A 245733-nucleotide genomic window follows, 5' to 3' on the forward strand; every position below is an offset into this window, starting at 1 on the left:
TAAACAACATCAATGAGCAGGTTATTGCTATTGTAAACATGACAAGTCGCTCCAGAGTCTAACCACCAATGTGAAGATATACTGGCCAACCATGGCCACAAAGTTAGTAGGCTCAGTCTTGTCCACCAACATGTGAACTTCCTTCTGTGGTGTGTCAGTGTTCCCTTTCTTAGGACTCCTACACTTAGATGCATAATGACCCCACTTTCCACAATTACGGCACTTGCCCTTCTTTTTAAAGTTAGTCTTTTTGGCCTCCAACTACTGGGGTTCTTTCTTAGGTGGCTTAGACTGCCTAGGATTTTTCTTGGGTTGTGAAACGAAATTGGCAGATGCCTGTTGTCGTTTCACCATCTCCAAGTTATTCCTGGCTCTGTTCTCATCTTCGATTCTAATGAACCGTTTGAGATCATCTAGCCCCACTTGTGTTTTCTTCCTATGCATCTCAGTTTTAAAGGAATGCCAGGTAGAGGGTAACTTAAAAATAATTGCACCCACTAAGAATGCATCAACAACAGAGATATTTTCTTGGTTCAGTTTTGTTCTCAAGTTCTCTGTTACTTGTGGAACTATTTCCTTGTCTTCTTGAAACTTGAAATCCATTAACTTGTCAACCAAGTGAGTCTTTGATAGGTCCTCCTCCTTTTTGAATTGGGCTTCAAGGTTTTCCCAAATCTCTTTTGCAGTTTCATATTTACTATAGGTCTCTGCCAGCCTATCTGATAGGCAGTTCAAAAGGTAGTCTTTGCAAAAGTCCTCATCACTTATCCATTGGGCTTCAGTTAGGTCCGTGCAATCAGAAAAAATATTTACCATAGTGTAAAAAATATTGAGGTACTTCAGTCCAAACTAAGTCCTCCTTTTCCAAGAACTGAACTCAGAGCCACTAAAACTTTTCAATTTGATCATCTCAATTGGAACAACATGTTTCTCCATTGTTAAGTGATTTGTTTATATGCCCAAGTAAAATTCAAATAAAATAAATACTTCAAGAAACAATCACACTTGAGATGGAGAACCCTGGATTTAGATGGCGAAGGAAAGGATGATGGCAGTGTAGCAGCGTCGACACTCGTAACGTACACGTTGGTGCTGGCTGCTGGCGCGAGTGTTGGCTGCTCGTAGATAGTGGCCGAACCCAAAAAGATTTGATAAATCAAATCAAAAGTGTCCTTTTTTTTTTTGTTTTTTTAAATGAAGGACAGTCAATTCAATGCCTTGAAAACGGCTTTGAGTAAAGAGCTTGCTGCCAAGTGCCAACGATCAAATCAATGATGATTTTTATTTTTTATTTTTTATTTTTAATAATAAGGCACCAACACCATAAAGCTTCTTTAGCTTTTGTCAAAAAATTTCTAACAAAACAAAAACAAAGACTACAGAAAGCTTCACTGTTTGTTTTTTTTTTTAAATCAAAAACAAACTTTCAACTCCTTTTGTCTCATTCACCTTCAATCAATCAAATCAAACTACTATTGTTTTGAATGATAAATCAAAAAATAATGCAATCAAGGCCAAAGTCGATTACACATATGGGCCCAGCAACGTGACGATCCAAGAAATCCTGCAGATGAATGATGACATCAAAGCCGAAGCCGATCTCGGAATTCTGCAAAACCCATGATCAACAAAGCCGATCTCTCAAAAATAAATTGTGAATTCGAAAATCCAAAGCCGATCTTGATCGCAGAGAAACGAAATTTCTAATGCTTTAAGATTGTTAGGGTTTAGGGTTTAAGCACAAGGTTGCTTAAAGCATTACACCCTGAGTATCTAATTTTGGAATACCCAGACTGCTGCCTCCAGCTAGTATATATAAGGAAACTAGGGTTTACGTCAGATGGACTAATTACTAGATTGCCCCTCACAGCCTGGGCATTAATACAAGTAGGATTATATTAGAACATATGAAGGGATATTACATAAATACCCTTACAAATAACTCGTATCATATCATATCCTTTCAAATTGAGTTGCAGAGGCTTTCTAGACCGCCAACGGCTCTTCAAGTTTATCAAGTGGGAAGATGATATGACAATTTTGATAATCATAAGGATTTTTTTTTAACCCAAATATTATTTGGGACTCGGGCCAGCCCCTAAACTTTTTTAAAATAAATCTGAAAGAATAGATGGAAATAAGGGGGGACCTTCCCGCCTTACCCCAGCCCAAGATTATAATAAATTACTCATTCGCTCAAAGAAAAAAAAAATCCCACCCAAAAGCCCAACTAAAAAAATAGCTTATTTTCTTAACACTGGAAAGCCTAATGCATCTTCTCGAGAAATTCTCCACAAGTCTTGAGGAATGTGAGTGTCTCCATAAAACTCCAAGTTCGTCGCTGACTCACAAGCCAAATTAACCAATAAATCCGTTGCTCTATTGCCTTCACGGTATGTAAAGGAAATCATCGGGTAATGGTCTAATGAATTTACTACATGAATGCCGAACTTTGCACAAATATTTAATCATATACCTTCCTCCATGAAATGGCATACACTTCCATATGTATATCCATGTATCCTCCTTGCAACTTTTTAGTAGGTAGCCTTTAATTATTCAATTCTTTCTTTTGCTAGTTGGAAAAACTTTATACTTGAGATACCCTCTAGTAGGACTTAGGAGACTAGAAAAACTTCTCTAGACTTTATATAATTGGTAGATCCATTAATTCAATTGAAATTAAGACCAACCATTCATAACTAATTAGCTATATATTATTAAGAAAAAAGATTCCCAAAAGGCAGCATGGCCCCTGCATTTAAACATAGAGGGGATCAAAATGACTACCCCACCCCCCATGAAAGACGGAAATCTCACCCTTGTTGGTGCTTCCATGCACTCTCATTGCCACACTGCATTTTAGGAAACCCGGCCCACTCCCATATTATTATTACATTAAATTCAAATCTTCACATTAGGTAATTATTATGGAGTAACCAATGTGGATAAAGCAAAGTTTACTTAACCAAGAAGTAGAAGAAGAAAGGAAAGATAAGAATTCCAAACGTACGTTGTCATGAAAAAAAAGGATTTCTATCACTCTTATTATAATTGCTTTGTGAGGAATTAATGGGGAGGATGGACAAATATACATGAAGAGACTCTGATATCCTACCCCGTGTTGGGCAAGGCTAGATATTCGCTCACTCTGTCATCTCTCTAGAGTTACACATCTCGCGTATGACAATTTTTTATTTTTGTTAATAATAATTGGATCGAATTTTCCTTCAACTACAGTCAAAGAAGAATCCCTTGATTTGAGACTTTCGATCGATGTCCATAAGATATCATGTAAGAGTCAAAGGGTGGTATGATCAACCATTTGTAAATGAGGCGAAAAAATACAGCCATTGATAGTATGGTTCCTTCCCTACCTGGACTTCAGGGTTTACAATTACAAGCAGTACACTTCAGCATCTTGGAAACAAGAGGCTTTAAGATTAGTATATCAAAGACAAAGTATATGATGTGTAACTTTAGTCATACTATGATTGATAATGACATGGTGAAAATTGAGGGGAGAGAGATAGCACCAAGTGACTATTTTAGATACATAGGGTTTACCATAAACAAAGAAGGTGACATTGATGATGATGTTTCACAAAGAATTAAAGTGGGATGGATGAAGTGGAGAGGGGTGACCGGAGTATTGTTTGACCACCACATTCCTTTAAAACTTAAAAGAAAGTTCTACAAGACTGTTGTCTGACCAACTATGATGTATGGGGCGGAATGTTGTACAATGTCATATAGCAAAGCTATGTGTGGCAGAGATGAGGATGCTAAGATGGAAGTGCGGCAAACTAGGAAGGATAAAGTGAGAAACGGACGCATTAGAGCTGATGTGGGAGTTGCCCCGATCAGTGACAAGCTCCGAGAATGTTGTCAGAGGTGGTTTGGCCATGTACAACGGAGGCCTGAGGATGCCCCAGTAAGGAGTGATCTGATCCCAATTGAAGAAGCTAAAAGAACTAGGGGCATGCCTAAAATGACCATAGGTGAGGTTGTGAAGAATGACATGCATAGCCTAGAGCTTGTGCCAAGTATGACCTCAGATAGAGCCTATTGGAGGGTAAAGATCAACGTTGTCGACACCATTTAGCTGAGATTTTACCATTTTCGTGGGCTAGCCTCTTTCCGCTTACTTTCATTTTTTATTTTTCATTTTCTATTTTTCACTTTTCTTATCTCATTTCTTCATTTTTAATCTTCATTTCTCTGACTTCCCACTCCCTTGTGGGGACCTCAGTTTTCCTTACTTTGTCTTGAAAGGATCCATGTACCCAACTTCATTTAGTTAGGATAAGGCTAAGATGTTGTTGTACACTTCAGCATCTAATTTGTCCTGGATAAATACTATCAGTGCAGAAGGAGTTGGAGTTATACAAGTGTACAAGAAAACTGTAGGGAGCAGTTTTTTTTATTTTTTCATCTCTCTCTCTCTCTCTCTCTCTCTTCACGTTGTTTAATTATGTTTGCTTAATTAATATATAGTTTTCTGTAGTAGTTGGGACATATATGTTAGGGTTTAGGGTTTAAGCACAAAGTTGCTTAAAGCATTACACTCTGAGTATCTAGTTTGGAGTACCCAGACTGCTGCCTCCAGCTAGTATTTATAGGAAACTAGGGTTTAGGTCAGATGGGCTAATTACTAGATTGCCCCTCACAGCTTGAGTATTAATACAAGTAGGATTATATTAGAACATATGAAGAGATATTACACAAATACCCTTACAATATATATGAGTGATTAATCCAAGACGAATGGAAGTATTGGTACCATTTCGGGAAGAGATGGAATGAATTCTTTGTTCTTATTTGTAAGAGACTTCCCTCATCTCAACATTATAACGACAGCTGATTCTCCTTAAATAAATGAATTAGTTTAGGATATCTAATTATCATCTACCAGAGAGAGAGGCGTGGGGCTCCTTGTAGCGCGATAGGGTGTGTAGTGCACATCCAACAGCTTGCAGCGTCCGAGCACGTAGTCCAACACCCCACTTGTGCGTTGGGTTGCATGCCCGACCACTGCGGTTCGTCAGATGTGCGCTACAAACCCTGTCGTGCTACAGAAGACCCAAATCCAGAGAGAGAGAGAGAGAGTACTATGTGAGAGCGATTACATGATCATGTATGATGAATTGATCATGTGTGAGAGCGACTATGTGTCCGATGTTCTTTTGTGAAGCCTTCTCCTTGTATTACTTTTCTTTGTTCTTTGTTCTTTTGTTTATTTATTTATTTATTTTTTGGCGGGGGGGGGGGGGGGAGGAAGTTTCTTGTGCTTTGTTGAATATAATTTTTTATTCATCCAAAAAATAATAATCCTACGTCAAATGTAAGTAGACCGATATAAAGACTTATAGATACTTGAACACTTCTCCATAATAGCTAGCTTTTAAGAATGAGTTTTACCCATCTAACATTAACAGTACATTTCTTATTACAAAATGAAGAAACTAGGTCGCGTACCACAGTGAGAGCTGCTAGCATTGTTGTGTAGGGATCAGATGACATGTATAGGCCATCATCATCAAGAGGCAATATTATTAATAATGGAGCACAAGCACAACACAAATACAAGAGTACTGTAGTGGATCATAGTAGTCCACCACAGCACTGTGATAGAAACAACCTATATCATATCATAAAAGGGCGTTCTTAGTGCACGAGATTTCCACCAGTGCAGGGTTTGGGGAGGGTCATAATGTATGCAGCCTTACCCCTGTTTTCACAGAGAGACTGTTTCCAGACTCGAACCTGTGACTACTTGGTCACAATGGAGCAAACTTCACCGTTGCACCAAGGCCTGCCCTCAACCCATATCATATCATATCCTTTCAAATTGAGTTGCAGAGGCTTTCTAAACTACCAGCGGGTCTTGAGGTTTATCAAGTGAAAGGTGATACGGCAATTTCAATAATAATTATAAGGATATATATATCCAGGTAATGGTCTCATGAATTTACTACATGCATGTCAAACTACACACACACATTTAATCATATACCGTCCCCCATGTAAATGCATACACTTCTATACGTATATCCATGTATCCTCTCTGTAACTTTTTAGTAACTAGCCTTTAATTTATTCAATCAGAGAGGGTTCCCTACACTACCCGTGTGCAGTTTCGGACAAATTAAGGAATTCCCTTTGGAATCTAACAAAAGAGGAAGGGCATTTAAGACATATCACCCTTCACATGAACAGTGATATGTGATGGGATGTGCAATTTCATTTTTGAGCTGGCGTTGTAAAAGCTTTTTCTCTTATTCAATAGTTTCTTTTTCCAGTTGACAAAATTTTATGCTTAATTAAGATACTCTCTAGTAGGATTTAGGAGACTACAAAAACTTCTACCGGCTTTATATAATTGGTAGATTCATTAATTCCATTGAAATTAAGTCCAACCATACATAACTAACTAGCTATATATTATTAGAGAAAGAGAATCTTGAAAGGCAGCATGTCCCTTGTGCCTAAACACTGAGAGGAGCGAAATGACCACCCCCCCCTCATGAAAGGCGGAAATCCCACTCTGATGATGCTTTCAGGCACACTCTCCTTGACCCCGTGCTCACGCAGGGGTCACGCTACATTTTTGGAAACCTGACCCTCTGTTACCAACGTGGATAAACCAAAGTTTACTTATAACCAAGAAGTAGAAGATGAAAGAAAAGAAAAATTCCACATAGGATGCCTAAGACTCTGCCATTAAAAAAAAAAAGATTTCTATTACTCTTATTGTAGTTGCTTTGTGATGAATTAATGGGGAGGATTGACTAAAATATATATGAAGAGACTTTGATGTCTCACCGGATGTGATCGGAAAGAATAACTTGATAGGAGAGTTTCAATTGGAATCCGTAAGGTATCACGTAACAATCAAAGAGTATGTTCGACCATTTGTTAATAAGGAGCAATTAAAGAAATACTGCCATTGATGGCTATATGGTTCTTTTCCGGCCTGGTGGTGTGAAGGAGAACTTCCTCCATAATAATTAACATCTTAATAAATCCAAACTTTAAATGTGCACCTGGATTTTCTAAACTCACTGTCATCTTTTCTTGTACTTTACTCTCCAAAAAAATTTCCATGTTAGCATCTTGTGCTCTCTCACTCGTAACTAGAGGGTTGAAAGTCAAAATTGAGAAATGAACTTGGAGCCTATTTGATAAAAGGGAGAAAAGAATGTTCACTGGAGTTGTGTGTGGACGTGTAATTGCGTTCAGACAGCCTGACTCGATAAGAAAATCGCAACCTTGCACTGTTCCATCTTTCAAGGGTGTGCGATGGACTTTTCGTATCGGGCTATGTCTGGGTGTAAGTACACACCCACACACATCATCGGTTACCGTTCCTTTTCTCTTAATAAAATTTTAATTCTTTTTTCCTTAAAAAATGAAATGAGCATATTATGCTAATATAGGATCAAACTCCTCTCCTCACCTAGAGGGTGCCCAGGGAGGCATCCACTGGCCTTGGGCTGCTGAGCGAATGGGAATGTGTCCTAGTGTGGGGCCCGGCATGCCCAGCAGCCCAAGATCGTTGGATGCCTCCTTGGGCACCCTCTGCCTCTGGGCGTCAGCTTGTAAGAGAGGAGTCGAATCCTACTAATATATCCCCACTAAATACCTGTGTCATGGATAGAGTTTAAGGTTTTTTTGTTTTTTTAGGAGGGTGGGGGGTTTAATGAATTTTTATCCTCTACAAGTTCGGTGCACCTGCCTATGCACCTTAAAGTGCATCGGATGGTGCACTCAATTGTGGTACACCGTCCAATGCATTTTAAGATGCACTAGGCAGGTGCACCGGACTTGAAAGGTTAAAGATCCTTGATGGGTTTAGCAGACTTAAGCTGTTGACAATTACAAGTTGTGCATTTCAGCATCTAATTTGTAGAAAATTTATTTTGATTTAAGACGGGTGGGTGGGTAGGTACGTCCGGGCCGGCCAAGTTGGCCGTGGGATATGCAAATCTATACCCGACAGATCATTAATTCCCTTTGATCCAACCGAATATGCACCAAATTCCAAACATTTTCCTACCCCCAATCCTAATCATTCCTTCAAATCAAATTTTCTTTTTTCAAATCCTTTATTCAGCTCATAATTAATGATATCTAAAAGAATTATTTTACTTAGTCCACTAATGAAATACTATTATTTAATTAATTAGGGTTGCAGTACGTGCATGCACGACCCTTTTGTTTTTGACCCTTCCTATATCCTTTCTAATTAATTAAAGGGGCGCAGTTTTCTGTGTAGGACGTAGGGGTCACGTCATATGTGTCAGCCAATGAGAGTGCACGTTGTGGCACATAAGGGGGTGGAATTCCTGCCATAAATGGGGGCATACCGGTCATTCTGGCCCCTATTGTGGGTATACGTGGGTGTGGCCCCTACGTCCCACGTAGAAAATATTCTCCTTTAATTAATGGGGAAAAGAATAATGTTGCCAAGCACTAGCATCTCCCTATGTCTATACCTCTTTTTTCTTCTATGAAATGACATATATGCCCTCTATTGTAGGAAGAGAGAGACACCAGAAGACGCTAGTGTATGCTATGAAGGCGGAGAGGGAACTCAATCTCTTAATTAATTATTAGAATTGTATACGTAAAATATTCCACTTATAAAGGAATGTTGTTTGGTTACATGTCTGATGGCTCCTTCACCTAGACATAGGAGTGGGGGAAATCATTGTCCGTTCCTCTTAAAATAAAAAATCACATTTGGACTTATGCCTCTACGGGCAATCTTAGTGGCCTATATAGTTAGTTAGTTAGTTAGTCAATTATTTATATATTCTCCTTATCATGAGATCTCGATCGGTCAACAATGGATGTCACTATCTACGGCACACATATCCGGTAACACAATTAATCAAAGGTATTGAGTTATACTTTTAATTGCTGATAATAATGGGAGAATGTTCTCTGTGCCGCAACGCAGCCCGCGTCAAGGCACATGGGCAGCCTGTGCAGGGGGTAGGGTGGTCATTGCACCCACCCCCATGTGTCTGGGCACAGGCTGCGATGTGACAAATAACAGCACCCCTAATAAAATATACTGGATAACCAAAAAAAAAAAATACCGGATAACCCTAGTACTGGTTCAGCTTTTAATTTCTTTCCTTCCCAACCCAACCAATAGAAAATTATCTCCTCCAGTTCCCCTAGTGCCTATAATGAAGGGGAGTGGACCCCACCCAAACAGAGTGTTCGAGTAGGGATAGGGTGGTCATTATGCCCCTCTTTATTATAGGCATTTGGGAAACTGGGCCGGGCAGGAAATTGGAGGGGATAAAGATCCCCCAACCAACCCAATTTAATTTTTTGGACACCTGAATTGAGTAATTAGAAAATTTTAAGGTCAACCCACATTTAGCATCACTGCCCTCTCCTGTATTCTTTCTATATACATCATCACCAACCAGCAAATTAATGTAATCTTCTTACTGTTCCTTCCGTATTTAAATTACTCTTTTTTTTTTTCTTCTAAACCATATCTCTCAATTAATAGAACCATTCTCAAATCTCCTCAAATCCGTGCAAATGTACATAATTGGCCATCTTGGTTAGGTCCTTGTCTGGGAGACATGCTATGAAACCCCACATAATATGGAAAATGTAGAACTAATGCAGCTAAACAAAGTGAATCTCCCTTTTTTTTTTTTTGGTAAGAACAAAGTGAATATCCTTACCAGGTTGTAAGAGAGAACAAAGACATTAACAACGCAAACTTGAACTTGGTACAGTAATAACCTTGGATTTTAACCCCTCCCTCCCCGTGGGTTTGCTCGGCTGGTTTAGAACGATGTGCTTCGGTCATGGGGTCCCAGGTTCGAGACTCTATGAATGAAATCGTAAAACCAAACAGGTTCAAGGGTTTTCTCGTTAGCAAAAAAACAAAAACTTGTAAGAAATAGGAGATCGATATTAAAAGCTGAATAAACCCAAACATGAATGGAGGAACAACCCACCTCATCAAACAGGGTTATCCATTGGGGTGGTCCTCACTCACTCAAGTGAAGAGATAAGAGATAGGGTAGGTTGCTTTGAAGGTAGAATAACGAAGGAGAGACTAGCTTCAGAGCAACCTGCCCTATCTCCTAGGGTAGATGGTCCTTAGCGAGTTCAGTGCATAAGCCCCCTTTAAAAATAAACTCGTTGGAGAAGAGCACTTTCTTCAATTTTGAGGTTTTTACATTCGTAAGATCATGATAGTCTCTTGCGTTAGCACGCATGCTACAACTAACATTGCAGCCAGAGGAAAAACTACAACGCACGTTGTAGGTGCAATAGATTGAAAAATCTGAGCGGCACCTTGGGGGGGGGGGGGGGACCAGATTGTTGTTTGGTACCTCGCAGTATTACCCTCTCATATCGCAAGAGGGTATATCAGTAAAATGGGGAGTTGCCACCTAGATGAGGGTCTAGCACCTATAAATTTTGTCCCTCCTTTAAAAGGAAAAACGTTAAATTAACTCCAATACTCAATGACTGGTCTGTCCCAGATCACTAAGTAAGTGTCAGGTTGCATTTGGGGAAGTTGGTAAGCACCCCAAAATGCCAAGCCAGAACCGGTCTTCCTAGATTATAGATTTGTTGTAGACTTCTTGTTTATACGTGTTATGCACTTAATTAATCTAATCTGATAATCTTATATTGATTGAGGTACATGAACTTGATTGAGCTAATTAGAGTTAATATCTTATTCCTAATTACTAACCCTAAGTTAGGTGATTAAGTACATTATAACACCTAATTGATTTAATTGATATATTTTACCTAAGTTAGGAACCCTACTTCTATGGTCAAAGTTATGAGGTCAACCTTGCAAATTATTCAGAAACCTAAAATAAGTTTGATACATTGGAGAAATAACACAACACATAACATGCATTGAAATTATGTGTTAAGTTGGACAAGATGACAAGATTGTTGCTGAAAGGCCAAAATACAAGAAGGGTGCATGGAACTATGTTCAGATTTCCAAAATAACTAAAATGTGACTTAAAAACATTAAATAGGCGTGAATAACCCGCTGAAAATGCACAGAAATGGAAAGTAAAAAATAACAAAATTATCAAAATACCCCTATTAGGACAAAAATACAAATATACATGTGGATAGACCTATGATGCAAGAAAATCATAAAAGATGACTCATAAGGTTTTAAAATGCCAAAATTTAAAGTCCTAAGGTCCTAAAACTGAAACTAGACTCAATAATTACAAAGTAACCAAAATGCCCCTACAGGGAAACGATGCATGGGATATACCACAAACCCTATCAAAATGTAATTTTTCTATTGAAACATATGTATGTATGTTGAAAATATGACAATGGACTGATGGAAACTTTCCCAAGACTTGATCAAAAAGTTGATAATCAAATGACCGAAACACCCCTTATACCCTAGGTTGAGAAAAGGTGCATGAAAGTGCATTAGGATCCCCAAAGAAAGGTACACATGTGTCTACATGCTCAAAAATGACTCAATGTGGAAACCTAATGTAATCCATAACCCAAGGAAAAATTTGGGTCTAAGGACTAGATTAAGTGGAAAATGACCAAAATACCCCTAAAGAGTAATATGGTAAAAACAACTAGAGATGTAATTAAAAACTATGAGAAAACTTGTGTAGTGAAATATGTATGATTTTGTATGTCGGGAAATCAATTTTTTCCTACTTTTGACAAAATTTACCAAAATACCATTGTGATGTGGAAAATGTATTTTATACATGAATGGGACTTTCAAGAAACATGCATGCATATGAAACTTTTGTAACATGTACATAATGATATTTCACGATGATGTACATCATATATACAAAGTACGTTAACCTTCTAATCTAAGTACATAATGACACATATGTACTTAATGTATAAAATTAGGAAACATATTATATAAATACATTAAAAATTATATAATATGACTTGAATATGCAATGACATGATAAACAATGGACTATGACATATCACACAATTATAACCCATAAATACAGAAAGCACATATCTATTTATATTTTTTTGGATTTTCATGAATTAAACTTAAAAAATGACATCCATGTCCTAAAGGGGATAAAGAAACATACAAGACATAGTATGTACATGAAAAGAGTGGGGAATTAATCTTCACATAAACAGTGGATAAAACACCATATTTTTTTTTTTGGGAATTTTCTGATTTTTTTGAAACATATAATTACTGAAATGCCATTGTAAGGGGTAGAATGAAAAAAATTACTAAATCCGAATCTTATGGCCAAATGGATCCAAACCGAAAAAACAACAGCCCAACTAGAGCCCTAAAGCTTCAGATTTTATAAATTACTAAAATACCCTCAAGGGTAAAAGTGTCTAAAATAAATTCATTTGGACCTCAGGAAAATTAGTGAACAGTGAGCACAGTATGAGACATATTGTGTATTTGTTTAAAAAATTTTGGAGTTTAGTAGGTATATGTAAAGATTATTTTATCTAAATTAGCATGCTTTCATTAGAAAATTTTAAATAAATAGGAAAATAATTCAAAATTTTATGGAAATTACCTTTGGAGCGTGAGGACTGCCTTGGCACAGTATGTGAACCCTTGGATGGCCAAAATCTGCCGTTGGGACTCACCAAAAATCACCTCGACTCTGAACGGCCAAGATTACCAACTAGGGGTATTTGGGGAATTTCAAAAAACAGTGAGGAGATGGTATGGGAATGTCGTGAATTGAGTTTGAAAGAGAGGAGAATGGGATTCAACTGGGATTTTTTTTTCGTATTTTTTCAATCTTCTAAGGGGTCTAACGAAGGGCTATATATAACCCCAAAACTGTTTGATGAAATGCCTTAACCCATAACGGCTAGGCATAGGGCTGATGGGATGTGCGCGGTGAGCTAGTGGGAGTACACGGCGCGTTGCGATGAGACGTGGGTTGCGTGCGTGGCTGTGGCCGTGCAGCCTCCACACGTAGGCAGCATGGCTCGCCATGCCCCTGTGTGTGTGTGGGATGTGCGCGGTGAGCTAGTGGGAGTACACGGCGCATTGCGATGAGACGTGTGTGTAGCGTGCGTGGCTGTGGCCGTGCAGCCTCCACACGTAGGCAGCATGGCTCGCCATGCCCCTGTGTGTGTGTGTGCAGCATGGCTCGGCCTGGGTTGGCAGCCCGATTTGACTTGGGTTGACCCAAAGACCATTTATTATTATTGGAATTTTGAATATCTTTAATGGATGAAAATTAAAATGGTAACAGCCTTTTAACCATTTGGTCGAGTTGTACGCACCACATATTGTCGAGAAACTCTTGTCGCTCACTTTCCATCTATACAGTGAGCATGACCAGATTTTACAAAGTGGAACAAAAACTGAGAAGCCTATATAAATTTTGTTTCACACCGATCAAGGTCCAAATAGTATTGATTTCGCATGAAATTTTACGAACAAGCTTAAAACAGCCAAATAATGTCATCTAAGGGGTTTTGGGCCAAATCAGAGGGGCCTAAATACCGAGAAAAACTCTGAGGGAGAATGGTCATTTTGCATTAAATAGCAACCAAACGTCACCTGACTTGGACAAAATTTTACGCACATGAATGAAATAGATATATGAGATTGGAAAAAGAGGTTTTGGCTCAAACTGAGGTGGTTCGGATACCAAGAAAATGTCAGGGCTATAAGCCGAAAACGATTGTTTTTACAAAAGGTGTTAGATTCCAATGAAACTTTACTCACATAAAAAAATCATTAAAGAAGGTTATCCTAAGAGTTTTGGCTCTGTCTAGGAAGGTTTGTGTATAAAACATAGGATAGGGATAAAATGGTAATCTTTGCCATTCAGTCGCCTATCAGTGACCTTGGCCTTGATCATCATCGCCAAGACGTACTCCCAAAGTGTCAAAATGTAGTGCTACACACGTACTCTTCTAGATAAATTTTATGGACAGCCTCAATTGTATCGGCCTGACACAAGCAGAATAGTACGGGACAGGTTCATGGAATGACTTGGCTAGGAATCCAAAGTTGGGAAAATGGTCCAAACCAAACTCCTCCACCTCTATTACGCCTTTTATCTCGACCTTTTAAGTGAGCTTTAATGGGTGGTTGGAATCTGAAGCCAAAGGAAGATAAGCTCAATTTTAGAGTTCCAAATTTGAAATCAAAGATCATCAATGTAGTATTTGAATTGGTATAAGGAACTAAACTTTCATCCAGCGCTTCTAACCCCAGAGCACAAGACCAACACCATTTCTTCAAGGCTGAGACATATACACCACTAAGTTTCTATGATGGAACTACAAACAATATGTAAATATTTCTCTTAATTGCAACTTGATAAACATATGGGCACTTCGATACTACAACCTATAAGGCTAGTTAGTGTTGCGTATACTTGCATATGTTGATCCAAACCAATGGCTAGTAGGAGTGCAGGTTTAGGTTATTGCACCTCAAAACAGAAGCCGAGTTGCAAAGGGATAATCTAAGTAAAGCTCGAGAAGGACAAGGCTCTTGAGAAGGTTTGCATTGGGATACACTACAATAAGGTGGTAGAGTTTCTCAAATGCAAGAACTTTAATGGGTGACCATGGGAATTGTTTGTTTTCTATTTAGAACATCATAGGGAGGGAGATTGCTGCCAGGCTGCATAGCCCCTTATTGAAACAATGGAATGCTGTGATCTCTTAATGAGATAGACTACACTTATATTCAATTCTAATCCTTGAGTGTTACAATAGGACTGTAATCCCATAAAATAGGAAACTTAGAATATTTACAAGACATAAAATCTTATCTTAAGCAAGACTCCAAGACTGATCTGAAAACTAGAAACTGTGTGAAAGAGTGACTGTAGGAGTTTCACTCAAACACACACACATGGAAAGCTTGGAGGATGGTGTGGATTGGGCCGGTTGTGGGTTTGGAGAAGAATGGGCCGAGTGTGGGTGAGGTAGAGATCGGGCTGATTATGAGCCAGGTGATGTAATTGGAGATTGGGCAGAGGATAATGGCGACAGTAGCGTGGGTGGTGGTAAGGGTACAGGCATACTAGTGGATGTGAAAGGTACAAGAGGGGCCGATGCCCATGGATGTGAAGATGAGATTGTAGAAGATGGTGGTGGCGAAGGAAAAGTGTTGGAAAATGGAAAAATGCTTTCATCAAAGCGAACATGGCGTGCAACGATGAATTTATTAGTAGCAATGTCAAGACAATGATATCCCATATGTGAAGGACTGTAACCCAGAAAAACACACGGGGCAGCGAAAATCCATCTTATGCTTATTGTAAGGGTGAAGATAGGGAAAACACAAACACCCAAACAATTTGAGAAAAGAGTATTCTGGAATTTTATGAAAAACAAGTTGGAACGGAGAAACACTAAGAGAGACAGAAGAGGGCATCCGAATAATTAAATCGACAGCAGTCTCAAAAGCAAAATGCTAATAAGATTGGGGAACAGACCCATGGGCAAGAAGGGAGAGGCCAGTCTCAACAATATGACGATGACGACACTCAACAGAACCTTGCTGGTCATGGGTGTGAGGTGCAGAGAGACGATGAGTAATCCCTAATTTGGAAAAATAGACTGGAAGAGAGCGAAATTCGCCACCCCAGTCGGCCTGCACAGCCTTGATTTTTTGAGTAATAAGCGTTCCACAAGAGCTTGAAATTGGGTAAAAACATCAAACACATAAGATTTACGCACACGAGGGTAAAACCAAATATATTTAGTATTGTCATCAACAAAAAAAACATAGTAGCAGTGTCCAGAAAGGGAAGCAGTAGTGGATGGATCCCAAACATCACTATGTATTAGTTCCAAAGGGAATAAACTTCTACTATGTGTAATAGGTAAAGACAGACGACTGGTTTTGTCAAGCTGACAAACCTTACATAAATGACTAACAGAAGACGAATGAAAAAGGTAAATTATTTAATTTTAGCATTTGGCGAAGAAGACGCTCATGAGGATGCCTAAGATGATGATGCCATAAATCAAGAGAACCACGAATGGCAGAGTGCACAGAAGGAGAAGGCATAAGATGGAGTTCGTAGAGGCCACCATTATTCGGTGTGGAAAGAAGTGTTGACTTGGTTTCCTGATCCTTCACAAAAAAATGAGATGGGTGACACTCAAAGAAAACATTATTGTCTTTACAAAATTGATGAACAGAGAGAAGGGACTTAGAGATGGAAGGAACATGTAGTACATTATTAAGATAAAAAGAATGAGATGAATGAGAAGGGATAGAGGATGAACCAATATGAGATATACCTAAACCCTTACAATTACCAATGTGCAATTGATCCAAATCATTATACTCATCATACTAGGAAAGGGACTGAAGGTCAGGAGTGACATGGTGAGAAGCACTAGTGTCAGGGTACCAAAGTAATGCAGTAGAGGGATGAGGGGTGGGTAAAAGTGGTGGGTTGGGGTTTGGGTAAGTAGTCATGGCCATGGGAGAAGGGTAAGAATGGTAATTGTATGAGCCGCGGGTGGCGTGGGTTAATTAGGGTAGGGGTAGGCTGGAGAAGTGGGAAAGTCAAACTGAGGGTGATAAAAACAACGGACAGTGCTATGGTTCGTTCGCTTGCAGATGGCAGACTAGAATCGACCATAACCTGGATGGTAACCTCCACGTCCCCCGTAAAAACCTCAGCCACGACCCCCACGCCCACCACAACCACCCCAATTAGGAAAAGAAGAACCAGGAGTGCCGGAGGGAGTAGAGCATTGGACATTATTGACGATTTGCTGACTAGAAGTAGGCATAGCATCAGTGATGGAAAGCTTCTTTAGAGAAATGCCATGAAGAAACTCATGGCTTAAAAGCATGGCATGCAGATCATCATAACTGATCGGATTAGTCTGGGTAAGAAGAGAGGAAACCATAGCCTTGAATTCGAACTTGAGACCACGATAAATATGTAAATTAAAAGCGCCTGGGCAAAGAGGATGGCCAATGGCAGAGAGCTCGGCAGCAATGGATTTGGCTTGTTGCAGAAACTAGGAAACTGATTCATCAGTCTTTTGTTGAAGATCAGAGAGTGTCATATTGAGGGACATCAAGCGACTCTTAGATGGAGCAGTGAAGGCAACCGTTAAGGCTAGCCAGATATCACGGCTGGTGCGCCTACAGAGCACAAGGGAAAATACCTCTTCAGTAAGGGAGGAAATCAGCAGGCTGCAGATTAACGAGTCCTGATGACGCCAAGTAGCAGCAGCGGTAGGGTCTGCTGGGCATGGGATCGTTCCATCAAGATGTCTGAATAAGTTCTGGCCGTCAAGAAACGACTCAATCTGGATTTGCTAGAAGATTAAGTTTTTGGAGGTAAGTTTGATAGAGATGTAATGGTGGGCCTAATAAAGAGAAGAAGTAGGGGAGAGAGTAGGTGCAAGGGAGAGGGAAAGGGATGAAACTGGGCTAAGAGTGTCAAGAACAACACCTATTTTTAACGCGCTTTCCAGGAGGCGAGAAGAGAAAATAAAAATAAAAATTAGTAGCTCGGTGGAGCTTCTATGGTTCTGATACTATATTGAAATAATGGAATGCCATGATCTCTTAATGAGAGAGACCACACTTATATTCAATTCTAATCCGTGAGTGTTACAATAGGATTATAATCCCATAAAATAGGAAACTTAGAATATTTACAAGATATAAAATCTTATCTTAAGGAAGACTCCAAGACTGATTAGGAAACTAGAAACCGTGTGTAAGAGTGATTGTAGGAGTTTCAATCAAACACACACACATGGAAAGCTTGGAGTGCACGCCCAGCTGGTGAAGGAAATCTCGTTTGAGAAATTCTTGGATGATTTAGGAGCATGTGATATAAACCGAGAAAAGAAAGTGTATAGCCACGCTTTCTCTTAATACCACTGCACCAATGCGATGGCCAATGAGAATGTTGGCGGTATCCAACAAGGGTGGGATTTTTCCTTTTACAGAGGAGCGGGACAATCATTTCTCCCTTCCTGTGTCAAGGCACAGATGCCACGCAACCTAGCAGTCTTCTTTTTCCCAACATTTTTTTATAGGTCCTACTCTATCCTATTCTATGAGTGGGGAGGGAAGATGTGAACTAAGAGACTTGAACCCAAGACCTCTTAGTAGGATGGGCTTTAACACCCCACACTCTGCTAAGTGCACTAGGCACTTGGATAACTATAATTTAAGGGGGGAGGGTTTCCTACAAGGACATTGTAAGAAGGAATCGGCACGCTACACCAATGAAGGTTTAGAAAATGGTATCGTTCATATGGGATCCACATGATTAAATTAGGAGAGACAGTGTTAGTTGGGCCCCATTGTATTTTCCATAATTTAATAATGGGTTTTGCTTTGTAACTATGGTTGGTTACATTGATCTTGTAACCATGACGATGAGGGGAAAAAAACCATTCATATGAAAGGCTATTTTTGTTAATAAAAGTGTTAGCCTCATGATGATCATTTAATTAAGATGCAAAACCTTTGTTGTCTTTTTTTGTGCCACGTAAGATGATGACAACCCTTGTGCCACATAGGATAGTAATAAAGAAAATAGAATGAAGCATGGAATGAAGTGGGAAAATGGTAATCACTCATTAAGACATAAAATCTTTGTCATATTCTCATGATCCTAACCCTTAGTTGAGTTGCTTCAACGGATAAGAGAAAACAGAGAACTCCAACAAAAATGGGCAGATCAGATAGTTAAGGTTGATTGTAATCCAGACATTTTTGGATTTTTACAATGTGATATCTGTTGTAGGTTCTAAATCCTAAACTTAATAAACCTTTTTCACAGTCAAAGGGTATAAGAAAAAGAAACCAAAGGGAATTTTGACCATTAATTAGCATTCAAAACTGAAATTGACTAATACACTCCCCTTGAATTGCAAATCATTGAGAACCACTGTTCCATTGGATTCAAAAATATATGATCCTACACTCCATAGTCCATACTAACTAGTAATGATAGAACAAGGTTTCCTTCATGACCATTAAAGGAAACTTGCCTGCATTGCTAAACTGTTTCAGCACAGAACTTTTTTACACCACATTTAAACACGTAATAGACACATCAAACTAAAAAAAAGGAGAGACTCTAAAAATTAAGAATGAATATATCTATTACCTAGACACTAGGAGGCAAGCAGACGTGGCCTACAAATTATTTACTCGATGAGTAAACTGAAACTGACTTATAGAGGAAGAGTTTGCGAGAGCCAAGATAACCAAGAAAACAGAAGTTGTTTACCAACTCAAACCAGCACAGGAGTCCTAGGTTAATGATTGGCAACTAAAGTAGTACGAACCATCCAATACAATTTACCTCTGATGTTGTCAGATAGTGTGCACGAAAACATTTTCGGCAACACCTGGATCATCAAATTTCGATGACCAAATTGGAAGATATCACCCCCAAAAGTTTCCCACAAAAAATGTACAAAAAACTATCTAAATTAGATAGTTTTGACAAAGTTAGAAATTCACCGTTGAACCAGCTGACTTGCCGGTGAAAAAACAAAACACATATTCCTCCGGCGAGTGAGCTAATTAAATTCTATACTGAAAGTCAGTCTCGCCAAAGAATTTGAATTATAGTAGGTGAACCCCTCCCCCCTTTACGCGCCAATGAAGCCCCTTGTGCGCCATTGAAGTCCTCCCCATCCCCTATGCCTATAAACAACAAGCCAGGAAGAAGAAAAAAGGGAGATGAGAAGGAAAGAAAGAAAGAGAGAGGAGGTTCTAGGAAATTTTCACTAGAAGTCTCCAACAAACCCGCAAAGTTACTATTTTGCGAGAATTATCCTAAAAGGGACAGAACTCCACCCAACCAAGTCATGCCCTTTTAGGGCCCAAACAGGTAAATTGCCTAACCCTAACCCTCTTTTATTTCCTTTATTTATGTTATAGTATAGCTTTCATTTTCAGTAGTTTTCCAAAACCTCTATGTCGTTGTAATGTTGAATTTGCCATAAATAGAAGTCTTTAAATCGCCTATTTATGCTGCTAGAATGTTAAAACTGTCATAAGTAGAAATCTTTAAAGTCTTATATTATGTTGTTATAATGCTTATTTAGGATTTGTCAAATGATAAAATGTTCATGCATGTCGTTGTGCTGCTCAAATGATTTACAAAACATTTAAATAACACCATGATTACTAATGCTTACGTATGTTGTTGCTACCTAAATGAAATATGCACCATAATTACTAATCCCAACCCTAAAATGAATCTTTCCAAGGAACCCCATTAGACACATTGTCATTGTCAATTGATTCCCCAAATCATCCGTATAATTGAGATAACTCCTGAAATGCCCTAAGCCATGCCCCATTTCCGACAAAGAAAGCCGAAAAGGAATCTTTTGCTATGAGATTATGATTAAGATACTTCCTACATTTTCAGCTTCTACACGAGATATGGAAGTTTACATTATTTAATTCCAATACTTTCCCATGCATATAACTGTTTTCAAAATGTTTTTGAACTATGCTCGGTTTGATCCTTAATGAGGAGGGTATGTAGGCAAGCTCAGTCATCTTTTCTCCTTTTTTACATATATATTTACATGATGCTCAATCTAAATTAAGAATTATTATAAAGCATGTTAGTTATTAATCAAGCAATAATAATACAAATGGTCTGCATAGAAAGAGACCGGCTTTTAGCCAGACGAGACTGGGTGTGTAAAAACTTCTCAGCATGTAACATTGTACCTACTCAAAAATCAGAAAAGACTTTCACCTAATCATGAGTCAATTCTCTCTCTCGAAAGAGAGAGAGAGACATGTGTTGATCCTAGACCCTTCTCTAGATGGCAACTCCTCTACACAAAAAAAAAATTTCCAGGCTACCATCAACAAAATCCTCGTTGTCGTCTCCCCCCCTTGTCGCAATTGGCCCCACCCCATCAGGGAGCGAGAGGAAGCCCAAAGAGAGAAACCACACCACAAGACGGAGACAGGAATGAAACCCCATCTTTGCCGCCTATACCCTGCATTTAAGCTTATTAAGTCATAGGGAGAATTCCTGTCAGAAGGATTCTTCTTGGATGTGGACCTTTGTCCGATTGTGAATTTATTGGAGTTCTTGTAGAATCAACATAGACATGGGCAACCTAAACCACTAAAAGTATAGTTTTGTCAAGCTAACATAAAACCAGAATTAACAATACACAGGCCCATGGCAAAGATTAATGGGTTGCAACTAGTTATTAACTGGGTGTGAGGCAAAATAAGAGACATATCTAAATCAAGAAAAGAGCCAAACATACTTGTAAACAAATCCTCTATGCACCTTTGCAGCAATGAGGAGACGACCTGCTTTCTGTGCCTCTCTGCAGACGCAGGGGTAAGGCTCTCGTGCATTTACGGCTCTTCTGAGACCTCGCAGCAGGAATCTCGTGCACAAGGTACGTTTCTTTTTTTTCTTTTTTTTTTTTTTTTTTTTTTACTGGCTGGTTTAAACAAAAAGAAAAGTGTCAGCACCACCAGTACATAGAGGTCGTTGCTGGCACCATCATTCGAACGACGAATTTATTTCAATTTTGTCCCTGGTTGAAATAAAACCACGGACTGCTTGATAGTTTACAAGGTTAAAATTTCAGCGAATGACTGATATAATCGAAATTTTACTTGAAATAATAAAAAAATGTGTACTGCTTGATGTTGTATGTTATAGGACTAAACTATGTGTCAAATAGGCTATTTAAGGGAAATGATACATAGATTACAACGTTTACTAACAACATAGGGTCCAAAGTCAAACTACCACTTTGAGATTGATTTTCCCTTTCCAATCTAATGATTCAAATATGTGCAAACATGCTGAAATAGGCATTAAAAGAAGTTTCAGGGAAAATTCCATCATTTGACCATCAAAAAGGCCATTTCGAGTTGATCTCTGAAATGGGCCAAATTTTGATCTCGTTTTGCAGATTTTGATGGTATATTTCAGATTACCAGGGTTGAAATCTTCATAGAAACTGAAATTTTGGAACATTAGCTAGCCAAGAGAGATGTCGTGAAGAGAAGGAAACAGACTTTTCAGTAGGAGTCAATGAAATGTAAATGATTGAATGAGTGCTTTGTCCGAAAACAAATGGGTCTATCAAAATAAAGAGTAAAATAGAATTTAAAAAAAAAAATAAATAAATAAGTGGGAAGGAAGAACAGACAAACATTTCACTGTCTTAGTGGATCAGAGTCCATACCAGTAGCTTCTCTGTAATTTTACCAAAATGTACCAACATGATCAATAGTTCAACCATACATTTTAATTAACATATCTTCCTCTGCAAGGTGAGGCAGTAGATGCCAAAACATCCCCACCAGTAGGGATTACTGGCTTGTGTTAGCATGTAACAGAATTTGGTTACTGATAACACAACTAAGATCCTTGCAGCACATCAATGGATTGTATAAGATGTTATAGAAATTAACTTGCCACAAAAACATATTCATATTTCATTAACAAATAACAACAATTCAAAACTTGACATGGAATACATCCGTTAGGTTCAGTTTATCAAAAGACTAAAGGTTCTGTGGTATGTCAGATTAGACAAACAGATTCTAATTCCTTAACAAACACATCTATGAAACCAAAGTAGAAGTGAAAAGATTGGCATCACTGAGAACGTTGAACCAGGATACAACTTTTGACACTAGTTAATAAAAGGGCCAAGCAATTCAGTCAGTCCAACCTCGCAAAATGAGCACTGTACTTCCTGTAGTTAAAATTCCTTTGATGCGAAATCCAGAATCAAGCTTGTAACCTCACAGGACCTCGTAGAGTGGACTTGCTAGACGAAAGGCTTGGCCGTAGCTGAAACTCAAGTTACAAAGAAGAAATTTCTGCTACAGAAAGAGAATATAAAAACTTCCTTTTCATGGAAAAAATAACTACAATTCAACTTTGTCTTTCTGTATTTTACCATCCTGACCGAGCAACCAACGGTATAACTGTGTCAACTTGCTAGTAACAGGTTTGGGCTCCTGAGCTTCTAACTTACTACTGCAGAGTGAATCATAGTCATGCTTCAAATGAGGATTGACGATCCTTTCCTGCAATTAAGAAAAAATAAGAATAAAAATAAATTGAACCAAGAGATTAGCAATTAAAACAAGAAAGCAAGATTGCAGACAGTACCTTGAAAACATCAAATGGACAGAAATCCTTATTATCACAACCCTGACCATACAAAAACAACATCAAAAGCCTTAAAATATAAGCATGAAAAGTATGGTTAACAAGATATTTGGGTATAAGATGACAATGTCAACTTTTGAGTAATGTAAATAAGACATACAACTAAAATCTGAGCTAAAATGACCATAACATTGAATGGATATATGCATTACAAGACAGTAGAGATTGGGAAATTGACTAGCAAGTCAAGGTCCTCAGAAGAAGCATTATGTTGAAGCCCTTGGGTCTTCACTTGCTACCTATTCAACCTTTAACTTGCTTCCTCAATCAACCCCAACCACCGTCACCCCCCCCCCCCCAAAAAAAAAAAAAAAAAAAAAAAAAAAACATTCTGTTTCGTTACCTATGAAGCCAAGGCCAAATTCTAGCCAGTGAATTGTCAACTATTTGCTTTGATTGATTTAAAGGCATTCAAATCTTTTCGTCGCCTCACCTCAAGCAAATAAATTGTGTCCTAGCGCAGTTGAAGCACAAAAAAATACAAATAAAAGTAGTCATCAACTAAACCTTACAGGCATAGGAACTGGAACTTCATTGTGCAGTACTTGCACAAAGTACTTTCTAGAATTGTCGTTTGGACAGCTGTGCAAAACCAGCATATTGTTTCCAGCAAAAGGTGCCACGATGCTACCCTTCCAGTTTCTTCGCTGGGGAGGTTTGGGAGGTAGTTCCAAAGGCTGCTCCCTCAGTATTTGTTCAAATTCTGGAATATTCAGTGTGAACCGCCCATTAGGTAGAGAAGGAAATTCAGAGTAAATTGTGCCATTGAGAAAGAAAATAGGGCAGCAAATCAAAATAACAAATAAGGTAAACCTTTTCACAAACTAGATTTCTGGAAACTAAAATACAATGCAACAGTGCTTCTACTTATGTTCATATTATATATGAGAGCCAGAAATTTCAAGGATCGAAGCTCACCAGATCCCTCAAGAAATAGACCTAGCAAACAAGAGAATGGTACCACTGTCTCAGCATGTGCAAAACGAAGCCTTGCCTTCTCATAAGTGCCTGTAATAAGGTTTTCTGAAGCATAGATGAAAGCTGATTATGATCCATACAATGCAAAAACACACACACACAGCTTTGAACATGGCGTCTTTATTTATTATGCTACATCTGAATGTCCCATTAGTTTTTTTTTAATTTTTTAATTGATGATTTTAGGAGAGACTTTGTCAATCATGCAAAAGGCAAACCATTTAACAGTAAAGGAGAAAAAAAATTACTTTGCAAAGAACTGTACTAACTACATGAATCCAATCTTTGATATTTACAAATTGGGCAAAGGTGGAAGTTTCCTTGATGTCCCAAATATCTTCCATGTGGCATCCATATTGGGACTTAAAATCTGTGGCCATCTTGTCCATGCCATTATCTATCCATTTGGTACATTTCAGCCCAACCCCATTTTCCAATGTGGAGATACAAAGCTTAAAAACAATGTTGAATATTCAACTTTGGCAACGTTGGGGCAACCTTGGTTCAACCATAAAAATACAAGGGTTAGTCCTAACATGTTGGGTCATGAATGGAGATGAGACGCAGAACTTCACGGATTGGCTAATATAAGGGGAGTGTTTCCCATCCAACGGTAGGTTTGACCAGAAACCTCTATGTGGCTCAAGAAAAGTGGACCATCAACTAATGGCTTCATTTATGGGTTCATCTAAATAGCATCTTACCTTAAAAATTTGGATGTAATCAAAGAAACTTTTTTATATATGTAGTAGTCAAAAGGGTAAAAGAATGCACACTGAAATTTTCTACTCATTCTTACCTACCACACACCTCTCCCCCCCCCCCCCCCAAAAAAAAAAAAAGGAAATTTGTTATCATTCTCGTAGTCACTTAAAATTTGTTGTCAAATCATATTGGTTAAGAGGTGGCAATGGTCTGGTTGGGTTGTCAACGGAGGGTAACAACCGCACACTTGGCCCACTCTGAAGTCTGAACAGGCTAATGCCATGTCAAACCCCACAAAAGCTGCCAACACATTAAAATTGTACACCAAAATGTTCTCTTTACCAAATAAATGGTTGTAACACATTGATACAATTAGACAGACTACTACGCAGTTTTCTATTATTTCCATTAGAATACTGACAAAAATATTTAAACTATGAAGATAACCTGGTCTTCGCAAAATGTGCAAATGAATACAGAAACAAAAGGGTTAAAAAAATTGTTCACAGAGATCTTCTGAATTTCATCAATACACAGGTCTTTTCTACCCATCATAGTGTTAGAACAGTAAATGTTAAGGAATTGCGGCTCCCCATCATATAGTTGCTTACTTGCTTTCCCTTATAATGAAGATCGAAAGAGACACAGAGGAACAACTTAGTACTTCTGGAGTCAGAGCGCGATCGTGAACATAGTTAAGCCAATGACAATGCCAGTGATGGGAGAGCCACAACATTGTTACGTTCTTTGTCCACTTTCGGCTACACACAAGGTTTCTGATGAGGATGTTTGGTGTCGAAATAGTATTTTCCAGACCAGAGTAAGATGCAACAACAGTCTGTGCACCATGGTTTATCGACGGTGGTAGTTGGTCCAATGTCATCTCTAAAGATGTTGTTCGCAAACTCAGTTTAAAGAAAGAGCCGCATCCTAAACCCTACAAAGGTACATGGGTGAACAACATTAATCTTAAGATCAACAATTGATGTTTGCTCATGTACTCTATTGGAGAGCTGGTCACTAAATACCTGGTTTGGAGAAAACAAGGTTGCATTCAGAAGAGGGAACCACAGTCGAGGTAGAGGCAGAGGCAGATGTTGGTGTGAGACCCAAAGTTGGTCATCATACGACGAAATACAAGAAGTTCCTCGGCAGAAAGTGTAGTATTAGGAGGTGGTGCTTCAGCAGTCTCAGTAAGATTAGCCTAGCCACGACCACCACCACGACCACGGCCACGACCCCCACCAGGTGTATTAGATGGCCTACCATGTAATTTCGAGCAGTAATCAACCGTGTGACGATCCTTCCCACAATGAGTACACTTTAGAGGTTCCTTTTCAGATGAGGAACTTGTACCAGTATTAGAGGATCCACCTCCAATTAGATAATAAAGCTGATCATTCTGGTTGAGATGGTGGTAACATAGTGGTCCGACGAATATCTTCCAATTGGAACATAGAATATGCTTGTTCCAAAGTAGGAAATGGAGAACGACTCAATACCTGAGATCGAAGCTGATCATATTCCACATTGAGTCCAGTCAAAAAAGTATACACTCTGAATTTGTCCTCCCTTTTCTGAAATTTAGTAGCATCTGCAGAACATTCAGCCTGAAAATCATCATAAAAGTCTAGCTCTTGCCACAAGCTGTGGAGCTCAGAATAATACTGTGACAAAGTACGTTCTCCCTGTTTGGTTGCATGGATTTTTCTTTGGATATCGTAAACCTGAGCATCATTCCCGACCTGGGAATAAGTATCTTGTGCAGCTTTCCAGATCTTAACGGCTGAATCAAGTAAATATCCACGGGCAATGGATGGAGTCATCGAACTGATAAGAAAGGACATGACAAGAGAATTACTAGAATTCCACTTATCCTGTAATGGACCAGCATCAGTTGGTTTGACTGAAGTACCATATATAAATCCCTTATAACCCCTTGAATCGATGGAGAGAAAACATGATCTGGACCATAGTAAATAGTTTGTACCATCGAGCTTCAATGGGTTGGCAGGAAAAGACGGATACTCGTGGTTGTTGCTGTGGGTGGCTGCAGGTACAGTAGTTGCTGTAGAAGGATAAAAAAACCTTGATCACAAAAAAAATCGATCTGCAGAAAAAAAAACTGCTATTCTCGATCTTCACAAAGGGATTGTAAATCTCAATTTTTCCGACAAAAATTGCTGAAACTCTGAATCCCAGAAGCTGCGCATAAATAAGGATCTCCTATTGTATAGAGATCATAAATAGGATTGAGAGAAAAAAGGGAGGTAAAAGTAAGGGCAGATAGTAGATCATACTTGATCAACTCCAAGTATCGCCCTATCAAAAACGATAGGAACTGAACGAAAAAAAACTTACGGCTGTAAGAGAGGGCTAAGGCTTAGTTGTGGCTAGAAGAAGAATAATCGATTAAGGAGAGATTGATTTTGAGAAGAAGAAGAGGAGAATAAAAGAGTAGGAGAATCGATCTAGGGATTTGGGAATTATTCCTTAGGTATCGTGTTTGGCTCTGATACCATGATGGAATAATTGGCTGGCTTGTCAATATGACAGCCCCTACACGATTTATTTATAATAGCTATGAAAAAAGTTCCAGAATAGGAACAATTACAATAATGCCCTTAGGCAGAAACTAAAATAGAGAAAAGCCTCATGGGTCGACCTTATAACATGGTCGACCCATGTTACATTAATACCCATATTTCGACAGTCTCCTCAGTCCTTGCCCAAACTCGACAGAGTCGAGTTCTTTTCCGAGAAGAATTGATGCAGTAGCACTCGACTGGTTGGACCAGCATGGCCGAGTTTGGAAACTGAGACCCAGACAGAACAGGTCCAACCTGGGTTTTTGGTCCAACAAGGGTTGGTAGTTGTTTAGTTATTCTGTCTTTTATTCATTTTTTTAGTTGGATACGTAGGAATAGGCTAGTATAGTTTTAGAGTAGGAATAGGAGATAAGAGTTTGTATGCAAGTTAGTTACAGTTTGAACCCAATTTGCTCATTTTCAGTCCATCAAACCAAGGAAACAATAACATAGTGGTTGCTCCAACCGATGGATCACCATTTTTCTGGTATAAAAATCCCAAAAAGAACTGTTCTGGTAACTCTACTCAAGGTGTCCATTTACTAACCTGGTTCAACCAGCCGATCCTGAGTGTCAACTATGTTTCAGACCTTTCAGATACAAAAAGTACTCTAATAGAGCATGGCAGTGGCACTAGAAGAAAGGGAATGGTTCAAAAATTCAAATTTCAAAACCTGGCAAAGCTGCAATTATATTCAGAGACTACTACGAAAAGTACCAGATTATTTAAGTTACCTTCTTTGGACTTTATAGCTTGCTCCATGGACTGAACAACATCTTGAAGTAGTGGCAATCCCATGCGATAATTTATTGCTTTACCATATCCCTTCAGTATAAATAGTTCCAGATCGTCTGTCCACTCCAGTAAAGAAATCTGTACAAGCACAAGTATCTCCCAATATAAGAAGCATTATACATTCAACAAACAGGGAAGAGTTCGTTAAATTACTCTGCGAGCATTATCAGAACTATAAACATTTAACCAAATGATGTTACAAGAATACTGGGAGCAGAAACAAAGGATACATATATGTCAAAATAATAATACAAACTGAAAACTAGTGAATTGCATCTTGTAGTTATTCCATCAATATTGAAGTTAAAATCATTGTCAGAACTATACAAATACTTGAACAAATGATGTTACAAGAACATCTGAGGCAGTGATAAAGTATTCAAAAATATCGAACAAGAAAAATGCAAACAAGAAACTATTGAGTTCTACTTGGCTTTATTGCATGGATACAGGTGTATGTGCTAGAATATGACATGGGTAAATAGTGGAAAAGAAATCAATGATGAGCAGGGACTAACAAGCAATATGGCAGATATTTATGAGTCATGTCGTCTACCTAAGAAAGGAAATACATAAACTACATGATTCTATCTATTCCACCAAAAGAAGCCCTACGGCCAATCCAGCAGCAATAACAGAAGCAATATTCTACAATTTCCCAATTGGGTTATACTATGTTAGCTTAAGGTATGGGGTCTTATCGAGCTGCTTTATTTCATTTGATCACTCATGCCTATTCTAAAGCATTGTTATTTTTAGTGCATGGATTGGGGAGGAGCATTTCCTTTATGGATCGGCCTTATTTTATCTATTTTGGCATATAGACTATCCCAATAGGTCTGAAAGAACATCGCCAGGTAACCAACAGTCTCATCCACTCAAATTTTTCAAGGTAGGGTTGGTACCAAAACCAATAGATTGCTTGACTAAACTAGAAGATGAATGACCATGGAGATCTTCTGTGAGCATAGCCGGGTGGGGATGAAAAGCTTCAGTAAAGATCAGTAGGATAAATGTTCAAAATCTGCGTGCAAAGGAGAGGAAGATCCACCTTAGCAATTGTATTGCTGGTCATCAAGGTTCAAGATCTCATCTCGTCTCATTTCGCCATTTTGGGCAGGTCGAGATTTCCGAAATATCCGAAATTTACCGAAATATGGTATTTTTTCTGCCATATTTCGACAGTCCATCTCGGTGGGTTTTTATCCATATTAAGGCTTGATACTTCATGTACACCCTTATTTAAGCTAAATAAACACATCTAAACTTTCATATTGCAAAAAAGTGAACTCAAAGTGGTGTTTTGGGTTTGCACCCTTGATTGACATTATACGGTCGGACCCTGATGTATAAATAGTTAAATACACATTGTATAAGTACTAAAAGACATAATAACAAAATTTAAACAAAGTAATGAAACAAGAATAAAGTCAAATGTAACCTTTAGTTTAAACTTTAAATTCATAAAGTCATAAGTGCATAAGTTCATAAGTCATAATTCATAAACTCCAAAAAAGAAACTCCATAAAGTCATTAGTTCAATGCTCAATAGTTAATACACAAAGTCACAACTCACAAGACTCACAACTGTCATAAAACAAATCCTAGTAATAATTGCTATGCCTTCCTGGATCGACCCCACTCATGCTCTGCTGGAGTCGACGTCCATTGCTCTCTGTCTGAAGGACATACGTGGACCACAGTATAGTTTCGGAGAAGAAACGAGTGTAGTCATCTACAATTGCCATGTAAATCCCGAAATATCACGAAATTTTGCCGAAATTTGTACTTTTTTCATTTCGTATGGCCATTTCGTCTCAGTAGTGTCGAGATTTCCAAAATATGCCGATATATCGGCGATATTTCGCGAAATCTTGAACCATGCTGGTCATTACATGGGGATCCCAAACTTTCCAAATTGAAAAACAAAAAATAATCATTAACAACCTACAAATCTGGCATTGCTCAAGGGTCTTAAACTAGGTGCAATCTATCATGCTACATCCTTAAAAGATTAGATGTTGATTTTTTTTCTTCCTCTGAACAAGATGCTCCAGTGGCATTGCTGAGAGGAAAAATATGGCTCCATGCTCTTGAGCTGTTCCTTAATTTTAGAATCCTTGTTTGAAAATTTTACGCCGAAACAAAAAGAGCCTTAGGGAATTTCCAGCTGAGGATAGTCCACCTGATGTGAGAACTTGGCATATGGAATCCTTGCAGTCATCAGGAAACCTTCTCCCTAGTTTTAACAGCCATCCATGTGGACATATGCCATTTCTCTTGGGTCACATACAACTAACAGGATGATAGACGATGTTGATGACCAACACTGACATGGTGAGCAAAAAGACATGAGTATTATGACTTAGGCAATATATATCCTTTGGTAGTAGACATGGAACTAAATCTTGTTGAAACTTGCAGTTTCGACCAAAATATCTCGGCTTCGACAAGTACCAAAACGAAACCTAAGGTGGATACTGGATCGTACCAGGCTTCGACCATATTTCGACTATTTTGGTAGTTTTGATCAGTTTCGACTGAAACTGGTTGAAACAGCCACTAAAAATCCTTTATCTCCAACGAAACCCGACTTATTTCGCCAGGTTTCGACCGAGAGCTACTGGTTTTGCATGTTTCAACTCCTAGAAAGAGGATTTTGCCAAGAACTTAGATCATAGTACACATACCGAGAGAGGCTACACTCGAGGTCCATGCAAGCAGTTCAGATCTGAGGAGGCAGCTGGGATGGGCATGGATGTTTTGAGCTTGGCTGGCACACTGGAAGCCATGAGTTTGGGTGAGAGTAGAGGATTTGGGCATTGGCGTGCACCATCCTTCACAGGACAGAGCCCCAATCCAGCACATCATGTTGATAGTAGCTTCGAGAGCATTGGTTCAGCTGCAGGGTATGGTGGATATGGTGGTGGATGGGGGACCATCCTTTGAGAGCACCAGTTCGGCATTCGGAGGGTATGGTGGCTATGAGAGTGGCTATGGTGGTGGCTACGGTGGTTCTTCTAGTTCATTCCCCAGCACTAAGTAGGGGGGGTTCAAGTGGTGAGTCATCTTTCGTCAACATTATCTTCTTGTTTCTGAGCCAACAATCTGTGTTGGATCAACCAGTTTCAATCTCCTTAAGCCATTCCCTAGGTTGGGATACCTCTAAAATGTTGATGATGGGGCTTATAGGTGGGCAGCCATGGACTATTAGAACAATTGGGCCTAAAATATGTGGTGCATTCCGAGGAGTGGCTATGATTTATACAATTATACACAGCTCGTGCAATGCAGGCGCCAAGAAATCTTGTTTTTTCATTCTAATGTAGATTTTAATCATAGTTGTTAAGGCATCGCCTAGGTGACCGCTTTGGCATCAAGGCACCTTGACAACTAGTGTCTCCTTGGTGGGCCTTTATTTTTGGATGAATAAATAATTCATTACAAAAACCTCAAAAGTGAGGTGGTGAGATTATACAAGGAAAGGGGGAAAACAGAAACAAAATGAAAGAGTCCTAAGAAAGAGGGCCAAGAGGATGGGTCAAAAAAATCGATAAACCCTAGGAAACAACAATAAGCCTATTCCTTGGGGTATCAATAACTGAACAATGAGATAACATGTGGAGTTTAGAGCTGACATCAAAGTGGATGGCTTTCCAAATAATGTCTAGAGAGCGAGAATTGGATGTCCATCTTCGAAGATTCCGCTCCATCCAAAGGTGAGAGATGGTGGCGCCAAAAACAAGCTTCCTTGCTGTATTACAAATAGATCTCCCGGAGAAGGTCATATCAATCCAAAGTCATTCCATTGAGAAAGGGAGGATTTTACGGGGGCGAGGCCAACAACTATCTAAGGCTCATTTCCAAATGGAGGCGAAGAAGGGACAGGAAAAGAAAAGGTGGTAAATATCCTCCAAACCATTCCAACATAAGGCACAACTAGGGGGGCACTTGTATTTGTTTATGGATGAGGAAGGACTGGGTGGGGAGGCATTGGGAAAGAGATCTCCAAACCGTGAAGCTATGGCGGGGGATGTGACCCTTAAACCAAACAATCTTATACCAAAGGACCAGGAGACGCAAACTCGAATGAAACTCCAAGCAGAGGATGAGAAGAAAAGGCCATTAGGGGAGGGTAGCCAGGTCACAGGATTGGGAAGGGGGGAGGTAAGGTTGGGAGGGGAAGAAGAGAGGCTTAAACCAGGGCAAGGGGAGGGTAAGGGGAGGGAGGGAAGGACCAAGAACCTTGGGTGATGAAAGAGGCAACAGGAGCAAACTTATCAATACTAGAAGAGTAGACTGATATAGCGCCAACCGCAGAGAAAAGAACACCCATAGGATGCCAGTGGTCAAGCCAAAAGGAGGTGGAAGACCCATCCATCTTAGTGGAGATGGCTCCAAGGGAAATGGGGCGGAGAATGATGACTTTGCGCCAAACCCAAGAAGCATCAGAGAGTTGGGGGCTGTCCAGAGAGAGTCATTCTTGAGAGGGCTCAAATAGATCCACTTGACCCAGATGCTATCATGTTTGGAAACAATTTTCCACCACAATTTGAGGAGACACATCGTGTTTAAGTCCTTGATCCTTCTCAAACTAAGGCCTCCTTTTTTGGGGAGGCAAGTGGAAGCCCAGCTGAGAGGGTAAAGGAATTTGGAAGTTTAAGCTCGTTTCTAGAGGAAAGAACACATCAGAATTTCCATAGCTTTAATAGTGAATTTTGGTAGCCCAAAGACCCCACACCAATAGATGTAGGAGGATTGAAAAACGGATCTGATGAGCTCTAACCTCCCAGCATAAGAGAGGAGTTTGCCCTTCTGACGTTGGAGCCTTTTGCTGATCAGATCAAGCATCAGGGTACAGTGGTGGCTAGTCAGCATGGCCGGAATAAGGGGGAGCCCCTAGTATTTGATGGGAAGGTGGCCAAGGGAGAAGCCAGTGAGCTCTAGAAGAGAGGGAATATCTGCATCCGACATACCAGAAAGGAAGAGATGGGATTTAAGGAGATTGATCCGGAGATCGAAAAGGCTCTTAAGGAGATGTAAGGAGGACATGATGGACGAGATGGAGGGATTGACTTTGGAGAAGATCATACGACCATCCCCTAAATCAAGGCGGGTGAGATTGAGAAGAAAAAAAAACAAGGGTGGTTTTTGTTGGTGTCGCCTTGTGTCTAGGCCCCCTCCAATGCCTTGGGTCACCTAGACACCATGGTTTTGATTGTTTTAATAGCTTATTTACATTTCCAATAGTTAAATTATATGTAGACTCGATGCTTATAATAGGGCTACTGTACAGCAACATTCAGTGTTACCTAGCAAACTTGGGTCAAAACCACAAGTACCATTTTGGGGGTTTTTTTTTGTAAAACTAATTCATGGAATATGTTTAAAATGTTAAAAATACACAACTACTACTCAGCCCTATCCAAATGAGGTCGGCTACATGGATCCTTGCCCTCAAATCAGCTCTATTTGAGGTCATACTAGATACAAGGCCTAAGCTATGCATGTATTTCCTCACTACTTCTCCTAAGGACTAAGGTCATTTAGGTCTACCCCTAGCTCTTTTAGTTCCATAAATCTGAATGAAATTACTCCCCCGTACTAGTGCATCCAAAGGCCTCCGTTGAACATGGCCATACCTCCTCAAACGACTTTCTGCTAGCTTATCATGTATCGGAGCAAATGCCAAATCATCTCTAATATGAGCGTTCCTTACTTTATCCTTCCTAGTTTTGCCATTCATCCATCTCAACATCCGCATCTCCGCTACACTGAGTTTATCTATATGATGCTTCTTAATTGCCCAACATTCTGCACCATACATCATAGCCCGTCGTATGACTGCCCAATAAAATTTCCTTGAGTTTTAAAGGAATACATCGTTCACACAGCACTCCGGACGCACCTCTCCACTTCATCCATCCTATTTTAATTCTTTCTGAAACATCATCCTCTATATCACCTTATATTGATATACGTAAACCCAATAAGGGCATTTTGGGTATTTTCTATGTTTTATTTCCTTTATTTCCCCCTCTAGCTATCATAGTTGGCTATGGAGGGTTATATATGTAATTCTGCCCTATTAATGAAATCTATAAGTAAAGGGGCTGAGTGAAGACATAATTCACTCAAGCATTTCAGCTCAATCATTCCTTCTCATATTCTAACATGGTATCAGAGAAAAATCTGATCTAGGGTTAGAACCAGCCTTTAACCCAATCGTTTCTCTCTCTCTAACAGCCCTCTCTTCACCTTCAATCTTCTTTACCTTCCCCACCTTCTTCTTCCTTTCTTCTTGGTCTGAAATCTGCACTAGGGCAGCACATATGAGGTGATCAATTGATCTTGCGCTGTCCTCTACCTACCTCAATCAGATTATGTTTTAGAAGATTGTTCTTGGATTGATAGCTGCTGCCACTTTCTGCGATTTTGGAGTCTTTATCTCTTGAAGGTCGAATCTGCCCAAATATTGGAGATCGAGTCTTCTATCCTTGAAGATCCACATCAGCATCCTTGGACAGCTTCTATCAATCTTCTTTCTGCACACATCAGCACCCTTCAACAGCAGCCTCAGTCCTTCAACCAAAAAGTCGATCTCAACTGTCAGGTTTTTCAAAACCCTGACACTCAAATCGATTTGGGGTTCCCCTTATCTGTTGCTGCTGATTTTTTGAGGGAAGCTTCCCTCATTATAGAGAAGTACTCGATCCAAATTTGAGGCTCTTCCTCCAAGTATTGGTTAAGATATCACCATTTCTCCTCTCAGCTATCGATTTCCACATACAAGGATGCTCAACAGGTGTTTGATGATTTGCCTCTTATAGTTCTCCTCCTCAGATTGGTGTGAAATTTTGAGGACTCCTTTCATCATCATTGAAGAGTTCTCGATCAATTTTTCAGCCTATTTTATTGGAGATTTCTTGGGGATATTGCTGTTTCCATTTTCAGCAATTACTTTCTTGTGTTGCTGTCGTTTGTTGGAGCATTTCTTTGAATCATTATGACAGGTTCAGACTCCTCTTCTGCAACTTCTGGGCTTGATGGACAGTCCCAGACAGAGTTGCTTCCTCTTGCTGCTCCTATCAAGCTCGATGGGACAAATTACCTCAAGTGGTCTCGGACTACTTGACCATTGCTGGTCGTGGTCTTACTGGCCATGTCCTTGGGACTAACACTATGCCTGCTGAACAAGGTTCTCCGCAAGAGAAGTGGATGTCACATGAAGCTATGGTGATGTCTTACTTGCTCCACTCTATGCAACCAGATCTGTCCGACAATTTCTTGCTTTTGGAGACAGCCCATCAGATCTGGAGTGCCGCCAAGGAGACTTATGGACGTGTTGGAAATGCTGCTCAGGTGTATGAGATTCGCAAGAACTTCCATGACCTCACTCAAAAGGAGTTGTCTGTCCGCAGCAATTGGATTATTACTCCCACTATTAGCCCTCTATACCTACTGATATTGCTGCCTACTGTAAACACATTGACAGTATTCGTGCTTACAACTTCTTGGCAAGTCTGAATATGGAGTTGCTCCTACTGTTGCTAGGTCTACCCTACAGACTACTTCCAGCCCCACTCCCATTACCATTACTGATTATGGTAATGCTGCCTCCAAAGAGCCTGTCAAGTGTGAACACTGTAACAAGCCTTATCACACCAAGGCTCAGTGTTGCAAGTTACATGGGAGACCTTCTGATTTTGAGGCGAAACGAGGCCGAGGGAAGCTCAAACCGAAGGCACATTTGACTGAAGCTGCTGCTCCTACAGCTACAGTCCCCTTTACTGACACTGGTTTTTCTCCGGATGAGCTACTAGCCCTTTGTCGCATGCTTCAGATACCTTCCGCTACACCTTCTACGGTGTCTACGCCTGCTTCCTCTTCTGGTTCTTACTTTGCCTTAGGTATTCCGGTCGGTAGTAATTGTGCATGGGCTGTCTCTAGTCCTTGGATAATAGACTCCGGTGCCACTGACCACATGACTGGTTCCTCCCATGTATTTCATCATTATTCTCCTTGTTCTGGAAAAGATACTGTACGAGCGGCTAATGGTTCCCTTTCTCCCATACATGGAAAGGGTTCCATTCACTGCTCTCCTACTCTTACACTAAATTCTGTTTTGCATGTTCCTTCATTTCCTACTAGTCTTCTTTCCATTAGTAGTCTAACCAGAGATTTAAACTGCAAAATAACTTTCTTTCTCTCTCATTGTGTCATACAGGATCTGATGAAGGGGCACACGATTGGGAGTGGTAAGGTACACGATGGTTTCTACATACTCGACACGGGTCAGACTTGTTCACCATCGGCTTCATCCTCAGTGCATCAGTTACATTAAGTCACCTCTCCAGATCTCCACTTCGAACTTTAGCTTTTTTGTTTCCTCATCTTGTCAAGGATTGTAAACTGGATGAGTTATTATGTGAGGCACTGAGGCCTGTGTTTTGGCCAACTAGGCTCGTTCAACCTATTCTCAATTAAATAAAAGAAGTATTTCTCCATTTGCTTTAGTTCATACTGATGCGTTGGGCCCTGCCAGTCGTGTCTCCATTTCTGGCCATCGTTGGTTTGTTTCCTTTATTGATTGCTTTACTCGGGCCCAGGTTGGTGCTAAATTAAAATTCTAAGTGATAATGGCAGAGAATACATGGAGGGACAGTTCCAAACGTATTTGGCTGAAAATGGAATCATCCATCAGACCAGTTGTGTTGACACTCCTACCCAGAATGGCGTAGCTAAGAGAAAAAACACACTTTCTTGAAGTAGCTCGGGCCCTTATGTTTGCTTGTCTTGTTCCTCCTAAGGTTCTACTACTCGGGTCTCGGTGGCATCTCGGCCAAGCCAGAAACCAAGTCGAGCCGAGATCTCGCGCCGAGATCTCGGCGAGTTGGTGCAATTTTTTTTTTTTTTACTCGAACCCCCAACTCGGTGGGTTTTACACATTTTTTGGGTTTGAAACTTGATATCCAGCCTATGTCAGGCCATTTAAACACAATGGCATGCCCAGATTTGCGAAAAAACAAGTCCAAATATGAGTTTTACTTTGGACCATAGGTTGGTACGCGACGAGTCGTACTAAAAGTCTAAAACAACCTACTCTACATATAATTTAGTAAAACTAAGCAAATTTAGCAATCAAAACATTCAAATAAAAAGTACATTACATCAATGTTCACTAAATTTGTTACATAAAATATGATTAAGTAATAAATTCATCCCCATATTGATCCACAAAGAATTCCCATGTCATGGAATTGCTGCAGTGTTGCACATAGTGTGACACGGCTGCCATATAAGTCTTCTGATCAACATATACCAGTCTCCCTATCTTAGGGTACATGGGAGGCTGTTGGTATGAGGTGTAAGATGAACTGCTACTGTCATATTGAGTTTGAGGCATGTATGGCTGGTTTGGGACTGGGAATATGTACCCAAAACCTGACCCAGAGCTTTGATTGTCATACTCAGCTGCTGATTGCCCATACTGACCATAGGCACTATAATCAGAACCGGTGCTCTCTTGGCCATAGTCATAGCCATGATGATGCTGAGATGATTGCCATGACTGATGCTCACTAGTAGTATCTATACTCATGCTTCCGAAACTTGCAAGCATGGTGTTCATACTATTGTCATCATCTTGAGCATCTGACTGATGTGAGTGTTGGCGACCCTTCTTTCTTTTGTATGTTTTAGGGTGGTCACCATGCTCTTGATCTTGAGTGGCATGCGTAAACTGAGACTCACCGGTGAAACGCACAGGGTCCCCCTGCGTTCCCACCTCACACTGGTATTGCTCGTGCATCCCCTCATGACGATCATCATAATAACCGCCACTCGGCATGCCACAACCACCACCACCACCACCATCACCACCATTACCATCACCATCATCACCATCACCACTGTCATCACCACTACCATCATCATCATTAGCAGGACTTCCTACAGCAGGCTCAAAAGGTTTCGGTGACTCTGCATGTGCACGCCCCTCTTGCGACGACATATAATCCTCAACATCAGTGTCGACAAACGTAATGGTGGGGTCGGGCCTACCCCCAGGCTGATCTATATCAGGTGTACCACGATCCCTCACCCACTGGAATAGGGGATCCTCATCGTCATCAGAGTCCTCTTGGAAAATGTTGGACAGTTCAATGGGTTCTTTATCATTGGCCTCAATTCCTTCACGTATGTGCCTCATCCTTAATCTCATATTGTAGTACACATACACAAGCTGCTCCAGTCGTTCGCTACCCAACCTGTTCCGCCTCTTTGAATGTATCAATGATAATGTACTTCAATTGCGCTCACATCCGGAGGATGAACAAGTTTGTGAGAGCACTCTCACTGCTACCTTCCTCAGGTTGGGTGAACTTGTACCATAAAGCACCCACCAGTCGGCTGCATTACATATATAGAATAGTAAGAATATGTACATTCTAAAGAGATAAAATTATAATTCATAAATGTAAATATGTAATATCATGCCACCTACCAGGGTCTGACTTTTGTCTACCCTCCACTGCAGCTTGTCGACCAAAACTTGCTGAGGCCTCTCTAAAGTATTTGATCTATTTTCAATTTGAGGAATTAGTATTTCCTATTTAGTAATTACATTCATAAACTAACTACCAAAGTACCAAAGTCCCATACTCTCACCTCATCATTGCAAGCAGATTGTGTCTTTAGATTGAGCTCTAACTTCGCAGTAACAGTTTGAACTGCCTCTAATAATTCTATGTCTAGCCCAAGATCATGGGAGTAGTGATACTTTGGATTCAAATAGTATACTGTTAAAGTAGACACCACCAATATGATTTGTTAGTGACTTTACTGACTTAATGCCTTTGGGTTTTGAATATGTAAATGTAAAAAAGTTATAACATTTAAAATGTAAAGTATGTTGAACTCACCAGCTTTATGCAATGGATGACTCAAGTGCTTCTCCCACCGCTCATTAATGATGTTAGTGTAGGACTTTGCAATTCGAGGTATAGCAGCTCTAACCATTTCCTTCATTTTTTGAATGGCAGCTTAAATGTGGGTCAAGGTAGGCTTCTTCTTTGTATCAACCATCCTCAGTATTGCCACCACTGGCTCTAATATGGCAACCACTTTCCCCAAGTCCTTCCAAAATCCATCACTTGCAATGGTCTGTTGTGCTACCTTTGCATCTTCTGACTTAGAACCTTGCCAACCAAACCATTTATCACTTGCAAACATAGACCTCAAACCTATCGCCTTAGTCTGAAAGCTCTTCAATGCAATGTAATTGGTGGCAAATCGAGTGACACCAGGCCTCACTAAATCTCCATTGCATTTCTCCCTCAACAAGGCTAAAGCATAAGAATAGTTGTACACAAAAGTTGTCACTTGTCTTGCCCTATTTACCATACCCACCACGAAAGTCTGTTTCTCCATGTCCTTCAGCATTAAATCAATAGAATGGGCTGCACATGGGGTCCAAAAGAGTCGGATCCTCTTACTCTTCTTATTCATCAACTTCTCTCCAACCTTTTTAAAGTTGGAACCGTTATCCGTCACAATTTGGATAACGTTCCTTGGTCCTACCTCCTCCACTACTTGCTTCAACTCCTTATACAACTATGATGCATCCTTTACATTATTTGATGCATCGATGGACTTCAAGAATACAGTCTTTCCATTGCAACTCACCATGAAATTTATGATGGATAGTCTAGTAGGTCCAGTCCATCCATCAGCCATAAGAGTAACCCCATATGTCTCCCACATTGGCTTCAAACTATCAATGTAATCTTTCAGCTCCTGTACCTCCTGAGGCAATTATACATTGTATAATTCATGTGGTGAAGGTCCCTTCCATCCTGCACCAGCCCTCCCTGCAGCATCAAGGAATGCATTATAGTATGTTCCTTGTGCTACATTGGCTGGAATGCCATGGTAAAGCATGAACTTGCTGAAGGCTTTTCGTGCTTCCTCTTGTTTACCACCAAATATTTGCGGGATGGTTGGCTGGTAGGCATCTTGTTGCCTAAAAGTTGTAGGATCCTGCTCAAAAATGGGCTCTGGAGCTTGTACTCGTGGTCGGGTTTGGGGTCGTGGTATATTTCTTGTCCCAGTGCTTTTCCTCCTCTCATCTTCTTGTACTGGTGCAGCTAAGCCAGATCCACCAGCTCCTCTTGCTTGCTCATATGTTCTTATATTCTCAAAATGAAAACTTTGTCTACTCTCAGCCAAAGTCTGCTGGTAAATTCTCCATTCAGCCTCGGATTGAAACTCACCAGGTGGAGGCCCAATGTCAGTATCATCTCCGCCACGGACCTCTACACCAGTCCTCTCTAGTACTGCCTCATCAAACTCTTGTTGCATTCTTTCCCTCTCGGCTTTCTTTAATCTTTCTCCTTTCAAGTGTTGTGCCATTGCCACTTTCACTTGGACAGGAACATTTGGGCATGAGACAACATCCTTGCCTATACCAGACAAGTGTTGCTTTAACCTAGTGGCTCCTCCGGTTAGCAACTTCCCACAATAATTGCATTTGGACTTCTTTTTGTTTGCGGACATGGGGACTCCATGTTGCCATGCTATATCAGACATTGTGTACAAAATGTCTTATATTTTACACTGTTACGTAAAAAAGCATGTATTAATAACCATAGATCACTTAAAGTAAGGTATTCAAGACTTAAAGTATACTATTCATAACTCTTAAACATAATGCCAAGCAACTAGAACTATGAAATAACTATCTCTTATTTATCCCCTAACCCTAGTATTTATTTCTTAATTAAAAATAATATTTTGAATTTTTTTTTAAAATATTTATACCTTAAAGTATAAGAAAAATGTAATGTAATGATGTATTTGACACCATTTCAAGTTGAATATTATGTACATATGTTGTACACAATTTTCCATAAGCAACAAGTATTTTTCCTTAATATTATCTATTTTTTTAAAAAATTTTATAATATATTTATTAAATCTGAAAAATAAAATAATTTTTTTAATGGGTGAAAATAAAAAATTAATCCATGGGGCTGTAGAGCATCCCAAGTTGTTTAACATATATCAAATTCATTTTCAAACAATCACTATTCATCCTATTTTTTTCATTTTGTTTTTTCAAATAAATCATTTATTTTTCCAGAAATTATAATAAAAAATTTAATAATTGAAAAATAAATCCGACTCCATCAAGTGATAGATCGGGCAAAGATGTTTAACATATATCAAAACCACATGAATCTAACAAGTATTACACAAATTTTTTTGAAAAAAATAGATTTGGGAAAAATTAGAAAATACCTTTGAAATCCTACAAATAAGTGATGAATCGGAGTTGAATCTTCACTTTACCACTTGAATCTCACTTCAAACATCATAATCCACCAAAGATTTGAGAGAAATAGGAAGAAATTTGAGAGAGAGAGCTCTTGGAGTGTTTTTCTCTAAACTTTAGAGAGCTTTGGACAGAACTCGAGATTTCCGAATTCTGTCCATTGCTCTCTTTTAAAAAAATGGGCATATGGGCATATGGGTCATGAAAACTGGGTAAAAAACCATATAACCCAATACCGAGATCTCGGCGAGATATTGAAATTTTATAACTAAAAAAAACAGAGAAATGTGTATCGAGACTTGGTCGAGATCTCACCTAGAAATTGCAGTTTTAGGAACCGTAGGCCATCTCGACTCGCTATCTCACGAAACCGAGAAACTCGGCGAGTGGAAGCCTTTACTGATTCTAACTGGAGGAGAAATGTGAATTCTTTTCTCACCTCATGATCACCTGCGAGTGGAAGCCTTTACTGATTCTAACTGGGCCAGCTCCCTGATGATAGACTGTCTACATCTGATTACTGAACTTTTGTTGGAGGTAACTTAGTTACTTGACGAAGCAAGAAACAGACTATTGTTGCCAGGTCAAGTGTTGAAGCTGAATTCCGCAGGATAGAATTGTCCTTGGGGTTTATTTGGTGTTGCCTAGGGGCTCTATTGTCTTTGTACTCATATCTCATTTATTATAAATAAAGGTGGGCGGGTGTCTCATAGACACAAGTCACAATTCCCAAAACCATCACCCAAATACCTAAAATAATCACTTTGTAGAATCTCCCTCTCACCAATTTGCACCATCCCATTATCCGTTCTAGTGCAACTAAAGTTACACCACATATACTCCATCTTTGTTCCACTTATCTTAAAACCTTTTGATTCCAACGTTGATCTCCATAACTCCAACTTAGCTTTAATCCGTGCTTTTGTCTCATCCACCAGAACAATATCATTAGCAAAAAGTATACATTGAGGAACCTCATCTTGAATGTCGCTAGTTAAATCATCTATGATAAGCGCAAACAGACAAGGGCTTAAAGTTGATCCTTGTTATAACCTAATTGTCATTGGGAATTCACTACCTTGACCCCCCACAATTCTTACACTAGTCACCACACCATCATACATATCTTTAATTATGCCAACATATTTAATTGAAACAACTATAGAAGCATTAAGCTTATGAGTCACACAATGAAACTTTGGGAGAAGGTTATTGAAACCCGTTTAAGAAGAGAGACTAATATCTCGGTGAACCAATTTGGCTTTATGGCAGGTAGATCCACTACTGAAGCTATCTACTTATTGAGGAGGCTCATGGAAAGATATAGAGAAAGCAAGAAGGATCTCCATTTGGTCTTTATTGACTTGGAAAAAGCTTATGACCGAGTCCCTAGAGATTTAATCAAGCGTGTCCTAGTAGCGAGAGGAGTTTCTAGCAAATATGTGGATGTTATTAAAGATATGTATGAGGGCGTGGTAACTAGTGTGAGATCTGTGGGAGGTCAGGGAAGGGAATTCTCAATTACGATTGGGTTACACCAAGGATCAGCCTTAAGCCCATATCTATTCGCGCTTAACATGGACCATATAACGAAGAACATTCAAGATGAGATCTCGTGGTGTATGCTCTTCGCTGATGATATCGTTTTGGCGGATGAGACAAAAGAAGGGATTAACTCTAAGTTAGAGCTTTAGAGGTCAACCTTGGAAACAAGAGGATTTAAGATTAGTAGAACAAAGACGTAGTATATGTTGTGTAATTTTAGTCACACAATGATGGATACTGACATGGTGCGAGTTGAGGATAGAGAGATACCATAAAGTGACTATTTTAGATATTTGGGGTCAATCATAAGTAAAGAAGGTGGCATAGAGGATGATGTCTCACAGAGAATTAAAGTGGGATGGATGAAGTGGAGAGGTGCATCGGGAGTGTTGTGTGACCGACGTATTCCTTTAAAGCTTAAAGGAAAGTTCTATAGGACTGTTGTACGATCGGCTATGATGTATGGCGCAGAATGCTGGGCAGTGTCATATTGATAAGCTTTGTGTAGCAAAGATGAGGATGTTAAGATGGATGTGTGGAAAAACAACGAAGGATGAAGTAAGATAAAGTACGAAAGGAATGTATCAGGGCGGACGTGGGAGTCGCCCCGATCAGTGACAAGCTTCGAGAGAGTCGTTTAAGGTGGTATGGTCATATCCAATGGAGGCCTAGGGATGCCTCAGTAAGGAGTGATATGATCCAGATTAATGGAGCTAGGGGCAGGCCTAAAATGATCATAGGAGAAGTGGTGAGGAAGGACATGCATAGCCTAGGTCTTGTTCCAACTATGACTTCGAATAGGGCCTATTGGAGGGCAAGGATCCATGTTGCAGACCCCATTTAGCTGAGATTCTTCTGTCGTGCTGGGTTGGGCTTCTCCCCTCTTACTATCTTTCATTTGGCATTCCCCATTTTACATTTCTCTGTCTCGCTTTTTTTTGCAAGAACGCAGTTTTCCTTGTTGTGTTTGGATCCATGTAGCCGACCCCATTAAGTTGGGATAAGGCTGAGTTTGTTGTATTTACTTGGAACACTTCTCCTCTAGTACTTTCTAGATTAACTCTTTGAGGACTCTATCATAAGCTTTTTCTAGGTCAATAAAGACCATATGGAGATCCTTCTTACAATCTCAAAATCTATCCTTGAGTCTCCTAAGTAAATTGCTTATGTTGTGGATCTTCATGGCATAAAACCAATTGGTTCTCCGTAATAGTAGTTTCTTGTTTCATGTGGATTTCAATAACCTTCTCCCATAATTTCATAGTATGACTCATTATTTTTATGGCTCTACAGTTATTGCAACTCTTAATATCACCTTTGTTTTTGTACATCGGAACCACAATGTTTCTCCTGCATTCATCTGGCATTTTCCTTGTGCTCATGATCTTATTAAACAACTTGGTTAGCCAAAATAAACCATAGATTCCTAAGCTTTTCCACACTTCTATTGAGACCTCATCTGGGCCTTGTGCCTTGCCTACTTTCATCCACCTTAAAGCTTCTTTTACTTCAGACACCATAATTTTTTGTCTATATCTACGACATGTGGTGTCTTGAAAGGTAATGCAGTCTTCTGGAACACTAATACTCGAAATGTCTTCATTTAGTAGGCTGCAGAAATAACCCTCCCATCTCTTTTTAATTTCTGTTAGAAGTCATGTAATAGGGGTAGTTTAGGAACTGGTTATATTACTAGTTGCTTTATTATATAATTCTGTTTTTTCTTCTTTATTTCCCTTTTACCTCCCTAGGGAGGTGGATGTAATTCTCTCTTAGTTATGATTGAATGAATATAGGGTGTATGGAGAAGTCTCTCCATCACAATCGATTACAACCAAAACCTGTTCTATTCTTCTCTTCCCTCTTCTCTTGTCTTCCTCTTCTTCCTTTAACTTCTTCTCCTCTTCTACTTACTTAACCTAAATCTAACTTGGTATCAGAGCCTTACGGTTTGAGAGTTGAATCCAGCTTCTTGTCTCCATTTTTTCCTTCTCTTTGAAATCCTAGGGCTTAAAGGGTTTCAAGGAGAAGCCTCCTATGTAAAAAATCTGTGAGAGCACTATGGAATAGGTTCAGAATGATCTATTCTAGTTATTACTGCTGCTGTTTGAGCCTTGATGCAGCCCATTTGATGATTTGAAGCTTTGCTAGCCTGTGCTAGGATTACCGCCAGCCTTCCATTGCAGTCTTTGTATCTTCTTCTTCTAGCATGGGTTTGAGGATTGGAATAGCTCACTAGAATCGCCCAAGAGTGTTATTTAAGTGACTTGTGCTTCCTCTTGCTGCTTGAAGACCCAATCTGAGCACAGCCCCTTTTCGCAGGATCAAGTTTCTGCCCAGATTTCCGCTGTTGCAGGTTGCAGACCTTGGTTCCTCCTTTATTTGGGGATGGACTTGGTGGTTGGAGTAGCCCATTAGGATCGTAAAAGGATCCTCTCTCTGCCTCTGGTGTCCTTTATAGATGGATGAATCTCCTTGTTGAGCAAAACTCAGTTTTGTGGTGATCTTTTTCTGCCCAGGTAAACCCGATAATGTTGTTCTTGCATTTAGGGTACTTTGGACTTCTTGTTTGGTTGAGAGATGATTATGCATATCTGTATTTGCAATCTTGAAGCTTGTGTAAGCTATTTTACTCCGGAGAGAGTGTTAGGGTGAAGCTTCATCCTAGCTGGAATTTCTGTTTTTTGTATTGGGAATCCCTATTTGGGTTGAGTTTATACTCCCCACTTGCTGTTTTTTATCTGGTTTATGGTCAAGTACCATTTCCCTTACATGATGGCTGGTACAGAGTCTTCTGAGCTTGGTTCGGCTAATTCACAGCCTCCTTCAACAGTTCCTCAGTTGGTTTATGAGAATACTCACCAACAGATTTCCTTTGTGAAACTCGATGGTACCAATTACTTGGATTGGTCACACTCTGTGAGACTTTCCCTTAGGAGTAGGGGAAAACTTGGATATATCACAGGCACTATCAAGGCTCCAGAGGCTGGTTCTCCCACTTTTGATAAATGGGAGACCGAAAATTCCACCGTTATGACATGGTTGATCTTCTCCATGAAGCCTGAGATTGGGAGAAGGTTTATAAGGAAGGAAACTGCCAAAGCTATCTGGATAGTGTCTTTATAGCCTTTGACAGAGTAGGTGACACTGCCAAAGTCTATCAGCTCCATCAAAAAATTCACTCATTGAAGCAAGGTGACAGCACTATTTCTGAGTACTACAGTGTGTTCCTTAGTCTTGTGGAGGAGTATGATCACTATAGAGACCTTCATTTGACCAACCCAGAGGATGAGGCTAAGGTGTATCAGACTCTTGAAAAGGAGCGTGTCTTCTCTTTACTTGGTGGTCTGAATCCTGACTATGAGCCAGTTAGACTCCAACTGTTAGGCCGGTCTCCTCTCTCTTCTCTTAGTGAGGTTTGCAGTTACCTACAGAGTGAGGAGACTAGGCGGCTTACTATGGCACCAGCACCTGCATCATCTCATGAGAGGTCTGCCCTCAATTCTAGTTCTGTTCGAGACACCCGTGGAGGTGGTAGAGGCCCAGGGCCTAACCGTGAGGAAGCTAGTACTGTGGAGATAGTTGGTGCCAGTGGAGTTGGGCGAAACAGATTTAAATGTGATCATTGTGGACGCACTGGACACACCAAGGATAGGTGTTGGTCTCTCCATGGTCGTCCTCCTGGTATGCGTGGTAGGGGTGGCCATAGAGGGGGAGCTCAAGCTCATTCCGTGTCAACTGAGGCTGATGCCCCACAAGATGACTCCACCTTTATGGATGCAGTGGTTCGCAGGGTTGTGTCACAGTTGAGCACATCTTCTACATCTAGTATGGCTGGGGCCTCATCATCCTCAGCTTTGCAGGTCTCCACCTCAGCTTCCACTGCTGCCCAGTCTTAGGTCATTGACTCGGGTGCCACGGACCACATGACTGGTACGTCTCATTATTATGATTCCTATACCATTTGCTCTGGTAAGGACAAGGTTAGGGTAGCTGATGGCTCCCTTTCCTCCATATCTGGTAAGGGTAATATCCCTGTGACATCATCTATTTCCCTCTCTTATGTTCTTCATGTCCCTAACCTTACACTAAATCTTTTATCTGTGAGTCATTTGACTAAATCTCTCAACTGTTGTGTCACTTTTTTTCCTTCTCACTGACTTTTTCAGGATTTGGTGACGAAGAGGATTATTGGTAGTGGACGTGAGGAACAAGGCCTCTACTTTTTTTATTCGCTTTTGCCCACAGCTCATTCCTATGTGTGTAGTCGCAATGATAGTAGTTCTGTGGATTCTGTTATGTTATGGCATCGCCGTCTTGGCCATCCATCTTTTGTAGTAATGAGGAAACAATTGCCTCACTTATTTTCATCTATTGCCTCTTCTAATGTTTTTCAATGTGAACCATATACGTTTGCCAAACATTGTCGGTCTTCATATCCTTATCATGGTAATAGAACTGTTGCTCCTTTTCATATTGTGCATACTGATGTTTGGGGTCCTTCCCCTACTACTTCTTTATTTGGCTTTCGTTACTTTGTGTCATTTGTTGATGATTTTTCCCATGCCACATGGACTGTACTTTTGAAGCATAAGAGTGATGTTTGTGATGCCTTTCAGAATTTTTACCAAATGATCCTTACTCAATTTGAGACCCGCATCAAAATTGTGCGATCTGATAAAGGGGGAGAGTACATGTTTGGTAGTCTTCAAACCTTCTTTACTACTCATAGCATTATCCATCAGCTAGCGTGTGTTGACACGCCCCAACAAAATGGGGTTGCTAAGAGGAAAAATCGCCATCTTCTGGAGGTAACCCGTAGTCTACTGTTTGGCATGCATGTTCCCAAGACCTTCTGGTCCGCTGCTCTTTTCACTGCCTCCTTTCTCATCAATCGTATGCCTACCAAGCTTCTTAATTTCAAATCTCCCTTGGACATCTTATCTCCCAAGGCCTTTGCTTTTTCTCTTCCTCCTCGAGTCTTTGGCTGTGTTTGCTATGTGCATGTTAACAAATCTGCTCGCACTAAACTTGACCCCAAAGCTCTCAAGTGTCTCTTCCTTGGGTACTCTTCTACTACTAAGGGGTACAAGTGTTATCATCCTTCTTCCCGCCGATGTATCATTTCCAAGGATGTTAATTTTCTTGAATTAGTCCCCTTCTTTGTCCCTTCTCAGCATCCTCTTCAGGGGGAGAATTGTGGGAGTGAACAGGCTACTGAGGATTTCTTCCTTTCTCCTCTACCTACATCTCCTTTTATGCTTGACATTGGAAAACACAGGACTGTAGATGTGGTTGAGGTTGATGATCAACCAGGGGGAATACAGATTTGGTTGTTGAAAGTGGTTCTGATAAGGAGAAGGATTACCACATTACATACAAAAAAGGTGAAGGCTTGCATAATACAAGAAAGAAGACCTCCCAAGAGTCCTCTTCAGATCTAGATCCACATCCTGAGATTCATCCTTCTCAATCAGGTGACATTTCTTCTCCTCCATCTGATTTGGACCTTCCTATTGCTATTAGGAAAGGGAAAAGAACTTGTACTAATCCTATATCCCAGTTTGTTTCCTATGATGCAATTTCTCCTACAGGCCTTGCCTTTATTACTACTCTCTCTACTGCTTCCATTCCCAAGAATGTCATTGATGCTATGTCTGACCCAAAGTGGAGACAAGCCATGTCTGAGGAGATGATGGCACTTGAGAAGAATGGTACTTGGCAACTTGTTGACCTTCCCAAGGGACATGTCCCAGTTGGATGCAGATGGGTCTATACAATCAAGTATAAATCTTATGGCAGTATTGAAAGATACAAAACAAGGTTGGTGGCCAAGGGGTACAGTCAAGTCTATGGAATTGACTATCAGGAGACATTTGCCCCTGTGGCCAAGCATAACTCAAGTCTATGGAATTGACTATCAGGAGACATTTGCCCCTGTGGCCAAGCATAACTCAATAAGAGTTTTTTTATCTTTAGCTGCCAATAAAGATTGGCCTTTATATCAGCTGGATGTGAAGAATGCCTTCCTTCATGGTGACTTGGAAGAGGAAGTGTACATGCAAACTCCACCAGGCTTCAAGATGCCTTCAGCTGAAGGGAAAGTGTGCCTCCTTAAGAAGGCTCTATATGGTCTCAAACAGTCACCAAAGGCATGGTTTGAGCGCTTCCGACAGGCTATTCTGAAGAATGGATACTCCCAGAGCCAAGCTGATCATACTCTCTTTACCAAGCGGAGTAATGGTACTATCACAGCTCTCATTGTCTATGTTGATGATATTGTGGTCACAAGAGATGATACAGCTGAGATAGGCAAATTGAAGAGCTACTTGGCACAACAATTTGAGATCAAAGATCTGGGTCCCTTGAAGTACTTCTTAGGAATAGAAGTATCAAGGACCAAGAGAGGAATCAACATATGTCAGAGGAGGTTTATTCTTGACCTGTTAACAGAGACAGGGATGTTAGGCTGTAAACCGGCAAACTCTCCTATTGAGCAGAACCACAAACTAGGAGAGGATTGTGGTCCTTCTCTTGTTGATGCGGGGAAGTATCAAAGGCTAGTGGGGAAGCTTATCTATCTCTCTATGACTCGGCCAGATATCTCTTATGCAGTGGGAGTTGTCGGCCAATTCATGCATGCTCCCAAGAGTGGCCATTTGGATGCTGTGTATCGCATTCTAAGGTATTTGAAGTCCTCTCCAGGGAAAGGACTGTTGTATGCAAGGCACAACCACTTGAGAGTGGAAGGCTTCACAGATGCCGATTGGGCTAGTTCCATTACAGACAAGAGATCTACCTCCGGCTATTGTACCTTTGTGGGAGGTAACTTAGTCACATGGAGGAGCAAGAAACAGCATGTTGTGGCCAGATCTAGTGTCGAGGCAGAATTTAGAGCTATGGCACACGGAGTGTGTGAGCTCATCTGGCTGAAGAGACTTGTTCAAGAACTGAGATTTGACACTGAAGGACCCATGAGACTGTACTGTGCCAACAAGGCTGCCATCAGTATTGCCCACAACCCAGTGCAACATGACCGGACTAAGCACATTGAGGTTGATAGGCATTTCATCAAGGAGAAGATAGACTCTGGCTGTATTTGTACTCCTTTTGTGAAGACCGGTGATCAGTTGGCAGATATCTTCACCAAAGTTCTTGGCTCTCCTCAGTTTAGCTCTTTCCTAAGCAAGCTGGGAATGCATGATATATATTCTCCAGCTTGAGGGGGAGTGTTAGAAGTCATGTAATAGGGGTAGTTTAGGAACTGGTTATATTACTAGTTGCCTTATTATGTAATTCTGTTTTTTCTTCTTTATTTCCCTTTCACCTCCCTAGGGAGGTGGATGTAATTCTCTCTTAGTTATGATTGAATGAATATAGGGTGTATGGAGAAGTCTCTCCATCACAATTGATTACAACCAAAACCTGTTCTATTCTTCTCTTCCCTCTTCTCTTGTCTTCCTCTTCTTCCTCTAACTTCTTCTCCTCTTCTACTTACTTCCTTAACCTAAATCTAACTATTTCATCATCCCTTATTCGTACCTTACCATCTTCACTTTTAATACATCTAACATGGTCAAGATCTATACTCTTCCTTTCCCTCATTTTAGCTATCTTATAGATAGTTTTTTTCCCTTCCTTTGTGCTCAAATTGTTATAAAGATCTTCATATTTCTTCGCCCTTGCTTTTCCCACAATCTTCTTAGCTTCATTTTACAGCTTCATTTCTATTAAATGTTAAAGATACGCAGCACCAAAAAAACAGATCAACAGAAAACACTTTCTGGGCCTTGTAACATATGTTTCAAATTTGGCCCCAAAAAAACCAGGTTTCAACCTGGTTTCAGTCAAAACTTGTGAAATTTTGGTTTCCACCAGGGTCGAAACCGGCCTCAAAACCGAGATTTAGAACCTTGGCGGTAGAGCAGGAATTGTGTGGCAGACCCCAAGTAAATTAGTATAAGGGTAAGTTAATTAAGTTGGTGTCTCAGTTCACAACTTCAAGCTAACAAACACCATGCTGGTTTATTACCTATTTCACAAGCATATAGGTGTAAGTGTTGGTTTCCAACGGGCGCATTGGGTATTTTAATGTCTTTAGATATACCAGTAACTATTTGCTGATATATTTTTGTTTGTATCAGAGGAGGTAAATTAAATATTAAAACAACCAGCCACATATGTAATGTTTTCTTTATTACTAATAAAGACAAAAGAAACGACCAGGTCATAATTTGGAGTAGAGGAGCACACGATTAGTTCTGGTGGCACACGATTAGGGTTTGGTGTTCACGTGGGTTTTGCGCATCGAGGCTCCTCCTAGTGAGGATCGGCCCCCTGATCCTCCACCTCGTATTGGGATTGATGAAGGTGGGACTGCATCCTATGCTTCCGTGGTGACTACGTCATTGACATTGCCACCTGTTGCCTTGGAGACTAAAAAGCCCTCGACCTGTTTTGGGTGTCCAGCGGTCTTCTTCTCCAGAGAGGAGTTGGAACTGTCGGAAAGGGCTTTTGCTACTGCTCTTGTTGCCAAGTGCAGTTATGGGAAGCCATCGCTGTTTGTGATCAAGGAGGCCATTCAAAAGACATTGCACCTGCAGGGGGATGCGGTTGTCTCGACTCTCGACCCTCGGCATGTGCTTCTGCGCTTCACTGATCAGGCAGATTTCGTCAAGGTTTGGATGAAGGAACAGATGCATATCCAGGGCTTTCTATTTCGTTTTATGAAGTGGACATCGGACTTCATCTCGGGTTGGGAGTCTCCCTTGGCGCCGGTGTGGATTTCGTCGCCGGGGCTGCCGGTGAATCTATACCAGGGGAACTTTTTTAAGTCCATTGTAGGGACTGTTGGCAGGGTCTTGAAGGTGGATGGGGCTACTGCGAATTGCACGCGCACGGTGGCTGCCCGTGTTTGTGTAGAGGTGGATTTGCGAGAAACAGACTTCTCCCCGCTGGTACCAGTCGCGACCACCTGACCCTCCGAAAGCGCCACTGCATCAACGACAACAATACACGCCAAAGCTTGCTTCTCCACTGCCGACGGTTCCACAGGTCTCCATCGGCCACCCCTCCGTCGAGGAACCCTAGCAGGTCCCTAACCAGCAAGCCCCCATCCCTCTCTGGCACCCTCAGACGATGTTCCCTCTCCACGCGGAATGTAGACACCATCGCGATTCCTGCCCTCCTCTATCACATCTATCGCCGCTGCTCCAACGTTGGTCGCAACCGCTGCTCCCAGAGTCGTAGCGTCAGTACGAGCTCCAGCAAGCCTCTACCTCTGTGTCTTTCTGTACACCTCCTTCAAATGACCAATCTTCGAACATGTGACACAATAGGAGGGCAGCCTCTCATACACCACAGACTGGTGAAACCCATTAGCGCCACAGCCAACCCAGACTTGCGCCGCCAAAGTGAGGGGGTCGATGTGGGCAAGGTTGTTGTGGAGATGGAATTCCCGCTGGGGTTGGGTAGCGCAGTGGGTGCGGCTGGCAGGGGCAAGGAGAATGCTCGTTCGTCTTCTCTCTGTGACCTCGCTGTGCCATTTTTTAAGGGGGGGCTGCTCCAACTGGATCGAAGGACGACTGGCATGTGTTGGTTTCAGCGCCAGTGGAGGTAAGCCGTGAGGCGTTGGTGGAAAATCTAAGGGCCTTCAAGGCCACACTCCCTGGGAGGGTTAATAGAATGGTGGAGAGGCTGTCAGAGGCACACGTTGATTCAGCACCAGGTGTCAGGTGTGTCAGGAAGCGACTACAGCCGTGGGCTGCGTTTCTCAGTGCAGCCTTGGTGTACAGGCAAAAGAAGATTAAGAAAGCCAAGACTGGCAAAAAGGCTCTAGAAGGGGCCCAACGGCGTGTCATGAGATCTATGAGGTCGGCAGTTGACTCCTTAAGCAATGATAAATGAGTTGCATTTTTTGGAATGCCCGGGGAATTGGAAACAAGTCTACGAGTAGGCGGTTGAAAGCACTTGTGAGCTTGCATAAAGTGGACGTGGTGGCAGAGGCTGAACCAAAAGCGCAGGCATCTAAGGCGTGTGTAGTGATGAGGAGAATTGGGATGGACTCGGTTCACACTTCGGACAAGCTGTGGGTTTTTTGGAGATCGACGTTACAGGCTAGGGTGGTGGAAGAACATGGTCAGTACGTCACTTTAGAATGTTTGGGGGGTAGCGCAAGCTCTTTTGTTCTTACGTTTGTCCATGGCCTCTGTTCGATGGTGGAGAGGAGAGAGTTGTGGGAGAGTCTTGAGGCTTACTCTCATTCTGTCTCCTTACCTTGGGCTGTGGGGGGTGATTTCAATGCTGTGGCGTCTTCCTTGGAAAAGGCGGGCGGAAGACCGGCATGTTCCTTATCTTTAGAGGACTTTGAAAGTTTCTTAAACAGGGCAGCTCTCATTGATGCGGGATATACTGGCAACATTTTCACCTGGTCCAACAATCAGGCCGGTGCAGGCAGGGTGATGGCTAGGCTGGACAGGTTTTTGGTGAACACGGTTTGGGCGAGTTCTCTCAGCAGGTACTCGGTGACTCACTTTAATAGGTCCTGTTCAAATCATGCGCTGATTGGTCTTTCCTTCACGGTGGATGTGTCCGGCTTTAAATTTCAGCAGATGTAGCTCCAGCACCCAGAGTTCCAGAATTTTGGCAAGAGCCAATGGGAAAAGCCGGTGTTGGGCACGCCCCTGTGTGTTTTGTTTTTTAAGCTTAAAGGGCTTCGTAGTGCTCTCCGCAGATGGAATAAGGAGGTCTTTGGCAACATACATCAGAGGGTTAGGGATGCAGAGGATGCGGTAAGCAAGGCTGAAACGGAGTTTGATATGCGGGCTGATGATGACTCCAGAGTTGCTCTTGGGGCGGCTAGGGAAGATTTGCAGGAGGTTTTGTTGCAGGAGGAGATTTTTTGGAAGCGAAAATCCAGTCTCACTTGGTTAACGGAGGGGGATCGAAACACAAAGTTCTTTCACTCCATGGTCAATGTCAGGAGAAGGATGGCAGGCGTGCAAAGAATTAGTGGAGCAGATGGTGTCTAGATTTCTGATCATCTGATGTTAAGGGGGTACAGGCTGAGGCTGTGCGGCATTTTTTGGGCATTTTTGCCTCTCAGGGCTGTCTGGAGGACGAGGGGCTGCTTTACTTAATCCCAATGGTGGTGACAGAGGCTGATAATACCTTTTTGCTAGAAACTCCCTCGATAGAGGAGGTGAAGGGAGCAGTCTTTACCTTGTCCTGTGACAGTGCGCCAGGCCCTGACGGGTTCTCAGGGTACTTTTTTACATCATGTTAGGATGTGGTGGACTGGTGGGTAATGATGTGTGTGCTGCTATCAAGGACTTTTTTGAAGGTGGTGCTCTTCCTAAGAGCTTTACCTCCGCCAACCTGGTTCTGATTCCGAAAAAAGAAAATCCAGAGGTGATGGCGGATTTGAGGCCCATTAGCCTGTGCAACTTCTCCTACAAGATTATTGCCAAGATCATTACATCTAGGCTGGCAGGGCTTCTGCCATCCCTAGTGGCAGAGGAGCAGGGTGCTTTTGTGTAGGGTTGGTACATTCATGACAACATCTCCACTGTGCAAAAGGTCACTCAAGAGCTGAACAAGAAGGCTAAGGGAGGAAATGTGATTCTCAAGCTGGATATGGCTAAGGCCAATGACCGGCTGGAATGGAAATTCTTGTGGATGGTTCTCTCTAAATTTGGGTTTTGCAGGAACTGGATCAACCTGGTCAAGAAGACGGTCGAGATTGCTAGTTCTCTATTGTTCTGGAGGGCAGGCAGTCTGGTTTTTTAAAGTCTACCAGGGGTGTGAGGCAGGGAGATCCATTATCGCCGGCTCTATTCATTTTGGCATAGGAGGTCCTTAGCAGGGAGATTAAGGAGTTGTTTGTTGAAGGGCATGCTTCCTACTTCAAGCTACCGAAAGGGTGCCCGGGGATTTATCATTGTCTTTTTGCAGACGACACTATAATCTTTTCCAGGGGGTTAAAGAGGTCGCTAAGGCAAATTATGGGCTTTCTCAGCAGGTATGAGGATTTTTCTGGACAGTTGGTTAATAAGCAGAAGAGCTGTTTTGTGTTAGGTGCCAGGGCCTCGCCGGCTCAAGCTAGGATGGTGGGCATGGTTACTGGGTTCTCGCGGAAGGCCTTGCCAATTACTTATCTGGGGGCTCCACTTCACTGTGGAAGGTTAAAGATCAGCTTCTTTGATGTTCTGGTTGAAAAGATTTGCAACAAGGTTGCGGGGTGGAAGGGGAGGCTCCTTTCTGCAGGGGGTCAGGTCACTCTCTTGAAGCATGTTCTCTCTTCCATCCCGATCCATGTTCTCGCCACGTTGGACCCCCCTAAAGCTGTCTTGCGGAGATTATATGGCATCTTTGCTGTCTTTCTTTGGGGAAGTATGGACTAGGGAAAGCGAAAGCACTGTGTTTGTTGGCAGAAGGTGTGTAGGCCGGTGGAGGAAGGGGGCCTAGGGGTTAGGCTGCTGGAGGATGTTGGTCTCTCGCTGAGGCTTAAGGGTTTGTGGAGGGTCCTAGCGGATCAATCTCTTTGAAGCGGGTTTTTCAGAGCCAAGTTCTTCAAAGGCCTTCATGTGTCTTTGGCTGAGTCACAGGGGGTAGGCTCAAGGTCGTGGCGGAATGTCCTGGCTTATAAGGGGCTGTTGTTGGATAGGTAACGGTGGTTGATTGGCACTGGGAATGTCTTCTTCTGGCTGGACAATTGGTCTGGGGCTGGTCCGTTGATTGATGCGGTGGACAATGGTCTCTTGGTTGATGTGGACTTACGCTTAAAGGATGCGCTGGAGGAAGACAGCTCATGGAAGCAGGGTTTGCTAGACCACATTGATGAGATGGCTATTAGGAATGACATTATTTCAGGTAATTTTCACCTTTCTGATAGGGAAGATGTTTTGGTGTGGGCCCCGGTAAGTGATGGTTGTTTCTCGACAAAATCAGCCTGGAACGAAATAACTGGAACGAAATAAGGAGTGTGTCACCAGCTGTTTCCTATGCTAAGTGGATTTGGAACCCATCCCTCCCTGTGAAAGTGGCCTTTTTCTCTTGGCAACTGCTGAATGGTAAAATACCAACAGATGATTCCTTAATGTCGATGGGGATTCCCCTGGCGTCCAAGTGTAACTATTGTGGGAACCCAAAGAGAGAGACGACAGATCATTGTTTGGTTTTTGGTGGTACAGCCACCAAGGTTTGGGCTTACTTCTCCCGGTTGTTTGACATTGAGGCTCTACCCTCCCAGGACGTCAGAAGTCGGATTTCTCTCTGGCAGGGATTGGGAAGCTGCCACTGCCTTAGTGCTTTTATTACAGGGTTACTACCTTCTCTGATTGTCTGGGAACTCTAGAAGGAAAGAAACAGTAGGAGGCATGGGGAGCCAAGGCACCCTGCAGCCACGATTATTGTGTGCATTAAATCCTGAGTGAGAGAGCTTCCATTAGCTACTAAGATTGGCAGATGGGGGTCCCAAAGACAGCTTAATCCTGCAGTGTTTTGGTCTGGTGGCTACGCCAGCCAAGATTGCTCGCCCTCTCCCAGTTTATTGGTGTCTCCCGTTCTTTTCTGTTAAGCTTAATATGGATGGGGCTTGTCTGGGCAACCCTGGAGATGGGGGGGGAGGAGTTATTAGGAATACGGGTGGAGCTGTCGTGGCAGCTTTCTCAAACTTTTATGGGATGTGCACTAACTCAATAGCTGAGCTGAGGGCTTTAAGAGATGGCCTACGCCTGTGCTAGGAGCTGGGTTTCAAGGATGTGGTGGTAAATTCAGATTCTGCCTCCACGGTTAGACTGGTAAATCAGAAGAGGTGTAGCCTGTGGAAGGGGTGGTATTGGTTTAATGAGGTTTTGGTGCTGATTGCTTCGACAAGGGCTACGGTGGCTTTTGCCTTTAGGGAGAGCAATAGGGCAGCTGATTGTTTGGCCAAGCGAGCTTGTGAAACTGGGTCTTCTGTCACGTTCCAGCCTGACAATATGCCTTTGGGTGCTTTTCAAGGTATTATTAGGGAGGACAGAGAGGGCCTGCCGGTGCTTAGGATATAGATTGTCTTCCACAGTGTCTTTGTTGCAAGGGTGGGCTAGGCTCGGTCTTTTGAGTGTGAGAGCTCTGCTGCTTGGGCTGGGGTTAGGTGGAATGTCCACCCCTGTATTCTTTATTCTTTGCTGAATTAATAAATGTTTTGGGGCTGGCCCAGGTCCCAGGGAAGTTTGGGTTAAAAAAAAATAATAAAAAAAATAAAGACAAAAGAAATTCAAAATGAGAGTTTTTTCGTTAAGCTCCATGGCGTGACAGTGCACCCTAGAATCTAGATCTAACCTAGATTTACAATACCACCTTGTCTGTTGTAAGTTAGGTTCTGAGGGAGAGATTGAGAATTTGAGATACAAGAGCACAAGAGGTTCAATCTTGAAGAAGATGCACAGAGGGAATGTGAAACAGGTATGACGCCACCCTTCCTCCTCATTCTTCTCTCCTGCACCATCCCACCCTCCTGTTCTCTGGCTTTTGCTTCCTTCCCCCTTCCCTCCTCCTCCTCCTTATTCTCTCTTACACTCCTTCACCTTCTCCTTCCTCTTTCATTTGGCAATGGATGGAACAGGGTAGAGGACAATCCCCAGTCCGTCGCACACTGCACACCCTTAGCTGAACCCATATCCACATGTATGGACATGCAATTCAACCAGGGGAGAGCCGAATCTGGGTAACACAGGTTTTATCACAAGCAACAGCTTATGAATAAAAAAAAAGTGCATTTAAATGTCAATTAAAAGGTTATGAACTCTAATTCAAGGACAGTCTTGGAAAAGAGAAGAAAAACAAGCAGGACAAAATCATTAATTGCCAACAGACAGCATACCTCAAAGGGGCTGAAAAGGCTACAAGCTTGGTCAGTTATGTCCAATAATGACGCCTCCTACCAAATTGAAAAGCGGATGATTTGTTAGAAGGAACTGTTAGCAAATTAAGGAAAACAAATATTTACATCAGAGTATTCCACCTGCTTGCACAGAAACCAGAGTAAAGCAGTGTCCTGTCTTGTGAAATTCAGCTGGTAGCGACTCACTAATGCAGATGTAATTTCATCTAGGATAGGTTCCTTAAGCTTGTCAACAGCAGGCTCCTGACTTTTCCTGTATGCCTGCCAATTAGAGAGCAAAGCAAGTAAAACATATCAATATACTCGTAGAGTAAAGGGAAACAAGAATTCATAGAAGTAGACATCCTAAATTACTTAGCCCCAGGCTTCTGAGGAGATTTCCTTTAGTGGCCCAATTTAAAAATGGAATTTTCTTATTGACACCTCTTAAGGTGTCAAATAATTTGTAGCCTTATTTTTTTTTCCCCCTCTTAGATAGCACACTTATTCTTTCAGGGAGGATAAAATCCCATCATTTCACATGTGTACTCGAAACCATAGTTGTCATGGAAGCAACCCAATTGTAACCTTATTTTTCCCCCTCTTAGTATAGGAGGCAGCACACTTGTTCTTTCAGGGAGGGTAAAATCCCATCATTTCACATGTGTACTCAAAACCCTAGTTGTCAAATCATCTAAGCGACCCAAGGCCATGGTATAAAATCTCGCGAAATATCGGCGATATATCGCGATATTTCGTGAATCTCGACATGACCGAGATACGAAACAATGTCGAAATAAAAAGTACAATAACTCGTCGATATATCGAGATATTTCGACGATATATCGTGGAACTCACGATATATCGCGAGATATCACGATATATCGCGAGATATTGTAAAGTGACAATAGTGTCACATTCAAAATCCTTATAAATTTCATATTTCGCAGCTCTTGGTCGATATTTCGACCGAGAGCTGCTGAAAATGAAATTTTCTCTCTTCTTCCTCCCTTCCAAGCCTCATTGAAGCTCCTTGTCGCCGGGAAGACGTCGGAGGGTCATCTAAGCTCATCATCCAAGCCTATTTTCATTATTTAAGGTAAATTATATTTCTCTAAAACTATTTTTTTAAAAAACTTTGTACAAATGTTGTTGGATGTTGATGATATTAATATATGTTAGACACGGAGGCCGATCTGACCTCACGGTGTCGAAATTTTTTCCCATATGTATTTTTTTTATTTTTTTCTGGTTTTAAAAATTCATTTTCCTACAACTAGAATAGGAAATAATTAGGAGTAATATGACTTAGATGGTGTATGTGCACTACAACTTGAGGCTGAAACTGCAACACATACGCATGGGACATGAGGGACGAGAGGGGCACCATTGATCATGCGACATCTTTCAAGTTGACTCGGACGATGAGGACCCTATTGTGGATTGGGTGAGGGATAGAGGTGAGCCGGTGTTGGATGAGGAGGGAGGTAGGCCCGACCCCATGATAACCGAGATTGGTGCGATGTGGCGAGTATATGGCCGACGAGGGTCGGATACATGCAGGGAAGCCTCACCCATACCATTCCAGCCCACTTGGTGGCAATGTTCCGATGATGAAGACTGGTCTAAGTCCTCAAATGATGATGATGGTGATGATGGTGATGCTTGGTGGTGGTGATGGTGATCTTGGTGGTGGTGATGTTGGTGGTGGTGATCTTTGGTGAAGAATATGACGGCATGCGAGAGCGTTATGTGGTAGGCCAGGAGGCCCGAGATTCGGCACTGTAGGCCCGCTCCGATTCACTGGAGAGACACGGTTTGATCATGCCACACTGAGATACGGACCACGGAGCACGTGCCCCCGCACCCCCACCCTCGAGACGCCCCTACATACATACAACGGAAGCGTAGGGGTCGACAAACACGATTGCAACTCGATCACATGGACATTGATAACCTATCTAGCTCGTTGGTGGTTTGAGTATGGGTGATAGGGAGGAGGACCAGGACATTGGCGTGCCCCATCTTTTGACGCACATGCCACTCCATTGGCATCGGATTATGGTGCATCACAACCTTACGGTGGATATGGATATGGATCATCATCATATGGGCGTTTAGTGGGGTAGGGGACTATGACTACGTCCCAGATCCCAGGGACATCTTGGATCATCTTTTGTAGATAACATCTTTGCATACCCTAGCGGACCTAGCTACCAACCTCACCAGCCATACATGCAGCCAATGCCATCGCCTCTTGCGCCGGCGCCAACATCATATCACGGTGGATCATCTTCTTCACTGGATGGATCGATTGGTAACCCTAGTTTATATCCTAGGATAGGTTACCTACAGATCGTTGATGATTCCATTTACGTGACACTTGTGGATGACTACACTCGTTTCTTCTCCGATTCTATACCGTGGTCCACATATGTCATTCAAGCAGGAAGCGATGGGCGTCGACTCGGCGAGGCATGAGTGGGATTGATCCGGGGAGGCACGGCTGAACTACTATTAGCGATTTAGCGCTTGTAATTTGTAACTTAAGTTGTGATTTCATTAATCTATGTGTATTTAACTATTTATACATTAAGGTCGGCGACCGTATGTCAATCAGTGCAAGCCCAAAACACCAATTTGAATTCACATTTTTACAATTTTATGGTTTAAATGTGTTTATTAAGCTTAAATAAGGCTGTCCATGAAGTTTCGAGCCTAAATATGGCCAAATACCCTCGAGATGGACCCCGAAATATTGCAGAAAAATGCAATATTTGGAATATTGCGATATCTCGGATATTTCGGATATCTCGGTAGGCCCGAGATACCGATATATCGCGAGATATAGTACTATGCCCAAGGCGTTGGAGGGGTGCCTAGGCGTGCAGTATATGACTATATGTAATCTGGTCACCTAGGTGGCTATGCCTTGACAACTATGCTTGAAACACGTGTGAGACATGAAAACTTTTGAAAATGACATAATGATAAGTATTCCTGCAAATTATTTTGAAAACTCGTTTTGCCCAACTAAAAAACATTTTGGGAATAAGACAAAGGGGCAATCAAAAGAAGGTTACATGTTCTGAATACACCTATAGAGGTGTCATTTAGACAGTAAATTTAACAATTTATAAATTTAGAGCAAAGCTATGAGGAAAAAGGTATCACCTTGCTAAACCTGGGGGAGAGAAAGGTAGCAACAAATGATTTTCATTTCCCAGAGGATGGATATCCAGTAGGTGCAACTCTCTTAATCTTTCTTGGATAATAACGAAAAAGAATAACAACTATATAAACAGATCCTAGGGAAGAGTGGAAAACTTCATTAAAAACCTTCTCCTCTTCCCTACTAAGGCCCCAACAAGTTCCTTAGAAACTATCCTCCACACAACTATTCTGATGAAAATAAAGCAAAATGAGGTTTCAGAGGAGAATAGAGGTAAAGATCTCGAGGCATCACCCATTGCTGTAATATGGGATACAAGGGTAGAATTGTCCTAGGTGTTTTATGTTGTGTTGCCCTAGGGGCATTTCTGTCCTTGTACTCTCATTACATTTATTATAAATAGACTAGTGATTGTGTCACATTGACACAAGTCACAATTCCCAAAGTTATCATAGTATTAGAGCGGAGATCGACCTAGGGTTTCCCACCGCCGCCACCATCTCTCTTTCTCTCTCCCTTTCTCCTTTTTTCTTTCCCTAGCACCGTCACCATCTACCGCCGCCTCTCTCTCTTTCTCGCCTCTGGTTGCTACCACCTACCTCCGCCGCCGTCTCCCTTGCGACCCCCTCTCTCGGTTTCCCTTCTAACGTCACCAAGAGGCAGGTAGTCGCGCCTCCCTTGTTCCCCCACCCCTCGGTGGTGTTGGTTTCATCACTGAGGGATTTTTTTCCCTCCTTTTTTGGTTCCAGCCTCTCTCCATGATCTAAATAGGTTGTGATCTCTTTTTTGAAAACCTGTTCTCTCAGATCTGTTGATGATCTGACTTTTCCCTTTCTTTTCCCTGATCTGTGGTTGAGTTTTGTCCGCACCTTGTCACGATGGGAGACCCTACTTCCCTGATCACATTGACACAAGTCACAATTCCCAAAGTTATCATAGTATTAGAGCGGAGATCGACCTAGGGTTTCCCACCGCTGCCACCATCTCTCTTTCTCTCTCCCTTTCTCCTTTTTTCTCTCCCTAGCACTGTCACCATCTACCGCCGCCTCTCTCTCTTTCTCACCTCTGGTCGCTACCACCTACTGCCGCTGCCGTCACCCTTGCGACCCCCTCTCTTTCGGTTTCCCTTCTAACGTCACCGAGAGGCAAGTAGTCGCGCCTCCCTTATTCCCCCACCCCTCGGTGGTGTTGGTTTCATCACTGAGGGATTTTTTTCCCTCCTTTTTTGGTTCCAACCTCTCTCCATGATCTAAATAGGCTGTGATCTCTTTTTTGAAAACCTGTTCTCTTAGATCTATTGATGATCTGACTTTTCCCTTTCTTTTCCCTAATCTGTGGTTGACTTTTTTCCGCACCTTGTCACAATGGGAGACCCTACTTCTTCTGCGACATCTACTTTGGAGATGCCAGTCCGTGGTTCTCACGATGGCTTTCCCACTTTCCCTGCTTGTGCCGTTCAGCTGGATGGCAGCAACTATTTGATGTGGTCCAGATCTTGCTATCTCAACATCGATTCTCCCACATTTATGGGTTATCTCACTAGTGCAAAAGAGAAGCCCCTCACCGCAGTTCCTGAACAAGACAAATGGAGTTTTTCCAATTCCCTTGTGATGTCTTATTTGCTATCCAGCATGACGCCACAACTTGCTCGTGGATATTTGTTGCTTAATACTGCTGCAAAAATTTGGAAGGCCGCTCAGAAGACTTACTCTCAGGTTGGGAATGATGCCCAAGTCTATGAGTTGCGAAAGAAACTTCGTGAGACCAAGCAGAAAAAACTCAGTCTGTCCCATTACTACTCTGAGTTGCCAAGTCTATGGCAGGAGTTAGATTTTTATGATACTTTTCAAGCCTCTACACCTGAAGATGTGATCAAGTTCAAGAAACGGGAGGATAAATCCAGAGTGTACGATTTTCTTGTTGAGCTGAATGTAGAGTACGATCATCTCCGTGCCCAGGTTCTTACCAAGGATCCCTTTCCCACTTTGTAGCAAGCATATTCACTGATCCAACTGGAGGATAGTCGACACAATGCCATGATGCCCCCTTCTTCCCAGGAGAGATCGGCTCTTGTATCCGGTTCTCCTGCACCACCTAAAGGTAACCCTCCTCACCCCAGTGATCATTCTGATAAAGAACCTATTAAATATGAGTACTGCGGGAAGGAGAGGCACACCAAGGATTTTTGTTGGAAGCTTCATGGGCGCCCTACCACTACTGGTACTAAGGGCCATGGTCGTGGGAGATCAGCTGCCCACATTACTGAAACTGTGGTACCTGATACACCTATTGGTACTGTTCCTCCTCTCATTGGTCCTCCCGCCAATGCTTCAGAAGAATTGACTAAGTTGCTGCGCCATTTGGTTACAAAGTTGGGCTCCAACCCCAATTCTGCTTCTGCTTCTACTTCTGCTTTGGCTTCTTCTGACCCACCAGGTATTTCTTTTGCTGGTTTATGTCACTCTACCATTTCCAATTGTTGGATCCTTGATTTTGGTGCCTCCGACCATATTACTGGTAAGGCAAATCTTTTCTCTACATATTCCCCATGTTCTAGTAAGGATAAAGTTTGCATTGCTGATGGTTCTCTTTCATCCATCTTTGGGAAGGGAACCATCACTTGTTCTCCTACCATGTCTTTACATTCGGTTTTACATGTTCCGAATTTTTCTACAAACCTTCTCTCCATTGTTCGCCTCACATCTGATCTTAACTACAAAGTAACTTTTTTTCCCTCCCATTGTTTGTTTCAGGATCTGGTAACGGGAGAAACGATTGGATCTGGTAAAGCTGATGGAGGTTTTTATTTTCTTGATGTCGCCTCTTCCTCTCTTCGACACGCTCATCCCACTGTTGCTGAGTCGTCTGGTCCTCCTCAGTTGTTGCTTTGGCATCGCCGTTTAGGCCACCCTCCTACAGGCACTTCAATTAAAACTTTTCCAAATTTATTTTCTGGTTGTAAACTGAAGGATTTTTTTTGTGATACTTGTGTTTTAGCCAAGCAAACCCATTCCTCACATTCTCCTTTAAATTCTAGAAGCACTTCACCTTTTATGTTAATTCATTCTAATGTGTGGGACCCTACCCGTTGCTCTTCTATTTCTAGATATAAATGGTTTGTTTCTTTTATTGATTGCTACACCTGTTCCACTTGGATTTATTTGATGCATCATAAAAATGAAGTTTATATTTGTTTTAAAAACTTTCATTCTTTTGTTCAAACCCAAAATGATGCTCAAATAAAAACTTTCCGTAGTGATAATGGGAGAGAATATTTTGATGGGGCATTCTAGGCATATCTTGCATCCCATGGTATTTTACATCAAACCAGTTTTGTTGACACTCCGGCTCAGAATGGGGTGACTGAGCATAAGAACCGTCACCTCTTGGAGGTTGCCCGGGCCCTTCTTTTTTAAATGAATGTCTGATGCAGTTCCATGCATCCGCAAGAAGAAGAAACAGCCCTAGGAGCAGGGCCGATTGTTGGAGCCTTAATTTGCAAGTTTCCATACTTCGTTTATTTTTCCAGACTTTGTCTAATTTTGTAAACTTAAATTGAACCGGTTCAGACCAAGGTCCAATTTAAGTGATCTATTCCTATTGGTTGTTAGGGGATTGATCCTATTGGTTGTCAAGGGATTTAGGTGTTAAGGAATATTTTAAGTTGTTAGCTTTTAAATAAAGTGTCCCACCCCCTCCACGATTTAAGGAGAGTGAATTGTGTTTTGTATTAGGAATAGGATTTGGGCCTACGGCCGTATTATAAATAAATAAATAAATCGTGGGAGGCTCCCCTACAATTCAGATTTCAGAAAATAACTTGCCGTATGCTTGCTGCCTTTGCTCATTGTGAGTGTGCCTTTTGAGTAATATCAAGATGAAGGGACTGGTGGATCTCCAGTTGACTCCTTGCATCTTGTAGATCGGGAGAAGCTGTTTTCTATCTTCAAAGCTACTGCCATTGAAGATCTGCTATACATGTAAGTAATTTACTGTTTTAGCATTCCCCTTCTTCTAATCCTCTAATCTAAGTCTATAGATCCCCATTATCATCTCCCCCATTAATCCCCATCTAACCCTAGGTCATCTAAACTCTGTCCAGCCCTAATCCGCCATCCAAGTCCATCAATATCTTAACCCCAGCACCAATAGATCACCCCCTCCACTCGACCTAAGTTTCAGTCCCATCCCAACATTAAAACCCTAATTCCCCTCATCTCCAGAAAAACCCAAAAACCCTAAGAACCTATCTAGACCAATCCAACCTTCAAAACCATTCCATATTACATTCGAACCACCCCCTCACTGCCTCTAGCATTCGACCTAAAGCTCAGCCCAAAATTCCTAACCTAAACCCTAAAATTCATCACCCTCATCTTCCCCAAAACCCAAAACCTGAAATCCTAATTTTCTGAATTTTAAATTTTCACTCAAACTTCACTAAACCTAGTTCATTAGAGTTCTAAAAACCTGCCTAGCATTACCACATAAGATTTACTCCCATTACCCGAAACCTAACCCCTCAAACCTGCCCAATCGGCCAGCAGATTGAAAGGTCCTGGTTACTTGGCTCCTAGTAGACCCTTTGTCTATCTAGGACTACATTAAGTGGTATCAGAGCCATGGATGAGCATGGCAGATCTTTACCAACAGCAACCGATCCTATGGCTGCAATGTTAGAGCTGTTTCAAAAGTTCACTGCTGAACAGAAGGCCATATCTGAAGAGATCAGAGCTGAGCAGAGGACTATCAGTGAAAGGTTGCAAATAATTGAGCAAAGACAGGTCACGCCTGTTAGGGACAGCAACAATCCTCTGGAAGAGGACAGATACCAAGTTCAATCAGAAGTACAAGGAACCCTAGGAAGAGATATACATTACAGAGACAGATCTACGGATCACATAGATCAGTCCAGAGATCACAGGGATTACAGAGGCCACAGAGGTCACAGAGATCACAGAGATCATAGGGACAGGCGTAGATATGACAGAGATGTGCATAGAGAAGACAGGGACAAAAATAGAGAAGAGCCTAGAAGGCCTAATTTTGAAGAGTACTTGAGATCCTATTTCACTACAGATGAAGCTCCTAATCGAAGGTATGACACACAGAAGGTGAAGCTTGAGTTGAAGGAGTTCGATGGGAACCATGATCCTCAGGTATTTTATGATTAGCTTGCTGCCCTTGATGATTATTTTGATTGGTATGACTTGCCTGAAGACAGGAAGATGAGATTGGCACGTACCAAACTGGTTGGCCCTGCCCGAGAATGGTGGCCAATTGCAAAAAGGGATATGGAACTTGATGGTCATGCACCCACTACATTGGATGAAATGAGATATGACTTGAGGGAGAAATATTTGCCTAGGCATTACAGATCACAGTTACACGATCAATTCAACTCCCTATGCTAAGGGACCATGACTCTATCTAAGTACATGCAGAAGTTTGATGCTCTTTCTTCTCGTACTGGTCCTAGAGAGAGTACCACTCAGATGTTAACTCAGTTTCGACTAGGATTAAGGGCTGATATTACCAGGGCTATCGGAGTAACTGATGTCAGAGATGTTCGGGATTGTTTTGAGAAGGCATTGAAGGCTGAAGAGTTACTGGCTGGAAATTGAAGATTTGGTTCCTCCGCTGAAGACACCAAGACATCTTTTCCAGCATCCAAGTCTCTACTACTACTGGTAATACACGATCAGGTTTTTTTTGTTGGCAGTTCTTCTCGTCCTACAATTTCCCTACGTGTTGACAATAAAGGAAAAGCTCCTATGGTTAGTAATGATCCCCGTAAATGTTTCCACTGTAATGAAACGGGACACTATGCCAAGGATTGCCCCCAAAAGCATAGGTCTGCCAATGTAGCTGCAAAAGAAGATGAAACTCATGATTATAACGATGAACAGGGTTTCTCTGCTTATCCCCCAAGTGATGATGATGACGGTGCTGGTTACTATGAAGACTTGGGTGATGATACTCGAGGTGTTCACGTTATTACTCAAGTAGTGATGGTTGATACAGTAGAAGAAAGAGGTGGTTGAGAACATTCCATAGGAAAACAATGGTATTCAAATTGCTGTTCTTGAAGAGGTGGAGTTTGTGACTCAAGAATTAGATGAGATGGTTAATAACACGAAAGACTCTATGGTTAGGGCATTCACAGTTGATACTGATTTAGAGGTCGAGCACATAGAGTTTGTTATGCCACCATGGTTCTTTGAGAAAGCTCCACATGTTCCTGCCTCACCAGAGTTTTGTTTGGGAATGGTCAAAGCTGCTACTCGCATGTTGTCCCCCCCCCCCCAATTCGAGGACTAGTTCTTTCAAGCCAGGGTTTGTACTTGGATTCACACAGATGATGAATCCCATTCAACGTAGATGAATGTTTTTAAGCAGAGGAGAGCTGATGCAGTTCCAAGCATCCGCAAGAAGAAGAAACAACCCTAGGAGTAGGGCGGACTGTTGCAGCCTTAGTTTTATTTTGCAAGTTTCCATACTTCGTTTACTTTTCCATAGTCCAATTTAGTGATCTATTCCTATTGGTTGTTAGGGGATTGATCCTATTGGTTGTCAGGGGATTTAATCCTATTGGTTGTTAGGGAATATTTTAAGTTGTTAGATTTTAAATTAAGTGTCCCACCCCCTCCACGATTTAAGAAGGGTAGTGCATTGAAGGGGAGTGAATTGAGTTATGTATTAGGAATATGATTTGAGCCTATGGCCATATTATAAACAAATAACTCGTGCGAGGCTCCCCCACAATTCAGATTTCAGAAAATAATTTGTCTTATGCTTGCTGCCATTGCTGCTGCTGCCTTTGCTCATTGTGAGTGCGCCTTGTGAGTAATATCAAGGTGAAGGGACTGGTGGATCTCCAGTTGACTCCTTGCGTCTTGTAAACCGGGAGGATCCTCTGCTCATCTCCTTGCATCTTGTAGATCGGGAGAAGCTGTTTTCTATCTTCAAAGCTACTGCCATTGAAGATCTGCTATACATGTAAGTAATTTACTGTTTTAGCAATCCCCTTCTTCTTCTAATCCTCTAATCTAAGTCTATAGATCCCCATTATCATCTCCCCTACTAATCCCCATCAATCCATCTAACCCTAGGTCATCTAAACTCTGTCCAGCCCTAATCCACCATCCAAGTCCATCAATATCTTAACCCCAGCTCCATTAGATCACCCCCTCCACTCGACCTAAGTTTCAGTCCCATCCCAACATTAAAACCCTAATTCCCCTCATCTCCAGTAAAACCCCAAAACCCTAAAAACCTATCTAGACCAATCCAACCTTCAAAACCCTTCCATATTACATTTGAACCACCCCCCTAACTGCCTCTAGCACTCGACCCAAAGCTCAGCCCAAAATTCCTAACCTAAACCCTAAAATTCATCACCCTCATCTTCCCCGAAACTCGAAACCCTAATTTTTTTATTTTTTTATGTTCACTCAAACTTCAACCTAGTTCATTAGACTTCTAAAAACCTGCCTAGCATTACCACATAAGATTACCCCCATTACCCTAAACCTAACCCTAACTTTTGACCTAAACCCTCAAACCTGCCCAATCAGCCAGCAGTTTGAAAGTTCCTAGTTACTTGGCTCCTAGTAGACCCTTTGTCTATCTAGGACTACATTAATGTCCCTTCTCATTTTTGGGGTGAAACTGTTATGACTGCTGCCTATTTAATTAACTGCATGCCTACCCGTGTCCTTGATTTTAAATCTCCCATTCAGGTTCTTCAGGGCTCCACGACCTTTATTATTCCACCCAAAATTTTTGGTTGTGTGTGTTATGTTCGAAACCACCAACACCACAGTAAATTAGAACCACGGGGCTTCAAGTGTATTTTTGTGGGTTACTCTCCTACCCAAAAGGCTACCGCTGCTACCATCCTCCTTCTCGTAGAATGTTTGTCACCATGAATGTTATATTTAATAAAGCTGTCCTTTTTTATAATATGGCATCTCGTCAAGGGGGTGAGCTGGTAAGCGTCGATATGCCTGATATGCCTGTGTCATCTCTTCCCATGTCTTTGGTTTAGGGGGAGTCTTCCATTCCGAAGGAAACTCAACCTACTGTTATTCCCCCTCTTGTTATTCAAACCTACACTCGCCAACGCTCTCGTGGGTCGCAACTTGACACCACTATAGCTGCTCCAGATCCAATGGCTTCTTCTGCACCTAGCCCATCACCTCCAAGTAACATTTCCGATCCATCACTGCTTCTCATTATTTCAGATCCTTCTTTAGACTTAACTATTGCAGTTCACAAAGGGGTTAGAACTTATACGCAACATCCTATTTCTCAAGTTGTGTCTTATGAGTCTCTTTCCCCTGTATATCGTGCATTTGTAACTTCCTTGTCCTCTGTTTCTATTCCTAAGAACTAGCAGGAGGCCCTTCAAGACCCTAAATGGAAGGCAGCTATGATGGAGGAAATGCATGCTCTTGCAAAAATGGCACTTGGGATTTAGTACCAGTTCCTCCCCAGAAAAAAAAAAAGCAGTTAGTTGCAAGTGGTTTTGCACAGTCAAGCACAATTCTGATGGCAAAGTGGAAAGATACAAAACTAGATTGGTTACTAGGGGGTTTACCCAAACATACGGCCTTGACTATCAGAAAACCTTTGCCCCAGTTGTCAAAATGAATACCATCCGGGGAATATTGTCATGTGTTGTCAATCTTGGTTGGGAGCTGCAACAGTTGGATGTGAAGAATGCATTTCTTCATGGGGAGTTAGAAGAAGAGGTTTATCTGGATGTTCCTCTGGGATTTGCTACTAGGGTCACTCATGTAAAGGTATGTAAGCTCAAACGTGCTCTTTATGGATTGAAGCAGTCTCCTAGAGCATGGTTTGGTAGATTCCATAATACTATGATGAAGTTTGGCCAAGAGGGAAGGTGGGGTGTTGGCTAAACTAGGACTTCAACTAAGAGGAGAATACAAGGTAATTATAGTTTAATTTCATCTTGCTGATTTTCAGGGAGCAAAAGAAGAAGACGGTTGAGAAAGAAGGAAAGAAAGAAAAATAGAAAGAGGGAAGACCCGAAGAAGAGGAATCGTGGGAGAGTGTGAGAGAGCTTAGTGAGTGCATTTCCATGGGGATTGTGGGTCTTCTTTAGGGCTTTTGATCATTGCTGATATAAAAGAAGTGGAATCGGAGTTTGGAGGAGAAACCAAGCTAAGATTTGGAGCAAGGAGAATAAAGAAGGGCCAAAGCTTAAAGGTGGAATCAAATCTTCTCCCAAAGGTAAGTAATTTCAGATTTAGATTTTTGTGAATGGGGAAGAAAAAATGAAGTTGAAGAAGATAGGGAGAAATATAAGGTCTATAAACTCTATTGGGTTAGAATTCCATGGGCTTCTATATGGGCCCTGATTTAATTATTAGATGAACCTAGCTTGAGCTAAAGTTTGATACACATATATGATGGGCCAAATTTTTCCATCTTAAGCCACTGTTTTGGGCCTATCTTATTGCTTACACTGTTAATGTCTAAAGCCTAAGTTCTTGCATGATGTGATATGTTAGGTTTTAGAGTAGATGACGAAAGGAGAAAAAAGGCTCCAAGAGAGCCAAGAGTTCAAACATGATTTGGGAGTAACGTGTTATGTCTCAAAACAAGAGACTAACAGCTTATATTGAAAAGAATAGATAATTACACACAGGCCCTTGGCCTTATACAAATGACATAAAGAATACATAAAAGAGGGGATATGTACATATATACCCCTGATACAACTATTCTTAACACTCCCCCTCAAGCTGGGTGGTATATGTCATACATACCCAGCTTGTCTAACATAAAACTAAAGTGATGAGAGCTAAGTCCTTTGGTGAAGATGTCGGCCACTTGTTCATTTGTCTTCACAAAAGGAGTACAAATAGTCTTAGATTCTATCTTCTCCTTGATAAAGTGTCTGCCAACCTCAACATGCTTTGTCCGGTCATGTTGAACCGGATTGTGAGCAATACTTATGGCTGCCTTGTTATCGCAATATAGACTCATAGGTTCAGTCGTCTCAAATCCCAATTCTTGAAAAAGTTTCTTCAACCACAAGATTTCACACACACCATGAGCCATGGCTCTAGACTTTGCTTTAGCACTTAACCTAGCTACCACAGGTTGCTTCTTACTTCTCCAGGTGACTAAATTTCCCCCAACAAAAGTACTGTATCCGAAGGTGGATCTTCTATCAGAGATAGACCCGTCCCAATCAGCATCTGTATATACTTCAATTCTCAAGTGACCATTCCAAGAGAAGAGAAGGCCCTTTCCAGGGCATGACTTCAAATACCTGAGGATCCTGTAAACTACATCAAGATGTCCCATCTTGGGTGCATGCACAAACTGACTCACCACTCCAACAGCATAGGTTATGTCAGGTCGGGTGAGGGATAGATAGATTAGCTTGCCTACTAATCTCTGATATTTTTCAGCATCCACAAGAAGTTCACCATAATCTTCCCTAGTTTGTGGTTCTGCTCAATAGGGGAGGAGATTGGTTTGCATCCTAAGTAACCTGTCTCTGTAAGTAGATCAATAACAAACTTCCTTTGGCAAACATTGATCCCTTGCTTGGATCTTGAAACTTCAATCCCCAAAAAATACTTCAATGGACCGAGATCTTTGATCTCAAACTGCCGAGCCAAATAAAGCTTAAGCTTTGAAATTTCAGCTTCACTATTTCCCGTGACTACAATGTCATCAACATAAACAATGAGAGCCGTAATAGTGCTGCCCTTCCTTTGTATAAACAATGTGTGATCAGCTTGACTTTGAGTATATCCATTTTGTAGGAGGGCTTGTCTAAACCTCTCAAACCAAGCCTTAGGAGACTGTTTGAGTCCATAAAGAGTCTTCCTAAGACGACACACTTTTCCATTGTCACCAGTATGCTTGAACCCAGGAGGAGAGTGCATATATACCTCTTCTTCTAGGTCACCATGTAAGAATGCATTCTTTACATCGAGCTGGTACAATGGCCAATTAAGATTTTCAGCCATTGAGAGAATTACACGAATGGAGTTGTGCTTGGCCACTGGAGCAAAGGTTTCCTGATAGTCAATGCCATACACCTATGTATAACCCTTGGCGACAAGTCTTGCCTTATACCTCTCCATAGTACCATCAGACTTAAACTTGACTGTGAATACCCATCTGCATCCAACAGGGATTCTCCCTTTAGGGAGTTCAACAAGGTCCTAAGTGTGGCTCTTCTCAAGAGCCAACATCTTTGTGTTCATTGCTTCTCTCCATTTTGGATCTGCCATAGCCTCTGCTACATTCTTGGGAATAGATATGGATGAGATAGCCACAGTGAAGGCTATACCTGTAAGGGAGATAGAATCATAGGAAACAAACTTGGCAATGGGATTAGTACATGCCCAAGTTCCCTTGTGGTGAGCAATAGGAAGATCTAAGTCTGAGGTTATAGAAGTAGAGGAAGGTATACCTGTCTTAATGGATGGAGGCTCAGGATGAGGAGACGAAGAAGGATTTTGGCAAGTCTTCTTTATAGGAAGCAATGAAGAAGGATTTCTCCTGTCCTTCGTATACACCAATAGCTCCCCCGTTCTCTGTTCACCTGTGCGCTAGGAGGCTTCCCCTCAATAACAGTATCCACAGAACTTTTCTTTCCCTTGTCAATCCGAAAAGGGGAAATAGGAACAAGGGAGGAGAAAGGAAATGAAACAAACTCGGGAACCTCTTCACCCTCAACACCACCACCAAGAGATGAACACTCTCCCTGAAGAGATGACTGAAAATACGGTATGGTTTCAAGGAAATGGACATCTTTGGAGAGGAGCCACCGACGACTAGGGGGATGATAGCATTTATACCCTTTAGAGCCTTAGGATCCAATTTAGTGCGGGCAGATTTGCTAATATATACATAGCAAATACAACCAAACACCCTTGGTGGAAGAGAGAAGGAAGAAGAACGTGAGGGTAAGACATCATGAGGAACCTTGAAGTTCAAGACACTGGACGACATATGATTAATAAGAAAGACAGCAGTGAGTAGGGCATCAGACCAAAAAGTTTTAGGAACATGCATGGTAAACCAAAGGGATCTAGCCACTTCAAGGAGATGGTGATTTTTCCTTTCAGCCACCCCATTTTGTTGTGGGGTATCAACACAGGCCACCTGATGAATAATGCCATGGTCAAAAAAAAAAGTTTCCAAACCACTATACATATACACCCCACCTTTGTCAAAGCGAACAATTTCAATCCGAGTTTGAAATTGGCTATACACTAACTCATAAAAATTTTTAAATGCAACATAGACATCACTCTTGTGTTTCAACAAGTAAACCCAAGTAACCCGAGAATAGTCACCAATGAAAGAAACAAAGTAGCGGAAGCCACGCAAAGATGTAAAGGTGAAGTACATCTATTACCAATAGATGCATTAACTGTTTTACAACTCTTGGCAAATAGACAAGGTTCACAATGAAAAACATGAGTGACAGGAAAAGAAGTAAATAAATGTGGCAACAGTTTCCTCATAACAAAAAAAGAAGAGTACCCCAAACGACGATGCCAAAGCAAAATATCCTCCTGAGTACGTCCATCTTCTTGCCCACACACATAGGATTGAGCTTGCACAACAGGGAAAACACCAGTCTCCAAAACATATAAGCCATTAGTTTCACGACCACTGCCAATCTCCTCGTCACCAAATCCTGAAAAAGACAATGGGTAGGGAAGAAGGTGACAAAGCAGTTTAAAGATTTAGTCAATTGGCTAACTGAAAGAAGGTTAGTAGCAAACTTGGGAACATGAAAGACAGACTTCAAGGGTAAAAGTGGGGTAACCTGGATATCTCCTTTACCAGAAATGGTAGAGAAGGAACCATCAGCAATTTTTACCTTATCTTTCCCAGAACAAACAGAATAGGAATTATACAACTGAGACCTACCAGTCATATGATCCGTGGCACCCGAGTCAATGACCCAAGGTGTGGTGTCGGAGGAGGAAGAGACCTGTAGTGCAGTGGAAGTAGGGGTAGCAGAGGAACCATCAGGTGGGCTACAATCCGTCGAAATGCAGTAATGTCTTCTTTGGAAAGAGAGGATGGATCAGATTCAATGACCCCAACATGAGCCTTAGGCCCCTTCTTCCACTGTCCCTTCAGTCCCATAGAGGAACCAGAAGGGGGCTTCCCATGGAGATCCCAACAAAAATCCTTTATATGCCCAGATTTGCCACAATGGTCACATAAGAATCGGCCCTTCGTAGCTCCCTTAGCAGCCCCCTTATCAGCTCCCTTAGTGGAGTCCTGAGGGGTGGAAGAAACAAGAGCAGAGCGCTCAACAGTGGGAGTAGTCCCCATAGCACTCCTATAGGTCTCCTCACTCTGTAGACATCCACACACCTCCTCTAATGAGGGAAGACTTGGTCGGCCAAGGATTTGTACCCTAAGAGGCTCAAATTCAGGATTAAGGCCGCCAAGGAGAAATAAGACCCTCTCTTTCTCAAACAACCGGTGCACCTTGACCTCATCATCAGGACACAACTAAAGATCTCTATGGTGATCATACTCCTCCCACAGGCCCACAATAAGACTATAGTAGTCAAAGATGCTTCTATCACCCTAGCGCAGACTAACGATCTGTTGGAGAAGTTAATACATCTTTGTACATTCCCCAACCCGATCAAAGATACGGGCCACACTATCCCAAATGTCTTTGGCAGTCTCCTTGCCCATAAACCTTCTTCCAATCTCAGGCTCCATTGAGAAAAGAAGCCAAGCCATCACAAGAGAATTCTCAGTGTCCCATTTGGAGTACCCTTGCTCGGTAGGAAGGGGTCCTTGACGCTACCATTTATGTATCCCATCCTCCCCCTACACCGAAGAATCAATTTCATGGATCGGGACCAATCCAGGTAATTGGTATTGTCCAACTTGACAATGGGGAGCTGCACATTTGGGTTTTCATATGAAGGGAGTGGGGGTGATGCAACAGTTGGGTCTGCAGATAAAGGCAAGGCTGTTTCAACATTTTTTTCACCCATTTTGACCTCAAATCAAACACTTGATAGGTCCAAACAACAGCACTTCAAACACAACAACTTCTCCTCAAACACAGCAGTAAAAAACAGAGGCAAACAAAGACAAAAAAAAAACCTGAAAAAAGGCTTGTAGAACCTCAAACAATCATCAAACAGCAGTAGCGTGAAGAAGGGAAACCTCCCTTACCAAAAAATGATGCTAAGTAGCCCAGAAAAAACAACAAACAAAGCTCTACTGATGAGCCTTGTCACTTCAAGAACCCAGGCTGGCGGAAAAAGATGCAGAATAGGTCTGGCCGAAATTCAGATCCTACCCTTTGATGCTTCCAAGAGGCTTGAGCTGATACAATGAGAAGAAAAAGGACTTCCAAACGAAACTAGAGCATCTGGTTGCTCTCCATTTGGTTACCAAACAAGTGAGAAACAGCTTTGTGAAGATACCCTAAGGTTACCTTCGAATTCCAGCAAGAACTAAGAGAGGAGAGCTAACCCTAGCCTTCCAAACAACCTTCAAACACTTTCAAACTCCAGGAACAAACAGCTTTGATACCATGTTAGGTTTTAGAGTAGATGAAGAAAGGAGAAAAAAGGCTCCAAGAGAGCCAAGAGTTCAAACACGATTTGGGAGTAATGTGTTATGTCTCAAAACAAGAGACTAACAGCTTATATTGAAAAGAATATATAATTACACACAGGCCCTTGGCCTTATACAAATGACACAAAGAATACATAAAAGAGGAGATATGTACATATACCCCTGATACAACTATTCTTAACATGATATTGATATTTGGACTTCATATATGGATTTAAGATCAACTATGGGAAAGGATTTATTGGGCTTGTGATTAATCTCTTGAATAAGGTACTAAATTAGGAATACATGTAAGTAAGCCTCATACTATGAGATAAAGGTTCCTAAGTTGAGAAAAATAGTGAACGAAAGTTGTATGTATTTAATGGGGCTGTTTATGCATACAAATACTAATGGGATATGATGAGCTCATATTAATGATGCTATGATCAATATGGGACTGTTTCTATAAATAGATGATGTTAGCATATTGGATTTAACGAACTACATAAATTGAACCACAGTAGAAATTAATATCAATGTAATGTTTAAATGGATAAACCTATGAATCCATGATATAGGGTATGAAGAGTTGTACCATAATAGGGAATGTTATGTGGATGGACCCATTGGATTGATTATAAACTTATGGCGTGTATGTTCTTGGACTGATTAAGAAACATAGACTTTAATGAACCCAAACATGGCTAATGGGACTGTTTTGAGGTAGCATGACTGAATGATGGAAGTATGGAATTTCTAATTCTATTGTATTCTATGCATGTCTTGGATGAGATGTTGGTATGTTGAGATTACAGATTCAAGGACAAAATTCTGTTTTGAATCAATGATAAATGTAAAGGGTAGTAAGATGTAGTAGTTAAATGCATGCTAGGAATGCTTTACATGACACTAAATCAAAGGTGTCTATGCATGATGTAATGGGACTGTTGAGAAGAAATTCTTATGAAGATTTTCCTTGAAATAGTATGCTGTCAAGTTGGTTATGTGCTTAAAAATGAGGTAATAGTTGAGATACATACGTTAAGAAAAAAAAATCTTAGGATTCATGCTATGGAATGTAGTACCGAGTGACTTGAGGATTTTGTAAATGAAGATTTATTTGACCTTGAGCTATGTTAGGAGTCACACATTGTTTTCTATCATGCTTTTTGTAAATGGAAAAACGGAGAGCTGGGACTGTTTTATTGTAAGAATTGCTGCAATATTGATGTTTGGGTCTACTTGGAGTAGGAAACTAGCCTAGAGGACACCCTTGTTCTTGGGAGTTGGTTTACATAATGTTTAGACTTATCATAGTGCTCTTAAAGCACTATTTTGAGCCCTACACACATGCTGAAAAATGAGAATTTGGGGACCTACAAGCATAATTCAAAATCTCGTTTCGTTTTGGTCGAAATTTCGAATATTTTGAGTATTTACAAAAAAACCAAGTAATTCTTGTAATCCTTTTTAGTTTTTCGAAGAAGTAATTGGTTGAGCCATTCATAGATGATCCAAGGAGTTCTAGGAGAACTTCTTCGGATTTGGAAAAGGAGTAGTAGAGACCACCCATTTTTAAGGCTTGAACCATGATATGAGATATGAGGTGAGTCGATAAACGATAAAGTAGATGGACCAAGGGAAACAAGCTTACCTCTCTCTGTTCTACCAACTTTAGTTAAGAAATCAAAAGCTAGAGCAGAAGCATCAGAAGCTACAAGCGTCCCTAGCTTTCTATACTTTTTAGGACTCATGGCTCGCCCCTATCTTTAGAGAGACGGGCTTGAAAGACCGGAACAAAACTACCATTTATTCTTGGGTGGAGCAACCAAGTAACTCCATAGCGTGCTAGCTAATCATAGACTAAAGAAGCAACGGCACGGCGCGTTAGCACGTGCATATTCTTCTTGCTTGCTGGCGCGCATTAGCGCATAGGCATTTTTGTATTGTTCTTTGATTAGATAAGCCAGAAAAAGATGGAAATGACTGTTTCATTTTTTATATAAATCTTTTATTTTTTTCTTATGAAATGTTTATTAGCGTTGATAGCTCTCTTCTTTAAAGCTTATGCCATAGAAGGCGAGTCGAAATGAAATGCAACATCGAATTGAAAAAATACAATATTTCGGAAATTTCAAAATTTTTGGTGAAATTTCAGAAATTTCGGTAATCTCGTTTCGGAAATCACAGTAATTTTGGTCTAAAAAAATGCATTGTTTCGTCGAAATTTCGATTATTTTGGTCATTTCGTTTCGGTATTTCGGACATTTCGGCATTTTACACCCACAAATGGCCAAGCAAAACTCATAGAAAAAATATCATATTTCGACGAAATTTCGCCCAGTATCTCGGAAATTTCGGCCAGACCGAAACACCAAAACGAAACGAGATTTTAAACCTTGCCTACAAGTAGGTGGATTATTACTATGATGGGAATAAAATAACGTGCTATTGTGGGTTGGATGTATGGATTTAAACTACTGTTTAGAGAGATAGTATATGCTGAAACGAGTTCTTGTATTACTATGTTTGAGGTAATACAATGTGATGTCAATAGGAAAGTGATGGAGTACACTATCGAATAGAACATAATAAGAGAGTCGTTTTGAGAATTTAAACGCTAACTAGTATAGATGGAGGATGGTGAAATTAGTATTGTTACTCTAAGTCTTAATATGTGAGCATCTTACTACACTAGCATTGATGGGAATACATATATTGTTAGGACTGTCTAGAAAGAGAAGAAAACAGAAAAATAAAATGATTTGAGCATGGGACAAGGATGTTTAAGTCCCATATCAAGGGGTGGGAAAATTTCAAGTAGAGTGGCCTATGTAGGAATGAAAATGGAACCTTAGATTTACTATGGTTATACTATTAAAATGCTAAAACAAAGAAGGGCGTTCCTATGAGGTGATGCAGGCGAGTATTCAAGAATCGAGATAGAAAAGGTTCTCATAGATCAGACGGACATAGTGCAAAGTGAGAGGAATATTGTCACATCATTAAGTTTTATTGCATTTTATGATTAAACATGTTTCATTGCATCATGATTTATGTTTAAATAAAATGTATTATATTATATGTCTTAGAATGTTTTAAATGATATATAAATACATGATCTTATTTATGATGAGATTTTAAGGCTAATATGAACTACATGAAAGAAAGATAGAAAGAAATGTTATGGACTCATGGAAATGAAATGAAATGAAACAAAATGAATGGAATGGTAAAGAACCCAGGTGACTACCACCCCTTTCCAGTAGGGGGTTAGGTATTGGATGAGATGTATAGAGACTAGAGTGTGATCCTTCCCGAGGTTACAATACCCGGAATTAGCAGTAGATCATACCTACCATGACAGACGTCCTCCTCGGGGTTACGATGTCCGGAACCAGGAGCAGAGAGGACTCGAGGGTTTTAGTTTTTTACTGAGAAGTTTTAGCCTTTTAAGGATTTTAGACTTTTTAGTTTTACAAGGATATTTATATAACCCTGATCCCATGTAGCAGCATACATGAAATACATATAAACCAACAAATAAAAATTAAACAAAAAGAATAAAATAGAATGCATGAAAAAAACCAAAAAACAAAACCACACTCAAGATTGGCGGCCGACTTGACCACATGGCGTACCAAGGCGTCGCTTTAACCGCCTTGGCGACGCGCCCAGGTGGTAAAGTCAGCTGCCTTTCGTGACTCTTATTAATTGTAGCCTTGCTTAGCATCTATATTTCCGCCTGGACGCCGACGCCAATGCCTTGACAATTATGCTTAAGGTACCTCAAGAAGGCTCCTGGAGGTGGTCTACTCTACTCGAATCATAGTCATGTTCGAGTTGGGGTTTTTCAAATGCTGACTGGCTGGTTCTCCTTTTGATAGAAGGTCAACAACTGGTTATTGCACATTTATAGGAGGGAATCTTGTGTCATGGAAAAGTAAAAAGCAGACTGTTGTGGCTCAATCCAGTGCAGAGTCAGAGTATCGAACCATGGCACATGTTACATGTGAGTTGATGTGGGTGAAACAGTTGTTAACTGAGCTTGGATTTATGGATGACTCTCCTATGCAACTATTGTGTGATAATCAAGTTGTTGTTCATATTGCTTCAAATCCTGTGTTTCATGCAAGAACAAAACACATTGAAGTAGATTGTCACTTTGTTCGAGAGAAGCTGCAACAAGGACTCATTTCTCCTAGCCATGTTCGTACAAGAGAACAACTTGCAGATTTCTTTACAGTCTTTGGGGAGTGCTAGAGTAGATTATATTTGTAACAAGCTGGGCATGATTAATATCTATGCTCCAGCTTGAGGGGGAGTGTTAGTAGGGAGTCGAGGACTGTTTTATGTATCGGTTTTGTTTAAGGGTAGTTTGGGTATTTTCTGTTTTCTTATTTCCTAGTGTGTATCTTAAGACACTATATATATTGAATGAAAGGAGAGCTCTCACATTAAGTGAAAGACTCCTAAGGTTACACAAACATATCGACTCTACCTCTCTTCTCTCTTCATCTCTTCTCTTCTCTTCTTCCTCTCTTCTCCTCTCTTCTCTTCTATCATTTACAGAACTAAAGTTTCAAATTCACAAAATCAACACCAGAGAGAAAAATATAAATTACAAATGGCATCTTTGTAATTGTGAACCACTTTCTCTACACATTTAGGGCTGAAATTTCACCAATAAGATGGCTTCATGGTCCTCTATCACATGGACCCACCAAAGTACTGCCCTGTGGCAAAATCATGAATGATGACATAAATTTCCCCTTTCTGTTTCTCTTTTCTTAGGGAATTCAAAAACTTCCTATTTTGGACGAAAATTTGGCATTCAATTGACTCCTTTTCAATAGGAAGTTTATAGCTGTAAAAATGCTCATTTTTTAAATTATTTCTGCTTCTCCAGTAAAGTTTAACTATCTCCTCAAGAAAGATAAAAGAGCTGCAACATGATTTTAGGGTTGTCCCTCCATTTTTAGGAGAGAATGGTCATGGTTTCCATTAGCCCAAAGGATATATTTCTCTCTCGAAGAAAGAGAAGGAAGAAAGAGACTCAATTTTTTTTGAATTGGGTCTGAAAAGATAACTGCATAACCATACCTTAATAACTGCACTTTTTTGGCCAGGGGATGGAAATTTCTTCCATTACTTTTTTTCCCCAACTTTCTAGTACACAATTTCCATCACTGTGATGCCAGGAAATGGACTTGTAGCTTTTCTCATTCAAGGGAACTAAGAAAATTGTGTCAGAGGACCAACAAACAAGGTGAAATGACCCAACCCAATGAAATTTGTGTTTCATCTATCTATCAGCCCCTGTGGTTCAAATAGCACTATTTAATTAAGAACTAGTATGACCAAGCTTTACTAACATTAAGCAAGAAGACTATCATCAATATACACTACTTCCTTGAAAACTAGCATTTCAAAAGCTTTACTAACCAAAAGCAAGGAGAGTCTCAGCCATATATCATCTCAAAATTCCATAATCTGAGTGTAGTATATACTGACCTTGTAACTTTCACAACAATCATGAAACCTCAGCAATATATCACTGGCACGGCTCTCACTGATTACGGCAAAAGCACGATGCTTTCCTGTTCCAAGACTACCTTTCCCATTAAAGAGCCCAATACCAAATGCCACAGCACTAGCAGAAGCCCGAGCAACCTATTTCAGTAAAGAAGAAAAATACAGAAGATTATACACTCTTAAAATTACAAAAAGGGATAATAACCACACTATTAGATGCTGTTTAGACCCTCATAAACCACACAAAGTACACAATAAAGATACATTGACTACCTAGTTACGACAAACTTGGGCCGCATCCATATGCAACACATTGGTGACATAGCAAATACACATAGGAAACGCGACTTCCTACATGTCATCCACTAAATAAATTAAATTAATTATACAAGGTCAGCTAGCCATTTTATGCTGTGCCAGGATATGAGAATAACTCAGGAAAAAACTTCAGAAGCAAATTAGAAAGGAAACCTTAAAACATTTTACAGAAGAACATCACACCACACTAGCAATATCACTGCAGGCCTCATTGCAAGGCCACGTATGGGCAGTAATAACTAATTGTCAAATGTGTCCATACCCAACTGTAATGGAAAACACCCACATTTACTAGTAAAAGGCATTTCAAATCTTTTCCGCAATTCATCAATACTTTTTCTTAACAAATATACCGTTGGTAGATTTATTAGGTATATCCATATTCAATATAACCCTTGATGGAGCATCAAACAGGCAGCAACCAGGGTGATTTATTTTATCTTATGAGGTTTAACTTGTAACCAAGGAGCATACTTCTCGCTTTAGTTTTAGGCTACTTATTTTTATAGTCAAGATAGGGTTAAAAAACCATTGCATAGGGGGTTCTCCTATGTTGTTGTTCCCATTTTAGTGAAGAGTTTTAGTTAACACAAAAGTACCTATTGATGAGCACGTCTAGATGGTATCTGTTAGAGTGTATGTCTTGGTTGGAGGTCCATGGGTGTCCATGGACCTCTGTACCATGGGATTGTGTCCTTTGTTCAAGTAGTTTAGTTGCTTATTACTTGTTATCTTTCCTATTGTATTTATTTCTATTGTAATTGGGCTTTAGGATTCCATTGTGATAAGACTTTAGACTCAGCTTAGACAGAGGTTTTTTTTTTTTTTTTTTTTTTTTTTTTTTTTTTAATGAGAAAACGAAAACTATATATTAAAGAGAACAGAAAGTCTGTACATCATACATAAAGGGGGGGATAGTAGTCCTGTTTGTGATAGAAAAAAGGGCTAAGGAGTGTAATGTCTTAAACCAGTGATTGTTCTAGTGCAAGAAATTTGCAGTTGAAAGGTTGGAAGTTAGTTCGGCAAGTTCAAGATAGGAGGGTTTTAGATTCCAGGGAATACACATGTTTACTTGCAAAGTCAAAAAACTATTTTGTCCATAATTATTGAACCAGATTTCTTTGAGATGGATTTCATCCTTCAATGCGTGTTTCCACCCCTGCAAGATTCCGTATAGCTCAGCCTCCAGTTTGTCGGTTGAACATGAAAATCCTGCAGATGTTAAAACACTCTATTCATCAAGCAAAAAGCAATATGCCCATACTGTTAGTCCTATTGAGGGTTCAAATAGGCCTGCGCAACATAAGACAGGGAATTGCAATTCATGGTTAGATATAGAATTAAGATAGATTTTGATTTTGTTTATGTAATCTATTTTGTTATTAGAGGGCAGACTTTGGCACAACGGTAAGGTTGCTCCATTGCGACCTAGTGGTCTCGGGTTCGAGTCAGGAAACAGCCTATCCAAAGCAGGGATAAATGGTTAAGGCTGTGTACATTATGACCCTCCCCAGATCCCGCAGGGGCAGGAGCCTCATGCACTGGGTACGCCCTTAAATCTATTTTGTTATTTTTATTCGAAGACACAAAAGCAGTACAAAGACATTGGACTCTCGGATGAGACTAAGCAGCTACCAACCGTTCCGACACGCCCCTGACCTATCTTGATGTTGACCGAAAACCCTATCTAAAGTGGAGCCTAGTGTAAGCTGTCAAACAAATCATAAAATGGAAAAATCAGAATAACCACCAGTTGGGCTATGGATGCAACTTCGATCAACTAAATAAAATACGATGAGGAGTCTTTTTCTGTTTTTACATGGTTCTCGCTTGCATAGGCAATTTGCTTTATATTTTCTAGTTCATATTCTCCCCAAATAGCTGGCTTGTTGTCCTCTTTGATCAGGTATGCACAAATGGTGTTAGCATAGTTCCCTGTCCCATTTCTTAAAAACGAAATAAGCACGATTTCCAGTCCGAGTAAGGAGCTAAAGTAGGGCTCCACACCGGGGGCCCAACTCTCATCAAGCTAGAAAGAAAAATAGTAGTCCACCTGAGCTCGAACAACGGGAGAGGAAAGATTTGTCAACAGGGGCATTCCGGGTTTGTGTAATTATTCAATTTCGTGATTTGTGGCTTAGCGCAACAACAAAAAATAATAAAATACAAGAAAGAAAATGAATTAAGATTGGCTGGTACGATAGAATTCCATTCCATTCTATCGCACATCCCCTTTTCTCCCATCTCTTGACTTCTCCATCTTCTTCTCCTCCCTTCTTTTCTGCATTCTGGTTTCTTAAGTTCTGAATTTATTACATGGAATCAGAATCCAGTAATCACTAATAGCAATCTCCTCAATCTTTGTTTTAAGAAGTCATACATATTCTCTTCCTGGAAGTGTGCAGCCACCTTGGTTTGCTGCAACTATTACTATGAAAATCTAGTTATGTCAATGGAGAACTAGAACCTTCCTTTACGCTATCAATTTGAAGAATACTGCATGGAGTTGATCATCTATGGCAATTGATTGAGTTTATCACAAAAGCTGGTGGTACTCTCTTCTGGGTTCCTTATTTCTGTCAGATTCAGATCTAATACTTACCTTGGTCAAGTCAACATATCACTATTATTTCAGAGACCAATTGAGATGTCTGGTAAGAATACTCGATGATTCTTTGGACTGAACAGAGCCCCAGTTAGTCTACCATAGATCTTCTACATGAGTATTGGTGATAATCTGTTTTCTAGCATTTATTTTCTGAAATCGATTTGTTGATTACTAGGGACCTAACCATCAGATCCATCAGAGGTTTTACGACATTGTTGCCCTCCTACAGTCCTACTAAGGGAGACTCAATCCAGATTTGGTGTCAATCTGACACCAGTATTACTTGTTATTGAAAATCTCCATATTTCTGGTTTCTGGTTTTCTTTTCAGATTGATTATTGGCCCTGTTCATGATCTGACCACCAGATCAGCCTAGGGTTTTAGGAGACTGTCACCCCTCCTTTGGAGACCACTCGATATCTGTTTGGGGTCCATCTGACCCCCTGATTCCATTTTATTGATTATCACCCAATTCTGGGTTTTATACTTCAGTTTGCATTATTTTGGACTGCGGTTATATCAGATCTCTTTATATCAATGATAGTTTGTGGGCTTTTATTCCCTACTTCTGGTTTTCATCTCTCTAGGGTTCGTGATTCATCTGCAGTTAATTTTATCTCTCTGTTGATTCATACGGTATATGATGGCTGACCCAAAACCTACTTAGGACAATGTGAATGCCCAGATTACGACTATCAAACTCACTGGAGTTTCCAATTATTTATTATGGGCTCAAGCAATCAAGGTTTACATTAATGGTAAAGGAAAATTTAAGTACCTCCAATATGATCCTTCCTCTACTGACTCCAAAGATCCTTATCAGATAAAAGCCTATGAGAGTGGATGCGTGAGAACGATACCCTCCTTATATGACTGTGGAACAGCATGTATCAGGCTATTACAGAAAATGTAATGTTCCACCCTACCACCAAGGGAGTGTGGGATGATTTGAAGTGCACCTAATCCCAATAGAAGAATATATCCCGTGTTTATGAGTTATATGATAAACTGTTTAGTTTCAAGCAAGGGGACAAGCCCTTGAATGAATACTTCAATGCTTTTACGGGTATAGAAGAGGAACTCAATATTCATCAGCCTCTTACCACTAATCTGGAACAGTTGCAGCTTCAGCATGAGGAATTATATGTTGCATAGTTTATGACCGGTTTAAATTCTGATTATCAGTTTGTTAAGAGTCAATTGCTTGCTGAGGAAAAGGTGCTAACACTACATGAGTCTTTTGCACGTCTTCACCGTATTGTTACACCTTCTCGCCATGATATCTCTCCTAAAGATAGTTCTGCTTCCGTTGCTGGCCATGGTTGAGGTTCTAATTTCTATGGGAGAGGGCGTAGCTCATGGTGTAGACGTGGCCTTGGTGGTCGCAATACAGATGGACGGCAGAATGATCACCCTGTTAAACAGTGTTCCTTTTTTGTTAAATTGAAACATACTATAGATACCTGCCGGGCTGAACATGGCAAACAAGACTGGGCTCTACAATCAGCCAATACGGTTGTGTCCGATGGTAATTTTGAGAAGGTGTCTTCTGGCAACACCAATATGGCATCCTCATCTGGAGTTCCATCATCTAGTTTCGGGCCTCACGAAGATTACAGTCAAATTCTTAAGCTCCTCCAAAACCTTCAGTCTTCCACTGGAGCTTCCTCATCCACAGCCACCCTGGTTCACACAGGTACATCCGCCTCTCTCTACCATGTCATCCACTCCCTGGATAATTGATTTAGGGGCCTCTACACATATGACTAGTACGTCTCATGTTCTCTCTTCACCTCAAAAGATTGCACATCCTTCTAGGGTTATAATTGTTGATGACTCCTCCACTCATGTGATTGCTTCAAGGTCTGTCTCTCTACCCTCTTTTCCTCAGTTAACCTTTGTTCTTCATATTCCTAACTTACCTTTAAATCTTATGTCTATTAGTCAATTGATAAAATCATTAAACTGCTTAGTCACCTTTTACCCTACCTGTTGTGTCTTTCAAGATCTCTAAACAAAGAAGACGATTGGTGGAGGGCCTGAGAAGGATGGCATCTACTATTTTAATGACTCCACTACAACGGCTGCTTCTGCTACCTCTCCACTTCATTGGCATAACCAGTTGGAACATCTTTCCCTTTCCAAGCTTCAAGAAATGGTTCCCACTTGCAAGAAAATTTCTCGTCCTGACTCTTGAGTGTGAAGCATGTGAGCTTGGAAAGCATCACCGCACCTCATTCCCATCCCGTGATGCTCCTCGTAATTCTTCTTTGTTTTCTTTAGTTCATTCCGATGTGTGGGATCCATGTCATGTCAAGAGTCAGTTAGATTTTGTTCATTTTGTTACCTTTGTTGATGATTACTCTCGTATGACATTGTTGTATTTGTTAAAGGATTGTTCTGAATTTTTATCTACATTTAAAAAGTTTTATTCTGAAATTAAGACTCAATTTGGTGTGTCAATTAAAGTTTTTTAGTTCAGGTGGAATATTTTCTTTGTGCTTGGTATGATGCATCAAACTAGTTGCTCTTATACTCCTCCACAGAATGGTGTTGCTGAAAGGAAAGAGGTCGCCCGTTCATTGATGTTTCACATGCATGTTCCAAAATATTTGTGGAGTGATGCAATTCTTACTGCTTGCTATATAATAAATCACATGCCCTCTGTTATTCGGTAATCAATCTTCATTCTCTATTACTTTCCTGATGTTAATATGTTTGGTTTGCTCCCCGGGTGTTTGTTGTGTTTGTTTTGTTTATAACCTTCGCCCTAGACTTGACAAATTATCTCCGTGTGCTACCAAGTGTGTATTTCTTGGCTACACCATATTTCTCTGCTGAGAGCCATCAGATGGATGTTGATATTCTTATTTCTCCACTAATTCTAGTCCTTATTCCCTTTCTGACTCTCCTTTTGATGGTGCTCTAACTAATCAATTGCAGGTCTACAAGTACCGTCCAAAGTCCTCTTCCACGAACCAAGCTGGTCCTTCGCAACCGCCCTGTACTTCATTAGACTCTGTGCCTGGGGATCTTCCATCTCCTAACTTGCCAGTTACTCTTCGTAAAGGTACTCAAACGTGTACTCAACAGTCTCAGTGATGCAACTCCAAGTAGGAAGAAGAAGAAGAAGAAGAAGTCCTGAACTTAGGGCTTAAATAGGGAGCCATAGGTTAGCTTTATTTGCTAGTATTCTCCATACTTAATTTAATTTTTCTGTTTTTGGATTGAACCGGTTTAGAGTTGGTTGTATCCAATTGGTTCAAGTGGTCCAATTTAAGTTATTTAGCTAATTAGTTCTTAACTTAAGTTAGTAGGGGTATCTTAGTCATTTTACTGTTTTAATTAGTTAAGTTAGATATAAACCTCTCTCTTCCACGATTTTGTGAAAGAGAAAGTATTTAATTTGTATTAGGATTTGGCATTAGCCATATTATAAGTAAGATAAACCATGGAGGCTCCCCCACAATTGAATTTTTGAAAAAAAGAGACTGTTTGCTGGCTGCCGATTGCTGCTGCTGCTGCTCCTGCTCCTTGGAGTGTTGCCTTGCGGATCTATCAAGGAAGAAGGACAGGTGGATCTCCTGTGACTCCTTACGCCGTGACGGCTGGGAAGTTCTCTCTTTGAAGGTGGCTCTATCCTTCATCCCTTATTCAGACTTGCTGCCAATGGAGTTCTGCTGTAAGTTTGGATCTTAATTTTTGTTTTCCACTCATCCTCCCTCCCCAATCGATTCCCCCTTTATTTTTATTTGATTTTCCCCATAAACCCTAATCTGACATTGTCTCTGTGAAACTAGAACCTGTCCAGCCTTCATCCTACATCTGTTTTTCACCAAAATCAGATCACAGCCTCCTCTACCAATCCCTCCACTCTACCAGACCTGCAGCCCATTCTGATCAGTCCAAACCCTAGTTTCCCCTACCACCATTAACACCCCAAAACCCTAAAATAATCTAAAATCTGTACAGCCTATTCTAACCATCAGAATTGGCCTAAACTTTGATCGAACCTTGTTCTCCCTGCCAGTAAAACTCGACCAGAAGCTCAGCCCTAAAATCCCATCCTAAACCCTAGTTTTCAGCCTAGATTCTAAACCCTAAAACCCAAATCCTAACCCTAAACATTCTGGAAATTGAATTTTGTTTCAAAACTTGTTAAAATCTGTTTTAATAGCTTCCCCTAAGCCTGCCTATTAAAATCAGATATACATTACCCCATTCCCCCATACCTAACCCTAGAATTTAACCTGAAAACCCTAATTCTGCCCAATCAAACCAGCAGCCCTTTTTAGATCCTATTGCTTGGCTCCTAGTAGGTTTCCTACCTATCTAGGACTACATTACTCAGATTGCTTATCTTGTGTCCCAATTTGTTACTATGTATCATCTTCCCCTTTACTTCGCAACTTTGCCTTGTCTTTATTTACTATATCTGTACCGACTAAATATCAGGAAGCCTTGTCTCATCCTGGTTGAAAACTTGTTATGGATGTTGAGATGGATGCTCTATTGGATTGTCAAACTTGGACTCTTACTGACTTACCCAAAGGGAAGGAGCTTGTGAAGTGTTTAGGTGTACACAATTAAATATCTTCCCGACGGTTCCATTGAGCGACTCAAAGCTCGGTTGATTGCAAAAGGCTATACTCAGACTTATGGTGTCGATTATTTTAAGACCTTCTCTCTAGTATTCATGGTTTAAGATTTCGCAAAATATCACCGATATATCGGGATATTTCGGAAATCTCGACAGTACCAAGACGAAATGGCAAGGCGAAATGGAAAAAGTTCATATTTCGGTGATATTTCGGGATATTTCGTGATATTTCGGCGATATTTCGTGATATTTCTTGTGAGTCTTGCACTCTTGTGAGTTGTGAACTTGTGACTTTGTGTATTGACTATTGAGTAATGGGTATTGACTATTGAGTATTGAACTATTGACTATTATGGAGTTTATGAGTTATGACTTATGACTTATGAGTTATTTTTGTTACATTACTTTGTTTAAATTTCTTATGTCTTTTAGTACCTAATCAATGTGTATTTAACTATTTATACATCAGGGTCGGCGACCGTATACTTCCAATCAAGGGTGCAAACCCAAAACACCACTTTGAGTTCATCTTTTATGCAATATGAAGGTTTAAATGTGTTTATTTAGCTTAAATAAGGATGTACATGAAGTATTAGGCCTTGGTATGGCCAAAAACCCACCGAGATGGAGTGCCGAAATATGGCAGAAAAAATACCATATTTTGGCAATATTTCAGTATATTTCGGATATTTCGGCCATCTCGACCAGCCCGAGATACCGAGATATCACGAGATTTTAAACTATGCTAGTATTGCGTCTCAATTTTGTACGAGTTCTTATCTCTTCGGCAGGCAGTGAATCTCAATTGGCCTCTGTTATAGCTAGATTCTTTAGCTAGATATCAAAAATGCATTTATTTATGGTGATCTTAAGGAGGAAGTTTATATGGAACAACCTCTGGTATGTTGCTCAGGGGGAGAATGCGTTCAAGGTATGCCATCTTCACAAGGTTATATATGGGCTGAAACAGTCTTCATATGCTTGGTTCGATAAGTTTAGTAAAGTCATTGGTGGTTATGGGTTCACTCAATGCTTCTCTAATCACTATGTGTTCATGCATCATTGGGGGGACAAGGTCGTGATCCTAGTGGTGTATGTTGATGATATTATAATTGAAGGGTATGACTCTTCTAGCATTGAAGACGTCAAGGCATATCTCCATCAGAATTTTCAAATGAAGGACTTCGGAGTTCTTGGTTATTGAAGTTGTTTGTTGCATAAAAGGTGTGGATATATCTCGGAGGAATTATGTTTTAGATCTTCTATCTGAGACTAGTATATTGGGTTGTAAGCCTATTGACAAAACCTATGGATCCAAATCTGAAACTTGGAGTGTGTGATGGCAAAGAGTTTGAGGATAAACATCAGTACAGAAGGCTAGTTGGGAAACTTATTTATCGGATTGTCACTCATTCGGATATTTCCTTTGCTATTGAAGTCATCAATTTATGGAGAATCCTAAACATACTCATTGGGATGCGCTTGTCGCATTCTGAGGTATCTTAAAGGTTATGCTCCAGACAAAGGTCTTATTTATTGTCATTATGGTTACACTGATATTGTGGGTTATTCTGATGCTGACTGGTCTGGTGCTACCAATGATCGTAGATCAAGCACTGGATATTGTACGTTTGTTGGTGGTAATCTTGTTTCTTGGAGAAGTAAGAAGCAAACTTGTTGACAGAATCGTGGGTTAGAAAGAGAGAATGAGAAAATAATGTGTTGTATTCATTGATAGGTAAGCCCCTCTATTTATAATAGAGGGGAAATTACAAAGAGACTAAACTAGGCGATGTGGGACTAAAACCCACATAGCCCACTTACACTTAATAACATAAGAAGAATAAAACTACTCTAAAAAGACCGATATTCTGGATTACATATTCCAACACTCCCCCTCAAGCTGGATTATACAAATAAGCAAAGAAAGAAGATCCAGCTTGAACTAAAGAAAAAATAACTCCTAATAATGCTAACACTCCCCCTCAAGTTGGCGCATACAAGGTACTAATGCCCAACTTGAACAAAAAAAGGGAAAAAACGAATTTGTAGCAGAATCCAGCTTGACAGATGAATGCAGCTCCCAAATAAACCTTCAAAAACTTGAAAAAAATAGGTCTTCAAAATCTAGGCAGACTTGAGCAGCAAACTTTCACCAATCTTTAACAATTGTCCAGTGATGAATCTCTGACTGATAATCTTGAAGATAAGCAACTAGGGCAGCAAGCAGATGAATCAAGCAACAGAAAAGATCAAGCAACGGAAAAAATCAACCCAACTGTAGAACCTCATATAGGCAGGCAATAACCAAACATCTTCAATACTTTAATACTTCAATCTCCCCCTTACGGCAAACTCAACCCAATAACAAAGTAGATACCCATTGGCAATGGTGAAAACTTTGATCTTCTATGTTTTGCACCAAGTGTTCCTGCAAGTTCTGCTTCTACAATGTCTGCAGGTGTACTGTACATAATCTCCCCCTCACGTGTAGTACACGTGGACATAACAGAGATGATGTAAGAGATAGGGCAAAAACATAATATTCCAGAATTTTCCAAGAGGTGCTAAGGATAATGGAAAAGGAAGAAATGGCAAATTAGAGAATACCATTAACTTCCAAAGGGGTTATGGGTATATGCCAAAGGTATGTTTTGGGAGGTGGTGAAGTGAAAAGAGCAATGGGATAATGAACCATGGACAAAAACAATGCAACACAGTAATCTTCAACCTTTTTCAATCAATCAAACTAATTCCAAAACACCAATCTCCAATGATCAGATCTGAATTGTAAAAAAACAGGTCTGATTTTTAGAAGGAGAAGGCACCATTCTTCAAAAACTTGATCGATCTTCACACAAGGAAGAATCAGTGTGCAAAATTCCAAACTATAAACTCTCATATGCTAAATAGAACTGACGAAGATATCTGGACAGAATTGATGTAATAAGCTTCAACAAAAACTTGGATCAAATCTGAATCAGTGAATAATGCTAGGATCAAGCTCCAAAAGTAAGCTGGATATGAACCAATAGAAGAGTTTCACACAACTGAATAGGTTCGTAGTTGCAACCAATAACCTTGGAATACACTGTTGTAATCCCAAATAAGCTGATCTCTTCGACAATGAAAGAAATTCAATCTCCAATAGAAGGATACTCAGTCGCAATAATAGGGCAGCAGTAGTCCACATAAAGGTAGCAATATCATATCAACCAGTCATGCTTACAGAAGCCAATCAATCGAACCAGCAAATATAAGATAATAACTCAGCAGATCCAATAGGTAGTTAAAGCAGCTAGCCACATAGGAATCAGTAAAATAGGTTGATAATTGAAAAAATCGAGCCATAAGATGAACCTGAACTTTTTTCAATAATAAATCCATGATTGATGCTGAAACTTGGGTCGAATACTCCTCTGATGGTGATAAAAGTCCCCTCAAAAAATCAGCAAGATAAGACATCCCTTCTCCTAAGATTGATTAAAATCAGGGTTTTCTAAAAAACCCTGAAAGTTGAGATCGATTGTAGGAAGGGGGCTTTAAAAAAAATTGATAATGACTTGTCAAAGATAGATGATGTATTTGAATAGATGCTGTCCTCTGCGGCTTGAATGGATCTCCAATACGAATAACCAATCTCTATTTGTGTTTGAGACTTGATCTTCAAGAGGGAGAAACACCAAAAATTGCAGAAAAAAATAGGGCAGCAGCTATCTTGTGTGATAGAACTCCTTCAAGCGATGAATAGTTGAAGTAGAAAACTCCAGCAGTAGCAAGCAACCCTAACCCTAAAATCGATATGTGTCAGGGTTTTGTAAAACCCTGAAAAGGAGGATTGATTGGGGTTAGGGGTCTTCAAACACTTGGAAAGAGGCTAATACTAAGGTCGAGTGGTCCTTATAGTTGGAGTAATCAGCCCTCCAAAAATTAGCAAAAACAGAAACCTGAAAGTCAGGGTTTTTAGTAGGTAACCAAATTAGCAGGTTAAGGAAGTTTTCCTGTAGAAACAACTCCAGCCATCAGAAATGGTCCAAACTTAGGTCGAGTAGAGCTTGTAGTAGTAGGGAATCACCCCCAAAAATTCAGCAGCATCGGAAAAGGGAAACCCTAAAATCGATTGGAGTCAGGGTTTTTCAAAACCCTGACAAGTTGAGATCGATTAGGGTAGGGGCTGGAATGGTTAATGAGAGATGGAGAAAAAGAAAAAACGGGAAGTAGAACATTGGAATAAGGTAGTAAGGTGCTGGAAAAGATAGCAAGGGGAGCTCCAATGGTGGAAGGTCAGCCTTCTATGATGATAAGGTTCTGATCTCCAAAGAATTCTGGGAAACTCCAAACTGCAGAGATGGTTCCAGCAGTTTTTAATAGAAAAAAAAAATAGATATAATGGAGGAGGGCAGCAACTAAATCATTGGATATTGTATTTACCTCATTAGTGCTGCCCCCTTACAAGGATGAGAAGAAAAAAAACAGAAGAAGGAGAAGCCGAGAAAGAGAGAATAAGGGAGAAATCGATTGAAGAGATGGAGTAGGGTTTTTTTTCTTTTTCTAACCTAGATCAAACCTGCTCTAATACCATGTTGACAGAATCGTGGGTTAGAAAGAGAGAATGAGAAAATAATGTGTTGTATTCATTGTTAGGTAAGCCCCTCTATTTATAATAGAGGGGAAATTACAAAGAGACTAAACTAGGCGATGTGGGACTAAAACCCACAGCCAACTTACACTTAATAACATAAGAAGAATAAAACTACCCCAAAAAGACCAGGGGGTATTTTGGATTACATATTCCAACAAAACTACTGTGGCTAGGTCGAGCACAAAGGCTGAGTATAGAGATATGGCTCATACTACAGCAAAGTTGATGTGGTTGAAGTCTCTCCTACAAGAGTTGGGGTTCCCAGTTTCTCAACCAATGAAGATGTATTGTGATAATCAAGCTGCAATTTATATTGCTAGAAATCCAATTTTTCATGAGAGGAACTAAGCATATTGAGGTCGATTATCATTTTGTGAGAAATGTAGTTATGCAGAAGCTTATTTCACCTCCATTTGTCAACTCCGGCAATGAACTTGGTGATATTTTTACAAAGGCATTGTTTCGACCTGCATTTCTTGGTAGTTGTTCCAAGCTAGGAGCCTGGGTATAGGAGATATATATACTCCAGCTTGAGGGTGAGTGTTAGAATGTGTCTCAGTTGGAGGTCCATGGGTACCTCTGTCCCATGGGATTGTGTCCTATGTTTAAGTAGTTTAGTTGTTTATACTTTCTTATCTTTCCTATTGTATTTATTCCTATTGTAATTAGGCTTTAGGATTCCATTGCAGTAAGACTTTAGACTCGGCTGAGAGTTTATTTTGTTTATGTAATCTATTTTGTTATTATAAATAAGATTGGACGGTACGATAGAATTCCATTCCATTCTATCGACTTCTCCATCTTCTTCTTGTCCTTTCTTCTTCTCTGTATTCTGGCTTCTTAAGTTCTGAATTGATTACAGTATCTCTTGAGAAGCTGTTCAGTTCCGCAAAATGGATGGGTAATATAGTGAATCTGATCATAGTACAGATAAATCATAAATCACCCGTCAGACGCTATAATGCCAAATTTCATGGCCCACATCCAGTGGATTCCTCACCTTGATTTTTCTTGTCAAATCAGCAGAGGGCAGACGTGTCAATTCAAAGTTCTAACCATTGGAAGGGAATTGAACAGTTTCTCAAGAGATACTGTAATCAATTCAGAACTTAAGAAGCCAGAATACAGAGATAAATCATAAAGCACCCGTCAGACTATAAATACCAAATTTCATGGCCCACATCCAGTGGATTCCTCACCTTGATTTTTCTTGTCAAATCAGCAGAGGGCTGACATCTCAATTCTAAGTTCTAACCACTGAAAGCCTGAAAGGGGACCATGTGAACTGGCCATGTCCAGTTTCAACTCCAAACTCTACCACATGATGAAGTTGTTCCCAGGCCCCCCAAACTATCAAAATCAGCAGAGGGCTGACGTGTCAATTCTAAGTTCTAACCACTGAAAGGGGACCATGTGAACTGGCCACGTCCAGTTTCAACTCCAAACTCTACCACATGATGAAGTTGTTCCCAGGCCCCCCAACTATCCAAATCTTTCCCAAAAGTGACCATGTGGTAAAGGACTCTACACCATTGATCAAATTTTAGCCCACAATGATTAGGAGAAAAAAGTGAGTCCTAAGTTTCATAAAAATTAAGAAATTGTCATCTTGTGACTCATGGAAGCAGTATACTCAGGTATATCCAGGGCCAAGAGGTGGTGCTTATTTGGTATTAACTATCAACAGAATTTAAGGCCATTATAGTTGGTTTACCACGGTTCCATCATTGGAGGTGCAATGGGTTCGGGTAGAGGAGATCAGAATTGATTAGATGGATGAACTGAAGAACTCTTGATTCAACAAGCAAGAGCACTTGGTTCATGGGGGAATATTTCATTCCGATTGGGCAGCAATAAGAAAATATTTCATTTCCAATGGGAACAGCTCCAAGAGATGTGTGACAGTACTCAAGCTTTTTACCATCACACCAAGTGACAGCCCATAGAGTCAGAATTCACCTCCCACTGTAAAATTCAGTTGGTCTTAATCAGTAAAGTTGTTTAGTGTTGGACAGGGCAAAAGGGGATACCTAAATGACAGAATTATAAAATGGACTGAATCAAATCTAATGACCAGTGGGAAAGAGAAAATCAAATCGAAATTATAGGCTTATCCAAGGATTTAAGTATCACACAGTATCATCTCGTCCTGGCCGATACGTATTGGTATCGTAGGGTATCGATATGATACAATGAGATACGTCTCTTTTTTTTTTTGGGGGGGGGGGGGGGAAAAAGATGGTATCGATCAGTACCGCATTGTATCGGCCGATACAGTGCGATACGATATGATACCATCGATACGTACCGATACGATTGATTTAGGGGTTGAAAAAAAAATTTAAAAGTATCAGTACGTATCGCATTGTATCGGCCGATACAATACAATGTGATGCATTGTGATACGCTCATTAAAAGGCATATGTGACTTTAGAATCGTGATTCCAGAAACCAGAAAGCATCGATAGCACCTGGATGGACAAGTTTTCACCCAAAACTTCAATTTTTTTACATCTTCTTTCAAATGTCATGCTTGGAGCTTTAATACCATGGAACTAAATTTCGCGATATATCGGCGAAATTTCGTGAAGGCTGAGATGAGATGTACATGCGAAATGAAAAAATATCAAATCTCGGTCAAAATTTCGTAGCATTTCAGTATACTTGGTACTATTTCGGTATAACCCCGATATATCGGCGAAATAAGGCACATGACCACTAAAAGTCACGTGACCTGGGCCAAATAAAACAACATTTCGCAGGTCTCAGTCGATATATCGACCGAGACCTCCACAGCTCTGTTTTTTCCTTCTTCTTTCCTCATTTCTTCTCTGCTCCTTGATTTTCCTTCCACTCTCCAAGCATTGTTCTTCATAGTTTTCGACACATTATCGCCGGAAACACGTCGGAGGCTCATCTAAGCTCATCCTCCAAGCCTTTTTTCACTATTTAAGGTAAATCCTCTTCCTCTAAAACTATTTTTTTGAAAATACTATGTACAAATGTTGTTGGATGGTAATGAAATTTATATATGTTAGACACCGGAGGCCGATCTACAACCTCACAGTGTCGAAATTTTTTTTACATATGTTTTTTTTTTTTTTTTTTTCTGGTTTTAAAAATTGATTTTCCTACAACTAAAATAGGAAAAAATTAGGGGTAATATGACTTAGATGGGAATGAATTAAATATAAGTTAGACACCAATGGCCGATCTACGGCTTCACGGTGTCGAACTTATTTTTCTGCCCATAAATAATTATTTTAATTTTCGGAAATTAAGAAAAATATTTAAAAAATAAAAATAAATAAGGAAAAATATGAATTTTAAGTTTGAAAAATAATGAAAAAATATGAAAGTAATTTCTACATGTTTTGAAATGCATTAGATATATATTATGTTTAATAATTTTCGATTTTGTTGTGTTAGGTCAATATTTATATTAAAATTACATATAAAAAATTATTTTTAATTAGGCGAAAAATATAAGGGTTAGGGGAAAAATATTAAATAGCTATACAAGTGTTGTAGTATTCTAAAAGTGTCAATTGAAGTGCTTCTACATTAACTTTTTAATTATTTGTTTTACTTACATTGCAGTAAACAAGTATTATTACGGCGGATCGTGAAAGACAACGTGCGAAGGGCAAGCAAAAGGTGGGGGAAAGTAGTCAACAAAGGGGGCAGAGGGGGCAAAGGGAGCAAAGAGAACAAGAGAGACCAGCCAGCCAGCATAGGGGTGACATTGCATGGTTACATGGCACTCTAATTGATGGGAATAAGAGAAAATTCCAATGTAACTATTGTTACATGCAGTTTATGGGAGGTGGGTCCAGTAGACTTAAACAACATCTGACTGGAGGATCTAAAGATGTTGTAGGTTGTCATATGGTCCTTACTCAAGTAGCTAGAGAAATTGGTGACAGTTTGACGAAAAAGAAGAAGAGGAAGGCTAACAAGCATAGGATAAGAGAACAACTTGAGGATACAGTGAGGAGTTCAATGGGAGGAGGAGGACAATACCATGATGATGATGATGATGACTCCTCTGATGATGATGAGGACATTGCAGTATCTGATGATATACAAATAGCAGAGGAGGCTAGGGATTTTCGACGGACTGTTTCAAGGAGTAGAGTTAGTTTTCAAGATGATCAGCAGAGACAGAGAGTAGGGGGTAGTGGAGGAGCTGGCACATCTGGAGGTTCTAGATCTTTCAATCCTTTTAAAAGATCACAAAGTGTGAGGGCAGCCCCAACACCTCTATCAGTACCAGTACCACCATCAGCATCAGATCCTAAACTGCATAGGAAGAAAGGAAGCAGTCAACCAAGAATCAAATGAGCATGGAAGGGGATTAAGGGGTTGGTTAAAGAATCACTAGCTAAGTGGATGCTATACCATACCATCCCAGCAAACACTGCACAAGGCCCCCATTATGATACCATGATAGATACCATTGCAGAGGCTGGCCCAGAATTCAAGGGCCCCACCCCATATGAGGTAATGAATGTTTATCTACCTCAACAAAAGTCTGAGATTGATGAGTACATTAGGGAGATGAGGAGTATGTGGGAGACATATGGGGTGGCTATGATGGCAGATGGATGGACTGGGCCTACAAGAAAGTCCATCATCAATTTTATGGTTTATAGTGATGGGAGGACAGTTTTCCTCAAATCTATGGATGCATCCAAAGAGATAAAGGATGCGAAATACATTTACAGATTGTTAAAGGAAGTAGTGGAAAAAGATGTGGGAATTGAGAACGTTGTCCAGATTGTAACGGACAACGGAAGCAACTTCAAGCTGGCCGGTGAGAAGATGATGAACAACAGTAAGTACCGGCTCTTCTGGACTCCTTGTGCAGTCAATTGCATTGATTTAATACTAAAGGATATGGGAAAGTTAAAGTTGGTGAAAACTGCGGTTGAAAGTACAAGACAAGTCACCAATTTTGTATACAACCACTCCTATGCACTCAATCTACTGAGGGAAAAATGTGAGGGTGACTTGGTTAGGCCTGCCATCACAAGATTTGCCACCAACTACATTGCCCTAAAAAGCATTGAGACAAAGAAGGCCGGGCTGAGAAGTATGTTTGCTTCTGAGGAGTGGTTTGGATGGAAGGGTTTCAATACTGCAAGTGGGAGGGAAGCATAAGCAACCATATCATCTGAGGCCTTCTGGACAAAACTAAGCAAAGTGGTGAAAGTTTTGGAGCCAGTAGTTAAAGTTCTACATATTGCTGACTCCGCTCTCAAGGGCCCAACCATGCCAGTCTTGTATGCTGCAATGGACTTGATGAAAGATAGTGTCTATAGTGTGGCTCGCTCGCGAGCAAGCACTTCTTGGATATCATCAATACTTGGGAGAATCAACTTATGCATCCACTGCATAAGGTGGTGAGTAAATTTGTTTTATGTAACTAATTCATAGTATTACTATTTACTAATTACCTATGCATTTACAATATCTCATTTCTATATATCAAATTTCAGCATACTACTTGAACCCCAAGTATCAATATAATAATAGGCTTGGGTTGGAAACTCAATTTATTGATGCTGTGAAACAAGTAGTGAAGAAGTTGGAGCCAGATGGTGCACTACAAGCAATTTGCAACAATGAGGTGAGTCTTAGAATTCATTTGGAAACTTAACTTATTGATGCTTTCAAACAAGTAGTGAAGAAGTACTTACTAATTTTCCACATGGATGTAGATCAAGATATTTAGGGATGCATTGGGAAGTGTTAGAATAATGTACTCCAGAATACCGTGGGGGTATTCTGGTCCTTTTGGGGGTATTTTTATATTATTAAGTGTTATTAGCTTATGTCGGTTATGTGGGTTTTAGTCCCACATCGCCTAGCTTCTATTATTTGTAACTTCCCCTCTATTATAAATAGAGGGGCCTTTCTATCATTAATACAAGCTATTCCATTATTTTATTCCCTCTCTCTGACCCACGGTTCGACCAACATGGTATCAGAGCAGGTTTGATCTAGGTTAGAAAGAAAGAAAAACCCCTCTTTTTCTTCGATCGACTTCTTCCTCTTTTCTCTCTCTCGGGTTCTCTTTCTTCAGGTTTTTAGCCTCTTTTTTCTCTTGTAAGAGAGCAGCACTAATGAGGAAAACCTAAACCAATGATTCAGTTGCTGCCCTCCCACAACCAATCTATTGTTGAAGGTACAACAAATTTTTTTCTCGATTTGCCGTTGATCGAGGGGCTGGAGTTTAGAGCTATCATTCTATTGCTGCTGTCGTTTGCTGGAATCGATTGAAGTTGGACTCACTTTTTATTTGGGTCAGAAAATCTCTCTGTTCTACCCACGGTTCCTTTAGTTGTATCAATTGGGGAATTTTTCTGGTTACGATTACTTCATCATACTCTGTTTCAGATCTGGCTCTTGAGCCATTGCCAGTATCGTTACTTGTTTTTTTGTTAATGGGTTTTCCGCCTTGGTGAAGAGTCGGAAGGTTGAAGAATCTGATGACTGATATTTTGCATCGCTTGCTGTTGCCGAAAATCCTACAGTTTGGGGATTCATATGCTGCTCCAAATCCTGGAGAGCTGAATACTTGGGTTCCCAGAATTTCTTCGCCGCTTCCACTGATTATGATCTATCCTTGTGGGTTTTCTCTTAATTTTTTCTTCGATCGGTGCAATCGACTGATGCTATCGTTTGCGGATTTCTCAGCCGGAGAGGTTGTCGATTTGCTGATCGAAGAAGGAGAGGGTTGTGGTTTCTTTCTTGTTTCTCGTTTACAAGAAAAGACTTCTTGAAGTATTTCTTCGTGTCTTTCGAAGGAAGATACGATTTCAAGCTGGCGATATTCTATCTCCACCATTGTCTTGGTTCTGGTTTTGCGCCCCAGGTGCTCTTTCCGCAATTGAAGGTGAAGGTTCCCCTATTTGGTACCGTGAAGGTCTCTAACATCTTCTCGGTTAAACCTTATTTTTCAGGTTCCACGGTTTCCACTTTGTTTTATTGCCTATTTACCAAGTTTGCCCCTACCCTCTCTATTTGTTTTAGTGAAGTATCTTTTTACGAATGGCTTCTTTGTTGTTGGTATTTAATGCTATTACCCTACCTTTAATTATTACCCCTCCTTTCTCTCTTTATTTCACTTAAGCCATTCTCTAAAATTTCATGTCATCATGTGCCATCATTACCTTATTTGAGTTTCCAACTTTACCTTTATTTTTTGAAGTTATTTACTCCTACACCCTATGGCCTTCTTTGTTTTCTTTTTTTAAAGGAATCTTAACCTGTTCACCATATTTACCAGAATGCCATCCCTTATTCAACTTTATGTTATTTGCAATGTTTCTTTGATCCATTACTTTTTTATTTACCAAGGGCCCCTTACAAAATTCTGGTTATTTACGGAACTGCCATTATCTTTTAATACATTCCCCTATTTGACTACCCAATTGACCCTTGAAAATTCTGGTTTATTACCAGTTTGCCCTTTGGCTTGGATTGTATTTAAAAGTGGATCCCACCAAATTACAGCCATGCCATCCTTTTTTCCAACACCGTTCCCTTTCAATAATTCTAATTCCCTTCATATCCCATACCTTTGGTATTTACCCATAACACCTTTGGCAACTTTTGGTAAATTATAATTTTGCCATTCCTTCCTTTTTACTTACCCATAGCACCTTTGGAAAATTCTGGAAAGTTACATTTTTGCCCTTAAACCTTACATCATCTCTGGTATGTCCACGTGTACTACACGTGAGGGGGGGATTATGTACAGTACACCTGCAGACATTGTAGAAGCAGAACTTGCAGGAAACACTTGGTGCAATACATAGAAGATCAGAGTTTTCACCATTGCCAATGGGTATCTACTTTGTTATTGGGTTGAGTTTGTCGTAAGGGGGAGATTGAAGTATTGAAGAGTATTGAAGATATTTGGTTGTTGCCTATTTGAGGACTTTCAGTTGGGTTGGTACAGTATTTTTCCCGCTGCCTGATTTAGTTTGTTTTCGCGGCTTGCTGCTCTAGTTATTTAACTTCAAGATTTTATGTCATTATGACAATCTGAGATTCATCACTGGATAGCTATTGAAGATCGTTGAAAGCTGCCTTTTTTGGAAGACATTCCAGTCTTGGTTTGCTGATCATGTCTGTCCAAGTTTGAAGGTCTTTTTTTCAAAGTTCTTGAAGGTTTATTTGGGAGCTGCATTCATCTTGAAGCTGGATTCTGCTACAACTTATTTTTTCCCATTTTATTCAAGTTGGGCATTAGTACCTTGTATGCGCCAACTTGAGGGGGAGTGTTAGCATTGTTATGGTGAGAGTTTTTTCTTTAGTCCAAGCTGGATCTTCCTTCTTTAATATTTGTATAATCCAGCTTGAGGGGGAGTGTTAGAATAATGTACTCCAGAATACCGTGGGGGTATTCTGGTCCTTTTAGGAGTATTTTTATATTATTAAGTGTTATTAGCTTATGTCGGTTATGTGGGTTTTAGTCCCACATCGCCTAGCTTCTATTATTTGTAACTTCCCCTCTATTATAAATAGAGGGGCCTTTCTATCATTAATACAAGCTATTCCATTATTTTATTCCCTCTCTCTGACCCACGGTTCGACCAACATGGTATCAGAGCACGCGATGATGCTGGTAATTCTTTTAAGTTTTAAATTACATATGTATTGAAATTTGAAAGTTGAAACAACATTTGACACATGTCTTTTTTTGTTGTAAACTTGTAATGCAGCTGAATGGTGGGTGTTGTATAGGGAATCGGCTGAGAATTTAAGAAGAATAGCAATCAAAGTCCTTGCCCAAACATGTTCCGCATCTGGCTGTGAGAGGAACTGGAGTACCTTTGCACTCATCCACTCCAAGAGGCACAACAGATTGGGGTCTCAACGTTTATCTGACATGGTATATGTGCACTACAACTTGAGGCTGAAACTGCAACACATACGCATGGGACATGAGGGACAGAGGGGCACTATTGACCTCGCCAACATCTTTAAAGTTGACTCAGACAATGAGGACCCTATTGTGGATTGGGTGAGGGATAGAGGTGAACCATTGTTGGATCAGGAGGGAGGTAGGCCCGACCCCATGATAGCTTTCAAGATTGGTGCTGCTGTGGATGATTATATGGCTGACGAGGGTCAGATACATGCACGGGAAGCCTCACCCATACCATTCCATCCCACTGGTGGCAATGTTGCTGGTGATGATGACTGGTCTAGGTCCTCAAATGATGATGATGGTGGTGGTGGTGATGGTGGTGGTGGTGGTAGTGGTGGTGGTGGTGGTGGTGAAGATTTTAATGGCATGCGAGAGCGTTATGTGGTAGACGAGGATACGACGCCTATAGAGCCAGTCCGATTCACTGGAGAGACACAATTTGATCATGCCACACAGGATACGGACCACGGAGCACGTGACCCCGCACCCCCACCCTCAAGACCCCCTACAACCATACAGCAGGAAGCGTAGGGGTCGACAAACACAGTTGCAACCTGATTATATGGACATTGATGACCTATCTAGCTCTGTTGGCGGTTTGAGCATGGGTGATAGGGAGGGAGGACCGACTGGGCATTGGCGTGCCCCATCTTTTGATGCACATACCACTCCATTGTCATCGGATTATAGTGCATCAAAACCTCACGGTGGATATGGATATGGATATGGCTATGGCTATGGATCATATGGGCAGTTTGGTGGGGTAGGGGACTATGACTACCGGTCCCAGTCCCAGGGACATACTGGATCATCTTTTGTAGATGACATCTTTGCATACCCAAGCTACCAACCTCACCAGCCATTCATGCAGCCAATGCCAATGCCGCTTCCGCCGGCACCAACATCATATCATACTGGATCATCTTCTTCATAGACTGGATCGATTGGTAACCCTAGCCCATATCCTATGATAGGTTACCTACAGTATGTTGATGACTCCATTTACAGGACACTTGTGGATGACTACACTCGTTTCTTCTCCGAAACTATACCGTGGTCCACATATGTCCTTCAAACAAAGAACAATGGGCGTCGACTCCAGCGGGCCATGAGTAGGGTTGATCCAGGGAGGCACAGCAACTATTATTAGCACTTGTAAGTTGTAAGTTATAAGTTATAAGTTGTGATTTCACTGATTTGTGAACTTGTGAGTTGTGAGTTTGCGACTTTGACACTTTGTGTATTGCCTTTAAGCATTTGAGCTATTGAGTATTGAGTTATTGACTATTATGGAGTTTATGAGAATATGATTTATGAATTATGTCTTATGAGTTTTAATTAGTTTGTTTAAATTTCTTTTATGTCTTTAACTGCCTAATCAATGTGTATTTAACTATTTATACATTAGGGTCGGCGACCATATACTGTCAATCAAGGGTGCAAGCCCAAAACACCACTTTGAATTCATTTTTTTGCAATTTTATGGTTTAAATGTGTTTATTTAGCTTAAATAAGGGTGTTCATGAAGTATCAGGCCTAGATATGGCCAAATACCCTCCGAGATGGACCCCCGAAATATTGCAAAAAAAAAATGCAATATTTCAGCCAAATTTTGCTAAATTTCGGATATATCGGGTATCTCGGTAGGCCCGAGATACCGATATATCACGAGATATTATACCTTGTTTAATACCTTGCTGAAACACTAATCAAATCAAGGAAACAAACTGCAATATTGCTTATTTATATTGTTTTTTGCTCCAAAAGTGTATTTCTATGTGTATCTGGACCATTTCCATGTGTATCTATAGCGTGCGATATGTATCTCCGATATGATATGATAAGTCTCTTAAAATCACCCCACTGATATGATACGCAATACCGATAATTTAAACCTTGGGCTTATCCACCCTATGCATCCAGAAACTGGGAATGGATTTCTCCTTTTTAAGGGCTACAAAGAAGATATGGATGGAATAGTTTAAAAACATTCCAAGTGGATATATAGCATACAGTTGATAGTTGTTGCAACATACATCCGACTAACATCAAGGAAAGAAATCAACTGCAGCAAACAGCAAGCAGCAAGCATTCCCTTGCTTTGCAGATGTAATAGAAACTAGATCATCCCAGGGAAACAGCATGTTTGGCTGCCGGCGACTTAGAGGGACTAATCCAGAGCATGAGCAGGTTTAGATTCATATCCTGGGAAGTAACTTCTTATTCAATCAGACAGATTCTCCAAAATGAAGAGAACAGACATAGTGTAATGCTCCAATTATGACTAGAATAAGACTGAAATCTCATTCTAATGCAAATAAATTATTCATGATCAAGATACCTCTTGTTTGATGAACTATAATTAGTGATCCCTATATTATATTTCAACTTCTGGATCAAGATTCTTCAGTTCCTTGCATAAATAAACCATATAAATATGCACCTGAACAAACTACAAATTAGAAGAAATAGAAAACACAATTCAGTCAACCTATTTTACCAACAGTGAAATTCACCTATTTTAACAAATAGACCCAAGTGCTCTATGTGAAGTAACATATATACCCACAGATATGCTGGACATATTGGTTGACTTTTGTGGACCGTTAGATTGAGCTTTCCAGCCCCATTGACTAAGCCCATTATTTTGCTGATTTGGGCTGCCGTAACATATTTTGCAAAAGTATATTAGCCAATTAACAAGTACCAAGTTAATAATAAAGCAGGAACTCCTACATGCAACATTTTATCTTCACTTGAACCTGAAACCATCTATATATATCGAACATCCCAAAAGAAATCCAGACTAGCTGGTCAGATTTCAGAATGCTCTTGCTCAGGCTTCTATGGAAGTTTGTAATATGGTATAAGGGTAGGATTGTCTATAGGGCTCTTCCTGTACTTGTACCCATCTTCTATTCTATTATAAATAAAGCTGGCCTGTGTCTCATTAACACAATTCATATTTCCCCAAACAACAGAAGTAAATCAACTCAGCAAGCCACTCAATTTCCAAATTGTAATTATTAGGTAGCATCAGACAAGTTTCAGATACAGAACTAATAAGTCTAACATCATCTTAAAAGAATGGATTTTTCTAATTACAGCATGAATGACTCAGACAAGCAATAAAGGGTTAGAAAATGGTATCATCCATCTGGGGCCCACATGGTCAGAATAGGAAAGAGAAATGTCAGAGTGGACCCCACTATTTATTATGTAAAGAAGGTATAAAGGAATCTGTACAAAGGAAGTGTACCAATCTTCTTCCCTTAAAGATACTGTGTAAAGCTGATGCAGTGGACCACATCAAAGAATTTACTCACAGGAAAGGACCTTCAATGTTGTATATATTTGAACTTAATTGTTAAAAAAATATATCAAAGCCCCATTTTCAAATGATAACAGAACATATCAAAGCTTCAAACATAATAAGATTTTACCAAATTGTCAAACATATGCAGTATCACTGTAGAAGCAGAATTTAATAATCAATTTCAGGGGTGACAGAAATTAATATGAAACAGTAAAAGAAGAGATAAGCTAAACCTGGGTTGCCTTAATCACAAATGTGTCAGGGTGATATTCTTCATCAAATAAATCCGGAAATCTTTCTCTGACTCTAACTGCAAGATTATACAACTCATTTTCTCCTATTCTAGTCAATTCTCCACCCCGCTGCCTTCCTTTCCAAGGAGATTGCCATCCCCATAACCAAGAAGGAATTTTCTGCAAAGATATATTTCCTTTTTGTGCCTCAACTTTTGCATCTCTTAGAAGCACTTCCAAACGGCTGGTCAAGTTGTCTAATTCCCTGATACGTTTCTTGGTAGGAGACCGAGTTCCATGCCTTGCCTGCAAAACCAGAAATAGGCACTTGAAGTAACTTAATAATCAGCCATTTAACTAGGAAAGTCATCTCATCATACAGAAAGCCATCTCAGGCATTTACCGAATAAGCTGCAGTTTCTTAATGACATTTATATCCCAGAATTTGTTCTCAGAATGTCATAAGTAGGAAGCATCTCTAAGTAACACCAATAAATACACAAACTCCGAGCTGACATAGCAAATAACACCACAATAACGTTGAAAGATGCATTAAATTATGTATTTTGATTTCATGGATTATTGCTAAGGTAAACTAACAACAAGAACCATCATTAACCTGATATGGGTTAACAGAGTGATGTAAACCAGATCTTATCAAAACACCTATGTCGTTTCAATTGTTTCAAAGGAAGGAAGAGAAGATTTAAATCTGATGTAACTATGTAAGGCAGAAATCATAGTTGTCAAGGCGTCTCGGCCATCCTAGGCACTGGAGGAGGGGGAAAATCAAGCCAACACGAACAAGGCATCAAAGTGACACCTTGACAACTATGGTAGAAATAACCAATGTTGCAGAGGCATATGGGTCTAATCAATAGGAAAATCAGCAAAGGACTTTTGTGACATTGATGGAAGATTACGGCAAAAAGAAATATAAATTGATGGTAAAGGAATAGAAGTTTGAGTAACAGCAGGAGAGCAGCCCATTACTTTTATTTAGGGTTAATTTTGGGTCGTCAAAACTTATCCATTTTACGTGATTTCGCCGTGTGAAAGGTAAAGCAGTTACTTACCCAACAAGATCAAGATCTTGCGATTCCGGATATGGGGAAAGCTATGACTGATTTACTTAAGGGATGTAAGTCTGAGTCTCTATTTTGGATCTTTAATTAGTTTATTTTTGTCTTTTAAATTTCTTTATTGTAAGGATCTATGTTAGCCATTATATACATTAGAATAGAGAGTCAATATTAGTTCTTACTAATGTTTTTTATGTAAGCATTGGGAAGGTCAAATGAGTGGATAGTTCTTATTTTTTAATAGTATTGCAGAAAATTTTCTCCCACACAGTTTGGGTTTTGAGAAATTTGGGTGCTACTTTTTAAAGTGATTCCAAAGTTTTGCAGGTTTGCTTGGTTCCCTTCATCCCTTGATGATGCGGTAGCGCTATCATGGCTGGACCGGCATGAGCCGATTTGGAAACCCATATTGAGGCAAAATCAGCCCAAACCAGGCTTTTGGTCTAATAAGCGTTGGTAGGGATAGCATTGTACTATTTTATCATTATGTTTTATTTTGGGTTAGCTACGTAGGGGAATAGATTGAGTTGTCAGTTTCCTAGTTTGAGAGTAATTTCTATTTTGTTGGAGTTTAATTTTCTTATTTATATGCATGTGACCTGCGATGGGAGCAGAGATGGAATGAAATTGCAAATTGAGTTAATCTTATTTATATGCATGTGCGTGTGTGACCAGATTGGCTTCATGGAGTTCTTCTTCATCTGTTTCCTTATTCCCTTCTCTTCCAATCCCTCTGGTTCGATTCATCTCCTCTCAGGTAAGCTTTGGTTTTCTTTCGTCTTCCTTCTAGTTTTTCTTTCCTATTACTTCATTCCTCTTTCTTATCTGTTATTCTTGCTATCATTCTCTCCCATTTTCTGTACTGGAGATGCCATTGGATCTGGTTGAGTTCGCTGGAATTCCACATAACTCCAAACAACCTAGTATTTCACAGGTCAGATGCCTAGAGCGATTCAAACCCTAGATCCCTGCATACAATCAGTTCCCACGTCATGAGAACCAAAGTCTGCAACCAGGCTGGTTCTAAACCTTCTGCCAGATCTGATTTGAGGCCAATCAAGTTTCCTTACTGCTTGTCCTTTCAATTTGATATCCATCATCCTTGGTAGGGTTAGTATTGAAGAATAAGCCCTTGAAATTTCTGCCTGATTGGTGTTCTCGGGAGGAAGTTCTATCTATCAAAAACAAACTGGTTCTCCTCTCCCCCTCCCTCTTCTCCTATTGAAAGGTAGAAGAAAGCTTTCTTTGGTTATATACACTTGGGAGGGCTTCACTCAAATAAGTTATATTTAAGCCCATGTTTTCTTAAAGTTATTTTTACCTTTTCTCCATTCTTATTTATAATTCCAAACACATCCTTCCCTCTTAAATTTAAATATTTAATATCTGTTCGAGATTTGGGAAAATACAACTTGTGTCTAATGTGACACAGGCCCTATTTATTTATAATATGGAGGAGAACATTCTAAAATGAATACAAGACCAAAATACTCCTACAAGACAATTCTACCCTTGTACACATTTACAACTCTCCCCCTCAAGTTGGTGCATAGATATCACACATGCCCAACTTGGAAACAACAGAATGAAAAATCCTACCACTAAGCCCCTTAGTGGCTTAGTAAATACATCAGCCAATTGATCATGAGAAGGACAAAGGGAACACAAATGACACCAGACTCCAGCTTTTCCTTGATGAAGTGATGGTCAATCTCCACGTGTTTAGTCCTATCATGCTGAACTGGATTGGGGGCAATGCTGATGGCAGATTTGCTATCGCAGTAGAGCATCATAGGAAGAGTAACAGCAATGGCCAGATCAAGCAGAAGTCCATGGATCCATAAGAGCTCACAAATGCCATGTGTCATAGCACAGAATTCTGCTTCAGCACTAGAACGAGCTACAACAACCTGCTTCTTGCTTCTCCAAGTAACCCGATTACCACCCACAAAGGTGCCATAACCTGTGGTAGAGCAACGATCATCAGGAAAGCCAACCCAAAGCATCAGTAAAAGCCTCAACTTAGACAAGAAGATGATGGGAAAAAAGGATCCTACGGCCTAGAGCAGACTTGAAGTAATGGAGAATATGATACACTGCCTCTATATGTGTGGAGTATGGTTCATGCATATACTGACTAAGCAGACAGCAAACGCAATGTCTGGACGGATATGAGCAAGGTAAATCAACCGGCCAACCAAACGCTGATATCTTCCTTTATCCACAAGATCAACTTCTTTGCTTAGGAGATGAACATTTGAATCGATAGGAGTGTCAGCCAGTTTACAGCCCAAAAGACCTGTCTCTGATAGAAGATCAAGAGTGTACTTCCTCTAAGACAAGAAGATACTGCGGGTAGATCTTGCCACCTCAATGCCAAGAAAATAGCGAAGCTGTCCCAAGTCTATGATTTCAAATTCGATACCCAAGTAAATCTTGAGGCGAGTAATCTCATCAAAATCATCACCAGTGACAACAATATCATCAACATAAGCAACCAAAATAGCAATCTTACAGCAGATCACTTGATAAATAGTGTATGGTCAGCATTGCTTTGAGTGTAGCCCACAAACACCATAGCCTTGCGAAACCTCTCAAACCAGGCCCGAGGTGACTACTACAATCCATATAAGGCACGTTTCAGCTTGCACACCTTTCCCTAAGTCTTAGGAGAATCAAAACCAGAGGGGACATCCATATAAACATCTTCTTCAATCTCCCCATGAAGCAATGCATTTTTAACATCCAATTGTTGTAGGTCCCATCCCACATTCATAGCAATGGAGAGAAGAACACAGATGGTACTAAGCTTAGCCACTGGAGAAAAGGTCTCCGGATAATCTATCCCATGTCTGTGTGAAGCCCTTGGCAACAAGTCTTGCTTTATACCAGTCAACCGTACCATCAACCTTCCGCGTCACTGTGAAGACCCACTAACAACCAACAGTCTACCAGGGGGCTCAACTCCCTTTCAAAACAATCTGCTGTTCGTGCCTTCATTAAGCTCCATCGTCAAAATTTCTGCTGCCTTCTTGAGACTCATATCAAGGAAGCAAATGCCTCAAAATTTTCTAGTGCCATTGCTCCTGGTTGGTCCCTCTTGTCCAACTACTGTCACCACTCCAATGGTCGCATTTGGGTTTTTTGGGACCCCTCAAAAATCACTATCTCGACCATCTGTTCCTCTTCCCAACTACTTCACCTCTCCATTTCTAACCCCTTGGGTCTTTACACCAGTCTGTTCTCTGTCATTTATGCTTCAAATTCCTCTTCTGAAAGGCTCTCTTTGGAATGACCTTAGAACTATCTCTGGTCAGATTGGCTCTCTTCCGTGGGGATTAGGAGGTGACTTTAATGTGGTTCGTTATGATCATGAGAAGCAAGGGGGTGACTCTCTGGATATGGATTCAGTGGATGCTTTCAACTCCTGTATTGAGGATATTGGCTCTTGTGACTTGAGATGGTCTGGTTCAAAGTATACCTGGAACAACAAAAGATCTGGTACTGCTCGTATAGCTTGCAAGCTTGACCGAATTCTTGTGAATGAAGCTTGGCTCTCTACCTTCCCTTCATCCCATGCCTCTTTTGATAATCTGGGTATTTCTGATCACTGTCCTATCTCATTATTCATCCAGCCTTACATTTCTTTTGGCCCAAAGCCTTTTAAATATTTTGCTATGTGGTCCTCTCACCCCTCCTTCCTTCCTACTGTTAAGGAAGCTTGGGAGAAGCCAGTCCAAGCTTTCTCCTCTCCCCTTACTGCCATTGCTAGAAAACTAAAGAATGTCAAATGTGCCCTCAAGGATTAGAACTCTCTTCATTTTGGAAACATCTCCCAACGTGTGTCTGACTGCAGGGACAAGCTTTCAGCCATTCAAAGTAGTCTCCAATCTGACCACCTAAAAGTTGAGTTTCAGATTAGGGAAACAATGGAGAAGGAAGGAAGATGTTAGAGAAGAAGGAGACAAGAGAGGGAAGAAGAGAGAGTTACGGTTGAAAGTTGTGTGTGTTAGAGATACTTCTCCAACCCACCTATATTGCTCAAATAGAATTACTAAAAGTATTACAATCACCTCCCTAGGGAGGTAAAAGGTAAAAAGACATAAAAAGTTAAAAATACATAATAAGGGAACTAGTTAGAAGTCTAGTTCCTGAACTACCCCTGATACATATTTACTATCAACTCTAACACTCCCCCTCAAGCTGGAGAATATATATCATGCATTCCCAGCTTGCTTAGAAGGATATTAAACTGAGGAGAGCCAAGAGCTTTGGTGAGGATATCTGCCAACTGATCACCAGTCTTCACAAAGGGAGTACAAATGCAGCCAGAGTCTATCTTCTCCTTGATGAAGTGTCTATCAACCTCTATGTGCTTGGTTCGGTCATGTTGAACAGGATTGTGGGCAATACTGATGGCTGCCTTGTTATCACAGTGAGAGTCTCATAGGACCTTAGTGTCAAATCCCAGTTCTCGAACAAGTCTTCTCAACCATATAAGTTCACAAACTCCATGGGCCATAGCTCTAAATTCGCCTCTTGGCTGGATCTAGCTACAACATGCTGTTTTTGCTTCTCCATGTAACCAAATTACCCCCAACAAAGGTGCAATAACCGGAAGTGGATCTCCTGTCTCGTAATGGAGCCAGCCCAATCAGCATTTGTGAAACCTTCCACTTTCAGTGGTTGTGTCGGCATACAACAATCCTTTCCCTGGAGAAGACTTCAAATATCTAAGAATACGGTACACGGCATCCAGTGGCCACTCTTGGGAGCATGCATGAATTGGCTCACTACTCCCACTGCATAGGAGATATCTGGCCGTGTCATGGCAAGATAGATAAGCTTCCCCACTAGCCTTTGGTACTTTCCCGCATCAACTAGAGAAGAACCACAATCTTCTCCTAGTTTATGATTTTGCTCAATAGGAGAATTGGCTGGTTTGCAGCCCAACATTCCAGTCTCTGTCAACAAGTCAAGAACAAACTTCCGTTGACATATATTAATTCCTTTCTTGGTCCTTGATACTTCAATGCCTAAGAAATACTTCAAGGGACCCAAGTCTTTAATTTCAAACTGTCGTGCCAAGTAACTCTTCAGGTTATCTATCTCAACTATATCATCTCATGTGACCACAATATCATCAACATAAACAATAAGGACTGTAATGGTACCATGGCCCCTCTTAGTAAAGAGAGTATAATCAGCTTGGCTCTGGGAATATCCATTCTTCAGAACGGCCTGCCGAAAGCGCTCAAGCCATGCCTTTGGTGACTGTTTGAGACCATATAATGTCTTCTTGAGGAGACACACCTTCCCTTCAGCTGATGGCATTTTGAAGCCTGGAGGAATTTGCATGTACACTTCCTCTTCCAAATCCCCATGGAGAAAGACATTCTTCACATCCAACTGGTATAATGGCCATTCTTTATTGGCAACCAATGACAAAAGAACTCTAATTGAGTTGTGTTTGGCAACCGGAGCAAATGTCTCCTGATAGTCAATTCCATAGACTTGACTGTATCCCTTAGCCACCAACCTTGCTTTGTATCTCTCAACACTCCCATTAGATTTGTACTTGATTGTGTAGACCCATCTGCATCCAACAGGGACACGTCCCTTAGGAAGATCCACCAGTTGCCAAGTACCATTCTTCTCAAGTGCCATCATTTCCTCAGACATAGCATCAATAACATTTTTGGGAGTAGAAGCAGCAGAGAGGGCAGTAACAACGGCAAGACCTGTAGGAGAAAGAGCATCATAGGAAACAAACTGGGCTATAGGATTAGTACAAGCTCTTTTCCCTTTGCGAACAGCAATAGGGAGGTCTAAATCACATAAAGAAGGAGAAGGGAGATCACCTGAGTTAGAAGAGTGGATCTCAGGTTGTGGATCTGGATCCAAAGAGGACTCTTGGTAGGTCTTCTTTCTTTCATTATGCAAGCCTTCACCTTTTCTGTATGTAATGTGGTAATCTTTCTCCTTACTAGGACCACTGGCAGTTCTGTCAACCACCGAATCAGTATGCACATCATCCAGATTCACAGACTTCCCAATGTCAAACATAAAGGGAGAGATAGGTAGTGGGTAATGGAGAGAATCAGCAGCCTGTTCATTCCCACAATTCTCCCCCTGAAGAGGATGCTGAGATGGGGCAAAAAAAGGAATAGATTCAAGGAAGGTGACATCTTTAGAGGTGAAGCACCGGCGAGAAGAAGCATGGTAGCACCGGTAACCTTTAGAAGTAGAAGAGTAGCCAAGAAAAAGACACTTGAGGGCTTTGGGATCAAGTTTTGTGCGATGTGATTTGTTAACATGCACATAACAAACACAGCCAAAGATTTTAGGAGGAAGAGAGAAAGAAGAAACCTGTGGAGATAAGATGTCTAAGGGAGATTTGAAACCAAGAAGTTTGGTTGGCATGCGATTGATAAGGAAAGAAGCAGTGAGAAGAGCAGCAGACCAAAAAGTCTTGGGAACATGCATACCAAACAAGAGACTACGGGTGACCTCCAATAAATGGCGATTTTCCTCTCAACAACCCCATGTTGTTGGGGTGTGTCAACACACGCTAACTGATGGAGAATGCTATTCTTAGTAAAGAAAGCTTGGAGACTACTAAACATATATTCTCCCCCTTTATCAGACCGGACAACTTTGATACGAGTATCAAACTGAGTAAGGATCATTTGATAAAAATTTTGAAATGCCTCACAAACATCACTCTTATTTTTCAGAAGAACAGTCCAAGTGGCACGAGAAAAATCATCAACAAAAGAGACAAAGTAACGAAAGCCAAATAAAGAAGTAGTGGGAGAAGGTCCCCAAACATCAATATGTATAATATGGAAAGGAGCAGCAGTTCTATTACCATGATATAGATAAGAGGAGCGACAATGTTTGGCCAACATACATGGTTCACATTCAAAAACATGGGAAGATGCAACAGAAGAAAATAAGTGAGGTAAATGTTTCCTCATTACAACAAAAGATGGATGGCCTAGATGCCGAGGCCATAACATAACAGACTCCGCTAAGTACTGTCATCACGTCCACACACATAGGACCGAGCCGTGGGTACACTAGGATCAAAAGGTAAAGGCCTTTCTCCTCACGTCCGCTACCAATAATCCTCTTCGTCACCAAATCCTGAAAGAGACAGTGAGAAGGAAAAAAGGTGACACAACAGTTGAGGGATTTAGTCAAGTGACTTACAGATAGAAGGTTAACAGCAAGGTTAGGAACATGAAGAACTGAGGTAAGGGAAATAAAGGAGGTAACAGGGATACTACCTTTACCAGATATCGAGGAAAGGGATCCATCAGCTATCCTGACTTTATCCTTACCAGAGTAAATGGTATAGGAATCATAAGTAGAGGACATACCAGTCATGTGGTCAGTGGCACCAGAGTCAATGACCCAAGACTGGGTTGCAGTAGAGGCTGTAGCGGAGACTTGCAAAGCTGAGGACGAAGATGAGCTGGCCACGGTAAATGCAGGAGCTGTGCTCAACTGGGCTATAATCCGGCGGACTGCGTCAACCAAGATAGGATCATCCTGTGGAGCATCTGCCTCAGTCGTCACGGAGTGAGCTCGAGCTCCCCCTCTACGGCCACCATGACTACGTGTGCTAGGGGGGCGACCATGAAGGGACCAACACCTATCCTTGGTGTGCCCAGTTCTCCCACAGTGATTACATTTAAACCTGTCTCTCCCAACTCCACTGGCACCAATTGTCTCTACTACACTGGCTGCCTCACGATTGGGCCCTTGGCCTCTACTACCCCCACGGGTATCTCGAAAAGAACTGGAATTGAGAGCTGACTTGTCATGAGATGATGCTGATGTGGAGTCCATAGTGACACGGCGAGTCTCCTCACTCTGTAGGTAACTACAGACCTCACTAAGAGATGGAAGAGGAGATCGGCCTAAGAGTTGGAGCCGGATGGATTCATAGTCTGGGTTCAGACCACCAAGTAAAGTGAAAACCCGCTCCCTTTCAAAGGTCTGATACACCTTCGCTTCATCCACCAGGTTAGTCAAATGGAGGTCCCGGTAGTGGTCATATTCTTCCAAAAGACTAAGGAAGGCATTATAGTACTCAGAGATAGTTCTGTCCCCTTGCCTCACGTGGAATGAATCTTTTGGTGCGTGATACACTTTGGCAGAGTCACCCACTCTATCATAGGCCGAGAGACACTATCCCGGATGGCCTGGCGTCTCCTTTCTTATAAATCTTCTCCCAATCTCGGGCTTATGGAGAAGATCAACCATGTCATGATTGTAGAGTTCTCGTCTCCCATTTCTTATAAGTAGGTGCATTCGGCTCTGGAGGCTTGATAGCACTGTGATGTACCCAAGCTTCCCTTTGCTCCTAAGGAAAGCTTCACGAATGTGACCATTCCAAGTAATTTGTCTCATCAAGTTTCACAAAGGAAAGCTGAAACTGTGTGCTTTCAGTAAAATTGAGGAGAAGGGACAGTCGTGATTCACTATACCAGTCCCGAAATCTGAATCAGCCATTGTTCAAGTGGGAGTACACTCTACCCAAATAATAAAAAAACTTCCAAACAGTGTCCGATAACACGTAACAAGCAAGTAAAGGCAGCCTGTAGAGGCTCAAGTAAAGGAAAAAAACAGGAAAAAGGGGCTTCACCTAGCATTCACCAAGAAATAACATATCGAAACAATCTCAAGGCCCTCACACAGTGATGTTAAACATTTCTCAGAAAGGCAGCAATACATAGCAGTCCGAAACAAGAGGAGCGAGAGAAATTGCAGTCCGATATTACGGCGAAACAGAGATTCCACGAAGAGAATCGCTCAGCAGAGTGGAAGATTGAAACCAAGGCCGGATGGGATGAAAAGAACACCCTTGGCGATTCTATGGAGCCATTCCAAGGTGAAACCAAGGCCGAGAGAGAGAGAACCAGGGGCTCGAACTTGAAGTCGCGAGTAATAGTTGCAGGTGATGGAATGGCTTCAAAACTTCATAATAGCTTCTACCAAGCTCAAAGAACACCTCCAAACAGCTGAGTAGGTTATTTCCAACCTATTTCATACTTCTATACCACAGATTTTTTACATTGGTAGCTTCTCTTTGAAACCCTTTGAATCCTAGGATTCCAAAGAGAAGAAAAGAATAGAGAAGAGCAACCAAATACGACTCTCAAACCAACCTGCTCTGATACCAAGTTGAGTTTCAGATTAGGGAAACAATGGAGAAGGAAGGAAGATGTTAGAGAAGAAGGAGACAAGAGAGGGAAGAAGAGAGAGTTACGGTTGAAAGTTGTGTGTGTTAGAGAGACTTCTCCAACCCACCTATATTGCTCAAATAGAATTACTAAAAGTATTACAATCACCTCCCTAGGGAGGTAAAAGGTAAAAAGACATAAAAAGTTAAAAATACATAATAAGGGAACTAGTTAGAAGTCTAGTTCCTGAACTAGCCCTGATACATATTTACTATCAACTCTAACACTAAACACTTCTTTGGTGGAAGAAGAAAAAGAGAGTATCTGAGCTCTCAACTCTCCTCTCTCAAGAAGAAAGCTTTGCCAGACAGAAAGCTAGAATAAAGCAACACTGCTTACTTCAACCGATCCATGAAGTCCAGAACTAACTTCAGCTCCATCCAGCAGCTTACAAATTCTGATGGAACTCAAGTCCACAGTGTAAAGGAGATCAAAGACCTAGCTGCAAATTACTTTTTGAGCATCTTCAATGACTACCCGAATGGCTGAGCCTTTCCCTGATCACCTCCTCAACAAATTCATCCCAAGTGAATACTTCTCCTCCTTGCAGGCCATTCCTACTGATGAGGAAATTGAGGCAGCCATTCGTTCTCTTAAAACCAACAGAGCTCCAGGGCCCGATGGTTTCAGCTTGGGGTTCTTCTTGGCAGCCTGAGATATTGTAAAGGTGGACCTTCTTAAAGCTATTAAAAGCTTTTTTCTCAACCCCAGTCAGGTTAAAGGAGTGAACCACACTTTTCTCTGCCTCATTCCTAAGAAGGAAGGTGCCTCTTCAATGACAGATTTCAGGCCTATAGCTCTCTGTAAACTGCTCTACAAATTCATAGCAATGATCCTTGCTTTCAGGCTTAAATCTGTTGTGGATCTTCTGGTGAGCGCAAACCAATCAGCTTTCATTCCAGGGAGAAGCATAGCTGATAATATCATTCTTTGCAATGAAATTGTTAGAGGTTTTGACAGGAAGTCCCACCCTCCAGCTGCTCTAATGAAGATAGACATTCACAAGGCGTTTGACTCTCTCAGATGGGACTTTATAGACAGTCTGCTTTCCAAGCTGGGATTTCCCCCTGTGTTCTCTCATTGGATCCACCAATGAATTTCTACGGCAAAATTTTCAGTCCTTGTCAATGGCAGTCCAGCAGGGTACTTCTCTTCTTCAGTGGGCATTCGTTAGGGCTGCCCCTTATCCCCTTACATCTTTACTCTAGCCATGGAGGTCCTTTCCAAAAGCATCCAATCTTGCACAGATCGCTAACTCATTGTCCCTATTCCCAAATGCAAAGCCCTAAAGCTAACTCATTTGGCTTTTGCGGATGATCTCATGATTTTCTCCAAGGCCTCCATTGATTCCTTGGAGCACATCATGTATTGTTTGCAGCATTTTGAGGAGCTCTCTGGCTTGAAGATCAACCCCACCAAGTCTCTCCTTTTCCTAGCTGGGGTGTATGATATTGACAAGGCTGCTTTGTTAGGTATATCGGGTTTCTCTCTTGGTCAGTTTCCGGTCAAATATTTGGGGCTTCCTTTGATTCCAACCAGACTCACAGCCCATCACTGCTCGCCTATGCTGGACCTCATTAGGAAAAAACTTCCAACTTTGGAAGTGCAAGTTACTTTCCTATGCGGGCCGTCTGGTTCTCATCAAGTTTGTGCTCCAATCTACTTATTTATTGGACTCAACCATCAAAGCTCTAGAGACTCTTATGGCTTCCTTCTTTTGGAAAGGGGTTGAAACTACTAGATTCCTTCACCCCACCAGCTGGGCTTCTGTTTGCCTCCCAAAGGAAGAGGGGGGCTTAGGTCTCCGCCGTATAAAAGATGTGAATTCTGCTGGGATTATCAAGCTTATTTGGAAGATAGTCTCCAAAGAGAACAGCATATGGATTGACTGGCCATACTCTGGAGTTTTGCGGTCTGATTCTATTTGGACAGTCTCTTCCTCTTCAGATGCCTCTTGGGTTTGGCGCAAAATCCTTTCTCTCAGGTCGACAACTCTTAAAGCTATTCAGTCCAAGATTGGAGATGGTTCCTCAACTGCCCTTTGGCTGGATCACTGGCACCCACAGGGTATCCTCATTCTCTCGGTCAGCAACAGAGCTATATACAATTCTGGCCTAAGCAGACATTCCAAGGTTGCTGACATCTTATCCAATGGGGACTGGTGCCCTCCCTTCACCACCCACCCGGGTCGTCTGGAAGCCTGGAATGTTTTGCCCTCCATTCCTAGAAGAACTGGGAGGTGCGATTGTGTCTCCTGGACTCCTTCACCCTTGGGGATCTTCAAATCAAAAGATGCTTGGAACCTTGTCCAGATTAGTAGTGATCTAGCTCCCTGCAGAAAGTTTGTCTGGTTCAAGGGCCACATCCCTCGGCACAGCTTCACTGTTTGGCGTGTCTTCAACAACTGCCTCCCAACGCAGTCCTTCGTCCGTCACTGCCAGATCCCAATCTCCCCTTCATGTAGTCTTTGCTGGATCGCAACGGAAGACACGGACCATCTATTTTTTGACTGCCCACTTTCCTCGGCCATTTGGAAAGGAATCCTTGGCAAATGCTGGCCTCGCAGTCGAAGAATCCTTCCCTTCTCTAGGGAATGGTTATGGATTGACATGACCTACTCGGGCTCCACGTTATGTGACATAGTTGGCAAACTCGCTTTTTGTGCTACCATCAACCAAATTTGGATGGAGCGTAACATTAGGAAATGGACTTCCAACTCCAGGACTGTTGGCCAGATTTGGGATTCCATCTCCTTCGACATCAAAGGAAAACTCACAAATGTAACTTCCCGTTGTATTGATTCCCCAAGGAATAAACATATTGTTGTCTCCTGGGATCTGCCCCTTTCTTCCCTCCAGCCCACCTCCTCCTCTGTTTGAGGCTGTGTTAGCTTGTCTTTGTTGTCTCCCCTTCTTTGGGGCCTCTGTAGCTTCTTTCTCTTTGGTAATATAATTCTTTATTCACCTAAAAAAAACAACCAACAGTCTTCTTATGAGGAGGAAGACTATCAAGGTCCCATGTATCATTTTTTTTTTCAGGGCCAGCATCTCTTCCACCATAGCTGCCTTCCACTGTGACTCTTTAAGAGCATCCTGCCAGTTCTTGGGAATAGAAAAAGATGAAAGAGAAGACACAAAAGTGAAGTAGGAAGGAGAAAGGGAACCATAAGAAACAACTTTAGCATTGGGGTGAATAGTGCAAGACCGAGTACCGTTGCGGACAGCAATAGGTAAATCAAGTGCGGGATCAACCAAAGAATCAACAACAGGAGAGGGAGAAGTAGTACCTTCCAAAGTAAGACCCAGATCAGGATCAAGAGGCAGTGGTTGACTAGGTAGGGTAGGTGCAATGGGATGTTTCTGACTTTCTGCTGCTTTCGAACATAGTCACACATCTCTGGTCTAAACTGAGTAGTATCCTATGGATAATTTCCCCATGTGTGTAAGGAGCTGGAGGATCTAGAAGAACTAAAGATGACAGCAAAGGCGACTTATGTTCCTGAGAAATAGTAGAAGGTTCCCCCTGAAGAGGAGTCGCAGAGTAGTAGGCCAAGGACTCGTGAAATATCACATCCATTGTCACAAACCAACGACGACTAAGAGGATGATAACATTTGTAGCCCTTCTAGGTAGTAGAGTATCCCAAAAAATGCAGTGGAGACTACGAGGATTAAGTTTCCCAGGGGAATGATGATTACGAGCATAGCAGACACAGCCTAAGACCTTAGTAGGTATGGGGAATGCAAAAGACCCTTGGAGAACATCAAGAGGAAAACGAAAAATCAAGCACACAAGATGGCATGCGATTAATGAGGAATGTTGTTGTTAACACTGCATCACTCCAATATTATGGAGGGGCATGCATTTCAAACATAAGAGAGCGGACAACCTCTAAAAGATGTCGATTCTTTCTTTCAGCAACCCAATTCTGAGCAGGGGTCAACACAACTAGTTTGATGAAGGATGCCATGGGCAGAAAGGTATGACTGAAAGGAGTTCTCCATGTATTCACGGCCATTATCACTGCAAAGCACCTTAATTGTGGCAGCGAACTAGGTCTAAACCATACGATGGAAGTGTTGGAAGCAGGAAAATACTTCGCCCTTGGTCTTCATCAAATAAAACCAAGTTGTTCTAGAGTGACAATCAATAAAAGTGACAAAACAACGGAAGTCAATAATAGAAGTACAACGAGAAGAACTCCAAATATTAGAGTGTATTAAAGAAAAAGAAGTGGCACTTTTATTATTGGGACTAGAAAAAAACTGATCGAATTTGTTTGGCCGCTTCACAAACTTCATAGAAAAAATCACTCAATTTACAATGCTTGAATGAAGGAAATAAACGAGCTAATGTTCCTAAGGGGGGATGTCCTAAATGCCTATGCCACTAAAGTAAGTCCGAAGCAACAGGAGATACTATCTGAAGAGCCTGACCAGAGACCAGAGAGGAATCTTCATTAAGCAGATACAGACCATTGTGCACCTTACCAGAGCCAATCACTACCCATGTCACCAGATCCTGAAAAACACAATGAGAAGGAAAAAAGGTGACTTTACAATTGAGATTGGAAGTAAGACTACTAATGGACAAAAGGTTAGTAGAAAAATTAGGAACATATAAAACAACGGAAAGGGGCAACGAGGGAGAGCATTTGATGGAGCCCTTCCCAGAGATAGGGGAGAGAGACCCATCAACTACTTGAACCCTGTCTTTACCAGAACATGGAGAATATTTAAAATAAAAAATAGGTTAGATGAACCGATCATGTGATCAGACGCGCCGGAGTCGATGATCCAAGGAGTGGATACAATGGACATACCAAGGCCAACAAAATGAATACCTGAACTGGCACTGAGGGTCAGCAGGAGCAACAATAGAGGAGAAGAAATGGATGCAAGCTGATCCATACGAGAGAGAAGATACCAAAAAGCAGTGAGCTCATCAAGAGACAAAGAGGAGCCAGGAGCAGCAGGAGCAAGCAGGGTAGGGGTCGGCTCTCTCTGTGTGATTGGCCTAGGTTTGGTTGGAATGACCACGACCACGACCACAACCAGAAGCATCAGTTGGCCGACCACGTAATTTCCAACAATAGTATTTAGTGTGACGCTCCTTGCCACAACGTTCACACTTCACAAGGAAAAGCTCCTTAGGTGAGGAACTACCAGTCCGGGAGGCCTCACCACAGGGCTGGTTTCCTAAAAAAAGGGCCGATTGCTTTGGGGTTTCTGATGTAGGCTGTGGAAGCATAACAGAACGACGGCTGTCCTCCAGTTGGATCATAGAATAAGCCTGCTCAACAGTAGGAAAGGGATCACGGCTCAGCACTTGTGTACGGAGCTGATCATACTCAATATTAAAGCCTGCCAAGAAGTCATACATTCGTAGCTTGTCCTCACGTTTTTTTAAATTGGTTGCATCAACTGTTGTTGTAGCCTGAAACTCTTCATAAAAATCCAACTCCTACCACAAGCTTCATAACTCAGCATAATATTGTGTAAAAATAGGCTACTTTACTCGATAGGGGTAACTTAGTCATAGTTTTATTGTCTTTTTCTCTTTCAGTTTTATTTGTTTTTCTGTATTTTTCCCCCCTTCAGCAAATCCCTATTTGGCATTCCTAGTAGGAATAGGAATTCCTAATAGGATTAGGCTTGGGTGGTATTCCTACTTCTATTTTGACTATTGTAATTCTGATATTATAAATAAAGGCCCTGAGTGAGCGATTGGACTCATGCAAGCATTTAAATTCAAGGCTGTTTACACAGTATCAGAGCCACCTCTGATCTAAGGAACAGCTTTCACGATTTTTTTGTTTTTTTTTTAAAACTCTCTCGGCTTCTGGTTTTCTTCTTCTCCACCACTCTTGGACTCTCTATCTTATTCAGGGCAGCATCTTTGAGGTGATCCCATGAAGAATTAGCTGCTGCCCTCAATGACATCTCACTGAAGATTATACAAACACTGGTGTGATCTGAATCTGCCACAGGTTTCCTCCAAACCTTGGAGATCGAGCTGCTGCCTTATTCAAGCTGGATTTCTGTTTTCTATTTGGAGATTGATCCCTGCACTTATTGATCTACACCTTCCTTATTTCAGATTGCAGATTTGAATCCAATCCACATCAGATTCAAACCTGCAATTACTTTGCATTCAGATAGTCTTAAATTTTCTTAAATTTAGGGCTTTTTATTGGCTCATCCGAAGGGGCCAATTTTTGGAGGGTACCTTCTCCACTACAAGGGAGATACTCGATCTCTGTTTCAGCCTGTTCTGACGGCTGAAACTCATACAGTTTCAAAACCCAAGGTTCTACTCGATTCTGTAACCAGCCCTATTAGGGTTTCTTATTCCATCATCAGAAGTTTCTGATTTTTTGAAGGCTTATTCCCCACCACCTGCAGGGAATTCGATCCCAATTTGAGCCATTTCTGACGGCTAAATTTGTGGGAATTTACAAACCTGTACATGATGTCTGACATCACTTCAGCTAACTCTGATGGATCTTCTCGACCAGAGTATCTTCTGTTTGCTTCTCCCACCAAACTAGATGGGACAAATTATCTAATGTGGTCAAGATTCACTTACCTTACGATTGCTGGCCGTGGCTACACACGACACCTTACAGGCACTACTCCCATTCCTACTGACGAAGGAGCTGCTCTGACTAAATGGTTATCTACTGACTCCATAGTGGCATGGTCATGTCGTATCATATTAATTCTATGCATTCTTCAATTGCACCGGGTTACCTTCTCCTAAACACTGCTGCCCAGATATGGAAGGCTGCCAAAGACACCTATTCACAGGTAGGGAATGATGCTCAGGTGTATGAATTAAGGAAGAAAATCCATGACACCAAGCAGAATGATTTATCCATCCCTCAATACTATGCTGAACTTCGCAAGTGCTGACAAGAAATTGATCATTACTCTGATTATCAGCCCACTAATGCCACTGACATTGCTGCCTACAGAAAGCATGTCGATAAAATTAGGGTTTATGATTTCTTGGCTGGCCTCAATGTGGAATACGACCCAATTAGGGTTCAGATTCTAGGGAAGGATCCTTTCCTTACACTGGAACAGTCCTATGCTTTGGTTAATAGTGAAGATTGAAGACGGACAGCTATGCTTCACACTACACCTCCTGATCGATCAGCTTTACACACTGGGGCTGGTTCTACTCCTTCGGTTGTTGACACTTCTAGATCTGAAAAAACAGCAGTTAAATGTGAACATTGTGGCAGATTATGGCACACTAAGGCCACCTGTTGGAAGATACATGGTAAACCAGCAGACTTTGATCCTAAACGTGCTGCTCTGAAATCGAAAAAACAAAGCTAATCATACTGAGGCTGTCACTCCTGCCCCTCCTACGGACACTGGACTATCCAAGGATGAACTTCAAGCTTTCCGTCGTATGTTACAGGCTTCTGCTGCTTCTACTACATCAACACCCGCCAGTTCTTCCACTCCTCCAGGTTCACATTTAGCCCACTCAGGTATTTCTTTTGCTGGTCATTGTGCATCGGTAGTCTCCTCTCCCTAGATCATAGACTCCGGTGCCACTGATCATATGACTGGATCCTCCAGCCTTTTTACTCGTTATTCTCCTACATCTGGTAAAGACAAAGTACGGGTGGCTGATGGATCTCTCTCTTCTATCTCTGGGAAGGGCTCTATCAGTTGCACTCCTTCCTTACCTTTATCCGTTGTTTTACATATTCCTAAATTTACCACTAATCTTCTTTCCATCAATAGTCTTACCCGTGACTTAAATTGTAAAGTAACTTTTTTTCCTTCTCACTGTGTGTTTCAGGACCTGGCAACGGGGGCGACAATTGGATGTGGTAAGATGCATGGTGGATTGTACCTGCTTGATAATGGGAGTCCTCCTTCACCACCATCTTTGGCTTCTCCTATACATTAAAGCTCGTTAGTTTCTTCTGAACTTCAACAACGGCATAACAGACTAGGACACCCCCCTTTAGGAACATTATCCCTTTTATTTCCAGCATTAGCTAAAGAATGTCATAGGAACGAATTTTTTTGTGAAGCCTGTGTTTTGGCTAAACAACATCGTTCTACTTATTCTATTTCGAATAAAAGAAGTTCTTCGCCTTTTAATCTTATTTATTCTGATGTTTGGGGTCCTAGCCGAAAACCATCTCTCAAAGGCCATCGTTGGTTTGTTTCCTTTATTGACTGTTCTTCTAGGAGTACGTGGGTCTATTTGATGCACAACAAAAGTGAAGTTTTTTCTTGTTTTCAAAATTTTCATAAGATGATTCAAACCCAGTACAATGCCACTCTCAAAATATTGAGGAGTGACAATGGTAAAGAATACATGGATGGTCAGTTCCAACACTACCTTGCTGCCCATGGTATACTCCATCAAACCAGTTGTGTTGATACCCCGGCTCAAAATGGTGTGGCTGAAAGGAAAACTCGCCACCTCCTTGAGGTGACTCGGGCTATTATGTTTGCCCATTCTGTCCCTTCCCAATATTGAGGCGATGCTGTCCTGACTGCGGCCGATCTCATCAATAGGCTACCTACCCGTGTCCTTGACTTTGACACCCCTACCTCTTTACTGCAGGGTTCTTCCTCCTTTGTCGTCCCACCTAAGGTTTTTGGTTGTGTTTGTTATGTCCGGGATACCCGCTCTCCTGGCAAGCTCAAACCCCATGGGGTCCGTTGTATTTTCTTGGGATATTCTCCTTCCCAAAAGGGATATAAGTGTTACCATCCTCCTACACGTCGTACCTTCACTAGTATGGATGTTGTCTTTCATGAAACTCTCTCCTATTATCAATCCACACCTCTTCAGGGGGAGACTTTCAGTGAAGATGTGATGGTTGACCTTCCAGTACAGACCCAGACCCGGTTCCAACCACCTATTGATCCCACCCCTCAACCGATTATTGCTTCCACCCCTCTTCCCTCTGCAGGTGCCCGACCGGATTTTCACCAGGGGGAGAACTTAGAAGATGTTGAAAATCCTATTGGTGAAAATTCCCTTCAGGGGGAGATGACTCCAGTCCAACAAACCATTAGGGAATTTCAAAAGAAAATTAACGACTCCAATCTCAAAACCTATCACAGAGGACATTCCCAATACAAGCAGCTCCCATCCACTGCAGCACCAGCACCGCCACAGTTGTCGACCCTGGAACCAGATCAATCTCCAGGTAACATATCTTCTCCTTCTTCTCCTGATTTACCTATTGCTCATCGTAAAGGTATTCGGGCTTGTACCCAGCATCCTATTTCTCATGTAGTCTCTTATGATTCCCTTTCTCCATCCTTTCGTACATTTGTCTGTTCTCTTTCTTCTGTTAGTATTCCCCAAAATTGGCAGGAAGCTTTTACAGATGGAAAGTGGAAAGTAGCAATGATGGAAGAAATGCAAGCCTTAAAAAAAAATGATACATGGGAGCTTGTGGTTCTTCCTCCAGGAAAGAAACCAGCTGGATGTAAGTAGGTGTTTGAGGTGAAACAGAAGGTAGATGGCACTGTGGATCGATACAAAGCACGTTTGGTTGCAAAGGGATTTACTCAGACTTATGGGATCGATTATCAGGAGACTTTTGCACCAGTTGCAAAGCTAAACACCGTCAGAGTGCTACTTTCTTGTGCAGTGAATATAGGCTGGGAATTACAACAATTAGATGTGAAGAATGCCTTTCTCCATGGAGAACTTGACGAGGAAGTGTATATGGACGTTCCACCAGGTTTCTCTTATAATAAAACCAATGGGAAAGTTTGTAAATTGAAGCGTGCTTTATACGGACTGAAACAGTCCCCCCAAGCTTGGTTTGGACGATTTCACAAGGCAATGGTCTCTGCGGGTTATAAGCAGAGCAATGCTGATCATACCCTGTTTATCAAGAAGAATGGTGAAAAGGTAACCCTCCTCATAGTTTATGTGGATGATATTGTGGTGACCAGAAATGACAATCATGAAATCACCCAGTTGAAAACATACCTTGGGCAAGAATTTGAACTAAAGGATCTGAGAAACCTAAAGTACTTTCTAGGGATAGAAGTTGCTCGGTCTTCTAAAGGCATATTTCTTTCTCAAAGGAAGTACATCCTAGATTTATTGACCGAGACTGGGATGTTAGGGTGTCATCCTTCTGATACACCTATGGATACTACTACCAGACTTAAAGAAAAGAGGGAACACCGGTCGACAAAGGTCGCTATCAAAGATTGGTTGGTAAGCTTATTTATCTACCTCATACAAGACCTGACATAGCAGTCTCTGTAAGTATGGTCAGTCAGTTCATGCATGATCCGCATTCCTCTCACATGGATGTTGTTATCCGGATCCTTTGGTATTTAAAGTCAGCACCGGGAAAAGGAATTCTTTTGTCTCCAAATGGCCATCTTCATGTTGAAGCATATACTAATGCAAATTGGGCTGGTTCCTCTAATAGAAAGTCCATTTCTGGCTATTGCTCATTTGTTGGTGGCAACCTTGTTACATGGCGTAGTAAAAAGCAGAACGTAGTGGCAAGGTCTAGTGTTGAAGCTGAGTTTCATGCTATGGCACAAGGTATTTGTGAGATGTTATGGCTCAAAGGTTTATTACAAGATATTGGTACTCCCGTTCATCTTCCCATGATGTTATATTGTGACAACAAAGTTGCTATTAGCATTGCTCAAAACTCTGTTTAGCACGATCATACCAAGCATGTGGAGGTCAACAGGCATTTTATTAAAGAGAAGTTGGAAGGAGGGCTGGTGTGTGTTCCTTTTGTGCAATCTGCTGACCAGCTCGCTGATGTGTTTACTAAAGGCTTAAGTGGGAAAGTTTTTCATCCTATTCTTGTCAAGTTGGGCATGGTTGATATTTATGCTCCAACTTGAGGGGGAGTGTTAAAATAGGCTACTTTACTCGATAGGGGTAACCTAGTCATAGTTTTATCGTCTTTTTCTCTTTCAGTTTTATTTGTTTTCTGTATTTTTCCCCCTTCAGCCGATCCCTATTTGGCATTCCTAGTAGGAATAGGAATTCCTAATAGGATTAGGCTTGGGTGGTATTCCTACTTCTATTTTGACTATTGTAATTCTGATGTTATAAATAAAGGGCCTGAGTGATCGATTGGACTCACTCTGTCACTCAAGCATTCAAATTCAAGGCTGTTTACAGATTGTGACAGAGTAAGTTCCTTTTGTTTCAGTTCATGGACTTCTTACGGAGTTTATAGACCTGGGCATCATTCCAAACTTGGGAGTATGTGTCCTGGGCACCTTTCCAAATCTTGGCAGCTAACTCAAGAAGGAGATAGCCCCGGGCAATTTGTGGTTGTCTAGAATTGATAAGAAAACCATAACAGAGGAATCCTCACATTCCCATTTATCGAGAGTTGCCCCAACAGAAATAAGCTTCGCGGCATCTTTGGTAAGGTACCCATAAAAGCCACGAGAGCGAATAGAAATACAGCACGAGCGTGACCACATCAAATAATTCATGCCATCCAATTTGACAAAACATCCTAGGAAGGAAAAATAATTTCCCTGAGACGAAGCATCTATCCCAGTAGATGCAAAAGAGATCTCAGAAATCCCAGGCATAATAGAGTGTGTGGCTTTTAATCACAAGAGAGACAAAATAATTGTAGAGGTCTCCAGAAAAAAGTCGAACAAGTAGCAATTGGCCCTGAGAAACCAACATAAAGTGATGAAAATCAATGCTTAAACCAATCCCATGAAGAACAACTCAAACAAAAAAATCGAAGCAGCTCTCTTAATGCATCACGGCAGAGCTTGTTGAACCAAAAAGAGGGGAAAAAAGCCCTTGGTGACCTAAAAAAGAGCCACCGAGGGTGGCGGTGATGCTGGTGCTACCTCCCGTCGATGCTCGATGTCGCTAGAAGAGGAGAGGGAGTCGTGGGGAGAGGTCGAGAGGGAGGGAGGTGTTGTTTGTAGATGGTGGTAGGGCTAGCTGGTGGCTTGGATGGTAGCGGTAATGGAGGGAAACAAAAAAGAGGAAAAAGGAGAGAGAGAGAGAGTGAGATGGACCAATTAGGGTTGCGGATCCCTAGGAAGATCCCGCTTTGATACCATGTTTGAGATTTGGGAAAATACGATTTACGTCTAATGTGAAACAGCCCGCTTTGATACCATGTTTGAGATTTGGGAAAATACAACTTACGTCTAATGTGAAACAGGCCCTCTTTATTTATAATATGGAGGAGAACATTCTAGAATGAATACAAGACCAAAATACCCCTATAAGAAAATTCTACCCTTGTACCCATTTACAACAATATCCCTTCTATTCCTGTTTTGTTATTTTTCCTTAATAGGGCCTGAGCCTCTAATTAATTACTGAATTGCCATTACCTTTAATTTTAAGCTGTTTAGAATTCATGTGGGCAACGACCCAAAACCACACTTATCCATCTTGCTTTACAAAGTGAACATAAAGAACCTCCAGTTATCCCAAAGCAAGTCACCAGTGGAAATTAAAAACGAATTTGCTAATTAAAGCAAACTACAGGAAAAAAATAGAAACTACAGGATGTTAAAAATGAGATTGAAATTGAGACGATCGCAGGGAGAAAGAAGGAAGACTTGACATTACACATAGAAAACAACATTTTCAAGCTCTCCACACCCACCCCAAGAAAAAATACTGGGAAAAAAATAGAAACTACAGGATGTTGAGGATTTCCCTAATAAAGTGAAATTACGGAGACTAGTGAATGGTAGCATCAATCATCCACACCAATGGATCATTGTTTACATGAAAACTTACAGTCATACAGAATGAATGATAGCAAATGGGTCTGAGATGGGTTGTCACAAGGCTTCTATCCTCATTTGGGGATCCAAACAAACAGGTTCCCAAATTTCCCAACATTGCTATAATATCTCCCCCTCCCACTAATTATATTTTTCTTATTGATCCAAATCTTATCTATAAGGAGGATAGATGTTTAAGAAGAAGCAAGCATGAGTAGGTGATTGGTCATTGGCTAGAGAGAGATAGAAGCAATTTTGAAAATTTCAGTTAGCACAAGAAGTACCAATGATCTGTAGAACCAGCTTAGAATCCTCAACCAAGCTTGGAGTGTAACACCTTCAAAAGTGAAAAGGTTATCTATTAACAGCTTGTGTGCATGATTGCTTGAGCTGTAGGCTTGACTTCGATGAGAAGGGAAATTGTGGAATCTCAGGAATGAGAAAGATGTGAAACAGTGAATGAGAACATTTCCCATGCATTATTGAATTCCCCGGTAGTCACTGCCTTTGGGTTGGGTTCATAATTGCTATACAAATCCCTAATATATAGGAAAGACTAGTCTAAGACTGGATCAACAAAGAAGACAGAGAAAGTCTTCACATGTCAAGCATTCATCTGATGGGTAATTTGGATCCATCTAAACCAAAGCTACTTTGATACAAAGCAACATAAAAATCAATAGACTCTGAAATTCCAGGGTCAGGGAGCTGACATTTGCTTGCAAGCGCCCCCCTCTGGAGAGGGATTCTCCTAACTCAATGAGGCCAATGGCCCTCTATTATCCCCGGGAAGGGTCCCTTGCAGTATCGGATGTGCCCTACAATCATTCAAGCTGGCAAGCTGATATCAGGTTTGTTCATTCAAATTCTGGTAGGGCTTCTTCCATGCTGAACCGAAGCCCAGCCAGCAGGCTTTACAAATTATTGAAGGCCAAGCTCTTCATGAAACTACAGTAAGGGCTAGAAGAAATCCAATACAGAATTTGGAGGCTAAGTATTCAATCAGATCTAGTCAAAGCTGTTAACTGCCCAGATTCCACCACCCCATCCTGACATCAGAATCATCAGAAGATGTAGAATGCAGCCAAAGGCTGCAAATCTGATTGATTAGGCTTGACCAAGTCTAAACAAAAGCCCCAATGGTTTTGTGGGTCATGGGTTAATCATTACTGGGTTTTCTGCTGTACTAGGCTATTTCTATGAGTCCACAAGACGGGGTGGTCAGTCCTATACGAGATTTTAGTCCTAGTTTCTATTTTGTTGTGTCTTTTGAAGTCACAGGGTAGCTACTATTTTCAGTCCAAGTAATTTATAGGAGTTTCTCTGTTTTCCAGAAGGTTTAGGTTAACTTGAGGCCATATTGAGTTTCTATTTTGGGTTGGTGCTAATTTAATAAGAGAGCTTGAGAATCTAGCTGTAAAAACTTTAGAAGCTTTAGAAAGATTCAATTTTTAGATTTCTTAGTTCTCGAGTCTAGCAATTTAGGGAAGTGTCTAAATTTGGAATTGCATTATTTAGTAAGTAATGTAGTCCTAGATTGGTAGGGAACCAACTAGGAGCCAGTAAACTAGGATCTGTTATGAACAGGTGAATCGGCTAGGCCAAAATAGGGTTTTTGGTGAAATTAAGGTTAGGGTTTGGTGTTAGGGTTATGTAAAGTTAAGGTAGGGAAGTCTATCAGTGAAGGTCCTGAGATGTCTTAATGGAGGGAAGTATGCTGATTTGAATTAACAGCAATACAGGGTTCGGGTTTCGGGTTTCTGAAAAGAGTAAAATAGGGAAATCTAGGGTTTAGAGTGGGAGGATGGGGCTAGGTTTGGATCGAGTGCTATAGGGGCAGGGGTGGAGAGTTTGATCTAAAAAATGAGGGATTTTCCTGGCTCGTTTGGTCTAGGCAAAACTTAGCTTATGGGAATGTTGTTCAATGATGGAGGGGATGTTATGGATGGGTATGCTTCAAACTTACTTGTAATAGCAGAAAATTATTGGCAGTAGCTTGTATATCAAAATTCGTGTTCAATACTTGCCCCCCTTACAACTTTATATAAAAAGACCCAAAAATAGACTCCTACACTAAAAAGGGAAGGCCTAACCCAATCCTTAACCTATTAGGTGACCTAAACAGACTAGAAAAGTGAAATAACAAAGAAAATAAACTCAAAACATTGCTGGACTTATAGAGTACTATTCCAGCCCAACTTAAATAACAATTAAATAGTCAAATGACCACTTAAGTTTCCACATGACCACTTAACCAAGTCACATGATCACTTAAGTGATCACATGACCACTAACCAAATAAAAGGAAATCTACTAACTAATCCCGAATGTAACCTTATTACTCATAGTTTAGGCCCATAAAAGTGGTTTATTACATTGAAAACCCATGGATTAAAGGCCAAACATGTATATAACCCAACCCTAGAGTTATTCCTAATAAAAGCAGCCAGTTTGGTGATAAATCTGCATCAGTAAGTTAGGGGAGAGTTAGTCTATAATAAGGGTTATGATGTTGCTTTGCTTGCGGATTCATTGTGTGTGTTAGAGGTGTACTCCTCTGGTATTCAGGTGGATTCCCCAGGCCACTGCAGGTGGATTCCAGTGTTCCACTCTATTTCTCCTATTCCAATACTGTTCTACAAGCTTATCAACTATCAGGTCAATTTCCAAGCTTTAACCTGATTTGTAGATGCTATGTTTAATGTAGTTCTAGATAGGCAAAGGACCTACTAGAGGCCAAATATCTAGGATCTGATGATAAAGAAACCAAGGGGCTGCTGATTCTGCAGTTGCAATAGGGCAGAATTGAAGTTTAGGTCAATTCCTAGGGTATAGGTTAGAATAATAGGTGAATGAGGCAAATGATAAAACTAGGCAGGTCTAGAGGAAGCTAATGGTATAGGTTAAGTTAGGTTTGAATGAGTTTCTAAATTCCAGAAAATTAGGGTTAGGGTTTCAGGTTTTGGGAAATAGGGAAAGTAGCTAAAACTAGGGTTTAAGATAGGAATCTGGACCAGGGCTTCTGGCTGAGTGCTAGGGGCAATGGGAAGGAGATTCAGCTATAGTATGGTGTAATTCTGATGGCTGGTTAGGTCTAGGAAGATCTTGGGGTTTTTAGGGTTTTACTAGAGGAGAAGGGAATTAGGGTTTCAGTGATAATTTGGGGCAGCAACTTAGGATCCAGTGGAGGGGGTGCTAAGGGGAAGCTGTGATCCAAATATGAGGGAGTTTTGATGAAGGATTGATGCTGGACAGAGTTAAGGGTGTTTAGGGTTTATGGAACTCAAATAAAAATAAAGGGGAATAGATTGGAGAAGGGATTAGAAACAGACGTTGGATGTCAATCTGCAACAGACTCCTCTGGCAGCAAGCTTGAGCAATGGAGAAGGATAGAACCACCTTCAATGGAGATCCTCCTGATCGTCTCGATGCAAGGAGTCGTAGGAGATCCACCTACCCTTTTCACCTTGATAGAACCACAAGGATGCAACACTCTCAAGAAGCAGCAGCAGCAACAATGGCGGCAGCACAAACTCTGTTTTTTTTTTTTTTAATTAATCAACTGTGGGGGAGTCTCCCACGAAATTTAATATTTGTAATAAAAGACCAATTGTCAAAATCCTAGTCTAAGCAAAACACTCCCTCACTAAATCGTGGATGGGTGGGGACCTAATAAAACAACTTAAAACTTAAAATAAAAAGACCTAATTGTCCCTAACAACTTAAAATAAAAGACTTAATTAAATCACTTAAATTGAACCATGGTTTGAACCGGTTCAATTTAAGTTTACAAATAAGCTGAAATAAAAACTAAGCATGGAAAATACTAAAATGCAAACCTAAGCTATGGCTCCCAAACTAAGCCCTAATTTCAGGGTTGCTTCTTCTTCTTCTTCTTCCTTCGAGTGTGGGCACTTGGTGCTGCCTCAGCTCTTCCCGACTTGAAAACATTCATCTCCAATGCATGGTTCAAGATTTCGCAAAATATCTCCGATATAACGGCATATTTCGGAAATCTCAACACTACCGATATGAAATGGCCATACAAAATGAAAAAAGTACAAATTTCGGCGAAATTTCGTGATAGTTTGGGATATTTTGGGATTTACATGGCAATTGTGGATGACTACACTTGTTTCTTTTCCGAAACTATACCGTGGTCCACGTATGTCCTTCAGACAGAGAGCAATGGACGTCAACTCCAGCGGAGCATGAGTGGGGTCGATCCAGGAAGGCTTAGCAATTATTACTAGGATTTGTTTTATGACAGTTGTGAGTTGTGAGTTGTAAGTTGTGACTTTGTGTATTGAAAATTGAGTATTGAACTAATGACTTTTATGGAGTTTCTTTTATAGAGTTTATGAGTTATGACTTAAGAACTTATGCACTTATGACTTTATGACTTATGAGTTTAAAGTTTAAACTAAAGGTTACATTTAACTTTATTTTTGTTTCATTACTTTGTTTAAATTTTTTATTATGTCTTTTAGTACTTATACAATGTGTATTTAACTATTTATACATCAGGGTCCGACCGTATACCGTCAATCAAGGGTGCAAACCCAAAACACCAATTGAGTTCACTTTTTTGCAATATGAAAGTTTAGATGTGTTTATTTAGCTTAAATAAGGGTGTACATGAAGTATCAGGCCTTAATATGGCCAAAAACCCACCGAGATGGACTACCGAAATATGGTAGAAAAAATACCATATTCCGGTGAAATTTTGGTAAGTTTCGAATATTTTGAAAATCTGTACTTGCCCGAAATTGCGAGACGAGACGAGATCTTGAACCTTGCCGATGAATGGCTGGAGGTCATGGAATGGTCATTCAAAGCAGGGTCAAGGTTCTTAAGATCATCTTCAACAGGTGGCTCGAACTTGTAGGCCAGCAGTAGCTCTTTGATGGGCAGGGAAGGCTGGACTTCCGGCTGGGTAGCAGCCTCTTGAATCATCACATGAATACCTCTTGTATCATTACCCAAACCTTCGTAGTAATCAGCCACATCATCATCATCATCATCGGCAAGATAAGCATCTAGGCCCTCTTCTTCATCATCATCATGGGCTTCTTCCTTTGCAGCCACATTGATGGTCTTCTTCTTGTGTGGACAGTCCTTAACAATATGTCCCTTTTCCCGACAGTAGAAACAAGTAACGGGTTCATTACGTCCCATTGGAGCTTTGCCTTTATCCTCTACACATGGGGGAGCAGTAGAATGAAAGGTGTTGCCTATAGAGGGACCCTATCGAGAGCATGGTTCGAGAACTGGCGAGATCTCGCTGAGTTTCTCGGTTTCGTGAGATAGGGAGTCAAGATGGCCTATGGTTCCTAAAACTGTAATTTCTCGGCAAGATCTCAACCAAGTCTCGATACACATTTCTCTGTTTTTTTTAGTTATAAAATTTCAATATCTCGCCGAGATCTCGGTGAGATCTCGAGATCTCGGTATCGGGTTATATGGTTTTTTACCAAGTTTTCATGACCCAAATGCCCATATGCCCATTTTTTTAAAAGAGAGCAACGGACAGAACTCGGAAATCTCGAGTTCTGTCCAAAGCTCTCTAAAGTTTAGAGAAAAACACTCCAAGAGCTCTCTCTCTCAAATTTCTTCCTATTTCTCTCAAATCTTAGGTGGATTATGATGTTTGAAGTGAGATTCAAGTGGTAAAGTGAAGATTCAACTCCAAATCATCACCAATTTGTAGGATTTCAAAGGTATTTTCTAATTTTTCCCAAATCTATTTTTTTCAAAAAAAATTGTGTAATACTTGATAGATTCATGTGGTTTTGATATATGTTAAACATACTTACCCGATCTATCACTTGATGGAGTCGGATTTACTTTTCAGTTATTAAATTTTTTATTATAATTTCTGGAAAAATAAATGATTTATTTGAAAAAAGAAAATGAAAAAAATAGGATGAATAGTGATTGTTTGAAAATGAATTTGAAATATGTTAAACAACTTGGGATGCTCTACAGCCCCATGGATTAATTTTTTATTTTCACCCATTAAAAAAATTTATTTTATTTTTCAGATTTAATAAATATATTATAAAAAATTTTAAAAAATATATAATATTAAGGAAAAATACTTGTTGCTTATGGAAAATTATGTACATAATATTCAACTTGAAATGGTGTCAAATACATCATTACATTATATTTTTCTTATACTTTAAGGTATAAATATTTTTTTTTTAAATTCAAAATATTATTTTTAATTAAGAAATAAATACTAGGGTTAGGGGATAAATAAGAGATAGTTATTTCATAATTCTAGTTGCTTGACATTACGTTTAAGAATTATGAATAGCATACTTTAAGTCTTGAATACCTTACTTTAAGTGATCCATGGTTATTAATACATGCTTTTTTATGTAACAGTGTAAAATATAAGACATTTTGTATACAGTGTCTGATATAGCATGGCAACATGGAGTCCCCATGTCCGCAGATAAAAAGAAGTCCAAATGCAATTATTGTGGGAAGTTGCTATCTGGAGGAGCCACTAGGTTAAAGCAACACTTATCTGGTACAGGCAAGGATGTTGTCTCATGCCCAAATGTTCCTGTCCAAGTGAAAGTGGCAATGGCACAACACTTGAAAGGAGGAAGATTAAAGAAAGCTGAGAGGGAAAGAATACAACAAGAGTTTGATGAGGCAGTACTAGAGAGGACTGGTGTAGAGGTCCGTGGCGGAGATGATACTGACATTGAGCCTCCACCTGGTGAGTTTCAATCCGAGGCTGAATAGAGAATTTACCAGCAGACTTTGGCTGAGAGTAGACAAAGTTTTCATTTTGAGAATATAAGAACATATGAGCAAGCAAGAGGAGCTGGTGGATCTGGCTCAGCTGCACCAGTGCAAGAAGATGAGAGGAGGAAAAGCACTGGGACAAGAAATATACCACGACCCCAAACCCGACCACGAGTACAAGCTCTAGAGCCCATTTTTGAGCAGGATCCCACAACTTTTAGGCAACAAGATGCCTACCAGCCAACCTTCCCGCAAATATTTGGTGGTAAACAAGAGGAAGCACGAAAAGCCTTCAGCAAGTTCATGCTTTACCATAGCATTCCAGCCAATGTAGCACAAGGAACATACTATAATGCATTCCTTGATGCTGCAGGGAGGGCTGGTGCAGGATGGAAGGGACCTTCACCACATGAATTATACAATGTATATTTGCCTCAGGAGGTACAGGAGCTGAAAGATTACATTGATAGTTTGAAGCCAATGTGGGAGACATATGGGGTTACTCTTATGGCTGATGGATGGACTGGATCTACTAGACTATCCATCATAAATTTCATGGTGAGTTGCAATGGAAAGACTGTATTCTTGAAGTCCATCGATGCATCAAATAATGTAAAGGATCATACTTGTATAAGGAGTTAAAGCAAGTGGTGGAGGAGGTAGGACCAAGGAACGTTATCCAAATTGTGACGGGTAACGGTTCCAACTTTAAAAAGGCTGGAGAGAAGTTGATGAATAAGAAGAGTAAGAGGATCCGGCTCTTTTGGACCCCATGTGCAGCCCATTCTATTGATTTAATGCTGAAGGACATGGGGAAAAAGACTTTGGTGGCGGGTGTGGTATATAGGGCAACACAAGTGACAACTTTTATGTACAACCATTCTTATGCTTTAGCCTTGTTGAGGGAGAAATGCAATGGAGATTTAGTGAGGCCTGGTGTCACTCGATTTACCACCAATTACATTGCATTGAAGAGCTTTCAGACTAAGGCGATAGGTCTGAGGTCTATGTTTGCAAGTGATAAATGGTTTGGTTGGCAAGGTTCTAAGTCAGAAGATGCAAAGGCAGCACAACAGACCATTGCAAGTGATGGATTTGGGAAGGACTTGGGGAAAGTGGTTGCCATATTAGAGCCAGTGGTGGCAATACTGAGGATGGTTGATACAGAGAAGAAGCCTACCTTGGCCCACATTTATGCTGCCATCCAAAAAATGAAGGAAATTGTTAGAGCTGCTATACCTCGAAGTGCAAAGTCCTACACTAACATCATTGATGAGCGGTGGGAGAAGCACTTGAGTCATCCATTGCATAAAGCTGGTGAGTTCAACATACTTTACACTTTAAATGTTATAACTTTTTTACATTTACATATTCAAAACCCAAAGGCATTAAGTCAGTAAAGTCACTAACAAATCATATTTGTGGTGTCTACTTTACCAAAGATACTATTTGAATCCAAAGTATCACTACTCCCATGATCTTGGGCTAGACATAGAATTGTTAGAGGCGTTCAAATCTGCATCGCTGAAGTTAGAGCTCAATCCAAAGACACAATCGCTTGCAATGATGAGGTGAGAGTATGGGACTTTGGTACTTTGGTAGTTAGTTTATGAATGTAATTATTAAATAGGAAATACTAATTCCTCAAATTAAAAATAGATCAAATACTTTAGAGAAGCCTCAGCAAGTTTCGGTCGACAAGCTGCAGTGGAGGGTAGAAAAAAGTCAGACCCTGGTAGGTGGCATGATATTACATATTTACATTTATGAATTATAATTTTATCTCTTTAGAATGTACATATTCTTACTATTCTATATATGTAATGCAGCCGACTGGTGGGTGCTTTATGGTACAAGTTCACCCAACCTGAGGAAGGTAGCAATGAGAATGCTCTCACAAACTTGTTCATCCTCCGGATGTGAGCGCAACTGGAGTACATTCTCATTCATACATTCAAAGAAGCGGAACAGGTTGGGTAGCGAATGACTGGAGCAGCTTGTGTATATGCACTACAATATGAGATTAAGGATGAGGCACATATGTGAAGGAATTGAGGCCAATGATAAAGAACCCATTGAACTATCCAACATTTTCCAAGAGGACTCTGATGACGATGAGGATCCCCTATTCCAGTGGGTGAGGGATCGTGGTACACCTGATATGGATCAGCACTGGGGGTAGGCCCGACCCCACCATTGCGTCGTAATCAAAGATCGATGTTGAGGATTATATGTCGTCACAAGAGGGGCGTGCACATGCAGAGTCACCGAAACCTTTTGAGCCTGCTGTACGAAGTCCTGCTGATGATGATGATGGTAGTGGTGATGACAGTGGTGATGGTGATGATGGTGATGGTGATGGTGATGGTGGTGATGGTGGTGGTCGTGGTGGTGGTCGTGGTGGTCGTGGCATGCCGAGTGGCGGTTATTATAATGATCGTCATAAGGGGATGCGCGAGCAATACCAGTGTGAGGTGGGAACACAAGGGGACCCTGTGCGTTTCACCGGTGAGTCTCAGTTTACGCATGCCACTTAAGATCAAGACCATGGTGGCCACCCTAAAACATACAAAAGAAAAAAGGGTCGCCAACACTCACATCAGTTAGATGCTCAAGATGATGACAACAGTATGAACACCATGCTTGCAAGTTTCGGAAGCATGAGTATAGATACTACTAGTGAGCATCAGTCATGGCAATCATCTCAGCATCATCATGGCTATGACTATGGCCAGGAGAGCACCGGTTCTGATTATAGTGCCTATGGTCAGTATGGGCAGTCAACAGCTGAGTATGACAATCAAAGCTCTGGGTCAGGTTTTGGGTACATATTCCCAATCCCAAACCAACCATACATGTCTTAAACTCAATATGACAGTAGCAATTCATCTTACACCTCATACCAACAGCCTCCCATGTACCCTAAGATAGGGAGACTGGTATATGTTGATCAGAAGACTTATATGGCAGCCATGTCACACTATGTGCAATACTGCAGCAATTCCATGACATGGGAATTCTTTGTGGATCAATATGGGAATGAATTTATTACTCAATCATATTTTATATAACAAATTCAGTGAACATTGATGTAATGTACTTTTTATTTGAATGTTTTGATTGATAATTTGATATGTACTAATTAGAATGCTTTGATTGCTAAATTTGCCAAGTTTTACTAAATTATATATAGAGTAGGTTGTTTTAGACTTTTAGTACGACTCGTCGCCTACCAACCTATGGTCCAAAGTAAAACTCATATTTGGACTTGTTTTTTGGCAAATCTGGGCATGCCATTGTGTTTAAATGGCCTGAAATAGGCTAGATACCAAGTTTCGGACCCAAAAAATGTGTAAAACCCACCAAATTGGGGGTCCGAGTCAAAAAAAAAAAAAATTACACCAACTCGCCGAGATCTCGGCTCGACTCGGTTTTTGGCTTGACCGAAATGCCACCGAGACCCGAGTCTTAGAACCTTGGTCGTGAGGTGCTAGCGCCGGTGTAGCTTGGCTTGGAAGTAGAACCCAGTTATTTACTTGAAGCCAGTAGCTCCTCTACCTTCAAGGCCTTCTCAAAGCAATCCCAGATGTCTGTAACTTCGACCACACCAATTGCTCTGTTTATCTCACTTGTCAAACCCAACCTGAATCGTGAAAGCACCTGGATGCCCTCCTCTCTAATGCCAGTGCGAGAAGAAAGTGCATCAAATTTCTTCATGTACTCAGATACAATCATGGTCCCTTGGAGTAGGGAGTTGAATTGATCCTGAAACTAAGACCTGAAGTGCCTTGGCAAGCACTCTTACTCAGGTCGTATTTCATGTCCTCCCAAGTGCGGGGTGCAGTCCCGTCAAAGTCCATCTCCCTTTCAGTGGTCCTCCACCACTCACGTGCTGGTCCAACAAGTTTAGTACGGACTAGCTTCATCTTCCTCTCTTCAGACAAATCATACCAGTCAAAATAATCGTCCAGGGCAGCAAGCCAATCATAAAATACCAGAGAGTCATGATCACCATCGAATTCTCTCAGTTCAAGCTTCAACTTCCAATTGTCAATGTGGCGCCGATTAGGACCTTGGTCTCCAGTGAAGTAGGATCTCTGTACTCCTCAAAAGTAGGCTGGCAACCTCTATTTCTGTCCCGGTCTTCTCTATCTCTATCTTTGTAGCCTCTATGTCGATCTCTGTATTCCCAGGAAGGCTCACGGGTACCTCTGGTTCTGTCCCAACGATCTCTGTCATCTCTGAGTCTATCCCTGTGATCTCTGGATCCATCTCTGTGACCCCTATAATCATCCCTGGGATCCCCATCTCTGTCAGGTAGCCTTTGTACCACCGAATTGAGTTGGTACTTGTCTTCATCTATGGGTAAGTTTTTGTCTCTGCCAAGGGTGACTCTCTGTTCTTCCAATTGTAGCAATCTAGCCATAATTGCATCAGTTGTAGCCTTCTGGGCTTCAGTTACAGCCCTTTGTTCAGCAACAAGCTTCTGGAACATCTCGAGCATTCCAGCCATGGGGTCAGCCATTAGCTCTGATACCACTTAATGTAGCTCTAGATAGGCAAAGGACCTACTAGAGGCCAAATATCTAGGATCTGATGATAAAGAAACCAAGGGGCTGCTGAATCTGCAGTTGCAATAGGGCAGAATTGAAGTTTAGGTCAATTCCTAGGGTTTAGGTTAGAATAATAGGTGAATGTGATAAATAATAAAACTAGGCAGGTCTAGGGGAAGCTAATGGTATAGGTTAAGTTAGTTGAATGAGTTTCTAAATTCCAGAAAATTAGGGTTAGGGTTTCAGGTTTTGGGAAATAGGGAAAGTAGCTAAAACTAGGGTTTTAGATAGGAATCTGGACCAGGGCTTCTGGTCGAGTGCTAGGGGCAATGGGAAGGAGATTCGGCTGTATTATGGTGTAATTCTGATGGCTGGTTAGGTCTAGGAAGATCTTGGGGTTTTTAGGGTTTTAATAGAGAAGGGAATTAGGGTTTCAGTGATAATTTGGGGCAGCAGATTAGGATCCAGTGGAGGGGGTGCTAAGGGGAAGCTATGATCCAAATATGAGGGAGTTCTGATGAAGAATTGATGCTGGACAGAGTTAAGGGTGTTTAGGGTTATGGAACTCAAATAAAAATAAAGAGGAATCAATTAAGGAAGGGATTAGAGGATTAGAAACAGAAGTTGGATGTCAATCTGCAGACTCCTCTGGCAGCAAGCTGGAGTAATGGAGAAGGATGGAACCACCTTCAATGGAGATCCTCCCAATCGTCTCGATGCAAGGAGTCGTAGGAGATCCACCTACCCTTTCCACCTTGATAGAACCACAAGGATGCAACACTCTCAAGGAGCAACAACAACAACAATGGCAGCAGCACAAATTCTGTTTTTTATTTTAATTAATCAACTGTGGGGGAGCCTCCCACGAAATTTAATATTTATAATAAAAGGCCAATTGCCAAAATCCTAGTCTAAGCAAAACACTCCCTCACTAAAGCGTGGAGGGGTGGGGACCTAATAAAACAACTTAAAACTTAAAATAAAAAGACCTAATTGTCCCTAACAACTTAAAATAAAAGACTTAATTAAATCACTTAAATTGAACCATGGTTTGAACCGGTTCAATTTAAGTTTACAAATAAGCTTAAATAAAAACTAATTATGGAAAATACTAAAATGCAAACCTAAGCTACGGCTCCCAAACTAAGCCCTAATTTTAGGGCTGATTTTTCTTCTTCTTCTTCCTTAGGGTGTGAGCACTTGGTGCTGCACCAATGTTTTTTTAAACTAGTGTCAGCTTGTCGATTTTATTTATAACTTCATATAATGGAAAGAGAACACAGTCGAAACCTTGTTGAAACCACCAAGATATCTCAGTTTCGCAAGAAACCGAGACAAGATGTGGGTGGATTTTAAAAAGTCACTAGTTTCGACCTGTTTCGACCGAAACAATCCATAATTCGCAAGTTTTGACACTCATGCCCATCGAAACTTGAGAAACCTGGCTTAAAACTTGGACAGACAGTTATTTATGCCAGAAACCAGGATAGATATTTATGCCTAATATCATTATTAGCAAAACCATGAGTTAAAAAGAGAGAATGAGAGAATAGAATGGCTTGATTTCATTGAAGGTAAGCCCCTCTATTTATAATAGAGGGAAATATTACAAAGGGACATAAATAGACAAAAATATCCCTAACTAGCTGACTCAATAAGAGCAGCAATCTAATCTTAATAACTTAACGACTAAGCAAGCCCAAAAGGACCAGAATACCCCCACAATATTCTAGATTACATATTCCAACACTCCCCCTCAAGCTGGATTATACATATAAGTAAAAAGAAGCTCCAGCTTGAACTAATAAGAAAAAAACTCCAACATTCTAACACTCCCCCTCAAGTTGGCACATATTAGGCACTAATGCCCAAAAAAAATGGGAAGAAACAGAGTTACAATAGAGTCCAGCTTGACAGATGAATGAAGCTCCCAAACCAACCTTCAAAAACTTAAAATAATTGATCTTCAAAAAACTACGCAAGCTTGATCAGCAAAGCTTTCACCAATCTTCAATATCGGTCCAGTGATGTATCTCAGATTGTCATAGTGACATAAAATCTTGAAGTGAAAGACTAGGGCAGCAAGCAGCGGAATAAACTGAATCAGGCAGCGGAAACAACTGAATCAACCCAACTGTAAACCCTCAAATAGGCAGGCAACAACCAAATATCTTCAATACGCTTCAAAACTTCAATCTCCCCCTTATGGCAAACTCAACCCAATAACGAAGGATACCCAATGGCAATGGTAGAGAAAACTAATCTTCTATGTTTTTCACCAATGTTCCTCCAAGTACTGCGTTCTGCAATGTCTGCAGGTGTATTGTACATATTCCCCCCCCCTCACGTGTAGTAGTACATGTGGACAAATAACGAAGATGATGTAAGAGATAGTGCAAAAGTATAAACTTCCAGAATTCTCCAAAAGTGATATGGGTATGGGAAAAGGAAGGAATGGCAAGTTAGAGTATACCATAAACTTCCAAAGTTGTTATGGGATATGGGTAATTGAAGAAGCAATGGGATAAAGAATCATGGAGTAATGCAACATATCAATTTTCAACCTTCTTCAATCGATCAAACAAACTTCTTAGATGGAAACTCTTGCAGAGGAGAATCTAACACCAAACTCCAATATTCAGATCTGATTTAAAGTAAAAAAAAAACAGATCTGATTTGGAATAAGGAAAGGCTCCAATCTTAAGGCTTGATCAATCTTCAAACAAGGAAGAACCAGTGTGCAAAACTCCAATCTATAAACTCCCATATGCTGAATAGAACTGATGAAGATATCTGGGCAGAATTGATGTAATAAACTGCTCGAAAACTTGGATCAAATCTGAATTAGAGAACAATAATGCTTGGAGCAATCTCCCAAAGTATGTTCAATATAAACTTGAAGAAAAGCTTCACACAACTGAATAGATTCGTAGTCGCAACCAATAACCATGGAACAATTGTTGTAATCCCAAATAGAAACTGACCTCCAAAGTAGTAGATTCGATTCTTCAATAAGGTGAAAGAAATTCGATTTCCAATATTACGCAGACACAGTCTCAAGACCAGGGCAGCAGTAGTCCTCATAAAGGCAGCAATAACACCTTAACCAGTCATGCTTACAGAGGCCAATCAACAGGACTAGCAAGGGATGAATGAAAGCTCAATAGAACCAGCAAATAGAAGACAATAACTCAGCAGATCCAATAGTAAGTGATGCAGCCAGCCACATAGGAACTAGGAAAAAATAGGTTGATAGTTGTAGAAGTTGACCATAAGGAAGAAACCTGAATTTTGTCAAAAAACTCCATGAATGATGCTGAAACTTGGGTCGAGTACTCCTCTGATGGTGATAAAACTCTCCTCAAAAAATCAGCAAGAGAGGAACCCTGAAACTTGAGATCGATTGGAGGGTAAGGGGCTTCAAAAAAAACTGATGATGACTTGTCAAAGTGTGATGATTTCTGGTAGCTGCTTGAATGGATCTCCAATACGAACAACCAATCTCTTGTAGTGTTTGAGACTTGATCTTCAAGACGGAGAAACACCAAAAAGTGCAGAAAAAAATAGGGCAGCAGCTTTCATAGATAAAAGAACTTCTTCAAGCCATGAATAGTTAAAGTAGATTGCCTCTCTTGATGGTAGAAACACCTGCAAAAAACCAAAGCAGCAGCAAACCTCTCTAACCCAATAATTGACTTGTGTCAGGGAACCCTGAAAAGTAGAGATCGATTGGGTATATCAAGACTAGAATGGTTAATGAAAGCTGGAGAAGAAAAAAAGGGAAAGAGAACTATGGAATAAGGTAGATAGGTGCTGGAAAAGAAGGCAGAGGGAGCTCTAATAATGGAAGATCAGCCTTCCATGGTGATAGGAATCTGATCTCCAAATAATTCTGGGAAACTCCAAATCGCAGAGATGGTTCCAGCAGTTTTTTATTAGAAAATTATAAAAAAGAGATAGGTAGGTTATGGGAGGGCAGCAACTAAATCATTGGTTTAGGTTTTCCTCATTAGTGCTGCCCTCTTACAAGGAAGAAAAGCTTAAAACCAAAAGAAAGAGAAACCAAGAGAGAGAGAGAGAGAGAGAGAAAGGAAGGAGAAGGTGATGGAAGAAAGAAAGGTTTTTTTCTCTCCTATCTAACCTAGATCAAAGTTGGCTCTGATACCATGTTAGCAGAACCGTGAGTTAGAAAGAGAGAATGAGAGAATAGAATGGCTTGATTTCGTTGATAGGTAAGCCCCTATAATAGAGGGAAATATTACAAAGGGACATAAATAGACAAAACTATCCCTCACTAGCTGACTCAATAAGAGCATCAATCTAATCCTAATAACTTAATAACTAAACAAGCCCAAAAGGAACAGAATACCCCCACGGTATTCCGGATTATATATTCCAACAATCATTTAATTAAATGTTTTTGTATTTGTATTTCATTTGCTTAAGATATTATTCATAAGTAAGCAAATACCCCCCTTATTTGAATCCAATAAAAATAGTTAAAAAAATCAAATTCCAAAAAGATAAAAAGTAACCCCCCAGTTCAAGAACAAAAACTGGATTTTCAGCGATAGGTGAAATTTTAAACTTTCTAATGCTGGGGGTTTTCTTAAATCTATAAATTTTAATATGGTAAAACATTGCTCAAAAACAAAAGTGTAGTTAAATATTCATTTGTTTTGATGTCTAAAAAAATATTTCATTCAAAGCCATTTTGACATCATTCACGCACACCAAATTAACTTTGACCAGAGCATGACTCCTTCAATATAAATCAAATTTAAGCAATCCTGGATTTGCTGGAAACTTTAAATAATTTTTTAGACATCAAAACAAATGAATATTTTACCGCACTTTTGGTTTGTAGCAATGTTTTACCATATAAAGATTTATGGAATTTATAGATTTGAGAAAAACCCCAACATTAAAAAGTTGAAAATTTCACTTACCGCCGAAAATCCAGTTTTTGTTCTTGAACTGGGAGGTGACTTTTTATCCTTTTGGAATTTGATTTTTTAACTTATTTTATTGGATTCAAATAGGTGGGTATTTGCTTATTTATGAATAATATCTTAAGTAAATGAAATACAAATACAAAAACATTTACTTAGGTCAAAAATAGGTTGTATGATTCTCAGTAGGAGGTATTTGCTTATTTATGAATAATATCTTAAGTAGGGGGTATTCTCAGTAGGAGGGTATTTGCTTATTTATGAATAATATCTTAAGTAAATGAAATACAAATACAAAAACATCTACTTGGGTCATAAATAAATGTCTGTCCTGACAACTATGATTCTCAGTACACTGTGCGTACACTAGTAAACTTGGGTCAAAAACCACAAGTACCATTTTGACCCCTTTTTTTTGTGTGTGAAAATAGTTCATGCATTGTGTTTATAATGTCAAAAATAGGCTGTATACAAAAAATCAGATCAAAAAAAGCATTTCTGGGCCTTGAAACCACCAGCTCAAGTTGGCTGGGAAAAAATCACAGGTTTCAACCAAGTTTCAACCATATCTCGGTTTCTAGCTGGTTGAAACCCGAGTTTTAGAACCTTGCTTCATATACAGGGTTGGTTTTCTCTTAAACTTGATATAGGACTGTCTAATATCATTATGCCTTTGATCCATTGAAAACCCTTAGTTCTAAACTTGTTTTGTTAGTGTTAAACAAACCACCCCTGTTCCATCCGAGAATATTGAACCCCCAGCAGTACCCATCAAAGCTTCTCTGGTCCCAGCCACAACTTGGGGTCTGAAAGGTCCTATCAAGTCCTCCACTTGACCTGAATCTCGGCCCAATCTGAACCTTCAATCCTGAGTTATCAGATTTTCACTATTCTGAAAATTCATTGTTTCTGTGAGCAGAACATCCCTGAGTTTCCTTAATCTGTTCAGTACTTCCAACCCTCGCTTCAGCAACCCTAATTCACTACTTTTCCGTAATTACTCGTGTTCTATTAAACCCTAATCTCTTTAATTAGGAGCTGAGGCATCCTAACAGACCAACTAATAGACTTGAACCTTGTTCCTACATGATCCGATCAATTCGATCAGGCACTCGCCATCTATTTCATTGTTTAACTCTTTGACAACACGAAAAAAAACCATTGTTCAACTCTATATTAGGATTTTGGATCACTAACAACACAACTGCATTCAGGAAGGATTTCAAAGGCCTGGGAGCAACCCCCCCCCCCCCTCCCTTTTTTCCTGGGAGATGGTTCTCCAGCGCATTCCATTGTCCACCTTTTTTTTCTGGGAGATGGCTGTCCCATTGCCATTCCATTGTACAGCAAGCATATAATTTCTCACACTCGTAGAACACACCCCACATGCCCTCCCCTTTATGGTTTCTGGTCATTTTGAGTACGAGTCACAAAGTTTTGCTATTCCTTTTTGTTATTTTTGAAGCCCAACCCCTCCCTCCTCCCCCCTCCCCCCCGAGGAAAGAAAGAAAAAAGGAGATAAAAATTCTCTCAAGTCACATGCATACCTGTAGCTTCATTTTAGAAATTCTCAAATCACATGCGTACCTGTAGCTTCATTTTGAATTAAAAGAAAAAATCTTAACGATTCATTTTTTACAAACTCATTTTAGTAAATAAAGGGTTCTCAATCATTCATTCGAAGGATTGATAAGTTCTCTGGTTATGAATTCAGAGGTAGATAATCTGACTAGAGGTTTATTGTTTCTGAGGTGAAAGATTAAAGGAATAATTGGAAATATTATAAACATTTTTCAAAAACATAACCTTTATAGTAATTCTGCTCATCCACTTTGTTACCCGGACACCTCAGCATAGAGGCCATAACCATGAAAACAGCAAGGGCGGAGTAGTCTATGCAGGCTGTGTTAAGGATCATGACTAATTGGAAGTTCAAGCTCAAAAGGATCCCTAAGTCCACAGTGCAGGACCCTATTGTCTAGCTTACTCAATGTTGAAAAGCAAGTCAACAAATGCTAATAGACACCTAAGGACATCTATGCTTTGAAGAAAAGAAAATTGATCATGAGATAATCATGTTAGTAAGATGAGATTTCAAGAATCTTTCTCATGCCAATGTGTTGATTGAACCGTGGATCAGAGAGAGGAAATAAAATAATGGAATTGATTGTATTAATGAAAGAAAGGCCCCTCTATTTATAATAGAGGGGAAGTTACAAATAATAGAAGCTAGGCAATGTGGGACTAACACTCACATAGCCGACATAAGCTAATAACACGTAATAACATAAAAATACCCCCAAAAGGACCAGAATACCCCCACGGTATTCTGGAGTACATATATTCTAACACTCCCCCTCACGCTAGATTATACAAATATGAAAGAAGGAAGATCCAGAGTGGACTAAAGAAAAAACTCTCTACTAAAGAAAAAAAACTCTCTCCATAACAATGCTAACACTCCCCCTCAAGTTGGCGCATACAAGGTAATAATGCCCAACTTGAATAAAATGGGAAAAATAAGTTGTAGCAGAATCCAGCTCCCAAATAGACCTTCAAGAACTTGAAAAAAATAGACCTTCAAACTTGGGCAGACTTGATCAATTGTTACCAATCTTCAACAATTGTCCAGGGATGAATCTCTGACTGATAATCTTGAAGGTAAGTAACTAGGGCAGAAAGCAGCGGAAACAACCAAACTGTAGGACCTCATATGGGCAGGCAATAACCAAACATCTTCAAAACTTTTAACACCAACCTCCCCCTTACGGCAAACGTAACCCAATAACAAGGTAGATACTTATTGGCAATGGTGAAACCTCTGACCTTCTCTATGTTTTGCGTGAAACCTCTGACCTTCTCTATGTTTTGCACCAAGTGTCCCTGCATGTTCTGCTCTCTGCAATGGCTGCAGGTATACTCTATACTGTATATAATCCCCCCCTCACATGTAGTGCACGTGGACATAAGAGAGATTAGGTTAGAGATAAGGCCAAACATAACATTCCAGAATGGTTCAATGGCTGCCAAGTGTAATGGAAAAAGAAGAAATGGTAAAGAAGAGAATACCATTAACTTCCAAGGATGTTATGGGTAATGCCAAAGGTATGTTTTGGGAGGTGGTGAAAGAAAAACAACAGTGGGATAATGGAGTAGGATTAACTTGGGTAACATAGAAAGCTCCAACCTTCTTCCATCAATCAAACAAACACTTCGAATGGAAACCCCTGCAGGGGAGAAACTCCTAACCCCAATATTCAGATCTGAAAAAGATACAAATTTGATTCGAAGTAGGAAATGCTCCAATTGTCAAGGCTTGTTCAATCTTCAAACAAGGAGGAGCAATTGTGCAAAAGATTCCATGGTAGAAACTCCCACATGCTAGACAGTACTAAGAAGATATCCGGACAGCAATGAATGGAAGTAGCCTCAACAAAACTGGATCAGATCTGAATCTGTAACAATGCTAGTATGCAAGCTCCAAAGTATGCCGGATATTAACCAGAAAGGCTCCACATGACCGAATAGCTTCGTAGGTGCAACCAAAAAATTGTGGAACACACTGTGGTAATCCCAAATAGGCTGATCTCCAAGGTAGTAGATTCGAGTCTTCAATAACGAGAGAAATTCGATCTCCAATAAGAGGAAACACAGTCACAATTATAGGGCAGCAGTATTCCACATGAAGGCAGCAGTAACACATCAACCAGTCATGCTTACAGAAGCCAATCAATAACACCAGCCAGCTAGGTAGTGAAGCTCATAATAACCAGTCAAATAAGATAAATAACCAGACAAATCCATAGGTAGTTGAAGCAGCCAGCCATATAGGAACAAGAAAAACAGCTTGATAATTGAAGAAACCAAGCCAACAGAATGAACTGGAATTTTTTTACTAAAAAACCTGATGTAAGATGCTGAATAATGGGCTGTATACCCCTCTGATGTTGATAAAACTCTCCTCAAAAAGTTAGCAACTGTGGACTGCCCTACCCCTTAGATCGATTATAGCCAGAGTTTTGTAAAAAACCCTGAAAGTGAATATCGATTGTAGGGAAGGGGTCTTCAACAAAGGGGAGGCTGACATGTCAAAGGTGCTTGCTTATTGTAATACTTGCTGACCAAAAACTGCAGGAATGGATCTCCAGTTCGAATGACCAATCTCCTTGGTAATTGAGACTTGATCTTCACATGGGAGAAATACCTAAAAATCGCAGATAATGAGGGCAGCAGCTATCTTGGGCAGTAGACCTTCTTCAAGCCTTGAACTAATGAAGGAGAGTTCTCTTTTAATGTTAGAACCACCTCCAAAGCACTCGAACAGCAACAAACATCCCTAGCCCAAATCGATTTTTATCAGGGTTTTGGAAAACCCTGAAAAGAAGAGATCGATTGGGGTAGGGGTCTTCAAAAAACTTGGATAGGTGCAATATTGAGGTCGATTGGTCCTTGAAGTGGGAAGTAATCATCCCTCCAAAAATTAGCAAAAACTGAAACCTAAAAGTCAGGGTTTTTGGCAGGTAACCAAATTAGTAGGTTAAGTAATTTTTGCTGTAGAAACAAATCCAGCCATCAGAAAGGGTCCAAACTTAGGTCGAGTATGGCTTGTAGTAGTAGGGAATCACCCCCAAAAAATTAGCTGCATCTGAAAAGGGAAACCCTAAAATCGATTGGAGGCAGGATTTTGAAAAACCCTGACAAGTTGAGATCGATTAGGGTAGGGGCTGGAAAGGTTAATGAAAGATGGAGAAATAGAAAAAAGGAAAGGAGGTCAATGAAATAGGGTAGAAAGGTGCTGGAAGAGGCTGCATATGGTGCTCCAAAAGTGGAGGATCAGTCTTCTTTAGGTGATAGGAATCTGATCTCCAAAGACAAAAGGGAAACACCAAATCACAGATTAGGGTCCAGCAGGATTTTAATGAAAAACGATAGAAGAGAAAGGGTGGCAGCACTAAATCATCGATATTATGTCTACCTCATTAGTGCTGCCCCTGTTTTTGGGCTGAAAGAGAGAAGAACAAGAGCAGGAAAAAATGAGAAAAGGGAGAAGAGGAGGTGAGATCGATTGGAGGAAAAGAAGGGAGAAAATAGGGTTTTTCTCTCTAACCTAGATCAGACCAGCTCTGATACCATGTTGGTTGAACCGTGGGTCAGAGAGAGGAAATAAAATAATGGAATTGATTGTATTAATGAGACAAAGGCCCCTCTATTTATAATAAAGAGGAAGTTACAAATAATAGAAGCTAGGCGATGTGGGACTAAAACCCGCATAGTCGACATAAGCTAATAACACTTAATAACATAAAAATACCCCCAAAAGGACCAGAATACCGTGGCGGTATTCTGGAGTACATATATTCTAACACAATGATCCAATAGGTCAAGCACAAAACCGCTATTACATCTGCATATGCAAGCTATCGGATATTAGGTAAATAGCCATCCCCAAAATTAGTATGGTTTAATCATAATACCTGTCATGGCTACAGCAAGTTAAAGACTTAAAGGTCAACCTGGAGTCAAAAGAAAAAGATTAAACAGAAGAAGGTATAATCCATCTCACTCTTGTGGTTCAGCTTTGCAGTTTCAAGCTTTTTCATCTCCTTTAATTATTTAAAGGTAAGTTTTAGCCAAAATTTATGAGAACATAAAGTGATGTAGATCGAAGCATGAAGAAGACCACCCAAAAAAAAAAAGATTGTTCATGTGAACAGTGATTTGGGGTCTGATCTAGTGATCTGGACTGTTAGCTTAGGGAGTTATTTTTTGTGTGATTTTTATTATTATACACTTATTTAGTTTTCTATTTGAGTTGTAATCCGAATTGGGAATCCTAGTTCTACTTTGACTCCTAGTTTGAGTCTAGTTTCTACTTTATAGGTTCTATTAATTAGTTTCTTACTTGGATTAGGATTGGGTTGTTTTATTATAAATACATGTATGTAACTGAACAGAAAAGTGACCGAGATTGAAGAGAAAAGAGCTATTGACGAAGCTGCGAGATGCGGCGTTACCGTGGGTGAGAAGCCCTGGGTGAGAGGATGATGGGCTGAGATAGCTGATCCTATCCCCCTTCTATATCCCTTTCTTTTCTTTCCTATCTTTTGATGTACTTCTTTCATATGTAAACAGAAAATAGCAATAAAAAAATTCAGCTTTAGTTATTTAGCTTGTTCTTTTATCATCCTGCTGCAATCGATCTCTCGCTAGTTTCCCTGTTTCGAGGTCGACTTTTGCATTATAAAGAGATATGAAGAAAGTGGGAGCAACATATGTTCTTAACCCAGACTTAAAAAAGGACGAATAGATATGAAGAATATAGGAGCAACCATGCAAATCAACATACTTTGACTAGTTAGTAACTAACTCTACAATAATAACGTGCATGGGACCGATATTACAGACAGAACTAATAATGTTACGATAAAAATATTTACATGAAAAAATTATTAATTACCACAAGATTTAAGTGGATTGCAGTGCATCCATCTGGAATGGTAGAAGCTACATAGTTATCGGCAGCCGCATCTTTCCCAATATCATATCTGCATTGAAGACAAATAACATGATATTCAATACAAGCATCAAAAATTCTCTTCCTAGTGAAGAAATATGGCCCCATCATGAAGGATGTATTTTCATCCCAAAATTAAAGCTCCAAAGTCTGATGGAAAAACAAAAAAAAGTATTCAAATTACTATCTCAGAGGACCAAAATTGGAAATTTCTTTCACATACTTAAATTTTTCATCATTTTTAAAATAAAAGGGGCTCTTGATGCTAACTTTGTTGAAGCAATCATCTATTAACTGCAAATGCCAGATATGTAATATGCTAACCATCCCTAAAATCACGACTGGACAGCCTCACTAAACACTGAACATGAATTTGTCCAATTTAATATAGCTCAATAACTATTGCGCTGCTCAATAGATGGTCTCCCTTCTTCCCAGAAACCCAAAATTAATGGCTAAGACTCAAGCTGGGCTATCAGTACATGTACTCTACAGATAGATACACGGGAACTGAGCTCCTGATTGCAATTAACAATTAAAAAGACCTTCGATTCCCCCCTTTTTCTCCAGGATGTGTTCCCAATCTAACGATAGAAGATATAAATTCGCAACAAAAAGGATCACATCACTCTTGCAATGAAGAAAGCAGTATCTAATTATACTTAGTTCACTATCAGTATACATATTTTTAATTTCCGAAATCAAACACAAAACAGTGAAACTATGAAAAGTGATTCAATCGTGAATCTGGAAATAAGGGAAAAGGAATATTGGGAAAAAAAAAAAAAAAAAGCAGAATAAAAGGAAATTTCCTATCAAATTTCTGAGAAATGTGTGTAATGCATTGGGGGAATATAAATACCTCGTAACTGTCGAGACATGCTTCCGAACGTCGAAGATTTCGTCAGCCTTTGAAGGTAGTAGTAAAGCCAGAAGAAACACTTGAAGAAGAGTCGCCATGGCCATCCTTGATCTCTCTCCTTGGAAAACAAGAACAGAGAATGTAGTCATAGTGGGAATAAAAGGAGCACCGACTTACACTTCGAATAAAATGCCACGAAAGCGACCGGTACTTCTTGGTTTCGGCTCTTCTCCAGCGCACCCCCAAGCTGCACAACGTCTGGCGAGGCAGCAAATGTCGACATGTGGCAGGTGCTGTTCGGACGGCGAGAACGGAAATTGGATCCGGGGCATCTGGCCACGTGTCGACATCTACTGTCATGTCAAACATGGTACAACTCGAGGGTGCGTTGGAGAGGATTCGGATCTAGGGTGTCAAATGGAGATCAGGATCGTCTCCAAGGAATCCAGTGCGCTCAGGGGGCATCCAACGGTTGAGCTGTGCTGCACACATCTTGGCACAAGCCTAGGGATTAGTGCGGTACCGTCCAACAGCTGGCAGCACCCTAGGCGTGCTAGGCTCCCTGAAGACGAGCTAAATTCGTCAAATGGTCGACTTGGTTTCGGTCAAGCTGAATTGGTTTTGGTAGGGTAATGAGTGAGACCAAAACCGTCTTGGCCACGTGTCGACATCTGTTGTCGTGTTGGACGTGGTGTAGCTCGGGGGTGTGCTGGAGAGGAGCCGGATCTAAGGGTGTCAAATGGTCGGTTCGGCTTAGTTTTGGTCGAGTTGAATCAGTTTCGGTCTAGGAATGAGTGAGACCAAAACCAAACAGTTAAGGAATTTCGGTTTTCAATCGTTTCGATTTTGGTCCGGTAAGATTTTGATTTATTTTGGTTTTTCATCATTGGGTTAATATCGGTTTAGATCATTTTTTTGGAGCTTGAACCACAATGAAATCTTACATTCGTAACTTGTAGTGAGAAAAGATTCGGTATTTTACTTTAAATCATCTTCCTTAAGTCAAACAAGTAAACAACCAAGAATAGGAAAATTAATTTTGACATGTTCATATTGTAATTGGAACAAGGATGAATAACTTGTAAGGGGACGATAACTATTATTGAAGTCAATGGATAAACAGCATTTGTAGCAAAATCATTGGAAGGGGAATATAACTAATATTGAAATCAATTGATAACTAATTAGTATGAAGATAACTAACATTGAAATCACAAAATGAACCTTACTATCAAATCATTCATTTAGGTGTTCGACTAATTTTATATACTGACCAAGGAGATCAACAAAACCATTGCTAGAAATCAATTTCTAAAGGTGTCAAAAAAACCCGGTCAGCCCTAGCCCGCCTCAACCCGCCTTGAGCCCGACCAGAGCTAGGTCGGGCCTATGTTTAAGTCAGGGTCGGGCTAGGTTTAATGTTCAGCTGGACCTGCCAAGGCTAGGCCTGGGTTGAGGCCTTGGCCCTAGCAGGGCCATGATATTATATATACAATGTATATTAAAGCTTGGGCTTAACCAAGTTTCTAAAACTCGGGTTTCAACTAGGTTTCGACCAGCCAGAAACCGAGTTCGTCTCGATTTCGACTAAATCTCGGTCAAAACCTGGTACTTTCTCTAGGCTAACTCGAACTTTGGTTTCGAGGCCCAAAAGTTGTTTTTTTTTTCCCTGATTCTTGTTGTGCTGCCTATTTTTTACATTTTAAATCTAATCCATGCATTAGTTTCACATAGAGAACACTAAAAATATTACTTGTGGTTTTGATCTAAGTTTGATATTGTATGTTGTTCTTGGACATGGTATTGAATAAGGTTTGACCAGAACATAACTCATTTAATATAAATGAGATTTAAGCAATCTTGGATTTGTTAGAAAGCTTTGTTTTAACAGCTTTCCAACAAGTCCAAGATTGCTTAAATCTAATTTATATTGAAGGAGTTATGTACCGGCCAAACTTAATTTGGTGTGCGTAAATACTGTCAAAATCGTTCTGAATGAAAATATTTTTTTGGACATCAAAACAAATGAATATTTTACCGCACTTTTTGATTTTTTAGCAATGTTTTACCATATTAAGATTTATGGAATTTTTAGATTGAGAAAAACACCAGCATTAGAAAGTTGAAAATTGCACCTACCGTTGAAAATCCAGTTTTTGTTCTTGAATTGGAAGGTTGACTTTTTTTCTTTTGAAATTTGATTTTTTAACTATTTTTATTGGATTCAAATAGGGGGTATTTACTTATTTATGAATAATATCTTAAGTAAATGATATACAAATACAAAAATAGTTACTTAAATGATATTGGACATAACTAAGGCACTCTTTGGTATCATTTTTATTTTTTATTTTTACCTACTTAACAAAAATCATTAATGAAAATCATTTTCTATCAAAAGGCAAAAATCGTTTGGTAACCAATAGACATAATAGATTGTCTACTAGGAAATAGGTTTGGTATAGCTATATGCATAATGTTTTTTATGGAGAAGATACCCCTCTTATCCAACTTTAGAATCAAAACCAGGAAAGAGAGAGACTTATACCTCCGAACAACCAGAAATCTTGATCACAAAAACCTCTGCTCCGAACAAACAACTGTCATTGACGAGGTATCCTCTATTTGCTCTCTAATCCAAGATTGTCTGATCATGTACGTACCTCGGACTGCTTGTCTCGAATCTGATTAAAGATGAAGAGATTGAAAATCACATTGATCTCCCATGAGGGAGGGAGTGGACTTGTTTGTGCTATCACCAAGTAAAGAGAGATATGGTTTGTTTCTTCTCTGCTCTTGCTTCAAAGCTGAAAATAGAAATCACGGAAACAGAGAGAGCTCTACAAAGGATGAATAACAAGAACAGAGCCCACCCCACAGCAAACCCATGAAGCCTTATCTGCGTCAATAACATGATTCAAATGTCCATTATTCAGAGTTCACAACCTCAAATAAAAAAGCAAAACAAAAACAAGAACAAGTAAAGCGGAAACTCCGCCATTGGAGAAAGGAAGGTGTTTTCCTAAACAGATGAATATCAAGGAAAAATAATGAAAAAAAAAAGACGAAGAAGGAAAAGAGAAACGATGGACTGAAGAAAGAACTTGCATTGCTCCTTTGATCGACAACAAAAACAACAACCAAAGATGAAGGAGAGAAGGTAACTCCTACACAAATTCTGGCTGGTTTCTGAAATGATAAATCTGGAACTCAACCGACGGGCCACTAGAAATCTGGAAAACTTGTTTACTTACCCTTTAACTTCTGTAGAAGTGTTGGAATCCACAAAGGAAAAGGAATCAGGGGTGTTCAAGTGGGGATTAGTACCCTGCTGTGAATCATTTAGAATGGGTTAAAATTACGTTGAGGAAGTGAGTGGAGAACAGCAAAAGAAGATAGTGGGAAAGAAGTGATAATGAGGAGAGTGAAACGGAGTTGCAGGGATAGGGTGGGGTGAGGTTGCGGTACAGGGTGGTTGGGGGGAGTGAGGTTGCAGGAAGAAGAAGAAGAAGAAGAAGAAGAAGGCGGAAGGGTGGGGTGCTTGATTTTCTAAAACCCAAATGAAATGACTATTTTAGCCTTCGAATTTGGGACTAATTAACACGTGTTCATTAAAGTGCCGCACAAATAGCGAAAAACACTTTTCAGCCAAAAATCATAAATGGCTTTCAACCTCTTTTTGGTTTTTGGTTTTTGGTTTTTTTAAAATCCGTTTTAAATAGAAACAGGTTTCATAAATGATACCAAACACAACCAAAAACGTTTTTTAAGTCAAAAATCAAAAATAAAAACTATGCCAAAGATGGCATAAGTGTCTGTCCTGATTTCTGGCATAAATACCTATTTGTCCTAGTTTCAAGCCAAGTTTCCCCTAGTTTCGATGGGCATATGTGTCGAAACCACCGAGATATGGTCGAAACCATTGAAACCCGGTTGAATCCAGGGATTTTATAAAATCCCCCTTCAACTTGTCTCGAAAACTTGCAAAATTGAGTTTACTTGGTGGATTTGACAAGTTTCGGTCGAGTTTTTCTTCCATGGGCTTAACACAAGTGGGTTGTAATGGGTTTTATTAGTTCCATGACTCAATCGACCATAATATTCAAGGTGAATCAGGGTCAATCAGGGCCAAGCCGAGCTTGGGAAAACCCTGGCATGGTTGGGCTGGGCTTAGGTTTAGGTTAAGGTTCCTAGGGTTTGGTTAGGGTTTAAGGTAAGTCCAGCCCTTTGACACCCCTATCAATTTCCCTATTCATAACCTCATACTCATTGATAAGAATTCCCCTTATTACCCAAAAAAAAAAAAAAATTTCCCCCTACAACTCGAAATCTTATCACTAATATTGAAATCAATGGATAATCAATTCACCTATTTAATTTATAACCTCATTGTCAAATTTTTTTAATCGATTTCATTCGATTCAGTTTTCGGTCTAGATATCAGTCGGTCGACGTGGTTTGATTTTCAGCCGATCCCATCATACCCCAATTCAAAAACAATTCGATAAGGTTTGGTTTGGTTTGGGTTTTTTTGGTCGGTTTCTGTCATTTTATTGGTTCAGGCTAGGTATTGACACCCCTAGCCGAATCTGTATTTCTACGGACTGAGTTTCTCTACACTCGTGATGAAGAGGAATCTCCACATCAGCTCCCATCAATACTTTATGATTGCATTTAGGTAATTTCGACTGCGTGAATGGAGGGGGTGGCTGCTTACCGAAAAAAGAATAGAGTGGGTAACTATTATAATGATCTAAGAGTAATCACACAGTCACATGGAAGACATTTTAATCCAAGGTTGAAGGAAACTCGTTTAGATTTCTATTTTAATTTCAAATTTATTTATTAAAATAAATTAATAAGTAATTTGTTGTTGAGAAATTGAAATTATTTAATTGCATCAATTGAAAATATTTTAAAAATAAAAAATTAATCTAATAGTTTAATTTTAAGAATAGATTCTTTCTATTTATAATAATAATATGATTACCGCTAACCGGTCATGTAGCCCCTACATCAGCACGGTAGCCAATGAAACTGCACACAACAGCATTGGTTTGGATGCAATTTTTTATTTCACTGGGGGCTGAACAGTCTTTTCACACACAAAGGCATTGGTTTGTGTCTAGGCATAGGAACCATGCAACTAAGGGTGTTAATCGGTTCGGTTCAATTTGGTACAAGTTTTTTTAGGTGAAACCAAAACCAAACCGTTTATTAAACGATTTCAGTTATTGAAACTAAAGCCATTTAGTAAACGGTTTCGGCCATGATTTTAAATACTCGGTTCCTAAACGGTTTGCTTTTTTACACCAAGAACTTCTACTCTCCTACTCATTCACTCACCATTTTATCTAACGCAATTCTACATGCTATTGATCAATCATATTCAAATCTGATTAATGGGTTGGAACATTAACCAGTTCCTTTGGCATCAAGCTTTTTAACTAAAAGCATTTACGGATTTCGCAAGGTTTAATGCTCCTTTAAGAGTGTCCCCTAGTGCACGGAATCCACATCGAAATTCGAAACATGTTAGATTTCTACCTCCGCCCTGTGCAAGCCGTCTCCCTCTCCGGTGTAATCCGTGACTACTAATCCTATTTCATTAATCCTTGCTCGTTGCTATCACCAATAACTTCACCATGGATGGCAACCCACACATTGATAATCCATTGCCCCAAAACCCCTTGAGTTCTAACCCTGAAGATATTCCCTCATCTCCTAACCACCTACCAATGGCCTTGTCCCTCCCTTCCACCTACACCCACTGCACACCATGAACACCCTATTAATTCTTCTTCTCCTAATCCGGATTCGGATGATGAGGATGATTCCCTCATTGTAAGTGACGAGTTAGAGAAGGAACTTAGCCATAAATGGGATCTCAGTCTGGTAGGGCAGATTATTGTTTGCAAGCTTAACGTCGACAAGCAATGACAGATAGCCTTCTAATGGCCTGGAACTTGAAGTATCTACCTAAAGTAGTTCCATTACATGGTGATCATTTTTTGTTTCAGTTTCAACATCCCCTGGACATGGTGAATGTCATAAAGGAAGGGCCATGGGCAGTTGGGGGTAATCTGATCGCCTTGGAGAAATGGAGATCGAGTAAGGACTGGAACTTTCGCCATGTCAAATTTTGGATTCAATCGCATGATTTTCCACATGAATTATTTAACCTCTAGTTGGCTTCTCATTTGGAAACTAAGTTTGGTTCCCCTCTTCAGGTCATGTTACTCAGGGGGTGCAATTTGGTGCCAAGGTCCAACACCTTTGTTGTGATGCCCAACATTTCGTTCTTATTAATTATTAATAAGTATGTGGTGCTGGAAGGTATCCTATGTTTTTGCGGAAGCCTGAGTTGATTGGGTGTATTCTCGTATGCTTAAGGGGTTATTTAATCGATAGTTTTTATTGTATGTTATTTATGTTTATTATTATTTTATTGGGTATGAGAATATTTTAAGAGTATTGTGTATTTTAAGTATTTTCTATCTTGTATATGACTATTGTTATTTATGGTTAAGAGGTTTATTTGGTTTAAGTCTTATAAGTCCTTGGATTCATGTGGAGGAGAATGTTTAACCAAGTGTTGGTTCACCTTGGGTTGTTTTGGTTTATTTTAAGTGAAAGAGGCTATTTTTGCAATTAGAGGATTTGACCAAGGGTAAGACTAGAAATGTAAAAGTCTAGTAACCATGCAAGTGATTCTATTGATCAAAATGGAATAATGGAGAGGAATTTTAGTGAGGTTATTATGGGAAGAACATTGATGAGTTAGGACATTTAAAAGATTGCCATTATTGCTTATAAAAGCTTTATGTGGTAGAAGAAAGATTCTTTACACCAAAAGAAGGAGAAGAGAAAGGCTTAGAGAAGGAAGTGAGCCTCAAGAGCATTCTACTTGCCGAAATCCTTAATCTATGAGAGGGGTTTGATGACTCTTGGCTTATGAAGTTGCTTAGAGCTTAAGAGGAAGAGGCAAACCTAGTTCATTCAAGGATGAGCATGAGTTTGAGGTAAAAGTCTTGAAATTCATTTTCTTTTGAATTGATTCTGTAATTTAATGAATGAATGGTTTATTGAAGCTTAGAATGTGTTATTTGTATTAGGTTTTAAGTGGTTTAAGAAGGGGATCCTTGGATTACAAGAGATTGGGAGAAAATCACCATTTTTTTGTGCAAAACAAGGTAAATTCCTTTTTGGTTTTGAGGATTCTTAATGCATGTCTAATTGAAGCATTATAGAGTAATTATGGTGCATTTTAAGAGAGTATTGTTGAGGTTTGGGTTTGCATTTTCGATTTTGATGCATAGGTTGTGAAACCCCCCCCCCCCCCATGATTGAACATCATTCTTGCTGTATTTTTATTTTCGGGCAGATTAACCTTTGTGCATTTTAGATGCCATATTTCACTCATTTCAGATTGAAATTGAGTGATTCTTGTTTCTGGTGAAAGAAGACTTCGGTAGCTACATGTTTTGTGATATAGGGTTTTTCCTAAATCTACTTGTAACAAGGACAAACCCCTTTGAAGTTACCCCATTTCTTGTTGTACTTTTATTTCTAGGCAGACTGACCTCTGTGTACTCGGAGTGGCATAATTCTCTCATTTGAAAAGAAAATAGGGTGTTTAAGGTAGATTTGAAAAGTATACTCATAGGGCTTCATTAGTTATGTTTTGAGTTTTTCCAAAATATGCATGAAAGTGAGTCAAAAATCCTCTGAAAGTTTGAGGCATAGCATAAAAGTTCTGTTGTATTTTGCTCAATTGTCCTATAATACTCATTCTTTTGAGTGCTTTCTTTAGGACTTGTTCAAGGACTATAAAGAGACTTTTTGGTGATTAAAATACTCTTGAATGAGATGTTTTCTATTGTAGGACCTCTACCTTGATAAGGGATTGAGGACTCCAAAGATCTATTGAAGTTTGTATCGAAACGATCAAGTATTGGACTATTGTGAGTAATCTAACTCAATTGACGGATAAATATGAAATGCAATGCATGAATGATGTGTGCTATGAAATGATAATGATCATAGTACTATATGATGGATTTTATGATAGAGAAATGCTTAAGTCCATGTTTGTTAATATGGATCATGTATATTGAATGATATATTGATTACTTGGAAACAATAGAGAATGCTATAAATGTTTAATAGAGCATGGCTGTATTGAGTAGTTGAATGTATATCACTATTGATAAGAGAACAATAAGAGAATTGATTAAGAGAACTTATAAATGATAAGAAGAGAAATGACCATCATGTTACCATGTAAAGTACATAAAGAAAAGTCCGGTCCTGAGGCTTGAGCTTGAGACGGATCCGGCATAAGAGAAGTCCAAACTCATGAGGTTTTTACCAATGAATGTTTTTGGCATAGAGACGCCCAGACTCTTGAGGTTTTTACCAAGGATGATTTTTGGTAATGATGTTTACATCCACAGAGAAGGTATTCCTACCATAGAAAAGTGTACAAATCCACATTGGGAATTGAGGTCAATCAAAGAGAAAAAAGTGTATAAATGCATATAGAGAAGAGAATAGATAATAAAAAGAAAGAAATAAAGAATGCATATAGAGAAGAGAATGTAGAAAGAGAAAGAATGCACCAGAGAACTAAAGGAATGAATGAGGTTATTGATAAAACCTTAAAAAGAAATGAAAGTTATATATTGTTATGAGATTGATTTCATATAGATATATAATACCTTATTTAATTTATTGATGATTGTAGCATGGTTGTGTTACATTGCTCACTGGGCTCTTTGAAGCTCATCCCTTTATGTTTACCATATACAGATGATGGAAGAGCAGAGAATGGAAATGGTATTGTCATATCCGACGAGTCGTAGAGGATGTTTGATCCTTTACCTTGTGATGTTGTATTTGTGCAATATTATATATATAATTATGTTTTATTTATGCTAGGTCTTGTTACCCGATGAAGATTTAAGAGATGTTGCAGCTCAGGTTCAGGTTTTGAGACTAATGTTGTATATTTTGGTGTGCTATCGGTGAATAGCCACGTTGAACAATGATATAATACTTTAGAGTAGAATGACCATCAGATCCTGTTTCTTATTTTAGTTATTCTTGTTTTTACTCTAGTGCTTGTTTCTACTATTTTCTTTTATGATTGGTAGAGTAGAGTTTTTCCCTGTGTGGTCCCAGTTGGATTTAGGTGTCTTAGGCCCCATCTGGTCCACTAAAAATGGGGGTGTTACATTTGTTGTCAACCAAGTTGATTACCCAAGTGAATCCCCGATATGCCTCACCCATACACTTGTCTTTGACCTAATTATGTGTACAATGTGTTATACTAAGCGTTGGAGGAATGCCCGAAGAATTCGCACAAGGGCAGAGTAAAAATCAACTCTGGGAACCCACCGATAGAAGGCATTGGTTGATCAATTGATTGACTGGTAGGATTAGTAATGATCAACCAATGGCAGAAGCTTTTGATCTCTAAATTTGTCAACCGATAGAACCCCACTGGTTGATCCAGATCTGCCGGTGGTGATCGACCGATGGACAGTCCGAGAACTGAGTTTCAGTCCAGGTTCCATGCGACATCATGTCATGGTCATTTTCATTTCATAGAGATTATAGGGGATCACTCCACCTACACTTTGAACTTGACGGCATCGTGTTTCACTGGGTGAAACCGGAGATACGATCAAATCTTTGATTAAAATCCTAAAGTTAGGGTTGGGGTTGTTTTCGCCCAAACCATACAAAAATTGTTTTTGAATGGGATTGGAAGTGTGCAAGAGGGTGCAATACACTCACACAACCACACTCCAGTTGGCCTCATTACACAGCACTGGGTATCCTAAACGTAGGCTTAGAACAATGGAAATGGAGAGGAGGAGGTGAAGGACCAAAGGCCTACCTAGTCTGGATGTGGACAACAGGTCCAAGCTCCCACTTCTCCTCCTTCTTCTACTTCTTCCTTTTTCCCTTTCTTTCCCCTCTGTCTATCCTTCCCATAGTTTTAGGTGAGACGGATATGAGCTTTAGAAGCTCATGACCCTATTTATAGTTTTAGGCCACTAGGGCCTATTTGCATGTGCACCTAAATCAGCCAAACTGATTAATTTCCCAATTAGACCTTGTAGGTCCACCACCTTGACTTCATATTGAGTATGAAGGTTACAATAGGTCTTACAATGAGTTGAGACACGCGGGAGAGGGTTTAACACGGGACACTGGGGTCTCATAGACAATAGTCTAATTTTGGACAGCAAGACCCACCGGTTGATCCAATCAACAGATCAAGATCTACTTGTGATGATTGGTCGGTTGGTCAATTCCAGTCTTAAACAAGTTGTGAATTCACCAGTGTTTTCCCCCACTCGTAAGGTATTTTAGGGGGAGTTTGTGCACATTAAAATGGAAGTATTCTATCATGTAGGAGGAGGTTAAAGTGGCATGGTTAGATTACCTATGTCCACACATCTGGGAGTAGATTTGGATATCTCATTCTACTCCCCTCGCACCTGAGCACAAGCATGGAGGAGTTCAACAACTTTACACAACTCCATATTTGATACTGCCCACAAATCATTGATGCTGACAACCGCAGGAGTAGTACCTACACATTAAGTTTAAATTAGACCTGATTTGGGCACGGGTGTAACAACTTAGGTTTTCGTGACCCCACTCTACACAAGAAGGCGTTGCTTTCATAGGTTGCATGGAAGATATAGAGTGGGTCAGATTTGCCTTGGGTAAGATTCATCAAATCCATTTATTTCTCTCATTATGATTTTTTTAATGCAACTATGGGAGTAAGTCCATCATGGGCTTGGAGGAGTATAATGGAAGGTAGGAAGGTACTTGAAACTGGCTTATTATAGCGGGTTGGAACGGGGGAGCACATACTTATTTGGACTGATAACTAGCTAACACACTCCATTTTGCTCTATTACCCCCTTAAATGGTTGACACATGGCATGCCTAAATCCTACAGTCAGGATTTGAGATGGCATTCACCCACCCAACCCTAACCTAACCAAAGTTACCCATTCTCTCTCTCTCTCTCAGACACAATGGCAAATTGCCATACTCCGTTCCTTTCACGACTACGGAGCAACGAGTAGTAGTTTAACTAAAGCTGAATTTTTAATTTTTGTGGGATAAATTGAAGCTGCATTTGGAACCTAGAATACTGCAATTGACCAAATGAAAACAAAAATAAGATTTAAGAAGAGGGGATAAAGCTTCCATAAGAAGGGACAAGGCCTTATATAGAGATGCCGCTTACAAGTTCATCTGCAATTAAGTAGGTTGGTCTCACGACCCAGAAGAATGAACTGTTCATTGAAGACAACCAAAAATCAAGTTTTGTTGATAAGAATCTAAAACCTTCAATGACATCAAGCCTTTGATCTCATCCAACTTATAACCAAATTTGATTTCCCTTCCATAATCAATTTATTGTCGAGTTCCCTTCCACAATCAATTTATTGTCTACTTTGTAAACAATCAACCATTTCTAATTCATGGATCTACATTCTTTTTCTTTATATGACATATCACTTATCTGGCCTAAGAAAGCAACCTAGATTTGATTCCTATTTTACTAAGATGGGTTTATATTTCTTTAGAAAACCCATTTTTGCATAAAACAAAATCATTCAAAATAGGATTATCTACCCTATTTTTTCTTTACCATTTGATCCTCTCCAGCACATGGGAGAACTGGGCCTGCATCAGTTTCTCAGAAAAATCACTACCTTTGGCTTAGAGAAGGAACCGAGAGGTTAAGCCATTGAGGTCTGAGGGGGCATAAAGAATGCTATCTCAAAGAATTAAGCCCTTTAACAAACAAAGAAACAAAGGTATCTGACATCCATCTCTTGTCTGTTAAGAACCAAATCAAACTCAAACCCACCATCTAAATTGGAGTTGTCTTTTAGTATCACCAAAACTGGATGGTTTTGGTCGCCGAGAGTTGCAGCAGAGAGAGAGAGAGAGAGAGAGAGAGAGAGAGAGAGAGAGAGAGAGAGGAGTGAGAAACATGGGTAGGCTCCAATATCTGCAACTATAAAGGCTTATTCTGCAACAGCCCATGAGACAACAATTCCACCACTGCACTCACCTCCGTCAACTTCAACAGCTTCGAACTCTGCCCCAACACTGGACGGTTTTCTAGCTAAGAGTTGCAGGAGAGAGAGAAAGAGGGGGAGGAGTAAGAGAGGAGAGAGAAAGGGTAACTTGGGTTAGGTTAGGGTTGGGTGGGTGAATGCCATCTCAAATCTTGACCGTAGGATTTAGGCATGCCACATGTCAATCATCTAAGGGGGTAATGGAGCAAAATGGAGCGTGTAAAAAATGGAGCAGATAAAAATCCATACCTAGTCTGCCTAATTTCATATTACAGTACCCTCCAGTAGAGGATTGTCCTTTTGAGATGGTTTATGATCTTATTGATTAAGCCAACCGATGCTGGAATAGAGGTATTATTGATCGTTATGTCAATCCGATAGGTCGTGATGCGATATATCAAATTCAATTAAACCTCTTTCCTATCGATGACCAGTAGGTTCGGGGGTAGCGCAGAATGGGTGCTACTCAGTCAAGAGTGCATACCACCTACTGAGCAATCATTGGTTTACGAGGGATATGGCTCAACCTTCGATATTTGCGCCTCATCGATGGTTAACGGTTCAACCAACAGTTTGGAAATCAATTTGGAGGTGTTCCATGCTACCAAAGATCTAGAGCTTTTTATGGAGATGTCGTGCTGATGGGCTAGCTATTGGTTCAGCATTAGTATAACGCTAGGTTCTAGTTGATTCTAAGTGTTTCAGGTGTAGAGCTATTTCTGAAATCGGTGAACATATTTTTCTTGCGAGTTTGCAAGAGCGGTCTAGTTCAGTTCTAGCCTCTCTTACACAATTCCAACAACTGAGGGAGACGAGATATATAAATGGATTAATAGCTAGTCCTCTTTCTCTGTTCTTGGTAAGCAGACGACTAAGGAGTTGGCCTCACAGTGTGCGTTTATTGGTTAGTTTCCATGGTGTGCTTGTAATGATATTTTATTTGGAAGGAAGGTGTGGACAACCATGGAGGTTATTGCGGCAACACAACAAGCATGTAGTGAATTCCTTTCAGCAGAGCTTCCACCGACATCTTCTACCTCAACAGATTCTCCTTCTTTATCAACTATTTCTTGGTCCCACCCTCCACCAAGTTTTTGCAAATTATATTGTGATGCATCATACAACTAGAACAACAACCAAAGGGGCTTAGGTTTCATCCTAAGAGACAGTTTGGGCTAGACAAGAATTGCACTTTCAGATCCCTGTAATGTTTTTTCGGTGTTGATTGGGGAGGTATTGGGAATCAGGGAAGGATTGTTGGAGGCTATCAAATGAGGCATACAACATTTTTTGTGGAAAGTGACAATCTTGAAGTCATCTTATGCTTGCAAGACTACTTCAGAGCATCGGCCCTATCAATTCGGCCAATTCTTAATGGTATTAGGCATCTTATTTTCTATTTTGATGCTTGTCAATTTTTATGTATTTCCAAGGGTTGTAAATGCTATAGCAGATACCTTGGCTAGGAGGGCTCAATTTGTAACGGATAGGACTGTCTGGCCCAATTCCAATCCATGTTTCTTTATAACAATGGTTACAGATCATAGGCGTGTAATCCGTTCTTATTATCAATAGATTCATTTTCCACGAAAAAAAAAATCTAAAAGTATTTTCAAGGCAACAACCTTCTGTCATTTGGATTGATCAGATAGATTAAAAAATTATTTGGCAATATTCACAAGATGATGATATCCTGTTATTCCAACAATGGGCACATCAATAGCCTGGAAAATACAAGGTAAAAACTCATGTTCATCTCAGTAGAGCCTTAATGCATTTTATCAATCCAGTGTTGCCATTTTCTGAAGGAAACTACCATGGCTAAACATTTAAAGCTTAGAAATAAACAAAATTACTAATATTCGTCACTAGAGTAAGTGTTTTCTAAAGAAATCAAAAGGACATTATAAGATATAAGTACAGCTACAGAGTAAATGCTTGCTAAAGACTACCCTTTTATGAGCCTAATCTACAAATCAGGACTCAGACTATAAAAGGAGGAGACATAGATATACCAAATCCAATAAGGAAAACCAAAAATCCTAACCTAGAGAGAGATATACCAAAAACCCAAGGTAATAAAATACAGAAAACTAACCTTCGAGGATCATCATAGCCACCAATTACAAATTGGATCCCATCTTTAAGGGTCTTAGCGCCAAGAAATGATTGTCTTTCTACAACAACACCTGGATGTTTTTGCCTGGTCTGCTTCTGATATGCTCGGTATTGCTTGCGATATAATTGAGCATAAACTGAGCGTTGATCTAATAGGCAAACCTCTGAGGCAAAAAGGACAAAATTTTGGTCCCGACAGACAAGTTCAAATCAAAGCAGAGGTTCAAAAATTATTGGATGCAGGCTTTATTCGAGAGATTTCCTATCCCTAGTAGCTCGCCAATGTTATGATGGCCCCAAAATCTAACGGGAAATGGAGGATTTACATTGATTATACGGATCTCAACAAAGCCTACCCCAAAGACACCTATCCTCTTCTCCGGATAGATCAATTGATTGATGCAACTATCGGACACGAGCTACTCACTTTCATGAGCACTTATTTCGGTTATAACCAAATCAAGATGCATAAGCCCGATGTACCTAAAATGGCCTTCCTCACCGGCGATAACTAATATTGCTACAAGGTTATGCCTTTTGGTTTGAAGAATGCAGGTGTCACATATCAGCGGGTTGTTAATATTATCTTCAAGGATTTGATAGGCCGTAACATGGAGGTTTATGTAGATGATATGCTTATAAAAAACATACGATCTACTAACCACATAGCAAACCTCAAGGATGCTTTCTAAATTCTCTAGAAGTATGACATGAAGCTTAATGCCACAAAATGCGCGTCCGGCGTTACTTCTAGTAATTTCCTCAGATTCATTGTTTCTAAGAGGGGTATCAAGATGAATCCTACCAAAATTGCTGCTATTCAAAATTTGACATCTCCATGCACCATCAAAGAGGTCCAAGAATTGAGCAGTCATGTGATGGCCATAGAGCGATTTACTTCTCGGTCAGCTGAAAAATGCCTACCATTTTTCAAGACCCTCAAGCATTCGAAGCAATTCCTTTGCACTGATGATTGCAAAGATGCATTCCTGAATCTCAAAACCTATTTCTCATCCCCACCCATGCTGGCAAAACCTGAGATGGGAGATGAACTCCAGCTTTACTTAGTTGTTTCCCCTGTGGCGATTAGTGCAGTTCTCATCAAAGAAGTTCACAATATCCAAAAGCCAATCTATTATATGAGTTGAGTGTTACTCGACACAAAAATAAGGTCCACACAAATAGAGAAGGTCGCTTATGCTTTGATAATGACTGCTTGCAAATTATGACCATATTTTCAGTCTACGTCATCACTGTTCAAACTTCACTACCTCTGAAGCGTATTCTACAAAAGTCTCAGTTATCCGAACGTTTGGTCAATTAGGCAATTGAGCTCAGTGAATTTGATATTTGATATCAACCACAGACGGCCATTAAAGCTCAAGTTTTGGCCGACTTTTATGGTCGAATGTATGCTACCATAGGAGAATCTTACACCAGACATCATCCATCAAGCCGTTTAGGTTCTACATGTTGATGGCTCTTCAAACTCTTTTAGTAGTGGCACAGGTCTCATCTTGATCAACCCAAAGATTTCAGAATTGAAGGCGCTTTGCGATTCTCATTCCCGGCATCTAACAATGAAGCTGAGTATGAAGCATTATTAGCTGGCATGCATTTTAGCAAAGCTATGATGGTCACTCATCTGTCTGCTTATAGCGATTCCCAACTTGTGGTCCGATAAGTTAACGGGGATAACGAAGCGAAGGAACCCCGGATGGCCGCCTATCTCAAAGAAGTTCAAGCCAAAGCTGCATGTTTCGAAGAATTTACTCTGCGTTACATTCCTCAATCAGAAAATGAAAGTGCTGACTTATTGTCCAAAGTCATCATCTCCAACTTCATCAAGTTTGGCCGAATGGTGTACATGGAAAATCTATCTTGCCCTAGTATTGAACGTGTTCCTACTGTCTTACCAGTACAAGAAGAACACAGCTGTATGGATACAATCTTGGCATATTTGACTAGTAGAACCCTGCCAGAATCTAAGGCTGAGGCAAAGAAGCTTCGTTTTTTATCTACCCATTACACAATTATAGATAGAGTCCTTTACAAAAAAGGTTGGACCCTGCCCTTCTTGTATTGTCTCCGCCTTGCTGTAGCGAACTATGTTCTCCGGGAAATCCATGAAAGCATTTGTGGCCAACACTTGGGGGGCAGAGCTCTCACACAAAAGATTCTTCGGCATGGATATTATTGGTCATACCTACAATAATCTGCCATCAACTTTGTTTGCAAGTGCACTAAGTGCTAGCTCTTTGCACCGATTCCTCATCAATCGGCCATGCAACAGACAACAATGTCTAGCCCCTTGTCCTTTGCGATGTGAGGGATGGATATCCTCGGACCTTTTCCTATGGCCTCTTATCAACGCAAGTTTGTTATCGTTGCCATTAATTATTGCACCAAGTGGGTAGAAGCTGAACCTTTGGCCATAATCATTGAAAAACAAATGGAGGACTTTTTTTCGTGATTTGGTTATTTATCGATTCGACATACCTCGTATCTTGGTCACTAATAATGGTAAACAATTTGTGAACCCCAAGTTCAATGATTTTGTACCACCTATGGCATCCAACATTACAATACCTCGGTCAATTACCCACAAGCCAACGGTCAGACAGAGGTCACCAATAGTACCTTGCTCAATGGTATCAAGAAGAAGTTGGATGGCGCCAAGGGATTTGGTTATTTATCGATTTTGGCATACCTCGTATCTTGATCACTAATAATGGCAAACAATTTACGAACCCCAAGTTCAATGATTTTTGTGCCACCTTTGGCATCCAGCATCGCAATACCTCGATCGGTTACCTGCAAGCCAATGGTCAGACAGAGGTCATCAACCATACCCTGCTTAATGGTATCAAGAAGAAGTTGGATGACGTCAAGGGATTTTGGGCTGAAGAGCTACTGGCTATACTTTGGGCCTATCAAACCACTGTTCGAACAACCACCGGTGAAACTCCTTTCTTATTGGCATATGGTTCTGAGGCAGTTATCCCCATTGGAATCGACATGCCTTCTTTCCGTATTGATGTAGAGGATATTTCAGAAAAGTACTTGAGCTGATTGGACCAATAGAAAAAGTCCACCCAGAGTGGGCGGAGGTAATAAAGAAGGTGATGATGTCGTTTTTTGGCCATCTAAGCATGTTTCGAAGGCAAAAAGGTCCGTCGAAGTTTGAAAATTGAATTTCAAATTGGAATTTTGGCGTTCTTTTGAATTTTGATTTGTATTCGCCTTTATATAAGGTCTCATCCGGATCTGTAAAGGCATTCAGAAATCTATTAGAAATTTGATACTTTTGTCCCTTTCTTCTACCTTGTGGATTCAAGTCGTCTATGTTATAACGATACCTAACCCACCTTACTCATTTGCATCACGTATCCAACATTTCGATGAGATGAGGAATGAATCTTCTTACTTGGCAATCTTGTCTTTCGCAAGATTGAAGTTTCAAACCCACGCCATCAAGACAAACTGTCCCCCAATTGGGAAGGCTTTTACAAAGTCACCAAAATGACCGTCCTGACACCTATCATTTGGCTACTTTGGGGGCATAGATGTACTTCGAACCTGGAACTTGAAAAATCTTCGTAGATATTACCAATAGATTTTATCTATCTCTTTTTGGAAGTGTAATTCTCTTTTAGAAATTTTGTAATTTTTTTCAAGGCTCGGGTTTCCACTTCATAAAGGTGCATAGTTCGGCACATATATTTTGTTAATATATCATCATGCTACGGCATTTAAGCCGAGCATTATGTGTCGAGGATTATACTTCTCGAACCAAAATTCTAATCATGCTACAACATTTAAGACGAGCATTACTTGCCAAAGATTATACTCCTCAGACCATAATTCTAATCATGCTACGACATTTAAGCCGAGCATTACCTGTCGAGGATTATACTCTTTGGACCATAACCCTAATCATGCTACGACATTTAAACCGAGCATTACATGTCAAGGACTGAACTCCTCGGATCAAACTTTTCCTCACATTTACGATAATTAAGCCAAACATTATATGCCAAGGAACTTAATCCCCTGTTTGACATTAGTACCCCTTCAAACAAATATATAGACCATTGTAAAAAAAAAAAAAGAATCAAGAAAGGATAGCATAAAGCAACATTTTGTGCCGACTAAAGACTTCATTAATATACTTAAATGTTTACAAAATTTGGCCCTCCACATCATGGAAAAAAAAAAAAAAAAAAAACCTAGCAAGACAAACAATTCATTCTATCGACTCGTTCTCCACATCCATATTACCCACGTTGCCTTCTAGAATACTTTTTCCCGGAGTAGGAGGTGGCTCACTATAAACCATGTCTTCACTTAACTCCTCATCCTCATCCTCTTCTTCATCTTCTTCATCACCATCTTATTCATCTTCTCCCTCCGCAACAACGATCGAGACCATTTCAAACGCCAAAAGACACTTTGAGAAATCAATCTTCTTGGCTTGCTCTGGATAATCCTTTGTTATCCAACCCGAACTCCTGAAGTCCCCGACACAAAGGATGGAGCTCCTTCATCCAAAACTAATTCTCTTAACTCCTTGGATTTCTTGAATTCCTCGATGGTCTTTTTATCCACATCTTGCCTGACTAAGATCGCATCATCTCTTGCTTTATTAGCCTTCCACATCTCTTCATGAGCCTTATCAGTTCTGTCTGCCTTATCAGTTTTGTCTCTTTCTTTCTTGACTTCTTCTTATAATTTTTTATTTGTCTCTTCTAAGACAGCCTTGTCATTCTTCACCACTTCCAGATCGCTCGAAACCTTACCAAATAAGTCGGTCACTTCCTCTAGCCAAGCTACCGTCTCAGTTGTATGCAACAATACCTAATCAAAATAAATGAAGAATTATGAGAATCATTATACATCAACGCATTTTCTTATTTAAATAAAACCTTAATCATGTACTTACACTGCCAATTGCCACATAAGTAAATGCTACCAAATGTAGGTTGGACATTTCTCCCACCTTCTAATCGACAGACAGTTGCCCTCCGTATAGAAATTCCTTCGTAGCATGCGTATCGGCCAAGCTACTATCTATGGTCCTCAGATCCCAGGATGAATATATGGGACATCTCCCTTGTTATGCTGAGGAGAATGCTCACGAATCCGAACTGCGGAATCTTCCCTCTTGCCCTCATGCTCCGAATTTATTTGAGATCCCTTGGCTCTCGCTCCTAACGCTTGAATCGCAAGTGGAGGATCCACACTGATGACTCCTTTTCTCTTTTTGCCATTACTCAGGCCCGACTCTTCGACACTTTTCCTTTTCCTTTTTTCGTCTTTCAAGTTTCTCCTCTTCTTTATCCTCCTTGAGAATTCTTCGAGATCAATGGTCACTGCAAGAGTGAATGAAATGATCAGTTAGCAGAAATAGTATTCTCACCAAAATTTGTTATGAAATGGATCATATTACTAAATAAGCTCACTCGGGCTAAGCCCATAGCAACGAAGAAACAATTCCATCTTGATACGATCGCATCGGACTACTGAATACTCTTATCGTTTAATTATTCCCCAGATCATAGAATCCTTAGGACTCAAGGGCAGAAGTTCGTTGGCAAATTTTGGTACAGGATCTGCCCATATAATATTGAAGGGAAACCCCAGACTTGATTTCACAAATCTTATTTTTCCAATCTGTGACCTTCGAAATATGCTTATCTATAACCTTTAAATGTTTTCTTGCCCGAAAATAAAACCAACCATCTCCATTAGGAAGAGGAGCGAGCAAAAAGTAATTGCTAAAAAGCTCTAGGGTGGGTTTTCCCTTTAACCATTTCACACATGCTACGAACGCGCTTACACTTCTAAAAGAATTCGATGATAACTGGGTAGGAACAACACCTCAGTATGCAAATATTCTCGGATATAATTCATAAGCGGGCAAATTAAAACCACTTTTGAAGTGATCTTCATAAAAGCAGACTTCATCATATTTCCTGAAACATGCTCGCTCGGCATATGATGGAAGCCTGAGCTCGTATGAATCTGGGATGCCATAAATCAATTTAATCCGATCTAAGTCGAACTACTTAAATATGGGCAGTTCCTTGAGGGCATCTACTTGGGGCGGATGATTGGCTAATGCCGCTACATCTGCCAAAACCTTGAAATAATTTATCTCCACACTCTCTCTCTCTCTCTCTCTCTCAGAGTGTGTCGCTGAAGCCCCATTTTCTGACTGGGTACGCGAATTAGAGGATGAATCAATGGAAGATCCACCCAAGGATGACTCTGTATCCTCGACTAGTCGAGTTACAAACGAGGACATTCTAAGCGAAAAGGGGTAAAATAAGGCAACTTACTGATTGCAAATACAGAGGTAGGCCTAATTAGATTAGATCCCTTGATGACCACTCAACTCAATCTCTCTCCAAGCAAACGATCACTCGATTCGATCTCTCTCTGAGCGGACGACCACTCGACTTGATTTCTTTCCGGGTAGATCTCAAAAGCTTGGCACTTTCTAATGAGACTCAACTGATAACCCTGACTCTGTTTTAAAGAGTTTCTTGTGCGCTTGATGAATGTTTCCACTTCCCAAAATAAGTGATCTCTCTTCTCAAGGAATTCAAAATAAAGATTTTGTCGACTCCGATTGACAACTTATATAAACGACTTAGGCGGCGATAGCTGTCACTTTATATCAATTAATGACTGGTAGTGTCGTTAATTATCAGATCGATTAATGAGAACGATCTCGTGGTCCAATGTATTTAATACCTCAAGCTTAATTATTGCCATTAATTGTTAAAACCACGACATGCAACCCGGGCATTACCTGTTGAGGATTCAAACCCTCGGGTCACTTTGCTCGGAATGCCACGACATGGAAATCCTCGGGTTACTTTGCTCGGGATGCCATGACATGAAAGTCGGGCATTATCTGTCGAGGATTCAAACCATCGGGTCACTTTACTCGGGATGCCACGACATGGAAGCCGGGCATTACTTGCCGAGGATTCAAACCATCGGGTCACTTTGTTCGAGATGCCACGGCATGGAAGCCGGGCATTACTTGTTGAGGATTCAAACCCTCGGGTCACTTTGCTCAGAATGCCACGACATGGAAGCCGGGTATTACCTGCTAAGGATTTAAACCCTTGGGTCACTTTGCTCGGGATGCCACAACATGGAAGCTGGGCATTACCTATCAAAGAATCAAACTGTTGGGTCACTTTGCTGGGAATGCCATTGCATGGAAGCCCTTGGGTCACTTTGCTCGGAATGCCACAACATGGAAACCCTCGGGTTACTTTGCTCGGGATGCCACGACATGGAAGTCGGGCATTATCTGCCGAGGATTCAAACTATCAGGTCACTTTGCTCAGGATGCCACGACATGGAAGCTGGGCATTACTTGCCGAGGATTCAAACCATCGGGTCACTTTGTTTGAGATGCCACGGCATGGAAGCCAGGCATTACTTGCCGAGGATTCAAACCCTCGGGTCACTTTGCTCAGAATGCCACGACATGGAAGCCGGACATTACCTGCTAAGGATTTAAACCCTCGGGTCACTTTGCTCGGGATGCCACAACATGGAAGTCGGGCATTACCTGCCGAAGATTCAAACCCTCGGGACACTTTGTTAGGGATGCCACAACATGGAAGCCGGGCATTGCCTGTCGAGGATTTATACCCTCATGTCACTTTGCTCGGGATGCCACGACATGGAAGCCGAACATTACCTACTGAGGATTTAAACCCTCGGGTCATTTTTTGCTCGAGATGCCACAACATGGAAGCCGGGCATTACCAGCCGAGGATTCAAACCCTCGGGTCATTTTTTGCATTATTCATTGTTGAAGTTTCTTGAATAACATTTCTACATTCTATCATGCAGAAAAATATCATTCTTTGTTTTACATTTTGTTTGTTATGACATTGCATATGCTGAAATTTCTTACTCCCTTACCTTTACTACTTGAGTCTAGGGAGTGAGGGGCATCTAATATACATAAAATATGTCTACACACTTGGCTGCACATATGCATATATACGTGGCTGCACACCAGAAAGGTCCTTCAAACGGCGTATTATCATGTGGGCCCCATATCATTAATACTGTGTAGATATTATTTCTTCTAATCTCTTCCAAGACGAGTAAAGATGACTGACCTAGCTCAGTCGACTGTAACAGCTCACCATCCACTCAATCAGATCGTAATACAAACCAACCCGGACTATACAAGGAACAGTGTCTGACAGAGGTAGGTATTCACATTTACTACTCTTACCGTATTTCACTCTTATATACCGATTGCCCGGTTCTAACTTAATCATCTGAGTTACCACGAGCTAGGATCAAGAACTTAGGTTTAGACCAAGTTTCGACCTGGCCGAAATTGAGTTTTGGTCAAAACCAACCAAAACCAGATACTTTCTCCCATACATGGGGAACCTTGGTTGGGGGGGGGTTTGTCGAAACTACGGAGTTGGAGGGGTTTCTGTCAAAGCCAAATCGAGATATGCCTTTCTTGGTCGAGATGAGGTATTATATAGACATGGTTCAAGGTGGTTCAACCATGTTTCGATCGAAACATGATCAAAACCACCAATACATGGTCAAAACCCTGCATTTTTAAAAATCCACCTCCAACTCGTCTTAGAAACTTGTGAAACCGAGATATCTCGGTTGTTTCGATAGGTTTCGATCGAGTTCTTGATCCATGAGCACGAGTTAACCTCGGGTTTTATCTGATCATTCTCCATCTCTTCCACAGGTCATCCACCTCAGCAAGTTCAGAATCATGCGACAACAGTTTGGTTTCGATTTCACCACTCCTACATCGAAACAGGCCCGAACCAACCGATTGACATCCATAGGGCATGGTTTTAAAAAATTGGAATCAGAATCAAATTGACCAATGCTGATTCTGATCCAAATCGGCCGAAATCGACTAGAGTCGGACAGAAACGGAGTAAAATCCACGGGAATCAGTTAGATTGATTACAAGTTCACAACTAATTCTTTCCCAACTCGAATCCAAATCGGCCGATTCACAGATTGGATCTCGATTCTTAAAACCGTACCGTAGGGTCCACTCATTTCAGCCTCACTCTGAACCGTGATAGGTTAGGGAGTGCTATTCTACTTACTGTGCGTGACGAGCCCAACTCAGTATACATTCTTATATATATTTCCTTGCTTCGATTAGGGTTTTGGGCTGGCACATTTCCTGTTGCTCTTCATAGGCTGAAGAAGCACTGGAGGCGTAGTTAGTTCAAGGTCGAAGACAGAGGCAAGAAGTTTCGGAGGAAGAGAAATCATGGTTCGTTTTCTTCCTAATTTCCTTTTCTCTTGATTGTTATGTTGGTTTCGTTCTCGTTTTGTTGTCACCAATCCTCAACATTCGTAAACTTTGATTTGATTTCAGAGTTAATCTTCACCAGAAGAAGTGATTTATGTTTACTTTAGGTTTAAAATTTTTTACTGAGATCTTGTTCAGCAAGTTGTTCCCACCCCATTGTTTTGGGTTCTTCGTTGCATATTTAGAGGTTTCAGAGACCTAGTATGGTGATAATTGGTTTCCTTGCCATTCATAGAATGTTGTGGATCTGATCTTTTATTGCTGTATTCTGAGTAGTTTCTTCTCACCCCTCCTGCGGTCTGCATTTAGTATTTCTGTGTTCTCCGTGATATTGTGTAGATTTTTATTTTAAACAGTCAGTAGATGACCTTTTCAATGACAAATTTTGGAGGAGAATTGCTCAAAGTTTATTTACCCCAACGCTGGTGATGAGACTTGAGAGTCGAATATGAATCAGCTTCGGCATGATCATTCATTGTGGATGTTCCATTTCACAGCGCGAACCCTCATATGGCTAACTAAATGTTAGTCGTTATACGGAAGACACCAATCTCAACCCCCCTCCCCCAAAGGAAAAAAAAAAATCGATTTTATAGTCAAACACAAAGTTTTGGAGCTTTTAATGAGTCGGTGTAAAAAATCTCTTTATGTTCCAGAGCTATATGAACTTAGAGTCGTCTTATTTGGTACATTTTGTCCTTTGATATGAATATGTAATATCATATACTGTAGATTTAGAGTTCTAGTCCTAACAACAAGTGTTGGAACGAGAGAAGCTTCAGTTCTAATAAGAAGAAGGGAATGGGATGTCTACGCTAGTGATGTGTAATATAATCTTACTCGCTAGCAGCTATTCACCATTGGATCCCCTGCTGCCCGCTGCAACGCCGCATTCACCCACTGCAACCCACACCCCTCCCCCTCGCCTGCCCCCATCCCTGTCCTTGGACCCTCTCCCCACCTCTCCGCCCTTTGCATCTCTTTCCCCCTACCTCTGTATCTGAAGAACACAGTTGAGAAGAACAGCAGTGTATTAAATTCCTAGAACATGAGGATAAAAAACTCATTAGACACAGTGAGGATCGAGTATCTATTATGCTGTTTCCTCTATAATTCACAGGGACATCAAGTCTTCAAACATAGTGCTATATGCAAATTGGATGGCGGGAATATTTGATTTTGGATCATCGTCAATGGGACTGGAATCTCAGATTGGGCAGTATATGTCCATGAAAGCAGCAGGGACAGTTGGGTACATGGATCCTGAGTATATCGGGCTGAATGTATTGACAGTGAAGAGTGATGTTTATAGGCTTGGAGTGGGTTTGCTTGAGATATTGACTGCGAAGAGAGCTTTATATTCAAAGTAGAAGGAGAGGGAGGAAGACCAATGAGCATGGTGGACTGTGCTGTGTCCAAGGTTATGGCTGGAGAGCTCGAGTCAGTATTGGATGTGCGGGTTGGCCACCGGAGGCGCATTAAGCAGAGGCGGTGGAGTTGGTGGCATACATGGCGGTGCACTGCGTCAACTTAGAGGAGAAGGGGAGGCCAACGATGATGGACATTGTTACTGATTAGGAGACCTTTCTCTCTATAAGAAGACAACCATGGTAACATCTCTAGGGGTACCATTTCCATTGTCTCCAACTGAAAACCCAAGTCCAAAATTTAAAGACGATGAAATTATCCTGCATTATTGTAGAATTAGCTGGTTTTTGGATAGCTTTTCGACTTTTGACTGAATCTTTGGTTAATTTCTTTACTCAATCCAATCCGAGAAGAGGTGTGGGAGAGGGAGATGAGGGTGCATATGGGCAGGGGGCAGTGGGAGGTGTGGCTGGGAGAGGGGGAGGGGGAGATGGAGAGGGATATGCAAGGGGATGAGCTGGCAGGGAGTAAGAAGGGGGAAAGAGGGGAAGAGGGACCGCTGTAGCAGCGGTGGTGTGCAGGTGATGTAATACAGCGGGAACAATGACTGAGATGCTTGCAGTTTCATTCAGCAGTCAATAAGAGATGCTAGCTTGCAAGATTCACAATGGGAACGATTTGCTGAGAATCTTGGTAATATTTGTTTAAGGTGAGTTGAACTTTTGTGGGTTAGACATGTACACTTAACAGTTCTCTGGTGATTAGAAGAGAAATAAAAATTGTTGTAGTAATAAAGTTGAACGTGTGATAGTCCTTGTCATAGCTCAATTTGTTATTGATTTTGTTACATTTTTTCTTTCCTTGTTTCACAGTGAACTTGTAATGACATGATATTATTATTTAACTCGTCATTTCTTTCCTTGTGTAGTAGTTAAGACAAGTTTGTTTTTTCATGAACTCTGCTCATTGGTGGGAATAATTTTGGGAAAACATATTAATGGCAACAGCGGATGATGAGTGATGTGGGTATCACGTGTTCATAAAGTTATGACTTATCATACTGTCAAGATGAGGCCATTGGAACCTTTGTTCATTTCTTTTGAAACTCCCCTTCCCACTTTTTCTTTTCTTGTTCCCATTCCAGCTTTCTGTTGGTGGTGACTTTTGAAGTGGAGTGTTCTAGATGTTAGTAACAGTGATATTATGATCAAGGAATGCTATCTATATTAGATACATTTTTACATTCTTAATTTGTAGTCCTTATATCTGTAAGGGAAATTTCGAGTTTTTAGCTGAGGTCACCATAATCTTTCTGGTTTTAATTTGAGCTCTGAGTCTACCATTATTGTTCATTTCAGGCACGAGGTTTGAAGAAACATTTGAAGAGGCTCAATGCCCCAAAGCATTGGATGTTAGACAAACTTGGCGGTGCATTCGTAAGTACAGATAGTTCCTTAAGTCTGTGCGTTATCTACTTGCTGTGTTGCTTGTTAATAATATCCATGGTCTCTCATTGTTTATCTAATACATTAATTTTTTGTTGCAGGCTCCAAAGCCATCATCTGGACCCCACAAGGCCAGGGAATGCTTACCCCTGATTCTTATCTTAAGAAACAGACTGAAATATGCCCTCACATACCGTGAGGTTATTGCTATACTGATGCAACGCCAGGTTCTTGTTGATGCGAAGGTTAGGACCGATAAGACCTACCCATCTGGATTTATGGGTAAGCATTCTTAACCAACACCTAGTTTTGCCTGAGTTGTGCTTTGATTGTCAATTTCACAGATCAGATGTAGTTATGTTCTCCTGATTATGGTGTTCTGAAGGAATTATGTTTTGTTGTATGATAAAATTTCCTTGGTGGAACACTGTATATTTGCTGCCCATTCATCCTTCAGGTCCTGTGCAAGGCAATGGGAACAGCTTCTTCCAATACTCCTATGATAACAGCTTCTTCTAATCCTATTGTGATGATATGTTCCTAAAATTCTAATTTCATTCTCCTTTATATGGTTGAGAAATGTCTTTTTTTCCCCCCAATATTGATCTAGTTTGATAAAAACTGGAAATTAACGATGCTTTTATCTTGACATACTATTGCCAGATGTCGTATCAATTCCCAAGACAAATGAGAACTTCCGTCTCCTTTACGATACCAAGGGTCGTTTCCGTCTGCACTCGATCAAAGATGACGAGGCAAAGGTGAGTTATTCTTTTGTGAATTAAGATCCTTCAACCAGAAATTTCTAAACTTGACCTTAGGTTGGAAGGTTACCCCAGCCTGTTGGTTTGTGTTCCCAATTGTTGGCCTCTGGTAATGCTGACATTGGTAGTCATACCATATTCTTCTGATTGCTGAAACAGTTTTTGATGCCCTTGGTTTGTTGTATAGTTGGAAAATCCTGGTTTGTCTGATCTTAATTCACCTCTTCTTTCTTTCAGTTTAAGCTCTGCAAGGTGCGTTCTGTGCAATTTGGGCAGAAGGGTATCCCATACCTCAACACCTATGATGGACGCACGATCCGTTACCCAGACCCACTCATTAAGGCCAATGACACCATCAAGGTTGACCTCGAGAGCAACAAGATTGTTGACTTTATCAAGTTTGATGTTGGGAATGTGGTCATGGTTACTGGAGGTAGGAACAGAGGCAGAGTAGGAGTTATCAAGAACAGGGAGAAGCACAAGGGTAGCTTTGAGACGATCCACATTCAGGATGCCACTGGCCATGAGTTTGCAACTCGTTTGGGTAATGTCTTTACCGTTGGCAAGGGTACTAAACCTTGGATATCTCTGCCGAAGGGCAAGGGTATCAAGTTGTCCATCATTGAAGAGGCCAGGAAGAGGCTTGCAGCCCAAGCAGCTTCAACTGCTTAAACTTTATGGGCAGAACACTTGCAGAGGTAGATGCAGTGTTTTTAGTTTTGGACGGAATTGATAGTTTTGAATCTTGCCATTTAGCTTTGAGGATCAAACTTATTTGTGTCTGATTTTTGTTTGTCCCTTTGGTAATTTGGACAAATTTTTGTAGGTGTAATCCAGTTTTAAAATTTACGAATTGTTGGATTGATGAAAAAGTTTCAGATCTCATTTAATTAGATTCTTTCTTATAGTTCTATGTGCTCACTGGGTTAAGTATCTTGATTTATGTTTGCATATATGTTCATGATGCAACAGTTGCTGTCCATAGGCTTTATCAAGGCTTACCTAATGAATTAATTGGTCTGTATATTATACAGTCAATAATTCTACTGCATGGGTTTGTATGATCGGCAGTGGCTCATAGCGCTCTATAACCATGAATAAACTTTGATGTAAGATCTCAAAAGTTTGTTACCTATACCAACTTGAGCTGCTCGGTGCTGAACTCATCTTGTAGGTAATGTTTTTGCTAGTTGAAGTCCCTACTGAAGCAGTATGAACTACTACTCGTTATGCTTTCGTTTTCTGAGATTTCCTTTCAATCGTATTGTCACAGAAATGAGTGAAAATGGAATTTGTATTTCTTCTTTCCTTGTTCAATTTCTGCTGTAACTTTTTGATGTCCAAACCTTCTACGAAAAGGCCTACTATACTACTGTGATGAAACACATCCATGTATAGGTATCATCCGAGAAGATGTGGGTGGATGATGAAATCTGGACTCATTCAGGTACTTAAAAATAAATATCTTCGAATGAATAGAATAATCTTTTCTTCTGCCATTTAACTGAGGGAGTGTCCATTGAGTAGTACTGTGGGTAGCATACCCTGTCGTAAGATCTTCTAAGGTAAGATAAGATTAGGTCCGTGAGGGGATAACTGCACAGGAACGGCCAAAGGCCAGAGCATGAGAGCTAGTAGATGACCCCTCTGACTTGCAAATAACTGCACAGGGACGGCCAAAGCCCAGAACCTGGAAGCTAGTAGTTGACCCTCTGATTTACAATTCTTCAAACCTGATGCATGAAAAATGAAAGAAAGAGAATTTAATAATCCAGTTCCATAGTTAATCCGATTAGACTATTCCTTAAGGCACCATCCATTTCGTCTCACTTATTGCCCCTAAATAATGGAAATTAATGACATTCTTTGATCTTATATGATCACTCATGGTACGGAAAATTATCACCTCCAGTTTGCTGACCGGCCCAGTTCCCCAGTTCCTCTAATAGGGGGATGGTGGATCCCACCTGGGCAGGGTGTTTGGGCATGGGTAGAGAGGTCATTTCAGCCTCCCTTTGTTAGAGGAATTGGGGAACTCGGCCGGTCAGCAAATTGGAGGTGATAAAGATCCCTCATGGTACCTACCCGAGAGAGAGAGAGAGAGAGAGAGAGAGAGAGAGGATTAAAAGAAAATCAAACTAACCAATTGACAGATGCCCCACTACCAACTTCCTTGTTTTCGAACGAGAATCTTTGGTTAGATAAGCGAGAAAAGCATAGTCCAAGGGAAGTTGCTGACTCAGTGTACCCTCGTACTTTGGGTTTTGGAGATGCTGTCAGCTCTTCTAATGTTTTTAACTTTTTATCCCACTTAGGTTTTTGGTTTTTTGAAAGAGACTAGAAGTTTTTTTAAATAAAAGAAGGGAAGCAGTTTTTCTGTATGGAAGTGTGGCCTACGCCAGCACTCCCATGAGTCTATCTCTCTCCTCTTTAAAACAAGGTGGCAGAGATGTCTTTTCACATGGGGAGGAGAGAGATAGACTCACGGGAGTGCTGGCATAAGCCACATTCCCGGACAGAGATCTTTTTCCCATAAAAAAAATAATGATTTAAAAAAATAAGGTCAAGAAATCCCTGCTTGATTGTATAGTCCCTGTATCAATGTGGGGGCCAATGAGAGTGCATACAGAGGTAATTTGTCTGGATGCAAGATCCACATGATCATATTGAAAATGAGAGTGTGTAGAGTACCTTGCTTGCTTAGAGAACCCTCATTTAAAAAAAAAAGAAGGGAGAGAGGGGCATGGATTGAGGGATTAATATTAGCCATTCTGGCAGGGTAGGGGTATTGAGGAATCGGTATTGGATCCATATCACAAACCAATTTCGTATCAATACAGACTAAGGTTAAAAAAAAAAACAGATGCGTTTGAAATATTGTGATTTGTGAGTGAATCTTTCATTGTTGAAGGAAAACTTTCTCCTTGTGAGTTACTCAAAATATGATATTTAGTTACCAAAAAAAAATATATGATATTTTAGATTCTAAAACATTGGATCCAAAAGAAAGAGGAGACATAGAACCATCACGGGACAAATAGCCAAAAAGCATTTGATGCCCTCTCCCTAGTCCCAACACCCCCACCTAAAAAACCAAAAAAATAAGAAAAAGAAAGAAAATTTGTTGTCTTTTTAGGTAAATGTATCAATAAGTTCAGTCTCATTTACCAAAAAAGAAAAGTTCAGTCTCATTGACCGAAAAGAATACTGATCGCATTCAAACAGAAGTTGATGGTAAATTGTGTGATGAACATGGGTGTTCAGAGTGCTTTGCATTAAATAATATTTTTTGTTAATTGGGGCTGAGAGGGGGGAAGTTTGAGACAGGGAGAAGATAAAAGCGTCTGATGAGAGTGTTGGGTTGAGCAGCCATATGTGTGTGTGTGAGAGAGAGAGAGAGAGAGAGAGAGAGAGAGAGAGAGTTAAATGGAAGGGTGGAGGAGATGGTGGTGCTTCAAGAACAATTTCCTCTTCCAAACAAAGCGTCTAGTTCTCAGTATTACTCAAGGCCTTGCCTACAAACACAAAGGTGAGATTACGGTCTATATCATTCTCTCACTCACTCACTTTCTCTCTCTCATATGTGTGTGGATGATAGGTAACTTCAGGCATGGGCTGGTGAAACTTTATGAGGACAAGGAGTCTTGCAGAGAATATGAAGATATCCAAGTGATGTGGGAGATGATTCATTCTTCTTTTCCATCTACGACCCAGAAAAACCAGAGCAAGAAGAGAAGGTGTAACTTGAGGTTTTGCTTTAACCCAACCTGATGAAACATGGGAAGAGGAGGTCTCTTAGATGTTCTGAAGCACTACTACTCCACTATTTTCATTCTACTCTTTTCTCTTAATTCATGGTACAAGAGGAGAAAGTAGTTTTCTCTTTTTTGAGTAAACAACAGCAAATTTTGCCGATATGGTGGGTAAAGTCCAAATGGAAATATTGGAACTTTGGTCAGATTTGTGCGAGATTATATTTTAGGGCCTGTTTGTTTATAAGTAAAATGAAGGAAAATAGTCAAACATAAAGTAAAATCATCAAATTCCTCTTTTCAATTCCAACCTAGCAGGCTAGCACCCCATTTGGAAAACAAAATTTTATCCTCTCAAGTGTCCCAGTGCCAGTGCACCTTTAAAGTGCATTAAACAATACACCTCATTTGTGTATTTGATTTTTATCTTCCAAGTGTAGTGGCCACTAAAGGTGCATTGGACAGTGCACCACACTTGACCCAGGATGAAAATCCTTAGAAAAGTGCTCTTCATTAGGGAGTGCGGATCTAGAGCCTCTTCACTGAGTCATTTTGTCCCCACTGTGTCTTGGCATGGCTTTCGTGGATCTAGAGCCTCTCCAATGAGAGGATTGTCCAATGAGTGCCCAATGAGGTGTCCAACGGCTGGGCTGTCACACACGCATCATGATGTGCGCCCAATCATCACGCCTAGGCAGCCCAGCCGTTGGATACTCATTGGGCGGGATGTTCATTGGAGAGGATCCCGATCCGGCCTGCACGGCCCCTGCCACTGAACATTTTATACACATTATATAGGGTAAATTACACCTGAGGTTATTTTTTAAAAGCATCTAAGAGTATTGGATGCACCTTTTTTATTTTTTAAATAGGGTAAATTACACATATTAAATAGGGTAAATGCACCTCATTTGTGTATTGGATTTTTACTCTCCCAAGATGCTTTTAAAATATAACGTCAAGTGTAATTTACCCTAATTAATATGTGTAAAGGGTAGGGGCCGTGAAGGCCAGACCAGAATCCTCTCCAATGAGCATCCCGCCCAATGAGTATCCAACGGCTGAGCTGCCTAGGCTTGATGATTGGGCGCATGTTATGATATGTGCATGGCAGCCCAGCCGTTGGATGCCTCATTGGGCACGCATTGGACGATTTTCTCATTGGAGAGGTTCTAGATCCACGCAAGCCACGCCAAGACCAATTGAGCTTGTCTGCAGGGAGCCCAACATGCCCAGGGTGTATCCAGTCGTTGGGCTGTGCCGCACACATCCCTAGGCATGCACTGAGATATGTGCGGCACAGTCCAACCCTTGGATGCCCCCTGGACACTCTCTGGGCGCTGAGCTCCCTGGAGAGGAGCCAGATCCCGCCAAGACCCAGTGGGAGCAAAATGACAACCCCAACCCCATAAAAAGCGAAAATCATATCCCCCAAGATGCCAATGTGCTCATTGGCTACCGCACATGTAACCCCTGCGCTCCCCCAATAGAGAACTGTTCCCCAATGTATGTGCTTTTGCTAGCGTTACAAGGACCTTGATAAAGGAGTGTTATTATGACTCTAATACCACCACATATTGGGCCTTGGGGTTTATTTATTTTTGTGTTCCTTTCGATAAATATCTTGGGGTTATCTAATTTTTTTTGGTAAGAGTTCGGCCTGCACTTCCAGTAATGAATTGGCAGACTAAGAGCGCTAATTCCCAAGTCCTTTTAATAATGAAGGATGGTTGCTCACTTGCTTAGAAAGTGGGTTTTTTTTTTTTTTTTTGGGGACTTTTGAAATATTTTTGTACAAATGTTGGATTGGGCTCCTCTCCGGAGAGCACCCTGTCCAGTGAATGAATGCCCAGTGAGGCATCCAACTGCGGGGTTGTTCTGTGCATGCCAAGATGTGGATTGGGATGGGGCCAGACACACATCCCAGGGTGCGTAGAGCAGTCCTACCATTGGATGTTTCATTGGGCACTCAACGAATGGGGTGTTAGCAGGAGAGGAGTCAAATCCACAAATGTTGTCTGATAAACTTGAAAAAAAAAACTCTGATCTTTCAAAAAAATAGAAACATGTATGAAATGCATTTTCATAGAAGTATAGCAACGGGTGGCTGGTGTAGGTGGAGGTGGTGGTGGAAGAGGTGATGGTGGTGGTCGTTTCATGCACGTTTTTGTCGTAGCTTTCTTTTTCTAAATTTTTGGTACATTTTTTTTTATGTTTCTTAAATTTGTAACAAAACTTTTTTTTATTGACCCAATAAAATATAAATAAAAAGACAAGACAACCCATACAAGTTCTCAAAAAAACACACAAAAACACCAGAAACCAGTTTTTTTTTAACATTACCATATAAAGCCTTGTTTTTCTGTTCCACGCCACGCTTATGAACGCCCATTGATCCCCCTAGTAGCCAACCCGAATTCGAATACAATGTTCAGCTATCAACTTATACCTCTAAATAGATTTACACTTTGGAAAATTATTCAAAAAATAATCACTTATTTTTTTTGGTAGAAATTGAAAAAATGAAAAACTTTATATACATGATGAATCATTTGAGATATATCACTAAATTTGACATGCAAGTATCTAAAGACTCCCAGTTTATCCAATGACTAAAATTATAAAATTATTAGAATACAGGTGAGAATTAGAAGAGACAGCTGGAAAGGCTTCTACCTAAGCCTGATCACCACAAACCATCCTCCAAAATTTCCTTATTACCCTATATTATTCACTAAAGAAAAGGAGGTACGATCTTTTTTTTATTTTTTGGTAAACAAAAATAAGGTACAATCTAAATTAATAAGAAACTACCTGATCAACACGTCGATGCGTCTTAGTGTGTTATTCTTAAGCATGATTAAACATTTAATATTACCAAAAAAAAAATTTAAAAGTTTAATATATACTTAAGAGTCAACCCTAACATGATACATGCCTTTGGATGCCCAACATGTTTAGTTGTAGCAAAAAACGATAAAGAACCTCTCAACGGTTGAAGGCACGACCTTGTACTGGCATAATCGTATGTACACAAAACTTTGTGCCTTTAATTAATGGACTGGGTTTTCCTCCATCTACAGTGAATTCGATCTCATTCCCTGAGGGATGGGAGAGGGTGAGAATGAGTATCAGAGGGTATTTCTGAAAATATCAAAAAGATTTGTGAACCCTAGGATGATAGTTGAATCGTCCTTTATGGGTGGAGGAAAACTTTATCCTTAATTAAATTTCCACATTGTTCTAAAGCTTCTGATTATGCGGGGCGTATTTATTTGGAAAAGAAAATAGAACTGCTGACCTCCATGATTTATTATAAACACTCCCTTTCTCAGCCTTACAAAACCCAATTCAATGAATATCATCTAACAAACCTTGTTGGCCATTTCCTTGAATGTATCACAAGGAGGTGAATCCAGCGTATTTCTAGACTAATTGCCTTCTCTCTTCCATCAGGTTCCAAGAATAATGTATACATCTGATCAGCCAGAGCAGATTGAATCAGACTCTCCAAGTAATGGCAAAGATAACCCAATTGCTCCGGCGAGATCACAAGACCTTATCTGCGAAAAAGAGATCCATGACGGCGCCGACAGAGTTGGAGACCACACATCCACACCACAATGTGGGGAGATCTTCAAAGTCTTATGTTCAATCAATAAGCTCCTCACCATATTCACAGGGTCTCTTGTTGCTGCTTTAGAATCTCATACCAGGAGATATATAAGATTCTTAGCACCATCTCATTATGCCATACAACAATTCAGCCTACCCGAATTGGGAAATGATTCCTTTACACCAAATCCTTATATCAAATTTACAGAAGAACCACAATCCAGTCCTTCTGAATCAGAGAATGATTCTGAGGAAGTTGAGCTGTCAATACCAGTTTCTTATAGCCAAGTTATAGAAGAAGATCAATTCTTTGCTGCTCATACTGCTGATTTAGCTTCTGAAGATGATTTCAGCACTTTAAAGTAACAGATAATATCAGATTTAGATTGAGGAGATGAGAGGAAAAGAAAAAAGGAACTGCGATTTCTGCCTGAATTGATGATCAAGTTCACCATTAGATTGCTCAGAGTTCTTCTAGTCATGTATCCATGTGTATTAATTTCCACCCATTTTCCTTTCCTTATTTTAGGATTTATTAATGTTTTACATTGAGATTTGAATGTTCTCTGAAACCCAAGTCTTGGATTGAGCTAACATCAGAAGCAATCCATCAATTGAAAAAAGGGGGAAGGGGGAGGGCAATTTGGATCCTCTACGGCTGAGCAGGTAGCGGCCATTGTGCTGCCTACACCTAGACAGAACGTGGACCCACCTGGACAGGGTGCTCAGTCAGTGGGTAGGATGGTCAGTTTGCCCCTGTTGGGTGTAGGCAGCACAATGGCAGCTACCTACCTGGCCGTAGAGGATCAGAATCCAGGGGAAGGAGATTAAATTTTGCCTACAAAAACATTTTATCTGCTAGTGTTGATTAGATCAAGTATACTAAGAACCTTAGAAAAGTACTAAATTCAGATGATCAACAGGTCTTGTACTCAACTTGTAGAGGCCCAGAAATAATAAGGTAAGAGGTTAGTAAATTAATAAAGTATATGTTTTACAATGTAAAGTAAGAGGAAAAATCTTCCAAGTCTATAATAGGATCTATCTAATCTGATTGAAGGGGGAAAAGGAGAAGGGAAGTGCAATCAAATTAAAACTACAATGGAAACATATGTATCCATTATCTAAGTTGATTGTGTAACTAACTTCAAAACATTCTAATTATAGTTAGGGAAAAAGAATCTTTGAAGGCAACATGATCCCTGTGCTTAGGGACAGAGAGACAGAAAATGACCATCCCACCCCCCATGAAAGGCGGAAATCTTACCCCTATTGATGCTTTTATGCACGCTCCCATTAGCCCTATGCCCTGCAAGGGCCATGCTGTCTTTCAGGATAAAATTTAATTTTACCATATTTTAGAACTAATCTCTTTGAATTTACGAAGAAATATATATTCCAATTGAAAAGATTAACATACTTAGTAAGCGTTCTTTAAGGTAGTTACACAGCCATGACTACAAAAGTTTTCATTTTGTAATATTGATTTTAACTATTTTCAAACACTATCAATTTCCATACTTCAATAGCAACAACCACAATGAAGTAATGCAACCCACGTAATCTGACTTCACCAAATCAAAATATGATAATTTGTTTGAAAACACAATTCTCTTTGAAGAACTTAGATGGTTGAAAAAAAATTTAAGAAACAAACCCCTATACATGGTTGACCATATGGAAGAGAACGGTTCCAAAATTTGACATGTTGCCTAGCTAGGGAGTTTTATGTATTCGAGAACCTAGATGAACAAATCAACACTCCACATGACATGGAAATGGTTGTCGTCATCCTTTTTCTTTCCCAATACATTATAACTATGTTAAAAAAATTTCCTAGTTAGTGGTCCAAGTGAAGGAATTTATGGACAACCACATAATTCTACCATGTCGAAGAGTGATGCATCTAATCCGATTGCGTATATCTAGGGAATGGCTTGGATTGCCACTTGACAAATTTCAAACATTGTTCGAGCTGGAGAAGATCGTGGTGCTAACATTGGGCTACGGGATTCTTAGTGTACATGACCTTAAGGTTTGGGGTGGGGGGATTTGCATCCTTGGATGTATGTACCCCTATATCTTGCCCACAATTTAAGTGTAAGAACAGATTTATCCTAGTGATTGTGGATGATCCTTCTGTAGGCAATAAATTGATCCTAATTTGTACTCATTCCACACCCCTCTAGTCTGTTGCCCTTTTGGAAAATTTTAGGTTCTTTTTTGTTGTCCCCCATGTTGGTTATTTGGCCACGTTGACCACATCCAGCAGAATCACAATTATTTTGTTATTGAAGGCTGTTATAGAAGGGGTATGTAGAGAGTTTTTAAGGGGCGATTGGAGCAATTCTGCGTAAAGGAAAGAACCGTTGTTCTCTCCACAATGGCTCTATAGACTCCTATAAAACCTGGTTTTGGGAGTTGGAATCGATATAGAAAATGTTAACGCAAGTGGAGCCTAAAATCACCAAACTATTACTATTGTGTTTTTCTTGTGAGATTCTTCACTTGAAACAGATACTGTTCCTTACTAGATATCAGCTCAGAGATCTCTACAACTCAGTATTGGTATCAGAGCCGTTGTTCAGAAGATTCTGAGACATTGTTTTGAGGCAATAATGATCAAATGTTGCCCAATGCCACTACCTTGGCTGAGGAGAAAAGGAAACGCAAACGTTCCCAACCTGCAATCATGAAGAAACTGTAGACGTTTTGTAATGATTTCAAATTTTTTTGATCGTCTACAATCTGAAACAGTACCTTGCATTTCTCTGTTGCCAACTATTGTCGTTTCTTTGCTTTTTTTTCAAACCTAAAATACATCGCTGCCATTCATGCGATTAAAAACTCGAAGTGATCTTTGCAATGAAAGAGACGTAGAAGAAAGGAAAATAGAAGAATCATTTGACAACAACTTCAGAAATGATTTTTTATTCTGGAGCGAACCTTGCATTATCTCTGTTACCTTCGCTCCTTCAGTTCTTTTTGCTTGCAGTAGACAAAGTGACCTAAAAAGACATGAACCCATCACAAGGTACACCTAACCAGTCTCAAAAGGTAATTCTTTTTTATTATTATATTTTGTTCACCTTATCTTTGGACATATTTTGAACTATATATTAGAGTAATATATATGCATGCCATAATTTAATTCAACACAGGATATGTATTTTTTTTTTATCAATATGTATATATATATATATATATATATATATATATATATATATATATCAGTATTTAATATGACAAATTGTGTATAAAGGGCATATGATCATATCCTCTACACATAGTAATATAATATTGATTTGATATATGTGTCTTTGGTTCGTTGAGCTTGAAGGGGTATATTGAGATGTCAGAAGGCCCATTGTTTTTGGCATTCATGTGATCCCATTATACGACACCATGTAACCAATTGCATTAAACTCTTCAGAATTGTTTTTTATGAATTGATTCTTTAGCCGATGGTATTACAAAGCACAACATCAGCATTTTCGAGCCTAAGTAACCAATCCAGTAACATTTGGTATATCTTTGTTGAAAAAGCTTTTTTTTTGTCATCTATTACCCAGTTCAGTTTACAAAACGCTATGTCATGAATCTTGGTTTAAAGTTTTTTGTTTTTTGGGTAACAACACTATATGAAAAAGGGTGGATTAATGATATTAATCTCTTGCCTATATATATAGCATATTAGTTTTTCATATCATTATTGAATAAGTTCGTTTGTTCCGTGATTTGTATAATTGAACCAAATCGACTGACACTCTCTTTATAGAATATTAATGTTATTCTTGTGGCCCGTTTAGAGTCAAATTGAATTGAAATTCAACACGGAAAGATGCCTTGGATTCATTTTTTGAAACTAGTGTGTGGGAGCAGAATTAGCATAGAAAACTGAATTTTTTTATTTATTTACTTTTGACAGAACTTCATCATCATGACTAGTAAATTTATTGCACATGAGGCATCCAACCCAGAGAAGTTGAATGGGTTAAATTATGAGACATGAAACTTGAAAATAACACACATATTAATATGTGAAAAGTTGGATCATATTCTGGAATTGAAACCTATGGTTGGAGAAAACTTAACAGTTTCTCAAATAAAAACAGCTAAGAAATGATCTGATGATGATAAAAGAGCCCGTAGTATGATCCTTATAAAGATGAAAGACCATCTCATGAAGGTTGGTTGCCACTTATATGGACATTCCATGGCCTAAGCATAACCAATGTGCGACTAAATTCTGTGGTACAACAGTCACACTTTCACTACGGAATCATATTAACAACATTATCCCACACCCTAGCTCTGATACCAATGAAGTGTCACAGTCCACGACGGGCCCCACATGCCATGATACTATTCGGCTAAGGTTCGCTGCATGGCTTTAGAAAAAAATCATATCATTTGAAGGTTGACCGCTGCTTATATGGACATTCCATGGCCTAAGCCACAGCCGATGTGGGACTAAATTCCGTGGCACAATCCCCCTACCTTGCTGATCCATTTATGATATATATATAAATGTGAGAAAAATCTGCAGTAAACCCCTTACCTTTGGTTGATTTCCCTTCAATTTATCGCATAAATTAATTAATTCGTTGAAGTCACTAATGATGAGGCTTGCAAATCAAGTTCGCATGGCAAGAAAACTAAAAATTCAGCGGTTGAATGCGTCAAAGCATCAGGTAACGAGGAGTTGCGCGAAGAGTTCTCCAGTACCTATGGTTTTACTAGTTGAGAAACCGAAAGAAAAAAGAGGGAAGAAAGCGAAGACTAAAGAGAACGAAGCTGCGCAAGAAGAGATGAACAAAGCTATGCAGGAAGAGATGAACGAAGCTGCACAGGAAGAGATGAACGAAGCTGTGCAGCAAGAAATTCAAGGGCCAGAGGCTGGACCAGGGCTGGAAGAGCCTTATGGCTTGAAAGCGCTTATTATTGAACATTACGAGCAATTTAAAATTATCAAGTGGTGGGGTGAAATGATGAAGCGTTACTTGGTGAAAGAAATACCTCGTATTCTAGTGAAACTCAGTCCTGATCAGTGGAGAAAGAACTGCTTTGAGATACATGTCGAAGATGGAGAGAATATCGTTTCACTTTTGGATATGAAATATCCCTTCCAACCCCTGATGATTGTTGACTTTGACAAGGTTGTGGCAGCTGTTAAACAGAAATTGATATGAGGGTTGCACAATTTGTTTCATTGGTTTTTGTCTCTCATCAACTACAACAATGATCTTCTGAGTGAACTGAACATGATCTTAGCAAGCTTTAAATTCTTGGATTTTTTTGCTTGAGCTGTACACACTATTGCTCTCTCCAGTAAGATTTGAATGTAGAAAATATGTTGCTATATACATAGATAGTCATCCTAAAAAAAAAAATAAAATGTGCTAAATTGGAAGGGAAAATACCCAATTTAGATGTTCTTACAGCCTGTGCCTTGAACTCCTTGATCTTCTCCCATGTTTTGGAGGAAATATTCTCCAAAGGATCAAGGTACACTCGGTCTAACTGCCAAAATCCACTAAATATCGTCAAAGAACATTTGGACTGAGGTTATTGCAATCTAGTGGTTTTATTTATACTTGTTTGTTCTTTGTAAGCTTTACATGCATGAGGATCATACCATAAACTCTTAAATCTTAGTATTATTGGGGGTGTGATATCTTGTATTCTGTTGCTTGCGTTTGTGGGCTGATTCCAAAGGACCATTAAGAAAAGGCCCTAGGGCCCAACAAACGGGTGGGTCCATGAGTATTTCGGTAATATGTGTCTATGTAGGTTTTGCTCTAAATTTATAATGATGGTTCATTCTCTATTAAATAAGAGAGGCATGAGGACGAGCGGCTGTAACCTTATTCTCCATTGATAGTGAACCAAATCTCATCTCACCATGGATGTAGGCAATCTTGCCGAACCACGTAAATTCTTGCATTGTCTGATTGTTCGTTTGCGATTTTTTTTTTTTTTTGCATTATTATAGGTTTCAGTTTCTACATGTATTTTTAGGATGTGAAGATTTTTCAAAAAAGTATTCCATTTCTAAGCGGTTCAACATAAACATCCTCATTTTTTGGATTCCTTGAATTCCATATGGCTTTAGGTAGTCATACTTTAATGGTTAAAACCAATGACATGAATGTGTTTTGGAAGGAATGAAATCTAGAGGATTTTGAAAACTTACACTTTTGCAAATAGACTTCACCAATATGATTTTTTTTGAGTCCCAAAGTCTTACTTTTTAGATCCATATTCACTGGTTGCTTAGGCTACGTTTGGTAAATGTCTGAACAAAGAATGCCCGCTCTTGACTAGAAACGTTCTTTGGCGTTCTTGGTTTAGAAGGACGTTCTGAGACAAAAAATGACTGTTTGGTAACGGTCTCCAGAACGCCGTTCAGAACAAATATGGTGTTTGGTATAATCTGTTGTACCCTATTTGATATTTTACAATAATGCTATTCATAAAAAGAAATAAAATAAAATGTGTCTTCCATAACAAACTTAAATTAAAAATATCTTATAAAAACATATTTAACATAAATTAAAATATAAAGTCCAGAACCAACCTTACCATAAATTAAAATATGGTACCTTATAGTTAATTAAAACAATTATTACAACTTTAACACCTTAAAACTTGTATTAATCTTCTTTTTTCTTCAGGTCTAGCTTGGTAAGACCTTCAAGGATATCTTTAAACATCTTGGCATTATTCTCTGCCGATGTAATTGCACTCTTTCAATAACCTTTCAAAAATTCCGATGAAGACGTAGCCGATACAGCTGTTGACCCTGAGGGACAAACCCTTGAGACATTAGTCTGTTGGCTAGATGATGAGGTCGTGTCTTCTTCTATCTATTTGAAATATCCATAGCCTCGATTATCAATCTATAAATTCATGTATGTTACGGGTATCATATATAATTATATAAATCAATGGTAAATAATATAAAATAAATGAAATAAAATGATTGCATGGTGATCGTACCCCAATTGAATTTGGACAGCACCAAAATGAGCGATCACAATTTTTTTTTTGTTTTCGCTATCCTAACCTTACATTGTCCTTGTGCACATGGACACCATTTCAATTGATTCACCCAAAAAAAAAAATGAATATCCTATAGGACATCGAAAATAACCCCTTCCTCTATTATTTTCAGAACTAGATGTCCATATCATGCATTCTCTTCTACATTTCTCTCATTTTGCAGTAGAATGTAAATTCATATTAATAGACATCTGCACATTGAATATAAATGTTTTTAAATTGCAAAGACTTGATGTAAAATGTCAGTTAATAGGACAGTTATGTTTAACATCATAACAAAAGATTGAAAATAAATATTCTGCATACAACCTATCAACCTCTAAAAGTTTGTCATACCAAATTCAACATAAGTTACATAAACTATCCATAGTTTGGTCATAAACACACAAAGAAACTCATATAAATCCGGTTTCTGCCATCCTACAACTTCTGGCCAAACGACTTGCAATGTGTCTCCGCAAGTTATTCATGATTCTTGCGCTGTCTCTCTAATTGAGAGTAGGCATAGATCCTTCATACGGCTCGGATTCAGGATTTAATGGATCTATGATTACTTTTTCGTCCTCACTTAAGGCAGTAAATTCAGCATCCGCCATTTGTTCATCATGGGTATAATTATGCAATCCACAACATGCAATCACAATGTATGTCTGGAGTTTGACTTCATAACAAGGCATATGTCTCAATATTTTGAATCTATTTTTCAGAACCCCAAATGTACGCTCAATTACATTCAAAGTGAGGAATGTCTGCAGTTGAACAACTCTTTAGCGGTCTTTGGATTTCTCCCAGCTCCCTGGTAGTCGGGAATATGGTACCTCTCACCTTGGAATTGGGTCAGGTATCCAACTTGATTTGCACACCCAGAGTCCACAACATAATATTTTCCTACATACAATCTATTGTAAGGAAAAACCCAAGTTAGCAATTGAAATACTTCATACCAACTGATTTAATTTATCAGTACGATTAAATGGGTTTTACCTTCAGGTGGGTGTGGGAACTCTAATGCAGGATCCCTCTTTGCTTGTTCAAATATACGACAATCATTAGCGCTGCCCTCCCAACCTGCATAAACATACATGAATCGCATATCAAAATCACATATACACATCACGTTTTGTGTAATAATGCCCTTGCGATTTCTATAACCAGTAGCGTTTTCCTTTGGGACTATGACTACCATCGATTGCTCCAATACAATCCTAAAAACAATGGGAAGAATCACCAAAACTTGTCATACTTAAATAGTAAAAATATAAATAATTGATTTGTAATTTTTGTATTTATTGCATATTACCTTAAAATAAAGATAGAACTTAGGTTTTGCACACATATCCTTTTCAATTTTGTTGACATCTGGTGGTCTGATCTTTTCTTTTGCCAATTTTCCTATAGCTGTTAACACCCTCCTGAATGTACGACTAATGGTCTCCTCAGAGTGTTGAAAATCCTCTTGAATTTTCTGATTAGAACAACCCTTTCCCACCATCATCATAAACATGGCTATTTGTTCATCCAACCTTAAATATCGAGTGTCTTTCAACCACTTTCTTTGTACCATCATTGTACATAGATTCTGAAACACATGTTTTTCCATGCCACTCTTCATAGCAACGATCTGCATGACCAGTCATAATCTCATGGACCCTTATGGATCCTGGATGTCTATCATCCCTACAAGGTTCTCTAGTGTATAAAGATTGTGCCGCAATTAAAGTTGTGGATATGATAATTAATCATCCTCATCACTTGATGAATCATTACTGAACTGGTGTATTATTGCTATAACTACTATAATAGCACAACAATATGCAAACTTTAAATATAATAGATTCAACAATGAACATAACATAATATCACAAACATAGATATTGAAGCAACAAATTGTTCTAAACACAAGTCTACAGAAATAAAGCATAAGTTCTAACAACATACCATCCAAATTAAATCATACAGACTCAAATAACATATAACTTCTAACATCATAACACCCAAATTAAATATAACAGATTCAAGTTCAATCAAAACAACACACTATTCTATAACTCCTCCAATAGCCACATCTTTCTGTCAGGCCTATAACCAATGAATGACTCCCTCCACACAACTGACTCCCTAATTTGCTTTGAGGCCTTCAGATACATGTCCTTACTTATATCAGGAATTTCATCAAGGACACATGTACATGCCATTATACTAGTGTCGATGGAAGCTGATGTGCCAAAGCCTGAAACTGCTTAAGTAGCTTCAGTACTTGCAGCTGCCTTCTTTATCTTTATCTGACACAACTTCCCAACATATTTCAAAGCAGTTAAGAGATTATTGCTGACACTCCGCTTTGGTTTAGCTGTTGGAGTCCTATCTTGGTTATGGGTTGAAGTATGGATCCCTTCCTCAACCTCATTGTCTCCCAAATTATCTAGACCTATTGGAGTGTTGTGGAGTGGTGTAGGAATTTCCTCATCAACCTCTAGATCTTCAAGCCCAGTTGTCACCCAGTCTTGCATGTTATCTACTCTACCATCTCCACGGGCATAAGAATCTCCAAATATAATTTGGAGATCATGCCAATGTGACAAGCCTTGATGCCTAAACTTTTTTCATCCAGAATTGACCTATACACAATATATAATAAAATATTAAATATTTACTACACAATTACAAATATAATAGTGTATATTCAACCAAGGGAAAATAGTAGTATAGTATTTACCGCTATAGCTCTATCCCAAACACTGTCATCGTCAACAGTAATTGTGTTGGTGATTGAGTTCCATCCAAACCCCGTCATTTAAAGCAATGATTTGAAGCTTCCGTACTCTATCCTCATCTTGTTGAACTTGTTCCTTATCTGTTCCCTATCGAACATCCTACCAAGCGTGGTTTCTAACTGGGTATGAATGTCATCCCACCCATTCTTGTTAAAGGTTGCCTCACTTTTGTTGCCAGACCTTACATTATCTACCATGAACCTAACTAGTACAACAGTCTCATTGTTGGACCAAGAGACATGCCCTACTTTTGTTTTTCCTTTTGATTTTGATGCAGTAGCCATAAAATCTGAATATAGGTAACAAACAATATTAAAAAGAAGTGTAGATGACAGACACATGCTACGCACAAGGCTCTAGTGATCCATTATCAACATCAAGGCTGACTAACAAGTGCTTACATACAATACAAAGAAGTGATTGGTACATAAAAATATATTACTCGACTAAAATAAATGGCATCCAGAATAAAGAATATGATTCATGAATCTAAAAATAAAAACAACCATGAATCTGAAAACAGATACTTCAATTAACAAAAGTACTTCATATGGAAACAAAGAAAGAAAAGGTCAGAATTTATTGTGAAATACCAGAAGCCTGCTATAATAAAGTATATAAAAACAACAAAAGCCCACTACCACATTCCATCTTCGTATGAAGCTAGTATCCATGCAATAAAGTCCTGCTTTTTTGTACAGCGGACACCAACCAGTATACAGCAAAGCAAGAGTAATAACAGCTCAAACATATTTCAAAAACAATCTCCAGATAATATAATGCAGATTCAATGGCTCTACAGACAAAACCAACTTGGACACCTGTCCTACCATGAATGAAGTGAACCTGGATATCAGTAGGTTTTAGTGACAAGAGCAAAGATTAATGGGTAACTCATTTGGAGATAGTAAGGGCATGGCCATCTAATGCTTGCCCCAAATGTTAGAAGACTACAGTTTCGAAGACTAGGATTCAAGTGGCCTAGTGGCAAAGGGTGATTCAGATTCCAGTTGTGTAATAGCTTGGGACACAGAAGTGATGAGGAGTGAAACAATACAGAGTTTTTTCTTCTCCCATGCTTCAAGTAGGCCTTTTCTTATTCCCTCTCTTTCATCTGTTTTCTTCTTCCTTTTTCTTCTTCTAATATATGTGCTATTGTTCTACAAATCAGCATGTATTTGCCTTTCAATTCCCAGTCTTTTCTATTATGAATCATAAAATCTCATTTGATCTTAAATCCTAACCATAAATCTTTTTTTCTCTGTTGGTACACAATTCTAAACCATACATCAAAAGCCCTAACTCATTGTGATCCTCTTTGTTGACACCACTAATCTACCACTTTTTTCTTTGCTATCTTATATCTTCCCTTACTTTTGTCCCGATAATTGTAGGATAAATTGTCTCCTATTCATTCTAGTGATCCTACATCAAGGAGGGCTGAAGGTCCATTGGTAAAAGGCACCAAGCAGATCCTGAAGCATTATTATGCTTTATAAATTGTCTCCTATTCATCCATTAGAAGAGTGTACAGAAAACGTAAGTATATAAACTTCATAAACTACCCAGAAACATTTCTAAATATCAAAACATCTAGATTCATCACCCTTCAAGTCACTATTTATCACTGTACTGCCGGATTAACAAATCCCAAAAATAACTGTAGTAGAAACAATTACAAATGGATCTTTCGCATAAGTTGATGTCATTGAAAATTCAAATCAGATACATCAGCAAAGTTGTGCCCTAGAAAGTTAAATACATCACATACAAACAAAAAAGGAAAAATAGTGTTCGTTCCTGATAAAATGAAAATGTAATCACTGTTCCAGGGCATAAATCTAGAAAAACATTAGCTTCAGCCCAGCAAAAAGAAAGCAAAAAAAAAAAGGTTTTGGAGATCCAGAAATCCAAAGATCGTAGGCTTGCTTTACAGGTTGGGGAAAAAATAGAATAAGGGAGGAATAAACCAAAAATCCAAAGATAGCAGGTTTTGGAAACCCTAAACTCCCTGAAATCTCAAGGTTTAGAGATTCTGCTTGAGAGAGAGAGAGAGAGTCACCTTCGTTGTTGTCAAGTTCAGTTGCAGAGGGGGTCGTGCTAGAGAGGACCACTGATGTAGCAGAGGGTTGTGCGGAGCTCGGCAAAAACCTTCAAATGTTAGGGATATTGCTCCAATTCCTGAGACACAAGGGAGAAAAATTGATACAGATCTAGTCAGATCTTCATCCCAACAATGAGAGAGAGAGAGAGAGAGAGAGAGAGGAATCCAGAGTGAGAGGTAGAGTGACATAGAGAGAGGAATCGAGAGAGAGAGGGATAGAGAGCAAGAGAGAGATGAGATCGACCTAGAAGTTCTTCGCCTGCTACTTCTCTTCCCTTCTCCTCCCCAGATCTGTCGCAAGTTTGTCTTCAAGCCCAGTTGCTGATGGGTTTTGGTTGTGAATTGCGCGATAAATCTCGTTCTTGTTCTTTACATCAAATATTCCTCCGGTTCGTTCTAAAAGAACAGAAAAGCGAACCATCAAGCCAAACAGAAATTCATGTTTTTTTGTTCTTAAAGAATGGAAAAACAGTCTTGAACACTGTTCAAACATTTACGTAGCCTTAAAGTTAAGGAGTTGTTTTAGCTACAAAAATCAATGCAACAATATACTAACTAGGTGATAGAAATACCAAGTACTATCACATGATGGCTAAGCAACATCTCCGCCAATCTAGGAGTATTTGTACTAAAGTCACTTAGGGTCGATATGGTAACCTTCCAAAAAATCGTTTTTTTTTTTTTTTTTCTTTTGTTTTTTGGGGTAGAAATGGCACAGATCCTGTATGTGTTGTCCGATCCGTTTTTTAGTTTTTTTTTTTGCAATGGACTGGGTAATATAAGTAGTTCTGGCATTGAGAAACACCAAAAAGTTGTTTCTCACAATTGAGAATTGGTTATATGAAATCACGGTGAAACAACGTCGACTTAAGTTAACGAGGGGCATTGTTTGAAAATTACCATCAAAACATAACAAGACCTAAAACAGACCCTAAAATATCACAAGAGATGTGCTCGATCTCTGTAACTCGACTTTGCATCTTCAAGCTTGATCGATCTCTGCAACTCGACCTACCTCTCAAGGGATTGTTGTTTTTAGGTGCATTTGAGAAGGGAAATCGATAGGAAAAGGGAGAACCTTAGAGAGAGTCTTACAAAGTGGGGTTTTGGGTGTGAACATTGGGAATTTATGAGAGAGAAATCAATTTCCATGGCTGGAATTACTTGAAGCAAGGATTTGGAAGTGGAGGGTGTTCTTTGAAGGTCCAAGCCAAGAAAGGAGGGATTTCTTCAAAAGATAGGTTCTCCCAACTCATTCTAGGTCTGAAATTTATTACTCTGATTTACTTGGGTTTAGGATTTTAAATGAGAAGAATTTTTGGGTTTCAAAAGGGGGTTTTGCTGAGAAACTGAAGGAGTAGTAAGAAGAGGAGATGTAAAAGGGAGTTGGAGGAGAGAATGATCGATGAGGGTTGGCATGAAGCAGGCTGTAGCTACTGTCCGCACCAACAACAAGTGCAACTAGCAGCAGGGACCGACTGCGCTCTCTCACTCCTCTATATATATATATATATGTATGTGTGTGTGCTTGGTTGAGGTCCATGTGGCCTCAGCCACAACTACCAAAAAAGAAAAGAAAAGACAAGAAAAAAGAAGAAGAGGGTAAGATTGGTGGGAAATTAGGCTGGTAGAACCCTGGCAATGAGATCTATTATAGTAAGTAATCCTATCAATTGACAGAGTGAAGCAAAAACATGAATCTAAAGGTGAATCAGTAGAGGATCTTTTGTCTCTTTGGGTATGAACTTGATAGCTAATTTCTTGGGTATGAAAATATGATCTTTGTAAAGTTACAAAGGAGGGTTTGTTAAAGTTTAGGATAGTCAATAACCAAATAAGTGAGGGCAATGGCTTAGATCAGTTTAATTTACCTCTAATTCAACTCAGTACTTTCAACTTTTTCTTATAGTCTAAATAATTTGACCCATATAACACAATCAAGTGTTCTATGATCTAATAATAAGCAAGGATATATAGGTTCGTCCCCTGAATATATTTATTATTATATCATTACCATAATATTATTTTGTGCCCTAATCATACTATTATATTTTTCTATTGTCTCAAATATCAATCATCACTCAATCCGAGGGTCATTGTGTCCAGCATCTTTTCTTTCCATGTTTAGGTAATTGTTTATGGTGTCTCACAACATGTGTACAGTTTGAAATTAGAATCACAATTTCATAGGAGGCAGGTTTCAGAGTTCAACTATTGTTGCTTTTTGCACTCTGTATTGTGGTATGCTCTGCACTATAGTTTATACGGTGGATTGTGATAGATCCAAAGTACTCAGATGCCAAAAACGCAGAGTTTCAGGAGCCATCTCAAGCTTTAAAAGAGACTTTTGATTCAGGCTTAGACATGATCAAGTTTTTAATTCAAATGACATTCGTAGGAAGGAAATTTTTGGTTAGGCAGGATCAACAATCTATAAATCAAAATCACAGTTGCAGGGATCAAGCCTGAAGCTGTGGTGTTCTAATTAACATCTCTCTCTCTCTCTCTCTCTCTCTCTCTATCCATTCTATATTTTCTTATTTTTCCTTTGAGTAGATCTTGGTTCATCTTAGCTTATCGTTATAGTTCCTATGTCTGTTCATCCTTGAGGCCTTCATTCTAGTTATTACTGTTGGTGCGATTGGTGCATGAAATATTAACATTATGGGTTTTTCTACTGTATTATTGTATCTTTATTAGTCACTTTTTTTTATGTTGGGTCTTGTAATCTCAATTTCAGATTGCTTTTGGTTCTATTTTCACTTTTTGCTTTTGTATTGTAAGGCCTTTTGACTTTGTTGTGGACATTCCCTTCTATCATGAATACAAGAGTTGAGAAATGATGATTTTTTGACATAATATGCATATTGTAGTTCGATTTCAATACCTACATACTGATTCTTTTTTTAAATGTGTTTAGATTTGAGAGTGATAAAAAAATCTAGTTCACAAGGTGTCACTGAGAATGCTAGGTGAACCAAAGAAAATGTCAACATTTTTGTCAAGTTAATGGTATGAAGGGGAATAGAACTATTAGCACCTTTAACAAAGCAGGTTGAAGAATGATTCTTAATGAATTCAACGAAAAAACTGATATATCTTACAATATGAGGTAACTAAAGTATAAAATGAATAAATTGAGGCAGGAGTACATCAGTTTCAAAAAGTTGATGGATACAACTGGATTTGGGTGGAACAGTTTGACACGAACTTGCAGAGTCAATGATAAATCTATATGGGGAAGACACATACAGGTTAGCTTATACTTTTTTAGAAAATTTTGTCAAAAGAAAAAGAAGAGTACTATGAGTATCATTATTGATTGTGAGTATTTTTTTATGTCAGGCAAATCCTTATTGGGCAAAGTTCAAAAAGTATGGTCTCCCACAATGGCATGAACTGTGCATGATATTTGGGGACACTTATGCAAGTGGTGATGGGAATGTGGACCAACATAATGCTTTGTCATCAATATTGAGTCAGAGTATGGAGAATCTGGATGAGTCCTGCGGGGACTCTAGTGATGCTGAGAAGTCGATCCATTGGTAGACACTCAACCTGAAGCTACCCCCACATCTGAACCAACCCATAATCATAATAGGACCCCAAATACAAAGAGAAAAAGAAGGGGAAAGTCTGATTTATTACTAGCTTCCAAGGCCATTCAAGACATGATCAGATCAAGGTTAGAAAGGGATGCTAGTTTGTCTACATTACAACTTTCAATGATGAGAGAAATAACAACAACAATAATAATAATAATAATAATAATAATAATAATAGGAGGTGAACAAAGGAAATATTTATTACCTTCCATGAAATCTAGTGCTACTATCTGTGAAATAAATAATCCCAGTGTTTTGGTCGATGTCCAATCCATTAGCGAAAAAAAAGGAACACCGTTAACACCAGCGACAAGTTGAGTGGTAAATCCACCATTAGGTGTCACCGCCAATAAGCCAAACATGGAGTCTACTGTATATAATTCACATGTGTTGTTATTGAACTCCAATCCCAGTGGCCTTCCACAATAGGGTTTCAATCATGGGTTATTAGAACCATCACATAAGTTACTCCTGAATTTAAGAAAAAATAAATTATGTAAGAGAAGAGAATTTGTAAGCTCAATATTAAGATAAAACTGGAATAAACGTTTGACAAAGAACATACAAACTCAGATAAAGAAGTGCATTGTAAACCAACTCTAGCCCCCTCCTTATCTGCAAACCCAATTGTTCAAAACAAAGGTCAGTCTACCACATAAGCTAAACTATTGGCTTGGGAACTCAACCTTAAGCTGGCCATTAGAAACCATAACGCGGGTAAAAGGCAGTTCATCAAAGACTCTATTACCAACCAGGGTAGTACTAGTGGATGGAACCGAGAAAGTGATGAACTAAAACGAAAGTGAAATCCATTCTGATGTTCCCAGGCTGACACTGAGAGGGGGGGGTGAATTAGTGTTCAATAAAAATCTTCCCAAAACTATCCTGACAAACCACACATACCTGTCTCTGTAATCACCACTGGCTGGAGCACTCTGTAATTACCGGCTACAGTTCACATACACCCCCAACCTCTAACCAAAAATGGTCTGGCCTACCTAGGGTGTATGCCCATCCTGCAAAACAAAGGTACTCCAAATCCACAAGACAATGCACACAGATATACGTGGTTCGGCCTAAGCCTACATCCACGGGGTAATGCCTAACTCTGTGCTTCATGTATTACCTGACACTCAACACAAGTTACAATTTGACTGCAACAACAGTCCAGGAGTCCCTACTCCTGCTTCCAACAATGCCCCAACACTGTTAAAGGGCAACAACAACTCCCCCTTACAATAGCAACAACTATGTAAGAAATTTTCACAAACATCTGTTGAGCATCAACTTAACAAGGCTTACAACTTAAGAAAATACAATCAAAATTACCATTCCCAATATCCCATCATATGTAGCTAATGAAGTTCATCCCAACGAGCTCATAAGCTACTTACAATATAAAGGAAATGATTTAGAGATTACCAAAGTGGACTAAGCCACTTGAAGTACTCCACCAATGCTCTTGGAAGGCTAAACTTTGAAAAACCGATGCATAAACGCCATCAATCTGACTTCCAAGTGATGAAGAGCATCAAACCCCAATCAAAATCTCCATTAAAATCATGTTCAAGCTTCTTCAACTCCTCGCCTAAGCTTTCTCAAGGTTCTCCTTCGTTTTGCCCTTATTTTTGAGTCTTAACCCCAAGTTCTTTTGAGGCAGGGACGTAGAGGGTATTGTTTTAAGAATTTTGATAGGTGGTTCACCCAAAACGGACATTGGACGGCCAAGATATGGAGCTTCAAAGATCGGCCAATGATAAAATTCCATTTGAAATATTTTATGCACGTGTACCAAACTCTGGCTAAGCATAGAGTCAAGGGACCATAGAGGTGCACAGATTATATCAAATGTAGACCGTCAGATTGGAGTAAGACAATGAGGTGCATTGATGGCCGTAGAGATGGCGTCAGATAGGTCATTAGACCTGTTGCTTTCATTGAGACATGAGCCAATGGATGCTTAAAGCTCAGAATCTCAAAGCGTATATTGAACGCATTGCAAGTTTTTAAAGCTTCACAAAAAAGTCAAGCCTGAAAAAGTGATGCCACGTTTCAGATTCCTAGGGGATCGTACAATGCAAATCCCTTCAACTTATTTGCTTTGATCGGTTAAGGTGGGAAATGCCCACTGCCCTCTATTTTATTTCCAATGGTGGGAAGCAATGTGAGCTCTTTGATGTGAATCTCAATCAGACCATTAATAAAAATAGCGAACTAAACGACGTCAATTGGAATCTCGAAGAGTGCAGAGGTGAATGTGCTTTGCATGAGATTAATTATCTTCACAGAGTTCAAGATAGAGAGGGAGTCCGTCCATTGTGCACCAAATTCCAATAACCAATATGATTTCATTATATAGGATTTCCAAAAAGCATTAAAGCCTTTATTTAATGCTCAGCTTTGTGACTTTCAAAAAAGGAAGAGTCGCACATGATGTGCCAGCTTTTGCACCCAATAGAATCCTTTGAAATAGAATCTTTAGAAATTCAAATACCTTCAATATAAGTCGATGCCCTCAGCATTCCAAACTCTCAAAATTACACATAACCCCTTTTCAACTTTATGTCATTTATAAATAAGTCCTTCGCTTTAACTATGCATGTCCCTGTAGGGACCAAATTCTTAATGAATTGCAAATAAAACCCCGGAGACAAAAAAACACCAACCAAATACTCATTTGGAAAACTTGGCCAAATTTTGGTAAGTATGGGAGAGACTTTTATGCCATACTTTGTCAAAGTATAGCAAATACTCCATTTTGAATTTCCTTTTATCTACACCATTACCAAGTCACATCACTTCAACCTTATCACTTTCCGACCACTTGACTGCCACCTCAGCCATGTTAGACACTCTTTGTAGGATCCACAGTGTGTGGGGCCCACCTCAATTTTCTCTCTCCTCAAAATAAGGTGAAATGAGCACATAAGCACTTGCCAACACACTACCATCATCGCAATGAGTACTGCCACTTGCTTATTAGCTGTGCCAAATTACCATTTTGCCCCTAAGAGATGTAAGAGGACTGAAATGCCCCTAAACACTTCCAAGAAAAACATCTCCTAATTTGTTTGCATTTGGTTGCCAACAATGACAACACCTTACCACTACTGCCAATGGACCAACACATTCAACCCATTACTTCTTTGAAAAAAATTAGGTTTTTTAATGGTGGATGACTGTAATGCTACACTTTAATTCTGTTGGATAATTTTTATTTTGTTATGTATAACTATGACGAGTTGTGGATTGTTGGATGATAACTTTGATTTCATATATGTTGGATGATTGGTACAATTTCTATATTCTTGATGACTTTTTTATATGAGAATGCGTGCTTATTTTCTTTTATTAGATTTTAATATGTTATTGATTGATCGTATTTTAAATGACACTTAGATAACTTTGAAGAACTAGATAGGGAAGAAACTGAAGAAGATTTGGCTGTGTATGACTCTACTTATGTTTGCACAAGATTCACTATACATTAGAGAGCCCATTCGTGATAGTGCACTGATAGGCCGAGAACGTGTACGTAGGTCTTGGAAGGTCATGTAGATAGATGTTATGAACAATACAAAATGGAACGACATGTCTTCCTTAACCTCCATACACTAATGCGAGAGCGGGGGTGGTTGGAAGATAGTCGATATGTTAGAGTTGATGAGCAGCAAGTAATGTTCATAACTATGGTTGGTCGAAACGAGCGGTTCGAGATATAATTGAACATTTTCAATATTCACCAGAGACCATCGGTAAGCATTTTAAAAGAGCACTGAAGGCTCTCCTCAAGTTAGGAGGAATTAACTTAAGACCACCATCATTTGATCAGATGGCCCTTGAAATTGCTAATAATCCCAAAAAGTATCAATTTTTCAAGGTAAGAGCAATTTGAATGAAAATTATTACATACATGTCACAATTATTTATTTTACAGTTATACCTTTTTAATTTGGTGATATGATGTGTATTAGGACTGTATTGGTTTTATCAATGGAACTCATGTAGATGCACATGTCCTCACCACAAACAAATACCTTATAGATGGAGAAAAGGAGAAACAACACAGAATGTCATGTGTGTGTGTGTGTGTGTGTTCACATGACATGAAATTCACCTTTGTGAATAGTGGCTGGGAGGAATCTGCAAATGATTGTCAAGTATTTGCAGCGGCACTTGAAGATCCAACCTTACATTTTCCTCATCCTTCTCAAGGTAAATACAAAGCCAAGATCATTTAGTAATATTCCATTTGTAGGGAGTCAAAAAATATATTAACATGATCTTCAACAATTATATTTTAGGCAAGTATTATGTAGAGGATTGGATATTCATTAACTACAGGGTTTTTGACTCCACTCAAGGGCCAACGGTATCATCTCCAAGATTACAGGACAAAAAGAGCGCGGACCGCTAGAGAACTTTTCAACCATAGACATTCGAGTGTTAGGAGTGTTATTGAATGTAGTTTTTGATCATTGAAACAACAATTTTCTATACAAAGCAAAATGTCATGTTTTCCTCTTCCGACCCAAGGTCGTATCGTCATTGCTTGTTGTGCCTTACAAAACTTCATTCGAGAAGAACAACAAGCTGACGAAAATTTTGCGTGGTTTAGAGTTGAGGACAGGACAGTGGGACCACTGGATGATGATGATAGTATTTCACCTGAATATGGTAATACTAGCCAAAGAGATGGCAAGACAAATGGATGCGCTTAGAAAAGACATTGCAAATCAGTTGGTTATATCAAGAAACATGCCTCAAATTGAATGAAAATTAATCTGTACTGTTTCTTTTGATGTGTAAGAACGTAATGTTCAACACTAAAATTATCATACGTATGTTGACATTTTGGATATGTTTAATACTAATGAACTAATCTTCCTAATGTATCTAAATTATATGTTCTCATTCATTTATGTAATGAAAATTATGTCGAAAGATGAGATTTTTATGTAATTTGATAGCATAAGAATAGAAAACTGTTTTTGTTAATATGACATTCCATACATGTTTTTGTTTTTTCGTAACAACAGAAACAGTTTTTTTACCAAGTTTACCATACAACATTTGTTGGTACGGAATTACTCCAAAAATCCAGAAACAGAAAAAACTATTTCATGACTTAGAACCAGTTTTTTGAAACAGAAATGTTGCCATACATACCCTAAGGGTCGGATCAGCTATGATACCCTTAGTATTGCTCGCCTGTTTGCAAATCATTTCAGAGAGATCTAAACTTCATCCAATCCCATTAACCCTTAGTTTATCGAAAACCTATTCACACCAATTATTTCCCATGAGGAGAATTTGATTCTTCTACTCCTTTGGAGGATGAAATGATCAAGGCAGCTATCTTCAATTTAGCCTCCTACAAAGCACTAGGGTGGGATGTTTTATCAACAATATAATATCAGCAATGCTTAGAATCTATTAAAGATGATGTCATTCACTATGTGCTGAATCACACCCTTCTTGCCTTAATCCCTAACAAAATTATATACATGAGTCAATTGAGGATTTTTGACCAATCAATTTTTGCAATGTGTCTTACAAAATTATTGCAGAAATCCTCACGAAGAAATTGAGAACCCCATCTTGGGAAATTTGTTTTCCATTTTCAAGGAACTTCATTTAAGGACAACGAATTTATGATAATGTAGATCTTTCATTACATGAATAAAAAGGAAAGGACATGGGTGTAAAAATACTCTCCAGCTCACCAGTGAGTGTAGTGAAGATCGGACGGATGGAATTGTCCTTGGAGTGCATGCTGAACAGCTCCAGTTGTCCGATCCTCACTGTCATTCCTTCAAGTACTTCCCATTGTGAGGACCAATGATTCACCTCTTTTAACAAAAACTAAGCTACTTTTTTTTTTTTATGGGAAGAAACTAAGCTACTTACTACCTAAGCTGCAATCTCTTATCCCTCGAACCATGGTTCCCCCCATCCGAAGTTCCATGTCTCTTTGGAAGCATTTAAATGAAGCTCTTTTAACCTCACAAAAAATTGCAAGATTCATAAGCATTAATGGTTGTCCTTTTTTTTTTTAGCAAAAATGTGACAGTGGGATTGGTATTTGTTGCAAGATTCATAAGCATTAATGGTTGTCTATTTTTTTGGCAAAAATGTGACCGAGTAGGATTGGTATTTGTTCTTTATTGTACAATTTTTCCAAATGTATCTGGGCTTCATGAACACTAGAGCTGCATTTGGTATTCATTCCAGGTCGATTTCGCATTCTCAAACATTAAAACCAACAACTTTTATTACTCAAAAATGCAAAATTGACCTGAAATGCATTCCAAGAATGCATACCAAACACAGCCTAGGTTTTCAAGTAGAATTTAATTTTGAAAGCTAACTCCTTTCACCTTGTCATTTGAGTTTTTTTTTTTATTATCAGACCACAGCATTCCCAAAAGTGGTACAACCCTATTTCTCTCTATAGTGTTAATTACCTCTTATTTTCTTCGGCTTGCTAGAAATAAATTAATTTTCCAAATCCAACTTCCTGACCCATCTATAATTTATGAAGATCATCACCTCTTAGGAATGCATGTGATCTTACCATTTCTGCTCATTTTTTTTCTGGTTAGAAACCATTTCTGCCCATGAAGCAAACTCTACTTGATCCTCATGCTTGTACTTTATTTGATTACATTACGTTCCCGGTTGTGATCATCCACTACTGATCATTGATGAGTTTGGGTCATCAGACAAATGAAACAGTTGAGCTGCATTTTATAGATCTCTTTCACTTCTACATAATGCCTTCTTACACCCAAGCTTAGATTGAACTTACTATGATTTATTTACCAGGTAGTTTGATTCGTGAATATATGCAGATCTTGATAACATTAGGTTCTCATCAACAACTTGAGGCATGATCTGGGTTTCAGCTTCAGAAGTTGTACTACAAACAAACCAAACACTACCTACCTCTAAACTGAAAGAAACACACTTCTAAAAGCATAAACTGATAGTTGTACCATGAACAAAAAGAGCAGCTACCAACTAAAACTGAAAGAAACACACTCTAAGACCAGAAACAGATACAGAACAGCTACCACTAAAACTGAAAGCAACACACACCAAGGCCAGACACTGATATGGTAACACTACATCATGCGGCACCATTGTCTTCATCGAGGAGCTCTAAGACCAGAAACAGATACAGAACAGCAACCACTAAAATTGAAAGCAACACACTCTAAGGCCAGAAACTGATATGGTAACACTGCATCATGCGGCACCATTGTCTTCATCGAGGAGCATCTGGTCGAAGTGCCATACTCCTGCAAATCCACAAAAGAAAACACTCCTGTTAGCACATTTAATATCAAAATTGAAAAATAAGATAAGTTTTAAAAAATAAAAAAATAAAAAAAAGGTTGGAAGCATGTATTCTTAATGGCAGTGAGAATGGGAACTTACCATGTCCTTTGCCCACTCTTCTCAATTGAGCAACATATTCGGCGATCTTCTTGATGGATTCCACCTACATACATAAATAAATCAAATCAAAACCGAGAAGCTTAAATACTTTGAAAACCTACCACATATATTCATCTCCTTAGAGTTGAAGTAAAAAGGGGACCTAAACTTAAATAGGTAAAGGAAACATGACTATCAAATTCACCTGCTCAGTCAAAAACTCGCGCTCGATGAATTCAGCCATCTGCACATCATGAGTCCGTTCTGCTACCTATAGTTCAGTAATAAAGATACCTCAGAAGAAGCCCAAGCTATCGACGTACTCATAGCTTGTATGAAAAACTGTTCTTTTTCATTTCATTTTAGGAAAGGCTATAGTAAGGGTGCTTCCCATTTGAATAAGAGAACATGTTTTCTAAAGATACTCATAATCCACAACCTAATCATCGCTCCAAACGCAACAAAAAGTGAGAAAACACATGAAAACAAGCATCCATGTATATATACAAAATGCAAAGGAGTTTGAGGTTTTACACTGTGCAACTTCAGAAGCTTATCATTTGTTAACTTCTCCAATGCCAATGCAAGCTCCATTGCTGAGTCAAGAAAAGAGAAACGATCAATGCCATTTAAAGAGAACAAGTAGTATTTCAAACAAATCAGGGCATCATATCATGCGAGGAGACAGAAGAATTGTGAAGGCTGTCCAATTGCCCTACCGCGAGATGAAAAAGATTAAAAACAAAACCTAGTTTGGCCATATAGGGAGTTTTGGCCCTTCTCGAAATTCATTAATGAAGTTTCACTTATATGATAAAGAGGGGAGAAACACTACCACATGCATGTTATGCACACTAGCAAATTGAGGTTCATGATGCTACACACTTTTGTTCATATAAAATAAATTGATGAGAAAAATCGGTTTTCTTTTTCTATATAATAAATTGATGGGGAAAATTGGAAACAGGTGTAAGGCAGGCTGCGTTCATTTGATCCTCCTCAGACCCTGCTAAACACCGGAGCCTTGTGCACCGAGTACAGCCTTTTCTTTTTTTCCCCTTATTTCTTATATTTCAACATATGGCAAATCTTCTCTTGCTAATGCTAATAAAAGCATCCATGATTAAACATGCACACAAGCCTATACATCCATCCACACATTGATGAAAGTATGGCATACATGGGTCATCGCATGTGAACATCCACAGAGTAAAAAGATCTCATACGAAAATATCTACATACTAATTGCAAAGCAGAAAGTTCCTCTTCAGTGTTGGTAAAAAAAAAACACCCACCACTGAATCTCATAATTACTCCCCCACAAATCGTACGAAAGTCCAAAATACCATAGGTACTGTTCCTCTTCAGTGTTGGTAAAAAAAAAAAAAAAAACACCCACCAATACAAGTTTTTTTTTTTTTTTTTTTTTTTGGGGGGGGGGGGGGGGCCAGAAGGGAGGAGAGATTCCCTCTTCACCCCACACAAGTACAGCATGTGGCCATTAAACGGGGAATCAAACAGAGAACTAATCAGATAAAAGACAATTTGCAAATTCTGAAAAAACCCACTAACAGCCTTGCAAAAGTACTGAAATATGCTAGATACATATCCTGTACCAAATCAACTAGAAATGCATGCATACAATTACCTGAAATGAAACAAATGAAAAAAAAAAATGCTACATATGAATATGCATACCATACAACTAATATGGGTAAGAATATATATACTACCATTTAGATCTGTTACCATAACAACAACAGAGATAGAGCTTTCAATTACCATAAAGTGCATCTCCTTTCTCCTCATGATAAAATTCAGACTGGGGTGACACTATAGGCTGTAGCATTACTCTTCCTCCTCTCAAGTTCTGAGAATTGTCATGAGAGAACAGAATACATCCAATGAGCTGAACAGAGAACATGCGAAATAAAACAGAAACACAGCAAGAAGATTAAGAGGATTTGGCAAACACCTGATATTCCATGAGTTTTTCTGCATGTTCTCTCTCTTCATCACTTGACTCATGGAAAAATCTGAGATCAACAATTCATAATCAGATCGATGTCCAAGCAATTGAAATCTTCAAGGTAAGAGAGGGTTTTTTTTTTTTTTTTTTTTTTGGGGGGGGGGGGGGGTTAGACATTACTTGGCAAGGCCCTTGAGAGCAACATTATCCCGGTCGAAATAGGCATACAGGGCATGATACACATAGGAGACATTGTACTCCACACTGTAAATCAGACAGTGAAGGAAAAAATGTTAAAGTAGAAACAAAAACAGATTATAATAATCACTACACACATAAAAAGAATCATAAAAGCATGGAAATCGGAGATAAGCCTCTCAAACATAAGTTTCAAAACAAACACATAAGGAAAGAGGGAAAAACAACAAGAAGAACAAGAAATATGAAAGAGATCTTGGGAACCCACAACTGAGACACACAGATCAAAAGAAAAAATAAACAAATACATTAGATTAAAGTGAATAATCCATAAAAGAAGAGTAAAACCATCACTAGACCCAAAAAATAAAAAAAAAGGACACAAGAAACAATAAGAAGAACATAACCAAAATCAATAGTCCATTAACAAATTCTGCGGAATCAGATACACCCAAGAATGAGATTCAGTAAGAAGAAACGGATACATTAACAACGAAAGATGCAACAAGATTTATCAACAGAAGAAATGACCATAAATCAAAACACAACAGGAACAGCAAGAAACCTCCAAAATCGCAGCAGAAATTAGATGCAATCCCGAAGAAAAGAGGGGAAAGAAAGATTAGAAAAACAAAACCCACTTAATTTGTTCATTGATGGCAGCCTCAGAGTCATCAGCGTACTTCTGCCGTGCAAGTGACTGATGAGGCGAGACGGGAACGAGTGTTGACAGTGGCACCTTCTTCATCTCTTCGAAAGGCTCAAACACAACACCAGTCAATGACCGATTACCCGAATCTTTCGCTGCAGCAGAAACTACGAACCCATCTCCTCCCTTCCTCAGAGGAATCGACACAAAGGAAGAAGACGAGTTCAAGCTCGATGGCGAAACAAATGAAGAAGATTGAAAAGGGCTTCGACTAGCCCCTTGTGTGATTGACAGAGACGAAGCTGGAGAACTGAGAAGCATGGTTTCAGTAACGAAAAGAAACAAAGATTGGAAGGGTTAGAAGCTGAGAAAGCAGGAGAGAAAGAGATACAGAGTAAGGAGAAGATTCAGAAAGAAATGAGAAGATGATTCATGAGAACTATGGAAGGGATGAAGATATAGAGGGCTCTAGGCGGTCGTGTCTCATTTCGACCATTGGATTTGATTCCACGTGGACGGAGAGGATTGCATGGAAGGAAGAAGCGCGTGGCGGCCTCGTGGTTTTATCTGAAGATGCCCTTGTGTCTCTGAGATCAAAGAAAGTAAACTAACAATCCAAAAAAGTATCAGATAAAGAGAGAAGACAGAAAGCGACACAGAAGTTAGGGTTTCTTTTCTGATTTTTATCCATTGGTGGCCAAAAAGTAATGAATAAGGGAGAGAGTGTCAGACACCTTTCTCAATAAAATTCCCCTCTAAAAGAAGAAAAATTGAATATTGTGATTCACATAAAATAGTTTTGGTATTAAGAGCAATGATTCCTCTAGAATGGATGCCTGGAGGTTTCTGAAAAATTGTTCTTTTTTCTTCTATAAATTGCATCTAAAGTAGCTAACTTTTCAAGAAATTAGGGCCAGGTATCCAAATTTTTTCATATTATATTTGAGTTACACAATAACATTAGTCAATTTAATCAAGATTTTTTTATTTTTAATTTTTCACCATTATATATCAATTGGAGAAGAATTTTGTGTGGAGGAGTGTGGCCCGTGTGTTCGGGTGGAAGTATCAACAGGATTGACATTTTTATTTTTCACGGGGGACGAGACGATCATTTCACCCATCTATGTTTGAATGACATTCATGGATTACCCACTATATCTAAATACAGAGCCACGTTTTTCTATAAAAACCATTTTTCCATATCATAATTGGGGTTATGGATTTTTTTGTTAAAATAGGCTATGATTATATTTTAATTTAACCAAAGTGGTTGCAATCAGAAGCTCCCAACAGTTAATTAATTATTATTAAAATAAAAATACTTTCACAAGGAAAACAATTTTGCCTCAAATTCTTTTAGGACCGAGTTTCACTCCGTTAATGGTGAATGGGATCCCATTCATCGAGAGTTGGGAAAGAATGGAAATGTATATCGGGATAGTATTTTAGAACATACTAAAAACCTAGGAGGGGTTTGTGTACCCTAGAATGGTGGATGAACCGTCTTTTATTGGTGGAGTAAAACTTTGTCCATTGTTTTACTATTATACTTTATTTACCCCACAGCTGAGTTTTCACTTGCAGTAGTAAGGTGTAGCGCCTAAAACCAAGATCGGTTGGGTTAGAGAGAAGAAAAGAAATAATGCTCTACACCTAACCCTTACCCCTTCAATCAATCATGTTGTCCACATTGCTGTATGTGAGTGCAGACGTTCAATGCAGCCTATTCCTGCTGTTTTGTTTACATTCTCAAGTTTTCTGTGTTAACGCAAATACTAAGAAACATGAATAAACAATCAAAACAAAGATGACAAAGAGATTTAAAAATGATTTACAATTAATGGAAGAAAAGTATAATGGAGATCTCTCAAAACCACTACCAATTGTAGCAAGAACTTTCTCCATAAAATCCTAGCTCAAAAATCCCCAAATCTTGATCACTTATTTTTATTTGCTAACACAAATAAGATGATAAACATATAAATACTCCTTCAAGGTTGATCGATCCATTGGGTTGGCTCACATCTATCGGCCCAAGCCCTCTGCTATCATCATAGACCTTAGAAAAAATCTCATTTAAATCAAAACAAAAAATGTCAAGACCAGTCTTCAAAATGAGTACAAGAATTTAAGACACACATAAGACTTTGACTGGTACAGCGAGAAACTGCATTAATCCTAGCTTGCTTCTTGAAACCCTTTTCCACCATTGGATGTGAAAAGATTCACAAGTGAAGATCAGTATCTGCACCTTCAAATCTTTTAAACTCTTGGACCACAAAGTGGAGCAAACTTGTGTTCCCACCGATTCCTTTCACTTCCGCTAGTTTTAAGAGTGTATCGAGCTTGCATCATAACAATAGATGCTAATTTTTATTTTTATTTTGGTAAAAGTAGATACTAATTTTCGTTATGAAAATATTACTAGGCGGTGTTAACAGAGACCCCAAAAATCCTCTTCTCCATACAGATTTAGGGAACTTCCAAGAATCCCACAATTGCTATGTTAGAGGTGGATCTGTGCACATGTAGTAGTAGGCGGTGTACAGGCAACATGAACGGGTTCCTCTCCAGCGTACATCCGATGGTTGTAGAGCCACCGATGCGCACACCAACACATATCTCGATGCACATCGTGGCTCTGTAGTCATCGGATGTGTGCTGGACACCGTCTCACACTGGAGAGGAGCCGAGTCTGAGGCAACAGAGCTTACGATCAGGAGCAGCAGGAGTGAGGGGTGTGCGTCTAGGGGTGTCAATTCAAAGCCCGCATCGGTAGGACCGACCTATCCCGACTGATGAAAGTCCAAAACCGGCACGACATAGTAGTCAAATGTGTTGGCCGGTTAAGGCTCAACACTTTAGCTAAACATGTCGGTCATGATGCAAGGGGATGGACTGATGGACGCTCGATTGAGCTCAACACATTTAAGCCCGTTTGTTTTTCCCCAATTACCCATAAATTTTACTATTTTATCCTAAATATACCATTTTTTAATTTCTTTTATTAATTTATCATTTTGCATGACATAAGCTATAAATAAAGGACTATAAATCTTAAGTTGAGAAGTTGATGGGCAAAAAATAAACGGAGCCATTTATATTATTCGAAATGCCATCATATATATGTCCATTGAGATTGAAAGCCATAGAGGTATAAATAAATTTAAGATTTACTTATAAATGTCCATTAGCCCAATGAGAAACATTCTTTCAAGTAAGTTCTCGTATCATCACAAAGAATTGAATCTTATTAAGAGCTATATGGACCAAACTTGCACAGCCCTATTTTAGCTCATCTAGTATGAGCTCGTTTATAAGCACGTTTAGCTGTTTGTACAAGCTCAATTATAAACACATACCCGATCGACTGTTTATAAATGAGACCATGCCTAGCCTATGATGACCGATGGTCATGGTGCAAGATCCTAAAGTAGGGAGGATTGATTAGACCAACCGAAACCGGCCAGGACCAACCGATTGCCACTCCTGGTATGGTGTTGTGTGGTTAGGGATCTCGATGCGGAGGGGCAAAACCGTTCAACCGCTAAATCCGGTGACACTGATGGCATTGAGGTTCATGGAAAGGGGAGGACTGGAGAGTGCAACTGCTCTCAGTTTCATGGAGAAGAGAATCGGAGACGGAGGTGCACAGAGAAGTAAAAAGGGTGCAGGTGGATGAAGGCGAATGATGGTGATGATGGAGGTGCATGGAGTGAGGCTAGGTAGGCTAGAGCGAACAATTGGTGCTTACAGCCACAATAGAGAGACAGTGTTGTTCGCTGGAGATAGTGGGTAAGGGTATTAAAAGGTTCGGTTCTGGTGTAAATGGGTCAGTTTGATTCGGTTCATTGCAAGATTTTTTAGGTAAAATTAGAAAGAAACGTTTAATTAATGGTCTCAAATAGTGAAATCGAAACCATTTATAAACGGTTCCAGTTTAAACGATTTTATTTTAAATTTTTTTAAATTAAAATAGATTCATTTTTTTTTTTTTGATGAGAAAAGAAAAACATATGTATTAATAGGATGACAAATTTGTACAGTGTTCAAGGACACAAGATGCATTAGTGCTAGTGGTTTATTGTGCAAAAGATCTAAACCAAGTTAGTAAAGAAGAATTTGCCAAAAGCTTAAACATAAGATTTTTGGCTCGATCCAAAATCTGCAGTCAACAAAATGTTAAAACGGATGCTTCCCTATTAATTTTTGGGCAAGAGATCTCTATTTGGTGGTGTTTTCTATGCTCTCCAATGGGTAAGCACACTTGAGTATCTAGCCAGGGGGTAGAGGCATCATCGCACGGTGTCCTGTGAGTGGGCATATGAAATACCACCAAGTAGAGATCTTTTTCCCTTTTTTTTTTTTTATTAAAATGGATGTAAACTTAATGTTAAATGATTTAACTTACTACTTATATCAATCGATTTTAAATGAATATTTAATTGGATTACTGTCGGTTTAAATTTGATTTATTTAAATGGTTTACTGTCGGTTTAAATGGTTTGATTTTAACCATTTAACTAAATGCTCTCAATTTTAAAACAAATTTTTTAAAAAATTGAATCATTTATTTAACGGTTTCACGATTTTAGTATAAACGACTTGGTTCGGTTTCGGTTTGATTTTGACACCCTTAATAGTGGGTCGAGGGGTTAGGGGTTACAATTTCTTTTTTGGGTTGGGGGGGGGGGGGGGGACCGGACGAGGAATAGGATGTCTCGAACTCGAGTCTTCTGCAGGGTGGGGGGCTAGGCTCTACTTCACTAGCCCAAGCCAGTTGCGGTAGTAGCTATCCTCAGATCGCGGGAGAAGTTTGCATAGAGATTGTTGGTGGTGTCTGCATAGGATAATACCAAAACAGGATTCATGTTAATACCCCTACAATTTGACTAATTATGACTTTTTTATGATCTCCCGACCCAAACTGACCGATCGATTAATAATCCGACTCAACTCGGATGTTTAAAGCTCGTTTACTCAGCTAGACAAGTTTAAAGTTGTTTAAAGCCCGTTTAAAAGAGAAATGTCTCATTAGTCCATTTAAGGTCTGTTTAGCCCGATTAAAGGCTGGTACCTAACCAACCGTTTATAAATGAGACCATGCCTAACCTATGAGGACTAATTACTTTAACGGGCCAGTCATAGTGTGAGGCCCTAAAATGGGGACAACCGATTAAGTTCGACCAAAACTAATCCAACCGGACCAATTGACAACCCTAGTTCGGGCTTTATTAACTTGGCGTCTCTTAAAAAATTAGAAGAGCAAAATCTAGATAAATCTCATCCAAGAGATAAAGGGAAAATCTGAATGAACTAATTTTCGATGTGTATATTGTTTAAAAAAGGGCATATATAGTGTAGGTACAAGGGGATTTTGGGGCCTATCTTTGCATTGTTCCCTTCCACAATGGAGTGAGGGGTACTCTTTCAGGATAAAGATTGACTCTAAAAGTATAAGTTGAGTCGGAGATAAGTGTAACAGTCAGGTTACAGATATGGGAAGGTGTTAGGCATCTAATCTGTTCGATAAAAAATTAATTTTCTTAATTATTTGATACTTTTTATAAAACAATAAGCATTCTTCAGAAATAAGCATGGCATAGTGTTAATAATAAATGATTAAAAGGGGAGAATCTCAACCAAAGCGATGAAAGAAGGAAAATGAAATCATAAACTAGCAAACAAGTCATTTAAGATAGAACCAAAAGAAAAACGATTCAAAGAATTTTTTTTTTTTTTTTGCGGCAAAACGACATAAAACAGATTAATTTAAAAAATTTAAACATGAATATGTTAGTAGAACTGGAATAAGTATATAAAGTGGTAACATCAGCCAAATAAACGGTTTATTGTCAGGCTCAAGCGACATGGATTAATAAACACATGGAATTTTTTATTTCAAGAGGGACTGGATGGTAATTTCACACGTTTTTGTGTTCATGCGTAGGAGCCACACGACTAAGATACATTCTTTTTTCCTATAAATAAATATCATCTGATGTACAAAAAGTAATAAATGACAAAAATTAAAAGACTAAGTTTCCCTTCACCCATAGAGGATGGTTCCCCCACAATCCTAGGGTTCACAAACCCCACCTAGGGTTTTGGTATATTCCAAAATATCCTCCCGATACCCTTTTCCACCTTCTCCCGTCTCGCATTGAATGGGATCCCATTCATCGTGGGTGGAGAGAAACTCGGTCCAAAATTAAATGATTCTAGAAATGATTAAGAACAAACATAGCAAATTCAATTACAGAAAACGGTAGCAAATGGCCGGCTAGCTAGTTCAATGAACCGAAATTGGCAGTTGAGAGGCATCATATAAGGAAAGCAATAGCAACTACTTACAAGTTTAGATAACAAAAATTGGCAGTTGAGAGAGAGATAGTATATTAAAAAATGGATGAAATAAAAGAAAGTGATTTGAGTTCTTCGATTGCATAGTGTACACTAGTGTCTTCCTAGATCTATTTCTCTCCTCCCACAACAACAAGAAACACATATGTCAATTCAAAAGATGGAGGAGAGAGATAGAAACAAGGAGATGCTACCGTATGCTACACAGCCTATCTGTGTTCTTTCTCCTCAAAAGAATTAAAGAATTTGCCTTCCATTTGACTCTAGAGTCCAGAATGTGGTTCAAGAGGTGTTTCTTTAGGGGTACGTGTAGTTTCTACTTCTGCAGGGGTTACCCACAGTATTCAAAAAATCTTTAAATATTCCAGACCTTCTCAAGGTTTCTTAGGTTTCCTAGAGCCGTCTAGGGTATCCTAAAGGTATCCGGGATTTCCAAGAGTATCCTAGGGCTTCTTAAGGCTTATGGGAATTTATGGTCTGTCGGGAGTTCTGCAAGGCTTCGTCATGGTTGGAAGGAATAAAATATGAGGTGTTGCCCTCCAATTTATAGATAAAAGTTTCAGAGATTTTTCTGAATTTTCTATGTTTTTTTTTTAGCTGCTCAACACAGGCGGCTCCATACTTCCGTAGTGCGACATGTAGTGCCGCACATGGATGTACCCCGCTGATGTCGTGTGTGGTCCGACCAAACCAGCCAGGTTGACCCTGTTTGATCTGATTTGATTTTTTTTTTTAATGTATTATTCCCATGTTTTCATCTCTAATGGAAAGGGTTGGGGGATGATGATAACTTGAAAGCTTGAACCCAACCCCTGCTGGTACGATGGGCTTTAACATTTCAGACAGTATCCAGTGCGCTAGGCTCCTTCCCAAACATACCAAAAACAAGAGCACTAGGCTCCTTACCCCAAAAAAAAAATAGAAGTGCATAGGCTATGCCCAGACACAATATTTTGGTGGGGTGGAGGGGGGGGGGGGATGACAGCCTCGCCCTCCCATGAAGAAAGGTGGAATTTTCACCCCTGAGATATCAACATGTGTTCTCATTGGTTGCTGCATGTGCGTGGCTAATGCGCTCCTCCATAGAGAATGCTCTCCCTTTTAATATAGTACATCTCTTCGTGTAACTATTATTATCTATTAATTTGATTGATTTTAATCCAAGGAAAAAAATTAAACCATAAGATAATTCACATCTGTCTTTCTCTGTGTGGGTGTGTGTTACAAACTGATTAATCATTTTTAAATTGAATACTCCCGTATGAAAGGAATCTTAAAATGTATTTATGCAATTGTATTTTTTTGATAGGTAATTCTATCCAAACTATTGGATAAAATGTACTAGGTTAGGTTTTTTCCCCTCTTTACACAAATTGAGACTTGTCTAAAAATCCTGCAAACTAATCCTCTTTTTCTATTTGGTAGATTTTAGTCAAAATATACTGCCAACTGAATTCTCCAACTAATCTCATATAATTTTCCTACTTCTAAAGATAATCAATCTTACAATTAAATTATTGAAACATATCCACATGCTCATTCGTAGAGTTGAGTTTAGCCAGTTCTAGAACTAGAATGTTAATAAAAGAATGGATCGAGTTTCCCTCCACACACGGTGAATGGGATCTCATTCACCAAGGAGTGGGAATGAGTATCGGGAGGGTATTTGGAGCATACTAAAACCCTAGGAGCGGTTTGTGAACCCTAGGATGGTGGGTGAATTATCCTCTATGAGTAGAGGAAAACTTTGTCCTAAAAAAAATTGTTGTAAACATAAAAATAAAAATGCATGATCTATTGTTTAATATACTTTTCTCTTATGGTTGGAACCTATATATTGACTATAGAAATCCAACCAGGTTTCCTCCCTCCTCCCATAATATTTTCTTACAATGACCACTACAAGCTCTAATTTAGAAGTTTTATCTTTTGAATGCCCAAGAAAGAAAAAAAACCAAAATCAAACAAGAGGAGTCCTTTTCGAATAAGTAGTGTTACAAAGCACTACGTAATTGCACTATTCATGTGGCAGATAGAACTTTGTTTAAAAGAATATCTTGGTAGTGTTTTGACTCCTATGCAATTCTATCAACCATTAGATCGATCTCCTTTAACTTTGAATGGACTCTAATGCAAACCTACTGAAAGATATGAAAGTCTTTGTGCACACAATTTCAAAGGTGACATGCCTACAGATAGATGGAACACTGCACTTGGTCCATTTTTGAAAAGGTTTTGTTTAATGAATATGACTCTTTGGAAGTAGTTTTTAGGGTGTGGGGTTCAAACTGATATGTTGTTTAAGCAACTTTTCAAGTTTAAGCCACATTAGACTATTAATGACACCCAAATTTAATGCACTCATTTTTAGATCAATTAGGGTTCAGGGTCTTTTTTTAAAGGGGAGGGGGATGGGGTAAAAGAATGTCTATTAAGCAACAAAAGAAAATTACAATCTACAACAACAACAACTCAGTCTTATCCCAATTAAATGGGGTCGACTACACGGATCCTTACGCTCAAAAAAAAAAAAAAAGAAAAGAAAAGAAGAAAAATGATTAATAATAAGAATAAAAGAAAGGGAACACATCAATCACATTACAAATCAATGTAAAACACATTAACAAGGGTCAGTTACACGGATCCTTGCCTTTCAATCATCTCTATTCGACGTCATACTAGAAACAAGAACTAAACTATGCATATCTTTCCTCACCACTTCTCATAGGCTTGCCCCTAGCTCTTTTAGTATCTTTAATCTAAATCAAGTCACTCCTGCTAGAGCATCTGACGGCCTCCGTTGAACATGACCATGCAACCTCAAGCAACTTTCTTGTGGCCTATCTTGAATTGGGACTTCTCCCAAACCAGCTCTAATATGGTCATTCCTTACTTTATCTTTCTTGGTTTTGCCACTTATCCATCTAAACATCCTCATCTTGCTACACTTAGCTTATCTATATGACGCTTCTTAACGGCTCAATACTCCACACCATACATCATAGCCAGTCTTATGATTGTCTTGTAGAATTTTCCTTTAAACTTTATAGGAATCCATCAATCACATAACACTCTGGAAGCACCTCTCCACTCCTGCTATCCTACTTTAGTCCTCTGAGAGACATCATCTTCTATATCACCTTCCTTACCGATGATTGATCCTAGATACCTAAAAAGACTACTTTGCGAAATCTCCCTCTTATCAAGTTTCACCCCTTCCATATTCGTCACAGAGTTGCTGAAGTTACATACCATATACTTCGTCTTCATTCTACTTATCTCAAAACCTTTTGATTCCAAAACTGATCTCCATAATTCCAGTACTTTGGCATTAATTCCAGCTTTTATCTCATCCACCAAAATAATGTCATCAGCAAAAAACATGCACCAAAGAACCTCATCTTGGAAGGCTCTGGTTAACTCATGCATGATAAACACAAATAGGTAAGGTTTTAATTCTGATCCTTGATGTAACCCAACTATAATTGGGAAGTCACTACCTTGACCCCTCAAGGTTCTTACACTAGTCACCACGTCATCATATATATCTTTAATTATGTCCACATATTTACCTAAAACTTTTTTTCTCCCTAGCACATGCTAGATTAAATCTCTAAGAAATTTGTCATAAGTTTTTTCTAGGTCAATAAAGATCATATATCGATCCTTCTTGCGCTCTCTAAATCTTTCCAAGAGTTTTCGAAGTAAGTAGATAGCTTCTGTTGTGGGTCTTCTTAGGATAAAACCAATTTGGTTCATGGTGGTCTCTTTTCTCAGGTATGTTTCAATAATCCTTTTCCATAATTTCAAAGTATGACTCATTAGTTTTATGTCTCTCTAGCTATTGCAACTTTGGACATTGCCTTTACTTTTGTAAATTGAGACTACAATGCTTCTCCTCTATTCATCAAGCATTCTTTCAGTGCATATAATCTTGTTATACAACTTAGTTAATTAAGAAAAGCCACAGATTCATAAGCTTTTCCACACTTCTATTGGGATCCCATTTGGGTCAAGAGCTTTGACTATTTTCATCATTCTTAATGCTTGTTTTACTTCAGAAACCTTAATTTTAAGTATATACCTTCAACAGGTGACTTGACGTGTAGTGCATACTCTAGTCCACCATAACTCGGATTGTCTGGTTTCATTAAGTAGGATGTAGAAATAACTTTTTCATCTCTCCTCGATGTTCTCATTCCTTACTAGAACTCTGTCATCATCACTTTTAATGCATCTAACAAGGTCGAAGTCTCTACTCATCCTTTCCCTCATTCTAGTTATCGTATAGATAGTTTTCCCCCCCTTCCTTGGTGTTCAAATTGTGAGAGAGATTTTCGTATTTTTTTGCCCTTGCATTTCCCACAATCTTCTTAGTTTCATTTCTAATAGACTTGTACCTTTTTAAATATTCTACATCCTTAGTCCTTTGTCATGCCTTGGAACTAGCTTTCTAAATCATGATGGCTGCTTGGACCTCATCATTCCACTATCAATTCTCCCTAAGAGAATGATGTTTTTCATTCGATTCCCTTAGGACCTCTTTAACCACTTTCTTAATACACGTAGACAAATAGGAGGGGAATCACCATTTAGTACTTCTTTACCTATTTAAACATGTTTTGATTTTTCTCTCCTTATTAAACATTTATTAATGATTGTGCTAATCTTGATAGTCTAATGACTATCAAGATTAGCATTAGACTATTGACTTTTAGCCACTTTCTAATGACTTTTATTATGTATTTTTTGGTTGGTTCACTTGGTTCTCCGAAAGGCTCACTAATGACTACAAATTTATTATTAATGCATGTGGGAAGCTATTATGTGCTGTGGTAACGCATGGATTTTCTACAATTTCTTGGACAAGATATCCAAAAGATCGAAGAGGAAAAATTAATAACCGTCAATCTTGCTCGTAAATATTGCATGGTTATTAATTAACAAGTGACAATTTTGTTTAAATAAAATATAAATTGTATTCATATCATCATCTAATTGTGGGTTGATTTTTAATTCTATCCACTTTACATGTGCTAATGTAATGTTTTGAAAATTATCTCAAAGAAATTTAATTCTATTTGATGAACTTGAACAAGAATATGTTTAAATATGACTTTTATAGTTGAAATATGCCACTACTTGATAGGAATTTTCCAAGAACGTATTACAAGAGAAGTGTCAAATATGTAAACAATAATTTTCCACGAAGGATTTAATCAAGGTGGATTGGAGAGGAAAAAAGCATAGTCTTATAGGTAGACCACTGACCACCTAATCAAGTTGGGTTGTGTGGGTCCTATTCTATCATGGCTGTCTAGTTAACCTTAAAGGAGGGTTCACATGTAGTAATATTGTTATAAAAGAATATATTTTGTTGGATTAAGCATATGCTATTTTTTTTGGATGAAAGTCACACAAATCACACATCAATCCCAAAAAGTTAATCGACTTTTAGGACCGTAGAATGATGAATATACACAACACACACATATACTACTTCTTTGATACAACTCTACGCTAAGATTTTAATTCTCTTTAACAATAATACCATAAGGAGGCAATGAGGCTATAGTAACAGACAAAATAATGTTGACAAAAGACTGAAAGTGACTGGTTATCGACCAAGGTTTTCAATAAATCATTGCATATATTATGATTTGATGCTAAATCCTAGCCACTTGAGTAAAACACTGAATTTTAACCTTTATCATTCTTTTGCTGATTTTATTTTCGTTTAAAATGGTTTTTGATTTTCAAAATACAATAAATACTAGATAACAAATCACACCTCTTATTTTTTTTTTTTTTTTTTTTTCATATAAATAAATTAAATCATTGCCTTCAGAAATAGAAAAGCATCTGCATTTTGAAAAAATTTCAGCTTAGACAAATTTTATCAAAAATGGAAATACAAAGTTTTACAATTTGAATTTTTTTTTTTTCCGATGGCTACAAATACATGCATGGTTAACAATTCCATGTATCTCAGCCCTATTGAGGGTTAGGCTTTGTTTTTCTCGGGGAAGGGGGAAATGCCAAGACACATCTCGATGCACATCGTGGTTATGCAGTACCCAGTGCACGAGGCTCCCACCACCGTGGGGTCTTGGGAGGGTCATAATGTACACAACCTTACCCTTGCTTTCATAAATATGTTGTTTTCAGACTCGAACCCGTGACCTCTTGATCACAATGAAACAACCTTACTGATGCACCAAGAACGACCCAATCTGTTGAATCTCCTTTATTTCAGATCCTTGGTAATTGGCTATCTACTAGGAATTTTTAGTTTAGTACCAATATTTTAGCAACAAATCTAATAAATTGTTTGCAATGCTCAGTGTAATGATGACTTTTTGGGAATCGGAGCATGTGCAAGTTGTTTATTTCAAGAATAGGTTAGATCCACCCAGTTACTCCACTTTCTCTTCTTTTTCATAAAAGGAAAAAAAGGAAAGAAAGGTACATGATCTCACAAATCGTTTTGAAAAAAAAAAAAAAAAAAAAAAAAAAAAAAAAACTAATCAAATCAAATGTAAGAACCATAGAATTTTGTAACTCATTGTAAATATGCTTTTTTGATTCTTTATCAAACAATACAATGTGGAACCATAATACAATTAATATGCGACCACTAACATGGTTAAAACTAAATCGATTAAAAGTCAGGTGCATCATGATATTCTTTGGATGCTTATTGTCATGTGTCTCGAATTCTTGTACACATTTTAAAGATGGTTCCATTTCGACATTTTTTATGGTGACGCAAATGAGATTTATTTTCTGATGTTAGCGGAGGACTTAATTGGGAGTTTATCACTAATCTTGTTTGGGGGTGCAGGGGCGAAGCCCTGTAGTACAGTTTGATCCGACCTGATGGATCAACCCGACTTGGTAAATATTCTTATTCCCTTGTTGTATAACTAAGAGTGAGAAGTAAGATTTGTGGGTTTTTCGTGTTAGGGTTTTTGAAGAGAATTCTTACGCGACTTTTGGTGTTATTGAGAGATCTCCATAGTACTTTTCTTCCATTACATAGTGAACATTTTCAGCTTCACCCATGTGGCACATCATATTATTGTGTGAACCATGTTAAATTTTTGTGTCATCTTTGTTCTATGTTGTTTCTTCTTGGATGCTTACTGTCATGTGTCTCGAATTCTTGTACCCTTTTTGAAGATGGCTCCACTCCGACATTTTTCGTGGTGACACAAATGAGATTTATTTTCTGATGTTAGCGGAGGGCTTAATTGGGAGTTCATTACTGGACTTGTTTCGGGGTGCGAGGGCAAAGCCCTGCGGTATAGTTTGACCCGACCTGATGGATCGACCCGACTTGATAAATATTCTTATTGCCTTATTGTGTAACTAATAGTGAGAAGTAAGATTTGTGGGTTTTTTGTTTTGGGGTTTCTGAAGAGAGTTTTTACACGACATTTAGAGTTATTGAGAGATCTCCATAGTACTTTTCTTCTATTAGATAGTAAACATTTTCAGCTTCACCCGTGTAGCACATCATATTGTTGTGTGAACCATGTTAAATCTTTGTGTCATCTTTGTTCTATTTTATTTCTTCGTGTTTCTTGGTGTTTGCTTTAACATTTACACTTATAAGAGATCCAATCATTGGTCCTCATTCAAATGATATGCTACATCCACAAGTAGTGCCTACACCAGTGTGGTAGCCAATGAAAACACACATGAGGGCATAAATATAGATGCGATTTTTTATTTCATGGAGGCAAGGTGGTTCTTTCACCCACTCCTGTGTCTGGGCATAGGAGCCACGCTACCAGGCAGTGTTCTTTTTCCCTTAATATTGTTATTATTAATAAATATGTTATTAGAGTGGCTTATGGCTTATGGAAATATTCTAACGCTCACACTTATAATCCACATAGTCCTCATTTACATGATACTTGAAAGAAAAAAAACAAAAGACATGGCGGCCACACTGAAGTTACTCTTGAATGGTCACTTCCCATTGGAAACAATTTGGAATTGGATTGCATAACTAGATGGACCATTTTATTACTTTTTCCTTTCTCAATTACATTAGCTACTTTTGAATTTTTTACTTTCAAAACAATCCAAACCCCATATTACGGTAACCTACACGAAATGATCCCGAATGTGTATGAGTTAAGTTTCTATCTATGATTAAAACCCGACTCAATTGGCTTTTTTACGACCTTTCGTGGCTGTGCCCACTTCCTTAGTTTCTTTTACCCACTCTCATTTTTTCTAATTTTGTCGTGCTGTGCTCTTTGGTTTCTTCTTAATCATAAATATATGGGAAAATTACACCCTTCTCCTGAACTATGCCCTAAGTACAAAGTGCAGATCAGTTTCTTGTACGAGAACCATTTTCACACGGCTTGAGCCACACAGTTGGCATCTAGGAGAAGTGGGTCCCACCCTTGGATGCCAGCTATACGGCTCAAGCCGGTACAAGTAGGGGTGTAAATGAATAGCCGAAATCCTTTTCTGTATCTGTGTTCGTATCCGTTTAGCACTATCCGAATCCGTCTGAAAGCTAAACGGATGCGGATACGGATTGGCTATAGTTATCCGAAAAGCTATATTTACATGTAAACAGATAAAATATCCGGTCCGTATCCATTTAGCACTATCCGAATCCGTCCGATAGCTAATCGGATGCAGAAGCGGATATAGCACTATCCAAGCCAAATCCGATCCGTTCCGTTTACAGCCCTATGTACAAGTATGGTTCTCATACGACAACCATGACCCAGCATCTTAATTACACTCCTGTTCTGTGTTTTCAAAAACTACACAAACCTCCCCTACAATTTATAATATGTTACAAACAGACCCAATTTGTTAGTATCTATCCGCTAAGTCGTGATGTGAGTAAGGATTAACTCCTTTAATCCCTAAAATAATATTTATGGTGTAAGATTACTTTATTATTCTTTATTAAAAAATGAAGGGAAATGAGTTATTTACCCATTAACACGTTGAACCTCATCACTTTTAATGCATCTAACATGGTTGAAGTCTCTACTCATCTTTTCTCTCAATCTAGTGATCTTATAGCTACATAGTTTCCCCCCTTCCTTGGTGTTCAGTTTCTGATAGAGATCTTCGTATTTTTTCGTCTTTGCATTCCCCACAATCTTCTTAACTTTATTTCTAATAGACTTATACCTTTTTAAATATTCTACATCCTTAGTCTTTTGCCATGCCTTGAAATTAACTTTCTAAAACTCGATGGTTGCTTGGACCTCATCATCCCATCCCCAATTCTTCTTAAGAAAATGACGTCTTCTTTTTGATTCCCTCAGGACCTTTTTAGCCACCTTCTTAATAATACACGTAAACAAATTAGAGGGAAATCACCATTTAATATTTCTTTACCTATTCAAACATGTTTAGATTTTTCTCTCCTTATTAAATTTTATTAATGATTGTGCTAATCTTGATAGTTTAATATGTGTTTTTTGGTTGGTTCACTTGATTCTCCAAAAAGCTCACTAATGACGTACTAGAAATTTATTGTTGATGCATGTGAGAAACTATTATTAATAACTGTTTAATCCTTCTTACAAATATTGCATGGTTTTTAGCTATCAAGTGCCAATTTTGTTCAAATAAAATAGATACAGACGAGTTCATATCATCATCTAGTTATGGGTTGATTTTCAATCCAATTGACTTTGCTCATGTTAATGTAATGTTTTGAAAATTATCTCAAAAAAATTAACTCTATTTGATGAACTTGAACAAGAATTGAGAAAAAAAATAAGAGAGGTAAAAACCTTTATAATTGGCAGGTGATATAATTGAAATACTCAAGGTGGATAGCAGAGGGAAAAAACATAGATTCTTAAAGGTAGACCACCAAATCAAGTTGGGTTGTGTGGGCCCTTTTCTATCATGGCAGTGTAGTTAGCCTTGAAGTAGGGTTCACATGTATTAATGTTACAAATGAAAGTATTTTGCTGGATTAAGCATATACTTCTTTGATACACTTCTACGTTATAAGACTTTAATTCTCTTTAACAACATTACTTTTTTTTTTTTTTGGTAAGTAACAACATTACTAAGAATTTGGATCGTCTACGGCCTGCCTGCCCGTAGCAGCCGTTGCAGCCTCCTAATGAGGTGAGGTGCAATGACCGTCTTACCCCTGCCTGAGCGCCTTGCCCTAGCAAGGGTAAGGCAATCATTGCGCCACGCCTGATTAGGAAGCTGCTACGACTGCTACGGGCAGCAGGCCGTAGACGATCCTGATCCACTAAATGAGACAATGAGGCTATAGTAGCAGACAAAATAATGTTGACAAAAGGTTGAAAGTGATTGGTTCTCTTCTCTTTACCGTCCAAGGTTTTCAATAAAATCATTGCATATATTATGAGTTGATGGTAAATCTTAGCCAATTGACTAAAAACTAAAATGTAACCTTTTTTGTTTCTTTGATTTTTAAAATACAATTTTTATTTTTCATTTAAATAAATAAATAAGTCATTGCCTTTAGAAATCACATAGAATCTGCATTTGGAAAAACTTTCAGCTTAGACACATTTACCAAAATGGAAATATAAAGCTTTATAAATTGATATATTTTTTTGGGAGAAAGAATGCTACCCGATAATGTGCTGTGACTTGTACGTATGTCCATACAGAGTTTGATGCAAAATGATCGACACATCCTTGCCTTTCCATGGGGCAGGGCGGTTATTTTGCATTTAGTTGTGTCTGGACACAGATACACACCACAACGCACAACCAGGTGGCATTCCTTTTTCTTTTTTTTATAACTAAAAATATATGATTAACAATTCCATAGATGTCAGCCCGTACTGTTGGTCAGGCTTTCTTTTTGTTGGGGTTGGGGTTGGGGTTGGGGTTGGGGTTGGGAGGTATTAGCAGCCATATGGTGAAGATATTCCTTGAAATTTGAATTAATCCAAGGAGTATGGTACTGATGCAAGGAACCAATCTGTTTACTTTTCTTATTTATTTCCTTTCATTGGTATTTCAAGTTTAGTACGATATTTTAGCAACAAATCTCTCCAGGAGCCCAGTAAGCCTAAGGGGTATTCAGCCATTGAGTTGTATTACACATATCCTTAGGCATGCACCGAGATATATGTGGCACAGCCCAACCCTTGGATGCCCCCTGAACACTCCCTGGGCGTTGAGCTCCCCGGAGAGGAACCGGATCCAATAAATTGAATCCAATGCTTAATGTAATGATGGCATTTTTGGAACGAAGTATGTGCAAGTTGTTTATTTCAAGAATAGACTAGATGTCTACCAAAAAAAAAAAAAGGCTGCTAGATGCCTAGATTCAACCAGCTACATCAAATTTAAAAAAAAAAAAATGGAAAGAAAGGTACATGATAAAAAAATGAAAAAAAGGAATGGAACCATATGTAAGAACCATAGCATTGTGTAACTCAGTCCAAATAAGGCGACAATCTCCTTGTGATCAACAATCTGAAGGGAACCAACCACTCAATTCCTTGGCGTTTCTCTCACATTATTGATGACTGTCTTAGACTAGTCACATGTCTCCAACAGGTCTCTTTTTCACATACATTTAGAGAAGGAAATTTCTCTGTTAATGCTTTGGCTTCATATGCGTTGGCTTCATATGCCTTGATTCTTTATCAACCAATACATTAATGTGGGATCACAATACAATTAATATGAAACCATTAACATGGTTAAAACTAAACCGTTTGAAAGTTAGGTGCATCGTGATATTCTTTTGTTGCTTACTGCTGTGTGTCTTGAATTCTTATGCCCGTTTTGAAAATTGTCCCGCTCTGACATTTTTGGTGGCGATCAAAATGGATTTTTTTTTTCTTCTAATGGTAGTGGAAGGGTTTCGATACGATTTGACCCAACCCGGTAGATCAATCCGACTTGGTGAAGTATTTATTTGTCTTAATATCTTGTTGCGAAAGTAAGAGTGAGAAGTAAGATTTGGGGGTTTTCGTGTTAGGGTGTTTGGAGAGAGCTCTTGTGCGACTTTTAGTGTTCTTGAGAGATCTTCATTATACTTTTCTTCTATGATATAATGAATCATTTTCAGCTTCGGCTGTGCATGTAACACATCATATTGGTGTGTTAATCACATTAAATCTTTGTGTCATTTTTTGCTTTGTTTTGTTTCTTCGTGTTTCTTAGTGTTTGCTTTAATACTTACTGTTGTAAGAAATCCAATTGTTGGTCCTCATTCTTTTTTTGGTAAGATTGTTGGTCCTCATTCAAAGGAGCAAAAAGGGGGATATAAAGAAAGATCAATTGACAAAATAGATAGAACTTACAAGTTATGACCCATCTAATTTTTAACATTTAACATATCTATTCAAAGAATTGAACCTAAAAATAAAATGATGAATTATTTATTCAAAAATATTCTGATATATGTTATATGTGATGAATCTAAATTAATTAGACTAGAATTGTTACTGGTATAAGGGAATTGAATTGAAGCAATTTTCATATGAATAAAAAATTATTTTGATAAAACTAATTTATTAATTATTAATAGGGCAAGAGATCATTGTCTGGTCGTGTAGCGCTTGCGCCGTGGGGACCAATGAGAGCATACACAGGGACATCAACATAAATGCGATTTTTCATTCTATGGGTGGGGGGGGGGGGGGCAACATGGTCCTTTCACGAGCTCTTGTGTCTAAGTGCAAGAGCCACGCTACCAAGTAGTGTTCTTTCCCTTAATAATATTATTATGGGAGAAAGAACACTACTTGTTCACATGCGGTGCACAATCTCTATGCCCAAGCACAGGGTGGGCGAAATGATTATGGTGCCCCCATAGAAAGATGGAAATATCTGAGGGCACAACAGTCCTTTTGCATGGCCCTATGCCCCTATGTCTGGAGGCAGGGGCTGCGTGTCGTACGTGACCAGGTAGCGTTCTTTTTTTCTGTTATTAATATATTATTAGAGTGGCTTATGGAGTGAAGTGACTACCTTTCTTTTTTGGTTTTTTGATAGAAGGTGACTACCTTTCGCTCAAACGGAAAAATTGTGAGTCTATTGATAGATAGAACGGGTTACAGCCGAGACATCCAAAGAGCACAAATCTTGGAGCCAAGGAATGGAGGAACGGAACAGTTCCGGGTTCTAATAGTATTAGACCATGGAAATATTCTATCTCACACCTATCATAGTCCTCATTTACATGATATCCAGTATGGATCATAGTTAGTAAAAATGCATATTATACGCCTATTATATGCGTATCCGAACGTTTGGATGAAAAAAACTCTGTATTACGTATAATATTTTAGAGTTGGATAAATACGTAGATTTTAAAAGTTGACGTATGATATTCGAATGAAACACATATAATATGTGTATTATATGTTTTTTACTAAAGAACTAAAAAGTAAAAAGTAAAAAGTAAAAACTCAAACCAAAATACCAAATCTTTCATCCTCGACTTCTCCATTTTCAAATCTCAACCTAGGGCAAAGCGTGAGAGACGAGAAAGAAGAAGATGAGAAGTTTGTTGTAGATGAGGGCAACTCTTTTGTACCAGAGGAGAAGTGTTCCTTGCCCTTGTTCAGGATTTTAGAATCTGTCTCTTTAGAGGAGCACTCTTTGCCTGGAATTTCTTCACCGATCGATGGAGGTGTGCCGTATATGTTGATCATTTTATGCTTTTTGCTTACTTAATAGTTTAATCCTTTTGAGCATTTGGAGCTTGAAATATTTTTACCCTTGGTTGAAATAATCGATTTGAATTTTGAATATTATTTGTCATTCATTGGAGATCAAGATAATTCCATAGTCTTCTCTGCTCTCTGCTCTTTCAAGGTCTTCTTGTGTTTGGAGTAGTTTATTGTTTAGCTTCTGTTAATCAATTTGTTTTTCGAAGACTATTTCAACTTCTTTGTTAATTCATCAATATGTTCATTACTATTCAATGACCTTTGTTGGTTATATTTTTTCATACTGTTATTTTTTGGACTTTAACAGAGATATAAGCAATATTCATTTCAATCATCCCTTTTGATTGACTATTCTAATCCCTACAATAAAGAATGTAATAAATTTAGGCTTGTTAACCAATCAAACTATATATTTAGGTACCAGTAAATGCTATTATTGTGTTTGTACATGTCTATTGCATAGTGAATATATGCCCGTATTTTTACTCTCAGATTTTTACAGAGCAACCATATTATACACGTATTAAACACGTACCATATTATTGCTGTACCGTTTTATTGCGCCAAATTTTTTGAAACGTATTATTGCCGTACAGTCCATTTGACTGCCGTACGTATCCGTTTCCATATTGTTGTTGTTCCCATAGTATGGATTGCATAATTAGATAGACAATTTTATTATTATTATTATTTTTCTTATTTTTGGTAAGCAGAATAGGTTTTTTACGAACAAAAGCAATGGCTCCAAATTGTCTAAGGAAAAGAGTCTATAGAAAAAATGGAAATCAATCACATTAGCTACTTTTGTATTTTATACTTTCAAAGCAATCCAAACCCCATATTTGTTCTTATTACGGTAGCCAACAGGAACAGATCCCGAATGTGTATGAGTTAAGTTTCTAGTGATACGATTAAAACTAGGGGTGCAAGTTTGGACCTGTCGGCCCAAACCCGCCCTGGCTCCCTGAGCCTAAATAGGGTCTAGGCTAAGATATTTGGTCCTGAGGGTGGGTCAAGGCTTGAAATTTTTGGCCCTGAGTTAGGGTCGGGTCAGGGTGGAGGCCTTGGGCTAAGCTTGACCCGACCCTATTTTAAGTTATACTATAAAATATATATTGATATAATATATATATTATAAAGTTTAAACTTCAACAACATTTTTTTTTATATAATATATTATATATAAAAATAATAAGTGATATAATATATTTTATTACAATGTTATTTTAAATAAAATTGATAATTTTTTTCCCGGCCCATTCCAGCCCATGCATTTCCTTCCCCCTCCCCATGATCAGGACCAATCAGGGTCAGCCTGGCCCGACCCTGAGGGTGGGTCAGGGTTGGATTTTTCAGGCCCTTAGTCAGGGTCAGGTCTGGGCCCAGCTACGACGACCTAGGGTTGGGTTAGGATTTTATAAAGCCCGGCCCAACCCGACCCTGTTGCAGCCCTACTTAAAACCCAACTCAATTCCCCTCTCACTTTTTCGAATTGTGTCCTGTAGTGTTCTTTCGTTTCTTTTTTTTTGGGTAGTAATTTTTTGTCCGGGAGTGTGGCCTACGCCATCAGCACTCCCACATGTCTATCTCTCCCCTCCCCCAAAATAAAGGGGCAAAGGCGTCTTTTCAAATGGGGAGCAGAGATATATATAGACTCATGGGAGTGTTGGCATAGGCCATACACCATACTCCCGGACAGAAAACTTTCTCTCTTTCTTACAAATGGAAAAGAGAACGCTACCTGGTCGCATGTGGCGTGTGGTCTCTACATCCAGACATAGGGTTGTGCAAAATGATTGCCGCATCCTTAGAAATTTCCACCTTTCCATAAGGGGGTGGCAATCATTTTGCGGGGCCCTATATCTAGGCGTAGAGACCGTGCGCCACATAGGTAACACTGTTTCTCCTATCATAAATATATGGGAAAGAGTTTGGCAAATGCCCGTTTCTTGGTATAGCTTGTTCCTTTAATTCGCTCTTACTAATTACTGTTCAGCTTGTCCAGTAGATAGATCAACAAAACTTTATTTGAGATAAAGAAAACAAAAAACAAAAAGTGGAAGATTTTCTTTTTTAAATCTTTGTTTTTTCATTTGGGGATAATGTATGGGAGGGGTGAAAAACAAAGGTTCAGAAGTTGAGTTATCGTTTTCATAATCTCAATGAGGAGAAAAAGGCCAAAGAACGCCCACAACTGAAAGCGTAAGCCGCAAAAGATTGCAAAGACCTAACAAAAGGATTGCCAGATTCCTATATGAGCGCCTCGCACATCACTTTCTCATTGGTTGGAAACATTTTTTGGCACCGAAAACCCTGCAAAGGGGAAAATTTACTAGGCCGCACTGGGAAAAGATTAACTACAATGTTCAGAAGGTCCTCGGGTAAAGAAACCTTCAAATTAAAAAACCCAAATGTGGGTAGGTTATGTTGGACTTATTGATATTTGATGTTTGTCCATCAAACCTAGGAGTCTACACAAGCATTTGGGTCATCAATGGGTGAGCACGTCTGGATATCTACCCAGGGGGCAGAGGTGTCATCTCACAGTGCCTTGTGAGAGGGCGTAGGAAACACCACCAAGTAGAGATCTTTTTCCCTTAAATTAATTATTATAATTTCTTTAATGTGTTTGTGTGATTATTTCGATTATGTGCATAGTCCACTTTTTTTCTTTATTGTTCACAACTATGGACAAGATTCGACACTCTGTTCTAGGGTTGCCACATTGTATATTTCCACAATGGTGATTGGTAGGAAAAAATAAATGTGGACACTTTAATGTGTTGAAACATTGATCCATTGAAATTCCCAAATGGTACACCACCTATTGGTTTTGCTATGAGAATTTCTGGTAGTTTCTTTTCTATGTTCATGAGAGGCACATACTGTTGCATCTATATTTTATGCATCGTGGTGTTTCAATGGTGGATGTCTACAAATAAGACTGACTTTACACCAAATATTCGACGTGCAGGGTATAAACGTAAATGAGGGTTACCTCGGTAAGGTCTTTGCACCCTGTTTAGGGTGACATCCAAGTATGTGAGTAGTTAGATTTTGACTGTTTGGAATTCAGAGCCTTGGTAATATTATATGTGATATTTTTATTTTAAAAGTGTTTCAAATAATATGACGCGGTAAATTATCTTGACATTCACAGTATTGTAAACAATGGATTAGGGTTTGCAGCGGCGTTTTTATTCCATGCGTACAAGGTCCATCGTGAGTGTTGTGAGTGTGGGGGATAAAGTGTAATAAAACTTTTCTGCCACTGGAATTTTTAGATTACGTCTTTTATAGAGATGTCCTTTAGTGCAATTAAGGATAATTTAAAGGGTTAACCTTTATTTATTTATTTTTGGTTGAAAGGGTTAACCTTTAGGATCATACCATTTGGTGCAAATGTATATGTTATATTGGAATCTCTAACTAAGCCTTCTCTATAAAAGAATAGCTTAGGCTCAAACCCTAACTTGCACACATCATGATTAAGAGTGAATTTTTAAGAGAGAAATTAAAAAGGGGTCTTCTTCTTCCTCAAGCTAAGGTTTTGAGCATTGAAGGGGATGTCATCTCAATGGAGTTCACGATCACGTGCTACATTCCTTTGGAGGAGTGTGTCACTTATGCGTTCTAGGTAACCATCAAATCCAAAGAGGATTTTTGTCATGCATGTCTCCATTGAGTTCCTTGTGCTATAATTTTTGTATGTGATACTTGAATTGAACCGCATCCATTGCGCCCTTCAGGTGATATCCCACGTAGAGATATATTGGGCACAAACATTGAGAGCTTTACTAACATGAGTGAAAGAGCAAATATCAAAACTTTGCGTAAGGAGACATCCTGAATGATGGTGGAGATCTCAACTAATGGGAGCATAGAACCGTCTATAAGGCATTGAATCAATACTTGACAATCTTGGTGAATGATGACCTTTCTCAAGGCATTATCAAGAGTTTCCCTTAAACCCAACCGAATAGCCATAGCTCATTCAACAATCGTCGTGCTTGGGAATACATGGCCTGTGGCAACAAACGAAAGCTTCCCATACTCATCCAAAGTGAAGGATCCCAACCCCACAAACCTAGATTTTGGGATAGTGACACATCGATGAAGATATGGTGAACCCTAGAGTTGTGACCTTGTCCTGGGATAATGTTAGATAGATTGTAATAAGGGGTTTCAAACCCATTAAGAAGAGAGATTGAATGGTCATGATTATTGGAATAATCATGACTATTGAAATAGTCATGACCTTTCCAATGAATGGATTCCAATGAATGAGTTTCCATTGAATGGGTTCCAATGAATGGATTTTCATTGAATGAGTTCCAGTGAATGGGTGCCAGTGGGTCTATATAAACCAAGGCAATTCAGCCATTCAATACAACAACGTTTTTAGTTCTCTCTCTCTCTCTCTCTCTTGTAGCCAAAATCTCTTTAGAATTCTAACTTAGTTCTTCAGTGCTTTGTTGAATCTTGAAGGTGAATTTGCTTCAACCGTATGGGGGCAAATATCTCCTTTAAGACAGCGAGTACGTGTTCAAAGTAGTTTATAGTTTCCTTCTCCAAACAGAATTTTTTCTAACAGATAACAGATTGGGGCGGTACATCGGAGTGGAATGGAGGATGGTAAGAAGTCACAAATGCTGAAATAGTCTCATCCACATACCTATGAACCATATCCAGCCAAGGGCGGAACGTTGAGACTCTGCTTTTGAAGGCCATTCTGTTTTTATGCTTCCAAATTTTCCATATAATGACTACATGGATTGTAAAGCACCCACTATGATCAATCTTTTTCATACCTAGATCTCTCCCTCATCTTAGAACCCAATCTGAAATGGACTATTTTAGTTTAACATGTAGAGTGCATATATACACGTTAAATGAACCATGCTTATTGGGTATGTGGGCAGTCAAGAAGGGTATACTCAATTGTCCCTCTTGCTATCCTGCAAAAATGGCACAACTCTAATGACAACACATTCCTACACTTAAGGTTAGCATGCACACCCAAATGCATTGATGCATGCCTTTCAAATGAAGTTTTGAATTTTAGGAGGTACTTTTCAGTTCCATATAATCTTCCACACTTGGATCATGCTAATTTTGGAGCTCAAGATGGAATAGGAGGGGGGAAAGAGAGGCACCCAGTCTATAGGTCAAGTTGACAGAAAACACACCCCGTCGATGTGGCCCCCAACATAGGTCAATTTAGATTGTCTACGGCGCGCTGCTTGTAGCGGCCCAGACACATCATCACGTGCAATGTCCGCCTTACCCCTGTCGTGCAAGACGCTCGGGCAGGGGTAAGGCGGACATTGCACAATGCGATGTGTCTGGACCGCTATGGCCGTTATGGGCAACACGCCGTAGACAATCACAATCCCAACATAGGTTGCCTTGGGAGTTATTAAAGCTTAGGTGGAGCTTGCTAATATTCTAGTGAGCATTAGTGGTAATGAGCTCTCACACCCAAGTATCTATACAAAGGGGAGGTCTGGGAGATTGCACTTTATATCCTTGGATAGAAGGAATCTAGGGGTCACTCAAATCTGGATATTTTTTGTCATTTCATGTAATCCAGAGTAAACCTTTCAGGAGTAAGGTTCTACCTTTTAAAATGCTTCTCCATATTCAAAACGATTGAAGGAAATGTCTCTAGAAAGTAGATATTACTAAGAAGTAGTTTAGTCTATAAAGAATTTTTGGTTATGTAGGAGATGGCACCCCAATTTTGCCAATATAGCCTTATTTTGAATGTGGAGATCTCTATTCCCAAGCCCTTCATTTAGTTAAGGCTTGCAAAGGGAGTCCCAAGCAACCTAATGAATTTTCCTCTTATCAAAGGAGACCGTCATGAAGCTTGAAATGAGCCAAATTGTAAGTTGGGGTTGTTGCTACCACCTTTAAGAGGATTTCCCTGCCAACTAAGGATATAATTTTTCGTTTTACCATATCATTATTTTTCATTCTATCATATATTTAGACCAATCTAATGTCCCCATGTGCCTTAAAGTTTAAAGCAGTAAACATCGAAACCATTAAAAAACCAAAAAAGCAAATGTATGTGCCTTTACACCGACTAAGGTAGAGAAACTTCTCTTCAGGACTGCGTACTCAGGTGCTCGTGACCGTCCGATTTGCGTTGGATGCCCTCTCGCGCCACAAAGGTGCCCCATCCCTATCTCCACATGGGATTCTTAATTCTACCATGTGGTAGGATATGTGGCAATTTCGAATAGTTGGTTAGACAGCTAGCAGGGATGAACATGTCAAGTTTTATTTAAATTCATCGCTATTCCACTGCTATATTGGCATGCATCCCATGTATGTCCATGCATGTTGGACATACATGTCTATTGTGTTCGAACTAAAATCTGTGCACTCTCATATTTCATGGATTTTCAAAGCCTTGTTTTGCTGCTTGGCAAAAAAATTTGTTTGGGTCAAAACTTGAAATATACATAGGACACCTAGGGGTTTATCAATCTACAAAATTAGGTCCAAGTCACATGACAAAAACAAGTGAATTTGAAGGAATCTTTCACCTTAAAAAAAATCTAAGAAAGTTCATACATGATTGATGATATGATGGAGACAAGTCATTGTAGACACCTCATTTTGTCACCCTAGAGGCATGTGTAGCGGTAATGAATGGATGCCCTTTGATAGTGTGCAGAGTCTATTTTATAGGTTGGGATGTCTTGTGTAGCTCTCAGTCAATGCTTTGAACTAGAGGTGTCAATTCCATACCCAGCCCGGCAGGCCCAACTAAGCCCGCTCATTTAAAGCTCGTCCCGATTATTAAACGTGTTGGGCTTAAGCCAGCCCAACACGTTTAGGTCCTGGTGTGGGTTTCTAGCCCATCAGGTGCCCGACCTAGCCCGCCCAATTACAGCCCGACCTAGCTGGATCCTGTAACTTGTACACTTCCCCTCTCCTTCCCTCCACATTTCCCTTTTTTTTCCTATTCTTTGTTGGTCTTTGACATTAATTGGTTAGATACACTCAACATGAAAATTATCTCTTACGGTTCTCTGCCCGGTACGGTTCCCTAGTGCTTAAGAGGGAGGTGAACCTCATCCCAAGCAAGGGGTAAGGTGGTCATTTCTGCCCCCTATGAGAGGAATTGTAGGAACCATACCGGATAGAGAACCGTAAGAGATAAAGATCCCACTTAACGTAGGTGAGATGAGTCTAATCATCTCTACTTGGGTATTGATTGTCAATGGGCCACAATAACAGAATGGGCCAGAGAGTGAAAGAGAACAAGTATGTAATAATGAAACTTGAATTTTAAAATTCACCTTTGTCACCAGTCTAGCCACCATCTCTTTAGGTTTAGCTGGTGGTAATGGCTCATTATCGAATACTCAGTAAAACAACGTTCTCCCGTTCTTTTAGACATGCTAAATTCTATATATTTTTATACAGTTTTAAGAGATAGAGTCATCCACCAATAAAAATGCTGCTATGTTTTTTTTTTGGAATTGGGAGCTTTACATATATAGTTGATAGAAAAAGGGGGGGGGGGGGATCGAACCGGGGAGGGGATAAGATACCAGCCAAGAGACATGAACTCAAGACCTCTTGGTGAGCATGGGCATGAAGCGCACCACGGCTCACCAACTGAGCTAAGCAGTTGTTGGTAAATGCTGCTATGTTAGTGATGCTTCACAAATAGTCTTGTGTCATTGTGTGTATATATTGCAACAAGAAACTTATAGTTGTTAGGAAAGAAGGGTGGGATTGGAGTTGTAGACGCTTCTATGGTGCAATCAGACAATGTAAATTAGTTTTCTTCTGATTTTTCAATAAATTTTTTAGGGTTGCACCGTTTAAAGTCTGTTTAGATTTAAACAGGCCCCTAGTCCGATTAAGGCCCAAGTCTAGTACTCAATTATAGCTCGGAGCTCGACCAAGCCCAACCCAATTATCTAAACGGCATATCATGGTGCAGGCTTCAAGCTTGGTTAAGCCCGGTTAGGTCCAACCGAGACCCACTGAGCCTGACCGATTGACACCCCTACTTTGACCTATCTCAAAATGATTGAGTGAGGCAGCCTTGTAAAATGACCATAATGCCTCTAGAAAAGTTAACACGGTCAACAGTAGGTCAAAAACTTTGAAATTACTTTAAACTTCATAATTATATTTTTTTTTTCATCATTAAAATCCTTGTATTTGAAAATGGTTTGAAACTAGCTTCAATTTTTCATAATTTTATAAAAGATTTCATTTTAGCCTTGTGGGATCCACTTTTAAATTAGAATTTCCAACATTTTTCAGCTAAAATGGTTTCTTAACTTCATTCCATTAAAAAATACTCAAGATAATTTTTTTTAACGGATTAAGAATCATGAAAATGAGAATATATGATTATTTTAAAGTTGAAGTACCTAGTTTTCTCAAACCATGGCCATAACAATACTGTCACTTTTCATTGATTTTTGATCCATTTATTTGTGTGAAAATTATGGTCATAGTATATAATTTTCATGTTTTTCTACGTCTAACTTTCTAACATAAAAAGAATGGAGTCTCAATGATGTTGCGAGAGTCATTCTAGCTAAGTGGACTCTTAAATGTGTCCTTTTTGGCTAATTTAAAGCCCTGGCCAGAAAAAAATCCTCTCTAATTCTCTAAAAGTGCAGTGTGATGTAGTTTGGGGCTAAAAGTTTGGAATGTGGAAGATGTTCAATCGAACGGTGTCGAGCTCAAGAAGAAAGAAAAATAAAAACTGGGTCAATCGAGCTTGACACCATTAGATTGAACATCTTCCACGTGTCGAGCTCTCAGCCTGAACTGCACCGCACTGCACTTTTAGGGAATTGAAGAATATTTTAATCTTGCCTTGACCACATCAAAAGAAATGAGATAAGCTTATTTAAGATTTTAAACTCATCTAAATAACTTAAATATATAAAAATTCGTGATTTGGTCTCTTCTCTCATTTATTTGGGCACATCACACTTATTTTGGGCCATTGATCTTCTTTTGGCCATTTCCGATACAATATTCATTAAATCTGAATAATTTTAATATTAAAATGATGGTGGGAGAGAGATAATTTCTCATCTGTAATTAAAACACTATACCAAATTCTAGGGGATCAAAAAATAACGAGGAAGAGTGTCCCTATTTTAATACTTTTAATTAGTCTTTCTAGACAATTATATTCAATCCATAATTTATTCATATTTTTCCATTAGTTTTAAATATTTATTTCGGAATTTTTTTGAATTCTGGTTTTTCGTTTTTATGTTATATATATAACTTTATGTAAGTTTTTGAGTCTTTTTTTTTTTTTTTAAACCTTAAAGCAATAGTATATTTATTTTTATGTATTTCTAGCATGTTAGACATGTTTATTTTTTGATAAATTTTTTTTTTTCATTTTTTACTTTTTTATATTTTCATTCTTCCATGCATATTTGCATTCTAGGAAAATAGGATATTTTTAATGCAAAAGTTTTTAAATATTTTTATTTTCATGAAGTATTATATGTTGCTTACTATTAAAGATGTTAGAATAGGTTATTTTCCCCTGATTTTTCGTAAATTTATTTTGTATATTGGACTAGATTTTGCATGTAGGGTTATTTAGGTCATTTTTTATTTTTATTTTCATCCAAAATCTGTAATATTTTTTATTATTACATTTTTAATTACTTTATTAATTACTTGTTTTATGCATTCATATATTGAAAATATTTTATTTTTCCTTATTATAAGATCTACGGTTTCTTGTTGTATACAGTGACATTATTGTAATATCATGTATTTATAAATTAGGTTCTTTACTTTGTATTTATTGACAAACAATAGTCTAGGTTACTTTATTATGTTGCATAATTTTTTATTTGATTGTGTTAGATCTTGTAAATTAATCTCTGTTTTGTAGCCAGCTACCTCGAGTATCTGTTTCTAACTCGAGCCTTGCATTTAATTTCTTTATTTTTCTTAGTATTTTATTTTATTGTTTGTCTTTTTATATTATATTTGATTAAATAATAGAAAGATCGGTTTAACCAGGTGGACCAGGATGCTTAACACCTTCTCCAGATTGCAACATGACAGAAACTCCAGACTTGATTGAACCGGTTTCCATTGAAATACTCTTAGAACCATTTGTTTGTTTTATGGGTCTTAGACCTTAATTAATAATTAACTCCCTATTTGTTTACTCTATTCTCAAAGAGGTAATGTTTTTTTTTTGAAAATTTAAGAATCTTTATCTTTGGAAGTGGATTTTCACTATTCTCACACCACCAAATTTGATAGGTGACTTTTAGAAAATATCTAAAATTTATCAAACGATCAATTTGCCAAAATCATTAGGCTCTTAATTGGAAAATGCAACTATACATGGGGATCATAGAAATTTTTTTTTGGTTATTGTGAAGCGGGGGGGAGGCAGTTCGAATGGTTCCTTTCATAAGGGGCAAAAATGACCACCTTATCCCCTGCCCAAACACACTGCCTGGGTGGGGTCCACCTCCCTCTTATTAGAGGTACTAGAGAACTGTACTGGGCAAGGAACCTGAGAGGATAAATTTTTTTTTGTGGGGGGGGAGGGGGGGGGGGAGGAGCAGGTTTCTCGAAAACTAATATTAGAGGTGTCAAAAATGAGACCCGAACGATTGAAACCAGCTGACCAATATGTTTTTTTAAATTTTTTCAGGGAAAAAGATCTCTACTTGGTGGTGTTTCCTATGCCCTCTCTCAGGGTACTATGAGATGATGCGTCTGCCCCTGGGTAGATACCTAGACATGCTCACCTATTGGGCCAGACGCTTGTGTAGAGACCATGTGACCAAGTAGAGATCTCTTGCCCATTTTTTTATATGAAAAACGGATACTAGATTGATAAGGGATCAATAACGGATTGAAATCGATCATACAATAGCTGAGTCTCGATTTGACTTTTATAAAACTGGAGTAATCTGATTGTTTGACGGACCTATCTCTGGTCCATTTCCTGGGCTGGTCCATTTCCCCAAGTTCTTCTAATAGAGGAGGGGCAGAAATGACCACCCTACCCCTGTCCGAACACACTGCCCGGGTAGGGTCCACCCCCCTCTATTAGAGGAACTTGGAGAAATGGAGTGGGCAGGAAATGGAGCAGATAAAAATACTTGTTTGACACCCTTAACTAATATAGGATTGTGGATTAATCATGATTAGAGAGGGGGCTGGGCACGGTCCGGTTTAAACATTCCAACCATTTGCCAAATTCCGACTATTTATAATGGGTGTGTCTCTTTGTAAACAAACATACCTTACAAGCATACTTTGTAACCAAACATTATATCATTTATATGCCCTTAAAAATTAGTTGATTTCAATTTCAATATATGGGTATATGAAGTAATTTCACATTTTTTATGTTGGGTTAAATATTGAGGGAGTGTTCTCTGTGAGGGAGCACATGGGCCACAAGTGCACGACAACCAATAAGAGTGCACACTGGCATCTTGGGGGTAGGGTTTCTACCTTTCATTAGGGGCAAGGCGGTCATTTTGCCCCCACAGTTTTTGGCGTGCCTGCTCCCTCTCCACAGAGAACATTTTCCCTTATATATTTTAAGGGAAAGGGAATGATAACTAGGCGCGTAATGCGATGTGTACCTGGACCAGACACAGTTGCACACAAAATGACCAGTCATTTCTGTCGCGTGTCTAGTCGCAGGTACACGCCATGCTGCATGCCCATATTTTAAAGGGACAATTTCTTATATCTACTAGATAAAAACAGAAATTACAAGATAAGTAGGTTTCAAATTTGTTTTACATCCATTACTTACCCATTTTGAAAAGATTTACTCAATCCCTAAAGTTGGTTAGTATTAATGCCACACAAGAATGAAGTAGCAGTAAACTTCTAAAATTGTCCAAAAAATCTGTTTTAAACCACTATGGAAAAGTAGGAGGAAAGTGACCCAATTTTCTTTACTTGTTTTATTATTATTATTTATTGTTTCTCTCACTATTGGTTTTTTTTTTTTTTTGATCGAGTTTCCTTGTACCCAGGGTAAATGGGATCTCTTCACGGGGCAGGAGAGGGAGGGAATAGGTATCATGAGGGTGTCAAAACCTTAATCGAACCGGTAAAACCGACCCGACTGACCCTATCGAGCCCGATCCAAACTGAACCGAGGCCTTATCGATTCGGCTTCGATATACGGGTTAAAGCATAGTTCGATTTCTGCTCGGTTTGGGCTAAACCGATGGGCCATCAATTGGCTCACCCGATAGGACTGAACCCGAACTGAACCGAACACTAAAAACAATCCACAAACCCTAAAAAATATACCCAATCCCTACCCAAAGCTAGCCTATACCTGGGTTTCAAGCCAAACAAACTGAATTGAAACCGATATCACAAAACGAGCCGAACCCAATTCCAGCCGAATCGAAACCGAAATAGAGCCGAAACCGAAAAGTGCTTATTGGTTCAGTTTCGATTTCCCTGCAACTCACACCGAAACCCAAAAAATTGAACTGAACCCGAACCAAACCGCCTAATCGAGGATGGTATTTTGAAATATACTAAAACCCTAGGAAGGGTTTGTGAATCCTAGGATGGTGGGTGA

The 245733-nt window shown here is 39.6% G+C and overlaps 3 protein-coding genes and 1 long non-coding RNA gene across 6 annotated transcripts; 2 read left to right on the plus strand and 2 right to left on the minus strand.

The window, feature by feature from the left end:
- Window positions 1-22570: 22570 nt before the first annotated feature.
- LOC122671689 (multiple inositol polyphosphate phosphatase 1-like) lies at window positions 22571-152927 on the minus strand. Of its 3 annotated transcripts, XM_043869064.1 has the most exons (12): window positions 152745-152926; window positions 151826-151913; window positions 106006-106311; window positions 81324-81482; window positions 58172-58312; window positions 58031-58087; window positions 28229-28367; window positions 24141-24245; window positions 23735-23925; window positions 23163-23204; window positions 22990-23077; window positions 22571-22867 (listed from the first exon to the last, which is right to left on the minus strand). In XM_043869064.1, exons 1-12 carry the CDS (start codon window positions 152891-152893, stop codon window positions 22851-22853), a joined length of 1482 nt encoding a protein of 493 aa, XP_043724999.1. In that variant the 5' UTR covers window positions 152894-152926; the 3' UTR covers window positions 22571-22850. The 3 variants fall into 3 exon arrangements, with proteins under 3 accessions (XP_043724999.1, XP_043724998.1, XP_043724997.1); XM_043869063.1 differs by having other exon boundaries at window positions 22571-23077; window positions 23768-23925; window positions 152745-152927; XM_043869062.1 differs by having other exon boundaries at window positions 22571-23077; window positions 152745-152924.
- Window positions 152928-176139: 23212 nt separating this feature from the next.
- Window positions 176140-180815, plus strand: LOC122671427 (40S ribosomal protein S4-like). Its single transcript, XM_043868626.1, has 5 exons — window positions 176140-176294; window positions 179060-179137; window positions 179248-179428; window positions 179810-179907; window positions 180148-180815. The coding sequence occupies exons 1-5, from the start codon at window positions 176292-176294 to the stop codon at window positions 180580-180582; spliced, it is 795 nt and encodes a 264-aa protein (XP_043724561.1). The 5' UTR covers window positions 176140-176291; the 3' UTR covers window positions 180583-180815.
- Window positions 180816-183292: 2477 nt separating this feature from the next.
- On the plus strand, window positions 183293-183622 carry LOC122671428. The gene is made up of 2 exons (XR_006334347.1): window positions 183293-183439; window positions 183509-183622. It is a non-coding gene; the product is annotated as an uncharacterized LOC122671428 (long non-coding RNA).
- A 26407-nt stretch (window positions 183623-210029) lies between these two features.
- LOC122670372 (ferritin-4, chloroplastic-like) lies at window positions 210030-213513 on the minus strand. Its single transcript, XM_043867219.1, has 8 exons — window positions 213077-213513; window positions 212418-212501; window positions 212244-212304; window positions 212051-212138; window positions 210803-210864; window positions 210474-210539; window positions 210269-210332; window positions 210030-210129 (listed from the first exon to the last, which is right to left on the minus strand). Exons 1-8 carry the CDS (start codon window positions 213403-213405, stop codon window positions 210077-210079), a joined length of 807 nt encoding a protein of 268 aa, XP_043723154.1. The 5' UTR covers window positions 213406-213513; the 3' UTR covers window positions 210030-210076.
- Window positions 213514-245733: the final 32220 nt, after the last annotated feature.

This window comes from Telopea speciosissima, chromosome 8 (genome assembly GCF_018873765.1).
Source record: "Telopea speciosissima isolate NSW1024214 ecotype Mountain lineage chromosome 8, Tspe_v1, whole genome shotgun sequence".
Classification (NCBI taxonomy): Eukaryota; Viridiplantae; Streptophyta; class Magnoliopsida; order Proteales; family Proteaceae; genus Telopea; species Telopea speciosissima.

Coding starts and splice junctions, on each gene's coding strand:
- LOC122670372 (XM_043867219.1), bottom strand. CDS start 213,405: ATGCTTCTCAGTTCTCCAGCTTCGTCTCTGTCAATCACACAAGGGGCT. Junction 212,305..212,417: donor GCTCTCAAGGGCCTTGCCAA/GTAATGTCTAAC, acceptor TGTTGATCTCAG/ATTTTTCCATGAGTCAAGTG. Junction 212,139..212,243: donor AAAAACTCATGGAATATCAG/GTGTTTGCCAAA, acceptor GACAATTCTCAG/AACTTGAGAGGAGGAAGAGT.
- LOC122671689 (XM_043869062.1), bottom strand. CDS start 152,893: ATGACTACATTCTCTGTTCTTGTTTTCCAAGGAGAGAGATCAAGGATG. Junction 81,483..106,005: donor TTGTGATTAAGGCAACCCAG/GTTTAGCTTATC, acceptor TTACTGAAATAG/GTTGCTCGGGCTTCTGCTAG. Junction 58,313..81,323: donor ATTGTTGTGAAAGTTACAAG/GTCAGTATATAC, acceptor TCTAATTGGCAG/GCATACAGGAAAAGTCAGGA.
- LOC122671427 (XM_043868626.1), top strand. Junction 179,429..179,809: donor CTACCCATCTGGATTTATGG/GTAAGCATTCTT, acceptor TACTATTGCCAG/ATGTCGTATCAATTCCCAAG. Junction 179,908..180,147: donor TCAAAGATGACGAGGCAAAG/GTGAGTTATTCT, acceptor TCTTTCTTTCAG/TTTAAGCTCTGCAAGGTGCG.